Source organism: Bubalus kerabau, chromosome 5 (genome assembly GCF_029407905.1).
Source record: "Bubalus kerabau isolate K-KA32 ecotype Philippines breed swamp buffalo chromosome 5, PCC_UOA_SB_1v2, whole genome shotgun sequence".
Classification (NCBI taxonomy): domain Eukaryota; kingdom Metazoa; phylum Chordata; class Mammalia; order Artiodactyla; family Bovidae; genus Bubalus; species Bubalus kerabau.
In genome coordinates this window covers 97315341-97537322 of record NC_073628.1, presented here as the reverse complement: position 1 = coordinate 97537322, position 221982 = coordinate 97315341, and the positions used below count along the sequence as shown (strand labels likewise).

The 221982-nt window shown below is 48.3% G+C and overlaps 2 protein-coding genes across 12 annotated transcripts; one reads left to right on the top strand and one right to left on the bottom strand.

Annotated features, from left to right (window-relative positions):
- Window positions 1-856: 856 nt before the first annotated feature.
- Window positions 857-203420, top strand: TARDBP (TAR DNA binding protein). Of its 11 annotated transcripts, none has more exons than XR_008714947.1 (9): window positions 857-860; window positions 195227-195277; window positions 196583-196830; window positions 198340-198503; window positions 198733-198873; window positions 199506-199676; window positions 200049-200175; window positions 201124-201263; window positions 203044-203420. XR_008714947.1 is itself a non-coding variant. In XM_055582335.1 (9 exons), exons 3-8 carry the CDS (start codon window positions 196593-196595, stop codon window positions 202261-202263), a joined length of 852 nt encoding a protein of 283 aa, XP_055438310.1. In that variant the 5' UTR covers window positions 857-860; window positions 195227-195277; window positions 196583-196592; the 3' UTR covers window positions 202264-202277; window positions 203044-203420. The 11 variants fall into 11 exon arrangements, 7 of the variants coding, with proteins under 7 accessions (XP_055438310.1, XP_055438309.1, XP_055438307.1 ...); XR_008714944.1 differs by adding an exon at window positions 202244-202277 and having other exon boundaries at window positions 200049-201263; XR_008714946.1 differs by lacking the exon at window positions 203044-203420 and adding an exon at window positions 201998-202118.
- Window positions 203421-204568: 1148 nt separating this feature from the next.
- Window positions 204569-218930, bottom strand: MASP2 (MBL associated serine protease 2). Its single transcript, XM_055583783.1, has 11 exons — window positions 218926-218930; window positions 218614-218842; window positions 218317-218494; window positions 217420-217551; window positions 215145-215341; window positions 214924-215071; window positions 211366-211484; window positions 209490-209568; window positions 207226-207357; window positions 206651-206725; window positions 204569-205431 (listed from the first exon to the last, which is right to left on the bottom strand). The coding sequence occupies exons 1-11, from the start codon at window positions 218928-218930 to the stop codon at window positions 204665-204667; spliced, it is 2061 nt and encodes a 686-aa protein (XP_055439758.1). The 3' UTR covers window positions 204569-204664.
- Window positions 218931-221982: the final 3052 nt, after the last annotated feature.

The window sequence follows — 221982 nt, the reverse complement described above, 5'->3', positions numbered from 1 at the left end:
TATTGGCAAAGAATCGCTATTTTTAAATGTAAAAATTACAGACTACATGCTTGTTTCCCTTTTTCCTAGGCTGCCTTAAGTTTGAGGTTCCCCTTGGGTGAGGTCTGTGTCTTTTGGGTTCACTGGGTCTTGTATAGTTCTGGCATCACAGTGGGTGCTCAATAGACACTTAGTGACTGAATAATTAAACAAATGCCTGAGATAAGTGATTATGGTGATTACTGGGCAAGTTGTAATTAAAAATAAAAAAAGCTGAGTGCATTTTTTTTTTTTTACGAATGTCTCTCTTGGGAGTCCATGAGTGGGAGGAGGGGAGAGAGGGGCTTCGTCCCAAATGCTAAGCTTGGTTCTCAAATCTCATCCAAGTTGACCAACTTGCCAAGCCTTTTCACCCCCAAATACCCTCATTCCTTTTTGTAAAGCACGTGTTATTTGTTTCTGACTATATATATATACATATATAATGTATTTATTGTAGAAAATTCAGGAAGTACAGATAAACAGGAAGAAAAAGTTAATTGTCTGTAATCCCACCACCCATGAATAATTCACTGCTGATGTTTCAGTGTATTTCCTGCCAGTCTAGGGTTTTTGTTTGTTTTTTGTTTTTGCTTTGTTTTGTTTTATATAATCAGCACACTGAACATTCCAGGTTTTTTTTAAGTCTGCTATGTGTATGTAGGGTTTCCCAGGTGGCTCAGTGGTAAAGAACTCGCCTGCCAATGCAGGAGATGCAAGAAACTCTGGTTCGATTCCTGGGTCAGGAAGATCCCCTGGAGAAGAAAATGGCAACCTGCTCCAGTATTCTTGCTAGGGTAACTTCATGGACAGAGGAGCCTGTAGAGCTCCAGTACATGGGGTTGCAAAGAATCAGACATGACTGAGCACATACCAACGCATGTGTATGTTGCATGAACATTTTCTCCCATCATTAAATGCTGTTCCACAACACGATGTTGTGTAGACCCATAGCAGAGCTTGATCATAATTTACTTAACCAGTCCCCCACTATTGGAAACTTTGGACGTCAAATTCGTTCCCAATTCATTTCATTATTATAAATAATACTAATGAATATCCTTGTCCATAAATGATAGTGCACATTCCTTCAAGTGGAATTGTTGAGTCAAAGAGTGTGCACGCATTTCAGAGCTTTGATTCCCAGTTGCCAGTGCCCCCTCCCCATTAGGCTGTATGAACTTGCCCTCCAGCCAGCAGCCTGTGAGCAAGTTCCATCTCTCCAAATGCTCTCCAGCTTTTGGTATTCTCACTCTTTTTTTTTTTTAAACCCCTGTTAATTTAATGGGTGAAAGAGTCTGTGATTCTAGTAATGAATCCTTATTAGAACCGTGCTGGCCACAAGCAGGGGCTGTTTCAAGGTTTGAGCGGCCTTGTTCAGACCCACAACTTCGGGCAGAGATGAGAAAAACAAATGCTTAGGAGTGGGTAGTTGGAGGGGAGAGCAGAGATCTCTTACAGGTTCTGGGGGAGCTTCTAGACTGTCTACCTGAGCCCAGGCTTCTTGGGCATGTGCTCAACTCTTGGGGGCAGAGGGGTGGGGTCTGTCAGTCTCAACAGAAATGAGCTCCTGCTTCCTCCTACCTCTCCGCCCACACCTTGCAGACACCTCTCTCGACAGAGAAGCCTTAGGGATTTCTATGCCATAAATACTACCTGTTTTTCAAGCTCAGCATCCACACTTTGTACCTGCTTTCATTTCCCCGCCTGAGCTATCACTCAGCCCCAGTCAAGGGACAGACTGTTTTGCTCTCTGATTCAACTTTTTCCTTTTTCTAGTTGGTTCTAACTAATTTACTTTTTTGGTATTTATGTTTACCCTTACCTGGTAACAAGAAGAATTGAAGGTGACTAATTTTTTCCTTTTAGGAAATGTACCCTAATCCCAGTCTGATCTCTCTGATCCTTTTCAGCTTAAATACCCTCTTTTTTTTTTTTTTAATAGCTTTAAATTTCTGGGGTAAAAAGATTAACTCACATTCAATACTAACAGTTCAGAAAAATACAAATATAAGCAGAATGCAGAAAATTTTAAAACACCCACAGTCTGAGAGCCCTGTACTGGGGTGTGAACTGGACTTTAAAAGAATGAATTTAAGTGAAATCCACCAGTTATATCTTTTTGAGCCCACCCCAGCAGACTTTTGGGATGTGTGTGTGGATAGGAGTGTCTTTCATGCCAAGTAATGAGGTATGTGTCTGATTTTATCTGTATGGGCGTGTAGGTGTGTGTGTGCGCGTGCGCACATGCACATACATTTGTGGGACACGTATCCCTTTAAAGGAGGGCTTGGGTCTATGCAGGTAGACCGCGCTCTATTTGCACACTGAAAGATTGTGTTCATGCTGTCAGCAGACACCTGAATACAGAAAAGTACAGCCAGGTGAGGGGCAGGGCTGACTTGTGACATCATCTCTTAAAAAATAAATCCATGGGTGACACCTACCCCCTCCCATGCCTGCCAGGGAGGGGCACGCCTGCCACCAGAACCCTACTGACCAAGGGAAACCAAGTGATGGAGAAGTTGAAGGGGCCACCTGTCCTTAAAGCACCAGCCACACTCCCGGGGCCTGGTGGTTCCTGCCATGTACCACGTGGACCCATCTCTCAGCCCCAGGCCCTTGCTTCTTCCTCCCCCTCTCTCAGATCTGAAATCAGCACATATCTCTGAGGGCAGGAGCCAAACGGACTAGTCATGGCTGTGCTGCTCCGTCCCAGGAGGCAACCTGCCTGAGGTTGGTGTGGCCACACCACGGGCAAGAGGAAGCCGCCGTGAATCTCCGGAAGTGGCCGTGCTGGCTCCCGACTGGCACCTGTACAGGTGCTGGCTGCCGCCCATGGCACTGTGTCTCACGGAGGGCGGGGCTGGCCGGGGAGGCAGGAAAGAGCTGTTTTGCTGATGAGGTGCCCTCGTGTCACATGGACAGGTGTGCCAGGTAGCTGACTGTGGGTGGAGGAGGGCTCCCCGCTGTGCCAGCCTGGCCCGGATGTGAGCCCTGCCTGCCTCTCCAGCCTTACCTCTCAACACTCTGTCACACCTTTGCACATCCTCTGCCCCAGCCACACAGAGCTGCTCAGGGCTCCAAACATACCTGCTTGGGTCTCCCCTCCAGGCCTTCATCCAGGCTGTTCCCAGAAGGCCTCACCTCCCCTTCTTTATTTCTGTGTTGTTGTTTAGCCACTCAGTCGTGTCCAATTCTTTTGCAACCCCGTGGACTATAGCCTGCCAGGCTCCTCTGTCCATGGGATTCTCTAGGCAAGAATACTGGAGTGGGTTGCCATTTCCTTCTCTGGGGGAATCTTCCTGACCCAGGGGTCAAACTTGTGTCTCCTGCATTGGCAGGCAAATTCTTTACCACTGAGCCACCTGGGAAGCCTAAGCAAGTATCACCTCCTCTGGGGAGCCTTCCCTGAAGTCCTTCTGCTCCAAACCAGGTTAGATGCCTCCATGTGGGCACCCACAGCCCTCTTGACTACTCTGTTGCAGCACTAATCACACTGGATTATAATTATCTTGGTAGACTGTGTGTGTGTGGGGGGGGGAGTGTGTGTTAAATCCATGTTTAATCAACTGGTCTGTTGGAGTCTGGATTTCTAATTGGGTCACATGGGTTCAAGTCCCAGCTCTGGTACTCACTAGCAGTACGACCTTGGGCAAGTTCCTGACCTTCCTCAGCCTCAGTGTCTCCCTCTCTAAAATGGCAACAAATACATATCTACCTCACAGGGAAAAATTAACTGAGATCATTTACACAAAGCACTTAGCCTGGATTCACGCATAATGGCCATTGTTATGATTATTCCCAGCATCTGGCAGAATGCTTAGAAAATGTCAGGTGAAGGAGCAGCATCTCTGTGTGTGATGGGCATGTGTGTGTGGATGTGTGGTATATACCAGGGTGGTGGTATGAGGGGAGAACCAGCCTGTACAGGGAGGTGGGGCCTATAGATGTGTGTGTCCACTCCGAAGGGTAATGGGCTGGTTATTTATGGTCATGCCTTACGAAAGAAAAAAAAAAAAAAAAGACAAATCAGTGTTCAGTAATGACAAAGTAATTACCTTTTTATTATTTTTTCAATAGGATTCAGAGGGAGTGTGGGCCTTGGCCATGGCTGGAACATTCAGCCGGGCTTTGAGAATACCCCGTTGCTTTGAGCTATCCCATTCCAACTGCCCCACCAGGGAAAAGGCTGGAGAGGGCTGAGCAGTGCTCCTAAACATGGAAGGGCTTAGAGATTGAGGGAGAGGGCTGCCCAGCCTATAAAACAGGCTCTCCAGAGGTAGTTTTTCCACGTTCTGGCTGAGTTGTCCACATAGAAGGGACTGGATTCAGAGCCCAGAACATTTAACAGAGGACACTTCAGAGTGGGAAACTGAGGCCCAGAGAGAGGAAGTCACTTACTCACCTATGACCACACAGCAAGTTAATGGTAGAGTGGGAGCAGAGTCCAGGTCCCTTAACCCCAGGAAAATGCTCTTTACCACCACATGTCTCACTTGAAAATGGGGGTCTGCCTGGCCCTAGAGCTTTGCTTCAAATTTCTACCTGAAAGGGCTCTGACTTGCTAGAAGGTGACTTTTTCCCCCAGGGTCTTTCAGAGGATGCTTGGAGACATAATTTCAAGGCATCAGGACCCTGTATATTAACTAGACTGTATGGAGAAGGGCATGGCAACTTACTCCAAGTATTCTTGATTGGAGAATTCCATGGACAGAAGAGCTTGACAGTTTACAGTCCATGGGGTTGCAAAAGGATCGGACTCGACTTAGTGACTAACCCAGTATGATGAGCATTATCGATCTACTGAGAGCTAATGGCCAGTGAAGGGACCAAATCAGCTCTAGCCTCTTACTTTTTCATCTATCAATCCATTCATCCATCCAATCATTCATCCCTCCAAACTTCTGTCAATCTATCCAAACTTCCATCCACCCATCCAACCTTCCATCCATCCATCCATCCATCCATCTATCCATCCATCAACTCATCCATCCATCTATCCATCCATTGATCCATCCATCCATCTGTTGATCCATCCATTCATTCACTCATCCATCCTTCCATCCATCCATCCATCTCTTTATCCATCCATATGTCCACTCATCCATCCACCTACCCAGCCATCCACTCATCCATCCATACATCCAACAAACCTCTGAATGAGTGCCCCCATGTACCAGGCACCTTGCTAGAACCTGAGGGTCTGGAGATGCTGAGATGAATAAAACAAATATTGGGAACAGCCTATGAAGAAAATTTTCATGGCAAAGGAGACTTCTCAAAGACACTTAGAGATAAGTGCAGGTAGATGAGGTGACCTAACAGGGAGTCAAGCCCCTAGAGTTCCAGGTCTAGCCCTGTCACTAGCTTGCTGCAAGGTCTTGGATATGTCCCTTCTCTCTTTGCTATGGTTTCTTTGTTTAACAATTGAGAAAGTCACACTAGCTCAGAGGGCTGGTGGACACCGTGTAGGTAAGATTTCCTAAATGCTGGGAGGTTGTAAAGCTCCAAGGGGCCAGGGGACAGGAGCTCCCTTGGTTTACACTGACAGGATGAGGACAGAAGATGCTGGAAGAATAAGAATGAGGTGATGAAGGATGGGGAGTCCGCCCCAGCTCCACTCCACCGTGTAGATCTTCAAAGCATTGATCTGCTTTTCTTAACCTACTGTGGGTCACCTAGACCTGGATCTCTGATTCCAGGTAACTGACAAGGCCCCTGTCCCTTTGTCCTCCCTTCCCCACCTCTGAGCTCCTGTCTCCCGCAGCTGTGATAACCCACACGTAGCACTCTGCCCTCTGGAATTTATTTTAAGGTCTTAGCTTGTTTATTTATTTTATTTAGAGATTTCTCAGTGCTTTGTGGGGAGGAAAATTCGAATGGGGTGATTATGAAATACTATTTCACCTCGCTGTTCATTCACAACAAACAAAGAGAAATGATTGGTGATTAAAAATGCATTCTCTCTGCTTGTTTTCTTTTGTTTTACCATTATGGAAATATTATAAATACTGAATACTAATCTGGACCTGCAGGGACCTCACAGACCTTCCAGAAACCAAGGCGCCTGCTCTTCCCTGGGGCAACCTCACACTCTCTCATCAGGCCCAAAACTATGGCTCAAACCCTCCTGAGAGGGTCCTTGGCCAGAAGACCCCATCACTGAGTGCTCACTGGACAGAGATAGAAGTTTCCCCACTTCCTTGTCCTGTTCCCTACTTCAGCAGATCAAGTCAAGGAGAACAAAGCTGTGAGTATGGACTGCGTGTGTGTTCAGTTGCTCAGGAGTGTCCGACTCTTTGCAGCCCCATGGACTGTAGTCCATCAGGCTCCTCTGTCCATGGGATTCTTCAGGCAAGAATACTGGAATGGGTTGCCATGCCCTCCTCCAGGGGATATTCCCCACCCGGCGATCGAACCCATGTCTCCTGCATTGGCAGGCGGATTCTTTACCACTGAGCCACCTGGGAGGCCTGTGAATATGGAGTGCACTTGATTAATCCAAAGGTCACGATCACAGAGCTTAACTCCCAGGACGGGGCTGCCTGTGCCTCCCTACTCTGCTGTTTCTTGGCTCTGTGACCTTGAACACGTAGCTTTGCTTCTCTGAGCTTCTGTTTTTTTTCTCTGTAAGATGGGGATAAAAATGGTACCCACCTCATAGGGTCTCTTTGAGGATTAAATGGGATCATAATGGCTCAGGTAGTAAATTGTCTACCTGTAATTCAAGAAACCGAGTTCAATCCCCAAGTCAGTAATATCCCCTGGAGGAGGAAATGGCAACCCACTCCAGTATTCTTTCCTGGGAAATTCCAAGGGAAGAGGAGCCTGGTGGGCTACAGTCCATGGGGAGTTGCAAGAATCAGACATGACTTAGCCACTAAACCACCAGCCACTACCACCATAATATCTTATCGCTGGGCCTGGCAAGCAGAAGTGCTCCATAAATGTTCGCTCCTATACCGATTAATATATCAAACTCTGGGAGATGGTGAAGGACAGGGAAGCCTGGCGTGCTGCAGTCCATGGGGTCACAAAGAGTCAGACATGACTTAGCGACTGAACAACAATACCGATTAATATTCTCTCTTCTTCCATGCTTCAGTTTCTCCCTCTGGAAGATGAGAGAGGTACACTAGCTGTCCTCTAAGCTCCCTCCAGCTTTGATGGGCGAGGCTTCTGTGTGCAGGACAAGGTACCATGGGGACAATCCTCACCCACCTTGACTCTCTCAAAGACCTTGGCTCTTTCCCGGAATGCTGGCTGTAGCTGCCTGGGACCTTCTATCAGAGTCTGCTTTCCATGGGCTCTTTTTGAACCGTAAGCCTGGCACTTCCCCATTTATTTCAATCACAAACAAATAAATAGGAGTCAGAGGGCCCGCTCCAATTCCAAAGTGTTACTCCAAGTCCAGATAAACAGCGAGGTCCGTGGCGTCTGCGTTCCTTTTATCTTTCACTTTATTTAACCAAATTAACTGCTCTCCATGTCCCCTGCGTGTGAGTGTCTCTCTCTGTCATATAAAATACAATCACGCTTGCTTGCTACATGTTTCAGATACTTTATCATTAACATCAATTCCAGCCAAATTAGGAGTTTCTCCCAACATAATTGCCCTTCCCATTATCCAGCACTTTATTTTTTCAAAGCACTTTCCGACCATTAATTAGTTAACCCTTAGGACGCCCCAGAGCCGGCGCTCAATGTCACCCTCCCTGTCTCCCAGCTGGGAAGGGGGAGGTGGGGAGGGGTCAGGTGGTTTGTTAGAAGTCACCCTGGATATGGGGGCTGAAGGCTACAGTGGGACCTTGGTAATCTTCCTTCCAGCCTCAGGTCCTCTGTCTGGGCCGGATCCAGGCCCGGGCTGATGGGGCTGGGGGCAGGGGTGGTCCCCAACACTTTTAAATCCACTCATTCCCAACCTTCTCTTTAGCTCACTAAAGGAAAGAGGAAGTGGAATAAAAGATTGACTGGGTGATGGCACCTTCTTTCCTGTGGGGAAACAGGGCAGAGGGAAGGGAACAAAACACCCACGGGACAAGGGACAAGCAGGTGCTGTGGCTGTGACCCAAACCATTGATTTCTTCCCGGCACCAACAAGCAGCATTGAATGTCTGAAACTGAAAGTTGTGTCCAACTCTTTGCAACCCCATGCACTGTAGCCTGCCAGGCTCCTCTGACCATGGAATTCTCCCGGCCAGAATACTGGAGTGGGTAGCCATTCCCTTCTCCAGGGCATCTTCCCAACCCAGGAATCAAACCCAGGTCTCCTGCAATGCAGGTGGATTCTTTACCAATTGAGTCACCAGTACTAGCGGGTGCCAGAGTAACAGCCTTACCACCAGAATGTCTGTAAGTAAATGAAGTGCTTTTGGTATATAGTTATAACTACTGACAGCCAAAGTAAGGGCAGACGTAGGGGTTCATTGCTTGGGCTCTCTCTCATTCCACCTACCGAGTGGGGCTCAGTTCCCTCTGTAATCCTGCCAGTAGTCCATCCTTTTCTGGGGAGGTGCGGTCATAGTCTTGGTCAGTCCCAAACTAGGTGAGCAGACATCCTAGATGGATTGAGGTGGGAGCCATCTGGGAGAAAACACAGTGATTTATTTCTTGGACACGGTTCTGGCTCGTCAAGATGAACTCTGCTTGAAGCTGCTAAGGATATACTGTCGAACCACCAATATTTTACATTTACAGCCTCTCCATAGTCCTAAGTTCCTTAATGATTTTTTTTTTTCTTAAAATACATGAGCTGGCTCCCACAGGGACATTGCCAGGAACCTTCAGAGAGGTTTTCCAAGCTGTCGTTAACTCAGAGCACAGTGAATTTCACAAGCTCTTCTATTTCAGCCCCTCTTCTTCCCCCCAGTTGCCTTGAGGTTGGGGCCACATGTGCTAAAGCAACTTTGCTTGTTGGAGACCAGCTACCAGTCTTGGAATTTGCCCTGCCCTCTCCCTACTCATCCCAGCCCATCATGCTCTATGAAGTCAGACTGCAGGGAGCTTTTGCCACCCAAAGAATAGGCTCATCCAGGGAGCAAAGCTCACACTGACAGTTCACTGTCTGCAGTCATACATCCTGGAGTCTGAATCCCAACTCTGCCACTCTCTAGCAAGTTTGACCTTGGGCAAGGTGACCTCTCTAAGCCTCAGCATTTCAATTATCGCGTGTTATTGCAAGATCGAGTGAGATAACATAGGTGAAGGTCTTAGCACAGTTTCCAGCTCATAGTGGGTGCGCATTGGACGTGAGCTCTCATTTTGGTCAAGGAGCAGATTGTAGGCTTTAGTATGACTTTCATTCTTCCAACCTCCTGCCCCTTATTGTCTCCATCTAATTTCTTTCAGGCTCTGGGTCTGAATATGTAAGTGAGGCGATGTGATTAGACAACACCCTAGTTCTCAAGCTCTTCCTTTTGTGTAAGAGAATAGGCATAGAAACAGACTGAGAGCTGGTTGGTCCCAAGCCTCCCATCTGCCATCCCCAAAGTGTTACCGTCTACATGGCCATTGTGCTTCAAGTCTGGCTCCATTGCCAGTTGTCGTAAGCATCGCGAGGGCAGGACGATGTCTAGTCCATCCAGGGCTGCATCGTGGATCCTATCCAAGTATCTGGCATGTGGCTGCCACATCACAGAGACCAGTGAGTACCTGAATTGTCCATTCTTCCTTCTGGACTAGGATTATATTTTCCGTCTCTTTTAAACTTCTGGGGCTCTCTGCAATCGTAGGTAGCTCAAGATGGACAAAAGCCTTGGAGTACTCTTTCCTTGCTGCCCCTGCTTTTCTAGCTTCCCTAAAAAGGAAGACCCTACTCACTGTCCCCTAAGCAACTATTTTCCTGTAATCACGCATTCATTTGTTCACATATTCACTCAGCAAGTGTTTGCTGACTGTCAAGTGCAGCTAACCTGGGTTGGAATCTTGACTAGCTGGGAGAACTTAGAAAAATGCCTTAACCCAATTGATCCTAAGATACCTCATCTGTAAGAGGGGCTAAGAGTGCTCAGTTCATGGGCCTATTGTGAGGAGTTGATAAGACTTAAGGAATGCCCTGCACTTAGCGTGGTTCCTGGCACTTAGTAGGCCCTGCAGAAATGGTGTCTATTTTTATGGCAGGCAGAACTCAGTGTTAGAACCCTAGAGTGTGCAGCTGAATTTGAGTCTCTGTAAAACTTCCTGTAGTGGAAAAAGTCTTCTGTAGAATCGTTAGTCCATTTTGGTACCTAAATAACGCAATCCCTGAAGTTTTATGACACGTTGTCAATTCACAGAGTGCTCAGCTGGAGATGCTGTCTCTTGCAGGATTGATATCCTCATTTCATGTGAGAAAATTAAAACTCAGAGAGGTTGTGTGGCTTTCTTCAGGTCACAGAGCAGAGGCATGTGGCTAATCCAAGAACCTCAGACTCAATTTCCAGCACTTTCCTCTACCATTCCCCTCCTCTGTCTCAGCCCCCCTCCACTTCTTTCTCCCCACCTCTTGATGATAACTTCTACTTACAACAGATGTGGCCTTCTCCAGCACCCTTGGCTGGTCACCTGGCACTCTATGGGGCTGAGACGCCCCATGCAGTTTCACTGTTCGAGGGAGGCTTACACTAGAGACCCCACAGGCGCCACGTCTGTGACAGCAACAGTGGAAACCACCCATTTCTGTGACCAAGCTTTTCCAGGTGATGCTGATGGAGCGTAAACAGGTCAAACGTGTTAGAAAAAGAAGGATCAGATTTGGTCTTTAAGAACCCGCCTGCCAAAGCAGGCGATATAAGAGAAGTGGGTTCCATCTCTGGGTTGGGACGATCCCCTGGAGGAGGGCACGGCAACCCACTCCAGTATTCTCACCTGGAGAATGCTGTGGACAGAGGAGCCTGGCAGGCTACAGTCCATGGGGTCATGAAGAGTCAGACATGACTGAAGCAACTTAGCAGGTACCCACCCTGTGGCTCTCCCTTCAAGGACCCATTCAGACCTTCACCCATTGTCCCTGAGTCCGGGCACTGAATAGGCAGCTCCTCATTCAGGTATAACCCGGGAAGACAAGGGATGGAACCATCTTTCCAGGTGGGTCCTCTGAGGGATACTGGGCCATGAGCCAGGGAGAGAGGGCCATCCTGTCTGCCCTGCAGCCCCTAGTTCAGTTCTACTGGAACTGCTGCTCCTCCTCCCCCCACTAATAGCCAGAGGTCAATGGGGCTCAGCCTTTGACTTTCAGTATCTCATTGAACCTCATAGACAGAGGCTGTCATCATTCCCATGTCATGGATGGTCAGACTAAGATTTAAAGAGGTGGAAATCCTTAGCTGTGTGCTCCCAGCACCTGGGCTTGTGCCCAGCAGGTACATAGTAGACGCTTGATAAATGCTTGTGAGAGAAATAGAAACATGACCAAGAGAGTGAATAAATGAAAGAAAGTAGCTCCTATTAATCAGTGTGAGGAGGAGGGGGAGGTAGCACGTGCCAGCCATGTTCTCTAAAATTTCAGTAGCTGTTTACTCTCTGCAGCACTCCTATGGGTAGATACCATCTCCATCACCTTTATACACGCAAACCAAGATTCAAGGAGATTAAGTCACTCCCTCATGGGCACACACAGAGCAGGCGGGGGCAGCTAGGAAATGAACGCAGGCAGTGGGGCTGTGGGACCTGTGGGTATTACCCCTCTATGCCACAGAGGATAAGCAAATGGTGATGGGGGTGGGGAGGAGGGGATGAGGGGCGTCCAAGAGCTCTGCCCCCGTGGGTGTCCTTCTGCCTCTGCACCAGCAGTGTTTCCAGCAGCATCCAAGTGGGGGGGAAGCATTTTCTCTAAGTCCTGACTGCCCTCCCCGGCACATTCCCACCGTTACCTACACAGGGAATTAAGACTCAAATCCTCGTTTGACACGATGCAGGAGGATGCTAAGTACTTAAGCGCTAATTAATTAGTGAGCTGTACCCGCCGCCACCAGCCACTGGAGGAAACCTCAAACAGACCCCCAGAGCGTCAGTACCCTCACCGTCACAGAGGCCTGAGGCCAAAGCACCAGCAGCCAAGCAAAGCAGGGTAACAGAGAGGAGGGGGCTGCCTGGGAAGCCCCAGGCCCAGCCTCTGGTGAGAACAGAGTCCAGACCAGCTCTGACCCCTGCCTTCCAGGACTCAGAAACCAGTGGGGGCTGGAGTCCTGGGACCCTGCCTTGCCCAGGGCTCTGGAAGAGACTGTTCAGCCTGGGTTTGTCCAATGAGGCCACAGGCTCTCAAGACAAGGCTGGATTCCAGAGGCTGCACTGACCTCCCATAGTTTCTGGACAGTTTCTGGAGCCCTTTGTTGGGGGCAACACACTGACTGAAACTGCGCTCCCTGGCCGGGCACCATAGTAACTGTTTGCCTGAGTTATTTTATGACAGGAGGTCTTAGTAAGGAACACAGAACTAATAAGCCACCACCAACTGGGAGAGTTTGTGAAAGATCAAAAGGAGATGCCAGGTGTCCAACCACCTCCCAAAATCCTCCTTGCTGGCATCCATCTTGGCTGAGCAATGCATGTGCCACCAGAAAGAATCCTGAGTCATAATGATTGGCCAAAAAAACCCGAGAAAATTATCCATCACCATAAAACCCAAGGTTTTGAGCCACGTGGCAGAGCAGTCCTCCTGGTTTCCTGGTTGGGAGCTTCCCAATAAAGTCTCTTGCTTTGTCACACACATGTCTCTTTGGACAATTCATTTCCGAGTGTTAGACAAGAGCCCCCTTTCAGGCCCTGGAAGGGTCCCCCTTCCTGCAACACCTTAAGACCAGACGGAAGCATCTTATTACCCCCAGTCAACTGGGATGTGTTTCTCAGAGGCTAGACCAAGGGGCAATGGGGCCTCCCAATATTGATGGGCAGGGGTGTCCTAATACTGAGGGAGCACCAGCTCACAGTGGGAAGTTGAGCTCTTCCCACTGTCTTGACCTTGGTCTTACCATCTATTGCTGGCCAAGGTCAATCTCCCTCACAGGGCAGAGGGTAACTGGAATCTAGGTCTTTGGAATCAGGCTGGGTTTGACTCTCTTTTCTCCCATTTCCTAGCCACGTGCATGACCTCAATGCAAGTCAGTTTCTGAGCCTCAGTTTTCTTAGCTGTATAATGGGACTCACAGGTCTGTTCACGGGGATATGTGAGGTGATACATGTCAGGCCCCTTATGTGGGGTGCCAGGCACACAGTAATCACTCAATAAATGGTGGGAGTCATAATAGTAGACGTTATCATTATAATCATCTAAGGAATTGTTGCACTTGACTCTCAATTCTTTGACCCTATAGGGTGACAACCATCCTGGTTCACTCAAGTGTGCCATGCTATGTGTGTGTGCTAAGTTGTTCAGTCATGTCCGACTCTTTGCAACACCATGGACTGTAGCCTGCCAGGCTCCTCTGTCCATGGGCATTCTCCAGGCAAGAATACTGGAGTGGGTTGCCATGCCCTCCTCCAGGGGATCTTCCCAACCCAGGGATCGAACCCAGGTCTCCATCATTGCAGCCGGGTTCTTTATCATCTGAGCCACCGGGGAAGCCAGTTCATCAAGACTATCCCAATTTTAGCACTGAAAGTTCCCTGTCACAAGAAACCCTACAGTCCAGAGCAAACAGGTATAGTCAGCCAAACCCCCTGTGCCCTAAAGAGGATGGAGGGGGAGGGGAGACCCAGCATGCTGGACAGAAGTGTTCTCCACAATGCCTTCTCTCTAGTCAGGACTCCCTGGGACCCCAGAACCTGAAGCTCCCTCCTCCAAGGTGGCCAGACTCAGGAAGGGCCACAAGTGGCCCCTGGAGTCTGAGACAGAATCTATGGGTGGCAGGGCCCTGGGGCTATAGCTTTGATGATATTCCAGCCTGCGTCAGCTCTGGGGCCCACCTCCTGTAATATTTGCTTAACAATCAGCCCAGAAACGGCATTGTTCAGGACAAAAATGAAAAACATTGGGCTGGGACTTGTTGTTTTTCTTTGGCGTCCAAATTCCTCTGGGCCCTTGGGATTGGAGACGGTATCTCGGCACTGCCACCTCGAGGCCAAGCAGAACCCAGAGTTGGGACACTGGACACCGGGCTTCTGTTCCCACTTCTGCCCCTGGGACTTGGGGCGTAATTCCTCAGTTTCTCCAGGTGCCCAAGAGGGGCAACTTTGCACTGGGAGTTGAATGAGGCAGGAGAATATTTGGTTAGGCTAAAATAGTATCACCTTAAGTGTTTTACTGAAGCCCCCCCAGCTCTCCAGAAAAGTCTCATCCCCATTTTACAGATGAGGAAGTTGAGGCTCAGAGCACTCACCCGAACCAACATCAAAACCAAAGTCAATCAGAGGAGGTGAGAGAGGAAATTTTGATTTGGCATCTCAGGGGAGCCAGATTCTTCCCAGAAATGGGCCTTCTCTTCAAATGTGTGTTTGCTCATTAAACACCTTTATCAAGGATGGAGGAAGTGAGCTGGAGAAATGAGGGCGGGGAGCTTTGCCCCTTTCTCCAGAACTCTTGAGCCCTCAGAGTCTGGCCGCCCTTGTACAAGTACCAGCTTTCCCCCAATCCCACCCAGGAAGAGTCCAGCCTGGAGAGGACCCTCTGCCCAGCCCCAACCAGGGTAGCCCCACCAGAGGGGGGGCCCGATCATGCACAGGAAGGGGAGGGCAGGAGGCAGGCCTGGCTCACCTGCCAAGGCTGGCAGCTTGGCATGCAGATGGGCGTGGGGTGGAGACTGAACGTGCCCCGGGAGAGGTGTCGAAAGCCATCAGAGGCCTGGCAGGGCCAGAGCCAGTGCTCCTCAAGCCCCTTCTGTGATCCAGGCACTTTATTTTATTTTATTTATTTTATTTTATTTTTAAACTTTACAATATTGTATTAGTTTTGCCAAATATCAAAATGAATCCGCCACAGGTATACCCGTGCTCCCCATCCTGAACCCTCCTCCCTCCTCCCTCCCCATACCCTCCCTCTGGGTCGTCCCAGTGCACCAGCCCCAAGCATCCAGTATTGTGCATTGAACCTGGACTGGCAACTTGTTTCATACATGATATTATACATGTTTCAATGCCATTCTCCCAAATCTCCCCATCCTCTCCCTCTCCCACAGAGTCCAAAAGACTGATCTATACCTCAGTGTCTCTTTTGCTGTCTCGTACACAGGGTTATTGTTACCATCTTTCTAAATTCCATATATATGCGTTAGTATACTGTATTGGTGTTTTTCTTTCTGGCTTACTTCACTCTGATCCAGGCACTTTAAATGCACCACCTCCTGTGTTCTCACAGCAACTCCTTGAAGTCTACTCATCCACATTCTCAGATTCTAGGAAGAGAAGGAAGGAAATTGAGCCTCAGAAATTCACTGGCTCATGGTTACTTAAAAGCAGACTTGAACGCTGTCCCAACTCTCAACTTGGCATAACCAGGGTTGGCCCTCTGATGTTAAGAGATGGTTCTGGGGTCAGGCCTCTCAGACTCCAATCTTTACTCTCTCACTCACAGCTGCCATATAAATGACATCACTTGTCTGTGCCTCTGTTTTTTCATCTGTAAGATGGGGCAATAACACAACCTCCTTCTGGGTTATCATGAGGGCCCAGTGAAATAATGCCAGGCACCTAGGAGGTGCTTGATAGAGGGTGGCCATTGCTGTCGCTGCCTGTAGTTAGAGTAATAATCATATTACTTTGTGACTCAGGCAGCCTGTTTGAAAGCAGCAAGGCTGGCAGCGGTGCCCCCAGGACAGGGGGCTCTGTGGGTTCAGGACCCTGTATCAAACTTAAGCCTGGTCCTCCAACTGCTCCCCAACCCCTGTTGCTCAGATGGACTCTTTCAGCCTCAACCCCCAGTACTGGACCATTCTAAATGCCCTGGTCTTGCCAGGGCCACTCAAGACTGTCACCTGTGACCTGAACGAGTGGCTCCCTGTGGACCCCTGCCCACCAAGGTGCTCCACCTTTGCCTGCTCCATGATGGGGAGGGGCCTCCCTGGCCGAGACCTCCTCAGCCCTGGATTCTCACCCCCAACTTGCTCTCAAACTCAGGTAAGATTCTTTCCAGCTCTGGGCCTCACTGCTCCCATCTTGCATCTGAAAGCAAGACTGAATGAGCCCCAAAGGTCCCCAGAGGCTAAGATCTGGGACCCCAGACTCTCCTAGATGAGGAAGGAGGAACAGTAAATCCAGACACACTCAGGCTCTCCTGAAATTCTGCAACTGCCTCCTGAAAGGACAGGGGCCCCAGGCTGGCCCTGCCCACCTGCTGTCACGCAGCAGTGGATTTGAGGCCATCAAAGGTCCCGATTCCTTCCTGTGACTCCCAAGGTCCCGCTTGGTGTGACCCTGCCACCCTCTCCTCCCTTCTCTTTGGCTCCCCCTGCCTGGACACATGGCTTTCTGCTTTCCCGCCAAAGCACCCTGTGGTCTGGGCCCTGGCCTTTGCCTGTGCACAGCATTTTCATGGGACCAGGCTTTTCTTGATCGGTCCCTGCCCCTACTGCTTTGTTGTCAGGTCTCACGGCCACCTGCCCTAGTCTTGGACGTGACCCTCCTCCAAGCTCCCAGAAACCCTTGTTTTTCCTGAGTGTAAGATCAACTGGTCCCTGCCCTCACGCAGCTCAGCCTCCAGGGGAGGAAATGAGGGAAACCCACAAGTCATTCATTCATTCAATTCATTCTTCATCCAACCAGTATTTATTGGGCATCTCTATGGGCCACTACCCAGAGAGGGCTAGCCTCAGGGCTGAGCCTGAGGTGCCTGCACCCCTGGGGACTAGAGATCTGGGGTCCTGGGGGGCACAGGCAGGGGCAGGAGGGGTCATACTATTTAGAAAAGTGCTATAGGAATGTGTGATGTGATCTATACCCCCACAGGCTTGAGCGCACTCCCAGGGCCAGGACCGTGTGTTAATAATTTTTTCTCTTCCTCCACTCCGTCAAGTTCAGCACAGCGCTTGGCACACCACAGAGGCTCCGTCAGAGCAGGCTGAGGAGCACTGTTGGGTGCTGTGTGTTCTACATTAGGGTTTTGGGAGTTCCAGGTGGGGAAGGGAGATTACTGTGAGCGGCAGCACTCAGAGAGGACTTCCTGGAGGAGGTGTCAGGAGCAGGGCCTTGAGGACTGTAGAGGCTCAAAAGTTGGCAGGGAGGAGGGTAGATATTTTCCAGGCATGGTAGGGGCTAGGATAGAGATGGGAGGAACAGGGCTGTGGAGTTGAAAGCAAGGTGGGGGCAGATGGGGCATCTGAATAAACACAGATGGTCCTGTCTGTGAATTTCATTTGGGAAAGATCCAGACTGCCCATCTGCCCATCTTAGGGACCCCCTAAGTCTTGCTGTGGCTGGGGGTGGCTGGGAGCCCCAGTTCTTGTGCACAGGGCAACCAATGCCTGTTTGTCAAAGACATGGGTGCCCTGCCCTCAGCCCCAGAACATGGGGAGTGCCCTGGGCAGGGCTTGCCCAGGCCTGGCATTCAGACTGCACCCTCCGCCCTGGGACATCCTGTACCAAGGAGGGCCTATTAAAGGGACAAAGGTCCTCATGGGGTGCAGGCACCCCAGCTCAGCCCTGGCAGCCGGCCCAGGCTTGGGCTGCTGCAGGAACCCCAACTCTCAGCCCTGCCAGGTCAGACCTCAGGGAAGAGATGGAAGAAGCAGGGTCCCGGGTCTCCCTTTCTTGGGGCAGGACCCCTCATTATGTGAGGACAGGACGCAGCAACAGCAGGTGCTTCCCACTTGGCAGGGCACAGGCAGGAGGTGGGAGACAAGGCACTCGATAGCATGGATTCTGGAGCCCAGCAGTCTTAAATTAAAAAAAATTTTAATATCATTTCATTATATAGGTATTCCTTAAAATCATGTTGGGCTTCCCTGGTGGCTCAGTGGTAAAGAATGAGCCTGCCACTGCAGGAGATATAAGTGATACCTATTTGATCTCTGGGGTGGAGATCCCCTGGAGAAGGAAATAGCAGCCCACTCTAGTATTCTTGCCTGGGAAATCCCATGGACAGAGGAGCCTGGTGGGCTACAGTCCATGGGGTTTCAAAAGAGTTGGACATGACTTAGTGACTAAACAATAACAACAAAGGCATATTGTTTTTTTTGTTTTTTTTTTTTAATTTTTTTGGCCATACCGAGCAGCATGTGAGAACTTAGTTCCCCAACCAGGGATTGAACTCAAGTCGCTACAGTGGAAGTGCAGGATCTTAACCACTGGACCACCGGGGCAGTCCCTTAAATTTGAATCTTAACTCAGCCCCTACCCACTATGTGAGCATGGGCAAGTGACTTGACCTCTCTGAGCTTCAGTTTGCTCATAGCTGAGTAAAACGGGGTTACGGGCAACATGTATTACTCATGATTCCTTAAGAAAATGCCTGAAAACACTACCAAAGAACCTATTAATGGCACAAAGTCGGTGCCCAAAGGGATAACTGTTGCATGTTGTGCTGTGGAGAGAAGGATGGACAGTTGGATAGCACAGGTTGGTCGTGGGCCCTTCCTGCAGTTCCTGGCAAAAAGGAAGCAGCTTTGAGATTCTTGGGAAGAAGAGAGGTTGTAACCTCTCTCCAGAGGTTCCCCAGGGAGTCAGCCAGGGGTGGGAGTGATCCAGGGCCCCTGGAGACGCCCCATGGGGTGGGGGCTGCATGGAGCCTTCCTCAGGTCAGCCCGAGACCCAGGTTCCCTATCGCTGCATCAGGGCGTGGGGGCAATCAGCTGTTAGAAAGTGGACCCGGGTTTTATTATTGCTGAATGTTATCATCCTTGATAAGAACCAGATTAAAAGGAGGGAGGGGGAGGCACAGGTAGGGGTAAAGGGGTGGGGGAGAAGCAAAGGGCAGTGCCGGTCATGCTGAGCAAGCCCTCAGCCACTCTTGGGGCCCTGGCTAGAGTCTGGCCAGGACCCCACAAGCCAGGCCTCTTCCTGGGGGTGGGGGTGAGGGGCCTGGGAGGGGCGGGGATGCAGAGAAGGGAGAGGAGCTGCAGGCACCTACCTGGTGGAGCGAGGGGTGGGAACTCGGTGAGTTGAGGGCTCCCGCAAGGGGACACGGTCCCCCAGCTGGTCTTCTTGGCGGTCAGCTGTCACCAGGGGCTGCCTGCTGAAGTGACCAAAATGAGGGACACATCTGAGTGTGAGTCCAGCTCCGTCTCTTACAAGGCAGGTGACCCTGGGCAATGACTTCAGCTCTCCAGCCTTGCTTTTCCGGTCAGTGATGCTGATCGCTCTGCCTCCTCCAAGGTTCAGGATTCCAGGAGGTGAAGGAGGCAGAGGGCCTGCCACACTGAATCACTCTTCCCTCCCTCCGCCAGGTTCTTTGAAACCATTACTGTTGTGCCTGCCTTATCCCTGGTCCCTCTCCCTCCTGCCATCACAGGGACCTGGCCCTGGGACCTGCTAACCCTCTGCCCAGTTCTCCCCAAAGCTTCCAGGCCCTTCACCTCCATGGGAGGCACACAAGGCCTGTAGTCCCATTTTACAGATGGGAAAGTAAAGTCTAGAGTGGGATAGTGGCCTGCCCAAGACCGGATTTGGAATCAGGGAGTCCTGGCTTTCTGTTCAAGGCACTTACACCTTCTTGGCCTGCATCCTTGGTCCTGTGATACCTAGCAGGGGTGGCAGCTTGGCCTAGAAGGGTTTCAGAGGGCTGGGGTGTCAGGTTAGTGTGGCTGCGGGGCCCCCAGCCCCCTAGGTATCTCTGCCCAGGGCCAGGACTCCCCACGACGGGCCCCACAGGCATTCCTTGCCATCAGGGAAGGCTATAAAAAGCAACACTTTTCAGCCCCAGAGTGTGACCTGTGCGACTTCACAGAATCCAGAGAAAAACAAGAGATAACCTTGGGAAGGCCTGACCTTCAGGCGGGGCACAAGAGGGAAGGGGGCACCTCCAGGCTGTAGCTTGGCTTGAGTTTGAGATGGGGCATGGAGCATGGTGCAAAATGAAAAATAGAGCTTCTAGATGGTAATTGGAATTATTATTTAGTAGTTGTTTTTAATGATTAATTTATTTTTAAGTCATTTTTATTTTTCTGTTTCTAGTTTTTATTCATCTTGTTTCTTTTATTCTTTATCATCAAAGGAAAATTTTTTTGGCTGTCTCGAGTGGCATGTGGGATCTTAGTTGCCTGACCAGGGATTGAAGCTGGGTCCCCTACAGTGGAAGCACAAAGCTGGACAACCAGGGAAGTCCCTTAATTATTAATTTAATTGTGCATGCATGTGTGCGTGCTGTTGTGTCCAACTCTTTGTGACCCCATGGACTGTAGCCCTCCGTGCTCCTCTGGTCATGGGATTTCCCAGGCAAGAATACAGGAGTGGGTTGCCGTTTCCTTCTCCAGGGGATCTTCCCGACCCAGGGGTTGAATCCGAGTCTCCTGTGTCACCTGCATTGGCAGGTGGATTCTTTACCACTGAGCCACCTAGGAAGCCCAATTTAATTTTAAGCTAATAGTATTAGAGCCACTGAATATTCAGCCATGGCCATAGGCTGGCCCTGTACATTGACCCCCTCGTCCTCCCAAGTCCCGATGAGGTAGCTCTTTTTTTTAATCCTATTTGACAGACCAGGGAACTGAGACTCAGAGAGGACCAATAGCTTGTGCAAGGTCACAGCCAGAAAGGAGAGGGACTGGGCTGAACAGCCCCCACCTCAGGCCACCCCACGCAGCACACTACAGCTCCAGGTGCATCAGCTCTGCTCTTCAAACACTCTGGGCTCTCTGCTGCAGACCTTCACACCTGCTGTGCCCTCTGACCCAGGGGCTTGTCTCTTCTCTTTCCACCTCCTCACCCCTCAGATTTCAGCTGGAGTGTCACTTCCTCCAGCAGGCCTCCCCAGACAATCTTGCTTATTCATTCCATTGACACATATTTATTGAGCAGCTACTAGGTGCCAAACACTGTTCTGGGTTCTGGCGACACAGCAGTGAAAAGAAGTGACAAAATCATCTGTCCTTGAGGGGCTGGTAGATCAGTGAACCCTGAGCTCCTCTAGCTGGGGGAGACATTGCCCTGTGTTGGAGGTGAGGGGAGATGAAGCCACGAGATAAACCTAGCACATCATCTCAGTATGTCAATGTCTTACTTAAATTTGGGGGGAGGGGCTGGGAGGAACATTATCTAAGCAACACGGACCCATGATAGCAGTAGTCCCCAGCCTTTTTGGCACCAGGGACTGGTTTCGTGAAAGACAGTTTTTCCCTGGACCAGTGAGGGAGGAGGGTAGTGGTTTGGGGATGATTCGAGTGCATTTACATTTAGTGTGCACTTTATTTCTATTATTATTGCATCAGCTCCACCTCAAATCATCAGGCATTAGACCCCAGAGGCTGGGGACACCTGCATTATAGGATAGCACCAGGCCACTCTGGTAAGGAGCTGCCCTTAGTGGCACTTTAGGGGAGAAGGTTTGAGACTTCGTGTCCTGACAATGGGGCTGACCCAACCTGAGGAAGCCAGGTGTCCAAAGGACTGGGGCTAATCTCCTCTGGCCAAGTTCAGAGACAGGGAGGCCAGAAGGAGATAGAAGCCAAGAGCCCAAGTTAGAGGCAGGCTTTCATCCTGTTGGCTCTGCCCACCTCCTCACCAATTTGGGTCGTCGTTTCCTTGTTGGTAAAATGATGGGCTTGTTCTAGAGCCTCTCTAGGGTCCCAGCAGGCCCGAAAAACCTGTCGGACCCTAAGGCCAGATGTTGTCAACCTGCTTCCTCTGATCCTGTCCCATCTTCCCATGGTCTTGCCTCTCCCCCCTACCCACCCCTACTCTCAGTATGCGCCTAAGTGGTACCTTCTGCCCAAGACCCAGCTGAAGGCAAAGACCCTGCCCCACCCCACACCCAGGCTCAGAGGGAAGAAAAAGGAGAGGCAGGAGGAAGGTCACATTTCTTGCTTGGCCCACTGCCTGGTTTTCATTAGGCCTGCTGCCTAATTTTCCTGGGCGGCACTTGCTGTCTTGGCAAGTCTTTCCTCTTTCTTAACCATTTTGGGGGAAAGAGCCGTCACGCCCCGTCCCCCTCACTGCTGGTATCGTGGCCTGCAGTTCTTCCTGCTATGTCACCTCGATGCCTCTTGCTGCCGTGTCGGCCCACGTCCCCTTTTCCTGGAGTCCCCAGGCACAGAGAGTGGCAGCTCAGACTTCATTAATAAGCACTAATTATGACCATTAGCATTTACTGAGAACTTACTAAGTTCCAGGCTCTGTGAACTCAGTAACTTCCCCCTGCAACCTTCTTGAGGTGTGGACTATTATCACTCCCATTTTAAGATGGAGGAATCGTGGCTCAGAGATAGCAGGTGGTGAAACCGGGACCCCAAAATCAATGCCTCTAAACACTTTTCCATATGAACTCAAAGAGCCTATGAATGCCCTTTGTTATTTGTTGTTCAGTTGCTAAGTCATGTCCGACTCTTTGCGACCCCACTGCAGCATGCCAGGCTTCCCTCTCCTTTTCTGTCTCTTGGAGTTTGCTCAAATTCATGTCCATTGAGTCAGTGATGCAATCTAACCATCTCATCCTCTGCCGCCCCCTTCTCCTTTTGCCTTCAATCTTGCCCAGCATCAGGGTCTTTTCCAATGAGTCGAGTCTTTGCATCAGGTGGCCAAAATATTAAAGCTTCTCCTGGCTAAACGCGCACCTACCACCTCCCCCCTGCCCCCACTCCCCCCCTACCCCGCAACACACCTTTGTCTTCTAGAACTTTCTCTGTCAGTTCCAGAATAGCATTTTTTCCTCAAGGTTAAGGAGCCAAAGCCCCAAACACAATGCCCTTGGGGGTAGTGAACTGGGAAAGATTGAACTCATTTTAAAGATGAGGGAAGTGGGGCTGCCCAGGCAGGACTTCTGGGCCCCAAAGCTGATATCTGGAGACCTCAAGGGCTGGGCCTCTTTCAGGGATCAAGATCAATGAATGATGGGACCAAGGGGAAACTGAGCCATCTGGGAAAGGGTGAGGACAGTCAGGGTCCGGCTGGGGAAACCCCCAGCCCCCAAATCCCAGACAAGCAGAGTCATAGAGTTGATGCTGAAAGTGACTTCATCCCCACTGTGGACTGAATCCTCTCGTGGGCAGAAACATGTGGCGAGAAGCAGGGGAAAGACTACTTGGAAATCTAGTTGATACCCTAGCTAGACGGGGGAGGCATGGGCCCTTTCTAGTCTGAAGGGGGAGGGGGCATGCTGCTACCACCAGCCACGCCACTCCACCTACTTCAGGAAGAAATAACCAACTTTCCCCTGGACCCAGAGCTCAGCCGATCCCAGCGGGCTGCCCAGCATCTCGGGGGGCCAGGCCCACAATGAAAATCCCGCAGTGGTGACTGCAGTGGTCAGAGTCAAAGAGAAAGAAGGAGAGAGAGAGAAAGAGAGAGAGGAGGGGGGAAAACCCCTCTAGTGCCTGACATTCTTTTTAGGATGCCCATAAAAGATAATGTGACCTGTAAAATCTGCAAGCTGCTTCCCAACCAGCGGCGCCCGGGCCCCACGCCCCACTCCCACCTCCACTCTCCTGCCCTCAGGCCCAGTCAGTTACCCTGGCGGTCCCATGGGGCTCAGGCTGTCAGACCACTGGGGACCCTCGGGCTGAGAGAGATGGCCAGCCCCAAGCCCCCACGGTCTGCCGAAGTGGGTGGTGATAGTGAGGGCCCCTTCTGCCCCCTCCTCCTCTGCACCCCCTTTGCCCCCGGCCCTTGGGTCAGCAGGGTTGCTGCTGCCAGGCCAGGGGGCGGAAATGTGCCGGGGCAGATCCTGGCTCTCCTCTCCCAGGTGAGTCACCCCCGTGGGAGTGTGTTGATGAGTCTGAATCCCGGCTCTTTGTTTTCAGCTCCTGGGAATTCACACACTGGGGCAGACACCCTGTGCCCTAGAAGCCTGGGTTCTAGTTCCAGCGTCACCACTGACCAGCTGCTTGAAACCGTGTAAGTTCTGAGCTGCTTTGGGCCTCAGTTTCTCTACCTTTAAAATGGAAGCGAAAAATCTTGCCCTTTGTCATATTGCAAGAAGGTAATAGTAATAAAGGGCTGCCCTGATGGCTCAGCGGTCAAGAATCTGCTTGCCAATGTAGGAGACCCAGGTTCGATCCCTGGATTGGGAAGATCCCCTGGAGAAGGAAATGGCAACCCACTCTAGTATTCTTGTCTGGGAAATCCCATGGACAGAGGAGCCTGGCAGACTACAGTTCCTGGGGTTTCAAAGAGACAGATACGTCTTAGGAATTAAACAACAACAACAAACAATAAAGCGAAAGGGTGTGTCATAGCATGGGACGATGACAACAACCATCATACTGAGCGCCTACTATGTGCCAGAGGCCAGATTAAGAGGTTTATAACCTTCCAACCGTCTTATGAAGCCTTAGACCCTCCCAAACCCTGCCTTTTTTAAGGAGGAAACTGAGACTCAGAGAGGTTAAGTAACTCGCCAGAGGCCCCATGACTTGCATGACCAACCACCAGGCTCCCTGGCCTCCCACAGTGGGAGCTAAGAACATCCTGTGAATGCCAGGCACAGCGATCACTGTGCTGGCTGAACCCTCCATTTTCTTCCAGGTGAGGGCCAGTCCTGAGCATTAAGCTAGGTGTTCCCCTCCCTAGCTTGGTCTCCAAGGGGCCTGCCCCTGCCGTGGGTTGGACAGGGTTGAACTCTGTGTCCCAAAGCTCACAGGTACACAGGTCACAGCCGGGAAGCCTTTCAGATCTGTAATTCTGCCTGGGGAAGGATCTGCCAGCTGGGTTTCCCAATTTCCTAAACTCCACGTCTTCGCCCCAGCCTGGGGAGCAGGCACTTCCTTGGGACCCCAAGGCCTCCTGAGAACAGTCCCTGAGATCACCCTTCCTTTGTAAGGTCCAAAAATTTGAGTTCCAGGGACTTTCCTGGCGGTCCAGTGGTTAAGACTGCAAGGGGGCACAAGTTCGATCCCTGGTTCTAAGAGCCTGCATGCCCATGGGGTGACCAAAAAAAGAAAATATCTTGAAAAAAATTTTTTTGAGTTCCATGTAACCTCCTCTCTGCCCCTTTCCTGGGGTTCATCTGATATTTCTAAATGTGTCAGCTGGCCAGTGAGGCCAGGCTGGAAAAATACTCCCTCCCAGGCTGAAGCCTTTGGCTCTGTGCTTCTGTTCCCCTCTTCACGTTTCTCCAAATCCTCTTACTCACATTTCCCGACTCCTTATGCACCTTAGGAAAGCCACTGCCTCCCTCTGTGTCCTCACAATGACAAAACAGCCACGGCAGTGGACGTTGTGTGTCAAGCATGTGCTGTGTGTTAGGTGCTCTCTGTACAATTACTCATGTCCCCCTCTTTTTATAGATGAAGGAATTGAGACTAAGACAGGTCCAGGGACCTGCCCAAGGTCACAGAGCTCATCAGCGGTAGAGCCAGGATTCAAAACCCACATCTCCTGGACACAAACGCCCTGGCTTTTAACCAAAAAGGTTCCTTCCAGCTGCGCCAGCTTGCGAGGCTCCTGCTGATTCAGTCTGCGCTTAGAGCAGGTGTCCCATGAGTGCTTCCAAAGTAGATGAACGTTCCCAGGGATGTTCGAATGTGTGAAAGCACAAGTGAGTGAATGAATGATCTCCACCCTCCCTATAACTGTAAAAGATGGACAGCATTTTCTTGAGTGTCATATGAAGAAAGTGAGGCTCAGAGAGGGAACACAACAGGCTTGAGGTCACCCAGCGAGCTGAGGGCAGAGATGAAAACACAAGCCCCTTGACCCCCACCCCAGGACTCTTCCCCACCAGATCCCAGCCAGCCACAGGCCCTTCCTACTTCCCTCCTCCTCTCATTGTCCCAGCCACACCCTGGGACCAGCTCTGCCTCGCATCACTGTGGGAGCGTGCGGGCACAGCATCGTCTTTAAGCTGCCCTTTGAGGGACGAACTGAGGAGGGGGCGGGGGGGTATCTCCACCCAACATGCAGGGCGAGAAGCCCAAGCCCGTCCATCTGAGATGGGGTCAGTGCAGGGGGTCTTTCTCTGCAAGCACTTACGGCACAATTGATGGGAGAAGCGCTCATCAAACGAGGGACAAATCATAAAGTTCGGGAGATGGAAATTAGGCACGGACAAACGATCCAGGTGCAGGGGAGATTTATGGGGGAGGCTGTATTCTAGCTAATGATTTCTGCTAATGATTCTCTGAAGTGTACAGTGGCACGGAGCCCGCGCTCCATGGGGTGACATGAACCCTGCGGGCCGGATGAAGGACGTTCCTGGGGAGACAGCCATGGCAGGGGGATGGTGAAGGATGACCGAAGGGACCCCAGATCCCCAGCCCTCTGGGATGGCTGGAGGAGATGGGGTTCTCGGTGTGTGAGTAGGTTCTGCTGAGATTTATCGCTCGACCCGGCTATTTGGCCCTTTCTCCACTCGCCCTGAAAGTGCCTCCCTGCCTGGCAGCTCTAAGTGTTGGCGGGGTCTGCCCACTGCTGACACACACATTTTCAGAGCCCACCACCATCTTTCATTCCACCAGCCCCCCTCACAGACACAGGTTTCTGGCTGCAAATGGTCCCTCCCTGCCCCCTTTCTTTTCTCCTCCCCCATCCTCCCCTCTGTAAGAGTCTGTCCTCCAAAATGCTACTGGCCCTTCTTCCACTCTCAAGTTTCAGCACCCCCAAGGATGCCACTTCCAAGGACCCCAGGCAGGGACTCCCACAGCATCTGGCCCCGCAGCAGCCAGTCCCTGTCTGTTCTCCTCCATCACCTGGCTCAGGGATGCTGACCCTCTCAGCTGGGACAGTGCCTCCCGAATCGGCCCTAAATTCCATCTGCCGTGAACCAAGTCCAGCTTCCTGGTTCTGTAGTGGAAGACCCATGGGGAACAGAAGGGCTCTGCCTTTCAAATCTATAACCAGAAAATGTTCTCAGGAGTTAATTCACAGGGCTCAAATGGCAAAGGAATTACATTTGCTTCTTAGAATCTTTATGTGTTGTCTGATTTCTCCACAATGAGCAAGTGTGTGTGATTTCTTAAAAGTGAAGGCTAAAAATGAGACAACTGGTGGGTAAGAGGGTGAAGGAATAAGGGCCTCAGGGTCCCTCCACACCTTGGCTCAGGCCATCTCTGCACCACCTGCACAAACCCCCTCTTCTCTGCTGAGCCCCCAGCACGTGCCCCAGCCCAGGAATGAGCACGCCACACTCATAAGCTCAGTCATTCCTCTCATCAACTCTGCCATGTGAGCTTATTACTTCCTCCATTTTTCGGATTGGAAGATTGAGGTTCATAGAAATAAGGAGCTTATTCCCATCCTCGTGGTTCAGATAAACCAGAGTGATGTTTGAACTCAGGTCCCTTGAATTCACACTCATGTTCCTTTCGGTACATTGAACTGTACCTATTGCCTGGGTCAGCCCAGGGAGGGCCTAACATCAGAAACAATTTCAACATCCAGCGTGAAGGAATTGGTTAAATAGAGCACAGAGTAGGAACCTTATGGAATCAGTGATCATAGCTTTTGATATATCCTGACATGGAGAAATGTTCAAAAGACGTCGGAAGTGGAAAAGGCAGTTTCCAAAACAGTTTGATGCACAGCATCCTGCTTTTCCTAGTGGAGAAAGACCTTGGTGTGGACGCATGCATTGAAAGCTGAATTTTTTCCTCAGTGTCTGTGATGGGGAGGAACCATTTGGGGTCTTCTCTTCCATATTGTCTGAGCCTCCTAGAGCAAACATAAGTGACTTTAATTATCAGAGGAGGGGGAACTAGCAAAGCTATTATCATTTGGAAAACAAAATGAGCAGCTCCCAAGGGTGGGCCAGAGGCAATGCCCAGGTTGGGACCTCACTGTTGGAGCGCTTCAGGTCGCCCTTGTCATTTATCCTCAGAGCATCACTTCTGATGGCAGATACTGGTACATGCCCAGGGAGGAGGTGTTGCCTTGGACGCCACTCTCCCCCTCATCCTTCAAGGCCCCTACCCCCATCCCTCCCTGGCCCACTTGCTACCCACTCTGGGTATGATCAAAGGCCAAAGTGAAAATGAGATCTGAAACTTCAGCCTGGAAAAGCAGCGATGCGCTGATGCCTGGATAAGAAGGATCACCGCTCACCACCTGGGTGCCCCCCCTCCCCCAATGCTGGCACCGCCCCTTCCCTCTCATCACCTCCAACCTGCATCCTAGGCCTGCATTCCTGTCTGGGGACAAGTCCCCAGGTGCCCTCCACCCCAGCCACTGCTGGAGCAGATTGAGGGGCCTGCTGGAGATGCCCCTGCACTGGCCTCATGGCTTTGGACTCAGGCAGCATCTCTAGAGATCTCCTCTGATAGAGTTAGCAAGTTCCTGGGGGAGGTGACCCATGAAAGTGGCTAGATGGAGTGACTAGATCAGCTGCTGGGAAGACAGAGCCCTGGTGGGCTTGGATTGGGACGAGCTGGTTTCAAGGGAATCAGTTGAGAGCTCCTAGGACCCTGAGAGGAGGGAGGACCACTAGAGAGTTAGAAGAGATGCAATAAAGACAAATTGCACAAAGCATCATAGAAGGATCATGAACTCTGACATCACAGCCACCCACTTAAAACCCCAGCCTGGCCATTTCTAGCTCTGTGGCCATAGGCCAGCCACTCAACTTCTCTAAGCCTCCTTTTCATCATCTGTAAAATGGGGATAATAGTAATAAGTTCACCAAATAGGGATTAGATTTAATGCATCCAAAACGCTATATAACTGCTACGTACTCATCTATTACTATTGTCCTTGAACTTAGATAAGAGACAGTAGGCCTAGGAGGACCACAGATCTTGTCCAGTGTCAGAAAGATTTGGGGCTAAGTCACAGACTCAGTCTGACCACCCAATGACTAGACAAGGGGGTGGGAACAGGAAGAGAAAGGGGAAGGGGAGATAGCAGAGATAAAGATATGTCATGATCTTGCCCCATCTGGGTCACCAGCTGCACCCCGGGAGTGATGATTCAACTGGTGAGACATCCCCACCCAGAGACTAGTCCCACAGGCTGCAGCCCAGGCCCACGGGCAGAGCAAATACACGCTGGGAAGTCCCGTGGAGCAATGCTCAGTCACTCATCAGCTCAATGGCTCAGGCACCCCCTGGCCTCTTTACAACTCAGCCCAGGCTGAGGACTCAGAACCAGCTAACTGACTCCTCCGAGGCAGGGCAGACCCAACGAGATCAAGGAATTTGCTCGAGCCACACACACAGCAAGTCTGGTTCATTTCAAGTCTTGTGCGGTTCATCTCATCCAAACCCAGAGAGGTTAGGTCACTTGCACAAGGTTGCACAGCTCAGACATGGTAGAGATGGAAGTCTAAAGCTGGCCCATGACAGTTGAGTCTGGCTGGAGATGGCGCAGCTGTGAGGCTCAAGGCTTTTCCTAAAGCTCCAAACTCTGGAATACTCACAAGGAGGGGTTCTGAGGGCCTGGGTGCTCAGGGGGGCTTCCCCAAGGCTCCCAAGGACCAGGTTTGTGGGAGATTTTCACAGTAGGCCTCACCCCCAGGAGTGAGAGATGGACAATCCCACTTGTTCACTTGCCTGCAGGGACTCATTCCTGAGCCTCCCCAAACACCTCTCCTTTCACTGGGAATACTTTGCCTGCACCCCTACTTAAAGCTCTCCAGCCTTCTCCAGCACACTCCTGCCCCCATGCCATCTGGCCCTCCACCCCAGTGCCCTGGAATCAGCATGCCTGACTCTGGGCGGCTGGTTAACTTCTCCAGTGTGCTTTGTCTTGCTCTTCAGAGTGTGTGTGTATGTGTGTATCCCTTCGTTTGTTACTTCATGACATTTATCACATGTGTGCATGTCTTGTCCCTCAGCAAGGCACCAAGCTCCCCAAGGTGGTAACTACATCACCACAGCCCTCTATCCCCACCTCCCCCCTACTTTCCACAGTGGAGGGTCAGAGGCTTCCAGTCCAGGTCAAGTCTCGCTGTAAACAAAAGTAACTTTTGTTAATATTTATTTTTGCTTATTTATTTATTTAGCTGCACTGGATCTTAGTTGAGGCATACATATAGTCTTTGGTTGTTTGGTTGCAGCATGTGAACTCTTAGCTGCGGCATGTGAGATCTAGTTCCCTGACCAAGGATCGAACCCAGGCCCCCTACATTGGGTACGTGGGGTCTTAGCCCCTGGACTCTAACTATCTGACGCCCAAGGGATCATTTACTTTACAGAAGGTCTTTGCTTAAGAAAAGATGTTCAGCAGGATCCCTCAAACATCCAGCTTTCCTGGTCCTAAAAAATAAATTTGCCCATAAAGATCCACCCCTGGAGGAGGGTATGGCAACCCACTCCAGTATTCTTGCCTGGAGAATCCCCATGGACAGAGGAGCTTGGCGGACTTCAGTCCATGGGGTTGCAAAGAGTCGGACACGACTGAGCAACTAAGCACATAGAGATCCAACTTGCCTGCACTGCGTGAGCATAGTAGGCTGGGTCCACCGGCTGTGTGAGAAGCCCACATACCTATCTGTGCTGTCCTCCTCTTTGGCATGGCATTCAAGGCCTTTCTCAATCTAGCTCTGACCTGCCTTTCATAATAGAAATAAAAGCTATGGTTAAAAAACAAACACAAAGAAACAAAACCAGTGGTGATGATGGTGATTGCCATTTTCCTGCACCTACTGCCTGAGGACACCTGATATAATTATCACTTCATTCATTCCTCGGATGACTCTGAGATGGCATGTCAAAGGTCATCCTCAGGGTAAAGAGGACAATGGGGAAAATCTGAAATGTCCCAGAAAGAAGGAGGGACTTGAGTCCAGGTTAACTGGTGCCCCAGGGCACAGCCCTAACCAGGGAGCTGCAGTTCAGTTCAGTTCAGTTCAGTCACTCAGTTGTGTCTGACTCTTTGCGACCCCATGAATCGCAGCACGCCAAGCCTCCCTGTCCATCACCAACTCCCGGAGTTCACCCAGACTCACGTCCATCAAGTCAGTGATGCCATTCAGCCATCTCATCCTCTGTCGTCCCCTTCTCCTCCTGCCCCCAATCCCTCCCAACATCAGAGTCTTTTCCAATGAGTCAACTCCTCGCATGAGGTGGCCAAAGTACTGGAGTTTCAGCTTTAGCATCATTCCTTCCAAATGGCCCGTTAATGGCGATCTCTCCTGCGAGGCAAGCTAGCCAGCCCCGCCATTGCAGACCACCAGCCTCTACATACAAAATTCTCCTGCCCCAAAGTTCTCCCTCTCTTTGTCTTTGGGTCCAAGCCCATGTACCTTTTCAGACCCAGCTTTAAAGTCACCCCCTCGATGACCCACAGGGAGTTAGTTCAGGTGGCCCTGCATTCGGATCTCTGTGTGACACCAACGTCATGGCCATTGAAACTGTCAATACCTGTCACGCTTGCTGAATCGAAAGTTCAGCCACTCAGTTGGGATGTATTAGAATCATTGACCAAGTCAACTGATATTTGATGAATACCTACTATGTGCACTCAAATGGTGAAGAATTTGCCAGCAATGTAGGAGACCTGGGTTCGATTCTGAATCTTCCTTCAGGAAGATTCCCCTGGAGAAGGGAATGCCTACCCACTCCAGGATTCTTGCCTAGAGAATTCCATGGACAGAGGAGCCAGGTGGGTTATGGTCCATGGGGTCACAAAGAGCTGGACATGACCGAGTGACTAACACTTTCACTTTACTATGTGGCAGGACTCACAGTATGTGAGACAGATGAGGTCCTGAGCTTATGGAGGACACATCCGAGAGGGGGAGAGAAACAATATATGTGTTGACAGACATGTGAACAAGATAATTTAAGATGGTGACAATCGTTGGAAGAAGCCAGCAAGGTAATATTCTAGAGAGAGCATGAGAAGCTGTGTTGCTGGGCTTCACCAACGTGAGTCCTTCTCTTTGCTTAATCTGGCTGTATCTAATGATATCTATCCATGGCTCATTTGTTCATTCATTCATTCGTTCATTCATTTAATCCCTCATTCGCTGAGCACACACTATGCTGGCTTCTGTCCTCCAAAGCCCTGGGGTCCCTGGGGAAGGTGAAACCAGGGAGACTGAGGCTAGGGCGGGGAGGGAGCAAGGTGGGGGCTACACGGTATAGAACATTTCCACTCCCTCTGATCAGTCATGCTTCCTAATTCAATAAGGTGAGAAGAAGCATAATTTGATCATATTTGTTTTGCATCACTGCAAAAACAGAAAATGAAGGGCTGCAGAACCACACCAATTTACTTCATCCGACCTTGATTAAAAGAAAATTAATTGTCGCATCTCTCAGGATATCACAGGCAACAGCCAATGCCTCACCAGGATACCACAAAGAGAGGGAAAGAGAGCGAGAGACGCGGCATGCCCTTTCGTCTAACCACTTCCAGCCTGGCTGGCAGCAGACGCAGTGAGCTGGGGAAGCCTCTCGCTGCACAGGAGGCTGTTGGCAGATGGGGTGGGGGGGTGCCCTGAGCCCTTCCTCTTCTCTCCCACCCATCTGAGTGTCATCTCTCCCCAACCTCCACTGCCCAGAGATGGTTCTTTGGACTGGAGCCCCGATCCCAGAGCCCTCCTTGGGCTCCCAAAGACCCTCAGGGGCTCCCCTCCCATCCCTGGAGCTGGCAGATGCCTTGTAGAGGAGCTCTGGGGAAGATGTCCCCCCCACCAAAGAGCCAGGCCCCACCCCCACCCCAGGCTGCCCAGCTTAGAGGGAAGGACAGAAGGAGGGGACTTGGCGCTGCCCGGGTGAGCCAGGGCAGGGGGGGTGGGGTGTCAGTGGGGAGAGCATCTCATGAAAAGTTAATGCCCCCTTGCAGGTTGTTGATTTTTGTTTGTTTTTCTCTTTTTGCCAGAAGAGAAGGCTCTTTCATTAGCCCAGACTGTCATTACCCAGCATTAAATTTTCATAGAGCGGGCGGGAGGCCGGGCAAGGGGAGGCAGGCGGGGGTAGGGGGGCGGCGGGCTGGGGGCTCCCTGGGTTGGGCCTGCTGGGGGCTGAGACCAGCTCCTCTGGGTCCCCATCTGCACACTGCTAGATCTTAGTAACGATAATCGCCTTTCTCTGTCACCCTCAGTGAGTTCAGCATGGCCCATGGACTATAGTCTATGATCTTCCTAATGCTCCTACGTGATGGGTTCTGGTTATCCCCATTCTACAGATGAGAGAAACTGAGGCTCAGAGAACTTGTGTCTCTTGCCCATTACAGACAGTAAGCGGTAGCATCACTGACCCCCAGGACGTGCTCCCAAGTGGCTAAGAGGCCAAGAGAGCAGTAGAGAGGTGGAGGAGTTTGGAAACGGACACGAGCAGAGTAAGGACTCAGAGTGTCGTGGGTTCTCTACCCCTGCGGGAGCAGCAGGAGCCTGGCCACCAGCCCCATCCTGGGAGGCGGGTGGGTGGCTCCTCTCAGCTGGGTGAGGGTCTATGGGGCAGGGCCTGCGCCCCGCCAGGCAGGTGTCAGGGCCTTCACAATGGCGCACCTGGCGTGGGCACCAGGCCTGCCCATTCAGCCCCAAACAATCACTGCTCCACAGCCGCCGGCCCAGCGGCCTCCAGGGGCGGGTGGACAGCAGGGCAGCAGATGGGCCTCGGGTGTCAGATTTCTAGCCTGGGGTGGCGGGTGCAGACAGCCCTGGATGGGGAAGGGGAGGGATCAGGCGCCTTCTCAACCCCTCATGACCCCTCCCAGCCTCTGTTCCCTGAAGGAAGGTGGGAGGGACAGGGTGGAGGATGGAGGAGACTGTCTGCCCACCACCACAGCCACCTAGAGAAGCATGGAGAGGAAACAGTTACCAGGCCAGGACTGGGCCAGTGGGTGTCTCATGGGGCTGGGGAACCCTGAGAAGACTGCACTCGAGTCTTACCACCTATTGGAGCAGCTCACAGAACCTCTCTGGGCCTCAGTTTCCTCATCTGTAAAATGGGTGTCTAATTGCTAACTATTTACTGAGCCATTGCTATGTGCTGAGCACTGCTCTTGGTGCCAGAAAAGCAGGAGTGAACAAAAGAGATGCAAACCCCTGCACCATAAAGCTCACATCTTAGTGTAAGAGCCAGACAACAATCAAGAGAATTAAGGCTTCCCTGGTGGTCCAGTGGTTAAGAATCTGCCATGCAATGTAAGGGACACCTGTTTGATCCCTGGTCCGGGGAAGATGCCACATGCAAGGAGCAGCTAAGCCCATGTGCCATAACTACTGAACACACAAGCTATAACTACTGAAGCCCTAGCACCTGGAACCCATGCTCTGTAAGAAGAGAATCCACTGCAATGAGAAGCCCTTGCAGTGCAATGAAGAATAGCCCCCACTTGCCATAACTAGAGAGAGCCTGTGGACAGCAACGAAGACCCACCACAGCAAAGTAATTAAAAATAATAATAATAAATAAATTATTGCTGTTGTTCAGTTGCTAAGTCGTGTCCGACTCTTTGCGACCCCATGAACTGCAGAATTCCAGGCTTCCCTGTCCTTCACTATCTCCCAGAATTTGTTCAAACTCACATCCATTGAGTTGGTGATGCCATCCAACCATCTCATCCTCTGCCGTCCCCTTCTCCTCCTGCCCTCAATCTTTCCCAGCATCAGAGTCTTTTCCAATGAGTCAACTCTTGGCATTAGATGGCCAAAATATTGGAGCTTCAGCTTCAGCATCAGTCCTACCAATGAATATTCAGAGTTCATTTCCTTTAGGACGGGCTTCCTTTGTGGTTCAGCTGGTAAAGAATTCACCTGCAATGCAGGAGACCTGGGTTTGATCCCTGGGTTGGGAAGATCCTTTGGAAAAGGGAAAGGCTACCCACTCCAGTATTCTGGCCTGGAGAATTTCATGAACTGTATAGTCCATGGGGTTGCAAAGAGTCGGCCATGACTGAGTGACTTTTACTTTCACTTCCTTTAGGATTGACTGGTTTGATCTCCTTGCTATTTAAGGGACTCTCAACTCTCTTTTTTAAAAGATAAGAGAATTAAATACTTAGACAAATAAGGAGGGAAGTAGAGGAAGTGGGCAAGGGGGTTACAACACGAGATGAGAGGTCAATCACCAGAAGAGGGGAGTTTCCCTGGTGGTCCAGTGGTTATGAATCTGCCTTGCAGTTCAGGGGACTCTGGTTTGACCCTTGGTTAAGGAACTAACATCCCACATGTGGTGGGGCAACCTAGCCCACGTGCCATGCCACCATTACTGAACCTGCGTGCTAAGACTTGATGCAGCCAAATAAATAAATAAATATTTTTTAAAAGCTCCAAAAGAGGTTATTGGCTAGACAGAAGTCAGGGAAAAGCATTCCAGGCAGAGGGAACAGCAGGTGGATGTTAAGAGTACATGCCCTGAAGAATTTTTATGGGGCTGGAGGAGGGGCAGGTGGAAGACTCAGAACAGGGACAGGCCCATGGTCTGGACTCACAAAGGATGCACCAAGAGCAGTGCTGACAATGGCCCTCAGCAAGTTTCTGTGCTAGTTTATCTACCCTGTAGCCTGTGAGCTCCTGAAAGGTAGCATCATTATCCCCATTTTACCCATGAGAACACTGAGGGTGAGAAGGGGCAGGAAATAAGTCACGTCTTGTGTGCTGGATGCTAAGCTCTCCTGTCCCAAGTCAGAGGTGATACATGGTACAGTCAGGACACCATCAGGCTGGGACTTCTGCCCCAGTGCTCTGCCTGTTTGACACCAAACAGGTGGAGGATAGGATGGTGAAGTCAGAGAAGGAGCAAATGCCCCACACTAAGTACATGCTCAACCCATCTTCACAGAGTGTGGGTGGGGGTGGGTTTAACATCCCTGTGCTTTGGGAAACCTTCCTTGTCACTCTGAATTTGGCTTTGAGTCACCTGATGCCCATGTGGGTGAAGACAGGAGGCTCTGAGAAGTCCAAACCCCTCATGTTACAGAAGCAGAAAGCAAGACCCAGAGACTGCCTTTGGAAAAGCCTTTATGCATCCCCAATCTCAGTGATTGCATCTGTACAATGGGTCTGGGGCTATAGAGGATATAAAAGGCCAATTGCCCCAGGGGTGGGAGGTGTTCCCTCCATCCTAGGCCAGGAAGGGGCAGCCTGAGAGATCAAGCGGGAAGACTCTCCCAAAGGGACCTGCTATGGACGCTGGCACACACAGAAGGGCCCTTAGAGCAAGGCAACACTGGCAAGTGTCTGAGGGCACGTGCAGCAGGCGTGGAGGCAAACGGCAGTGCACCTGGCAGGGATGCAGATGGGGATGAAGGAGAGGCTGAAAATGTGGCCCGCCCACTCTTAAATTCCACTGTGATTGCCTAGTTTCCTTGGATGATGCTCTTCAAGCAAAGTCTCCCTGGACTGGTGTCAAGAAGCCTGTGGGGCCCTTCCCGGGACCAAGAGGGGAGCTGCAGGCAGACGAGGGGTGACAGCCTGGGACTTTCCTGACAGTCCAGTGCTTAAAACTTTCCACTTCTACTGCATGGAGTGTGGCTTCGATCCTTGGTCAGGGAATTAAGATCTCATATGCCATGTAGTGTGACGAACAAATAAATAAAAATTTTAAAAAGGAGGAGGCAACAGCCTGCTGGAGAAGGAACTTGTGGGCCCTGGAGTTACAGGTGCCTGGGCTCAAGCCTAGGCTCTGCCACTTAACAAGTGTACAACCCCAGACATTCACAGGACCTCCCCATGCCTCAGTTTCCTCATCTGTAGAATGGGTGCTAGCTTCATGGGGTTTAGAGGAGGATTCAGTGAGACTGTATGCAAGGCCCCCCTCACAGTCTGAGCACAGGGTCAGTGCTGGGTGTGGGCTTCCTAGTGAGCTGGAAAGGAGCACCGTACCTGCGGTGCTGGCCCTTAGAGCAAGGCAGTGGAAGCAGCCAAGGCTTGAAGAGTATAGGAACTCACCCAGGCCACACAGCTCAGGGACTTCCCTGGTGGTCCAGTGGTTAAGAATCTGCCTTCCAACGTAGCGGGGCGCAGGTTTGATCCCTGACTGGGGGCCTAGGATTCCAAATGTCATGGGGCAACTAAGCCTGAGTGCCACAACTAAGTCCCAATGCAGCCAAATGAAATGTTTTTAAAAATAAAATAAAAACTGTTTGAAAGATTACACAGCTAATAAGTTATAGTCAGGATTTGAATTCAGTTCCACCTTGTTTCTGAGCTGTCTCTGGTGCACAGTGGTGGAGGGGAAGGCCCAGGGGAGTCAGGAATGGGTGACTTAGCTTAGGTGCAGTGAGTTGGTTCCCGGGCCCCTTCAAGGCCCAGCCGGCTCTCCTGACACCCCCGCTGTGGTTGGGGCCTACCAGTGCTGCCTTACTCCTCGTAGAGGTGCCTACCAGGCAGCCGATGAGGGATAAGGGCGCCCTGCTCCCCCTTCCAGCCACCCGCTACCTTGGCTGGGTTCCTTCCCTCCCATCCCCCACTCACTCATTCTAGGAACAAAGGCAGAGCGGGCGCAGCCCCACTTCCTGGCGGTGCTGATTATCTAATTCTCTACCCCGCAATTACCGCTTCCCTAGGGAGGCATTATCCCAGGAAAGCCTGCCCTCCTGCCTGTCCCAGGGACTCTGGGGTGTTTATGGTAGGGGTCCCCATCCATTCAGGGGAGCCTCCAAGGGGCCAGGCTGGGCCTGACCTTGCCTTCAGGAAGTGGGCCCTCCAGTGGGGACACTCTGCCCACCCCATGGCCCCACCCACTGCCTCTCCCCGGATTCTGGACTCTTGACTTGGATGGGACCCAAGTCCACGGGCTCTCATGAAGGTCAAGGACAGGTGTGTGCAGGCATATGCAAGGGTGTATGTTAACACATGTAAGTGATGTGCACATGTGTGAGCAGTGTGCTGAGGTCTAAGTGTATAAGAACGTACAAACACAAAGATACAAATGCATGTGTGCCTATATGACAGTGTGAGTGAGAATGTACAAAGGTGTGTATGATGAGTCTGTGAGCACATATGTGAGTCAGTAACACAAGTGGTCACATACATGAGTGTCTAGGTGTGTACAGATATAGATACACAAATGAGTATTTGTGCATGTCTAAGTTTGTGTTGGACTAAAAACAAGTGTAGTGTGAGAGGGTATGACTGAGTGTGGACAGGATCACCAGAAGCTGGGGCAGGAGAAGGGGGGACCCTCACTCCCAAGCTGGGGAGCCAGGTTGGCCTGGCAGTGGTGAGGAGGTGGGGGGAGAAGGATGGCCCCCAGGCCAGCAGGCCAGGACCTCAGACCTCCAGCCGGAGGCCTGCTTCCTGCTGCGACTAGAGCGCCCATCCTTCCTGTCAAAGGGAAGGAAGTGCTCACCTAGGGCAGGTGGAGCTGGTTGCAGATGCAAAAAGACTCTGAGGTGATTTGCATCTTTCATTTGCATACATTTCCATAGGACCCACTGATTGGTTATTTGAAAGCTCCCCCAACCCCTATCAGCTTGCAATAGCCTCACCTGGAGAAAAATTGAGGATGGGCTCGCCTTGACCCAGGTGGAAGCTAAGTACCCCACAGGCCTGGCCTGGGTGGGACTGGGTGCCCACTGAGATCCTGGACCTTAAGCATTGCTCACTAGCACAGAGCAAATAACATTCCTCAAGTCTCACTTCTCACTTTGTGCAGGTGCTTATGGGCTGTTGCATCAATGAATAAGCAAAGTTGTAGATGGGGGTAAAGCAGGTGCTAGCTACCTGGGTTTCTCAAATCTTCAAGTGAGTTCTTAGCCATGGGGTCCCCAGAACTCCTGAGGTGGGGCCTTGTCCCCTGGGCCATGGCGGGCAGCCCTGAGGATGGATGTCAGGTTATCTAAAAGCTGCTAGTCAGAATCCTATCTCCAGCTTTGCCTCACCCCCACACCACCCCTCTGCCCCCTACAACTAAGATGGGATCCAGAGGCATGACCCCCTCTATCCACAACAGGTCCAAATGCCTGGTCAAGCGTTTCTGGCAGTGCTCCTGTTTCCCCAGGTCTCTGAGTCTCCCAGCAGCTCAAAGGGCAGGGAGCAAGAGGCAGACAAGAGTTCTCAGAGACAAGAGAAGAAATGAGATACCCAGCCAAGGAGTGTGTGTGTGTGTGTGCCGTTCACCACTGTGAGTATGCATAATATAGTCTCCAAAATGGACGTGGGCTTGCAGGTCCGTGTGCACAGGTGTGTGTTTGTGTGTTGTGTGCATGTGCTCAATGATGTGTCAAGAAAATAGAAGTTTTCAGTGTGAAAGGTCCGTATGCCCCCTTCCCTTTGTCTTTTCATTGAAAGTGCCTCACTTCCCCTCAGTGAACAGGATGGCTTGACAATGATACAGCCTTCGAATTCTCCTTTCAGCAGAAACCCTTCACACACTTGTATGTGTGGACACATGTGTACGTGCATGCTAAATATCTTCGGTGGACTCTGAAACCCTAGGGACCATGGCCTGCCAAGTTCTTCTGTCCGTGAGATTCTCCAGGCAAGAGTACTGGAGTGGGTTGCCATGCCCTCCTCCAGGGGATCTTCCTGACCCAGGGATCGAACCTGTGTCTCTTCTGTCTCCTGAATTGGCAGGTGGGTTCTTTACCACTAGCGCCACGTGGGACGCCTGTAGATACTTATATGTGTGTGACTATATTATTAGATAGGTGTGAACACGTTATACATGCATGTGTACATGAACATCCATGCACATCGACTGTAAACCCGCTTATGTTAGCACCCCCAGCTCCGGCATCCGTGTCTGACCCATGCTTGTCCATATGTCCTGTTTGCCCGTGTGCTTATATGTGGCTCCTGCGTGTGCAGGCATGATGAACTCAGCACCACACTAGCAGACCCCTAGACATGGGTGTGCTGAGGGTCTCGAGGGGACATGTGTGCCCAGGACTGTGCCCACACACATGTGAAAGCACATGGGGTCTGCGTGACCGTGTGCAGGAGGCGTGTGCACAGGACAGCATGTGTTTGCACATAGGGAGTTGGGGATGTTTAGTAATTAAATCCCTTTTCATCCTTCTGCACCTGTCTCCTTCTGAAAGCTGAGAGAACAGACGTCAAACGGGACGAGGGCTGGATTGAATACAGCCAATTCTGAAATATTTATTAGCTTGCGACTCTGCTCAATGGAGGAGAAGGAATGCCAGCTAATCCACCCAGCAGTGCTCACAGCAGGGACATTTTTCAACAGGGACTTCTCATATTTCAATGACGGCCCACTCTGTCCAAAAATGGGAGAGTTTTCATCTGGGCCCACACGGAGTTCTCCAGAACTCTGGTTAAGGAGACCAAGCCTGAGTCTTGGTCTCACCCTTTCCTGGGGCCCCTGCTCAGGCAAAGTACAGATGAATGAGCAGATACCCATACTGGTCTAGGCCAGCCACCTCTTAGGGGGCCCTTACTCTGTTCCAGGCACTGTGTGTAGGGATTTTTATACATTCTCTCAATGAACCGTCACAAAAATTGAATAAGATCAGTGCCAAATATTACCCACTTAATTATACTCACACTGGGAAATTCAGAAATATCTAACAAATAAGGAAACCAAGGCTCAGAGTAGTGAAGCAACTTGCCCAAAGTCATCAGCTATTCAGTGGTGGATCCAGGATTTGAATCAGGCCCCCAAGCTTAAACTCTTAATAACTACACCTGATACCTCCTAAGCGAACTATTAAGGGCCTACTTCATGCACGGTGCTGAGAAGATCTGTGAAAAAGAGTGAGGTGATCCATCAGTGATGTTTGCCACTGTGACAGGTGGAGAGGGTTGTCTATATGCTGTCCCTGATCCTCATCTTACCCCAAACCTGCTCATCACCAAGTCCTCCCTTATAAATGGCAACACAATTCCTCTAAGTCACCCAGGTCAAACACTTTACGGTCTTCCTTACTTCCCTTTCTCTCTATGCCATACCCAACCCCTTGGCAAATCCTGATGTCTCTACTTGCAAAAGGGATCCAGACTCTGACCACTTCTCACCATCTGCATAGGTGCTTCCCAGTCTGAATCACCATCACTTTCCTTTGGGTTTTTGCTGGGAAAGATGGAGGGCAAGAGGAGAACGGGGAAGCAGAGGATGAGATGGTTGGATGGCATCACCAACTCAATGGACATGGGTTTGAGCAAAGTCCGGGAAATGGTGAAGGACAGAGAAGCCTGGTGTGCTGCAGTTCATGGGGTCAAAAAGAGTCAGACACAACTGAGTGACTGAACAGCAGCAACAATTATGCTTCATAGCCTTTATTTGACATTCTTTATATTTGTTATTTTCATTCATTTCAATAATGACAAGTATCTATGGAATATTTGTGTATTCTATTCTCTTCTATTCTGCTCTGTTCTGCTCTTCTTTCATCACTGGTTCTCGCTAAGTTGAGTGTGATGTTCCTAAGAGGGGTTTTTCTTCAAGTTTTTTCTAGGTTCATGAAGTTTCTGGATTTGTGTGTTTATAGTTTTCATCAAATTTTGGGAAAATGTAGACACGATTTCTTTAAATATCTTTTCCATCCTCACATCTCCTAGAACTCAATTTTACATAGACCTCTTGATGTTGTCCTGCAGGTCACTGAGGTTCTGTTAGGTTTCTTCCACCTGTTCTTTTTTTCCCTCTATATTTCATTTTGGATTATTTCTACTGCTATGATTTTAAGGTCACTGATATTTTCTTCAGCCATGTCTAAACTGCTGTTAATCCCATCCAGTATATTTTCTACTTCAGATGTTGCATTTTTCATCAATAGGAATTTGATCACTTCTTATATATTTTTTTATTTCTCTCATTGGGTGTATGTTTTCCTCTACCTTCTTCAACATGAAGAGTATATTAATATTCATTGGTCTAAAGCCCTTTTCAACCAGTTGTATCATCTGGGTCTATCTCTATTGACTGATTTTTCCCCTGGTTATGGGTCATAATTTTCTCCTTCTTTGTTGCCTGTTAATTTTTATGAGATGGACATTTTAAAAATAAACTTTAAATTCTGGAATAACTTTAGATTTATTAAAAAAGGTTCAAAGGTGGTACAGAGAGTTCCCATACACCCCATACTCAGTGTCTTCCATTGTCAACATCTTTCATTACCATGGTATATTTATAAAACCTAAGAAACTGATATTGGCATATTACTATCAACTAAATTTCAGACTGCATTTCAGGTTCACCAGTTTTTTCATTAATGTCCTCTTTCTCTTCCAGGATCTGATCCAGAGTATCACATTGAATTTAATTATCGTCTTCCTTACCATGAGCTTCCCTGTTAGCTCAGTTGGTAAAGAATCTGCCTGCAATGCAACAGATCCTGGTTCGATTCCTGGGTTGGGAAGATCCCCTGGAGAAGGGAAAGGCTACCCACTCCAGTATTCTGGCCTGGAGAATTCCATGGACAATATAGTCCATGGGGTCACAAAGAGCTGGACACTAGTGAGCAACTTTCACTTTCACTTTCCTTATCATATTGATAATGGTATTAAAAAACAAGATCTGGCTGGGTATGGTTGTTGCTACTAACATACCATTATTTCTAGGTCCTCACAGCAGACATAACCATGCATACACACATGTCTGTAATTGGTTCCGCATCTATCCATCTGTATCTACATTACTTGATAGGGATGTCTCCAACTCTAATCCACAGAGTTCATTCTAACTTCCCATCCTTGCTTTCTATAACCTCCTTCTCCAATCACAAGAAAAGTGGCTCCCACCATCTACCATCCATGCATTTATTTGTTCAACCAATATTTAAAACTGTACACTGTTGCAGACTGGATTTGGTTGTATTCCTTTAAATATTACTAGCTTAATGTTACTATGTTACATGGGATTGGCTTGATATCATCGAGGAATGCTTGGTTTTTAACTTTGTTAGCCTTAGTTAATGGCTTTCCTGATATCTCAGTTGGTAAAGAATCTGCCTGCAATACAGGAGACCTTGGTTCAATTCCTGGGTCGGGAAGATCCACTGGAGAAGGGATAGGCTACCCACTCCAGTAGTCTTGGGCCTCCCTTGTGGTTCAGCTGGTAAAGAATCTGCCTGCAATGCGGGAGTCCTGGGTTCGATCTCTAGGTTGGGAAGATCCCCTGGAGAAGGGAAAGGGTACCCACTCCAGTATTCTGGCCTGGAGAATTCCATGGACAGTATAGTCCATGGGGTAACAAAGAGTCATACACAACTGAGTGACTTTTACTTTCAGCCTTAGTTAAGTGCAGCCTTAGTCTGGGGCTCACTTGGTCCCTCTGCTAAGGCAATGCCTTTCCAGGGCCTCTACCTAATGGGAAGTCTTTCCAGCTCTGTCTGGTGTGAGAGGGGCCCCCTTCTCACATCTCTGCATGTACTCTCTGTGCAATAACTTCCTATTCAGTATTTTGCTCCACAGATTCTGGTCCCTTGGCCTCCCTGAACTTCGACTGTTTCTCCTCAATTCAGTGAGACCACTAGCCTCCATTTGCCTTCCGTATGCTCCTCTTTGCCTTCCCTATGCTCTGGCTTGGTACTTCTCTCTCTAAATGACAAGCTGGGACAATCGTAGGACTCAGCTTGTGCTTTTTTTCTCTTAGAGATCGCTGTCCTGTTGCCCAACATAGAAAACCATCATTTCACAGCTTTTTTTCAGTTTTCTAGTCCTTAACAGTAAGGACTGGTCTTGTTGCTCCATCATGTCTAGGAACAGAAGTCCAAGCACTGTTCTAGATGCAGGGGGCGGGACTTCCCTGGTGGTCCAGTGGCTCAAACTCCACGCTCCCAATATAGCAGGCCTGGGTTCCATCCCAGATCAGGAAACTGGATCCCACAAGCTTCAGCTAAGGCTTCACATGTCACAACTAAAGATTCCATGTGTTACAACTAAGACCAGTGCAGCCAAATAAATAAACAAACATTTTAAAAAATCAATGCCAGGGACACTGTACAGAGTAAGTAGACCAAAAGCCCCTATCCTTGAAGCTTGCATTTTAATGCACAGGTCAGTAAATGTCTGTCAAAGGCTAGGTAGGTAGTAAATATTTAGGCTTTGTGGACCAAGAGGCAAAGTCAAGTTGTAACCACATCACCACCACTGCAGTAAAGTAGGCAGACGGAGTGGGCTGCAATAACAGCATACAGTCTCTGTGTCCACTGCTCAACTCTGCCCTTACAGCGTGAAAGCAACATGGACACGTGTAAGTGAACAAGCATGGCTGTGTTCCAATAAAACTTTATTTAGACATTGAAATTTGGATTTCATATCATTCTCATGTCATGGGTCTGGTGTGTGTGTCTTGGTCACTCAGTTATGTGCAACTCTTTGTGACCCCATGAACTGTGGCCTGCCAGGCTCCTCTGTCCATGGAATTCTCCAGGTAAGAACACTGGGGTGGGTTGCCATTCCCTTCTCCAGGATATCTTCTCAACTCAGGGACTGAACTTTGGTCTCCCACATTGCAGGCAGATTCTTTACCATCTGCGCCACTAGGGAAGCCCTCAGTTCAGTTCAGTTCAGTCGCTCAGTCATGTCCGACTCTTTGTGACCCTATGAATTGCAGCACGCCAGGCTGCCCTGTCCATCATCATCTCCCAGAGTTCACTCAAACTCACGTCCATCGAGTCGGTGATGCCATCCAGCCATCTTATCCTCTATCATCTCCTTCTCTTCCTGTCCCCAATCCCTCCCAGCATCAAGGTCTTTTCCAATGAGTCAACTCTTCGCATGAGGTGGCCGAAGTATTGGAGTTTCAGCCTCAGCATCAGTCCTTCCAATGAACACCCAGGACTGATCTCCTTTAGGATGGACTGATTGGATCTCCTTGCAGTCCAAGGGACTCTCAAGAGTCTTCTCCAACACCACAGTTCAAAAGCATCAATTCTTTGGCGCTCAGCTTTCTTCACAGTCCAACTCTCACATCCATACATGACTACTGGAAAAACCATAGCCTTGACTAGATGGACCTTTCTTGGCAAAGTAATATCTCTGCTTTTTAATATGCTATCTCAGTTCAGTTCAGTCACTCAGTAGTGTCCAAACTCTTTGTGACCCCATGAATTGTAGCATGCCAGGCCTCCCTGTCCATCACCATCTCCTGGACTTCACTCAAACTCACATCCATCGAGTTGATGATGCCATCCAGCCATCTCATCCTCTGTCGTCCCCTTCTCCTCCTGCCCCCAATCCCTCCCAGCATCAGAGTCTTTTCCAATGAGTCAACTCCTCGCATGAGGTGGCCAAAGTACTGGAGTTTCAGCTTTAGCATCAGTCCTTCCAAAGAAATCCCAGGGCTGATCTCTTTCAGAATGGACTGGTTGGATCTCCTTGCAGTCCAAGGGACTCTCAAGAGTCTTCTCCAACACCACAGTTCAAAAGCATCAATTCTTTGGCACTTGGATTTCTTCACAGTCCAACTCTCACATCCATACATGACCACTGGAAAAACCATAGCCTTGACTAGACGGACCTTTGTTGGCATAGTAATGTCTCTGCTTTTTAATAGGCTATCTAGATTGGTCATAACTTTCCTTCCAAGGAGTAAGCATCTTTTAATTTCATGGCTGCAGTCACCATCTGCAGTGATTTTGGAGCCCCCAAAAATAAAGTCTGACACTGTTTCCACTGTTTCCCCATCTATTTCCCATGAAGTGATGGGACCAGGTGCCATGATCTTAGTTTTCTGAATGTTGAGCTTTAAACCAACTTTTTCACTCTTCTCTTTCACTTTCATCAAGAGGCTTTTTAGTTCCTCTTCACTTTCTTCCATAACAGTGGTGTCTTCTGCATATGTGAGTTTATTGATATTTCTCCCGGCAATCTTGATTCCAGCTTGTGCTTCTTCCAGCCCAGCGTTTCTTATGATGTACTCTGCATATAAGTTAAATAAGCAGGGTGACAATATACAGCCTTGACGTACTCCTTTTCCTATTTGGAACCAGTCTGTTGTTCCATGTCCAGTTCTAACTGTTGCTTCCTGACCTGCATATAGGTTTCTCAATAGGCAGGTCAGGTGGTCTGGTATTCCCATCTCTTCCAGAATTTTCCACAGTTTATTGTGATCCACACAGTCAAAGGCTTTGGCATAGTCAATAAAGCAGAAATAGATGTTTTTCTGGAACTCTCTTGCTTTTTCCATGATCCAGCAGATGTTGGCAATTTGATCCCTGGTTCCTCTGCCTTTTCTAAAACCAGCTTGAACATCTGAAAGTTCACGGTTCACGTATTGCTGAAGCCTGGCTTGGAGAATTTTGAGCATTACTTTACTAGCGTGTGAGATGAGTGCACTTGTGCGGTAGTTTGAGCATCCTTTGGTATTGCCTTTCTTTGGGATTGGAATGAAAACTGACCTTTTCCAGTCCTGTGGCCACTGCTGAGTTTTCCAAATTTGCTGGCATATTGAGTGCAGCATTTTTACAGCATCATCTTTCAGGATTTGAAATAGCTCAACTGGAATTCCGTCACCTCCACTAGCTTTGTTCATAGTGATGCTTTCAAAGGCCCACTGACTTCACATTCCAGGATGTCTGGCTCTAGGTCAGTGATCACACCATCATGATTATCTAGGTCATGAAGATCTTTTTTGTACAGTTCTTCTGTGTATTCTTGCCACCTCTTCTTAATATCGTCTGCTTCTGTTAGGTCCATACCATTTCTGTCCTTTATCGAGCCCATCCTTGCATGAAATGTTCCTTTGGCATCTCTAATTTTCTTGAAGAGATCTCTAGTCTTTCCCATTCTGTTGTTTTCCTCTATTTCTTTGCATTGATCGTTGAGGAAGGCTTTCTTATCTCTCCTTGCTATTCTTGGGAACTCTACATTCAGATGCTTATATCTTTCCTTTTCTCCTTTGCTTTTCACTTCTCTTCTTTTCACAGCCATTTGTAAGCCCTCCTCAGACAGCCATTTTGCTTTTTTGCATTTCTTTTCCATGGGGATGGTCTTGATCCCTGTCTCCTGTACAATGTCACGAACCTCCATCCATAGTTCATCAGACACTCTATCTATCAGATCTAGTCCCTTAAATCTATTTCTCATTTCCACTGTATAATCATAAGGGATTTGATTTAGGTCATACCTGAATGGTTTAGTGGTTTTCCTTACTTTCTTCAATTTAAGTCTGAATTTGGTAATAAGGAGTTCATGATCTGAGCCACAGTCAGCCCGGTCTTGTTTTTGTTGACTGTATAGAGCTTCTCCTTCTTTGGCTGCAAAGAATATAATCAATCTGATTTCAGTGTTGACCATCTGGTGATGTCCATGTGTAGAGTCTTCTCTTGTGTTGTTGGAAGAGGGTGTTTGCTATGACCAGTGCGTTCTCTTGGCAAAACTCTATTAGCCTTTGCCTTGCTTCATTCCGTACTCCAAGGCCAAATTTGCCTGTTACTCCAGGTGTTTCTTGACTTCCTACTTTTGCATTCCAGTCCCCTATAATGAAAGGACATCTTTTTTGGGTGTTAGTTCTAAAAGGTCTTGTAGGTCTTCATAGAACCATTCAACTTCAGCTTCTTCAGTGTTACTGGTTGGGGCATAGATTTGGATTACCATGATATTGAATGGTTTGCTTTGGAAACAGAGATCATTCTGTCGTTTTTGAGATTGCATTCAAGTACTGCATTTCAGACTCTTTTGTTGACCATGATGGCTACTCCATTTCTTCTAAGGGATTCCTGCCCACAGTAGTAGATATAATGGTCATCTGAGTTAAATTCACCCATTCCAGTCCATTTTAGTTCGCTGATTCCTAGAATGTCGATGTTCACTTTTGCCATCTCCTGTTTGACCACTTCCAATTTTCCTTGATTCATGGACCTAACATCCCAGGTTCCTATGAAATATTGCTCTTTACAGCATTGGACCTTGCTTCTACCACTAGTCACATCTACAACTGGGTATTGTTTTTGCTTTGGCTCCATCCCTTCATTCTTTCTGGAGTTATTTCTCCACTGATCTCCTGTAGCATATTGGGCACCTACTGACCTGGGGAGTTCCTCTTCCAGTATCCTATCATTTTACCTTTTCAATACTGTTCATGGGGTTCTCAAGGCAAGAATACTGAAGTGGTTTGCCATTCCCTTCTCCAGTGGACCACAATCTGTCAGACCTCTCCCCCATGACCTGCCCATCTTGGGTGGCCCCACACGGCATGGCTTAGTTTCATTGAGTTAGACAAGGCTGTGGTCCGTGTGATCAGATTGGCTAGTTTTCTGTGATTGTGGTTTCAGTGTGTCTGCCCTCTGATGCCCTCTCGCAACACCTACTGTCTCACTTGGGTTTCTCTTACCTTGGATGTGGGGTATCTCTTCACGGCTGCTCCAGCAAAGTGCAGCCACTGCTCCTTACCTTGGACGAGGTCGCCCCTCCTGACCTTGAACATGGAGTAGCTCCTCTCAGCCCTCCTGCGCCCATGCAGCCGCTGCTCCTTGGATGGGAAGCCCTCACATATCATGAAATACATAAAAATTTTTTAAAGTCATTTAAGCATGTAAAAACCATTCTTAGTTCACCAGCCAATCATAAACAGGTGGTGGACCAGATTTGATGGGCCATAGTTTGCCAACCTCTGATCCAGTGCAAGAGATGGAAAGCAATCAAGACAAGTTAAGAATATGATATTTTAGATAAGTGCCAAAGAGAAAAACAACAACAAAGACGAAAGGGGGAGGCAGATGAAGGCTTAGATAAGATGTCTGTCCAGGTGAGTCTCACTGAGAAGGTGACTTTTGTGTCAAAATCTAAAGAAAGTGTGAGAATGAGCTGCCTGGTGTTTACAGTAAGCGAGAGAGCTTTATTTGCTATTAGTCTAGCATCTGCCACCTGACCAGACTGAACTCCTTGAGAGCCAAGACTGTGTCCATGCCTGGTGCTGAGCCGTGCTTAGTCAAATACATTTGTGTGTATGTGTGTGTGTGTGTGAGAGAGAGAGAGAGAGAGAGATGAGCAGAACTGGGTTTGAATTCCAGCTCATCCACCTTCCTATAGTGGAAGCCGGGAAAAGCTCCTTCACCTCTGAGTCTTAGATTCCTCATCTGTGAAGTGGGAGGCATTTCATCAGAAGGTGTAGGATTGATGAGATGGCACATGGAGTGTGCCTGACTTGTCCTGATGTTGAGTTACAGGCTGTCATTTTATTGGAAAGAGACAGAAGCTCTGCCGTGGAGTAGCCCCTGGGTTGGCTCTGTGAAGCCAGGGACCCGGCCTCCCCATCCCATGTCTATCACCTCTGCCCCAAGAGGCCTTGGACTTCCTACAGCTGAGCCCAGAGCAAAGGGACCCCACCACTCCTATTTGCCACAGGGACATGGGCAGAGGAAGGAGCACCATGCCAGGAATCTAGAGCCCCAAGTTCCAATTCTGACTGTATCACTGCCTCCCTTGAAACCCTGAACAGGTCACACCCTTTGACTGGACAGTGATTCCAAAGAGAAGACAAATAAGCTGGGCCCTACAACTGCCCCAGCTGACTGCCTGGAGAGTTTCCAGGCTGCAGCACAAGGAAGGAAAAAACTCATAAGCAGGGGAGCCAGGATTCAAAACCAAACCTCAGTCTTAACCAGCATGCTGATCCGCTTCCCCCAGGGCCCAGCCAGCTTTGGCCCAATGGCTCCCTGAAAGCAATGGGAGTCCCAATACACAGGTTCAAGTCTTACCATTGTCACTTCCTGGCCACATGATCTCAGATGGTTCTCAGATGGCTGAAGCTGCCCATAGGCAGGACTCTTGTTCTTGTCATTCAGGCTAATGTCACCTCTCAGAAAGCCCTGGCCACACCCTCACAGAAGCCCCAGTTACTGTCACTGACCCTTGTCCTGTTGGCCTTTCAGGGCCATGACTACCAGGGCATGACTATCTGGTTTCCTTTTCCTCATTGCCTCATGTCTTCCCTCCAGACTGTAACTTCAATGAAGGCAGCACTCATGTGGGTCTCATCCATCACTGGGTCTCCAGCACCTAGGACAGTGCCCGGCAGACTCTGGGTGCTCAGAAGACACTGTAAACTGGATGAAGTCAAAGAACCCTCAGTGATCATTCAGTCAAGTGCCCCACCTTCCCCTCATTAAACAGATGTGGGGGGGGGTGGCTGAGGACCACAGAGGTGAGGAACTTGCCAAAGAGTTTAAGGCAGAGCAGAACGTGAACCCCAGACTTGTTTCCCAGCCTCAGTTTCCACATCAGGACAATGGGTTTTGTTCTGGTGGCCTGAATGCAGGAGAGAGCAACCAGCTCCAGTTAGCTGAGGCTGGGAGATAGTGGGGATGACCTCTTCAGAGCCACTGAGCAGGAGACCTGCAAGAGGAGAGTGTCTGAGCCTCAGAAGACCCCAAGTGTCCGGATAAAGCCTTCTGCCAGTGCTGCAGCCAGGGGAGGGGTTACTATTACTATTATTGTTTCCCCATCTACTCTCAGGGTCTTGCTAAGGTGCAAATGTGACAACATGTGGGAAAGTGTCTTGTTCTTTGTGAATCTACAGTACAGTGACAAATGTGAGGGACCCTATTTTACTATTACCAACAATAATGATATTATGAACTTGTATTTTCATGGACTTCCTTCCCAAGGGTATAAATATGTTCAGACACTCAGTCGTGTCCAACTCTGTGTCCAACTCTTTGAGACCCCATGGACTGTAGCCCACCAGGCTCCTCTGTCCTTGGGATTCTTCCAGCAAGAATACTGAAGCAGGTTGCCATTTCCCTTTTCAGGGGATCTTCCCAACCCAGGGATTGAACATGTGTCTCTTGTGTCTCCTGCATTGGCAGGCAGATTCTTTACCACTAGTGCCACCTGGGAAGCCCATAAATAGGATGATTTAAATGTATCCACTGTGGGAATTTCTCTGGTGATCCAATGGTTAAGACGGTGTGCTCTCAATGCAGGGGGCCAGGGTTCAATCCTTGGTTGAGGAACTAAGATCCTACATGCCGCAATGAAGACTTGGCACAGCCAATAAATCAATAAAAGTAAATCCATATTTAAAAAATCCATCCACACTGACAAGCAACCCCAAGGCAGAGGAAAGCAGGGAGGAGCCTCTTTGATCTTCCAGGACCTGGAGAGGTGAGGCCATTCATCTCTCCTAAGGTTCATGGCCATGGCCCGCTAGACAAGCCACCCACAGGGCCCAAGGAGCCCTTTCTGCTCTGGTCTACTGGCCAAAATCCAGCCCAAGCACCTCAGAGCTTGACTGATTCTTCTAAGGCAGGCCCTAGTGGGGCCCCCAGTCTCTGGGGGCAGGGACAAGTCAAGTGCAGTCATGGCTGGTTTGAGTCTGACACAGTTGAATTCATGGTGCCCAGTTAGCCATTAGCCGGCCCCTCAGGACAGAGAGAGCATTAAAAGAGGCTCAGCCCACAGGAGCCACCCGGCTGTTGCATTCCCAGCCCCAAATCCTCAGTCCCCAGGCCCTAAACTGGCAGCTGAATCAGGCCCACCCACGTTCTCTACTCCCTCCTGAGGCCCAGCAGGTGCCTGTGTGAGAGTTGAGTGAGAGTTGAGTGGGGGTGCCAACTCCGGGGAGCCCCAGGGGCAGCAGAGGGGCCTTGAGTCAGCTGGTTACCAAGGTTGAGCAATCCTGCCTTCCCTGAGCACGCTCTGAGACAGGCCCTATGCTGGGTGCCCGAGGTTGGAGGTAAAAGGCAAGTCGCTGTCCTCAATGAGCCAATAATCAGTCTAATTGTGAAGGGAGACAGAAGACCAGACCACTGCAACATGGTGTGGTCATCGCAGAGGACATGGCCAACCAGTTGAGGCTGGTCAGGGAAGCTCCCGGAGGACGTGCCCACTGTGCTGGCGAAAAGAATAAGTGGAGTAACTCAGGGTAAGAGGAAGAGAAAGAAGCTCCCAGGGAGAGGAGACCCTGGTCTATAAAATGGTAACAACATGCATCTCAAAGCATGTCGTGTTTTACAAGAAGGAAGGGGAAACGTCTTTTATACTGGGACTCACAGGACACATTCAAGGAATTATGCCTTAGTCACCTATATAGACAGGGGTCTGAGGTCCCCAGGTTTCCCCATGAGAACCTCCCCAGGCCTGTGTCCCTGGGCACACCCAGGACCCACATCGCCATGGTTCTTGATATTATTCACCCCTAGAGTCCAGGCCCTGCAGGAGTTCCTAGGTCACCAGGCCCACCCTGGACCATGCCAGGTGCTAGGCAAAAGACAATGCCCACTAAGCCCCTCGTTGACATACTTGTGTCTGGGCCCTAGTGCCCTCTAGTTCCAGCCTAGTCCAGCACTCAGTCCTCCTGGTTCCAGGAATTTTGCTTCTTGCTGTTTCCACCCCTACCTTGATCATCACTCTTGACACATAGAACTAATTGTGACCTTGACGGCCCCTCACAGGTATGATTTGGATCTCCCACCTTCCTGACTTGGTCCACACTGAGGGAAATACTCCCTGTGGTTTTATTCCAACATCACCATGACAACCATCCACAGGACCAGCACCTTTGACCACCATGATTGCCACCATTGCCATCCTCACTCCAGGCTTGTTCATCTCTGTGCCCCTGCTCTGCCAGTTTTATTTGCATGGAATGCTTTTCCCCTTGATGCCTCCATGGTAATGACTTAAGAATCAACCCCCTCCCCAGGAAGCATTTCACCCTCAAGTTTGGGTTGGGATCCCCTTCTCTGCTCCCTAAGATCAGGAGCCTTGGCAAGCCCTGATCCCCTGGTCTCACTGCTCTTCTGTTTGCCCCTTGATGGTGTGCTCCTTGGGGGCAGGGCCATGTCTTCTGCAGCTTTATATTCCTGGCGCTGAGCCTGGCTCAGAGTGGGTGCTCAGGAAATATTTGTTGAATAGATGAATGCTTGTTAAATAAATGTATGAAATGTTGCAAATCATGAATCAGAGAGCTTTTGGCAGGAAAGAAGAGGGGGAGATGTGCTATGCTCCTCCAAGGAAGGGAGTAAAAGGGGGATCAGACTGGGGAGGAGAGTTGGGGGGGGTTTGGTAAAACTTGCTGGGTAGGGGGAGACCTGACTCAGATATACTCCATCAGCTGAGAAGCCTTCTCAGACCATAGCCTCCAGTTGGGTGTTTGGGGAAGTGGGGTCAGGGGTTCAACTGGCCACCAGCCTGTCCCTCTCCTTGAGGACCCTCAGCCTGGAGGAGGCGGAGGAGGAGGAGGCGGGGCAGCCCCCCTTGCAGCCACGTGCACCGTGGCCTCCACTCGACCCCTTTAAGACAGCCCCGGCGGCCTCCCTTTGCTTGTTGAAACTGTTCAGTTTTCGGACAGGACAGAGGAGGGGGGCGGGGGGAGGTCACACCTGTTGTGGAACTTGAGAGAAGGCTTATTTATAAATGTTCAGGGCCCGGGATTCTTGCGGAGCTGATGTCCGGAGGGGAAGGTCACCAAAATGCTTGTTTATAAAAGCAACAGCAACTGGGAACACCATAAACGGGCTAAACGATGAAATTAACAAGCTACCCAAGGCGGGGCACGGCGGGGCACGATGGGGCCTCTGCTGGCTGGGCACCGCCGCTGGCCAGAGCCCCAGGCCTGCCTACAAGCCAGGTCCCTCCTCTGCTCCAGCAGCCCTGCCCGCCCCCCAAGGCCTGGCCTCCCTCCATGCCACCCCCACCCCACACCCGCCCTTGCCCCATCCCACAGCCCATGTGGCAGCAACTCTGGGGTGCAGCCCTTTGCTAAGCCACCCTAGCAAGGGCCATATCCTCATCAGCCCACCGTGAGCACTTCTGGGCCCCCACCTTCCCTGTGCCCCTCAAATGTGTCTTATGGTGCCAAATTAAGAGTGGTGGGGTGTTTTTTATTTTTGGCTCTCTGAGGCTCGCTGCAGCCTTCCAGCCTGCCCCCACCCTACCTCGGGGTGAGGCTGGGAGCCCCCTGGAAGTGACAGGGGGTGGATATTTCTCCCATGCTCACCCCTCCCAGGACTGTCTTGTCCAATTCCCAGTTTCAGGAAAGCTGTGTTTTCTTTGCGTGACTGATGGCTGAACAGGTGGCTTCTGGGTTAGAGAGTGTCAAGTGAACAGCGGCTGGGAGAAGTGGCCCTTTTATGGCTCACTTTCGCTGCCCGCCCGGTTCTTGGCTGCTGACAGCTCCCTGGCTTCCCCCACCCCCACCCCACCCCCTGTGAGGGTGTGTGTCAGGCTGCCCACCCATCCTGACCCTGCAGCCCACCAGACGGGGAGGTCAATACACGGATTCCTCAGCAAGGGGGCATAAGGGTAGCTGAGGGGGTGACACCCTGCCCTCCCGCGTACCATCACCCACTTACATGCGTGCACACATCACATGTGTGATCACAGACACTCAGGAATGGTCACAGGAGGAGGACACGTGTTCTCTTGGATGCAAAAACACCTGCCTCCCTTACCTCTCTATTTTCCATCAAATTCAGCAAGGGTCAGACAAATGACTGTGTCTGGCAGGGTGCTCAGTCCTAGACCCAACATGCCCAGCCCCAGACACACTAGGCCCCACACTCGCTCCACCTCTCAGCCTGCCTTGCACACACAGGGCTCCCCACCGGCCTCTCCTTCCAGCTCTTTGCCTCAGTTTCCCCAGGTGTGTGTCTCTCTGTCTCTGAGTGACCCCTCATCTCTCTCCTTCCTCTCTACCATCTCTGAGTCTGTCTCTGTTCTCCTGGTTCTCTCTTTGCTCTCTCCCTCCCTCTCCTGTTCTAGATAAATCTGCCTCTGTGTCTCTCTCTTGCCCTCTCTCCCCTCCTATCTCTCCCCACTCTCTCCGGCTCTCTCTCTGGCACAGAATCCCCACCCTTACAGCACACCCTCCAAAGTCATCATCGTCAGATCTATTTTCTCCCTCAGCCTCACTACTCAAAATTTCTGTGTGTTTTTTTTTTTTTTCTGGCCACACCATGCAGCATGCGAGATCTTAGTTCCCCAACCAGGGATCGAACTCATGCCCCCTGCAGCAGAACCACAGAGCTTTAACCACTGGACTGCCAGGCAAGTCCCACTACTCAGAATTTCTGAGAGGAGCTGCACTTCAGCCGGGCCTTGGCATGGGCCCCTCTGGGGTCACTGGTGTCCTCATGATGACCCACAGGCCTCTCACCCCAGGGCAGGGGGCAGGGGTAGAGACTGGCCTGGTTCAGACATCTCTTGGCTCAGGCTAGGAGTGGGCTGCTGGCCTCGCACCTCTCTTTGGTATAGGAGTTGGGGAGGCCTTGGATGTGAGATCTGGGTATCTTGTCAACCAGTGGGCCATGGCAGTGGGGCTGGGCTTGTGGGAGGGGGCACTGCCAAAGCTTCTTCACCACCATCCTTGGCTACTATAATGAGTCCCCCAGGCATGCCCAGAACCCTTTGAAAACTGTTCAAGATCCTGGATCCTGGCTCTCCATTCAAGGGCTGCAGCCTCCCCAGGGAAGGGATGGATGTCAGACCTCTGTTAAGACCTTGTGTGTGTTTCGCTCAGTCGTGCCTGACTCTTTGTGACCCCATGGACTATAGCCCACCAGGCTCCTCTGTCCATGGGATTCTCCAGGCCAGAATACTGGAATGGTTTGCCATTCCTTTCTACAGGGGATCTTCCAGACTCAAGAATTGAACCTGGGTCTCCCGCAGTGCAGGAAGATTCTTTACCATTGGAGCCACCAGGGAAGCCCCCTGAGGAGGGACAACTGAGCTGCCCTGAGCATGCCTCAGCCTCAGGAGTCAGGGAGGTGAGGGGCCCCAGACAACTTGCTGGTCTAAGGCAGGCAGAAGAGCCTGGGGAGGAACACTAGGGGCGTCCAGCCTTAGAAAGGCCCTCCACCCCGCTTCATGCCTAGAGAGCATCCCAGCTTCCCTCCTGCCCTTCTCACCAGCTCCTGAATCTGCAGGGAAGTAGGCATGGTCTATTTCAGTAACATAACAGGAAGGGACCTTGGCAGGGCAGGGCTTGCTCCTAAGGCCAAAGATAGAGGTAAGGTGGGCCCAGGAGACCACCCCACCATGCCTGAACCCTCCCACACCCACACACCCTTTGCCTTCCACTTTTCTGCCTGGGCTTCATTTGATTACATGTTCATTTGGCAAATATTCACTGAGCACCTACTGTGTGACAGGCACTGTTCCAGGTACCCTGATAGGCCCACAGTCTAGAGAGAGGGACAGACAATAAACAGAAAAGCAAGTATGTAGTTATATCTGGAATAAGCTCAGCAAAGGAGGCAAGATCATGCCACTGTGGACATGAAAAGGAAGGCTCCGCAGAGGGAGGGGGCAGAGGCCTCTCTGAGGAGGTGGGCTTTGAACCTCAAGACCCTCCTTCCATCCTGGAGGTAACCTCCTCTCCAGGTAGGAAGCCAGGATTTCATACTCTACCTCATTACTAACAGTGGGCAGACCCATAGTGGATTAATAGTTGTAAAAGCTTCAGCTGTAAGTTAACCTGTTAAGGGCCTACGAATGCCAAGCACTCTGCAATTTTCCTCTGTATGATCTCTTTTGGGCTTCCCTGGTGACTCAGATGGTAAAGAATCTGCCCGTAATGCGGGAGACTCGGGTTTGATCCCTGGGTGGGGAAGATCCCCTGGAGAAGGCTAACCCACTCCAGTATTCTTGCCTGGAGAATTCCATGGACAGAGGAGCCTGGTGGGCTACAGTCCATGGGGTCGTAAAGAGTTGGACACGACTGATCGATTAACACTTTCATTTTCATGATCTCTTTTAATGCACAGAACAAGCTCTAGGGAGATACTCATAAAAGACTTTTGAGATAGATGTATACATATAGCTGATTCACATTGTTGTACAGCAGAAACTAACACAACATTGCAAAGCAATTATATTACAATTAAAAAATAAAATAAATAGAAAAAATCAGAGTGGAAGAGACTCTTAAAGATGAGAAAACTGAGGCTCAGAGAGGTTACGTGGCTTCTTTGATGTCACACAGCTTGTGGGAAAACAGGAGCAAGATTTGTGTGACCTCTACCTCCCCCATGTCCACGCTCCTAGATTCTCCTCCTGCTTGGGAGCCATTTTGGCCCCAGAAAAGAGGGAGCAGGTGGGGCAGGAGAAACTGGGGGAAGAAGAGGGCTCCGCCTCCCTTCCCAGCCCATCTGTTCCCCATCAGGCCCTCTAGACTGGGACTCTAGTCCCTTTCTTCTCCTCTACCATGGACTGTGGGCCCCACAGAATGCTCCCAGCAGGCTCCTGACTCCAGCCCCTCAAATCATCAGGGCCCCCCCACTCTGCAGGCACTCTGGGTGGAGTAAGGCCCCACCCCAGTTGCCATTGTCTTCTCCAGACAACCATTAGCATACGTGCAATGCAATTACCCTTCAGCTCTCCTGGTCCTGGGCTGACGTGGAGGCCCCATCCCCAGTGATTTGGGGGAAAGGGGGGTTATTACAACTCACAAAACCTTAAATTAAGAATTGAATAAGGGAAGCGTCGCATGCCACTTCTGAAAGGCTGCCAGCCGGGCTGGGGTGGGTGACGGGTGTGTTATACGCCGAGAGGATGGAGGAGCTGACAGATGTGGGAATGGTAGCGAGGCAGGAGCTTGGCTGGTACCCTCCATGACAAGGCCCGGGGCCTGCCCAGAGTCTCACGGGCTGGGTGTGAATGGTCAGACCCCCAAATATCCCCTATGACTGTAGGATTTGCAAAAGGCACAAGTAGAGCTTGATCCAGATTGTGATGGGGAGGCAGGGATGTGTGATCAGTCTTCCTAGGGAACTTGAAGTAGAGCCTGAGCATTAAAGTGAAGTTAGCGTAGGACTCTTCTGGCCATCCAGTGGTTATGACTTCAAGCTTCCACGTGTATGGGTTTGATCCCCAGTTGTGGAACTAAGATCCCATATGCCAAGCGGTGCAGCCCAAAAAAGAGAGAGAGAGAAGTTATCCAGGTGAAGTGGAGAGGGCATGATCTAGGCATTGGGACTGGTTTGTGCCAAGGTCCTGTGTGGGAGAAACCACTGCACAAGGCAGGTAAAGAGCTAGAAAGACGGTGGAGACCGGAAATGGAGCTGTAGACAAGTGGGTGACCCTGGGGAAGTCGGCAGGGTCCACTCCCTGACACGCTGTCTTGGCCAGCATACAACTTGGGATTTGATGGTAGGGCTGCGGGAGGTGTTTACAGTATAACCGTGCTGCGTTAAACAAGGTCTCTGTGGCCACCGTGCAGAGAACAACTGGAGTTGGCGGCAGCTCTGGGGACCCTCCAGGAGGCCCACGCAGTGCTCCTGGTGCGACACAGTGGCCACTTGGACTAGAGGGACAGGGGCGAGGGAGAGAAGGGGACCACCCTGAGTGGTACTTGTGATGGGATGGATCACAGTGGTGACGGTGGGGTTGAGCATGTTGTATGTGGAGTGTGTGCAGCTTGGGGAGCCTAGGTGGGAGTGAGGTGGAGGGGCAGTTGGAGGGTGGAGGGAGAGAAAAGATTTAGGTTTGGGTGTGGATATCGCAACCCCCCTGAGCCACAGTTTCCTCCAACTCTAAAGCTCAGTGCAATGCCTGGATCCCACATGAGAAGGTCAGAGCTTGCAGGCGTGGGAGCCTGGGGTGGGGGTGAGGGCATGAGGAATGCAGAAATGACCTAGAAGGTGTGAGTTGTGACTCCACTTGTCCAGGTGGGGCTAATGGAGGGGACTCAGGGTTGGGTGGAGGAACAGCACCCAGTACTGCAGGGCAGGAGGCTGTCACCCCATTCTGTTGCTCCCCTGCTGTGTGCCCCTGGGCTTGTCCCCGGACTGGCTCGAGTTCTCATTCTCAAGGGGGACCCCCTGGCTCTGGTGCTCTTGGAAAAGGGCAAAGCCCAGAACCCGCTCCCAGGAAAAGGGGATCTCAGCCCAGGCTCAGGGGGGCTTTGCTGAAGGTCAGCTCGGACCGGCCCTCACACCAGCTGTGCAGCCAGAACCCGGGCTTTCTCTGTCTCCATCGGAGCTTAGGGTTGAAGGTGAGAGTCCAGAGGCTCCTCCCTTCTACTCTCGCTTCTCTCCTGTACCCTGAGCTGGGCCCTGCATGCCCCACAGCTCTGGCATCCCCTCCTCCTTCCACACACCTCCCAGGCTGGCAACTCAGCCGGGAGCCAAGAAGAAGCAGCGGCTTCAAGGTCAATGGGGATGAGCTCATGGGCAGGGGGAAGATGGGGCTGGGATACCCCCACCCCCCACCGCGGGGACAGCGGGCAGAGAGGACTCCCTCTGAAGCCCTGTGACCCTGGGCTGCAGGGGAGCGGTGGAGAAGCAGGCAAGAGCGGCCCCTTCCCCCAGCCAGGAGCCCTGGGCCTCTGCTCGTATATCTGTCCCTGGATAATGTATATCCAGCTTATGGAAAATATTCATAATGCTCCTTACACCAAACTGGCCCCCTTCCATAGTGCGTGATCTAAAATTAAATCCATTTCAAATATACAGTAGATCGAGTCAAGCTAATATAAATGAAACATGATTAATAGGCAAAACACTGTCTTCCTTCTCAGGGATGGGGGGAGGCAGGGCTGGGGCGACTCTCCCTCTCCCTCCCTACAGCCCCCCAGAACCCCCAAGGCCTCCACACCCCTGTCTGTCCTCATTTCAAACTGCCCTCTCCCTGAACCTCATATGTGGACCAACCTTAGAATTTGCCCAAATGATGCCAGGCCATGACAGCAGAGCAGTTGAGAGCATGGACTTTGGCATCAGGACAGAGCCAAGCCCTTGAAGAGATGGCTTAGCCTCTCTGAGCCTCAGTTTCTTCATCTATACAATGGGATAGTAACAACCCCTTGCCTGTAGGGTTGTTGTGAGTGATCAATGAGATGATACTGCAGGTAATGCACAGAAGTAACCAGCACCCCCATAAAGACGGAGCACAGGTAGGTGGCCCCCAGAGGTCTGCTCCTTGGGCCCCCATGGGAGTCGGTATCTGTAGCCCCCTCTGGCCACCCGATCAGCCGGCAGAACAAGGGCCAGCCAGAATTCCTGCCATTGCAGGATACGCTGGGTGGGCTATTTTTAGTTTGTTGGCAAGTGACTGTTACTGACCAAATGTTCCCACCACTGGGGACAAACTCTGCTAAGAGGGCACTTGTGTGCTGAGCCCAGGGTGGGGAGGGGTGTTTGCGGCCCGTCCCCAGGGGCTCCACGTGTGTCCCTGTTGCAAACACATTTGGACACAGTTTCTGCAGCCGTTGGCAGAAAGCAGAAGGCCTGGGTGGAGCCAGGCAGCATGCACGCCTGGACTTTCTCTCCTTCCCAGCTGGGCACGTGGGTGCCTCTCACTAAGGACGCTCCTCGGCGTGGAACGAGAAGCAATGTCACCCTTGGAGAGGAGTGGAGCTCTCGGCTCACTGGCCAGCATGCCGTGTTCCTCCCTTCAGGAAAGACCGGGGCTTCCACGGGCTATGTGTGCGCGTATGCGTGTCATGTCCGGTCATCACCTTCTGGGTGGTGTCCCACTCCAGGTATGGGTGCCCTCTCCTATCCACCTGGGCCCCCCCACCCACCGTGTTCCTATGTCTCTCAGACCCACACCATAACCCCTAACTGCGGGTGATCATCTGAATTTTCAAAGGGGAACCCCGTCTCTTGCACAAACCCCTAAGTCTTGGGGTGCCTTCATTCTTCCATCCGGAAAGCATCTCCAGTCCCAGTGCTTCCTTTTTCTCCCCGAGGGATGGGAAGGAGACGAGCCCTAGGGGTTGGGAGGGGGCACCGTTGACTCTTTTCTTGTCATTGGCCATTTGCTGCCTGCTTCACCAGGCGTGTTTGGAGCATGTTTGCATAAAGTGGATGCAGGCTGCAATTCCGTGATGAATTCTATGAATACTAATCCGCTACTACCCTTGACCTTGGGGTCACCGAAAGATCAAAACCAAACCATTTAATATTTTCCTTTTGCAGATCAATAGAAGCATAAATTCCCCCTCAATGACAAGTATAATTTCAAACAGATCTATAGAAGGCATGCGTGCATTTCCAGCCGCAGACACTCGCTGCCTGCCTGGCCTTTTGGGGAGCAGACAGGAGTTTCTTGCCTTTTCTACCATTGAATTTCTTTTTGCCTTTTTTTATGGCTCTGAAATGCTATTTTCAGCAGCTGCTGTCATATAAATATCTCTTGTTTTTCTTCTCCTCTTTCCCTCCTGGTGAAAAGGGCAGGGGACCTATTGAAAATTCCGCTTTATCTCTTTCAGTCGGGTTCAAGTACAGGTCGAATAATCGATCCCTCCTCCTTTTCTTTTTTAAGTTTCCTGTCGTTCTTTTTGGCCAGATCAGCAGCGGAGAGAAACCAGGAGGGGAGTTCTCTTATGCAGATCCTCTCAGAGGTCTCTATCGCTGGGTCTCTGTGTGCGTGTGCTCGCTTGTCCACACGAGCAATCTGCGATTGAGTGGGGGGTGGTATGAGTGTATAAGTGTGTGTGTGTACCTTTGTGTTCAAACTCTCACCCAGAACTCGAGGAGGGTGGAAACAGAAAATCATCAAAGAGAAAAATTTGAGGGCAGGAGTGGGCATCGTTAACCCGTGCAGCTCCCAGGCAGAATCTGGGCTGGGAAGACTGGGAAGGTCTCCCAGCTGGCTTTTCACGCTTGCACCTCACCAAAGCATCTGAGTCTTTTTAAGAATACAACTCCTCCAAGGGGGGAAAAATGCAAATAGAAAAAGGGAGAAACAAAACTAAACAAAACAAAACTGGAGGCGGAGGGGAAAAAAGCCAAAGAGAAAGGGAATTAAACCATTAATCTGCCCAGATTTTTCCACTTCACAGAGTAATCAGTTCGGAAGTGACTGAAATAAAGTGGAAGCCACGACTGCCACCACCTCCTCCCTTTAGTCCGTGTTTCTTATTTTCGAAAAATCAGGGAGCTAGGAAGGAGGCCTCCCTGTCCCCGACAAAGGCCCCTAGTGTCTGTTCCAGAGGGGGACGAAGACCCCAGCCCTTAGCCGCAGCTTCCCAGTGCTGTGATGCCGGGGCAACGGCCACCCTGAGCTGGAGGTGCAAAGCCAAGATGATTTAATTTATAGAAAGGACAAGGATGTCGTGTAGCAGATTTAATCATCGGAGAGTTTAAAAAAAAATAAGGACCAGGCTAATGTCGTAATTTACATTTCAGGATAATAAAGAGAGAAAGACAGCAAAGGAAGGGCCCGTAGCCTGCGAGAGGCAGTGAGGAGGGGAGGCCGACCAGGGGGCCAAGGGAGCCCAATAGATTTGCCTGAAACACCAATAAATTTAAAAACAAACCCAGAAAGCTAAAGACAGCCCCTGGAAAGTGCTGGGAAAATGGACCATCGATTTTAGACTTGATCTGCATTTTGTATTTTAATAATGCTCTCTCTCTCTGTCTTTCCTTTTCTCTCTCTCCCTCTCTCCCTCTCTCTCTCTCTTTTGCAAAATATAAAAGCTGATCTGATAAATATTAATTTGAACCATCATAATGTATTTGAAAATTCCAGCTAAAATGTCACCACATGGAACATTAATGTAATATTTCAAGGCCCTGAGAGCAATACTCATATTGATTGCATTTATTTCACTCTAGGGAGGAGAGATAATTCTTCAATGTGGGACACATCTGGGAGCCAAGGAGGCAGGGGCTGAGGGGAGAAATGCGAAATTATATATGGTCATAAAAAATACAAAACAGAAAATCATCCCCAAAACTCGCCCCTCTCCCGTGGTGTCCCACACCCAAACTTGACTTTGTAATTTCTCAGCGTGGCGTGGGCCATGGAAGCCCGTGTGCCTCTGGGCACATGGCAAAAGCTTGAGCGTGTGCCTCTGGGGAAGTTGTTGCAGGACTGAGCCGCCTCTCCCTGGGCCCCACAGCGTGGGCCCTGCCTCCAGGCTCCGGAAGGCATCGGGGCCCAGCTGGGGATGGACAGACAGACAGAGGGGCTGGCCCAGTTGGGAGCCCCCCGGAGCTGTGGGGTGAAAGTTTGTGAATGCACAAGAGCTGTGGGGTCCTGGGAGGGGAGAGAGAAAGGAGAGGAGAGAAGGAGAAAGGAGGGGAGGGTGAGAAGGGGGGGCAAGAGGGGAGACAGGCATGAGTGAAAAAGGAAGGCGGGGAGGGGAGTCAAGGGAGGGCAGAAAGGAGGGGGGAGAGTGAGTGGGGAGGGGAGGGGCACGAGGGGAAGGGGGGCGCAGGCCGTCTGGAGTCCCAGTTCCTCTCGCTGTCATTAAGGATATTGATGTGCTCAGGCGTCAACGAGTCTTTGCACAAGTGAAAGGAAATCCGATGCTGGTGATGACCCCGAGCACACGCCCTCCAAGCCCCCTGCCCGCCTGGAGCGGAGACCTGGGAGGCCTGGGGGAAGGGGTGTGCGGTGGTGAGACCCCGTAGAAGGCTGAGATGCTGAGGCCCTGTGATTCCAAGCTGAAGGCTGCTCCTTTCAGCACCGATGCCTACGGCTCCAGGGCTGGCTGCCTGGCCTCCTGCCTCCCCCTTGGCTGGTACCTGCAGCCCAGATGCAGACTGAGCAGGAATGCTCCCCTGGCTTAGTCTTAAGCCCGAACAGGAGCCTACCTTCCTCCTTGCTTCTTGGGAGTGCATGGGGTGGGGCCTTACAGCACCCCCAGAAGGCCAGGGGCAGGACAAGGGGAGGCCCCAGAGGCCCTGGGACTGGCCAAGGTCAGGTGCATCTTTGCCATTCTTCAGATCTCTGCACAAATGTCACCTTCTCACAGAAGCCCTCCCTGGCCACCTAGACAGACACAGACACATACTCCCCATCACGCCTGCGTGTTTTGTTTTAAGTAGAGCACTTGTCAGTAACTGGGATTATCTTAATTTGCGTGTACATGCTTTTTATCTCTCTTCCCCTCACTTGGAGATTAAGTTTTTAAGGTCAGGGACCTTGTCTAATGCATTCACCTTTATATCCCCTACACCAGGCACACAGCAGACGCTTCTAGGCGTTAGTTGACTTGATGGAAGGATGAATAAATGGACGGATGGATGCTAAAGGCTCTGCCCTTAGGTGCACCACCATCTTCTAGCCTGAGCCCCCTTTGAGCTGCGTGACCCAGCATCGCCCCCACCCCCGACCCCTCCCAGCCCCAGCTCCCGCTGCCACCCGCCGCCTGCCGCCAAGGCTGCGCACCCCCGCCTCCCCTGAGCCGTCACTCGCGGAGCTGCCACAATATTGTGAAGGCTCCGCGCTCCCGCTCCTCCGCGCAGCCCGCAGCCCGCAGCCCGCGCGGGGAAAGCAAGGGAGGCGGCGGGCGGGCTGCTCGGCGATGAATAATGCATGACCAAGGCGCCCCCTACCGGCGGCCGCGGGCTCCGCGGGGACACGGCCCCGCCGCGCCCCGGACCTCACAGGGACCAGGTGGACAGGCCCGGTCTCACTGCCCCGCCCAGGTCCAGGGAGGAAACTTCCCGCCCCTGTCATCCCTCCTAGATCCAGCCGTCAAGCCCTTGCCGTTTCCGGGCTACCCTCCCTCCTTCTGTGAGGGGAGCTCTGCTTTAAGGGCGTTTGGGGCGGTGGAGGCGGCTGCACAAAGCTGGGACAAGCCTCTAGGGATTCTGATCCCAGGAGTGGGGAGTGGGATGAGGAAGCCCACCTCCCTCTCACCCCACGGCTTCTGTACCAGGATTTGAGCTGAGAGGGCAGTGTGTGGCCTCCAAAAAGGACCTGCTGGAAGGCGGGGGAGAGCAGAGAATACGGCTTAATCCGCTTATAAAAATTAGTACAAATTATTTGGTGACATTTTGGTCTCTATAGCTCATGGTAAATATCTAAATATATAATTATCTGATTAAGTTAATGTTATCAAAAAATTAGTGCCAACAGTATCACAAGTGTTTCCAAGTTTCTGTAGAACATTTAGAACATTGAGATGCTTTTTTTTTTTTTTTAATTTAAAATATGGGAAAGCCCACTATATATGTGTGATCATCTGTCATTTTAGAATAAAATGTCTTCCTGGGAGCCTCCTTTCTGGGAGGAATGGACCTTCTTGGCTGCCTTCAACCAGGAAATGCCAGGTGGCAGAGGGCACAGGTCAAGGTTGATAATCAGATCCCCCCAAGGCCTGGAATGATCCCCAGTGGCTGTGATCTCTGCTTGTTCCCCAGGCCCACCGCATCCTAACAGGCAGGTGATGAAAAGGGAGCCAGAGGTCTCCCTTGAGCAAGCAGCTGCTTTCCTACCTGTCATGCAGGCCCTGGGGAGCAGGGGCTCTCCTCATTGAGAATAGATTCTATTGACACTCCCCAGGCTCCCAGTCATTCCTCCTGTAGCCTGATCTACTGTCCAGCCTTAAGGAGGGGCGACCCTTCCAGAGGCTGGAAACTCCAACCTCTCGGAAGGGGCTCCAATCTCCCGGGCATCTGCTGAAAGACTGGCATGTGTTAGGGTCTCTAGGCCCAACAATGCCCTGGGAAGGCAGACTGTGAGCCCCACGCTACCGATGAGGAAACTGAGGCTCAGAGAGGTACAGTCATGGGCCCAAGACCACCCAGTTCAGATTTGAACTCAGACGTAAACTCTGCAGAGCCTGAGGCGAAAGGCCTGGGGCAGGGAGGAGGAACTCTAGCCCTCTGCCCGACTGTCCTCTTGTGGCCTGGACCCCACACTCCGCTAAGAGGTCAGACTTGAATCCCAAGCTGGATCACAGTGCTCCTGGTGGAATCTTGGGGAAACACTTGGCCTGGATGACTACAAATGGGCTGCAAACTTAAGTGTCCTGGGGACTGGTAGGCATCCCACACATGGGAAATCTATGGTCCCCCATTAGTTTCCCAAATAGCTTTGGCTCTTACGAAAACAACAGTTCAGGGCAATGATTGACAACCTATTAGCAACCTTCACCCTGGAATCTTGCTCCTTCAAGTGAGGCCCAGGTTCCAGCCCCTGTCTGACTTTGCTTTGCTCTGTTGCCTCACCCAACAAGTCTGACCTCTCTGAGCCTCTGTTTCTTCATCTGTAAACTGGGGATAAAAACAGTACCCATATCACAGGGGGTTGCATGGACCAGGCGAGTGGAGGGATGTGCAGGATTTTGTAGGGCAACCCAGGGTCCTGCCAAGATAATTCTTGTTAGTAAGTTGGGGTCCTCGTTGGTGGCTCTTTTAGTTTGGGTTTCCCCAAAAGCAGACCAGGGATCCGGGTGTGTGCCATTTGAGAGGGATCCCACAGGAGAACAGTGAGGGGGTGGGGAGGCAGGAGGAGGAAGATGTGTCACTGAGCAGTTGCCACAGGCTCATGAGTCCTGCAGAGACTAGAGCACAGTTCAGGACTGTCCCAAGGTGTGTGTGTTGGTGGGGGTGGGGGCAGGGCAGGGTGCAATTTATCCACCAACTCCCATCTGTCATTGGTTGATTGGTTGAATGAGAGTCACAGGAGGTGGAGCTTGCACCTAAAGACCAGAGAGATATCCTTGGGGTGCTGAAGTCAGAGTGATGGTAGCCCTCTGTAGAAGCTGCAGGTGCCTTCGGGGGCAGGTGGAAGGACAAAGCATGGGTCAATGCCCACCCCTCTTCCCTCCTCTTCAACAGCTGCTCCTGCCAATATCGGTGCCCACTCTCGGCCACACCAGGCTCTGGAGTCAGAGACCAGCCAGATTCAGCTGCAAGCTTGTCAAGGGGGTGGGAGAAAGCCCAGTTTTCCAGAGAATGAATGTTGAGAGAGTCTTCTGGACTTTCTCGGAGCCCAGAGGCAGAGTATTCAACTTCTGGGGCTGAGAAGGCTTCCTGGAGGAGGGGACACTTTTCTAGCAGAACTTTGAGCCAGAGACTCTCTTCTCTGTCCTGGGGCCTAGAGGGACCTCACCCTCACTGTCCAAAGTTCCTTCCGGCTGTGGAAGCTAATATTGAATTGCTGGGTGGGGCTGGTAGCTCTGCCGCTTCATCATCCTGGACGCCAGGACAGCTGTCCTCCAATCCAGACTTTGTCCCACCCCTGGTGCTGCTGGGTGGGGGTGGAGGGTCTAGGCAGCAGTCAGTGATGAGAAAGAGCAGTTCCGGGCTTAGGACCTGAGGGACTGTCTGAGGTTAGCCACCAGGAAGTTCCCAAAGCTTCCTGAATGACTGGAGAGCTTGCTTCAAATTTGGATACAGGTTTCATTCAGACCTCCTGACTCAGAGTATTCAGGCAAGAATACTTCTGCATTTTCAAGCAAGTACCCCGGGGCCTCCTGATGCTACTAGTGGACTTGGGTTGGGGACCCATCTCCTGCTCTGCACTGAGCTCGTGGTTACCTCCCCTGGCCCACCACAGACTTCCTGTGGCCACCATGAGCTCCTGGGAACATCCCTCCCACATAGCTCCCTGTGTCATCTCTCCTTAATCATCCCCCCAATCCTGGATCTGCATTGCCAAGGAAAGGGAGCGAGGCAGAGGAGACAGTCTTCCAAGGGACGTCCTCTCTACCTCTGCAAACTCCACCCCACAGAGACCCGCCACCTCTGTTCCCTGGAGAGCTGGGGAAGCATGGGGGTTCCTCTGTGACTGAATCTGTGACCTCCCATTCATTCATATGCATGGATCAAATTTTGGAAATACAATTAATTACCTGTTGTTGTGTCTGCTTTAATTATTGTCGTGTTTTCTATGCACTTAACACAATTTAATAAACAGTCGGGGAAACAAAATCTTCTTGGGGGCCAGGGCTCAGGAGAAGCTGGGCTCTGTCCCGGGTCCTGGGAAGCACTTTCCACCTGTCATTCATGGTCACATCCATTCATTCTTTCACGTGTTTGTTCATTCATTCTCCAGCCAGTTTGTCATTGATTCATTCACTCGACCCCTCATTCATTCAGGTATTCGTTTATTCATTCATTCATTCATTTATCTGGTAAATATGCATTAGCTAAGCCACATGACAGGCTCCAGGAGAGGTGCCAGGAAGGTCACGATAAATAAAACGAGAAGGTCCCTGCCTTTTAAGAGCTGACAATCTGGAGGGGTAGACAGACAATAAATACATGCAGAGAATACAAATTGAGCCAGGACGGCCAGGGAGGACTTCTTGGAGGAGGCAACATTTAAACACATTCCCTGTTTTATTCACTTGTTTATTCATCCATTCAAGCAGGGCAGGCTGTATTCCTGGAGACAACAAGAGGCCCCATTCTGAGCCAAGACCCAGGGGGAGAGACAACTGGTGGCCAAAGTATTGCAACATAACAGGCAACATGGTGGTGAAGGTAGAAACAGTGGGAGCACTGAAGCTGAAGAGACAGCCAGGGAAGGTTTTTCCTTGGGAGGAGACCTGGAACAAGTCTTCTAGGACCCATAGAAGGTGAGTAATCCGAGCCTCCAGGGGATAGGCTCGGGGACCATGCACAGCTCTTCTGACAGGATGGACTGGCAAGTAGCTGTTACAAGTGCTGGGCACAGTAGTGACCTGGAGAGAGAGGGGGAGAAGGGATCTGGTGACTAAGATCTCCTGGTTCCCAGCCCACTGCCCCAGGACTTGGAATCAAAGGGAACTGGATAAGGTTGGGGTCTTGGTGAAGAAACAGAAGTTTATCAGCCAGAGAAGAAAACTCCAAGTGAACCCCGCACATGCACAGAACTACGGGTGGGAGGGAGCTGGCATGCTTAGGGGGAAGCCTGGCTTCATGGCAGAAGGTGGAGCCTTGGACTTCCGTGGTGGTCCAGTGGTTAAGAATTTGCCTGCCAGTGCAGGGCACATGGGTTCAATTCCTGGCCTGGGAAGTTTCCACATGCCACGGAGTAACTAAGCCTCTGTGTGGCAACTACTGAGCCCACGTGCTCTAGAGCCAGTCCGCAACAAGGGAAGCCACTGCAGTGAGGAGCCCACGCACCACAACTAGAGAGTCGCCCCTGCTCGCTGCAACTAGAGAAAGCCTGTTCACAGCAACAAAGATCCAATGCAGCCAAAAACAAATTTATAAAAAAAAGAAGAAAAAGTCCTAGGCAGTGGGAGACAGGTGGCTGGATCACAGAGGCCTGCAGGGATGGCACCAAGGAGCCTGGGCAAGATCCTGGATGTGATGAGGAGCCCTGGACAGTCTGAGGCTGGGCGGGCCCTGGTCAGAGCTGAGTATCCATGCTTATCTACAGATGTGTCCAAATGCCTGCTCAGGGCCAGGGATGCGGTGACAAGCAAGATATGTCCTCCACCCAGGCAGACCACTGACTCTGGTGGTAAAAGTGTCACCGGGGTAACCATGTAGATACCCAGGAGCCCAGAAGAGGGGGTTAAGCTTAGGAAAGAGAAATAAAAGCTAGTAACACCTAGTATTTATCAAGTCCTTCCTCCAGGCCAGGTGCTTCCATTTGTTATCCCATTAATAATAATAATCGTAGGAGCAGCAGTAATAAGTAATACTTATTTTGTGCCAGCTCCTTTCTGTTCAATGTGCTTTTACCTGTATTAATTCCTTTAATCTTCACAACAACCCACGGAGGTGGATATTACTAGCATTATCCCCATTTGACAGATAAGGACATGGAGGCTCAGAAGCTGAGTGACTTCTCCCAGGAAAAAGTGGCTAAGCCAGGATATGAACTCAGAGCCTTCCACTTCCCTGGTCCATGTGGGCTTCCTCCTGCCCTACCCTCCTCACCAAGGGATGTGTTGGGGGCTGAGGGGGTGCCAGCATGGCTGGCACTGGATACCCCCCCACAAGTCAAGGGCCCCCTCCTCTCCCCTCAGGCAGCCCCCAGCTGCTGCCTTCTCCTGCTGACTGAGGCTAGTGTTTTATGAACCCAGAACCGCAGCAAGATTCTCCTATTAATTTATTGGTATTGCTAATTAAACATCATATTCGCAAATGTAAATTTCCTAATGGCCTCCCTTCCATTTCCGAAGTTTCCTAAAAGAGCTTTCTTGTTATGGTTGTCAATTGAAGCCAATTAAATCTCACCGGATGGGTGGGCTGTGGCTGGCTCAGGGGTCATCAAGGGGATCTGGGGCCTCTGGACAGGGTATAGCTGGGGCCCTTGTTGACCACAGAGGGGGACTGAGATCCAGGAATGCTGGAGAAGGAGGCAGAGGAGGCCCAGCCCCAGGCTCTTGGGTGTCAGCTGCCATCTCCCTGACCTCCCCAAGGTGGGGAGGGGTTCTCCTCTGGCCCCTGACCCAGTGGCTGGCCTGGGCCTCTAGCTCTTGGCAAGGCTGCATCAGGGAGGCCAGGACTAGGGTGAGGAAGGAGGTAGGTGGTGGAGGGAAGACAGAATCTACTGGGAGGCTCCAGGAATAAGCAAATGCCTGTGCTTGGAGGAGCCTTACGGATTTTCCCAGTCAAACCTCTCATTTGAAAAATGGAGAAACTGAGGTACCGAGAAGAAAGTGGCATGCCCAAGGCCACAGAGTTAGCAAGTGGAGGAGTTGAGACCTAAACAGAAATCTGTCTGTAATCTCTTTGAGAACGGGATGAGCTATGTGCCCTCCCTGCAGAAAAATGTACCAAGGGATTACAAGATTGCAGGGACCTTGTGATGTTCTATACCATGGCAACCCCCATTCAGTCACAGTATAGTGTTTAAAAGCAATGGTGGGCTTCCCTGGTGGCTCACAGGTAAAGAATCTGCCTGCTAATGCAGGAGCCATGGGTTCAATCCCTGGTCGGGGAAGATCCCACATGCCTCAGAGCAGCTAAGCCTGTGTGCCACAACTACGGAGCCTGTGCTCTAGAGCCTGGGAACAGCAATTACTGAAGCTCATTCTTCTAGAGCCTGAGCTCCACAACAAGAGAAGCCACGTCAATGAAAAACCTGCAGCTAGTGAGTAGCCCCCACTCACTGCAACTAGAGAAAAAGGGCCTGTGCAGCAACAAAGACCCAGCACAGCCAAAAATAAATAAATAAAAGCAATGACTCTTGGATCAGAAGTTACCACTTTTAAATCCCACATCCAGCAAGCTCTCTGCCTCTCTGAACCTCAGTCTCTTCATCTGTAAAATGGAACAGCAGTCTCTCTCTCTCCCAGGGCTGCGGGAAAGATTATTTGAAAGCATGTGAATACCCAGTTCTAGGATGGGTCTCATCACATCAGAGCTTAGTGGGGAGAGGGCTCTGGCGGTTGTGGCCTGGGTCCAGGTGGACCCAGGGAGGCTGGGAGAAGGGGAGGCCACACAGGCCTGATGTTTGGCCTTGTGTTTGGAATGATGGTCACCATTTACTCAGCAGTGCTGAGACATCACATGTGCCATCTCAGTAATTCTCCCAGGTCATAAAGAGGTGCTGTCTTTGCCTCCTTCACAGATGAGGAAACTGAGGCTGGGGAAGTCCAGGACTTGCCTGGCCTGTTGGTCTCTGGGGGAAGGTCTCTCTTCCTTCAGAGTCTGAGTCAGTAACTGCTCTGCCTTTGCTGAGAATGAAGTGGAAAAATTAAGGATGGATCAGCTGCCAGGACTTAAAGCCCCTGCTCTACAGTTCCTTTCCTGGGAGGCCATTGAGCCTGTTCCCTGTGCAATCAGGGCTTCAGGACCCCCCAAAATGTATCAGAAAGGACTGATGGTCTCTGCAGCCTGATCTAAGACCCTACACTGCGGTCACTACTGCCTAATGTCCCTCCCAACACCCCTAAGCACAGCCTCTGAGGAGACAGGCAGAAACAGGAGCCTGTGGGGGAAACTGAGTCGAAGGGCCAAGGTCCTGGCAAGGACACGGAGGATGCTGGAGACCCTTGTCTAGCCTTTGTCCCTGGCACCTGGGCAAAGCCAGGGGGAGGGCCTGGTGAAGAGGATGAGTGAAGGGCGTCTCCCAGATGCCAGGAACCATCCTCCGCGCCCCACTCTCCGCAGCTTGCATGGCTTCTGTGTGTCAGTATCTTTAGGGGACCAGTGGGTAATCTGAGTGTTCTGGTTGCTGCTTGGGAATCTCCATTAGGGAAAGTTTTAAAAATACACTCTATTGTTTTTTATTATTAATGGTAATGACATGGGGAGCGAGGCTGCTCATCAGTTCCCTGTAGTCCCAGGCTTCTAATGTGCTGGGTGGGACAGCCGCTACCTGGTGCCCTGCGTGGAGCATGAGTGGGTCTCAGTCCACGGGACTGGACCCGGGGTGCACAGACAGTAAAAAAAAAATTTTATTGTGATAAAATACACAGAACACAAAACTTAACATCTTAAGCCTTTTGAAGTGTGCAATTCAGTGGCATCAACTACACTCACAATGTTATGCAGCTATCTAGTTCCAGAAATTTCTCATCACCCCAAAAGAAACTGCCTACCTGTGAAGCAGTCACTCTCCATTTTCCCATCCCCTGGCAACCACTAATCTGCCTCCTGTCTCTATTTGCCGTTGCTGTTTAATTGCCAAGTCATGTCCAACTCTTTCGCGACCCCATAGACTGTAGCCCACCAGGCTCCCCTGCCCATGGGCTTTCCCAGGCAAAAATACTGGAGTGGGTTACCATTGCCTTCTCCAGGGAATCTTCTTGGCCCAGGGGTTGAATCTTCGTCTCCTGCTTGGCAGGCAGATTCTTTACCACCGAGCCACCTGGGAAGCCCTTCTGTCTCTATGGACTTGCCTTTTCTGTATCCATTAGACACCAACTCCTGTTTCCCCTCCTCCCAGCCCCTGGTAACCACTGATCTACTTTTGTGTCTATGAATTTGTCTCTTCCAGGTTCTGCATATAAATGGAACCACACACCATCTAGCTTCCTGTATTTGCCTCCTTTATTTAGCATCATGTTTTCAAGGTTCATTCAATGTTGTGGCATGTAGTGCAGTATGTATGTACTCAGTATGTATGTATGTACTCTGTATGTACTCAGTCATGCCCAACTCTTTGCAAGCCCATGGACTGTAGCCTGGTAGGGTCCTCTGTCCATGGAATTTTCCAGGCAACAATACTGGAGTGGGTTGCCATTTCTACCAGTGCTGCATCCCATGTTACAGCAATATAGTATTCCATTTTGTGGATAGAGTACATTTTGTTTATCCATCATTCATTGATGGATATTTGGGTTGTTGCCACCTTTTAGCTACCATGAATAGTATCCATATTTCAAGCATAGTTTTCTGCATTCTGAGTAGGGAGATGTCTCTATTCTGATGCACAGATGTCCTGAGAGCAGATAAAAGGTCAAGGTTTTATACTATAATGAGGATGTCCAGGCTTCAAATGCCCAGCTTGGAGGCCTGAAAGACCCCTTTGGTGTTCTCATTAGGTAGATGGGCTCCCATAGGGTCCAGCCTGAGCCCCAGGGAGACTATCAGCAGTTTGAAAGGGTACAGGTTCCAACCACAAAAAGAAATGAAATTGGGTCATTTGCAGAGATGTGGATAGGCCTAGAGTCTATCATACAGAGTGAAGTAAGTCAGAAAGAGAAAAACCAATATCATATATTAATGTGTATATGTGGAATCTAGCTCTGAAGCTGAAGCTCTAGTACTTTGGCCGCCTGATGCAAAGAGCCAGCTCATTGGAAAAGACCCTGTTGCTGGGAAAGGTTGAAGGCAGGAGGAGAAGTGGATGACAGAGGATGAGATGGTTGGGCAGCATCACCGACTCAATGGACATGAGTTTGAACAAACTCTGGGAGATAGTGAAGGACAAGGAAGTCTGGCACGCTGCAGTCCATGGCGTTGCAGAGTCAGAGATGACTTAGCGACTGAACAACAACATGGAATCTAGAAAAATGGTACAGATTAACTTATTTGCAAGGCAGGAATAGAGATGCAGATGTGGAGAATGGACATGTGGACACAAGGCGGGGAAGGGAGGGTGGGATGAGTTGGGAGATTAGAACTGACATGTATACACTACCACGTGTAAATAGCTAGCTAGTGGGAAGCTGCTGTATATAGCACAGGGAGCTCAGCTCAGGTGCTCTGTGATGACCTAGAGGGGTGGGATGGTGGGTGAAGGGAGTAGGAGAGAGGTCCAAGAGGGAGGGGATATGTATGTACTTACAGCTGATTCACTTCTTTGTAAAAAGTGAATGCAACATTGTAAAGTAGTAGAAACTAATGCAACATTGTAGAGCAATTATACTCCAATAAAAGGGGCCTGCAGTTTCCTTAAGGTGGGGAGAAGCGGGCAAAGGAGTAGCCCTCAGACACATGACTATGGGATGGTGAAGGCTGGCTGAGATGACCTTCTGGGGACCCTTGCAGGCTAGCGCACAGGCAGAAGTCTCTGCCTACTTGGCAGCGCCTCACGGCGTAGAGCAGAGAACACAAAGAGGGGCAAGGCCTTGCTGTGGTCCAGTTCAAGTAGCCCTCCCTGGGCATTTTGGCGATGGGGAAACTGAAGACAGAGAAGAGGGGAGACCTCTTGTGTCACCCACAACTTCAGAGCTACCACTGATTGGCACTTCCTAGCATGAGTGCCCTTAAACCACACACTTTAAGGGGCCTTCTAATGTCATTTCCATTTTACAGATGGGAACATGAAGGTTCAAGGAAGCGAATCCCTGTCTGAAATGTAGAGAAGGGACAGAAGTTCTCAGGTGTCCCCAAACGGAACCCAGAAGTTTTCCAGCTAAACCCATGTCACCGTGACCAGTGGCAACTGCCCTGGAGGTTGGCACTAGGTCAACCTCCCCCAGGGCGCTGAGAACCCCTGCACATTCTGCCCTGGCCCTTAGCCAGGAAATGGACTCCTTAGGAGGTGGCATAGATAATGGCAGGAGCACAGACCTGAGGGCAAATTCCAACTCCACTCCTTGGTAACTCACTTTATCCCACTGAACCTCAGTGTGCCCATCTGTAAGATGGGGAGTCTTGCTGACACCCACTGCAGAGGATTACTCTAAGAGTTAAATGAGTTGATATAGTCAGGAGGCTTGCACAGAGTTTAGCACACAGTGAGTGCTCCAAAAACGTAGCCCGAACAAACAAACCTGTGCTCCCACCAAGCCCTATGTGAGAAGAGCTGGACAGAAGATCATCGGCCAGGAGATCAGGGAGCCTGGTGCTGCCCCCTGGGATTCGTAACTGGGAAGGAGCGGTGCTCATGGTCTCCACGGGATAATCAGGGAGGACACCACCTTAATTCCACCTCCATCAGACCTCTGCCAGAAGACACGACCCTTTCACCTCATCAATATTCAAGAGCTTAACAAAAAAAGCTATAACTAGGGAAGTCAGAAATAATGGAAAGCAGTATTGATTATTTTATGGTGCGATTAGGGGTAATTACATCTCTCAAATTTTATTTTAATGTTACTTTCTACTAGTTTTAGCCTTTTAAAATTATCCCAAACATCCTCATTTAATGGAACACACATGCCTTCAATTTCAATGTGAAATACTTTTTTTCTGCTAAAGTGTGACCTCAATATATTTGAAAACATAAATTACACCATGTATAAACCATAAAAAATGAATGATGAATTTAATTCTGGTGAAGCGTGAGGGATTGAGGAGGCAGGCGGGTAGAGGTGTTGTTTATCCAGTGCGGAGGGGACAGTCAGAGGCAGGAGGGGGCAGTGGGGGGCAGAGGGGATGCCTGACCTTCAGGGGGCACAGGAACAGGGCTCAGCACTCTCTGGGACACAGGCCAGGGAGGAACCGCTTGCCCCAGTGCCCCGCCTCATTCAGGTGAGCTTGTGGTCACTTATCCTGCCCACTTTCCCTGGGAAATGTGTTTCTAAGACCTTGTAGTTGCATGGTCTGACTTGAGCCTCCCAGCCTAGCTCTGCCCATCATAGACGGTGTGGTGCGGTCACTAATGTGCTGTTGCTCCATTTTATTGGTTCCATTATACAGATGAGCAAACTAAGCCTGAAGGAATTCAACTAAAGTAACTTGGGGAGCAAGTGCTGGGTATTTGACACTGGCCACAAAGCCAGAATTGGGGGACTCTGCAGCCTGAGAACTTCCAGCTGTCAGAGAAGAGCCTGTAGGAACTGCATCCCTATGGTCCTAAGGGCAGTGAGCAGAGTGGTTGAGGACTGATACTTTGGAGTCAGAAAGCCCTGGGTTCAAATCCTGGTCCCCTTGTAGTGCTATGAAGACTCTGTCACTGTAAACCCCCTAGCAAGTTATTTCTGATCCTCCTATGCCCAGGGTTTGAGGCTGGGGCTTGAGGGCAGGAGGGTTTGGCCCCAGGGATGGGGGTTTTCAAATTGTGGGCAGGGATTTCTCCTATGCCCTTAGGGCTCGCCTCTAAACCTTAACTCTGGGTTTTCCGACTTCCTGAATATTCCTCATCCCCAGGTGACTGGCAAGTCATTATTTGGGGGGAATGACTGCCATTCCCCCTATATTGTGAGCCCTCGGAGGGCAGGGACCAGCTCTTTTTGTAGTTGTATCTTCAGCAACATCACATTGTGGGAACTTAAGAAATCTGCCTGAATGAAGTGCTCTGGTCAACTGGAGACCACGTTGTTAATTTCAATGGTCAGTTTTCAGCCCATCATCAGCACAGTTCACAGGACACCTCCCTCCTCTCTGGAACACTCTCCTGCCTTGGCTTCCCACCTCCCAGGTGGCTCCTTACCTCCTACGCGTTTCCTCCTCCCCCTCTTCACCTTGGGTCCAACCTCAGGCTTTCTCTCCCAAAGTCACCCCCAGGGCAACTCCATTCTACTTACACATTAATGTCCATCTAGATTAATGCTGTCCAGTAGAAATAGCATGCAAACTTCTTGGGCAATTTAATATTTGGGGGCTGGAAGAAGCACAAGCTGAAATCAAGATTGCCAGGAGAAATATCAATAACCTCAGATATGCAGATGACACCACCCTTATGGCAGAAAGTGAAGAGGAACTAAAAAGCCTCTTGATGAAGGTGAAAGAGGAGAGTGAAAAAGTTGGCTTAAAGCTCAACATTCAGAAAATGAAGATCATGGCATCTGGTTCCATCACTTCATGGTAAATAGATGGGGAAACAGTGCCAGACTTTATTTTTTGGGGCTCCAAAATCACTGCAGATGGTGACTGCAGCCATGAAATTAAAAGACGCTTACTCCTTGGAAGGAAAGTTATAAGCAACCTAGATAGCATATTCAAAAGCAGAGACATTACTTTGCCAACAAAGGTCAGTCTAGTTAAGGCTAGGTTTTTCCAGTGGTCATGCATGGATGTGAGAGTTGAACTGTGAAGAAAGCTGAGCGCCAAAGAATTGATGCTTTTGAACTGTGGTGTTGGAGAAGACTCTTGAGAGTCCCTTGGACTGCAAGGAGATCCAACCAGTCCATTCTGAAGGAGATCAGCCCTGGGATTTCTTTGGAAGGAATGATGCTAAAGCTGAAACTCCAGTACTTTGGCCACCTCATGCGAAGAGTTGACTCATTGGAAAAGACTCTGATGCTGGGAGGGATTGGGGGCAGGAGGAGAAGGGAACGACAGAGGATGAGATGGCTGGATGGCATCACTGACTCTATGGACGTGAGTCTGAGTGAACTCTGGGAGTTGGTGATGGACAGGGAGGCCTGGCATGCTGTGATTCATGGGGTCGCAAAGAGTCGGACACGACTGAGTGACTGAACTGAACTGAACTGAACTGACCCTTTTTAAAAGAAAACTGTAAGGTAAATACTGTATTTTATCTAAGCAAATATATCCAAAATTATTTCATTATCATTCCAACTTTTAAAAAAAGCAATAATGAGCTATTGCAGTTTTTTTTCCATCCTAAGCCTGTGAAACCCAGTGTGCATTTTACACGTATGTGCTGTGCTTAGTGGCTCAATCATGTCCGACTCTTTGCAACCCCAAGGACTGTAGCCTGCCAGGCTCCTCTGTCCATGGGGATTCTCCAGGCAAGAATACTGGAGTGGGTTTCCATGCCCTTCTCCAGGGGATCTTCCCAACCAAGGGACTGAACCCCACTTTCCCGCATTGCAGGCAGATTCTTTACCATCTGAGCCACCAGGGAAGCCCTTTTACGTGTATAGTCCATCTCAATCAGACCAGCTGCATTTCAAGTGCTCAGTAGCCACATGTGATGCCTGGCCACTGTGTGGGACAGCTAAGGTTTCTACACTGATTGTTTCCAAACCATACCTCCAGCCCAGACCTCACGTTTCAGCAGACATTCATGCTCAATACCTTTATTTGGAGGCGGGAGGGCCATCTCAAACTCCAGACTTCCAAAGCTGAGCTCCTGTTCTTCCCCACACCAGCTCCACCCACAGCCTTCCTGCCTCTATTAATAGCAGCTCCAGCCTTCCAAGGCTCAGATCAAAATCTTCAAAGTGACCCTTGACTCTTCTTCTCCTGCCAACTCTCCCCACTCGTCCGATCTATCAACAAATCCTATCTGTTCTGTCGTCACAATACATCCAGAATCTGAGCACTTCCCACTTCCTCTACTGCTGCCACATGGTCCAAGCCACCAACACCTCTCCCCTAGATAACTCCGGTCACCTCCTCTCTGGTCTTCCTGAGTCCACTCTTGCCTTATCCCTACCAAAGACACGCTACCCAAATCCCAGAGTGATCCAGTAAAAGCATAAGTAAGCACCTGTCACACCTCATAACCCTTCAATACCACCCATAGTGAAAGCTCAAGTCCATAAACCTCAACACACATAAACACATCCCTGCCGCAGGACTTTTGCACTGTCTGTTCCATTGGCCCAGATGGACTTTCTCATAGATATCTACAAGGTCAATGCTCTCATCTCCTTTGAGTTTTTGCTGAAATATCACCTTTTAATTGAAGTCTTTCTTAATCTTTCTATTTTATTTATTTGGTTATACTGGATCTTTGTTGCTGCGAGCGGCCTTTCCATAGTTATGGTGAATGGAAGCTATACCCTAGTTGTGGTGTGTGGGCTTCTCATTGCAGTGGCTTCTCTTTTGCAGAGCACGAACTCGAGGGCACAGGCTCAGTCCTTGTGGCTTGAGGGCTTAGTTGCTCCGTGACACACAGAATCATCCCAGACCAGGACACGAACCCATGTCCCCTGCATTAGCAAGCAGATTCTTCTCCACTGTACCACCATAAAAGTGAAAGTGTTAGTCATACAGTCATGTCTGACTGTGCAGCCCCATGGACTATAGTCTGCCAGGCTCCTCTGTCCATGGAATTCTCCAGGCAAGAATACTGGAGTGGGTAGCCATTCCTTTCTCCAGGGAATCTTCCAAACCCAGGGACTGAAACTGTGTCTCCTGTATTGTAGGTAGAGTCTTTACCATCTGAGCCACCGGGGAAGCCCCTTTATCTTCCTATTTTTGATTGCCACTTTCTCCTCATCCCCCACCTCTCCTTTATTCTCTTTTATTTCTAACACATAAATAATTTACCTATTTATTTTATTGACTGACTGCCTCTACCACTGGAATGTCAGCTCTGCGAGGCCAGGAATTTTTGTCCTTTTGTCTGTTTCATTCACTATTCCTCCCCAGCAGTGTCCACATGTATGGTGCCTAGCCTGTGTTAGGCATCCATAAATATTTGATGGAATAATGAATAAACATTCAGTGCCAAGTGGATAGTCACTTGAACCAAGACTATTTATTAAATTCTGTTTTTTTGAAATGTCACCTTTATTATAAACTAAACTTTCATGTAAACATGGAACTGTTCCTTTCCATTGATTGATTTATCTAATCTCATTCCAATACTACACTTTTAATTACTATGGCTTTATATTCTGCCAACTGTTAGGGCTATTCACCTTTGAAATTTCTTTTTTAATATTACTGCACATTTTCTTTTTCATATGAACTCTACAAGTGGACTATCACATTTGACAACAATTTATGTCAGGAACTTCATTGAGACTGCATTAGATTTATTAATTCATTTAAGAATTATTTCATTATTGTCATCACATCCAAAATATAAAACTACTAGAGGAAAATATTTTCATATTCTCTGAATAGGAACAATAAGACATGAAAGCCAGAAGCCAAAATTTAACATTTCTAAAAAAAAAAAAAATTTAACATTTCTATGTCAAAAAGATTATCAGTAGGCTGGGATAAAGATGATTCATATCTGCAATATATAAAAATAGTCCATTAGAAAAACAGACAAGAAATATAAACAGACATTTCACAGTAGATGAAATTTAAATGGCCAATAATCATAAATTTTTTAAGTTCACATTCAGAATTCAGGTATATGAAAATTAAAACAGCAATGAATTTTCTGTTTGGTTTTTTGCCTGACAAATTGGCAAAAATTAAGGAGATTAATAATATTGAGAGATGGTAAAGATGTAACTACAGAGTACTCTCATACAATGCTGGTAAAGGCATACATGACTCAAAATTTGAGAGAACAATTTGTTAATATCTACTAAAATTTAAAAAAATGTTCACCCAGCAACTCTACTTCTAGGGCTTTCTTTACCAAAAAGACTCACTTGGGTGCACAGAGACGTGTATGAGGATGTCTATTACCTTGTTTACAATAGAAAACATTTTTTGAAAATGCATAAATGTCCATCAGTCAGAGATTGGATAAATACTTATAGCACAGTCCAACTATGAAAGCTTGACTAGGTACTTAGAAATAGTGAAAGTGAAAGTGAAGTCGTTCAGTCATGTCTGACTTTTTGGGACCTCATGGACTGTAGCCCACCAGGCTTCTCTGTCCATGGGACTTTCCAGGCAAGAATACTGGAGTCGGTTGCCATTTCCTTCTCCAGGAGATCTTCCCTACCCAGGGATTGAATCCGGGTCTCCCACATTGCAGGCAGACGCTTTACCATCTGAGCCACCAGGGAAGTGAGGCAAACCTATAAAAATCTATAAAGATCACAGAAAGACCTCCGTAGCATACTGTCAAGTACAAAGAAGCAAGTCAGAACAATCAACGTGGTGTGATGCCTTTTACATAAAAGATAATTAAGATATCTGAAAAACTGGCAAAAGGCTTGAACAGACACTTCTCCAAAGATATACTAATGTCCAAAAAGCAAGGGAAAAAATGCTCAACATCATTAGCCAAGAGGGAAATGCAAATCAAAATCACAATGAAATAACCACTTCACACCCACTAGGAAAGCTACAATCAAAAAGGCAGATGACAGCAAGTGTTGGTGAAGATGTGGAGAAATGAGAGCCTTCGTATATTGCTGCTGGGGATGTACTGGGTGCAACCACTTTGGAAAACAATCTGGCAGTTCTTTAAAATGTTAAACATGGAGTTACCACATGACCCAGAAATTCTACCCTAGGTATATACCCCAGAGAAATGAAAAAAACACAAAAACTTGTATATGAATGTATGTAACAGCATTATTCACTATGGCCAAGAAAGTAGAAACCCATATGTCCATCAACTGATGAATGGATAAGTAAAATGGTATAGCCATAAAGCGGAATATGACTGGGCAATACAAAAGAAAGAAGTATTGATGCATGCTACAGCAAGAATGAACCTTGAAAACATTATACCTAAGTGAAAACGCTTATTCACAAGAGACCATCTATTGTATAGTTTGACTTATATCAAATATCCAGAACAGGCAAATACCATAGGAATAGAAAGATCCGTGGTTGCCTGCCACTGCTGTTTATTGCCAAGCCGTGTCTGATTCTTGCCTAGGGCTGAGGAAACTGAGGGGACTGGAGAGTGGCTGCTAGCGGGTATGGCGTTTCTTTGAGGGGTGATGAAAATGTTCCAAAATCGGTGTGGTTGCACAATCTGAATAAAACCACTGAACTGGACACTCTAGTGGGTGAACTGTATGATATGCAAATTATATCCCAGTAAAGCTGTTTTTTTTAAGTTAAAAGATAATTAAGATTTTTGCATTTGATACTTTCTAACTGACTAATCACAGTCATGGGTGTAGACTCCTGCCCACAATCCAGTCTCCTTTAAAATCATGGTGAACAATCCATGATGGACGAAATACCAACATTCTAAATAAAACAGTATATATACTGTTTCAAGTTTTTCTTTTGCCATAGGCTCCAACACGGCTCAGTTGAGCAGTTACTGATCTCATCTTTAAAATGTTGGTATTTTCTTCACCACTGAATTTTTGGCATTAATTTTGCTTTTTTAAAACTAGTGCATTAGAGTATTTTTTAATCTTGGTTTCTGAGAGGTGTTTTGTTTTGTTTTGTTTTGTTTTCCTGATGCTCCTTAAATTCTGCACCCAAGTGCCTCATTCGCCCCACCTGTGTCTCGGTCCTGGATCCCAGAATTCGTGCCCCTGGCCTTGGCCTTGTCCCCAAAAGACCCACCGGGGACGCCCAGGTTCCCAGCCGCTAGAAAGTGGAGGCGGGAAGCTGCAGTGTCATGTCCCAGGCTGCGGACAAAGGCCTGGGGTGGCTGAGCCATCCTCCCAAGACCTGGACAGGGAGAGACAGAGAAATAGGAGGTGTAGAAGGAAACCAAACCAGAAGAAGGGGAGAGAGACAGAGATAGAGAGACAGAGACAGAGGAGACTGGAGAGTCGGGCGAGCCGAGAGAGGCGGAGAGGAGCCGGGCATTCGCGGGGCCTAAGGTCCCACCGCGGGTCGCCCCTCCCCGCGTCCAGCCCGCCCTCGCCCCCACCCCCAGCGCGGGAGGCCCCGGAACGACCGTCAGAGGCGCCCGGAGGAGGGGGCGCTCCCGGCCGCCCGCCGCCTGATGCGTATCGATCGGCGCCCGGGGTCGGCGCGGGGGCACCAGCTGCCGGCGGGCGGGGCGACCGCACATTAGCGCTGCCGGGGACCACTCCCCGGAACGCGGGCCGGGCAGCCCATTAGACGCCCCCGGCCGGCCGGCCGCGCGACCACCGAGCGGGCGGGGCGAGGCTGGCTCCGCCGAGGCGGCCCCTGCGGCGGGCGGGCAGCTGTGGGGATGAGAGGGGATGCAGGAGCCTCCAAAGCCCCACCTCGGCCCAGGGCCGCTGTTTGCTGTTTCCTGAACTCCCCTCCCCCTTCTAGGCCTTTGCACGTGCTGTGCCCTCTGCGGGGACGCGCCCCCCCATCGCTCCTCACCCAACTGAACGTCACTCTTCCTTGGCCTCTTGCTTGGAAGTAGATCCCTTGGGAAGCCTTCCCTGATCCCCACCCCACCCCACCCCTGACTAAGGGTGCCCACCTTTGTACCGACCTCCTGAACAGCCCTCATGAAACCTGGGGGCTAGTCATTGGGATCAAGGATTGGCCACCCCAGAGGGTCTGTTCACCTGATGCCAAGAGCCAACTCATTGAAAAAGACCCTGCTGATGGGAAAGATTAGGGGCAAGAGGAGAAGCGGGCAACAGAGGATGAGATGGTTGGATGACATCACTGACTCAATGGACATGAGTTTGAGCAAACTCCAGGAGAGAATGAAGGACAGGGAATCCTGGCATGCTGCAGTCCAAAGAGTGCAGCGACTTAGTGACTGAACAACAAAGAGGGTCTGTGAGTCTAGGGTGGAGGGGAGGCAGCTGGGCTTCTCTCTGTGTAGTATATTGGGGATCCTGACACAGCAGTGTCCCCCAACTGGCACACCTGTAATGAAGGAATAACCACCAGAGCTAATCAGGAGGCCAAATTTGGAAAGCCCATGAGGATCTCTGGCTATGACCTCTCCTCCCCTTATTTATCCTTGGAGGACGCTGTTGGGCAAATTTGAGTCGAATTCTAGTTCTTCTGCTTAATGGCTGCATCACCATGGGCAAGTTGTTTAATCTCTCTGGACCTCCATTTCCCCATCGATAGCTTTATCAAGGTCTGTATTCTAATTCCTGCTCCTGCAGGAGATCCCCAGAGATCTGTACCCAAGCTGGAGAGGGGACTGGAAACCCCATAACGTGTGGTTGCAAAGAGCTTAAATGCTCCAGTGGGGAGTGGGGCATGCAGGAGAAACAGGTCACCCTCACATGCTGCTGGGGGGCGGTGTTGGGGATGGGGGACTTTCTGGCCCCCGTGACTTCTGTGCTATCTTAGGACTCTTTCTCATCAACCTCATTTTTCTCCTGTGTGTCACTTCTCCCTTGACCTCACTTCCCCTGCCAACTACCACCCTATTCTCTGCCCTTACCCAGTAAGATTCCCTGAAAAACGTCCCTGAGCCCACTCTTCTCTAGTCCCTCTCTTCCCATCCTCTTCTGAACCCACGTCATGCAACTGCTCTGCTTCACAGCGCTAGTGACTGCATGTCGCTAAGCGCAACAGCAGTCAATTCTCAGCTCTCAATTTACTGGCCCCATCAGTGCTCTGGACCCAGGTGGTCACTCTCTCCTTCTTGGAACCCCTTCCTCCCTCCACTGGTTCCCTCCCATCTCCCCCGATGCTCCTTCCTGTCTCCTCTGCAGTATCAGAAGCTTGGTCTTCTGACTCTTTTCCTTGTATCCCTCCTCCCAGTACCATGGCTCTTTTTGAATACCAATAGTTTGTATTTGCTGACACTCTCTGTGTTGCTGACACTTCCCAAGTGTGTCTCTCTGGCTCATACCTCTCCCTAGTGCTCTGGTCTTGTCCATACATCTGTCACTCAACATCTTCACTTGGGCAACAGGCAGACCTGTCTCTAACTCATACAGCCCTTTGCAAGTTAGAAGAAAGTACTTTTCTTAAGTAATTTAACAAAGCAGCTTCATACTATGTATTATTCTGTCTGACTGTAGGCAAGCTGGCCAGGAGAAAGCAGAACGCACCTGCCTGTTCCAGGTTCTGCTGGGCAACCCCAGACTTGCTGTTGTATAAAGGAGGGAGATGGGAGGGGGAGACAGGGAGGGAGCACTGGCTCTGGGGTTTAATAGCAGCATCCACCTTAAGTTCATCTGAATGGCAGGTCCATGAATCAGACTTCTTGTTAAATCTGTGGCCAGAGCATATGAGTCCTGTTAGGAAGCGGTGAAGCTTCTGGAGCATGGCTGTGCCCCCTTGCACACCCCCTCTGCTTGGCCTGGATCTGCTCAGAAGGACTTTCCTGGGAGCAGCAGCCCTGACTGGGGCTTATATCCACACTCTTGCTCACTTGTACCCAGGCACTCAGGCAAGTCACACAGTGAACCCTCCTCCCACCACCCCTGCCCTGTGAGGCAGCTGTAGCAGGTTTAGGGTTGGGTGGGAGTAGGGGGTGGAAATCAGGTCCCTAAGAGTTTGGTAAACAAGAAGAGCAGCCTCAGGGGATGCCCTGAGCATGACTGCAACAGGACACAGTCCTTCATGCATGTTCAGGACCTAGAAGTTAGACAAGTTTATGATCAGGAAGAAACCTTCTTGAAGATGCTGCCCTTGTTCAGTGTACAACCTGTGCAACCTTACATGGCAGTCCTACTAACAGGCCCCTGTATTGTTCAGGATAGGTTAAATTATGTTGTGATGGCAAATAACATCTGAATCTCAGTGTGTCTTAGAACAACAAACATTTATTTCTTTATGATGACACATGTCCAGGGCACGTGGGCAGAGGGCTCTCCTCCACTTAGGGTCCCAGGCTGATGGAAGTTCCACCAAATTCCAGAGATAGCCTTGGCAGGAGACCAGAAGAGCTGGAAGTGATTAAAGCCTGAGCCCAGAAGTTAAACATTTCACTCCTGCCCACAACTCTCTGGCTGGAGTTCATCCCATGGCCATGTGTAACTTCAACAGAGCAGGAAGTACCATCCTCCTATGTGCCAGGTAGAGAACAGGATACCAGGCTGGCAGTGATAGTTCCCAGATTTTCTCAGCTGTACTAAATACATCTCCTCCTCTCCAGGGTTCAAGATCCAGACTTTGGAGGCATCCTTGATTCCTCTCTCTTTAAAAAAAATTCCACAGCCAAGTGATTTGCAAATCCTGTCAACTCCATTTTCAAAATATATCCAGAAGGAAACTACTTCTTCCCCCACCCCCACACCACCAACCTGGTCTGAGCCTCTTTTATCTCCAGCCCCACTGTCACAGGGGCCCCCTCACTACCCTTTTGCCTCCTACAGAGATTCTCTACCCAGTAGCCAGCAGGATCTCGTTAGAGGTAAACTGGACCACATCACTGCTCGGCTCAAAGCCCTCCATCACGCCCACCTCCCTCATAGAAAAGTCAAAGTCCTTACAGTGGCCCTCGGAGCCCCAAGATCTGTACCCCCTCTGTTGCCTCTCTGACCTCGCTGCGCCCACCCTCCATCTCTCACTCTAGTCCAGCCCCCCTAGTCTCCTTGTGCTCCCCGGGACCTTTGCTACGCTAGATCTCCATCTAGGGTACTTTCACCTCAGATCCCAGTCCAGCTCCCTCGCTCACCTCCTTCAAGACTTTGCTCTAATGTCTCCTCTGTGAGGCCTTCCCCAGCTGCCTTATTCTACACTGCACATCCACCTCTGTGTTCCCATTCTGTTGTTTTCATTTGCTTGTTTTTGTCCAGGACACTTTCTAACTTCCAAAAACACAAGGATTTCACTTACTGTGTTTACCATCTGTCTCCCCAGCTAGAAGACAGGGCAGAGATTTTTATCTGTCTGGTGCTCTGCTGTGTACTTATCACCTGTAATAGTTCCTGGCATATATAGTCGGTGCTCAGTAAACACTTGAATGAATGAACCATCCAAAGCATGGCATAATGACTGAGAGGTCCGGGCCTGGAACCAGACTACTGGTAGTGTTCAAAGACCAGCTTTGCCATTTACTATCATGCGATTTGAGATAATTCATTTAGCTTCCCTGACCTTGGGTTTGTTCATCTGTACAATGGAAATAGCAATAGTTCCTACTACATGGAATTATACATTTCAGTGAGCTAAAGCATTTAAAGCTGTCCGATACCTGGCAAAGATATGCTTGGCATATGTTGGCTATTACTATTTTAAAATATTGATCTTATAATTTTATAAAGAAATAGTCAGAGGTTCTGATTATGGGACAAAGATTTACATAAAATAGTGTTCATCACAGAGTTCTTTTAATAGTAAAAAATTGGAAACAATCTAAATTTCTGAGAAGGTAAGAGTTGTTAAATAAAATACGACACACCCTTTGAAGGAATACCAGGCAGCCAAATAGTCAAGTTCTCAAAGAATATTTAATGGCATGGCAAAATGTTCAGAGCCTACTGCTAAGTGAAAAAAAATAGTATATAATTCTTAAATTGAGCTGTTTTATTATGGTTCTTTAAACTGTATGTGTACTTTTATACGTATTAAGTAATTCATAAAAATGCAGGGAAGAAAGCAAGATACAAAGATACCTTATCCTAATTTAGATTTACATGTTTTTATGCACCTTCCTGGGCTTCCCTGGTGGCTCAGATGGTAAAGAATCTACCTGTAAGGCAGGAGACCTGAGTTCGATCCTTGGGTTGGAAAGATCCCTGGAGAAGGGAATGGCAACCTCACTCCAGTATTCTTGCTTGGCGAATCCCCATGGACAGAGGAGCCTGGTGGGCTACAGTCCTTGCGGTCGCAGAGTCAGACATGACTGAGCTACTAAGCACAGCACAGCACAGCAGATGCACCTTCCTACACTTTCACACATTCAGAGAAAATAAAAAGACTGAAAAAGAATGGACCAAAATGTTAACAGTGGTTCCTGCTGAGTGATCAGGTATTGGAAGACCTAAACAATCTTTCCTGTTCTTTATTATATTTTCTAGATTTCTTGCAATGAACACGAAAAAACTGAAATGCCTTAGTAATCAGGAAAAGGTGGGGATGGGGAAGGTTAAAGATTCAGGTTAGAGTTTTCCAAACTGCGCATTGGTAGATGATCACTGAAACATAAGTTCCATAAGGTCAGAGAAAGGAGACCACAGTCAGGTAAAGGGAATACAAGAAGTTTCACCTGTGCAGGAATCTCAGCGCCTTTACTGTAGCACAGGTGACGGCTGTCAGTAAGACGGGGGTCCTTGCTGCACAAATCCCTGGGTGTGAACTGGCACTAGGGGTACTTGGTGCCACTCTCAGCCCCTAGGGGGCCTCTGTGCTGGCCTTCCCAGACAGGATTTAGAGCCTGGACCTGGGTCTGCCTCTTCTGGTCTCTTTGCCAAGCCTCTGTCCATCCGGGATGTCCTTTCTCTGCACTAACCCACCCCTACCCGTGCTCAGGGCCTCTCTCTCCCTATTGAAGCCTAGAGCAACCCAGCTCCCTTGAACTCCAGTGGCAAGGACTGAGTCATCAGATTGAGTTGGCCGTGGAGGGGGGCGGGGACAGTGGTTATTGATGCCTCCACAATGATTTTGTGATTGTACTTGGATGAGGGAAGCAATTTATCCTCTCAGCTGACCTGCCAAGACCCTGAAGGCCAGGCTGCCTCTGGGGGCTTCCCCAGGCCTCACAGGGCACCCAGCACAGCCTTTGCACATTCAGGAAGCCCACTGCCTCCTGCTGCACTCCGCTCCCAGAGGCTGCCGCTGTTCACTCTCCCATGCCAAGACACTTAGCTGACACCAAGCCTCACAGGGCCCCATCCCCCCAATTCCTGCTCCCCTCCTTTCTGAAGACCCCCCACTCCCTCCCCAGAAAGCCCCCTGTGGTGCTCGGGGCAGGCAGGAAGGACCCCCTTCTGGGGCACTGCTAGAAAGAACTGTTTCTCCGAAAGCACACCTGTGCCAGGCCCAGGGGCACCAAGACAAGTGTGACACACAGAGGGACACCAGCCTGTTTTTCTGGAGCTGACTCACTCGGAGTCTGAATCACTTCCCCTTCCTAGGTTTCGGTTTGCTCATTTCTCCAGTAGAAACGGGGGAAAGATCCTGTTTCTAGTCACTGAAAACCCTGTTGTCTGTGTGTGCATTCCTGGACTGGTCTGGAAGGAGGTGGTTATTCCTGCCCTGTGTCTTCTTGGGGGACACGGGTCTGTGTGAGTGCAGTCCCGCGACAGAGCACACCTGTGTAAAGTGTTCATTTCTGCGGGTGTGGTATCTCAATGACCTGACTGGCCCTGTGACTTCCTGGTGTATGTGTGTGTCTTTGGGCCGCAGACACATGGCTGTCAAGTGGCTCAGAGTTCCCTCCTTTCTCACTAGGGCCCTACTACAGGCCTCTGGGCCTAGATCACAAGGCCAGAGTCCCAATCAGACTGGGGTCTGCTGGGGAGTGTGGGGAAGAACTTCATCTCCCCACTCCTCCAGTCCCCCTCCAGAGAGTCCACACAAAATCCCCACCAAGCAAGGCAGGGCTGAGGGGGCTGCCCCTCCCAACACACCCGTTCCCTGGAGAAATGTGGTCCCTGAGCCCAGCCAGCCATGTCCTCTAAGATGCTGACCATGAGCCCAGGGTGTCAGAGGCCTCCCCCAATACTGTTGGGTCCCCCCCGCCCATGGCCCAAGACTCCCTGTGGAGTCCCCATAGGGCCCTCCCTGTCCCCCCACAACTGGGCTGAGCAGCTGGGGAACACCTCCTGCCCTGCCTACAGGGACCTAGCTTTGACTCGCAGCCACAAGCAAATGGAGTGAGGACCCCTGGCGCCCTGGCTCCCCCCTGGTGGCCGCTCTTCCCGCAAAATCAATCATTCTGCCACTGTGTTTGCGGGAAGTGGGGTGGGGCAGGGGGGCGAGGGCAGGAGACTTGCAGGGCACGCACTCTCTGGTGGGGTGGCACCAGTGGGGGGCACTCCCAACAGACCCCCATCCCCAGCTCCAGGCCCCTTCCCTGTTGGCTAAACCAAGCCCTGAGCCCAGAGGCAGTGTGGGTGGGAGTTACCCTAGGGGTGCGGCCAAGGGTGGAATGGATCAGCTGGGTAGAACATGCCCCCAGGAGGCAGGGGTGGAGGGCCATGAGGAGAAGGGTGAGTGTCACTGCGTAAGCCGGGATAAGTGTCTCCCGAGTGGGAAGTTGGACCTGATTCGCTCATTGATGGGTTCAAGCACCTTCCCCACACCCCAGCAGACAGGGGAGGTGACCGTCGAGGAGCCCTCTCAGCCCTCCAGGAGCTGGCGGGTTATGACCCAGGAGTCTCAACTGTGGGTGTTGGGTGGGCCGGAGTGAAGAGAGACAGCCCCAGGCACCTCCTCCATGGCTGGCCTCAGCTGCCTGGATCTCACCAGCAGAGAGCCAACTCCCCACCCAGGGGAGGGTGACCTTACCTGCTCCTCTTGGGTTACAGGGAATGCCCCATGGCTGGGGAACAGATGAACTATCAACCCTACACCCTCCACTCCTACCATCACTGCTAATAAAGACAGATCAATGCCTAACGTTTACAAAGAGCTTTAGCAGATGGAAAGTGTCTAGCAAGGGTGGGCAGGGCAGCAGGCACTATTGTTTCCACACCCATTTTACAGATGAGGAACCTGAGGCTCAGAGCACTCCACCTGTTTGCACAAATGGCAACAGTGTAGGCTCAGTGGTAAAGAACCCACTTGCCAGTGCAGGAGACTTGGGTTCGATCCCTGGGTTGGGAAGATCCCCTGGAGTGGGAGATAGCAACCCGCTCCAGTATTCTTGCCTGGGAAATCCCATGAACAGAGGAGACTGGTGGGCCACAGTCCACAGGGTCGCAAAGAGTCGACCTGACTGAGCACACAGCACAGGGTGGCCAGAGGCACACGGAGGAGGCCTGAGTGAGCAGGGCCTGTGATGGGAGGTGGAGCACTGAAGGGGCCAGAGGACCATCTCTCAGGAAATGTGTTCTCCTGGGACGAGCACTGGGTGAGGAGTCCCACAGCCTGGGTCCAGCCCTGGCTTCTGCACTGGCTCCCTCAGCAAGCTTCATCTCCTCCCTGGGCCTCTACTTCCCCCTCTGTAAAATGGAGTTAATAACCCCTGCCCCGCCCTGCCTGTGGGAGGTTGCAGAGACGAAACCAGTGTGACTGGCTGGGAATGGGCTTTAGAAGCTTCAGGGAGCTGCCAGCACCCAGGAGTCATCAGCCCACGTCTGCCTTCCAGCAGCTCTGTGCCCAGAAGGAGGCAACCCATCTGGACCCTGGGTCACAGAACCTGGAATTTGCCCAGCTCGGAGTCCCAGAGCCCATCGGGCTCACCCATCGCTCTCTTCTCAGGCTTCAAGGGCTGAGGTGGGAAGAGAGTACGGCAGCCCCAAATCCAGCAGGAGCTCCCACCGCTGCCTTAGAACCTGGGTTGCAGAGGGGGAGCATGGGGAGTCCAGGCTGCCAATGTGAGTATTAGCTGCTGTGAACTAATTTGATGGTGCTGATAAAGGCTGGCCTGCCTGGGGCCCTGGAGCCTCACCCAGCCCCCCACTCCACCCCCGCTGATAACATCGAGGCTGAGTTGTCCCGGCTCCATTCTTGGTGATGAAATCCCAGCTCAGTCAGGCTGGCTAGCGCTGCAGTTACCAAATCGCTATAATTGAGATTAATTTGGGTGCCTGATTGGGTCAGCCCTCACAGGCACCCATTAATTAGTAGGGGAGGTTCAAAACCCCAACAGCTGGGCCCTGCACCCAGAAGGAGCCAGGGCCTTGGGATGCGGGGGGGCTGGGTGCTGAAAGATTCCTGGGTGGGTAAGATGCGGGCAGTGTGGCAAACTGGACGGAGCCTCCCCACCCATACTGCTCCCTCAGACCACCCCATCCTGAGCTCTTCCTCCCCTACCGAGGAAGGAGGGGACAGCAGACCTTTGACTCAGACCCAAAGGCAGTTCTGGGTCTCCAAGGGTTAAAGGGCTTATTACAGGGGTGGGGAGGAGGGGAGGGGGTGCTCAGAAGCTTCTTGGACATCAAACAGCTCTTGCAAAACTTCCAGATGAGTTAAGTGCAAATGAATTTGAAACAGACAATGAAGTTCCCTTTATTGACACCTGGGCAGAAAAATGAAGGGAAAATCGCCCAAGGGGGAGCTCATTTAGGGATATTTTTTTTTTTCTCCTGAACCCAAAACACACAGGGAAAAAACAAACCCACCCATCCACAGCGGCTACAAAATGTGCCAAAGGCAGGCTGGCACGTCCTGACTCAGAGCTGGGCTGGCAGTGAGCTGGGCATACACATGAGGCCTGGGCACATGCATGTGAGTGGAGAGCGGCAACAAAGACTTGTGGAGAGCTGAGAGCGCTGGGCATACATGTGCGCGGTGTGGTAGGGCCCCGGGAATGCAGCGCAGCCCAGGCTCGCTGGTGGAGGTTGAGGGCACGTGTGTGTGGGCAGCTGGAAGGAGGCCAGATGAGGGTGGGGGTTCAGGGTCCCCTGGGGTGAGGGGCAGAGCCCCAGGGCTCCCCAAGGTGGCGGCAGCAGGGTTCCCCCATCACATGAGTGCTCCCGGCCAGGGTGGAGGGGGGACCCCCCCATTGCCTGGCAAGTGCCCCACCCTCCCCGCCCTACTCACCTGACTTGCTCCAGTTAATTGCCTGGGTGTTTTATTTTTTCCCAGTGAATCTCTCCGAGGGACGAAAACAGGTTCTGAGTCACCAGGAACCGGCCCCCACTTCCGCCCACTCTGAAGTCTTACCCTTGTCCCCACCCCAAGTACCTGAGGACCCTGAGGCAGCTGGGGCCTGGCCCAGGGTCTGGGAGGTGTTCCCACCACTGACCAGCGCCCCCTCACCCTGGGGCCCAGGGCCTGTGACCTCCCCGGGGGCCTAATGGAGCGACCTCCCCACTGCAGCACATTTGCAATTCATGGCTCCGGCTGAGATTGCATTAGGGCCAGGCTGTCACTCGTGATGAATGTCGCTTGTTTTCCAGAAAAAAACGGGCTCTGGATGCAGAATGACAGTGCCGAGGGAGGTACCCAGCCCTTCCCAGGGCTGAGGACCAGGGCGTGGCCTGCATTCTCAGATGCTGGTCGGTGGCCTTGGACCTTGACCAGTCCGTTGGGCTCTCGGGGTGTCCCTCACTTCCTTTCCTGTTCTTCAGGCCCTTTGTGTCACCTGCCATAGGGAGTTCCCCCGGCAGCCCTGCTGGAGGGGACTCTGTTTGAGTGGCTCCACTTGACAGATGTGCAAACTGAGGTTTGCAGGAAAGGGGAAGTTGAGCAAAGTGTGTTGACCGGAGGTGAACTGGAGAGTGGTTCAGGGGTCCTCAGGCACAAGGGGTTTCCTGAGGACGAAGGTCTGGGAGACTTAGGAGGGAGGTCGATTGAAGGGGGAAGAGGAAGAACCCCTATAGGCTCCGCTCTCCCTACTCTACTCTACTTGCAGAGGCGAGGGCCGCCCCAGGGATGGGAGCTGCTGTCCGTGTCTGCTCACACTCTGCCAGCCTCTGCCCTCTCTCTCCCTGGCAACTTCCTTCCTGTCCAGAAGAGGGGAGTCCCAGACCTGAGGCTCTGGGCACTGCCTTTCCTAAGCCACTAGCTTAGGGAGAGGCATACTACCCCAACCCCAGGCCCACAACCAGGTCAGCGGAAGCCAGGAACTGGGGCGCAGGAATTAGTTGAAGATCTCAGCTAGAGCTCCTCCAGCATGTTCTCACCCCCCAGCCTCTCAAAGAGCCAGCATTTCCCAGGCCTTTTGGAACAGAGAAGCCTAGAGAGGCCTCCTTGATGACCTGCTGTGGCTCAAGAGTCCAAAATAACTTCCACTTTCCCAAAATTTCCCACGTTTTATCCTGTTTCACCTTGGCTCCTGCCCTTACCATCTGGGAGTCCCAGCCTGGTAGGGCAGCAGACAGAAAAACGATTCCATCCATGAGGGTCTTATCAGGCCTGGTTCATTGGAAAAAGAACAATAGCTCATCTGGGGGCAGCTTGTATCTCTTTCACCTCTGTGATCTCACACAGTTTAGCCCGAAGCAGGCGGAACAGGCAGAGCCCCCATCACAGGTGAAGAAAGTGAGACAAAGTGCTAGAGGCAAAAGGCACACACTTTAGCTTGTGTAAAACAGATAGCCAGTGGGAAGTTGTATAACAGAGAGCTCAAGGAGGTGCTCTGACAACCTAGAGGGTGGGAGGGAGGTTCCAGAGAGAGGGGACATATGTTTACCTGTGGCTGATTCATGCTGCTGTATGGCAGAAACCCATACGACATTGTAAAGCAATTATCCTCCAATTTAAATTTTTTAAGAAGGCAGAGGCTCTGTCTTGGGTTGTGAGTCCTGGTTTGTTTGCTGTATATTCCTGTCCCTCAAACAGTGCCTGGGTCGTGATAGGTATTTGCTGAAAGAGTGCATGAATGAATGAATGAATGGCCTCAGCGAGAGACTGTGGAAGCTGTGGGCTGCTGGAGAGGCTGAGCCACAGGGCTAGGTGCTCAGGCCCTTGATGCCTCCTCTCCTGATCTCCCTGCTTCCCTGTGCCCTTGGCCTGGGAAAGACAGCCTCCTGGGTTTCCCCATGGCAAAACCAGCTGATGAGGGTGGGAAGCCAGCTCTCACCCAATCAGAGACGTGGCTTCTTAGCATCCAGCCCCATAGCCCCAAACCCACCTAAAGGGACCCAGGAAATGCAGACCAGAAGAGGAAAAAAACCCCATATTCTCTGGAGGGGTCTAGAGCCCAAGTTGGACCCCAGATATGCCGTCATAATAGCAGTTACTGTGGCCTATACCAAGCTTGTATTTCCTCTCCAGAACAGCCCACCTGCAAGGGAGGTGCTGTCTTTCTCCCCATTTCACAGATGTAGAATAAGACTTAGGCTTCCCAGGTGGCATGGTGGTAAAGAATCCATCTGCCAATGCAGGAGACGCAAGAGACCCAGGTTCAATCCCTGGGTCGGGAAGATCCCCTGGAGGAGGAAATGGTAACCCACTCCTGCCTGGAGAATCCCATGAACAAAGAAGCCTGGAGGGCTACAGCCCATAGGGTTGCAAGAGTCGGACACAACTGGGCAACTGAGCATACACAGAATAAGACTCAGACTGATAGGCTGGGATTGCAGTCCAAGTACCCAAAAACATATCTGGTGATGACTCTGATCCTCCTGCAAAATTGTTTCTCCGCTCGTGAAGCAGCAGGATGCTACTCCTCTTGTGGTCCTCCTCTCCCCAGTTCAAGCTTCTGTCCTGGCATTTTTGTCCAGTGTGGTAAGCCTCACCGAGAATGCTCGAGTCCACTCCTATTGACTGCCTGTCCATCGGTTCCAGAGCAGTCCAGGGACACCACTGCCATAGAGCATCCCTCACTGTCCAACATGTGGATTTGATTAGTAACAAGGCTAGAGGTCCAGCTCCAGGTTCCCTTGAGCGACCCTCCCTGGCTCCCCAGGGACGAGGCAGTTTTCCAGAATCAAGATGTGCCAAGTCCCTGCCCCTTCGCCATATGGTCGGGTGTTGGCCCTGTCTCCCTCGGCTGTAAACAGCTGCCCGTCAACTCTGGAGCGCATCAGAGGCCATGGCTCAGGGCCAACATCCTACCCACCCTCCAACTGCACCTTCCAAAAGAAGCATGTGTGTGTGCTAAGTCACTTCGGTCGTGTCCAACTCTTTGCAACACTTTGGACTGTAGCCCATCAGGCTACTCAGTTCATGGGACTCTCCAGGCAAGAATTCTGGAGTGGATTGCCATTTCCTACTCCAGGGGATCTTCCCAACCCAGGATCAAACCCACATCTCATGTCTCTTGCACTGGCAGAAGAGTTCTTTACCACTAGTGCCACTTGGGAAGCCCCCTCAAGAGAAGCATGGCTTCTAGAGCATTGACTCTAGAGGGAGCTGGCTCTGGGTTTAAACCCTCCTGTTGTCCCAGCTGTGAGTCCTTGGAAGGATTATTTCACAGCTCTGAACACCAGCTCTCTCATCCGTAAAATGGGCATGACCATGCCTCATAGTCACAGGGAATACGGGGCTCACATGAGCCATATGTGAAGCACCAGGCACACAGTAGGGGCTTGCTAAGTGGGAGACGGTCTATGACCATTCTGTCAACTGGAGGTGCATTTCAGTGCTCTGAGCCAGTGGGCACCGTCCCCGGGTCCCTGGGTCCCATCCACTCTTGTCATCAATCAGCACTGCTGTGCCACTTCTGCAGCCATCTGTCAGCACCAGCTGCTGCCTGCCGCCACCAGGGCACCACTCAAGGCCCAGGGGTCATGCCATACCCTATGTCCCCCACCCCCCACTGCCTCAGCCTGCCTTTGGGCTCTGAGATGCAGGGATTCCAGCAGCCTCCCCAAATCCCGAGAGCACCCCCTTTATCCTCATCCCAGGGCTTTTCCGCATCCCGAGGGGCTCCTCACCAAGGCCTGGGGCCCAGGGACTGGGCTGGAAGCCCCTCCGTTCCCACAGCAGGGCCCCCGCCCCTCCTGCCCCTCCGCTGCTCATACCACATCCTGCCGCAGCCCTGCCTCTATTTCATCAGGCCAAGGATTGCTTTTTAAATAAATCTAAAAAACTCCACTTCCTCCTTGGCAAGTTCATTTTAAGTCATTTTATCTCTTTCCCCCCTATATTTTTCCCAAATAATGTGATTAAGTGACTCAGCGCCGGCTGCCTCTGGCAGGCCTGGCCTCTAATTCAGTTTGAGGACGGCCACCTCTGACCCCACTCCACTCTGGCTAAGAGAACACTTAAGCGATGTCCTACCGCTTCCTACAGAGAAAGGCTGGTGAGGGGGGGGCGACAAGGGGCGGGGGCGGCAGCGGGCGGGGGCGAGGGGGGGAAGCGAAACAAACTTTCACATAAAATTATGGTATATGGATAATTGAGAAGTTTAAAAACATGAATCTAATTGTACAGTCCCCGGAGAAACCCATATCGAGCCACCCTATAAGAGGCCTGGAATCTCCCGATGATGATTTATTGCTAAATCCTAGTATTTTTCAATACATTATAGTTTTTAAATTGTGTTTAAATTGAGTGTAGAGGAGCAGAGGCCATTAGGAGATGCAGAAATGATGATTATATTTAAATATTCATGCACGCAGTACCTTATTATTGAATCTGAACACTAACAAAATCAATATTAAGTGCGGTTTGACATGAATTTATTTATGAATTTCGACTTTCTAAGTACTGTATTTTTTCACTCAAAAATTGTGAGTATAATGTAGTAATGATATCAAAACACAGTGTCAGAGAGCATTAGCTGGGGAGGTTATAAACCTCTGGATTAGGGGGCCCCAGATTGCCCTCAAAAGTGCTTAGTACACAAAACCCAATTCCTTTTTTTTTTTTTTTCCCTTCCCTGTTTCTGAATCGTGCAAATCCACATACACTCAGAGAAGGCAGCGGGGCAGAGTGGGGGAGGCGGGTGGCTCAGCCGGAGTGGCAGGAGTGGCTGCGGGCGCTCAGCTGCTCCGATGGGGTGCAGGGGACCCAGGGTTCTCCGTGGGTGCCTCCCTTAACCTCCAGGTCTGGGAAGCAGCCCCCTGGCCAAGGGTCCCGAGGGTCTCAAAGGATGTGCTGCTCCCACTGCCAAGAGGTAGACACCATGGAGGTTGGGGAGGGGTGCCTGGGGGTGTCTTTATTTCTGAGACTTTTGATTCTGGGTGCAGGGTGTAAGCTGGTGGGATCTGGGTCTAGGAAACCCAGACACAAGGAGCTAGAAAGAGAGCCTTTACCCCCCAGATTCTGGGTCGGGCCCCCAAGTGCATACCCCGGGTAGGTTTAGGCGACCTTCTCCTGCTCAGCCTACCAGGACCTGCTGCCTAGATGTGGGCGCTGATGCTGGCGAAGGGAATCAGTGTGCCAGCCCCTGCCCTTCCTGGGCCCCCTTCCCTTCTGTTCATTCACAGCGTCTCTTTCCTGCGGCCCCTGTCTGCTGCCCCAGGCCACCCCTGCCAGGAAGCTACCTGCAGGTGCAGGGGTGCCCCCTGGAAATCCTTCCAAAGATCTGATGTCTGCCTGTGGGCTCAGGTGACACCCAGCCCGTCACAGTCACAGTGAGCAGCGGTCCCCATACATGCAGAACCACCTTGCCACGACCCATTCGGACATGCCCGGACCTCACAGAACCCCATATAGGCACACACACGCACACATATACACACAACTAGCGTGAAAAGACACAGTGGGCAGCGGGAGTGAGACCCCATTCTTTAGATGGAAAGTAACTCCTGGATCTGTAGTCTTTTGGACAACATGCAACACGAATTTGCAAAGAACTAAATACAGAAATACGGTTACTATCCTTGATGTAAGCTGACACTTCTCAGTCCTCCCCTCATGGTCACACAATCCTGACTCTGATGGTCAGTGGCCACACTATCTTCCAAATAGATCCATGACCCCCCATCCATTAACCCACAAATACTCCACAGCCCGACACTCACCATATCCTGCCTCCAGGGGACCCCCCCCCCTACAAATAATGTAACACACAAGTCCACCTTGACACTCACAACTCCCTACCTCTCCCTCACAGAAATAATCACATGGGTACACATGCTAGCACACACCCTTGAACACAGTCAGACCACCATCATCTTTACATGTAGCCCCCCACACACTTCAACACACGGACTCCCTAACACAGATACATCCCCCACTTCTGACACCCCAAGTCCTCAGTTCACGCACACGCCTGTCCTGAAGCTGGCAGGGGGCCAGGTGATCAGTATAGTCTGTCCCACCGCGGGTGGAGGCAACCTGGGGTCAAGGGTCAAAAAGCACTTAGAAGCTTTGATTCAGAATATTCATCAGTCTTTGGGGAGGGGAGATGAAGCCCACACAGGGGGAGGGGGAGGAAAAAAACTCAACCTCGACCCTAAACTCTTTTCCAGTAAATCGATGTATTTTGCTATAATTTTATTAGGAATATAAAAGGAGGCTTTTCAAAAGTGCTTAGGACGCAAAAAAAAGAGGCGGGCGATGGAAACATTAGTCTGTCTGTATTAGCAATCCCATAGTCACATTTTATTGTTACTGTCAGGATGCAAAAGCTGTGCTTAAAACAAAATAATACATAATGTATTACTGAGGCATAAACATCAGCGAGCCGCGAGCGGTCGGCGTTTTTATTTTAAAAAGAAGATGCAAGAAAAAAATATATCGAGGGACCGAGGGTGGGGGAGGGGTGCTGGCAGCCTCTGGGAATCAGAGTAGAGCTGGGCTCCCAGACCAGGACTGGGGAACTCAGAGCAGGGGTGGGGGCTGACCCCCAGTGATAACTTCAATCACAATGTTCCCCCCTCTACAGCTCTCCCCCAGGAAAAATGTGCCCCCCAGAGTAGCTCCAGCTTCAAGGATCTCCCATCTTCTGGATACATCCTTCGGACCCTGTGGTTTATAAAACTCTGGCCCTTTGTCCTTCCCCCATCCTGACCACCACTGTATCCTAGGGAAGGAGATTGGGCAGCTATTCTTGTCCCTATTTTGCAGATAAAGACACTGGGACTCAGAGAAGGACAGTGATCTCTAACTCACAGAGCCAATGAGGATGTGGTCAGGGCAGAATCCAGGGCAGAGCACAGAGTCCCAGTTCAGTGCCCCTCCCACAGTTCCAGCTACCCAGGTGCGTGACCCTCTCCAGCCTGAGCCCCTGGCTTTCTGGGGTGATCTGCCCTACCCTTGCCCTCTGTAATCCATTCTCCAATATCAACAAGTATAATCTTCCAAAAGGCAAACCAAATCTTGCCTCTTCTGTGCTAACATCTTTCAAACACATTCTCTCCCACCTAGGAAACAATCTGTACCCTGCCAGGGTCCTCCTTCTTCTGGCTCTGACCTCCTCTGCCACCTCTTTCCCCTCCCCCCTGCCCAGTGCTCACTCGGCATCAGATCCACTGGCCTTTGATCTATGTCTTCGCTTCAAGGTCACTTCTGCCTTAGGGCCTGGATTTCTGTTGTTCCCTCTGCCTGGAAAGTCTTTTCTGGCCCATTACATCAAATACCACCTCCTCTGAGGAGTTCTCCTGGATTACCCCATCTAAACCTGATCCTCCTTCACTTTTTGTCTTATCTCTTTGTTTCTTGTTTATTGCCTATTTTCCAAAAACTAGAGCTTACGTCCCAAGAAGGAAGGGACTTTATTCATCGCAAGGTCTCCAGTTCCTGGCACATGCACAATCAATATGTAGACAACTGATGGGTAGACAGCACTGCCACTTGGATGCCATGGTGGGCTGAGGCTGAAAGCATTTGAGCCTTTTATCCTGCTTCAATCCCCAGAGTTCCCAAGGCAGGCCCAGCTTCCCACATATGGGGACTCTTCCAGCCCACCAGAGCCAGAGCCCCCAGTCTGGGCTGGACCTCTGCAGCCCCCACAGCTGAAAACAGGGCCTCTGGATTTCAGCTCCACCTGGAGCCAGCACTCCCTCTAACACCAGGGGCAGCGCCTCCCTCATCCTGTACCTGCCCCTCAAGTTCCTCCCAGCTTTCCTTGGCCCTCTAGGAAAGTTGGCTCTGCTTCCCCACCCCGGGATTCCCCTCCAGGTATCTCCCGTATTCTCTCCTCCATTTCCTGGACCTTTGGTCAGGCAGCTTCTGGGGGGTCAGGATCATGGTTCTTCCATCCTCCCATGCGTCCTGCTCTCAGGCCCTAGCTTCTCCCCTCCCAAGCCCACCCCAGCCCTCCAAGTCAGCCCCCCTACTCTGAAAGCTTCCTCACAGCCTCTGGCCAGCTAGCTCTGGGGCCCCACGGTTCACTCTGGGGGGCCATTGACCCTAATGAAAGAGATTTAGGGAACCAGTAGTTAAGAGTGGAACCAGGAAGACAGAGTTTGAATCCTGGGTCTCCTTCTTGCTAGCTTTGTGACTTGGATACATTGCTTTAACCACCCTGTGCCTCAGTTTCCTCATCTGTAAAGTGGGGACAGGAATGGTGTCTTCCTCATTGGGCCTTTGCAAGCCTTGTGGGGGAATGTAAGGCAAAGTATGAACATCCTTTAGCACAGGGCTTTAGGGCCACCGCGCCATTCAAAGGAAGGGCCGTGGGGGCAGGAAGTCCAGCCAGTGTCAGAATGAGGGATGCTGGGACCAGCCCGTCCACCCACCCCGACCTGTGAGCCCTTCTGGGGCAGCTCCCCACTGTCTCAGGGCTCTTGGTGCCACCTAGTGGTGGGTGGGGGCATCCGGGGGCCTGGCGGGGGCAGGGTGGGGCTGTAGATACCAGAGATGGATACCAGAGATGGGAGACGAGGTCAGGAGCAGTTATTCACCTGTCTTGCTGGGCACTATCTGGGGCTAGCGTGCACTTAAGAGGCCACCACCACCCCCCCCAGGCCTGGCAGCCTTCCTGGGAGAACAGAGCAGGGAGGAGCCACCTCCAGGGCGCCCTGTGCCAGCTCAGAAGTCCCTGCCAGCCCCACCAGCCATAGCTCAGATGCCTGTGCTATCATTGAGGGAGAATACAAGTGAGGCAGGGGAGGAGCTGGGAATATCCTCTGCAGCCCTCAAGTGGCCCAGCCTCCTGTCCATCACATTCCCTCCCTCCTCAGGACCCAGGACAGCAGGAGGTCCTGGGTGTCAGGGCTGGATGATCCTGTCCATTCAGGCACCAAGTCCTTCCATGCAACACATGTCTGTTGAGTCCCTACTATGCGGCAGGACATTGGGGAGGCAGAGGGAACAAGACAAAACCCTGGGACTTCCCTGGTGGTCCAGTGGCTAAGACTCCAGGTTCCCAATGCAGGTGGCCTGGGTTGGATCCCTGATCAGAGAACTAGATCCCATATGCCACAACTAAAGATCCCATATGTTGCAATTAAGATCCAGTGCAGCCAAACAAAATAGGGCAGGTGCTTGTTGTTCAGTCACTCAGTCGTGTCCAACTTTTTGTGACCCCATGGACTGCAGCATGCTAGGTTTCCGTGTCTTTCACTATCTCCCGGAGTTTGCTCAAACTCATGTCCATCGAGTCGGTGACACCATTCAATCATTTCATCCTCTGTTGTCCCCTTTTCCTCCTGCCTTCGATCTTTCCCAGAATCAGGGTCTTTTCCAATGAGTCAGCTCTTCAAATCAGGTGGCCAAAGTATTGGAGCTTCAGCTTTAGCATCAGTCCTTCCAATGAATATTCAGGGTTGATTTCCTGTAGGATTGACTGGTTTGATCTCCTTGCTGTCCAAGGGAATCTCGAGTCTTCTCCAACACCACAATCTGAAAGCATCAGTTCTTCGGCGCTCAGCCTTTTTTATGGTCCAACTCTCACATCCATACATGACTACTGAAAAAACCATAGCTTTGACTATACGGACCTTGCTTATTTGAAAGTAAATGAGCTTGTATTGGGTGGGGTGGGGTGCAGGCAACAGGTGGGGAGAGGGAGAGGAAGAGACAGAAAAGCAAATAGCAGAAATTCTCTATGTGTTTAACCAGCACAGATGGTTAAAGTACTGTGGACTACAAAGCAGGGGGGAGGGCAAGCAGTAGGGAGGGCAAGCAGGGGGGAGGGCAAGCAGGGGGGAAGGCAAGCAGCGGGGAAGGCAAGCAGGGGAAGTTGTGGTGTAGCAGGGTGTGGGGCCCACAGCATCACCTGGTGGTTAGGGCCTTGGGCTCAAAGCTTCCAGGATGCCTGACTCTAACCTAGCTGTGAGGCGTTGGATGACTTATTGAACTTCTCTGGGCCTGTTTCATTGTTGGTGAAATGAGGAATAATAAGAGCTACTATCTTACTACCCGATGGGTGGGTTTGTCCCCAGGACTGAATGAAACTCAGAATGCAGGGAGAATCAGAGGCTTTAATTGTGGCAACAGCTCCAGGACCCTCTGCTTCTCAAGACCCCACTCTAGCGTCACCACACACACACACACACAGCCCAGGAACACTGGAGGCCATATCCATATCTGTGTAGACATGCCCAGGTGATCTCAGGAATCAGGGCTGCACCTGGACAGGTGTACAAGGACCTGAATGTTCAAGGCCATGTGTGCCCATGGAAGTGAAGAAAAAGACACCAGGGAATAGACAGGAAAGAAGAGAGAAAATTTTGGAGGTTTAGTTCAGATCCAGGGACAGAGGCTGATATTCTGGATTAGGATTTCCTGAATGGTCTACCAAGGATACTGCCTAGACTCAGCCTTCCTTGCCACCACCCAAGGCTGAGGGTCCAGGGCCCTTCCAAACTTTGGAAAGCTCTGAGGCCTGGGCAGAATATGCCTTTGTGTGCATGCATGCTCAGTCATGTTTGATTCTTCACAACCCCATGGGCTATAGCCCAGCAGGCTCCTTCTGTCTGTGGGATTTCCCAGGCAAGAATACTGGACCACCAGGGAAGTCCTGCATTGTCATTTCAACTCAATAGATCCTAAATATCTACTATGTGTTGGGCATTAGGGATCCAGAGAAGGATAAAACTCATTCATTTAACAAATGATTATTGGGTACCTATGTGTCAAGCACAGTGCTATGCTTTGGGAATACAAACATTGAAAAGATTCATTCATTCATTCGTTTGTCCATTCAGCATATGCTAACCAAAAATCGACGATGTGCCAGGTGCTGTGCTGGGTCACAGAGATGGAATAGGCTGTGCCAACCCTCAGTTGCTCACAGTGAAGCTGGGAAAACAGACTCCCAGGCAGATTCATGCCCTCCTCCAGGGGATCTTCCCAACTCAGGGATTGAACCCAGGTCTCTTGCATCTCCTGTATTGGCAGGCAGAGCCTTTACCACTGCATCACCTGGGATCCCCATGGAGCCCCTTTATTCCAGGCTGAGGGTCCCTGCATCAGGCTGCCTTGTGTCAGGTGCTGGACCTTCCCAGGCACCAGGGAAAGGGAGCAGTAGCAAGCCTCAGTCTCCTGCATCCTCGACCCTCCTGCATCCTTGCTCTCACTCCTGCCTCTGAAGGGCCCAGGATGCCTCCCAGCAGGTGGTAAACCTCACCTAAGGGCCAGCTGTCCTTCAGTCAGCTAAGACAGGGATCAGTATGCAAGAAGCGGGAAAATAGGAGGCTTCTCATCCCGACACTGCCAGGCTGGGCTTCGCATCTCCCCACCCCCATGGACTGGGGCGGGGCTACCTGTCAGCAGCAGAGCCCCTGCCTTGTCATCAGACTCATAGCAATGTGTCAGCAGCTGGCAGGGTCTCCCTCCTTTCACTGGGCAGCCTCCATCAGCAAGGAGACAACTGAGGCAGAGTCTGGACTTCCAGCCTGATGAATGGAGTGAATCTGCCTGGAAGTCTGTTTTCCCAGCTTCACTGTGAGCAACTGAGGGTTGGCACAACCTGTTCATCTCTGTGACCCAGCACAGCACCTGGCACATCGTCGATTTTTAGTTAACATATGCTGAATGGATAAACGAATGAATAAATCTTTTCAAAGTTTGTATTCCCAGTGCATAGCACCAATAATCATTTGTTAAATGAATGAGTTTTATCCTTCTCTGGATCCCTAATGCCCAACACATAGTAGGTATTTAGGAACTATTGTCATTTCAACAGAACTTCCTGGTGGAAATGACAGTGCAGGACTTCCCTGGTGGTTCACTAGTTGAGAATCTGCCTTCCAGTGCAGGAGACATGGGTTCCATCTCTGATCCGGGAGGATCCCACATACCATGGAGCAACTAAGCCTGTGTACCGCAACTACCGAGCCCACGCTCTAGAGCACGTACTCCGCAACAAGAGCAGCCACTACGATGAGAAACCCGAGCACTGCATCTAGAGAAAGCCTGTGCACAGCAACCAAGACCCAGAGCAGCCAAAAATAAACAAATAATTTTTTTTTTAATGACAAAGTGGGCTTCCCTGGTGGCTCAACGGTAAAAGAATCTGCTTTCTGATGCAGGAGACATGGATTCAATCCTTGATCCCACAGAGCAACAAAAGCCACGAGCCACAACTACTAAGCCTGCATTCTAGACCCTGGGAGCCTCATCTACTGAGTCCATGTGCTGCAACTACTGAAGCCTGCGTGCCCTGCAGCCCTTGCTTTGCAACAAGAGAAGCCTGTGAACTGCAGCTGAAGAGTGGCCCCTGCTCTCCGCAACTAGAGAAAAGCCCACAAAGCAACAAAGACCCAGCACAGCCACATAAATAAATACATAAAATTATTATTTTAATGACAAAGCAAAACTCCTGAGGGCCTGTCTGGTCCAAAGGGGACTCCAATGATAGGCTTCTGCTTAGACTGGCCCCAGCCTCAGCATCCTGGGAGGGCCTGGGTTCTGGGCACACTCCACGATCTCCCCAACCCCATCTTTCTCCTTGTCTAGGATGGGGTGAGGTGGGGAACTTTGGCTTCCTTGGCACAGGAATTGATGGGTGAAAGGCAAGAGGGAGAGAGGGGAAAGGCAGACCGTCAGACAGACACCACTGCAGTGGGTCCTGCCCACAGCGGGGACAGCAGGGTCCCCACAGTGTCCCTGGAGGCCCTTCCCCTGACAAACCAGGTCATCCTAATGCATCCCCTCCATGCAAAGGGCTCCCCATGGCCCCGCACCTACAGAGCCCTGCTTCCAGACCCTCTGCACACTCACTAAGTCAGGGTTGGTGAGGGGGGCCAAGTGGAGGGGGAGATAGAATTCTTCTTGGCAGTTTAAAGAGTTTTGGCATTTTCACGAGGGTGCATGTAATATTTAAATTACTTCCCCGCAGCACGCCCTCATGCCTGCCTTGGCTTCCCCAGGTGAATTTGTAGGCGCTGAAATGGTCTAATTTCCCGCACAAGCCATGTCAAATATAATTTGGGTGCAAAGTTGGTAATTATATGTAACATCAGTCTGATGTTAAAAACACTGAAAAATTTAGCAAGAAGACACTACTGGAAAGACATAAGTCTGAGGCCCAGCCAGAAAAAGGCAGGCCCGGGCCCTGCAGAAGCCAAAGTCTTTAATTAATGATAGCATGTTTTCAGAGACTCAAAGGACGCAGGTCCCCAACTGTCTGAAACTCCTTTGTCTTCCAATTACCAGCATCTGGGGAGAGGGAGGCAGAGAGGAAGTCGAAGGGGGGCACCCAGATCCTGGCGGGAAGCTGCCGAGGTCTGGGCAGCGGCTGTGGCACCTGAAGACCAAGGTCCTGCCGTCAGGTGACCCACGGTGTTCTTCTGTCACCAGACACCAAGCCCGCGCACAGGGCCAGCGGGAGGAGGGGCTTGTCCCCCTGACCCCTGACTCTCTGGGTGAATCGTGGGGAGGGGGTGAGGTTTGGCCACTCGCCAAGCAGATCTGCCAGTCTTAGAGGGTCTGGAGACAATGCCTGTCCCCTTCCTGATTTACCTGGACCTTTTTCTTTTCTTTTCATGTGGACCATTTAAAAGTCTTCATTGAATTTGTTACAGTATCACTTCTGTTTTACATTTTTTTTTTTTTTTGGCTGCGAGGCACGTGGAATCTTAGCTCCCTGATTCAGTGGGATTGAACCTGCATACTCTGCATCAGAAGAAGTCTTGACCACTGGAGTGCCAGGGAAGTCCCTCTTTCCTTTTCAAACAATTTAACCAACTCTTTCTATGAGGACAGGGGCCACATCTTGTTTGCTCAGCTGTGTCCCTGGATCTAGCACATAGTATGTGCTCAATAAATATTTGTTACCTGAATGTTCTGTGAAACAAGCTCAAATTGCTTCTCACTCTAACTCTATGTGGACCAAGAGGGACCCCAGCACAGGAGACATTCGAGAAGCTAAAAGGACAGGTGCAGAGCCTGGATTCGGTTGGTGATTCCACACTTATAAGCACTATAATCTTGAAACAATTGCCAAAACTGTGCCTCAGTTTCCTCATCTGCATAATGGGCATGGTAATAGATCTGCCTCCGAGGATGATTGTGAACTGTGGGTGAGATTCTTGGAGGCATAAAGTGCTCTCAACAGTGCCTGACAGGTAGCTCTTGTTTTGCTAAGAGAGGTGAGGGAGGTGTGGCTTTGTAGAATGGCTCTTCAGAAGGGGTTTCCAGAGGCTGTGTAAAGACAAGGAGAGAAGGGGTGGCCAGCATGGCACAGGAACCTGGAGTGAACCTGATTTCCAGTGGACAGTTCGGAAAAGTTTCTGCCCTTAGGGACATGACAAGAATACCTTCTTGACTCCTTAGGAAATCTTTAATAAAATGTCATCTGTCTTTTGATACATGATATGGAGTTGTGTCTGTTTGGGCTATGTGGCCTCGAGGTGGGCAAGGACCTGAGCATCTCCTGTGAGAGGTGACTATGTTCAGAGTGGGTACTGTTACTTATTTATTCGACTGTGCTGGGTCTTAGCTACAACATAGAGATCTGCGGTCTTCATAGCGGCCTGTGGGATCTTTAGTTTCAGTGTGCAAACTGATACGTGGGATCTTAGTTTCCCCATCAGGAATCAAACACAGGCCCCCTGCATCGGGAGCTGAAGTCTTAGCCACTGGACCACCACCAAGTCCCCTCTTACTGTTATTAATGGTTTATGATGCGAAAGCAGGGCTCAGAGAGATTAAGTAGTGGGCCTGTACTTCACACTTTGGTGTGGTGGGTTTGTCTTCCCACTGTCCACTTTTAACCCTCTGTGCTCCATTAAACATACCAGAAGATTCTGCCAAATAATAACAAAAGCCAGAGCTGACATGAAGCACTTTACTGAGAGTCAGATGTCCTGGTTTACCCCGCTTCATCCTAACTGCCCTCGGAGGCAGGCACCACTGGTATCTCAGTCTTAGAGATGAGGAGGCTGTGGCTCTGAGGGGTTGAATTGCTCCAGGTCACAGGACGTGGGATGTGGAAAGAAATCCAGGCTGACCCCAGAGGAGCCCTGCCCTCAGAAGGGACCATCTCCTCAAACGCTGCCCTTATCCTGCACGTCTGCCCCAGCTACACCTTCTACAAACTGGCCTTAGGCCCTGCACATTGGAATCATCTGGAGACCTTTAAAACCAATGATGCCCAAGTTTGAAGTGGCCTGGGTCATGTCTGGGCAACAGGATTTTTTATAAACTCCCAGGTTGTCCTAACACTGAGGACATTCCTCCTGTTTCAGCTAAACCTTCCTCAGCTTCTTCAACTGTAACATGCACACGAATCACCTGGTTTCTCTTTGGTCACTAAGTTGTGTCCTGTTCTTTGCGACCCCATGGACTGCAGCACGTCAGGCTTCCCTGTCCTACACTATCTCCCAGGGCTGGCTCAAACTCATGTCCATTGAGTTGGGGATGCCATCCAACCATCTTCATCCTCTGTTGTCCCCTTCTCCTCCTGCCATCAATCTTTCCCAGCATCAGGATCTTTTCTAATGAGAAGGCTCTTTGCATCAGGTGGCCCAAGTATTGGCGCTCCAGCTTCAGCATCAGTTCTTCCAATGAATATTCAGGCTTTATTTCCTTTAGGATTGACTGGTTTGATCTCCTTGCTATCCAAAGGACTCTCAAGAGTCTTCTCCAGCACCACAATTCAAAAGCATCAATTCTTCAGCGCTCAGCCTTCTTTATAGTCCAACTCTCACATTCGTATGTGACTAATGGAATCACCTGGGGATCCTGATAAAACGCAGCCTCTGTTGCAGATGTCTCTGGGTTGGGGCCTGGGATTCTGCATTTCTAACAAGCTGAGGCTACTCCTCTGAGGATCACTCCTCAGAGGCTACTCCTCTGAGCTTTGAGTATAGAAGCTCCATACCAACAACTCTTAAATATGCCTGTATATTCCAATCATCTGTGGAGTTTGAAGAAGTTTGAATGCCTGGGTCCCAACCCAGAGATTTTGGTATCATTGAAAAGGAAGACTAGCAACTGGGTGGGGTTGGGGGTGCTGCTTTGAAAAAATACCAATGCCTAGGCCACATCCTCAGCCAATTAAATCAGAGTCTCTGGCGTGGCACTTAGGCACCTGCATTTTTTTAAAGCACTCAGGTGATTCTGACAAATAGCCAGTCTTGAGGACTAAAACTTTGGGCTGCATCTCACATAGTGTTTGAAAAGTGAAAGTGTTAGTCACTCAGTTTTGAAAAGTGAAAGTGTTAGTTGTTCAGTCGTGTCTGATTCTTTGTGATCCCATGGAGTATAGTCTGCCAGGCTCTTCTGTCCATGGAATGCTCCAGGCAAGAATACTGGAATGGGTAGCCATTCCCTTCTCCAAGGATCTTCTAGACCCAAGGATCAAACCCAGGTTTCCTGCAATAAATTCTTTATCATCTGAGCCACCAGTTGCCAGATCCTATCGAACCTAGGCTTCTTCAGAGTTTTGCATTCATCGAGTCTGAGGTAGGACCCAGGAGTCAGCACTCTTAATGCCCTTCCCAGGGGATCCTGGTGTAGGTGGACCTCAGACTCCTTCATCTTCCCCATCCTCAGCCCCTGCCCAGCTGATCCCTCTGCACAGCATCCCATCTCAGCCCACAAGAAGTATTCCCTGGGCTAGTGGGACCCCACTCCTTAGGACTCTGGGACCACCCCCCTCCAACAAGGAGAGACCATAAAGCCACAGAGGGAGACCAGAGGTGAGGCTGAAGAGGGGCTGGTCCAGGCTGCAGCCCTCTGTCACACTTCTGTGGCTGACCAGCGCTCAGAGGTCAGCTTCATCCTGTGACAGGCAAGGAAGGAGGACTCCTGGCTTCTGAGGAAGGCAGGGGTGGGGCAGAGACTGGAAAACCAGACAGGAGGATTCCTGTCTAGCCAATTCCTCCGCCTGGCTCCCTGCACCACCCACCTGGGCAAGTCAGGACAACACCCCCACCCCATGCCTCTATTCCTGTATTTCTCAAATAAAGAGAATAATCTTACCCCACCCCACTGTGTATGTGTGATTGTGTGTGTTTTCTTTTTAGATTAAAGTAGTAAGTGCTCAAGGCAATGAATTCAAACAGATCAGAAGCGTGTGAAGTGAGGAGTCTCTTTTGGAGGAACCACTATTAATAGACTCTTGTGTGTTTCCAGACAATTTCTGTGCATGTACAAGCAAACCTCTGTATGCACCTTTTAAAAAACAAGATCGTATATGTTGTTGCAATTTGTTTTTTGCACCTAGCAATATTTTATGGGTACCTTTCCTTGGAAATCCATAAGATCTAGCTCATTCTATTTGAAGGTTGCATAATATTCCACAGTACTGATATACCTTTGTTTATTCAGCCATTCTTCTATTGGTGGACATTGAGGCTATTTTAACTTTTTTGACTACAATAGACGATGATGCGACAGACATCACTATATGAGTGCCTCTGAATACTTCTACAAGTGTGTCCCCAGTACATTCCTGGGAGTAATGCTAAGGTTCACCCAACTTTCTCTCTCATTTTAACAGAGACTGAAAAGCTCAAGTTTGCAAAACCCATGGATCTTTAATGAGAAGAGACAAGTTGATAACAAACAGTAACTCTGTCTAGAAGTGGATGAGACTGCCATGGGTTTTCACAACAGTAGGATTTCACGTAGACACTAATTAACATCTCCCTTATTTCCATCATAACCGGCAGCACTCATACTATTGTCAAGTCTCGGCTGCCAGCACCACCAGCCAGACCATCGACACCAATGCCATGACCAAAACCGCCACGACCATCATTTCCAGCCTGTGTTCTCAGTTGCAAACAACAGAACCTACTCTGATTTAACTGGAAAGGTATTATTAAAGGGTATTAGACAAACATCTAAATGTAAAATCCAAAACTATGAAACTCCTAGAAAAAAAATAAGAAAAATTCTTTAAGACCTTGAGTTAGGCAAAGATTCCTTAAGACAAAAGCACAGACAGATCATAAAAGAAGAAAATTGATGAATCTAACTTCACCAAAATTTAAAATGTCTGCTTTTGACAACACTGTGATGAAGATGAAAAGACAAGCTATAGACTGGGAGAAAATATTTGCAAAATGCATATCTCACAAAAGACTGGTAACCAGATAGACAAGCAACACTCAAAACTCAAAAATAAGTAAAGAGACAATCCAATAAAAATATGAGCTTAAGATTTGCATAGACACTTTACCAAAGAAGGTATTTGGGTATAATGTACTCAGCATCAGTAGTCATTAGGAAAATGAAAATAAATACCATAATGAGATATCACTGCATACTTATTTGAACCGTTCCAATTTTTTAAACTGACAGTACAAAATGCTAGCAAGGATGCAGACCAGCTAGAATTCTCATACATTGCTGGTGGTAATGCAGAATGATGCGCCCACTTTGAAAATCTGTTAGGCAGTTTCTTGTAAAGTTGAACATATATTTAACACATGGCTCACCAATCCCACTCCTAGGTATTTACCAAAGAGAAATTGAGATATACGTTCTCGTCAGAAAAACATGGTATGTGAATGTTCACAGAAGCTTTATTCATACCAAAAATTGGAAACAACGCAAATGTCCATCAGCAGATGGATGGATAAACAAATTATGGTACATCCATTCAGTACCATATGCAACATTAAAATTAGTAACAATTGTTACATAGTAACAACATAGTTGTTACAATATCATTCAGTTCAATTCAGTTGAGTTCAGTCGCTCAGTTGTATAGACTCTTTGCAACCCCATGAATCGCAGCACGCCAGGCCTCCCTGTCTATCACCAACTTCCGGAGTTCACTCAGACTCACGTCCATCGAGTCAGTGATACCATCCAGCCATCTCATCCTCTGTCGTCCCCTTCTCCTCCTGCCTCCAATCCCTCCCAGCATCAGAGTATTTTCCAATGAGTCAACTCTTCGCATGAGGTGGCCAAAGTACTGGAGTTTCAGCTTTAGCATCATTCCTTCCAAAGAAATCCCAGGGCTGATCTCCTTCAGAATGGACTTGTTTAAAAGGGAACAAATTACTGACATATGAAATGACATGGAGATTCTCAAAAGCGATATGCTAAGTTAAGGAAGCCAGACTCAACAGGCCACATATTGTATAATTCAATTTATATAACATTCTAGAAAAGGCAAAAACTATAGCAACAGAAAGCAAAGAGGAACTAAAATAGCCTCTTGATGAAAGTGAAAGAGGAAAGTGAAAAAACTGACTTAAAACTCAACATTCAAAAAACTAAGATCATGGCATCCAGTCCCATCACTTCATGGCAAATAGATGGGGAAACAATCGAAACAATAACAGATTTTATTTTCTTGGGCTCCAAAATCACTGCAGATGGTGACTGCAGCCATGAAATTAAAAAATGCTTGCTCCGTGGAAGAAAAACTATGACAAACATAGACAGCATATTAAAGAGCAGAGACATTACTTTGCTGACAAAGGTCCATCTAGTCAAAGCTATGGTTTTTCCAGTAGTCATATATACATCTCTCTTTGGTATATACCTAGGTGGCCAAAGGCATGGCAACCCACTCCAGTGTTCTTGCCTGGAGAATCTCCATGGACAGAGGAGCTGTCTACAGCTCCTGGCTGGCTACATTTCATAGGGTCGCAAAGAGTTGGACATGACTGAGGCGGCTTAGCACACATGCATATACCTAGGCATGGCATTGCTAGGTCATATGGTAATTCTATGTTTAATTTTTTGAGGGACCACCAAACTGTTTTCCACAATGGTTGTACCACTTTATATTCCCACCCGCAATGTACAGATTCCTATTTCTCCATATCCTGGTCAACATGTGTTATTTTGCCTCCCCCCCCCCATTTTTTACTATAGCCATTTTAATGAGTATGAAGTGGTATTTCACTGGGATTTAATTTGCATTTTCTTAGTGACAAATGGTATTGAATATCTTTTCATATGCTCATTGGCCATTTGTATATCTTCTTTGAAGAAGCATTTACTCAATTCTTTACCCACTTTAAATTGGATTGTATGTCTTTTTGTTGTGGAGTTATAAGAATTCTTTAGATACTCTGGATATTACACCCTTATAAGATACATGCTTTGCAAATATTTTCTCCCATTCCATAGGTTGTCTTTTCATATTCTTGATAATTCCCTTTAATGTACCAAAGTTTTTAATTTGGTGGAATCCAACGCATCTATTTTTTTATTTACTGCTTGCATTTTCAGTATCAAATCAAAGATTCTGTTGCCAAATCTGAAATCATGAAGAAGTACTCCTGTGTTTCTTATAATAGTGTTACCATTTAGCTCTTATATTTAGGTCACTGATCCATTTTGAGTGAATTTTGGTACAAGGAGAGAGGTAAGTGTCCAAATTCATTATTTTACATGTGGTTATCCAGTTGTCCCAGAACTACTTGGTTTTGGTTTTTTTCTGGCGAGGAGGCGGGGGAAGGTGGAGGCGCGGTAGCACTGCAGGGGGCGGCATGCAGGATCGTAGCTCCTGGACCAGGACTGGCACTCATTCTCCCTATAGTGGGCGTGCAGAGTCTCAACTGCTGGACCACCAATCAAGTCCCAGACCTGGAACTACTTGTTGAAGAGACTGGTCTTTCTCCTGTTAAATGGTCTGGGCACCCTAGCGGAAAATCAATTGCTCATAGATGTCCAGTTTATTTCTGAACTGTCAATTCTATCCCATTTGTTTATATATGTATCCTTATGTCACTGTTTTTATTACTTTCACTTGTAGTAACTTTTAAAATTGAGAAGCGTGATCCCTTCATATGGTCTGAACTGCCCCCCTCCCATTCACATGTTGAAGTCCTAAGCTCTAGTACCTCAGGATGCAGCTGTATTTGGAAGAGTCATTAGAGAGGTAATCAAATTGATATGAGGTCATTAATGTTAGATGCTCAGTTGTGTCCTACTCTTTGTGATCCCATGGACAGTAGCCTGCCAGGCTCCTCTCCGTGGAATTCTCTAGGCAAGAATACTTGAACGAGTTACCATTCCCTTCTCCAGGGTATCTTCCCAATCCAGGGATCAAACCCAGGTCTTCCACACTGTAGTCAGATTCTTTACCATCTGAACCACAGGGAAGCCAGGCAGACCCTAATCTAATATGGTTGGTGTCTCTACACAAAAAGGAAATTTGGACATGGACATACACAGAGGGCCCCTTCAAGGATCACAGCCTTGCAAAGGAACTTGCGTAACTCAATGAAGCTCTGAGCCATGCCATGCAGGGCCACCCAAGACAGATGGGTCACAATGGAGAGTTCTGACAAAATATGGTCCAATGGAGGAGGGAATGACAAACCACTCCAGTATTCTTGGTGCGAGAAACCCATGAATAGCATGAAAAGGCAAAAAGATATGACACCGGAAGATGAGCCCCCCAGGTTGGAAGGTGTCCAATATGCTACTGGAAAAAAATTGGAGGACAATTACTAACAGCTCCAGAAAGAAAGAAGCAGCTGGGCTGAAGAGAAAATGATGCTCAGTTGTGGATGTATCTGGTGGTGAAAATAAAGTCCGATGCTATAAAGAAAAATATTGCATAAGAACCTGGAATGTTAGGTCCATGAATCAAGATAAATTGCCAAGCAAGAGATGGCAAGAGTGAACACTGGTATCTTAGGAAGCAGTGAACTAAAGTGGATGGGAATGGGTGAATTTAATTCAGATGACCCTTATATCTACTGCTGTTGGCAAGAATCTCTTAGAAGAAATGCAGAAGCCCTCATAGCCAACAAGAGAGTCTGAAATATAGTACTTGCATGCAATCTCAAAAACGACAGAATGACCTTGGTCGTTTCCAAGACAAACCATTCAACATCACAGTATTCCAAGTTTATGCCCCAATCACTGGTGCTGAAGGGGCTGAAGTTGAATGATTCCATGAAGACCTACAAGACCTTCTAAAACTAACACCAAGAAAAGATTTCCTTTTCATCATAAGGGACTGGAATGCAAAAGTTGGAAGTCAAGAGATACCTGGAATAACAGGCAAGTTTGGCCTTGGAGTACAAAATGAAGCAGGGCAAATGTTAATAGAGTTTTGTCAAGAGAATACACTGGTCACAGCAAAAACCTTTTCCAACAACACAGGAGAAAACTCTACACATGGGTATCACCAAATAATCAATAATGACATCAGATTAATTGCATTCTTAGGAGCCGAAGATGGAGAAGCTCCATACATTCAGCAAAACAAGACCTGGAGCTGACTGTGGCTCAGATCATGAGCCACTTGGTGAAAAATTCAGGCTTAAATTAAAGAAAGTAGGGAAAACCACTAGGCCATTTAGGTATGACCTAAATCAAATCTCTTATGATTATAGAGTAGAGGAGATGAATAGATTCAAAGGACTAGATCTGGTAGACAGAGTGCCTGAAGAGCTATGGGCAGAGGTTTGTAAAATTGTATAGGAGGCAGTGACCAAAACCACCACTGCAAGAAAGCAGAAAGAAATGCAAGAAGGCAAAGTGGTTGTCTAAGGAGGCTTTACAAATAGCTGAGGAAAGAAGAGAAGCAAAAAGCAAGGGAGAAAGGGAAAGATATATCCAACTGAATGCAGAGTTCCAGAGAATAGTAAAAAGAGATAAGAAGGCCTTCTTTAAAAAGCAGAGGAAAACAATAGAATGGGGAGGACTAGAGATCTCTTCTAGAAAATTGGAGATTTCAAGGGAATATGTCATGCAAGGATGGGCAGGATAAAGTACAGAATTGGTATGGACCTGACAGAAATAGAAGAGATTAAGAAGAGGTGGCAAGGATGCACAGGAGAACTATACCAAAAACAGTATTAATGACTGGGATAACCATAATGGTATGTTCACTCACTTAGAGTCAGACATCCTTGAGTGTGAAGTCAAGTGGACCTTAGGAAGCATTACTACAAACAAAGCTAGTGGAGGTGATGGAATTCCAAGTGATCTTTAAAATCCTTAAAGATGATGCTGTGAAAAATGCCACACTCAATGTTAGCAAATTTGGAAAACTCAGCAGTGGCCACAGAACTGGAAAAGGTCAGTTTTCATTCCAATTCAATTCAATTCCAACTCAAACTATCCTACAATTGCACTCATTTCCCAGGCTAGCAAGGTTATGCTCAAAATCCTTCAAGACAGGCTGAAGCAGTATGTGAACCGAGAACTTCTACATGTACAAGGTGGATTTAGAAAAGGCAGAGGAACAAGAGATTAAATTGCCAACACTCATCGTATCACAGAGAAAGCAAGGGAATTTCAGAAAAACATCTGCTTCACTGACTATGCTAAAGCCTTTGACGGTGCAGATCACAACAAACTGTGGAAAATTCTTAAAGAGATGGGAATACCAGGCGTACCTGTATCCTGAGAAACCTGTAGGTGGGTTAAGAAGCAACAGTTAGAACCTTATATGAAAGAACTGATTGGTTCAAAATTGGGAAAGGAGTATGACAAGGTTACATATTGTCACCCTATTTATTTAACTTATATGCAGAGCACATCATGCAATATATCAGGTTGGATGAAGCACAAGCTGGAATCAAGATTGCTGGGAGAAATACCAACAACCTCAGATATACAGATGATATCACTCAAATGGCAGAAAGCAAAGAGGAACTGAAGAACCTCTTGATAAAGGTGAAAGAAAACAGTGGAAAAAGCTGGCTTAAAACTCAACATTCAAAAAACTAAGATTATAGCATCTGGTCCCATCACTGTATGGCAAATAGAAGGGAAAAAAGTGGAAACAATGACAGATTTTATTTTCTTGGGCTTCAAAATCACTGCAGATGGGGACTGCAGCCATGAAATTAAAAGACATTTGCTTCTTGGAAGGAAAACTATGACAAACCTAGACAGTGTATTAAAAAGCAGAGACATCACCTTGCTGACAAAAGTCCATATAGTCAAAGCTATGGTTTTTCCTGTAGTCATGTATGGATGTGAGAGTTGGACCATAAAGAAGGCTGAACGCTGAAGAATTGATGCTTTCAAATTGTGGTGCCAGAGGAGACTCTTCAGAGTCCCCAGGACAGCAAGGACATCAAACCAGTCAATCCTAAAGGAAATCAACCCTGAATATTCACTGGAAAGACTGATGCTGAAGCTGAAGTTCCAATACTTTGGCCACCTGATGCAAAGAGCCAACTCATTGGAAAAGACCCTGATGCTGGGAAAGATTGAAGGCAAAGGAGAAGAGGGCAGCAGAGGATGAGCTGGTTGGATGGCATCGCCGACTCAATGGACATGAGTTTGAGCAAACTCCAGGAGATAGTGAAGGACAGGGAAGCCTGGTGCGCTGCAGTCCATGGGGTCACAAAGAGTCAGACACGACTAAGCAACTGAACAACACCAACCATGCACAGGGGGAAGACCATGTGAAGACGAAGGAGAAGGCCACATACAGGCCAATGAGAGAGACCTCAGGAGAAGCCAAAACTGCCTGACACCTTCCTCACTTCTAGCCTCCAAAATTGTGAGAAACTACATTTCCATTGTCTAACCCACCCATTCCGTGGTGCTCTGTTATGGCAGCCCTTGCAAACTATTACATTCCTCCAATTTCATTTTTCTTTTTCAATATTGTTTTGACTATTTGGGGACCCATGCAATTCTGTATGAATTTAAAGGTCAGCTTTACAATTTTACAAAAAAGAGGCCTTTGGAGTTTTGATAAGATCACACTAAATCTGTGCATCTCTTTGGGGAAAATTAACAGCTTAAACATACTAAGTCTCTCAATCTATGAACATGGGATGTCTTTCTATTTAAATAAGTCTTTGATTTCTTTCAGCTAAGTTTTGTAGTTTTCAGTGTATGAGTCTTTCACCTCCTTGAGTTTTTCCCTCTAGGTATTCTCATCTTTGGATGCTATTGAAAATGGAATTGTTTTATTTATTTCCTTTGCAATAGTTTATTGCTTTTATAGAAACACAACTGATTTTTGTATGTTGATCCTATACCCTGTAATTTTGCTGAATTTATAGCATACAATTTACATATAATAAAATAGTAAATTTCATACAGCCAGTGGATTCTCACAGAATGTTGTAGTTAATTTCACCAAACTCATGAATCTGTAGCCAACCTGTGGTTGCAACTGACAAACATGTGTTGCTCCAACTTGAATGTCGGTTGATATTTTCCCTCACATTAAAGAGTGAGGTTGAAACCACCTACGCTCACACAGCTTGGAAACTGAAGACTCAAACCCTCTCCACTCCCCCCAACCCCGTCTAGAGTAACAAGACTCCTCGATACGCCAGGCCCTGCACTCCATAAAACAAGATCCTCCATAAAACAAACTTCTAATTCTTAATTAATTCTGACTTTGCCTCCCCACCTTGACACACAGTAAAATCTGTCGGTGCAGTGGGTCTTTTTTACCATGGTGAGAAATAAATTCAGCTTTGTCTTATCAATGGGGTATTGGGGGTGATATTTGGGGAGTAAGACAAGAAGAAAGCAACTAATATATATGTTAAAACTTCCTTCAAGAAGGACAAATAGCATGTGACATCACTTATATGTGGAAACTTAAAAAATATATATAAATGAACTTATACACAGAACAGAAATTGACTCACAGACATAGCAAACAAATTTATGGTCACCAAAGGGGAAAGAAGAGGAAGGATAAATTGGTAATTGGGGATTAACAGATAAAAACTAATATGTAAAGCTAGGTAAACAGTAACAATCTACAGTATATAGCACAGGGAACAGTATACAATATCTAGTAATAACCTCTAATGGAAAAGAACCTGAAAAAGAGTACATACGTATGTAAAACTGAATCACTTTGCTGTATACACCTGAAACACGGTAAATCAGCTTCACTTTAAAAATATAATTTAAAAGTTAATTGAATTTTGAAAAATAAGAACTTCCTTCACTCACCAATGACGTGAATGACTTCTTTGCTGAATCAGATAATAGTGCTTAAATGTGTGTTAGTCATTCAGTCGTGTCTGACTCTTTGCAACTCCATGGACTATAGCCCGCCAGGCTCCTCTGTCCATGGAATTTTCCAGGCAAGGATACTGCAGTGGGTTGCCATTTCCTTCTCCGGGGGATTTTTCCCAACCAGGGATCAAACCCGGTTCTCCTGCATTGCAGATGTTTACCATCTGAGCTACTAGGGAAGTCTGTGCTTAAATAACAGAAGAATATTTCCTTAATTTTTTGTGCCATTTGCAAGCTAATGGTTACAGACAAGCACACTTTTAAATTTAATCTGCATTATTTATATTTTCTCCATCATTTTCTTATGTCTAGAAAATCAACAAAACAGTAAGTCAAATCCCAATTTGTAGCCATCAATTTCTCTGGTGCAAATTCTCCCACCAACATGAGGTCACTGAACTTGGAGCAGAAAAGAGCTATCATTACATAGTATTTCTACCAAATATAATAAACATAATCTCACAAGCATAAGTAGCAAAAGGTAGCAAAATCATTAGGAAGTAATGAGTTTATTACTGTTGTTTTTAATACAAGTTATTTGTTAGTTTATGTAATTTAACATTTAATGAGGGCTATGTTTAACAATCAGCTTGCAAACTTCCTGAAAATTTAACAACTGACTCTCACAAAGTGACACTAGCCAGCTCTCGCACACCACTAGGATGGACTACAGAGTTGCACAGGGAAACTTTTGAGAGTGACAGAAATATTCTATGATTGTGGCTGTGGCTATAAGACTATGTAAGTTTGTTAAGATATATAGAATTGTGAATATAAACAGGGTAATTTTGCTGGATGTCAGTTATACTTCAATAAACCTGAAATAAGTGGGTATTTGGGAACATACTAATTTTCCATAGAATCAGACTTGGAGCCTGGAACAGCACCCAGAGCTACAGGAGAGGCTTCTGCTGCTGTCACTGAGCACAAGGAGTGGGGGCTTGCACCACCAACGTGGGCAGGGAAGCCCCTGCCGGGACCCCACCCATGTTTCCACTGGACTCTGGCCGTCTCTCCAACAAACCCATCCACACCGAGCCTGCCACGTACCTTTGCTACATCAGAGCCCTGTGTCTGCATCTGACTGATGGAGGTGAGAGCACACGACTTCACTAGCTGCAAGGGAGGCTGGAAAATGAATTTCTTTTTTTTTTTTTTTGGCCACACCATGAGGCATGCGGGATCTTAGTTCCCTGACCAGGAATTGAACCTGCGCCTTTTGCAGTGGAAACACAGTCTTAACCATGGGACTGCCAAGGTAGTCCCTAGAAAGTGAATTTCTGATTTCTACCTTTGTGGAATAAGACTCGTAGTATGGGAGACACCTTGAACCTAGGAAGAGAGTTACAGGATACAGAGTGGCCCCATAAGTAAGAAAACTGTCCCCTACAATGACACCAGCTACTGTCAACAGCACGTGAATACAGACGCCAGCAACGATGTCATCTCGGTTATTGTTATAAGTCTGGTCCCACCCCTTCCATGCGAAGGCCACACGGACCGTTAGAACCCACGTGGAGACACATGTCAGACAGGCCCCTTCTTAGAGAAGCTTACCTCCTGATCGGAAGTCCTGGTCATCCTCCTACAGGGTGGTGTGTACTCAGTTGCCGCAGGAGGACCTGAGACAGGAAGGGCTGCGGGAACCAGAAGGAGAGGTCCATGGCAGCTGGGAAGGGAAGGGAAGACTTCCTGGAGAAGGGGAGCATTTGAGCTGAGCTTTGAAAAGTGGGAAAGACTTAGACGTGGGTAGCCGAGGATCAGGGTACCTCATAAGAAGAGGCCTTTGGCAAAGGCTTGGGTCAAGAATGTGGTCCTCATGCTAAGGGGTTTGGCTAGTGCAGAAATGTAGGCAGTGCTTCTCAGAATTCTTGACCACAGCTTCAAAGTAAGAAATAATACATTTTACTTGCAACATACACATATATAATATACAAATGAGTAAAAATTTCACAAAGCAGTGCTTACCCTACTCCATGCAGTGCACTTTGATGTTTTCTATTCTAATTTATCCTGTTTCATTACTTTTTTTTTTTTTTTCAAATGCTGGTCATCACTCATTAAATTGACTTCATGACCCATCAGAGAGCCACAACCTGAAAATCACAGATGCAGGGGCCATAGATCTGGAGGAAGAAGCAGGGCTGGGGCTGTGAAGGGCCTTGCACACCAAACCACGGCATTTTTTGCTTCATTGTTTTGTTTTTGACCACACCACAAGGCTTGCAGGACATTAGTTCCTCAACCAGGGATTGAACCAGGCCTGAAAGTGCCAAGTCTTAACCACTGGTGGTTATTGCTGTTCAGTCGCTAAGTCGTGTCTGCCTCTTTGCAACCCATGGACTGCAGCACTCCAGGCCTCCCAGTCCCTTACTGTCTCCCAGAGTTTGCTCAAGTTCACGTCCATTTAATCAGTGATGCTATCCTAACCACTGGACCGCCAGGCAATTCCAAAACATTTGGACTTTTCCCTGTAGATTCTTGATCCCAGAGGTCTTGTGTGGAGTTGTGATTTGAAACGATTAACATACACCATCTATCGATCTTTAAAATGCACAGAGTATTTGACCCAGCAATTCCACTTCTAGGAATGTAGCCTGGAGAAACACCCACCAAGGAGTTCACAATAGGATGTTTGCTGCCACACTGCTTCTCACTGGAAAAATTGGAAGCAGCTAAGTACTATGCAGCCCTTCAAAAGAATGAGGTCAGTCTTCATTGTGGAGAGATTCCCAGGACATTCTACAGGGGGACGATCAAATCGTCTCAGAGCCAGATCTGTGGTTTGCCTTCAATTTTGGATAAAACACACTTGTATATGCATATTTATACGTGTAGATCACTTTTTGTGTGTTAGTCACTCAGTCATGCCCGACTCTTTGTGATCCCATGGACTGTAGCCCTCCAGGCTCCTCTGTCCATGGGATTTTCCAGGCAAGGATATTAGAGTGGGTTTCCATTTCCTTCTCCAGGGGTTCTTCCCGACCTAGGGATCAAACCTGGGTCTCCTACATTGTAGGCTGATGCTTTACCATCTGAGCTACTAAGGAAGCCCCATGGATGACTTTTTAAAAGATCTAAAAGGAAATTCAGACACATGCTACCACATGGATGAAGCTTGGAGACATTATGCTAGTGAAATAAGCCAATCACAAAAGGACAAATACGTGATTCTATATTTAGGAAGGACGGAGAGTAGTCAGCTTCATGGAGACAGAAAGTAGAATGGTGGTTGCTGGTGGCTGGTTGGAGGGAGGATGGGGAGCTAGTGGTTTATGGGGAGGGTTTCAGTTTGGGAAGAAGAAGTTCTGGAGATGGATGGTGGTGATGTTTGCACAACAATGTGAATCTACTTAATGCCACTGAACTGTATTCTTAAAATCGGTTAAAATGGTAAATTCTGTGTTTTGTGTGTCTTACCACATATACCAAAAATTATTTAGAAGGCCCTAAACCAGATTTTGGGCATCCCTGGTGGCTCAGATGGTAAAGAAACTGCCTGCAATGCAGGTTCAATCTCTGGGTCAGGAAGATCCCCTGGAGAAGGGAATAGCTATCCATTCCAGTATTCTTGCCTGGAGAATCCCATGACAGAGGAGCACAGTGATCTACGGTCCGTGGGATTGCAAAAAAAGCTGGACATGACTGAGCAACAAACACTTTCACTTCACTTTCACACCAGATCTAACCGTGATTGCCACGGGGAGGGGAGTGAACTAGGGTTAGTGCGGGTAAAGGGGGTCTTTCACATTTCACTCTCTATGCTTCTCTATGGTTTGTAATTCTTGAATAACTCTTATGATTTTTAAAAAAACAATTAAATATATATATAAAGTTCAAGTGGGCATAGGAGGGTTAGAGGGTGGGGATGAGGGAGGGGTTAGGGTACAGAGAGGCCTGGAGGAGCTGGAGAGTATCACCAAAGGGGTTACCTTATTAAGACCAATGCTGAGTGCAGGAGGATGTCGAGTAGCTCACTGGATGAGGAGGTTATAATCCAGTGCAGTAAACATTAGGAGCTCTGGGACCCCAGAGAAGGTGCTTAATCTACCCAGAGTATCATGGAAGACTTCCTGGGAGAAGTGACTGGAGCTAGGAGCGAGGACTGTGAGTAACTCAGCTGAAGAGCAGCAGACTCGGAGGCAGTATCTTCTGCAGCCCAAAGCCTGGAATCCCAAGCACCCTGGGCTGGAGGCCGTTGGTCTCACCACTGCGAAGGCACAGTTCCAGCCCTCTCCCCAGAGACTGGCAGGATGGGAGCAGTTATGCAAATCACCTCCTGGGTGTAGCAAGAGCAGGGACTGGCAGCTGCAGAGCCTCCCTGGCCTGGGGGTGGCAGGGAACAGATGCTTTGTTCCCATCTCTTCCCCCAGCCCTCCTGCAAGAGCCCCCAACCCTAATCCCATCTGGTTCACATTGGTTCTGTTTGGTTCCAATTGTCTCACTTCCTGCTACCGTCTCTGGGCACCCCAACCCCTGCCCCCCTATCTGTGGGAACAGACCCCTCCCTCTCTCCTTCCCTCAGCCTGCAATAAGGCCTTGGTTGGGGGGAGGATCCCCAGGGGTGAGGGTCCCCAACAGCCCTGTGGACCTCCCCTTGACCCTTCTCATGAGCATGATGGGTCATGTCACTGTCCCCCAATGTGCCTTCTGCCCGTTATTCTGAGGTGTCCTGGCTCTGATAATGCCCACCCTCATCCTTCTAGGTCTGGCCCAGACATCTAGGAACCCCACTATCCCCTTTGCCTGATCCTTCTCAGCTCCTGGGGAGGGGCATTCCATGTCAGGCACTGTGCCGGACTCCTCTGTCCCCACACCCAGGCCTTCCTGGGAGTCCTTGGTAAGAGTGAGCCAGAGAAGGTGTGTTTACCTGGAGGGCATTTCTCTCCAAAAGAAAATAGCCCCTAAAATAGTCCCCACTTCCAGGGGTTGCTGAACCTCAGAGACAGAGCTGGATAGTGTGGGGGTGGGTGTGTCAGGGAGCAAAGGGCTGATAACACAGGAGATGAGACTCCAGAAGGCAGGCACTCAGACACCCACCCATATGGAGCCAGCAAAGTGCTTTGGAGGGAAGGTCAGAGAGTGCCCTCTGCTTCCACCTCTGGGATCAGCTGGGAGTGCGTGCGGCTCTCTCTCCAGTACCAGACCGTGACCTGGTGAAACATGCTCTGTAGCATTTGTCCCAAATGATCACTAATCAGTGACAAACTACGCTTACCATAAGCCAAGCCCCTAAAGTATGTTAACTCCTTTAATCCTCTTGGCAACCCCATGAACGAGCTATCATCATCGCCATCATCATCCCATTTTACAGCTGAGAAAGTTGAGTCAGGAAGAGGTTTAGTAACTGGTCCAAGGTCACACAACTGGTAAATTGTGAAGCCAGGATCTGGGCCCAGGAGCTGCTTAATCTCGGAGGCCAGGAGGCCCCCAGAGAGCTGGTGTCTCTGCTTCCATCACTACCTGCCTCTCGACTGGACCAGACTCTGGACTGGGAGCTCCTTGAGGACAGGAAAAGGGGCTGAGGTTCCTCAATGCCTCCCCCATAGCCAGCACTAGACATCCATCCATCCATCCATCCATTCATTCCATAGAGTTTTTCCTGAGTACCACGAGGCAGTCATATGCCAAAACCCCTCTGAGCCTCCAATCCCTCATCTCCAAAATTCAAATGTTGTCTGAGCAGAGGGGGTCCAAATAAGATATTGCAGGCCATGAATGTAATTTTAAAACTTCTAGTAGCCATGTTTAAAGGAGTAAAAAAATGACAGGTGAAATTAATTTTAATAGCATACTTTCGAACCCAATACCTCCAAAATACTATCATTTTAGCATGCAATCGATGTAAAACTGATGAATGAGATATTTGACATGCTTCTGTTTGTACTGGCCCTGAGAAATCCTACGCGTACCCCTTTCTGGCACTCCTTCCTAGGGACTTGCCATCCATTCAGTGCTACTTGTGGTCATCGTACTGGGCAGCACATATTCGGGCTGGAAGGTTCAGTAGAGATCAGAGGACATTGGTGTGTTAGCCTCTAGCTCCCAGCTGGGTCCGAGGCGGGAACACATCCAGGTGTGAAGGTCCCAGCCCCTTCCTTCCCTCAGCCTGGCAGAGCCTCCCCTTTCCTGCTCCAGGAGGAGGGGAGGCCCCTCTGGGGTGCCCCTGGGGCTGAGACGCTGCTGGCTTTCCGGGAAGAAGCAGGAGGAGGAGGGGGAGAGCAGTCTGGGGCCTCGAGGAGGGAGCTGCTGCCGCCTGGCACGGGGACAGAGTTTGTTTGCACCTCTTTGAAGCCGGGAGATGAAAGCCGGGCCCACATGGCTGCCTTTGATTCCCTCCTCCCTGGGCCCTCACAGCTGCAACCGGGCCAGGCCCCGTCCTTCGCTGCACCCCAGGGAGCAGAAGAAGCCCCAGGCCAAGGACGTTTCTCCCCTGGGTGGCTTGGAGTGTAAGCAGAGGAAGCACCCTCCATCCTGGGGCATCTACCCTTCCATAGACAGACCCACCCAAGGGAAGAGTGACAGCTTCCCTGGAGAGGATGGGGCAGGTGTGACGTGTAAGATGCAGGGGCGCCTGCAGACTCGAATCTCTCTTCTGCTAATGCCTGAGCATCCACTGTCAGTGGTCAGACCTTATGAAGAAACACAAGAGCATGGCGGTTGAGAGTTGGGTGGATCCCTTTACCTCCCTAAGCCTTTTAATCCAACAAATGTTTGTTGAGGACCTACTGTATGCTTTCAAACTGTGGTGCTGGAGAAGACTCCTGAGAGTCCCTTGGACAGCCAGGAGATCAAACCAGTCAGTCCTAAAGGAAATCAACCCTGAATACTCATTGGAAGGACTGATGCTGAAGCTGAAGCTCCAATCCTTTGACCACATGATGCGAAGAGCTGACTCATTGGAGAAGACCCTGATGCTGGGAAAGATTGAGGGCAGGAAGAGAAGAGGGTGACAGAGGATAAGATGGTTGGATGGCATCACCAACTTCATGGACATGAGTTTGAGCAAGCTCCGGGAGATAGTGAAGGACAGGGAAGCCTGGCATGCTGCAGTCCATGGGGTCACAAAGAGTCAGAGGTGATTCAGTGACTGAATAAGAACAACTGTGTGCCAGGCACTGTTCTAGGTGCCCTCCAACTACATATCATGGAGCAGATGGAAGGAAATGATGTGTGTAAAGTGCTTAGCATGGTGACTGGCATGTGGAAATTGCTCAGTACGTGTCAGGCAGTATCAGCATCATTACTGTCAAGTTCTACAGGGTCTCTTAACCACGCCCAGGCACTGAGAGAAGAGGATCAGCTGCTGAAAGAGTGCCCACCCTCAGGGTCATGGCCGTCTGCTTCGGCCTGAGCTCTGCCACCTCCTCTCTCCTAGGCCCTTTGGGGCAGGTCCTGGCCTAGAAGGGAAAGCAGGAACATTGACCAAGACCACTGATGTCTCTGGGCCAAGAATGGCAGCTCAGATGACAGGTATCATTCTCGGGGACCTCCTGGCTATAATAGACTCAAAATCACATCTGAGACCTTGGTGGGCCCCTCCCCAGACCTGCAGACCCCTCCTCAGGCAACTGGAGACCCAGGGGCTGCAGGATCCTTTAGAGCAGCAGGGCTTTGGGCATCTGCTGTACTAGGGGCATGGCTTCTGTGATCTCAGACCCTGTATCATCCTGGCAGCATGGACAGGGTGTCCTCAGCCCTAATCCCTGTCCAAACAGTTTCTGGAGTCTCCCAGCTGCTGCCTCGCCTCAGAGGAAGAATCACCTTTATCCCCTTCCTCTGGCACAGGGCACCATCTGCACCATCCTGCTCACTGCATCCCCGCACACACACTGCTGGTTCACACTGCTCAGTGCACAGCAGTGCACAGAGCAGGTTTTCTTTTCTTGGGCCTGCGAGCCCCTCGGGTCAGAGAGGAGACGTGGTGGAGCCAGGGCTGCAGACGAGAGCCAAGTGGGTAAGACCCATGTCCCGAGGGCTCCTGGACAACCCCTGGGCTTTCAGGGGCACAGATGCAGGCAAATGGAAGGAGGAAAGGTAGAAGCAGTGACAGGTTTTATTTTCTTGGGCTCCAAAATCACTGTGGACGGTGACTGCAGCCATGAAATTAGAAATCGCTTGCTCCTTGGAAGAAAAGCTATGAGAAAACTAGACAATGTATTAAAAAGCACAGACATCACTTTGCTGACAAAGGTCTGTAAAGTCAAATCTATGGTTTTTCCAGTAGTCATGTACAGATGTGAGAGCTGTACCATAAAGAAGGCTGAGCACTGAAGAATTGATGCTTTTGAACTGTAGTGCTGGAGAAGACTCTTGAGAGTCCCTTGGATTGCTGGATCAAACTAGTCAATCCTAAAGGAAATCAACCCTGAATATTCATTGGAAAGACTGATGCTGAAGCCGAAGCTCCTATATTTTGGCCACCTGATGGGAACAGCCAATTCATTGGAAAAGACCATGATGATGGGAAAGATTGAGGGCAGGAGGAGAAGAGGATGACAGAAGATGAGATGGTTGGATGGCATCATCAACTCAATGGACATGATGAGTTTGAGCAAACTCCAGGAGATGGTGAAGGACAGGGAAGCTTGGCATACTGTAGCCCATGGGGTCACAAAGAGTTGGACACAGCTGAGTGACTGAACAACAACAAATGCAGGTCATTCCCAGGTGCATCTCGATTGTCATGCATGGTCGTACCCATTTCACAGATTGGGGAATCAAGGCTCTTTCACAAATGCACACGTAGGAGGGAAGGCAGCCGCATTGGGTGCCAGGTCTGATTGATTCCAAAGTCCATGTTCTTTTCACTCAACCTGCCAAGGAACCCAGCTCTCTCAGCGCACTCAGAGCAGCATAGTCTGAAACTCCAGGGCCGAGAAGCCTGCCCTGTAGATAGATGTGCTGGAGCAGAAGAACACTGGCCTTGCAGACAGACAAGCTGGCTGGGGAACCACCAACCCTGGAGCCTTGGGCAGGTCGCCTCACCTCGAGACCTTCTTCTCTTCCAGGGATTTCCCGAAACATGCATGGTTGGCAGGATGATCTTAGGTGCTAAATAGCCTTTTTAAAAAACTATAATTTTGTTTATTTATCCATTTTTGGTTGTACTGGGTGTTCATTGCTATGTGGGATTTTCTCTAGTTGGCAGCGAGTGGGGGCTACTCTCTAGTTGCGGCGCATGGGGTTCTCATCGCGGGAGCTTCTGTTGTTGCCACGCACACTGTCTAGGGCGCGCGGGTTTCCATACTTGTGGCACATGGGCTCAGTAGTTGCGGCTTCCAGGCTCTAGAGCGCAGGCTCAATAGTTGTAGCACATGAGGTTAGTTGCTCCATGGCATGCGGGATCTTCCTGGATCAGGGATCAAGCCTGTGTCTCCTGCATTGGCAGGCTGATTCTTATCCACTGAGCCTCCAGGGAAGCTCCTACATAGCCTTTTCTTTCTACTTCAGTTGTTACAGATTTGTGCTATTCTGTAGTAGACCAGAGAGATGTAACTAGCACACCCAACTCACAGTTTCACAGATATTTTGGCTTAGGTGGTGTCTACGTAAGTGAGAAAGGTGCATTGACTTAAGGGATGATACTAAGCAACTAAAAACACAGGTGGAAGGAGGATGTGATTTATCAGCTGCCTGTGTCTGGGGAGCAGGAGCTGGTACAATGACCAGCATCAGCCAGAGGGGGACACCAGGTGGCTAGGGGCTGGACGCCGGGTACCCTGGCCCCATTGGCTGGGGCGAGCTCCATGGAGGCTTGGACAGGAGAGGGAAGCGGGCATGGAGGTGGGAAGAGGGGGAGACGCCAGCGGGGCTCCAGGCTCACCCCAGCTGGCTGGCCTGCTGCATCCACCCGGGCCTCTGAGCCTGGAGGCCACATTGCCGCCTCCCCTCCCTGGGCCACGCAGTCCACAGCTGGCTGATGTAAAACACACATGTTTTGACTGAAGCCATTCTCCCCCCACCTCCTGAAAAACGCCAACATTAAAGGGAGTGTAGCTTTGTAAAACTGAAACTGTAAAATGCTTCTGAAACCCAGCCCGGGGGATTAAAGAAACCACATGAAAAGAGATTTGGGACGACCTGCACCCTGACTTCCTGTTCAGAAGTTCGCTCACCATGTGCCTCCCACCCGCTGGTGCCATGGAGCAAGGAGGAGAAGGAGGGAAGAGGAAGGCCAGGCCCGCGGGGGCCGCAGAGAGCCCCCAGAAGTCCAGCACTCCCTGAGGTCCAAGGCCTGCCAACCTCAGCCATGGCCCTCCCAGGCCTCCAACCTCTGGGGGTTCTGAGAAGACACCCTGCTGCCCTTGCCGTTGGACACCCTCTCTTGTCATAACAGAGGGATCAGGCAAGCAAATGAGACCTCAGCCAACCACCATAGGCCTCCCTCCCAGTTTCTGCCATTCTCCCCTGCTATTCCCAATGTGGTCTTCACTGGCCCTGGAGCCTCGTAGAGGCAGGAAATGTTTGGACCCCAGCTCAGCTTCCTGTCCTAGCATAGCTAAGAGCCTCCCCAAGGCACAGGAACCGACTACGAGTTCGAATCCTAGCTCTGCCCTTCTTTGCTCATGGGATGACCACAAGCTACCATTGGAAGCTCCCACTATCCCCTACCCTCGTCACTGAACAGCATGAGCGATGCTGTGTGCAAAGATGCTGCGACTGGGATGATGCCAAGGCGGTCCTTCTCCCGCTCTTAGAAGACTGGGGTAGGAGTTCCCATGGGTCTCCCTCTTGCTATGTATGTGTTCTTGGGCTCATCACTTTCCCTCTCTGGGCTCAGGATCATCATCCTTGAAAAAAAGAGGATAGGATGGGCTCGGCCAGAGGGGAAGCCTGGCCTATGGACAGACATCATATCCAATCCTGCATGGACACACACTCATCCCCCACCACACCATACACACACGAAGACACATCACAGGCCACTTGGTGGCCACCCCCAGCTTCATTACAGCCCTTCTTCCCTTATATAAACTCCCCATGCCCTCCAGTGTCCCCCGCAATCACTTACCTAATATTAGGATATTAAAAAATATGGCAAGATTTTAAGAGACTTATTAAAATGCAATTAGCAGCGTGTACGACTTAAGCAGGGAGATTATTTTTAAAAATGACTTGATTGTGCAGAATACCACGCACCTTCCTGAGGCCGTAAACCTGCCAATCACACACATTCTCAAATGAGGAGATTTCCCCGCTTTCTCTTTGTCCTTCAGGGTTTTCTCCTGCCCCGAGGGACCATGAAGGCTGTGGTACCCCAGCCATCTGCCCACACACAGACACTCTGAACCCTGCAAGAGGCCCCTCAGAAGGAAGCAAATGGGTTAATCAGGTTCATGCCAAACCTGGAGAAGCTTCCAGAAACTGGCCAGAGGGTAGGCATGGGGATGAAGAAGCTCCCATTCCCCCACTCTTGCCCACCCCTGTTAAGATTTGGGTCTGGCGGGGGCTGCAGCCGGGATAACAATGACAAACTGTCCTCGGAAGGGGCTGGGGATAGGAAGGGCCAAGGGAGGAGGACGAGGTCCCAGGGAGAGGGCTGCTGCTGACCCCCTCTGAGGGCTAAGCCTCAGAGACCCCCTGCCAACGCCCCCCACCTAGCGCCCACTTTCCCGGCTGGAACGGTGGGTTATGCTGCCCCCTGCTGGCTGCTCTTCACACTGCAGCCCCGCTCCTGGGACCGGCGGCTGAGCAAAGCAGCGGGGCTCGTCCAGGGTCAGTCCTTCTCCAGATGCAGGTCCATAAGACGGACCCCAGGATCCTCCAGGCTCTAGCCTAAAAAGAAACACACCTCTGGAAGCATGGGGCCCGCTCTCTGGCCACCCCCCACCCAGGCCGCCCCACCCCTGGCTGGAGTTTATCAAATGTGCTCGCTACTTCCTGGCATTAGGCTCCCGCTGGCACTTTTATTCCAACCATAAAAAGGCTATTTCATTGAGAAATAAAGTCCCATCTCCCTGACGTGTAACTCCTTTCAGAGCTCTTATTCAGCTGCCAGGCAAAATTTATGTTTCCTGGAGGCTTTCTCCTGGGATTGCAACTGGAAATGGGGGAGAAGGGGACGGAAGGGGGAATTTCCTTTCTGGCTGATGGACATGTATTTATTCCTTTGACCTAAGGATCCCCAGAAACGCAAGGTGTCTAGGAGGGAGACTTGGCCTTGGAATGAGAAGGCCAGGGTTCGAACCCTGGTTCTGCCACCTATTAGCTGTGACCTTGAGTGAGGCCGAGTTTGTTATTCAGTCGCTAAGTCATGTCTAACTCTTTGTGACCCCCATGGACTACAGCATGCCAGGCTTCCCTGTCCTTCACCATCTCTCAGAGCTTGCTCAAATTCATGTCCATTGATATCACCCATTGATATCATGTCCATAGATGATATCACCCAACCACCTCATCCCCTGTCATCCCCTTCTCCTCCTGCCTTCATTCTTTTCCCAGCATCAGGGTCTTTTCTAATGAGTCAGTTCTTTATATCAGGTGGCCAAAGTATTGGAGCTTTAGTATCAGTCCCTCCAATGAATATTCAGGGTTGATTTCTTTTAGGATTGACCGGTTTGATCTCCTTGCAGTCCACTGGACTCTCAAGAGTCTTCTCCAGCACCGCAGTTCAAAAGCATCAATTCGGCACTCAGTCTTCTTTATGGTATAACTCTCACATCTGTACACGACTACTGGAAAAACCACGGCTTTGACTATACAGACCTTTGTCAGAAAAGTGATGAGGCCAAGTTTTGTCATCTATAAAACGGGGAGAACAAGTCCCCTCTTCCTCAGAGGGATAGTGCTAGATGCAGTGAGCAGATGGAGGCAGAAATTTATTAGATGCTGTTGAGTGCAAGTATTGAAGGTATATGGAGGCAGAGGAATTCTCAGACTCCGAGGGGGGCAGGGGGCCCCTGGCACAGATTCTCCCAGGTGGTGGTCTTCAACTGCCTCGTGCATCAGAATCACTTGGAGGACTTATTACAACACAGCTTGCTGGGTCCTGCCCTGTGAGTTTTTGAACGGTAGAGGCAAGAATTTGCTTTTCTTACAAGTTAGCAGGTGAAGCTGATGCTGTTGGTCTGGGGGCTCCACTTTGAGAACCACCATTCCAAAGGTTTTAAGATCTAGGCTGGGAGACAGCTCAGCTTGGGCCTCAGGGAAGGCATGAGGAGCAGGTGGGAGGTCACCTGTGGAGTCAGGTAGATCTGAGCTGTAGCCAGCTCCATGGGAATGAGGATCAGTCCACAGCACCCCATCTTGTTCCCCCACTGGCTTGGCCAGCCCCTACCCTGAGTCCAGACCTGTGAGCATGAATGTCAGTAGGTGGACTGACCTGGGCAGGATGGACCTTGGAAGGGGATGGGTTCTCTCAGAGCTGCATTAGAGATTCTTGATTGCCATCTTCAGGGGTTGACTGCCAAGTCACCCTAGAGCAGGGGTCCCCAACCTCCTGGATTTAATGTCTGATGATCTGAGGTGCAACTGATGTACTAATGATGGAAATAAAGTGTACAATGCATGTAATGTGCTTGAATCATCCAGAGACCATCCCTCCAATCTACCCACCTACCCTGGTCCATGGGAAAACTGTCTTCCACGAAACCAGTCCAGTGGTTGGAGACCGCTGCCCTGGAGCACCGGTTCCTGTTTCCAAACAGCTGCATGCCAAGGTAGGAGCTCAGAGAAGTGAACTGACTTGCTCAAGGTCACACAGCTTGGGCAGGACACCCAGAAGAGAGCTCTTCTCACCACACTGCCTCTCTGGTTATGCAGTAATTTGGAAGATTACTAAATTGATGACTCCAATTCCAGTTTAAGTAATATTCAAATACCCAACAGAGACTTGCAGCTAAGGCTGAAAGAGCATGTTGTGATGGAAGAGGTCTGACGTGGGAAGCATCTAAAATCCGGAAATTTGAGACCTTCCACGAGGGAAAAACAAGGAGCTGGGATGTTTTAGAGCATGAAAAATGGCTTTGTGCTCAAGGAGGGAAAACCCAAAAGGGAATCTGGATCACTGACTGTTCCCTTAACAGGAAAAAAGGACAATAAACACATCAGACACTGGATTTTACACACAGAGTCATGGGGGAAATGCTGAGGATCCAAGCTGCTGAGGGTAGGGGGCCCCAGATTTCTAACTACCCCCAAATCTCAGGTTGCCTGAGATCCCACCCAGCGGGGCACTGACCGGAACGGGCAGAGCCACTGTCTGCCAGGATCTCACCCGTTACACTCGTGTCAGCTGTCAGCCGTAAACAAATGACTGCATGACCACGGGGGAGGTCTCAACAGGAAAACCGGAGGTCCCCAGGGCAGAGAAGACACTGGGGCACGTGTACACACGGCTGCGGGTCAGACCCAGGTGCCACCCAGGCCCTGCCAGACCTGGAGCCCCGGTTCCAGATCCAGGGTTGTCCTATATTGAGGGAAAACAGGAGCCCTCCGGAGAAGCGGGATCACTTTCTAATTAAGTATGACTGTCCCGGTTTTGAGCCGATGCGGAGCGGAGCGAAGGGAAGGAAGAAAAGGAAAGTGGTTTGTTCCAGCTGTGCAGCGCGCTGAGCTGGGAAGAGTGCCCAGAGCAGTTAATGTCCAGACCCTTTCAGCCTTGCAAATCGCTGCCCGCCTGGGGGGTGAAGAGCCATTTATGCCAGGTAAAGGCGGGCGATTTCATTAACTTCGTTCCCTGTGTCTCGTCTCCAAGGGCGCGGGTGGTTAAATGTGAGCAGGACTTGGTAAAGGGTCAGCCTGGTTGGCAGGACTTGCTGAGGGCTGTGTGCCTCTGGTCTTTGAGGTCCCGAGGCTGAGTGGCTCTGCAGAGGTGAAGAGGGGAAGAGGTGGGTGTGGGACAGGGCCATGGGGCGGAGGAGAGACAAACTGAGTCAGAGACTGATTCCAGACAGAAACACTGCAGGCCTGGGGACTCCCACTCCAAGCTTCTAGTGTAAGAGGTTTGATCCCTGATCCGGTAACTAAGATCCCATGTGCTTTGAGAGCAGCCAAGAAAATATATTTCAGAAAAGAAGAAAGAAAGACTGCAGGCTGGTGTTTTGGGGTAGAAGATGTGACATGTCTCAAATGTCACCAGCAGTCACCCCCACCACTCCAGCCACCGCAAGTCCTCCAGGTGCAGGGCGAGAGTGGCCCAAGCCCTCAACAAGGAGCCCTTGGAGTCACCTCTCCTCATGGGGCCTCTCTTGCCCTCCCCTTGTCCCCTCCCTGCTGCTCTTGTCCATCTGATGTCCAGCTTTTTAAAACAGAATAAAGCAAGGCTCCTGCTTCGGCCTTCAGGCTCTGCTGGTCCCCTCCTCCCCCCCACTTTCTCCTGCTGGAAGGCCGTCTTTCTGTCCCTTCCACCCTCCTCAGGACCCTGGCACTTGCCTTGCCTCTGCCTGGATGTCCCCTACCCACCTTCCTCAGAGGGTCAGGGTCCGCCCCCACCATCCCACCCAAAGCAGCCTGGGATGTGCCCGCCCACGTTGTCCATTTGGGGCTCTTCAGAGCACTTGATGGGATCTAGAACCGTCCATGTGTGTGTTCATTGTTGTTCTGCCTGCCCCTCACATGCACGCACATGGGGCTTTCTCTGTCCCATTCCCCTTCCTCTGCAAGTGGACCGGTGCCTGCACAGAGGATGCACTCCGTAACTAAGTGATGCGGTCCAGGAGATGCTCTACAGGAAGGGGAGTGATCTGGGGAACCAGCCAACAGTGAGCCCACGACAGCAGCGCTGGGCTCCAACCATTGCCCCACCAGCCTCTGCAGACCTTCTAGCCCCACAAGCCCTGGTTTCCTGTGAGTTGCTCCAGGCTTCATAGAGGTCAGGCCTTCTTTCCTCACCAGTCCAGGCCACCCAGCCAGCTGTCCAGGGCAGCAGTCAGAGGCTTGGTCCTCCTCCTGCCGGCTTCCCCTCTAGGTGTCAGGCTTGCCCTGGCATGGGGGGCTGCCATCCCTGGGCAGCGGCTACCCGCAGGGGAAATGCCTGGAGGGGTGGGGAGGGTGCGGAGCGGGCAGGCCTTGGAGTCACGGCTCCGATTCAAGAAGGGAAATCATCTGAGCTTTTAAAAAATTAAATGGAGTCAGTAATTTGATTTCAGAGAGAAGCTGAAAACCTCGTAATGGCAGGAGCAGCTCAATTCCGTGGTGAAAAGGAAAAGCCTTAAATGGGGCTATTAAGCTTTTGCCTGGGATGGATCTGCCCGGAGAAGTAGGAAGGAGGGAGGGCGGTTGGGGGGAGAAGTCATCCTCGAGGTAGAGACCGTTTATCAGCCAAGACAACCCTGATTATTTATTTATTTATTTATTTTGCGTTCCGGGCGTTGCCGAAGGCCTCCTCTTCTTGGCTGCATTTCAAATCCCACTTCCAGTGAAGGGCCAGCCTGGGGGTGGGGGTGGGGCTTCTACCCTTCCGGGGAAGCGCTGAGTACCCACTCTGGCTCAGGCCGCAGCTGGGCTTCTGGGCTAGAAAGCCTGGGAACACTGGCGTCCCTGGGGGTCAACAGGGGTCACCGGAGCTGTCTGAGCCAGCAGAGTGCCAGCTGCTGCCATGGGAACCAGAGGAAGGGAGTGGTGAGTCATGAAAGCAAAGCAGCAGCACTCCCCATTCCTCTCCTGGGTTCCTCCCATGAGGCTTTTTAATGACCTGGGGTCGTGGCCCTCTGAGGCCCAGGAGAGAGGACTTCTCACATCACAGCACCTTATCAACACTTACCTTCTCAGAAGACGTCTGAACTATTGTTGTTCAATTGCTAAGTCGTGTCCAACTCTTTGTGACCCCATGGACTGCAGCACACCAAGCTTCCCTGTCCTTCACCATCTCCCAGAGTTTGCTCAAACTCAAGTCCATTGAGTCAGTGATGCCACCCAACTGTCTCTTCCTCTGTTGTCCCCTTCTCCTCATGCCTTCAATCTTTCCTAGCATTAGGTTCTTTTCCAATGAGTCAGTTCTTTGCATCAGGTGGCCAGAATATTGGAGCTACAGCTTCAGCATCAGTCCTTGCAATGAATTTTCAGGCTTGATTTCCTTTCGGATTGACTGGTTTGATCTCCTTGCACTAGAAGAGACTCACAAGTCTTCTCTAGCACCACAGTTCGAAAGCCTCGGCATTCAGTCTTCTTTATGGTCCAACTCTCACATCCTGAGATATGGCTGAAGGCTTATCATGCTCTGCTGGAATAAGCAACCATCCTCTTTGCCTGGGCCTGGGAGCCTGACTGTTCAGCTTCTCTAGATGGCAGCAGAAATGACCTCAAGAGTAGCTCACAGGCTCTGAGTTAGAAGCCTGTGTCCATCTTCTCAGTGGCCCCTAAACAGACCTGTTGGGAAGAACCATTGTCAACCCCTATGTAACTGATCTGGAAACTGAGGCACAGAGAGGTTAGTGCCTTGCCCAAAGTCACCCAGCCAAAGAATGAAGGGACTGGGACTTGAACCACAGCAGCCTGGCTGCAGAGCCTACAACCCTTCTCTTTTCCCGTGCCTCACACATTTAACAGCAAAAAGACAAACACAAAAACCCTGAGTGTGCACTCATGGGTCGTCCAAGCAGGTGGGTGTGCATGCGTGTGTGCTCAGTCTTATCTGACTCTTTTGTGGCCCTGTGGACTGTAGCCCGCCAGGCTCCTCTGTCCATGGAATTCTCCGGGCAAGAATACAGGAATGGGTAGCCATTCCCTTCTCCAGGGATCTTCCCAGCCCTAGGATCCAACCCATGTCTTCTGCAATGGCAGGTCACTGAGCCACCTGGGAAGCCCCAAGCAGGTGGGAGGCATGCCCAAATGATGCCCACTCCCCCCTTCCTTGCACTAGTCATCCCTTGGGGCACTGCCAGAACTCACCCCACTAAGGAAGTCTCTCAAAGGCCTTCATGAAGTTCTGAAGCTCATGAGGCCTGTACCCTCCAGGGCTTGATGCCAACATGGGCTCTGTTGGTTCCTGCTAGGGGCTCCCCAGGCCAGCAGGGAAAGGGTCTCTAGGTTCAGCTAGGCTGGGTGAGGAAATGGGTGCTTGTAGGCTCTTTGTTTGCTGGACATGTGTGTGCCACCCCCACTCAGCCTGCTCCACTGGCCAGCTGTGCACTGACTTTAGGTCTTGGACTCTATATGACTCTCCCATAGATGAGGCGGTGGGCTTCTAGGAGGCAGAAGACAGACAGCTCTCAGGAAGGGCTGTCAGGTGGCTGCACTCTGCTGGCAGTTTCTCAGCAGTAAGAACTGTCAGGAGGGTGGCTGGGCCCTCCCTGTGCTCTGGCTTGGGCTCAGGTCTGAGACCTTCAGATGGGCACCAAGGCCTGGCACTGCACCTTGGAAGTAACTGTTGGGGCAGTGATGGTGGCATGTGCCCCCAGAAGGAGGGTGAATCCCCCCCAGGTCCCAACTTGGTTCTGGGAATGACAGATCCAGGTGCCCTCTGCCCCCTCCCCAGGTGGCCCCACAGCTTCCATTCTGGAGTTGGTTGGCTAGCACTTTCTCACGGGACAGTGGGAAGCCAACACCTCTCCAGCCGGGCTGGTCTTCAAGGGCCTGGTCAATGGCTGGACCTCCTGTTGGCCTGGCCAGGGCCCCAGACATGGTCTAGTTGGCTGCCACCTCCCCAGTGGGGAGGCGACAGTGACAGTCCTCCAGGTGGAGAGGACTTCCTGGTAGCTGGGGGGAGGGAGGATCTGTTCAGGCCTAGACTGTCAGGGTCACAGATAACCTGAGACCCCCCAGAGAGCCAGGTAGAAAGGAGACAGCTGAAGACAAAGTTCCCTAGGGGCAGGAAGAACTGGACAACTACTATGGGGAGACGAGGGGACCAGGTCACCCCACTTTCCCTGGGGGAGCTGATCCTCTGGGAAAGGGAAAAAGGAAGCCAGTAGGTGAGCATCTTCTTGCACAGGCTGGCTGTTTGCAGAAATGGTCCAAGCCCCTTCTGCAGCGAGAGAGCGGTGGAGAGAGAAAAATCTCCAGAAATAAGATGTGGTCTCAGCCACCCTGAGAATGGCAGCTGGTGGCAGCTGCTACCTGAGGCTGGTTCTCTAGGCCTGGCTCCCAGGCTCCGGCCACAAGTCCGTGGAGATGTGCCTCAGTTTCCCCCTGTTTTTGTGCACAGCCACAGACCCTCCCTACTGCCTCCTCGTGCCCAGTCCCGAGGCCGTGGGGGGATGTGAGCCAGGCAGGACAGCTGGGCTGCATTCAGGTGGGAGCTCTCGGCGAGGGTTGGGGGCGGGTGGTGTTGGGGAGCTTTATCAAGAGAATGGCTAGCATTTGAGGAGGAGGAGACATGGCCAGAGATCAGAGTGGGGCTCCCTTTGGAAGAATGGTGGTGAGAGAGGGGGCCTTGTGCCTGGTTGGGTCCACTGATGCCTCGTGGGGCTGTGCCCTTTAGGGGAAACCGTGAGTGGAAGTCAGGGTGAGGACTTCCATCAGCCAGTCCATGGGAACTGGACTTCCATGGTGAGCGAAGCTCTGACAAAGCTCCTCCCAACAAGGATCTATTGTATACCACATGGAGCTCTGCTCGATGTTATATGGCAGCCTGGATGGGAGGGGTTTGGGGGAAGAAGAAAAGATACATGTATATGTATGGCTGAGTCCCTTTGCTGTTCACCTAAAACTACCACAACACTGTTAATTGGCTGTGTGTGTGTGTGTTAGTCGCTCAGTTGTGTCCAACTCTTTGCTACCCCATAGACTATAGCTCACCAGGTTCCTCTGTCCATGGGACTTCCCAAGCAAGTATATTGGAGTGGGTTGCCATTCCCTTCTCCGTGGGATCTTCTCAACCTGGGGATCGAACCTGGGTCTCCCACATTGCAGGTAGATTCTTTACCATCTGAGCCACCTGGGAAGCCCCGTTAATTGGCTATACCCCAACACAAAATAAAATGTTTAAAGTTAACAAAAAAAAAAAAAGAAAGAAAGAAAGAAAGAAAGGCCTTCCTAGAGGCCTCCAAATGCAGCTGGTCCTCAGTTTAGAACTGGGAGAAAGTGGCAGATGGCATTCCTGCTGGAGGGGTTCCTGGGGATGGTGGGGAGTGGTCCTCAGCATGGCAGCTGAAGCAGACAACTCCTTCCTGAACCTCTCAGAAAGGAGGCAGAGATCAAGTCCTTCTCCTAAGAGAGCAGAATCCTCCTGACACCCTGATGGAGGGGCCATTTTTACAGACAGGGAAACAGGCTTTGGAGTTCAAGTTCAAGCACTGGAGTAGAAACTGTCCTCATCGGTTGAATTTCACAGACCCTTGACCTGGAGTCCTTTTTGAGACCAAAATCTATTTCTGAAATTGAATCACAATTTCAGTTTTTCTGTAAATTTTTATTTATTTATTTTTTGTTGCTGGGTCTTCATTGCTGCACACAGGCTTTCTCTAGTTGCAGCGAGCAGGGGCTACTCTTCATGGTGCTCGGGCTTCTCGTGGAGGTGGCTTCTCTTGTTGCAGAGCACAGGCTCTAGACACACAGGCTTCAGCAGTTGCAGTGTGCAGGCTTGGTAGTTACAGCTAGTGGGCTTTAAGAGCACGGGCTCAGTAGCCGTGCCACACGGGCTTAGTTGCTCCACGGCATGTGGAATCTTCCCAGACCAGGGATCGAACCTGTGTCCCCTCCATTGGCAGATGGAGTCTTATCCACCAAGCCACCAGGGAAGTCCCAGGTTTTCTGTAAATTGTACCTGGTCTCAATTCTCTGCCTTTCTGTTTGATGCCACCAGCTGGTTCCACCTCTGAGCCATTCCCTGTGTTGAGACCAAATCCATCAGCCCTGCCCCAGGAACCATCCAGAACAGACTCTGCCTTGACCCCATCGACATCCCGGGCGAGATCGTTCTTTGTTGTTGGGGGGCCTCCTGTGCACCCCGGCAGCATCCCTGGCCTCTACCCTCCACGTGCTAATAGCATCGCCTTGCCTTGTCATAATCAGAAACATCTCCAGACTGCTAACTGTCCCCCGGGAGGCAAAAATGCACCCCACCCAGTTGCAAATTCTGGCTCACAAGTCAAATATAGCCCTTAGACATGTTTGGTTTGGCCTGCAGAGGGTTTAAATATTTTCTAAATTAACTGACAAAATTTTATAAACAGCTTTTCCTGAAAAGTCACATTTGGCCACGCCAGCCTGCCTCCCTACAAGGCAGGAATGGGTTCCAGTAAAGTGAAGCTACTTTTCTTTCTTTTTTTTTTTTCTTTTCTGGCCACACCACTCAACACGTGGGCTCTTAGTGCCATGGCCAGGGATCAACCCCATGCCCTTGCATTGGAAGCGAAGAGTTTTAACCACTAGACTGCCAGGAAAGTCCAAAACTCCTCTGTTTAAAGTGGCCTGGTGGCTGCCAGTGCACCAGAGGCCCCGCCCCTCCCTTGTGGCTCCTACACTGAGCTTCACGGCCTTTGTCATCCGACACTTGGGCCAGGTGTGGATGCAGAGCAAGATGCTAAACAGGGCAGGGCCCCTGATGGTTTTCTAACCCTCACTCCTTTACACTCCCCACATTTTTGCCCATAACTCCTGCTTTAAAATGTAAAACAGGTGTAGCTAAACCACCCTCTTGGTTTCTTTTCCAGGCTGGGCACTCCATTGCCTCCACTGTCCTTGTCACCTCTGATCTTAAATAATTAGGATTTCTCCCATAGGTTCTAATCACCTTTTGCGGGGGAGGAAGGAGATTTTAAAAAATCTGTAAAGAGGAATTCCCTGCAGTCCTGTGGTTAGGGCTGTGTGCTTCCACTGCAGAGGGCTTCGGTTTGATCCCTCGTCGAAAAACTAAGATCCTCCATGAGGTGTAGCCAAAAATTAAAAAAAATAAAGTGTGTGTGTGCTCAGTCACTCAGTCATATCTAACTCTGTGGCCCCATGAACTGTAGCCTGCCAGGCCCCTCTGTCCATGGAATTTTCCAGGCAAGAAATACTGGAGTGGGTTGCCATTTCCTACTCCAGGGGATCTTCTCAACCCAGGGATCTAACCCAAGTCTCCCTTGTCTTCTGTATTGGCCAGTGGATTCTTTACCACTGTACCACCTGGGAAACCCAAGTAAATAAAGACTAACAGTTTAAAAAAAATCTGTAACCTCCAAGTGCTTGGGCACTAATATTCCAATAGATTACCCACATATTATCTCAAAGAAATGTTCTTTGTATAAAACTTTTTAAAAATTCCTGCTGAAAATTCAATCCCATGGGCATTTATTAAGTGTTTACCAAGGCCAAGGCAGTCTGATAAGGCCCACAAAGAGCAAAATGCTGAACCAGGCAGGGCCCCTGATGGCAAGGAGTTCCCAGACCACAGGACAAGACAGGAGTGTGTACCAATAACTATAATAAGAATAGAAAGACCTAGAAACTGCAGGGGATATACAGGGAAGGCATGTTGGAAACCAGGGAGGGGAGAGGTTCATTCTGGCTGCTGGTATTAAATTAATAAAACAAGGAAGAGAACATTCTTTCCTTGTGTAAATCTTTCGAGAGAGGCCAAAAAGACTTCCTAAAATGTTCTTATTGCTATTGCCAGCTATTTTTGTATCTTATGTACTTAGGTCCCTACCAAGAACCTACCCTCTCTTCAAAGCCCTAGACAAAGGTCATGTGCTCCTTGGCGTCTCCCTCCCCAAACCTGCCTGCCCTCCATTACAACTCCCTGGACATTTCTTCTCTCCCCTCCCAGACAGGCCAGTATTTGAAAGCAAGGACAGAATCCGGTGAACTCCGTTTCCTCCCACGGGGCCTCACGCGTGGCAAATGCTTAGTGAATATTTGTTGGATAAAATTCTGGCCCTCCCTTTCCAAAATCAATGTCATCGCTGCAGGAAACTGTTAAAACAAAAACAGCCGAAATGTGTAAAAACTTTCAGGAAACTTTTCCATTTTTAGCAGACTGTTAGAACTCATCCCCGCCCCGCCTCTTCCTTTGTTTCTAATTCTGAATTTGGGGCTAGATGGTAGGCAGTCCCCCTTTTAATCTTTAAATATAGTTCTGAATATAATTACATTTTTATGCAGCACCGAAACATCATATCCTGGTAACGGGGCATTCTTGCACTATTAACATCTGAGTTAAATCTCCTTCGCGTCTGTCTTCTATTGAGGACAGTTAGGAAGTCGAAGATGAAAGTGATCAACATCATTTGTGAATTATGTGTATTTCCTTATGCTGTATTTCAATGGGTTTTGCTCCTGGTGGTTTTGCGAATACCAGGTTGTCTGGTAACTGCGCTTTCACCAAAAACCCCTTTCAAGCGGAGAATCCCAGCATCTTGGAGAGGACACACACCACGTGGAGAAGAGGGCCCGACTTGGGCTCAGAAATAAGTGGCATCAAGTACTATTCTTTGCCGAAGAGCCTACTCCCTCCTTTAGGTGACCCGAGAAGCTGGAGCCCACACAGATTGCTGGAGGATCGAAATGGAAGTGGCCCATTTTGTGCCAGGAACCCCACTGAGCTCCTAAGAACCATCACCTCCAGTCCTCAGAGCAGGTACCCCTATTCTCATTTTGCAGGTGAAAAAAAAAACAAGGCCGAGGTCCTGCAGCTAGAAAGTTAATGTGTCCCTTCCCTCTCCCTGGCACTTTGACCACATCACCACATCAGCCAGCAACCACATCACCACCAGTTCCCTCAGCCTTCCTGTTCCTGGGTCAGTTCCAGCCAGTTTGCCTGATGCCATTGCTTCTCTGGTTGGGTGTGGGACGTGTCAAGCCAGGGGATAGGAAGCCTTGTCATGGGAGAAAGAGCCACAGGCAGAACCAGCCCTCTCCGTGACTCTCACCCATAAACCGGAAAAACCCCAGAGGATGGGGTGGGGGAGCAAATTTCCAGCTCAGGGCCATCCTATAGAAAGCCTGCTTTCCCGGGGCTCCTTGGGCCTCCTGGCAAAGCTGAGGGGCAACGAGGTGTTATTTGCACGTGTCACGGTGCACCCTGTGCCCTGTGGCTGTCCCTCCCATGGAGCCACCCTGACAAGAGCGGCAGCTTCCAGGGTGTAAGTGGCAAATGTCCATTTCTGCTGGCCTCACCGTGCTGCACTCACGTCTTTGACTCCTCACCACCTCAATGGCCTGAGCAGAAGGGGCCTTCAGAAGGGGCAGGACAGCCAACACCACTACCAAGACCCTGGCCTGGACCTGGTACACCCCAGTCTCCAGGACACAGACCACCACAGTCTCTGTCTTCAAGATGTAGGACTGGAAGACTCAGGAATTTTAGGCTCAGGCTCTCCTCTTGTGGCTCAGACAGTAAAGAATCCACCTGCAGTGTGGAAGACCTGGGTTTGATCCTTGGGTTGGGAAGATCCCCTGGAAAAGTGAACAGCGGGCTACCCATTCCAGTATTCTGGCCTGGAGAATTCCACGGACAGAGGAGCCGAGTGGGCAACAGTCCATGGGGTCACAAAGAGTTGGATCCGACTGAGTGACTTTCACTCACTCCTCTGAGTAGGAGCCTCTTTAGACCAGATCAAGTCTCTGCTTTGGGATGTGAACAAGACCCCCAACTCTGGCTGGAGGGATGATTCTGGAAGAACACGTGACACAGAAAGATACACACTCTGCAGTCACATGGACAAGAGGGTGGTGGCAGGACCACAGCCGGGGCCACGCCCGTGGCTGGCATAGTACATTTTCGGGATCAGTGACATGAGGTTGGGTTTCCCAGGTGGCACTAGTGGTACAGAACCCACCTGCCAACGCAGGAGAGTAAGAGACTCAGGTTTGATCCCTGGGTCAGAAAGATCCCCTGGAGGAGGGCATGGCAACCCACTCCAGTACTCTTGCTTGAAGAATCCCATGGACAGAGGAGCCTGGCCAGCTACAGCACATAGGGTTGAACAGAGTCAGACATGACTGAAGTGACTTAGCTCACTTGCTCGCTCGACACGAGATTACTTGGTGTTGAGTATCACTGCCTGGGCTGGAACATGGCTGCACTGATGAGCAAGAGAAGGAAAAGCCATCCCCAGCACTGGGGGATCCCACCATACTCAAAAGCCCACGAGGAAGCAGATGCTGAGAGCAGCTCTGCTGTGGAGAACTATAGAGATGTCTCAGCCAAGACTTCTTTGGCTCGGTGACCTAGCCTGGTGCCCCTTTCATTACCAAAGCTGCTCTTAAGAAATAAAGCTTGTATCAGTTGTTTACACTTTAGCAAGAATTTCGTTGTGTCAGCCCTCTCACGGGGCCTTTTTAAGCCAGCTCTGCAGTGGCTAAATGAAAGCATCTGTCTCTGAGTAAATGGATTTCAAGCATTGTGAATAAGAAAAGAGATGTTTGAGGGCTTGGTGAGGCCATCCCCAGTGCCCTAAAGTTCCCAGAGCCCCGTCGTAAAATCTGGCCCATGATAAAATTCTAATACACCCAAGTCACATCTTAGTCACCTCAGATCTACCCGCTCAGGATGAAGCCTTGGATCCACCTAACTCCGCACACAGAGTTCCTTAAAATTTAATTCCCCAAAAGTAGGAAGTGATCTTCCCGGCCCCTTTGTATCACACCCCACACTGGACGAAATAGTTATCACATCCAGGGTCTAGATCAGGGGTCCCAACCGCTGTCAGACCACAGAGCCCTGGAGAGCCTGGTGAAGTCAGAGGACCCTCTCTCATCTATGTTCTCAGAGCCCCTGGAGGCCACCTCGGACTTCCTAGGAGTTTGAAGACCCCCGGGTTTGGAAAAGCAGATGATTCCACTTTTCATCCAGTCTCCATATTCCATCCCTACTCCACACACACACTCATACCCACCAGGAAGAGCCAAGGTCTGTCTGTGTCAAGCAATTCAAGAATGCATGGCTGAGATGGGGTGGGGCCACTGGCACAAGGTGCCCAGAGGATGGAGGAACACAGAAGGGACCAGAGAACAATGCAGCCAGAAAGGCAGGACCTTGGGGGCACCCCTGGGTCTCACCCGGTGGGCCAGTGGCTCCCAAAGAGTAGGTGTAGGGACTTGCCTGGTAGTCCAGAGCTTCCTCCAACCCAGGGGGTAAAGGTTTGATCCCTGGTGGGAGAACTCATATCCTGCCTGCAGTGCGTCTCAGCCAAAAAATAAAGCCTAGGTATAGTGGCCGCTCCCCACAAGCAGCAGGGACCCTGGGGGATGTGCAGCACCTGCTGAGGCTGGAGTGACTCCCGTGACCTCAGAAACTATTCCTCCGGAAGAAGACCCCCTCCGACCTTCCAACCAGCCTCTGGACTGAACCCCCAAGTGTCACAGAGCTCAGGTCAGGGACTGTGGCTCCGGTACCACCAGAAATATTATTTAGCTGAGATATTTTTAGCAGCAAGCCAGCTCAGAGCAAATGTCATGTGAGCCATCTTCTCTTACACGGCAACTTTGGGCTATTTAAAGAGATGGTAATTACGCTCCTGCCACCATGATCAGGACGACGAGCTGAATGCGTGATTGCAGAAGCCCCCCGTCTGCCTCCCAGAGCACTTGATGCTAATGGAGCCCAATTTTCGAAGCCGCCTGCCTAAATCTGTCCAGTCTCCAGGTGGACATTTGAATCAGTGTTTGAGCCCCAGGAAATTGTTCTCCGGGGCCTCTCCAAGGGGCCACGCCTCAAGGCTCCCCACCTGGCATGGTTGCTGTCCACCCCTGACCTCCCGCCTCTGGACAGCGTCTTGCCTTGGGCTCTGTCAGGGGAGGCGGGTGGTGGTGATGGCCACACTGGTCATCACCGTGCCGATAATCCCATCAGGCTGCCATTGCCCAGAGAGGCTGCCAGCTCCCCTCTATCTAAGACAGCAGACACAGGGTCTGGGTAAACAGGACACACTCTTAAAGAGTCTGGCCAAGGAGACTGGGTGACTGGGGGCTCAAGGAGAAGGTGAACTTGAGGAGACATACTCAGCAAGGTCACAGGGTCAAGGGGAGGGTGGGCAGGACCGCGAGGCCAGGCAGCATGCCATTCAGTTCAGTTCAGTCGCTCAGTTGTGTCCAACTCTTTGTGACCCCATGGACTGCAGCATGCCAGGCTTCTCTGTCCACCATCAACTCCCGCAGCTTGCTCAAACTCATGTCCATCGAGAACCCATGAACAGTATCAAAAGGCCACTCAGAGAGGAAAGCAAACTGGACGCTTGACTCCTTATACTCCAGGGGACCCCTGGCAGGACCACTGGGTGTAGAGCCGGGAGACAACCTGGCTGAAAGATCCAATGTACCGTGACCCCTGCTAGCAAGGTCGTCAGGTGACCTGCACTCCACCCAGTCTGCATGCTGCCTCAGTTCCCTTTGCAAGCTTCTAGAAGGACCTTGGCAATCGGGTACCTGGATGGCGGGAGGGGACGGGGAGGGGCCCCCAGTCCCTATCCTAGGAGGACTAGCAGGAGGCATTCAGGAGAAGATTTGAGGAAAGGAAAGGTCACTGACTTCACATATTCAAGGGATGTGAAATGAAGAAGGGACCGCCTCCTCCCAGGGGGCCACAGAGAACAGAGGACCAGCTGATGGAAAGTCTGGGGAAAGAGCTGGGCAGTACGGGAACAGGTGGCTTTGCAAAGACATGAGCTTCCATCACTGGAGACGGTGCAAAGGGAATCACAGCACTGGATAGACCTCGGAGGCCTCCCAGTCAAAGCCGGGACCCCTCCTCAGATTCTCCTGGATGGTCTCAGGCCTCTGCTTGCAGGTACCAGTGGATGCTTGCAGCTCCACCACCACAGCCCAAGCCCAGCACACTCAGCCGCACCCACGAACACTCTCCAAAGGAGAACAGAAGTCAACACCTCCTGCCTTGGGGCGTCCCCAAGCACCAGACCTGGCAGAACCTTCAAGAAAGTTGCTCCTGCCCCAGCTATCTGTCCACAGGCGCTTCTCATGGGGTGAGGGGGAGACCTGCAGAACAGAAAGCAAGCAACCTCTCCTGGCAAGCAGTAAGCGAAGGTGAGAATAAACATTTCTGCCTGAGCACAGAAGTGCTGGCAATTACCCCAGCGGGAGGCTGGTGAGGGAGCCCTGCGGCTGGGTTGTTTGCTCATTAAGACAAGAAAATCATTTATGTTCTGAGACGCCAGTGTCAACAGACCCAGGGAAATGTCGTTGCCTCAGCTGCTTCCCTGGGCCTGGCCAAGGGGGCAGCAGGGGTCCCAGGCAGGGAGGAGGCCCCGGGCGCAGCTGGTGAGGCCAAGAGCGCATGCACGTGGCAGAGGGGTCTCTCTGGATCCCCTGAGTTCACACATTTCTCCCTCACCCTTTATCTTTCCTTTTCAAATCCAATAAGCAAGGGTGGAAGGAGTGCTTCCAAGGTCTGGCGCACTCACCACTGGCATTGAACTCGGGGTGGCCACACATCACAGTTTCCTGGGAACTGAGCAGGTCCCCCAGGTGTGGGACTTAGGGCCAAAGCAGGAATAGTCCCAGGCGAACTGAGCTGGTGGGTCACCGTGCGTCCTCCCTGTGAGCCTCAAGACCACGCCCTCATGGAACCAGTCTTCTTGTATCACAGATGAAGGGAAGGGATGGTGCGGGTGAGGCACCTTCCCAGGAGTTTCTGCTGCAGCCCAAGCCCTCCACCCTGCCATCCTCTCAATTCTTCCTACTTTCTCCAAACTCCACCTCGCATTTGCTTCAGGCTTTGGCAGGGCAGTCTCCACACAAGAAGGGAGTCACAGACCAGCCAAGGGTCCGTCAGAGATCATCTGACCGCCTCCCCATCCAAGGTGGGGAGGTGTGAGGCCAGAGGGGACTGACTTGCCTTAATGAAACCCCATCCAAGACCACCCGCTAACTCCTCTGTACAGAGGGACAGAGAGGGGCTCCCAGGAGCAGAAAGAACCAAAAGGGACCTGAGGAGACCCCAGCCAGCTCGGCCTTCTCAGTTCCCCAGCTCTGCTGCCCCTTGGCCCCGAGGGCCCTTCCTTGCAGCAGGCTCACAGTGGCCCCCAGGGAGCCCCTCCAGTGAGCCCCAGTGTCTCCTTTGGAGGTGCCGCCTTTGCTTGGGGAGTGAAGAGGCAGGAATGGGGCAGAGGAACCTCCCTAGCAGTGCAGTGGTTTAGAACACCATGTTTCCAATGCAGGGGGCCCAAGTTCGATCCCTGGCTGGGGAACTAAGATACCATATGATGGGTGCCACAGCCAAAAAAAAAGAGGAGTGGGGCGGATTCCTGAGGCTTGGTGAGAGGATGGAGAGGATTCAGCGTTTCCTCTGCCACTACTAGCGCGGTCCTGCTCTTGTCCTCCGCTGCAGCCTGGAGGAAGGCAGGGGAGCTGCTGCAGGCTGGGCTTTGAGGAGGGAAGAGTTCTGCTTAAAGAAGGAAGGGAAGACAGATCAAGAACGAAGCAAAAACGCACGGTGCCCTTTAAGGCCCCACGCGGAGGCTATATTTAGGGCCGAGGACATTCCGCAGGACCTCAGGCAGTCTTCTCTGGGAGCAATCGCTAATCACTGCGTTGAGTTTACGGGTGCCCCTGGGCACACTTAACCCAGGGCAATGAATAGTTATTGCTCGGCCTCCCGCTCGGGGCCTGTGGGCACACTTAAGTGAGCCCGAGGATCGCTGAGAGCGGGCATGGCTCGGGTACACCCTTGGGCTCCCTGCGCCTTCAGTGGGGGGAGGCAGAGTATTAAATATCTATCTGCCCCGTGCCCACAGCTGCATTTAGCCAAGGGCAAGGCCGGTGAAACGGCTTTAATTAAAACTTAAAGCAAGTTCAAGGTGCAGACGCGGAAGCGGGCTGCAGAAGTCACCAGGAATGAATCAGTCAATTCGATGAGGTCCTCAGGTGGGGGAAGGGGGTGGTAGGGAGGGAGGCCAGGGCAGCGGAGACCTGTCCTCTGTTGAGTACTTGCTGCCCTCCTCTCTGCATCTGTGTTCAGGGATGAGGGGGCCACCGCACACACCCACGCCTCACTTGGAAAAGGATGCTGAGATTCGAGTATCCAGGCTTCAAAGGCAGGTGGCTGGAGACAAAGCAGTCTCCTGGGCCGGGAGCAAGTCCTGCTTTTCTGTCACTCGGCCCAATGTCGCATGACACCGGCAACACCGTCCCCCTGGCGGCAGCTCCCGGAATTACAGGCCCGTAGCAGGGGCGAGGTGACCGGCGCAGGAATGTCAGTGGAACGCCCTGGGGCGATGCTTAGGGATTCTGGAGGTCTGGCCCTGTGATTCTCAGGAGGACTAGCATTAGACTTGGCCTAACCACTTGTGCCACTAAGAAGGCAAGTAGACAGGGTTTCCCTGGTGGTCCAGTGCCTAAGGCTTCACGCTCCCAAAGCAGGGGGCTGGGGTTTGATCCCTGGTCAGGGAACTAGATTCCACATGCTGCAACTTAGAGCCCACACAGCCAAATAATATCTGGAGAAAAGGAAAAAAAAAAAAAAGACAAGTAGGCAGAGAAAGCCCTGCCGCCCTATCCCTGCTCCTTGTGATTGGGAAGCAAAAGAATCTCAGAGAGGCCAGCCCATCTGCCCATGACAGCCGTGAGCCAGGCTCAGAGCTGGAGGAGCTCAGATCCTCTGAGCTGTGATCTGGGGACTCTCCTTGCCATGCACACTTGTTTTAAAATTCAGACCTGAGGAAAACACAACTACAAGCAATTCTCTGGTGGTCCAGTAGTTAGGACTTTGCACTTACACTTCAAGGGGCACAGATTGAATCCCTGGTCAGGGAACTGAGACCCTGCAAGCTGTGTAATGTAGCCAATAAAAGAAAACACAAATATAAACCCTTTCTGGGCAAGGCTCCATGTCTCATTCAAATCTATTCCCTTAGCAACAGCACAGCACCTGGCCTAGAGGAGATGTTTAATAAATGCTTGCTGGGTGACTGGTGACTGTTGTTAGCAGGTTTTTTGCACCAAACTCTTTACATTTCTCTTTCTGTTTCCTAATCTTTAAAATGGAGACATTATACCTGATTGTATTGGAAGTACTTTTATGACTAAAAGTCTGTAATTCCTCGACACTACCCAGGTCAAGAAGGAACATGCAAACTAGCAACTTTTTCCAATGGAGGAAAAGAGGACAAAGACATAATGAGTGTGAGTGTGTTAGTTGCTCAGTCGTGTCCAACTCTGCAACCCCATGGACTGTAGCCTTCCAGTCTCCTCCATCCATGGGATTCTCCAGGCAAGAATACTGGAGTAGGTCGCCATTCCCTTCTCCAGGGGATCTTCCCAACCCAGGGATCAAACCCGGGTCTCCCGCATAGCAGGCAGACTCTTTACCATCTGAGCCACCAGGGAAGCTATAGCTTAACTCTGTCCTCCAACTATCTCCAGTGCCAGCGAGGATGGGAAGTGGAGGACATTAGCTCGAGATCTTTAATACCCCCACCCCTACTCCATCCCATTTCCTCCCAGCTTGCTCAGACAAGAGCCCAGTGGACCCAGGCATCCAGCCAGTGCCCATGAATGTCTAGAGGAGAACTGTGCCACCTGTCACCTCCAGCTGCCACCTGTGGGCCCAGCCACATCTTGAGGCTCAGGAGTCATGGCCTCTGGAAAGAAACTCGGCCTGGGAACCCCAACCCCACCCTCAGGCCTCTGAGCCCTTTAGCTGAATGAACGTGGGCCAGCAGTGGACACATTCTTGCCCCCGTCTGGACATGATCACTGGACACTTCATTATGTAGCAGTCACTCTGCTTCAAACTTTTCACCCCTCCTTGGGGATATTCTGATTTCTAACCCATAATTTGTTTTCTGGAAGTAGAGAAAAATTCATGTGTGCAAATGAAAGAGGAAAACATAGTTAATAAGCTGCAATTATAGGTCAGTGACTGTTCATAGCAAATATGATTAACACCAACCCACTGGAAGCTGGGCAGTTCTCATGGAAGAGTCTAAGAAGTGAGCTGAGGCTGCTAGGGATGAAAATCTGGGTCCAGCTTCCAGAATCCAGTAGTTCAACCCCCACCAGGGAAGCCCTTAAAGCCAAGGGACACTTGTGGATTTCAGGAAAGTCCAGCCTTGCCAGACTGAACATCCCTTGACCGGTGTCAAGCATCTCCTCATATCTTGTCTCCCTTGACCCTCACCGACGTCCTATAGAGTTGGCTTTCTTATTCCCATTTTACAGATGAATCAGTTGAGGCTCAGAGGAGGTAAATAACCAAGCCAAAGGCATGTGGCCACTCTGAGACTGCCTGGCTCATTCCAGCACTCAACCATGAGCAAGACGGATCTTCAAAGATGTCAAAGCAGTGGTTCTCATGAGGGATGCTGGAGTTGACCTCAGTCAGTCACACAGCACATACCCAGGTCAGTGCTATGCGGTGGGGCCTGAGAAGAGAGTGTATTGGTGGGGTGGGAGGTGGGGGACGCTAAAGAGGAGAGTGATTACAGAAAGGAAGAGAAAGAGAAGGGAAAGGAGGGTTACTGAAATTTCTCCCCCACTATGGACCACAACCCTCCTGGGAGAAATTCTGGGCTGGGTTAAGGGAGGGAGGACAAAAAATGAAGGAAAGAGGAAATGGAAGTGAGGAGAAAAACAGAAGAGGAAAACAAGAGGGTCCAAGGAGCAGTTCACACCCTCCTGGGGGCCAAGCAATGGAATGAAGCGACAGGTGTGCTCAGGGAGCGGCAACCCTCGGGCTCCCAGGCCATCAGAAGAAAGTGAAAGTGTTAGCCGCTCAGTCGTGTCTGACTCTACAACCCCATGGACTACAGTAGCCCACCAGGCTCTTCTGTCCATGGAATTCTCCAGGCAAGACTACTGGACTGGGGAGCCATTCGCTTCTCCAGGGGATCTTCCCCACCCAGGGATTGAACCCGGGTCTGCTTCATTGCAGGCAGATTCTTTACCATCTGAGCCACCAGGGAAGCCCCCCAGGCCATCAGTTGCTGCCTAAATCAGGGCGGCTTCTTGTCTTCCTGACTCTCAAAGAAGCATCTGCCGCCCCTCTAGCCGGCATGAGCCCACCCCTCCAACCGCAGCTCTGAAACCTGCTTCTCTGAGCTTTCCCTGGGCATGGTCCAGGTCGTATGGGGTCTGCAGCTTGTGCAATTTGGAAGAAGGTGCTTTTTAAGAAAAAAATACAAACATATCTCACTTTTGCAAATTGTACTGAATCATATGGTCTTGTGAGTAATAGACCATGCATGTGAGGGACCCTGAGCTTATGCTCTATCAGCTTCACAGTCAGTCAGCATTTTATTCACCCCAACCCCCCATTAAGCAATAATTGAGTACCTACTATGTGCCAGGCCCTAAGGCAAACACTGTGGGGGTGACTCCCTTCCCCAAACACACTCCAGACCTACCAGGAGAAGCTGTGTGAGCAGATGTTATTCATCAGGGTGGCAGGTGTTGTGGTAGAAGCAGGTACAGTGCGAAGAAGAGGAGTGATCCACTATTAGGAGGACTGCCTGGAGAAGGCAGCATCTGAGCTTAGCAGTCTTCCTAGATCTGTGCCCATAAACTCTGAGAAGGCAAGACCTGATCTTCCCTCTGTCCGTCTCTCTCAGCTGGGTTTCTATGGAGGAAGGGCGGCAGTGTCCCCTTTCTGGACATCTGAGCTCAGGCTTAGCACCTTTGGTCTCCTAGAATGGAAGCTTCCCAAGAGACATCACCAAGTCTGGTATTGCCCAAACCCACCTCCTTCTGCATGAAGAAGGCTAAGTATCAGGCTTGTGAAATGAAGATACCAGGGCTTCCCTGATGATCCAATGGCTGAGATTCAGAGCTCCCAGTGCAGGGGGCCTGGATTCCATCCCTGGTCAGAGAACTAGATCCCACGTGTTGCAAATAAGAGTTTACATGCCACAGCTAAAGATCCCACATGCGGAAACTAAGACCCAGTTCAGTCAAATAAATAAGTAAAAATAAATGTTTTTTTTTTTTTAAAGAATGAAGTTACCATCAGGATCATGATGCAGGAAGTGGTCACATTTGGCAGGAAAAGAATCCAAGCGTTTGGGGGCCTCCGGGTCCCTGTAATGAGAAGAGGACAGAATCATGGGCTGAACCTGCTCAGGCTACTTCTCTGCGAGGCTGGAAATCTCGGACACCCAGATAGAAGCTAAAGGGCTGCTCTGCCTAGAAGCCCCTTACATGAAATAGATTTTTTAAACAGCAGTAATAGGAAAAAGTCTGGAAAGATACACACCAACAGGATATTCCATGGGTTTGTTGTTGTTTAGTTGCCAAGTCATGTCCAACTCCCTTGCGAACCCATGGACGGTAGCCTACCAGTCTCCTCTGTCCATGGGGTCTCCCAGGCAAGAATACTGGAGTGGGTTGCCATTTCCTCCTCCAGGGGATCTCCCTGACCCAAGGATCAAATTTACATCTCCTCCATTGACAGGTAGATTCTTTACCACTGAGCCACCAGGGAAGCCCTCACATTGGTTTTACCTTCAAAATATACCTAGAATCCAGCCCCTTCTCCCCACTCTGGCCCTGGGTTTCTGCAGCTTCCCCTTCCCTGTCTCTGGGCTTCCTCCCTCGCCCCTGTTTGTCTTCATTCCATGCAACAGCTGCAGGAACTTGTTCAAAACTAGATCAGATCATTATCTGCTCTGCTCAACCCTCCCTATTTTTCACTCCAAAGAAAAGCCAACGTCCTTGAAGGCCCTTCCCCTCTCTGACCTCCTCTCCCACCTACTCACCTCCCTGCCCCTGCTCCAGCCACCTTGGCTTCCTGCTATTTCTCAAGCATGCCAGGAACACTCCTTCCTTAGGGTCTTCGCACCGGCTGTGCCTTCTACATGAACTCCTCTTCAATATCTGCACAGCGCACGCCCCGACCTCCTTCAAGTCTTTGCAAAAATGTCGCCTTTTCAGTGAGGCCCACCCTGACCTGCTTTATCCTACACCTCTGCTTCCTTATTCTGTAGCACTTGATATCTTCTAATCTGATTTGTTATATTTAAGGTTCGCCTCCCCCCTCCCCACAAATGTCAGCTCCATGGGGCCAAGGAGTCTTTTTGCTTATTGCTGCATCTCTAGCAGGGCTTCCCCAATGGCTCAGTGGTAAAGAATCTGCCTGTAATGCTGAAGACGCAGGAGACGTGGGTTCAGTCCTTGGATTGGGAAGATCCCCTGGAGGAGGAAATGGCACCCCATCCCAATATTCTTGCCTGAGAAATCCCATGGACAGAGGAGCCTGGTGGGCTAGAGTCCATGGGGTCACAAAGAGTCAGACATGATTGAGCACATATGCATCCCTGGTGCCTTGAGCAGTCAAGCATCTAAAGGGCTGTCAATAAATATGTGTTGAATGAGTGAAACACACAAAGGACTATCTCTGGATAGAGAGATTATGGGTAGTTTTTGAATTTTCTCTAGTCTCCACAATTATTTCATACTGCTGCTGTCATGATTTTTTTGTCATTTTTAAAAGCTCACGGTTTCTTTTTCAAATCCTTGACTCAACTGTGTATTTGATAGAAGATGAATGTGCTATTTCAAAGAACAGCTCTGGAAGCCTTTCTGGGGGACCTGGAGGGGATTCTCTGGCAGCATGCTTTCCTTTTAAATGCACACAGCTTCCACCTCTATCTTTAGCAAGCGATCAAGGCCATGCCTCTGGCAGAGGGAAGTTCTGAAAGGTTGATCACTGGGGAAATAAAGCGTCTTAGCCTGGATGTGCAAATTGACCTGCATCGTTTTAGTTTTGCATTCACGTTTGCACTTTGTAAATATTTGCCTGGCATCCTGCTGCTCACACCTGCTTGCTGTCCCCTCAAGTTTATGGAAGGCAGCAGGCACAGTCATTTCTCCAGCCCCACCTGGCGCTGCTGCAAGAAAAGGAAACGTGCCCGCGAAAGCCACAGGTGTCTCTGACAGCGCCTAAAACTAATGGCCTGTGGCTGGCCGCTGTGACTAATTCTCTGATTATTGACTTTATGATTTTACGCTTAAAACTTCTTTATAATAACACACAGAAATGTTTAATGGGCTCTATCCAGAGCCATAAAAATTACTTATTGAACAAGCGTTTTAAAACTATTAATCTATTGTTTTCCATTAATAATGGCTCTCCAAAGAATGGGTGACAGCTTAATGTATCCACAGCATTTCTCCTCGAAAAGTGGCTTTTTAATACATAAATGCCACTCCCCAGGCATCACAGGTTGGCCGGCCATTGGGCAGTTGACCCTCCCAGGACAGATTCAGGCTTGGCCAGTCCCAGAGGGTACTTTAAGGATTTCCAGAATGAACACCGGCCCTGAGAGATGTTGCTAGTCTCTGAAAGAGAGCAGAAAGTCCCTCTTCTCAATTTTTCTCTTTTCATGCAAAAGAGAAGAGGAATTTCAAGGATCTGCTCTGCAGTGCCCAAGATGGAGAGAACAGAAGAAAGCAGGCAGTTTGCACTCTATGCGTGTTCCTGGATTTCCCTGGCGGCTCAGTGGCAAAGAATCCACCTGCCAAGCAGGAGACGCGGGTGGGATCCCTGGGTCAGGATGATCCCCTGGAGCAGGAAATGGCAACCCACTCCAGTATTCTTGCTTTGTCCCACGGACAGAAGAGCCTGGCAGACTACAGTCTGTGGGATCATAAAGAGTCAGACACAAATTAGCAACTGAAAAACAACAACCACCCTTGTTCTTTCTGGAAGGTTCCAGGTAACCATCTGGTGGCACCCACCGCCCTCATTCTTCTTTTGGCAGTCCCATAGCTGAAAGTTTTCTGTGATACCATTCCCTTTTTTTTTTTTTTTGCCATTTTTCCTGACACAATTCTCCCACAAAGCATGAGATGGCTTCCTGCTTCAACTGTGTAAAAATCACCCCTTGAAAATAAATCATCCATTTATTTTTCTTGGTAATTTTGATGGTGGAGCTTATCAGCACCAGATGGGTATTTCTTCGAAAGGCTTCAGGCTCTTCACTCTTTCGATGAATATTTATTGAGCATCTACTAAGTACCAGGGTGTGTTCCTGGTTCTGGAGACACAGGAATAAATCAGAAACACAAGGGCTTTGCCTTTGCAGAGCCCTTCTGTTGGAGGGGAGTGAAGATGACAGCAGGTGAATATTATAGAAGATCATTTTAAGATCGTTTAAGTAATATGTGCTGGAGGTAGGCAGGGACTGCTTTGGATGGAGAGTCAGGAAGGCTTCTTGGGGAAGGTGGCCTTTGAGCAGAGATTTGAGTGACAGGAAAGTCCCAGCCATGAGACACATTCCTGGCAGGGGAAAGGCAGTGCAAAGGCCCTGGGATGCAGTATACCTACAGGCATCTCTCCCTAGGCGAGGTCTCTGCCCAGACAACAACTGTCCCTTAGCTGGCAAGTGTGGGATCTCTCAGCCACGCCTCAACCCCCCAGAGTGGCTCCTGGGATCCAAAAGGCATGTACTGAGATGGCCAAAAAGATGGTTTGGGTTTTTCCAAATCAGCGTGTGGAAACCAGAACAATCTTTTTGGCCAACCCAATAGTTTGAGACATATACTACTTCATCTATTGAACAACAAGATGCTTCTCCTCCCAGCCCTACTTCAGTGGAATGGTTGGGAAGAGGCACAGAGGAGTCTTACTGTCAGAACTGAGAAAGACCCTTTACTCCATGCAGATATCATACCATAGAAAGTCAGAGGGGATATGCCTTAAGACACAGCTCAATCTTCAGGTGCCTACAAATCACCTGGGGGTCTTTTTCAAATACAGATTCTGATTCAGCAGGTCCAAGGTGGGTCCTGAGGTTCAGCAATTCTAACAAGCTCCCAGGTGATGCCAGTGCTGCTGGTCCAGGGACTACACATTGAGCAGCAAGATCCTTGAGGTCATTAAACCTCACCACCATGTTTTATAGGGGGAGATGGAGAACAATGTGACTTAATGGTAACAGGAGACAGGACACCTGGGTTTGAATCCCACTTCTGTTCTCTGTGAGTGTGGGTGTGTGCACGTATACCAGTTCCTTAGTTTCAGTTTCTTTCTGTGAACTGATTGTATGACGACAATGTCAATGATGATGGTCACAATGGTGGTAGAGATAGTGGTGATAATGGTGATGGTGGTGGTGATAATCATGGTAGGAATAATGATGACCTAGACCTAGCCAGCAGATTAAAAAGCTGTCATTTTTAATTCAACCATGGGGTCGCAAAGAGCCAGACACAACTGAGCGATTGAACTTTACTGAACACAGTCAAAGACTTTAGCATAGTCAGTGAAGCAGAAATAGATGTTTTTCTGAAGTTCCCTTGCTTTTTCTATGATACAATGAATCATATAAGTCATTCTCTGTCTGACTTACTTCACTCAGTATGACACTCTCTAGGTCCATTCGTGTTGCTGCAAATGGCTTTATTTCTTTTTAATGGCTGAGTAATATTCCATTGTGCATATGTACCACTTCTTCTTTAGCCATTCCTCTGTCAATGGACATTTTGGCTGCTTCCATGTCTTGGCTGCTGTAAACAGTGCTGCGGTGAACACCTGGGTATACCTACAGTTCAGTTCAATCGCTCAGTTGTGTGCAACTCTTTGCGACCCCATGGACTGCAGCTTGCCAGGCTTCCCTGTCCGTCACCAACTCCTGAAGCTTGCTCAAACTCGTGTCCATCGAGCTGGTGATGCCATCCAACCATCTCATCCTCTGATGTCCCCTTCTCCTCCCACCTTCAATCTTTTCCAGCATCAGGGTCTTTTCCAGTGAGTCGGCTCTTCTCATCAGGTGGCCAAAGCATTGGAGCTTCAGCTTCAGCATCAGTCCTTTCAGTGAATATTCACGCTTTATTTCCTTTAGGATTGACTGGTTTGATCTCCTTGCAGTCCAAGAGACTATCAAGAGTCTTTTCCAACACCACAGTTCAAAAGCATCAATTCTTTGGCGCTCAACTTCCTTTATTGTCCAACTCTCACATCCATACATGACTACTGGAAAAACCATAGCTTTGACTATATGGACCTTTGTCGGCACAATAATGTCTCTGCTTTTGCACCTACAAGTCGTTTTTAAGTAGCCACAGTCCCAGCAGCAAGAAAGATTCTTTTGAAATATGAGGGCGATCCTGTCCCTTCCTTGCTCAGAATTCTCCAGGGCAAGAATCTCCAGTCTTAAGATAAAGTACCAGTCTGCAATTTTTTTGTTCTGCCCCTTGCCTGCTGATCTCACCTTGTGCCCACCACCTGTCCCCTAGTCACTGGCTCCAGCCCCACTGACTTTCTTTCAGTTCCTTAAACATACCTAACTCATCCTCTATTTTAGGGTCTTGGCACCTACTGTTCCATCTGCTGGGGATGCCCCCTGCTCAGAGTTTTTCTTGGGACTACTTGACACATCATCTTGGCTCAAATACTTCTTCTTAGCAATGTTTTACCCTGATATTGTTGTTCAGTCACTGTCATGTCTGACTCTTTGTGACCCCATGGACTGCAGCACACCAGGCTTCCCTGTTCTTCAGTATCTCCCAGAGTTTGCTCAAACTCATATCCATTGCCACCCAACCATCTCATCCTCTGTCATCCTGATACAGAAAACTCGGAATAAGCAGAAAAGATTACTGCCTGTCTCCAGTGTTAACAGGGCACCCTTCCTGCTATCTGACTCCAGCCTTTCATCGTTTCTGAGATACTTTACAGCACTGGAAGTTTTAGAGCACCCATGGCAATGAGTGATCCTTGTGTTTGGACAGGCAAATAAATTGCATCCACGGCAGTTCAATCGACTTCCATCACCCTCCGTAGAAGAAGCCAATTTCAGTCTATTTCTAAATTCATTCCAACATTTTTCATCTACAAATGTGTCTATTCTTTGATTTCTCCTGTGAACTGGTTGTAACCTCTGTCCAATTCCCTCATTAATAATTAGTTAAATAAAATCATTAACATTAAAAAAAATCAGTACAAAAGTCACGATGTTACCTTTTTTTTTTTTTAATTATATTTTAACACTGACATTCCTCCACCCAAACTCTTCATATTGCATTGCTTTGTTTTACTTTCTTCAGAGCTGGATCTTCTTCTGAGATTACTTTGTTCATTTATTTCTTCACTTGTTTTTTGGTGAGTCTTTCCCTGTCTTGGTCATGGCACAGGGTAGGCACTCCAAATAAATATAATGGACTGAATGAAGGAAATTAGATCCTTAGCAGCTGTCCCACCCACAGCCCTTCCCTGTTCCTTTGTCTTATCTGTGTTCACCTGTGGTGCTCCTAGGGTGCCTTCTCTTTGGGTCAAATAAGGACAGGCTCATCCCTGTGTCTGAAGTTTTCACAGGTAAATGAATGATGTTTTTATGGCTTGCATCAGGCTTTGGCAATTTCCCCACTGAGCAGACTAATAAGCAACCTGGTGAAACCAGGTCACTTGGGAAGTAAGAGGCCTTCTATAGGAGCCTGGATTTTTCTTTCCTTTTTTTTTTTAAGTTTTTTTCTTTTGGATAGTGACCATTTTTAAAGTCTTCAGTGAATTTGTTACCATATTACTTCTGCTTTATGTTTTGGTTTTTTGGCCCTGAGGCCAGTGGACTCTTAGCTCTCTCCTTGACAAGAGATCGAACCCACATCCCCTGCATTGGAAGGCCAAATCTCAACCACTAGACAACTAGCGAAGTCTCAGAAGCCTGGATTTCAGCTTCTCATTCTCCCAGAGAGGGATTGGGAGGCTAAGTGCTGATGGTCATGTCACTGGCTAGTGCCAGAACTGGGGCTGGATCCTCTGACTCAGAGTTCAGAACTTGTTTTAGTAATGAAAACCACCACACGGAGCATGTGCCAGGCCTGCCTTCAGGGACTTATGTCCATTAACCCATCCTCATGACAGCATGACTTTTAGATGAGGAAACCAAGGTCTAGGGGAAGGAATGGCTTATCTGAGTTCCCACAGCAGTGAGCCAGAGGATTTTACTCCAGCAAGTGAGGCTCTGCCACCACACCAAATAGAGGACACTAGAAAAATAGCATGTCATGGGACTTTCCTGGTGGTCCAGTGGTTAAAACTCTATGCTACCATTGCAGTGGGCCTGGATTTGATCCCTGGTCAGGGAAGTAAGATCCTGCTTGCTACATGGCTCGGCCAAAAAGAAAAGTAGCACATCTTTGTTGAACACTTATTCTAAATGTTGTACATACATCGTCTCATTTTATCTTCTTGGTACCCAAGGAGGGAGGTGCTGGCTCAGGGGTCCCCAAGACTAACCTTGCTTTTTACACTAGCTTCAAGTTGAGGGTTCAGTCATTCATTAAAAGGACTCACAGAACTCAGAAAAGCTGTTACATTCATGGTTCTGATTCATCATAGTGAAAAGATACAGATGGAGATCAGGCAAAGGGAGAGGCACACAGAGCAGAACCCAGAACAGATCCTGGTACAAGCGTCTAGTCATCCTCTCCTGGTGGAGTCGAGTGGACAGAATGACCCCCTTCCAACAACGATGACAATATGTCAGGGTGCTGCCAACCAGGAGAGCTCACCCCAACCTCAGGGTCTAGAGATTTTACTGGGGATCAGTCACATAGGCATGGCTGACCACCAGTGTGGCTGACCTTAGTTTTCAGCCCCTCTAGAGGCTGAACTGACATGAAGTTCAAGGTCCCCTACCATATATCACATAGTTAGCACAGAGTATCTTGTGTGGTCCAAAGCCCCCAGGTAGACACAGAAAAACACTTACTAGGTGAGATAATCCAAGGGCTTAGAATTTATCTCCCAGAAACTGGGGTCAAAGGGCCACACCTTTCTATGGGCAAATTCGTCCTTTACTGAACATGTGCCCATTTAAAAGATTTATTGATTTATTTTTGGCTGTGCTAGTGGTTGTCCTAAGAGGGCTTCTTATTGTAGTGGCCTCTCTTGTTTCGGAACACGGGCTCTAGGCATGTGGTCTTCGGTCACTGCAGCACATGGGCTCAGTAGTCGTGGTATGCGGGTTTAGTTGCCCCGAGACACATGGAATCTTCCCCGACCAGGGGTTGAACCTGTGTCCCCTGTGTTGGCAGGCTGAACGACCAGGGAAGTCTGAACATGTGCCTATTTTGCACAAGAGGAAATGGAGTCTCAGAGATGTTAAATAACTTGCCCAGGTCACACAGCTATATCCAGGTTCTGAAACCTGACAGTTCAACCCCAGGGCCCCATGTATCTTAATTCTTTCCAGCAGCTTTAATGTCTCTGTTGAGGGAGAAATTAACCCAGGAGATAAGATTTTTCCATCTCCCGATTTCTCCAGTTGTCAGCTAAGTCATGTTTAGAGTCTATTTAATTTAAGGTCTCTATCAACTCTATGCATTAGGGAGGCCTGGGCAAGGCTCTGTTTGAGGAACTACATTATGTCCAACAAGATTATGCCATCCCATTTGGTATTGTTTCCCATGTGGTTACAGAAAACTGCACGTATTTGGAATAAAAAACATGTATTTAACATTTATTTACCAGGCACTGGGCAAGGGATTGGAGTGCTATGGTAAATAAGTTAGACATAATTTATGCCTTTTCATGGAGCTTACATCTTATGGGTCAGGGGGAAAAGGGAAATAGACAAATCACCAGACCATTACTTCTTCCATCATTCCCTGCCTTCTGGGCAGACTAGGCTGCAGCCAAAACCATTTACTGAAGAAATATTTACTAAGCAGTTACTGTGTGCCAGGCACTGGCCTTGGGAATAGACTGTGAACAAGACAGTCAGTCACTGTCCTTCTGAGCTTGTTTTCACTTGAATGAGAGACGAGCTCATCTGCGCCTGTTGTTGTTGTTCAGTCGCTAGGCCGTGTCCAACTCTTTGAGACCCTATTGACTGCAGCACACCAGGCTTCCCTGTCCTTCACTAACTCCTGGAATTTGCTCAAACTCATGTCCATTGAGTTGGTGAAGCCATCCAACCATCTCATCCTTTGTCGCTCCCTTCCCCTACTGCCCTGAACCTTTCCCAGCATCAGGGTCTTTTCCAATGAGTCAGCTCTTCCCATCAGGTGGCCAAAGGACTGGAGCTTCAGCTTCAGAATCAGTCTTTCCAGTGAATATTCAGGATTGAGTTCCTCTAGGATTGATTGGTTTGATCTCCTTGCTGTCCAAGGGACTCCCAAGAGTCTTCTCCAGCACCACAATTCAAAAGTATCAATTCTTCAGCGCTCAGCCTTCCTTATGGTCCAACTCTCACATTGTACATGACTACTGGAAAAACCAGAGTTTTGACTATACAGACCTTTGTCAGCAAAATGATGTCTTTGTTTTTTAATATGCTATCTACGTTTGTCATAGTTTTTCTTCCAAGGAGCAAGCATCTTTTAATTTTGTGGCTGCAGTCCCATCTGCAGTGATTTTGGAGCCCAAGTAAATAAAATCTGTCACTGTTTCCATTGTTTCCCCATCTATTTGCCATGAAGTGATGGGACTGGGTGCCATGATCTTAGTTTTTTGAAAGTTGAGTTTTTAAGTCAACTTTTTCGCTCTCCTCTTTCACCTTTATCAAGAGGCTCTTTAGTTCTTCTTTGATTTCTGCCATTAGGGTGGTGTCATCTGCATATGTGAGTTTGTTAATATTTCTTTCAGCAATCTTGATTCCAGCTTGTGATTCATCCGGCTTGGCATTTCATATGATGTACTCTGCATAGAGGCTAAATAAGCAGGGTGACAGTAAACAGCCTTGACATACTCCTTTCCCAATTTTGAACCAGTCCATTGTTCCATGTCTGGTTCTAACTATTGCTTCTTGACCTGCATACAGGTTTCTCAGGAGGCTGTTAAGGTGGTCTGCTATCCCCATCTCTTTAAGAATTTTCCACAGTTTGTTGTGATCCACACAGTCAAATGGAAGAAAAGCCATGACCAACCTAGGCAGCATATTAAAAGCAGAGACATTACTTTGCTGACAAAAGTCCATCTAGTCAAAGCTATGGTTTTTCCAGTAGTCATGTATGGATGTGAGAGTTGGACCATAAATGACTTATATCCCTTACATATGGAATCTAAAAAAAAAAAAATGATACAAATGAACTTACAAAACAGAAAGAGATGCACAGACTTACTGTTGCTGGGGAGAAGGATAAGGGCAAAGGATAGTTAAGAAGTTTGGGATGATCACATACACTTGCTATATTTAAAATGGATAACCAACAGGGACCTATTATATAGCACAAGGAACTCCGTTCAATGTTATGTGGCATCCTGGATGGGAGGGGAGTTTGGGGGAGAATGGATACATATATTCATATGGCTGAGTCCCTTTGCTGTTCACCTGAAACTATCACAGCTTTGTTAATTGGCTATACATCAATACAAAATAAAAAGTTCAAAAGAAAAAAAAATTACTTGTAGGGAATTCCCTGGTGGTCCAGTGGTTAGGACTCATGGGCTTCCATCACAGGGGGCACAGGTTGGATAGCTGATCAGGGAACTAAGATCCCACAAGCTGCGTGGTGCAGCCAAAAAGATTTAAATGACTTGTAGGCAAAAACCCAAGCTTCCTGAGAGGAAGTTTTCCTTAGGGAAATTCAGAAAGTAATCCTGGATCTAGAAGCGAGAAAGAAGGACTGATTGCAACAGAAAGAGACAGCAGGATGCAGTGCAGTGAGAAAGGTTGTGCCTTCTGGTGGGAATGAGATTGGCTCAATGTTAGGAGCCTGATGTGCGTGTGCAGAGTCAGTCATGTCCAACTCTTTGCGACCCCATGGACTATGGCCTGCCAGCCTCCTCTATCCATGGAATTCTCCAGGCAAGAATACTAGAGCAGGTTGCCATTTCCTGCTCCAAGTGATCTTCCTGACCCAGGGATCGAACCCAAGTCTCTTGCGTCTCCTGCATTGGTAAGCGGATTCTTTACCTCTGTGCCACCTGGGAAGCCCCTGGGAGCCTGGTAGGATCTGCTAAATCGAACATACCTCCACCCTCTGACCTCCAGTAATTCCACTCCAACAGAAGTGCAGACACACAGGCACCAAAAGACACAGAGAAGAATCCACTGCAGCACTATTACTTCCTAAAACTAGAAACTGCTCAGATGCCCGTCAATACTAGAACAGATACAGTGGTTGTTGTTGTTGTCGTTCAGTTGCTCAGTCGTGTCCTACTCTGCGACCCCATGGACAGCAGCACGCCAGGTTTCCCTGTCTTTCCCCATCTCCCGGAGCTTGCTCAAACACATGTCCATTGACTTGGTGATGCCATCCAACCATCTCATCCTCTGTCATCCCGTTCTCCTCCCGCCTTCAATCTTTCCCAGCATCAGGGTCTTTTCCAGTGAGTCGCTGTTTGAAACTGGTGGCCAAAGTATTGGAGCTTCAGCTTCAGATTCAGTCCTTCCAGTGAATTTTCAGGCTTTATTTCCTTCAGGATTGACTGATTTGATCTCCTTGTAGTCCAAGGGACCCTCAAGAGTCTTCTCCAACACCACGGTTCAGAAGCATTAATTCTTTGGCGCTCAGCTTTCTTTATGGTCCAACTGTCACATCTATACATGACTACTGGAAAAACCATAGCTTTGACTAGATGGACCTTTGTCAGCAAAGTAATGTCTCTGCTTTTTAATATGCTGTCTGGTTGGTCATAGCTTTTCTTCCAAGGAGCAAGCCTCTTTTAATTTCATGGCTGCAGTCACCATCCACAGTGATTTTGGAGCCCAAGAAAATGAAATCTTTCACTGTTGCCATTGTTTCCCCATCTATATGCCATGAAGTAATGAGACCAGATGCCATGATCTTCATTTTTTGAATGCTGAGTTTTAAGCCAGATTTTTAACTCTCCTCCTTCATCTTTATCAAGAGGCTCTTTAGTTCCTCTTCACTTCCTGCCATAAAAATGGTGTCACCTGCATATCTGAGGTTATTGATATTAATACAATGGTAAGTTCATCCAATGAACAACTATTGAGTAATGAAAAGGAATGAATTACTGATATGTACAACAGCATGGATGAATCTCAGAAACATTTTGCTGAGGGTAAGAAGCCACACACAGAAGAGTATATGCTCTTCAATCACAGTGATAGAAGTTCAAACATAGACAAAAGTAGCCCTTGGGTTTGGAAACCCGGAGAGTAGTTGCCTACAGGGAGGAAGAAAAGAGAAATGAATGAATGAGAAGAAGCCCAAGAAGGACCACCAAAGAGATGATGATAATGTTGGTATGTTTCTTGTTCTGTATGGTATTTACAGGAGTGCTCACTATGGAACAACGAATGAAGGAGTCATACGCTAGAGCGGAAGGGAAAACTGAAATCCTTTGAAATAGATTTCCAAGATTATTAGGTGTCTTTATTGGAAAACTAGGAATTGTTTAGTGCATACTTCCAGATTATTTGATTCTGTGCACCTTTCATCAAATGATTCTTGTCTGGGACTTCCAGTGGTCCAGTGGCTAAGACTCCATGCTCCCAATGCAGAAGGTCTGGATTGGATCCTTGGTCGGGGAACTAGATCACACATGCAGCAACTAAAAATCCCACACACTGCAACTAACCCCCCCCACCCACCCCCGTGCAGCCTAATAAATATATATTTTTTTAATGATTCTTGTCTACAAAAATGGGTATATTGTGTCCAGTGGAGTTTTGGAGTTACAATATTGAGCAATTTTGTATCTACTAAGCAAATTCATTCCAGCCTTCCTGACTACCTATATGTGTGTCTGTTCTTTGGAGTCTCCTTTGAGCAGATTATAATGTGTTACTTAAATGAGTTAAATAAGATCTCTAATATGTGCCTTTTTTTTGGCTGCAACCTACAATATGCAGAATCTTAGTTCCCTGACCAGGAATCAAACCTGTGCCTCTTGCAATGAAAGCCTTGTGTTCTTATTACTGGACAGCCAGGGAAGTCCCTATGTGTTCATTTAATATTTGTATGAAAGTCATGATTACACTATTTTAAAAAATTCTCCTTGAACAAGATCTAAAGGTTTTTTGGCCTATGACTTCAATTTTAAAAGTTAAATATATGGGGTGGGAGGTGAAAGGAAGGTTCAAGAGGGAGGGAACATACATATACCTATGTCTGATTCACATTGATGTATAGCAAACCAACACAATATTGTAAAGCAATTATCCTCAAATTTAAAATAATAAATAAATAGTGTGTGTGGTGTGTTAGTCACTCAGTTGTGTCTGACTCTTTGCAACCCCATGAACTGTAGCCAGCCAGACTCCTATGTCCATGGAGTTCTCCAGGCAAGAATACTGAAGTGAGTAGCCATTCCCCTCTCCAGGGGATCTTCCTGACTCAGGGATCAAACCGGGTCTCCCACATTGCAGGCAGATTCTTTACTGTCTGAGCCTCCAGGCAAGCCCAAAGTTAAATAGAAAAGGGCAGAGCAGGGTGTTGTGATTCCATCTAAGACTGTTGTCATCAAGCCTTGGGCCAGGGGCAGGCCAATTGCCAGAACCCACAGCCTCCCCAGAGTGAGTTGGCAAGAATGACAGGGCGATTCCCTGGCCGGGAATCTGAGCTGAGGCTGCAGCCTGAGAGCCAGAGGAGCAGGAGGCTGCCAGCTGCCTAACTTTATTCACCAAATTCACCAGCAACTGGGATCCCCCTCAGAGGAGACGGGCTCCTCCCCACTCTCTGAATCTTCTGCGTCCACCAGCTCTCAGTAGGGGCAGGGAGCATTACTATTATTTGATTAATTCAGAAAACAAAGACCTGGCTGGGACAACTGGGCTTGAAGTAAGTTTCTCTGCGGGGGAGTAAATCTGAAAGGAGAACAGAGAAATAAACCAGGGAAGGAAAAGAGTCATCTCTGACATTTAGCACCATCCTCATGGGGGAATTCCTGCCTCTGCCTCTGCATGAAGGAAAACTACCCAAAGTTGACCTTGCAAAACCGGACATGGGTGGACAGCCACCCCCTCTTCTGTACCCACTCCAATTCTCCTCCTTGAGTTTCTGACCCACTGCAGATTGACAAACAATTTGGAAAAAGATGCAGATTTGTGTTTTGCGCCCTCATTTCTGCAGCCCAGCTGAGGTGGCCCCTGAATCTGCCTGTCCCCGCTTCAGGGTGGAATGACACCCCATCCGGAAGCTGAGCTCTCTCATTGGGCATCTGTGAGAAGTGGGTGGGTCCTGGGGACCTCAAGGAGGACAGAGCCCAGGCCTCCTCCTGGCCCACCCTCCTCCACCCACAAAACTGGAAACAGAAGCCCTGCAGTCATCTGCCAGCTCCCACCCCAGGGGAAGTGACAACAGCCAGCTACTGTTGCCATTCAAGCCGGCACTTGGAGGCCTCCCTTTCTACTCACAGGAGCTTTTCAAAGTGCTTCTGAAAAGTGGTCTCAGCTGGGGAAAGGAGGCAGCAGTCCTGCTGTTGAGACAAATGACATTTTCTCCACATCCTGACTGTTCACTAACTTGTGACCAGAGCCCCTGCCACTTGAAAACTCCTTGAGGGACTTCCCTGATGGTCCAGTGGCTAAGACTCCACATTCCCAATGCAGGGGGCCCAGGTTTGATCCCTGGTCGAGGAACTAGATCCCACATGCCGCAACTAAGAGTTTGCATGCTGCAACGAAGATCAAAGATCCCGTGTGCCGCAACTAAGACCCGGCCCAGTAAAAAAAAAAAAAAAAAAAAAAAGAGTAAGTAAAAATAAATATTTAAAAAGAGAAAAACTTCTTGAGATCAAGCATCTCTCAGTCAATATGAACCCTAATTTGTTTTAAGGATCCCCTCTAAGAAAAACAAGGCATGTTCCAGTTTCTCCTTCACAAGACAGAATGACCCAGACTTGATCACACCTCACACCTCCCACTTAGCTGCAAAGTTTCAGAATTCTGATGAAATATTTGGCTTCTACTCCAAGCAGTGCTCTGCACTCCAGTGGCCTCCCTGAGTCCCACAGTAGCCAGATGAGACCTTTGGGGACGCCCTGGATAAGTAACATCATCAGACGACCACTGGGGACCCCGATCATGTCTTCAGGCTCAGCAGTTCTCTCTAGCACTTGACAATTTCACCCAGAAGCAGTTCCAAGTACATGAATGAAAGGTCAGCCTCTCCCTGCCTCCTCCAGTACAGGTCTCAAGGGTCACTCAGGAAGCACAGGTAGGAGTCAGCATCTCCCAACTGGGGCCCCAAGTAAAAGTGGGGATCAGAAGGATGACAATAGATCATCATCCTTCTGTCATCTATGCCTTCTAATAGAAAGGCAAGGGCTCAACCTCTGTGTGCAGGAGCAGCCTGTGGAGGGAGGAAAGAAAAGTTTCCTAGACCTTCTTAGGGTCCCTGGGGTCTCAAAATTGAACTGATCAGACAGAGTAACAGGAGAAAAGCATACACATTTATTTCATAGAAGTTTTACAGGACATGGGAACCCTCATAAGACAATGAAGACCCTGAGAAATGGTTCAAGCTCCAGGAGCTGGTGATGGACATCAGGGCCTGGCGTGCTGCAGTCCATGGGGTCGCAAAGAGTCGGGCATGACTGAACGGCTGAACTGAACTGAACTGAAGAAATGGTTCAACCCAAGTGTTTCTATTCGAGGTTTGAGGAAGAATGGAAAGCCGTGGAAAGATAAGACTAAGGGTATGAGCGAGGGTAGTCAGCTGGACACGACTCAATGACTAAACCACCAAACCACAGCATAGTTGATCTACAAGGTTGTGTTAGTTTCCAGTGTACAGTAAAGTGATTCAGTCATACATACACATATGTACTTACGCTGAGTGCTCAGTCATGTCCGACTCTGTGTGACCACATGGACTGTAGCCCTCCAGGCTCCTCTATCCATGGAATTCTTCAGGCAGGAATGCTGGAGTGGACTGCCATTTCCTCCTCCAGGGGATCATCCCAACCCAAGGATCAAACCAGAGTCTCCTGCATCTCCTGCATTGCAGGAGGTCTCTTACTGCTGAACCATCGGTGAAGGCTCTCATGTACTTATATCCATTCTTTTTCAGATTCTTTTCTCATATAGGTTATCACAGAGGATTGAGTAGAGTTCCCTGTGCTATACAGTAGGTCTTTGTTGGTTATTTATCTTATATATAGTACTGTTCATATGTTCACCCTAAGCTCCTGATTTATCCCTATTTCCAACATTTTGCTAATATTTCCCCTTTGGTCAGACTTTATTTTTGGGGGCTCCAAAATCACTACAGATGGTGACTGCAGCCGTGAAATTAATAGATGCTTATTCCTTGGAAGAAAAGTTATGACCAACCTAGATAGCATATTGAAAAGCAGAGACATTACTTTACCAACAAAGGTCCGTCTAGTCAAGGCTATGGTTTTTCCAGTGGTCATGTATGGATGTGAGAGTTGGATTGTGAAGAAAGCTGAGCACTGAAGAATTGATGCTTTTGAACTGTGGTGTTGGAGAAGACTCTTGAGAGTCCCTTGGACTGCAAGGAGATCCAACCAGTTCATTCTGAAGGAGATCAGCCCTGGGATTTCTTTGGAAGGAATGATGCTAAAGCTGAAACTCCAGTCCTTTGGCCACCTCATGAGAAGAGTTGACTCATTAGAAAAGACTGATGCTGGGAGGGATTGGGGGCAGGAGGAGATGGGGACGACAGAGGATGAGATGGTTGGATGGCATCACTGACTCGATGGACATGAGTCTGAGTGAACTCCGGGAGTTGGTGATGGACAGGGAGGCCTGGCGTGCTGTGATTCATGGGGTGGCAAAGAGTCGGACATGACTGAGTGACTGAACTGAACTGAACTGAATCATAAGTTTGTTTTCAGGATCTATAGGAATCAAGTTACTTCTGTTCATCGTTTTTGGATTCTTTAAATGGAGCTGGAAGAAAATTACCCCAGTTATATAAAAATTTTAAATTTGAGGGTTCAGGGATAACAAGACCTTATTTTTCAATTGGGTCTCTCCCTTTACCCAGCATTTCATTATGATAATTTTCAAATAAACAAAAGTCAGAAGTGTACAGTGAACACCTATGTACCTACCACCGAGATTCTACTTAGATTGTTGAGCTATTGCTCCATCTGTTTTGGACTATTTTTTTTAACTCATCTCTCTGTTGATCAACTTTTCCTTAATTCCACGTTGCTCTGGATTTATCATGAGCCACGAGAAAACATGGGGTTGGACGTCAGCCCCCATTGTGGTGCCCAGCGGCTGCTCATCACCAGGGTCTATCCATGCACGGATGGGAGGCACTCACAACACCCAAGAGAAGCAAACAAGAGCAGAACACACAGCTGGTTAAACCTTTACAGGGACTCTCGAGGGTACCAAGGGGCCTGGAGGCCCTGGCCCTCTTCAGAAGGTCTCACCCAGGAAGGCCAAGGCCAGTGCATCCTCATCTCACTCAAAAGAATCTGTGAGAACCACCCCTGAGCTCTTGTTTAAATCTTTTTTTAAATTGAAGTATAGTTTCTTATTTGTTTGTTTGTTTTTGCTGCATGGCATGCAGGATTTTAGCTCCCTGACCGGGGACTGAACCCTGCCCCTGCAGTGACAGCTCGGAGTCCTAACCACTGAACCACCAGCGAAGTCCCTTTTGAAGTCTAATTGATTGACGGTGCTTCAGGCATACTGCAAAGTGATTCCGTTTCATATATATCTATAGATATAGATATATGCTTTCAGATTCTTTTCCATGATAGGTTATCACCAGATACTGAATATAGTTCCTTGTGCTATACAGTAGGTTCTTGTTATTTATCTATTTTATATATAGTACACAGTAGGTCTGTTGTGTGTCTATTAATCCTAAATTCCCAATTTATCCCTCCCCTCTTTCCCCTTTGGTAACCAGGTTTGTTTTTCTTTTCTTTTCCACAGGTTTGTTTTCTATGTCTTTGTTTAAACCTGAAAAAGAGAAGAGGAAACAGGAATTGAAAAGCAAGTTTCTTCCCTATTTGACAACCCAAAGTTCATTTCTCCTACATACACATTCCCCTTCACACATAGCTACACACTCCTACACACACCCCTATACAAACCCTTACACGTACACCCTTCACACACACACACATATATATACACATGAGGGCTCCTGTGTTGGATATTCTTAGAGAAAGTGGTTTCATTGGGATCTTTTCATTTGCGCTCAAATTTCATTTCTCCATTTGGGAAAAATCACATTTTCAAAATTGCTTTTACTCAATAGATTGTATGCCTCGGGAATTGACTGAATCACAGTCCCAGCGTGGTTTCACCACAATTTTATTTATTAACACCCTCCCTCCCTTGCAAATAAGAAATTGTGAAATCCTTTTTAAACGAAGGGCTCTTCTACCTACTCAGCCGGTTTTTCAAAAACAGAAACCACTGACCCACTCACTGGTTTCCTTTGATACTTAGAGGTCAAAGGTTAATAAAATATATTAACACCAATTGCCAAGCTTCCAAAGTATTCTAAATTCGCCCATCTTGTGAGATCTGGCACCATCATTACCACTTTATAGATGAGGAAACCAACATTTAACCAACCAGTTACAAGGCTTGTTAAAAAGGTACTGATTAGTCAGTTGCAAAACACACACAGCACCCTGGGAACCAGGAAATGAGTGGTCAATGAGCTGTGATAAGAAAACCCAACTTTCTTATTTGCTCTATTAGAAGCAGTGATTTAATCCATTCTTGAGAGGAGTTCCCTCTCCTGGCATGAATGCTCATTCACTTCAGTAATGCCTGACTCTTTACAACACTATGGACTGTAGCCCATCAGGCTATGCTGTCCATGGGATTCTCCAGGCAAGAATACTGGAGTGGGTTGCCATGCACTCCTCCAGGGCATATTTCCAACCCAGGGATCAAACCTGAGTCTCTTATGTCTCCTGCATTGGCATGCAAGTTCTTTACTAGTGCCATGTGAGAATAGAATGAAAATCTTTGATCATCCTTCCCTCCAAGAGGGCAACTAGTTTTTCTGCTGCTAAGAACCATCATTTATCAAGTGATTCCAGCATCAGGCTTGGTTCTAAGACATGGAGCATCCAGTGTGGGAATTCTTACCCAGGGTCCACCCCAAGGGTACATGTATAGAACTGGGGGTTTCTTCAGCTTGGATGGGAAAGAAAATCACATCTTTATTCCCACTAACTTCTAACTGGAATTTAGCATTTCTATTACAATGAAGACAACAAGCCTCATCGTTATTGTGACTCTGTCCACAGTGGAAAACCCAGATATTTTTGTACAACATGACAGTTGATACAGAGATATCGAGATCTTTTACAGATATCACTACTTTTTAAAAATAATAGTGAATTAATCTGCTGCCATTTAAATTCCAGGTGGTACAGTGGTAAAGAATCTGCCTGCCAATGCAGGAGATACAAGAGACAAGAGTTTGATCCCTGGGTCGGGAAGATCCCCTGGAGTAGGAAATGGCAACTTACTTCAATATTCTTGCCTGGAAAATTCCATGGACAAAAGAGACTGGTGAGCTACAGTCCATGGGATTGCAAACAGTCAGACACAATTGAGTAACTGAGCACACGCACACACACACACACACACACACACACACACACACACATACACATTTAAATCCTAATCAAGCTGTGCTTATTATATCACACATCATACCTTATTAGTTTGTGTGTTTGCTCAGTCACTTGACAGTCATGTCCAACTTTTTGCAACCCTATGGGTTGTAGCCTACCAGGCTCTTCTGCCCATGGGATTCTCCAGGCAAGAATACTTGAGTGGGTTGCCATGCCCTCTTCCAGGGGATTTTCCCAACCCAGGGATTGAACCTGGGTCTCCTGCATTGGAGGCAGATTCTTTACTGCTGAGCCACTGGGAAAGCCCCTATACATTAGCTTAGTATCTTGATAACCCAGATAGGAATTTTGATATTAGGTTTTGTAAACCACCTCTTTTATCACTTTTATTTGTGGTAAAACCCAGGTAGTAATATAAAATTGACCATCTTAACCATTTTTCGGTATACAATTCAATAGCATTAATTGTTGTTCAGTTGCTCAGTTGTGTCCGACTCTTTGCAACTCCATGGACTGCAGCACACCAGACTTCTCTTTCACTATCCCAGAGTTTGCTCAAACTCATGCCCATTGATTTCATTCACAATACTGTGACAACATCACCACTATCCATCTCCAGAACCCTGTCTTACAAAACTCAAACTCTACACCCATTAAAGAATAACTCCCATTCTCCTCTCCCTCCGCTGCTAGCAATCACCATTCTACTTTGTTTCTAATTTGACTAGCCAGACCTCAAATAGGTGGGATTATGCAGTATTTGTCCTTTTGTGATTGGCTTCCATCACTTAGCTTAACATCCTCAAGGCTCATCCATGTTGTAGCATGTGTCACAATTCCCTTCTTTTTTAAGGCTGAATATTCCATTGCAGGTATGTACCACATTTTATTACTCATGCATCCATCTATGGAAACTTGGATTGGATATAATTATTTCTTTGTTATATCATGTATTTTATTATGTGCATTTTAATCTTTTTTAAAGACCTTATTGAATTTATTACAATATGGCTTCTGTTTTATGTTTTTTGGTTTTGGTGCCGCAAGGCATGTGGGATCTTAGCTCCCAGACCAGGGGTTGAATTCGCACCCCCTGCTTTGGAAGGTAAAGTTCTAACCATAGCACTGCCAGGGAAGTTCTTTATTATACGCATTTTAAAAAGTTATCTTAAGAGGAAGTCCATTGACTTCATCAACCATCCAAGGGATTCATGTGTAATACATAAAGGGGGAAGAAGCCCAGTGAGACAGACATGAGGAAGTGAACCCTGAGAAGTTGACATTTGCCCAAGGTCACCCAGGAGGGAGTCAAGTCCAGCTCGGTCAGACTTGACCAAGGTCAGGTATGACTTCCCTTGCACAGAGAATGGCCCTGGTTTCGATGGACACTTGGTGTTTTTCCAGAGAGGCCTTCCAGGAACACTGTGAAAGGAATGAAGATGCCTTCATCCCAGCACTGAAATTCAAGGTGTAAGTCACCATTTGTGGGAGGAAAGTCCAGCCCTCTCTTCACTCCCATTTCTCAGGCAGCGCTCCTGTGTCTAGGTCTTCACTTGCCTCTGTCCAACTCCTGAGTGAAGACCCCAGGACAGCTGAGACACAAGGGGGCCTCTGATGTCTCGTAAGATACCTAAACCCCCAGATCTGGGACAGTGGGGAGTGTGCACCCCACTAAACCCTTAAGTCTGTGAGCAGATGACTAGAATACCCTCATTCTCACCCAACAGCTGGAAGAAGGCAGTGATTCCCAAGTGATTCCCAAGCCCCTCCCCAAGTCATACTGACAGTCACACAACTTTAACTCCCAATATAAACTTTCAGGCCCTGTAATTGCTCTAGTTTAGCAAAACTTCCCCCTGAGAAAACTAAATACTGAGATTATTCACACTGGTGTCATGGGAGACCCTCTCGAAAATGCTAAACTCTCTGACATCACCATAATGATTCTTTTTCTTGTGAGCACTGATGGGGATAATAATAACAGGGTGGAAAGGGGAGGAGGGATAAATTGGGAGATTAGGATTCACATATACACACTAACACACTACTGTATATAAATAGATAAGTAATAAGGACCTACTGTATAGCAGAGGGATCTCTACTCTATACCCTGTAATGACCTATATGGAAAAAGATTCTAAAAAAGAGTGGATACAAGTATATATACAACTGATCCACTGCTATACAGCAGAAACTAACACAACATTGTAGATCAACTATACTCCAATAAAAACTAATTTAAAAAATAAATAATAGTCACTATTATTGATTGGCACTTTCTGTGTGCCAAGCATGTTAATTTTCCAACAATCATAGGTAGCAGGGGCAACTACTGTCCCTCATTTTACAGAAGAGGAAAGAGAAGCCCAGAGTGGTCAGTAATTTTTAAGAGTCACACAGCTGGTAAGTGAGTTGAACTTTGACCCCAGGTGGTCTGCATGAAGCGCATCATGCCAAGATCTGGGAATTCTCTTTCTGAGACACAAGCCTGCAGTTGCAGCAAGGGAGGAAGGCATATAAATGTCTGTCAATTTCTTGGTTACACTTTTTTTTCACCTTTGTGTAGGAGATAAAGTACAGTAAGTCCCCTACATGAAAACCTTCAAGTTGCAAACTTTAAAAGATGCAAATGTGCCTGTCTGCCAGGCTCTGTATGCCAGCTGTTGTATGGGTGTTGTTCAGTCACTCAGTCATGTCCGAGTCTTTACGACCCTATGGACTGCAGCCTGCCAGGCTTCCCTGTCCTTCACTATCTCCCAGACCTTGCTCAAACTCATGTGCATTGAGTTGGTGATGTCATCCAACCATTTCATCCTCTGTCATCCCCTTCTTCTCCTGTCTTCAGTCTTCCCCAGCATCAGGGTCTTTCCTAATGAGTTGGCTCTTCGCAGCGGGTGGCCAAAGTATTGGAGTTTCAGCTTCAGCATCAGTCCTTCCAATGATTATTCAGGCTTTATTTCCTTTAGGATTGACTGGTTTGATCTCCTTGCAGTCCAAGAGACTATCAAGAGTCTTCTCCAACACCACAGTTCAAAACCATCAATTCTTTGGTCCTCAACTTTCTTTATAGTCCAACTCTCACATCCATGCATGACTACTGGAAAAACCATAGCTTTGACTAGATGGACCTTTGTCAGCAAAGTAATGTCTCTGCTTTTTAATATGCTGTCTAGGTTGGTCATAGCTTTTCTTCTAAGGAGCAAGTGTCTTTTAATTTCATGACTGCAGTCACCATCTGCAGTGATTTTGGAGCCCAAGAAAATAAAGTCTGCCATTGTTTCCCCATTTATTTGCCATGAAGTGATGGGACCAGATGCCATGATCTTAGTTTTTTGAATGTTGAGTTTTAAGCCAACTTTTTCACTCTCTTTTGCCTTCATCAAAAGGCTCTTTAATTTCTCTTCACTTTCTGCCATAAAGGTGGTGTCATCTGCATATCTGAAGTTATTGATATTTCTCCTGGCAATCTTGATTCCAGCTTGTGCTTCATCCAGCCTGGCATTTCACATGATGTACTCTGCATACTGTACTGTAAGATTAAAAATGTTTTATTTTTTTGTGTTTGTTTTTTATGCATGTATTATTTGTCTGAAAAGTATTATAAACCTATTACAGTATGGTACTATATTACCAATTATGTTACTAAGGCACCTAGGCTAACTTTGTTGGACTTATGAACAAATTGGACTTACGAATGTGCTCTCAGAACAGAACTCCTTCATAAGCAGGGGACTTACTGTAGTTTTATTTCAAGAAGCAAATTAACAGCTAAGAGCCCAGATTCTAGGAATATTCAAATTCACTAGATACCAGAGAAGTGCAAATTAAAACAACATTACGACAGAGGATTTACACTCATCAGAATAGCAAAAATTATGGAGGTGGAAATGAGAGAGGAGGAATGTTGGCAAAACTGTGCAGAGAGGAAGGAAGGCAAAGAGCTCAGAGCCCAGGTGCCACAACCAGTCTGGGGAAGGCACACCCACCTGGGCACTCCTGAGCCGGTTTCCTTATCTGCAAATGGAGGTGATTTTATCTACTTCATAGAATTGCTGCGAGGATTTCAACAGCTAATGACACCCAGCGCTGGGGAGGGCACCTATGCCAAGTAAGGACTCTGAAAACAGTACAGGCAAGCCTGAGCTCCCAGAAGGCAAGGCCTTTTCTCTTGTCATTGGCTGTATCCTAGTGCCTAGAAGATCCCCTGGTAAAGGGCATAGCAACCCACTCCAGTATTCTTGCCTGGAGAATTCCATGGACAGAGGAGCCTAGTGGGCTATAGTCCAGGGGGTTGAAAAGAGTCGGACACAACTGAGAGACTAACACTAACTCAGTTAATATTTGTTGAATAAATGAATGCATTTGCAAATTGTATGGGGCGAAGGCAACATCTCAGCACCACTTGATGGAACATCAAATAGTGAAAAATTGAAAATCTTGAAAACTGGGACAACATGGAAGGAAAAGTAAGTGTTTGGCCACTCTGTGAGCCAGTTGTCTCACTTAGATGTATCTCAAGAGTTCCTCGTCTGGTTCACAAAGGGGGACAAACCAGGGGACAATCCAGGGAACAAGTGAGTCAGTGTGGGAAAGCCACACGAGAGAAGATGCTGCAGCAGTGAGAAGCGATCATCCAGGGACTTTCATGACGGCCCATCAGGTAAGACTTTGCCTTGCAAGGCAGGGGCTGTGGTGGCTGTGGATCCCTGGTGGGGGAGCTAAGATCCCACATGCTTTGCAACCAAAAAGCCAAAACAAAACAGAAGCACTATTGTAACAGATTCAATAAAGACTTAAAATAAAAAGTGATCATCCAGAGCAGGGCTTGGCAAACCTTCCTGTAAAAGGTCAGATAATAAATATTGTAGGCTTTTCAGGCCACAGGATCTGTCACAGCCTTAGATGATATGCAAGGCTGTTCCAACAGAACTATTCATGAACTCTCAAACTTGAATTTCATATAATATTTATGTGTCCCAAAATATTAATCTTCTTTTGAGTTTCCCACCACCACCAAGTTGTTTAAAAATCTTAGCTTGCAGGCTGCTCAAAAACTGTTGGGAAATGTGAGACTGGACACTGCAAAACTCCTAGAGGAAAACATAGGCAAAACACTCTCTGACATAAATCGAAGCAATATCTTTTAATCCTTCTCCCAGAATAATGGAAATAAAAACTAAAATAAACAAATGGGATCTACTTAAATTCAAAAGCTTTTGCACAACAAAGGAAACAATAAACAAAACAAAAAGACAACCCACAGATTGGGAGAAAATATTTGCAAACAATGTCACCAACAAGGGATTAGTCTCCAAAATTTACAAACAGTTCATGATGCTTAACAGCATCAAAACAAACAACCCAATCAACAAATGGGCAGAGAACCTAAATAGACATTTCTCCAAAGAAGACATAAATATGGCCATGAGGCACATGAAAAGATGCTCAACATCGCTAATCATTAGAGAAATGCAAATCAAAACTACAATGAGATATCACCTCACAACAGCTAGAATGGCTAGCATCAAAAAATCCACAAACAATAAATGCTGGAGAAGGTGTGGGCCCTACACTGTGGATCCAACACTTACACTGTTGCTGGGAATGTAAATTGGTACAGCCCACTATGGAGAACAGCATGAAGGTACCTTAAAAAACTAAAAATAGAGCTACCACATGACCCTGCAATTCCACTCCTGGGCATATATTCAGAGAAAAATGTGATCCAAAAGATTACATGTAGCCAAATGTTCACTGTGGCACTGTTTACAACCCACAAGATATGAAAGCAACCTAAATGTCCATTGACAGAGGAATGGATGAAGAAGATGTGGTACATATGCACAATGGAATACTCCTCTGCCATTAAAAAGAATGAAATAATGCCATTTACAGCAATATGGATGAACCTAGAGATCGTCTTGGAGAAGGCAATGGCACCCAACTCCAGTACTCTTGCCTGGAAAGTCCCATGGATGGAGGAGCCTGGTGGGCTGGTCCATGGGGTCACTAAGAGTTGGACACGACTGAGTGACTTCACATTTACTTTTCACTTTCCTGCATTGGAGAAGGAAATGGCAATCTACTCCAGTGTTCTTGCCTGGAGAGTCCCATGGACAGAGGAGCCTGGTGGGCTGCCGTCTATGGGGTCACACAGAGTCGGACACAACTGAAGTGACTTAGCAGCAGCAGCAGCAGCAGAGATTGTCTTACTGAGTGAAGACAGACAGAGAAGGAGAAATATTGTATGAAAACCCTCATATGTGGAATCTAAAAAGAAATGATACAAACGGACTGACTTACAGAACAGAAAGGGATCCACACACTTAGAGAATGAACTTATGGTTGCCAGTGAGAAGGATGGGATTGTTGCAGGAAGGCAGACCACTTCCAGGCCCCAAAACTGGGCTCTTGTCTAACACTCGGAAATGAATTGTCCAAGGAGACACATGTGCTGACAAAGCAAGAGATTTTATCGGGAAAGGGCACCCAGGTGGAGAGCAATAGGGTAAGGGAATCCAGGAGAACTGCTCTGCCGTGTGGCTTGCAGTCTCGGGTTTTATGGTGATGGGATTAGTTTCCAGGTGGTCTTTGGCCAATCATTCTAATCCAGAGTCTTTCCTGGTGGCGCACGCATCGCTCAGCCAAGATGGATGCTAGCGAGAGGGATTCTGGGAAGTGGACGGACACGTGTGGTGTCTCCTTTAGACCTTTCCTGAACTCTTCCAGTTGGTGGTGGCTTATTAGTTCCGTATTCCTTATCAGGATCTCCTGCCATAAAACAACTCATGCAAATGGTTACTATGGTGCCTGGCCGGGGTGGGCGGTTTCAATCAGTGTGCTTCCCCTAACAGGGTCAAAGGATAGTTAGGGACCTGGGGATGCACATGTACACACTGCTGTATTTAAAATGGATAACCAACAAGGACCTACTGTTTAACACAGGAAACTGCTCAATGTTGTGTGGCAGCCTGGATGGGAGGGGAGTTTGGGTGGAATGGATACGCGTGTATGTCTGGCTGAGTCCCTTCGCTGTCCACCTGAAACTATCACAACATTGTTAATCAGCTATACCCCAGTACAAAATAAAAAGTTTTAAAAATGTTTAAAAAAAAAACTGCTGGGGCTCAGATTTTGCCCATGAGCCATCATTTGCTGAGCCCTGTTCTAAATATGTGTCAACAACATGGATGAATTCCAAAAACACAACCAACAAGGCTGGTAATCTTGGATAGGATGGGGGTTAAAGAGAAATGACCATACATCCGAGATTTCCAGAGAAAGACTAGTTTACCCCAGGTTGTCCCAGTAAATAATAGCCTATATCTCACTCTCCAAAGTCACAGATCAAATGATGAATTATATGTGCCCTCCCCAGTTAAACCATCATTCTTGTTACATAAGTTACAAACAGACATTCAGAACAACCATCAACAGGAGGACACTGGAACCTACCAAAAAAAGATACCCCACGTCCAGAGACAAAAGAGAAACCACAATGAGACAGTTTGATAAGCACCTAGTCTCTTCCTATCTAAAAAAATAAAAATAAAAAATTAAGCAAGAACAATAATTCTTCCAAAAAACAGACATTCACTCACGTATCCCCCAACATCTAGAAAAGAGGTTGGCAACTTTTTTCCTCATAAAGGACCAGATAATAGATATTTTAGGCCTTGTGCCATGTGACCTATTGATGAAGCCTGAAAACAGTCAGAGACAGCACAGAAATTAAGGTGTGAGGCCAGGTACCACTAAAACTTCCTGATGGATGTTGAAATTTGAGGGTCATATAATTTTCATGTATCAAAAAATTTTATCCTTATTTGGATTTTTTTCAATCATTTGAATATGTGAAAACACTTTCAGCTCGTGGGTCGTATACAATCTGGCAATGGGCTGGATCTGGCCCAAAGGCTGTAGTTTGTTGACTATCAGTTTGGAAGAACACCTGGCCCCATGGTAGGTGCTGCAGAAATGTCTGTTTTTAGCTGAGTGCACTTACCATCAACAACCATGCCTGTCTTACAAGGGCACATGCATATTTAAGGACAGATAAACACCTGAGAGGGCTTCCCCGGTAGCCCAGATGGTAAAGAATCTGACTGTCATGTAGGAGACCTGGGTTCGATCCCTAGGTCAGGAAGATTCCCCAGAGAAGGAAATGGCAATCCACTCCAGTATTCTTGCCTGGAGAACCCCACGGACAGAGGAGCCTGGCGGCCTACAGTCCAGGCGGTTGCAAAGAGTCGAACATGACTGAGCGACTCACACAAACGCCTGACTGAGGGTCGAGGAGACACTTAGGAGGGAATAGGGATTGGGAATAAATGAGAAAAATAATGAAATAAGAAAAACTTCACCCAGACTGAGAAAGATGACATTTAATCATGAACTGAGTTGGGTTACAAATGCAACTCCACTTCTGAGGCAACAAAAAAGGGAAAAAAGAAGAAAAGAAAATCAGGGCTCTGGAGCCAGAGAGCCTAGATTTGAAATTCTGAGGCTGCCCCCACTATCTGGTGACTTTGAGCAAGTTTAACTTCTCAAAGTTTCTTTGGAAAATGAAACTAAATATGGGACCTTCTTCCTAGGGCTGCTGTGAGGACGGAATGAATCTATACAGGAAAGGGCTTGGCAGTGTCTGGTCAATGAACAGTATACTGTTACGGCTGTTTTCCATAAAGAACAGAGAGAATCGTATACCCCGGAGATACAAACAAGGTGAGTGAGCACAGGTAATTAGGGCTTCCCTGGTGGCTCAGATGGTAAAGAATCTGCCTGCAGTACAGGAGACGAGAGTTCGATCCCTGGGTGGGGAAGATACCCTGGAGAAGGAAATGGCAACCCACTCCAGTATTCTTGCCTAGGAAATTCCATGGACAGAGGAGCCTGGCAGACTACAGTTCATGGGGTCGCAAAGAGTTGAGACCACTTAGTGACTAAATAACAGCAACAAAGAGATGATTGAGGGAACAGGCTCTAGAGCCAAGAACCCCAGTTTTGCCACATACTGGCTGTGTGACCTTGACCAAGTCCTGTGTGCTTTCTGTACCTCAGTCTCCTCAGCTGGACAGTAGTGCTTGCCTCATCGGGTTGAGGTAAAAATTAAATTACTCAAAACATAGCTTAGCACACAAGTGCTCAGGTACGTTAGTATGTTACCACTCTGGACCCACAATTTCTGCCCCAGGGGAAATTAAGAAAGGAGTCAGAACAACAATCCCATGTGACACACTCCAAAAGGTCCAAGGAGCTGGGCTGTGGGCTTTGAGCAAGGATTCAGTGGAGGAAACATCTAACATGAGAGACAAGACCAAAACAAACAAACAGAAAGTAAATATTCTGATGAAACAGACATAATGTTGTGTGCAAGAAAACATCAGAGAAACTATCATTAATAGCTTCAGAGAGTTAAATAAAAAAAAATATTGCCTGCATGAAACAAGAATCATGGCTATAATCAAGGAGAAAATAAGGGAATAGGAATGATCTTTTGAAAAATAAAAATATAGCTGCTAAAAAAAATTCAGTAGAAAGACTGAAGGTAAAGTTGATGGAGAAATTTTACAGAAAGTAGAACAAAAAGAAAAATTTGAAAAACACAAGAAAAAAAGATTTTTTAGATGATGTGTTATTGCCGGAGGTTCAGTAGCTAACTAAAGAATTTTAGAAAGAGAAAACCAAGAAAACCATGGGGAAGAAATTATCAGAGTAATAATGTAACAAACTTTTCCAGAATTGAAGGAGAAGACTATCTGGAAAGAAGTGATCACCTTATGCCCAGAACAATGAATGAAAAACAAGATCTCCAGGAAGACAAAGTAAGTCACCATCTTCAATTTCAGAATACAAGTGGTAAGAAGATTATGAAAGATGTTAGAGAAAATGCAGATTACTTGAATGACCAAGAATACAATGGCCTTCTCAAAACAACAAGAGAAGCTAGAGCACAGTGGAAAAAAATATCTTCAAAGGGCTGAGAAAAAATAATTTTCAACCTGTTATTCTGTATACAACCAGACTATCAGTAAAGTTTGAAAGTGGAATAAAGCCATTGTAAGGAAGTCCCAGGATGACAGCTGATACAACTCCCAGAAAGCAACTGAGAAATAAGGTTTGAAGACTCAAAAAAAAAAAATCTAAAAATGAAAGCGATAATTATCTGACAGATTGGACTATAAGGAAAACCTTAAGAACTTTCTACACCTTTTGGAAGGTATAGGGAGATGGAGATGTAGATGTTCAAAGAGAACAAAACAAATGAAAAAACAAGGCAATTAATAACAAAAAAAATTAAAAGTTGCACAGGAATAGCTACTTCTTGGCTCAGTATTGAATAAAATTTATGTACTCACAATAAAAAAAAAAATTATATGTGTATTTAACCAAAATTTGTGATATAACTATATTTTAAAAATGGAGGAAATGATAATGGAGCATATGAGTTAAAAATCTTCACCAATCAGGACTTCCCTGGTGGTCCAGTGCAGGGGGACACTTAATCTCTGGTTGGAGAACTAGGATCCCAGGGGCCATGGGGCAATTAGGTCTTGAGCATCACACCTGGAGAGGCGCCACACCTCAAGTAAGACCTGACACGGGCAAATAAATAAACAAAAAGGAAAAAAGAGAGAGAAATCGATTTTAAAAAATCCTCACTGATCATAACAGGAAATCAACAGATGATCTCTAAGATAGGTGAACCAAAATATTATATAACAGCTGTATTATTTAAAAAGAAGGAAATCTGTAAGAATGGTTACTTTGAAAGGGGAGGTGGGGATTGAAGAGAACATGGGACTGCAGCCTTCATTACTGATGTTTTGGCACTAATTGGCTTTTAACAAAAAGCATTTTAGGGCTTCCTTGGTGGCTCAGTGGTTAAGAATTCACCTGCCAGTGCAGGAGACACTGGCACCCCTGCATTGGCATGAGCTTCATGCCTGATCTGGAAGATCCCACATGCAAGGGAGCAATTAAGCTCATGCATCCTGGAGCCTGCACTCCACCCAACAAGAGAAGCCACTGCAACCAGAAGCCTGAGCACCGCAAGTAGAGAAAAAGCCTGCACAGCAGTGAAGACCCAGCACAGCCGAAAACAAATAAATAAATAACTTAAAAAAATTTTTTTTAATCTAAGACCTAGGCCAAATAGGGGAGGCAGATCTTAATTCTGGCAGGTTCTAAGATATTTAAATGAAAAGGAAAGTAAGTCATGATGAAAGAAAAACAGCTTGCCTTGGTATTATATTATTTTATCTTTCAAAAATGCTTCTGGCAACCAAAGCAGTAATGAGTACACCTAATGCCTGGCTTCTAGTTTCTAAATGTCTCTTCTGACTGAAAGGAGCCAGGGCTCTTTAGAGGAATGGCTGATTCCAGGCTTGGCACATGGAAAGTATAAGGTGAGCCTGGAACACTTTGTTATGCCAGAAAGCAAGAATGTACTCAAAGAGTAATGAGAACACATCAAAAGGACCAAAAGCCAGTTTAAAGGGCTTCCCCAGGCCATAATTAGGACAATTTGATCATTAAAAACACTAATGACTATAATTATTGCAAAACATTGAATAAATAAAATCCAAGAGTTCATGGTAACTACAAAAAAAAAAAAAAAGTAGTTACCATTGCAGATGACTATTGGTGGTTTAGTTGTTAAGTTGTGTTTGACTCTTGCGACCCCATGAACTGTAACCCGCCAGGCTCCTCGGTCCATGGGATTCTCCAAGCAAGAATACTGGTGTGGGTTGCCATTTCCTTCTCCAAGGGATCTTCCCAACCCAGGAATTGAACCCAGGTCTCCTGCATTGTGGGTAATGACTATCTACAGGAGAGGACTATTAGGCCAACCTATTCTGAAAATTGATAACAAGTTAAGCATTTAGGGGGAATTGCAGTTCATCTCCAGTTAATGAAGAAAAGTTCTTCTTTACAAAAGAATGTAGAATAAAATATATATTTAAAATTTTGCCATTCTGCAACCCCTAGTGAAGTAACTGAATCAGGCAAAGATCGTCAGTGGATGTTAAAAACATTAAGTAAAAGGTTGTAGGGAAATGGGATATTTGCCTTATGCCTGAGTATCATCCAGAGATCACTTGCAAATTGCAGAGGGAAAGTATACCTTTTCTGTGGAGGGATCCAGTGGTCACAATCTTAACTAAGGAATCCAAATTTAGCATCATTGAAAGTAAGACAATTAGACACTGTGTTCCTGACGGGTGTAATAGGACATATTTGGCTGTACCCACGAAGCGACCTGGCCATTATCTAACCTGAATTTGATCATGACTTTACTCCACAGTGCAGGAAAAACGAGGAGAGAGGAATGCACTAAGGAAAGTCACGAGGAACAAATCAGGTGACTCCAGAATGTATCATGAATCCAGTTGGTCCCTGAACAATGCAGGGGTTAGGAATATTGACCCTCCAAACATTTGAAAATTGGAGTGTAATTTATACTGTTCCTCTGTATTTGTGGTTCCCCATCCTCCTATTCAACCAATCAGATGGTATTTGGAATCATCTCAGTGTATCTACCTAATTATTAGATTCCTTATTAGGTTTATTTATTAGGGGCTTGCCTGGTGGCTCAGACAGTAAAGAATCTGCAGAAGACCAGGTTCGGTTCCAGGGTTAAGAAGATCCCCTGGAGAAGGGAATGGCTCCCCACTCCAGTATTCTTGCCCGGAGAAGAATTCCATGGACAGAGGAGCCTAGTGGGCTACAGTCCGTGGGGGTTCATGGGGTCACAAAGAGTCAGACATGACTGAGCAACTAACACTTTCACTTTTATTAATTCCAAAAGGGGGGAAATGGTATTTTTATGCTGATAGTAGTTTACAGTGGAGAATAGCAGGACAAAAATTACACCACACTGCCTCTATGGTATTCATGCCCAAAATTATTATATTAATGAGAAAATTCCTGAATTTGATAATAGCACAATATTGAGTTATACACATTATTATTATTTTATGTATCTAGAGAGAGAGAGGGAGTGATAAAGCAAATGTGACAAAATTTTATCAGCTGCTGAATCTGGATAAAGAGTACACAGGAGTTCTTTCTACTATTCTTGCAACTCTATCCAAAATTTTAAATTATTTCAGAGAAAAAAATTTTTAGAAAAATCTAAGTTAGACCTGGACCAGTTGGGGAGGCAATTCCTAAAAATATAGGGATTAAGAAAACATTTAAAAATTGATCAAATAAGTTACCTTTATTTAAACACCTTTTATTATGTTGGCATTTCTTTTAGTTTTCAGGAATACTTGTTGACTTCATGGAACTGGCAGAGCTGGGACTCCAAGGTAAGGAGGCATGCATGGCCAAGTGACTGAGCTGCAAACTGAAGTCTGTTCCCAGACATTCTGGTTCTCAGCCAGTATCCTTTCTTTCCAGCTGAATTGCCTCATCCTTATGCTGGAAGCCAGCCCCCCAAAAAAGCTATTGTGGAACCCCTCAAGCCCTCAGCATCTGCCCAGCACTGGCACCCACATGCTTTATACTCTAGGAATGTTTTCCAATTATTCTGTTGCCACTCCCTCCTGAATTAGACCACTTCATCCAGGCCATGACTAGGTTGTGTGTTTTTACACTAAAGTTTTAGCACAGTGCTAAAGGCAGAAGAGCATAAGGCATAAGAGCTCAGAAAATCTTTTCTGATCCATTATTTTCAGAAACCATTTAATAAATAAATACTCAGAAGATAGGATATGGGTAAGAACAGACACTTTTGGGCCATCTAACAACCTTTGGGCTTAATGTGTAAGGGATATGAACACACAAGCAAACAAACCAAGATAATTTATAAAGCACATCTCAAGTAAGTAGAACTTTTTTCCTTAAAAAAAAAAATGTTTTTTTAATATCGTTGCTTTAGGGCTTCTCTGGTGGCTCAGTGGTAAAGAATTGACCTGCCAATGCAGGAGATGCAGGAGACTGGAGTTTGATCCCTGGGTCGGGAAGATCCCCTGGAGCAGGAAATGGCAACCCACCCCAGTATTCTTGCCTGGGAAATCTCATGGACAGAGAAGCCTGGTGGACTGCAGTCCATGTGGTCGCAAAAAAGTAAGACATGACTTAGCAACCAAACAATGTAGTTGCTTTAACAATGTTGTGTTAGTTTCTGCTGTTCAGCAAAATGAATCAGCTGTACATATACAATTCATGAAGTCACAGCAAGTCAGACATGACTGAGAAACTAACACTTTCACTTTTTTCCATACCTGTACATATATCCCTTCCCTTTTGGACTTCCTTACCATTCAGGTCACCACAGTGTATTAAGTAGAATTCCTTGTGCTACACAGTAGATTCTCATTAGTTATCTATTTTTACCATAAGTATCAATAGTGTAAATGTGTCAGTCCCAATGCCCCAATCCCTCCCACCCACCAGTAGAACTTTTTTTTTAATTGAAGTATAGTTGACTCACAATGTTGTGTTAGTTTCAGGTGTAAACAAGGAGAACTTTTGACCTGTTTCAAAAGTACTGTTTCAAGCTGAAACTCAGAGATGAACTTAGCTTGGAGTGGGAGGACTGTCTCCCTCTGGCCTTATCAATTCTCTTCCTCAAGGAGTTATTTACCTTCTTCAAGATTGTGTTTGCTGGTCTTCCCAACTGGCCTGAAAACTTCTGGGGAAAGGGAGAGACACTGTGATTTTGTCCCTCTGTGAACTTTCTCCCTTTTCTGCATACTCAGCTCCGCCCACTTGCAGCAAGCATCCCAGGCCCGGAGGAGCCACCTACACCCAGTGCCTCAGCCTCAATCTTGCCAGAGAGCGTGGGCCAGGGAGATGGACGGAGCACAGCTTCAGGATCTGACAAACCCTGACAGTGACTTATGGGCCGGGTAACGTTCTCACACAATTCATACAGCCTCTGAGCTTCAGTTCCTTCTGCTGCAAAATGAGGGAAGTGGGAATTCCCCAGCAGTCCAGTGGTTAGGACTCTGAGCTCCCACTGCAGGGGGAATGGGTTCAATTCCTGGTTGAGGAACTAAGATCCCATCAAAAAAAACCAGAAAATGGAGGTAGTAAAACTGACTTCTTGGGCTTCCCTGATAGTCTATTGATTAAGAATCTGCCTGCCAATGCAGGGGACATGGGTTCAATCCCTGGTCCAGGAAGAGTCCACATGCCACGGGGCAACAAAGCCCATGCACCACAACTACTGAGCCTGAGATCTAGAGCCTGTGCTCCACAACAAGAGAAGCCACCACAGTGAAAAGCCAACTAGACACAACGCAACACAACACGAGAGTAGCCCCTGCCAGCCACAACTGGGGAAAGCCTGTGCACAGCAACAGAGACCTAGCACAGTCAGAATAAGTTTTTTTAGAAAACTGACTACTCCCCCAAAATGACTGGGTGGATTGTGACGATGAGGCCTCTGCGCTTCATCCAGTGTTTGGAAGCCTTAGTGACCATCAGGGGGGGCCTTCTGTCCAGTTTTGTCCCCTGTTTGCAGAGCTATCCCTGGGGGGGGGAAGGGCGGGTGGAGTGGGTAAAGTCACTCATTCTTACTGTCTCTGCTCCTTCCTTCCTATCTCTCCAAATTTTGTTGTTGTTCAGTCGCTAAGTATGTTTGACTCTTTGCAATCCCATGAACTGCAGCACACAAGGCTCCTCTGTCCTCCACTATCCCCTGGAGTTTGCTCAGATTCATGTCCATTGAGTCGGTGATGCCATCCAACCATCTCATCCTCTGTCACCCCCTTCTCCTTCTGCCCTCAGTCTTTCCCAGCATCAGAGTCTTTTCGGCTCTTTGCATCAGGTGGCCCAAGTATTGGAGCTTCAGCATCAGTCCTTCCAATGAATATTCAGGGTTGATTTCCTTTAGGATTGACTAGTTTGATCTCCTCACAGTCCAAGGGACTCTCAAGAGTCTTCTCCAGCACCCCAATTCAAAAGCATCAATTCTTTAGCACTCAGCACCTCTCCAAGTTGGTTCAGGTATAATCTGGTCAATATCAACAGCAGGTATCAGAGATGGATGTGCAGGACAATATTTCTTCCCTAGGAGGCCATAAAAAGCAGGAGACATCCACTCCAGAGCCAGGCTGCCTGGGTTCAAATCCCAACTCCACCATGTTCCTGCCCTGTGAACCTCTATGCTTCAGCTTCCTCACCTATAAAACAGGAACAATAACAACAGCAGCTACTCTGTAGGGTTATCCCAAGGATTAGATTCATCAACACATAATTACAGAGCACTCTGCTAGTATTGCATTTCACTGAATCCAATACAATGGTACACTAGGAAATTAAGTGTATTGCCAATTAAACTAAGACATATGATCAGTGGAACTGGAACTGAAATTACATATTGATATTAGAAAGTCTTAAATATGACATCCTTATATGTGGAATCTAAAAAGAAATGATATAAATAAACTTACTAACAAAAAAGAAAAGCTATGACAAACATAGAGAGCATATTAAAAATCAGAGGCATCACTTTGCTGACAAATGTCCGTATAGTCAAAGCTATGATTTTTCCAGTAGTCAAGTATGGATGTAAGAGTTGGACCATAACAGAAGACTGAATGCCAAAGAACTGATGCTTTCCAACTGTGGTGCTGAAGAAGACTCTTGAGAGGCCCTTCGATAGCAAGAAGATCAAACCAGTCAATCCCAAAGGAAATCAATACTGAATATTCATTGGAAGGACTGATGCTGAAGCTGAAGCTCCAATACTTTGGCCACCTGATGCCAAGAACTGACTCATTGGAAAAGACCCTGATGCTGTGAAAGAGTGAGGGCAGGAGGAGAAGGAGATGACAGAAGATAAGATAGTTGGATGCCTCCACCAACTCAATGGACATGAGTTTAAGCATACTCTGGGAGATGGTGAAGGACAGGGAAGCCTGACATGCTGCAGTCCATGGGGTCCCAAAGAGTCAGACATGACTTAGCAACTGAACAACAACAACTTAAAAACAGAAAGAGATTCACAGACTTAGAAAATGAACTTATGGTTGCCAGGAGGAAGGAATAGTTAGGGACTCTGGGAAGGTCATGTACACACTGCTATATTTAAAATGGATAACCAACAAAGACCTATCATATAGCTCATGGAACTCTGCTCAATGCTACATGCCAGCCTAGATGGGAGGGGGGTTTGGGGAGAATGGATACATGTATATGCAAAAAATAAATAAAAGCTATGCTAAAAAAAGTTGATAGATGAAATATACTATTGTTATTAGTATACATAGCTGGAACATATTCAGTTCAGTTCAGTTGCTCAGTCATGTCCAACTCTTTGCAATCCCATGAACTGTAGCAGGCCAGGCTTCTCTGTCCATCACCAACTCCCAGAGCTTGCTCAAACTCATGTCCATTGAGTCAGTGATGCCATCCAACATTCTTATCCTCTGTCATCTCCTTCTCCTTCTGTCTTCAATCTTTCCCAGCATCATGGTCTTTTCCAATGAGTCAGTTCTTTGCATCAGGTGGCCAAAGTATTGGAGCTTCAGCTTCAGCATCAGTCCTTCCAATGAATATTCAGGACTGATTTCCTTTAGGATGGACTGGTTTGATCTTCTTGCAGTCCAAGGGACTCTCAAGAGTCTTCTCCAACACCACAGTTCAAAACCATCAATTCTTCAGCAATCAGCTTTCTTCATGATCCAACTCTCACATCTATACAAGACTACTGGAAAAACCATAGCTTTGACTAGATGGACCTTTGTTGGCAAAGTGATGTCTCTGCTTTTTAATATGCTGTCTAGATTTAAGGGCCTAGATCTGATAGATAGAGTGCCTGATGAACTATGGAATGAGGTTTGTGACATTGTACAGGAGGCAGGGATCAAGACCATTCCCATAGAAAAGAAATGCAAAAAAGCAAAATGGCTGTCTGGGGAGGCCTTACAAATAGCTGTGAAAAGAAGAGAAGTGAAAAGCAAAGGAGAAAAGGAAAGATATAAACATCTGAATGCAGAGTTCCAAAGAATGGCAAGAAGAGATAAGAAAGCCTTCTTCAGCGATCAATGCAAAGAAATAGAGGAAAACAACAGAATGGGAAAGACTAGGGATCTCTTCAAGAAAATTAGAGATACCAAAGAAACATTTCATGCAAAGATGAGCTCGATAAAGGACAGAAATGGTATGGACCTAACAGAAGCAGAAGATATTAAGAAGAGATGGCAAGAATACACAGAAGAACTGTACAAAAAAGATCTTTATGACCCAGATAATCACGATGGTGTGATCACTGACCTAGAGCCAGACATCCTGGAATGTGAAGTCAAGTGGGCCTTAGAAAGCATCACTACGAACAAAGCTAGTGGAGGTGATGGAATTCCAGTTGAGCTATTCCAAATCCTGAAAGATGATGCTGTGAAAGTGCTGCACTCAATATGCCAGCAAATTTGGAAAACTCAGCAGTGGCCACAGGCCTGGAAAAGGTCAGTTTTCATTCCAATCCCAAAGAAACGCAATGCCAAAGAATGCTCAAACTACTGCACAGTTGCACTCATCTCACACGCTAGTAAAGTAATGCTCAAAATTCTCCAAGCCAGGCTTCAGCAATATGTGAACCGTGAACTTCCTGGTGTTCAAGCTGGTTTTAGAAAAGGCAGAGGAACCAGAGATCAAATTGCCAGCATTCACTGGATCATGGAAAAAGCAAGAGAGTTCCAGAAAAACATCTATTTCTGCTTTATTGACTACGCCAAAGCCTTTGACTGTGTGGATCACAATAAACTGTGGAAAATTCTGAAAGAGATGGGAATACCAGACCACCTGATCTGCCTCTTGAGAAATCTGTATGCAGGTCAGGAAGCAACAGTTAGAACTGGACATGGAACAACAGACTGGTTCCAAATAGGAAAAGGAGTACATCAAGGCTGTATATTGTCACCCTGTTTATTTAACTTATATGCAGAGTACATCATGAGAAACGCTGGACTGGAAGAAACACAAACTGGAATCAAGACTGCTGGGAGAAATATCAATAACCTCAGATATGCAGATGACACCACCCTTATGGCAGAAAGTGAAGAGGAACTCAAAAGCCTCTTGATGAAAGTGAAAGTGGAGAGTGAAAAAGTTGGCTTAAAGCTCAACTTTCAGAAAATGAAGATTATGGCATCCAGTCCCACCACTTCATGGCAAATAGATGGGGAAACAGTGGGAACAGTGTCAAACTTTATTTTTCTGGGCTCCAAAATCACTATAGATGGTGACTGCAGCCATGAAATTAAAAGACGCTTACTCCTTGGAAGGAAAGTTATGACCAACCTAGATAACATATTCAAAAGCAGAGACATTACTTTGCCAACAAAGGTTTGTCTAGTCAAGGCTATGGTTTTTCCTGTGGTCATGTATGGATGTGAGAGTTGGACTGTGAAGAAGGCTAAGCATGGAAGAATTGATGCTTTTGAACTGTGGTGTTGGAGAAGACTCTTGAGAGTCCCTTGGATTGCAAGGAGATCCAACCAGTCCATTCTGAAGGAGATCAGCCCTGGGATTTCTTTGGAAGGAATGATGCTAAAGCTGAAACTCCAGTACTTTGGCCACCTCATGCGAAGAGTTGACTCATTGGAAAAGACTCTGATGCTGGGAGGGATTGGGGGCAGGAGGAGAAGGGGACAACAGAGGATGAGATGGCTGGATGGCATCACTGACTCGATGGTCGTGAGTCTGGGTGAACTCTGGGAGTTGGTGATGGACAGGGAGGCCTGGCGTGCTGCGATTCATGGGGTCGCAAAGAGTCGGACACGACTGAGCGACTGATCTGATCTGATCTAGGTTGGTCATAGCTTTTCTTCCAAGGAATAAGCATCTTTTAATTTCATGGCTGCAGTCACTGTCCACAGTGATTTTGGAGCCCAAGAAAATAAAGTCTGTAACTGTTTCCATTGTTTCCCCATCTATTTGTCATAAAGTGATGGGACCAGATTCTATGATCTTACTTTTTTGAATGTTGAGTTTTAAGCCAGCTTTTTTGCTCTCCTCTTTCACCTCCATCAAGAGGCTCTTTTTTTCCTCTTTGCTTCCTGCCATAAGGGTGGTGTCATCTTCATATCTGAGGTTACAGATATTTCTCCTGACAATCTTAAATCCAGCTTGTGCTTCATCCAGCCTGGCATTTCACATGATGTACTGTGCATATCAGTTAAATAAACGGGACAAGACAGTATATAGCCTCGACGTACTTCTTTCCCAAGTTGGAATCAGTCTGTTGTCCCTTCAAGATGGTGGAGTAGGACCTGCACTCCTTTTCTCCTGCAAGAACTCCAAAATTGCAACTAACTGCTGAACAACCATTGACAGGAGAATGTTGGATCCCACCAAAAAAAGATACCCCACATCCAAGGGCAAAGGAGAAGCCCTAACAAGATGGTAGAAGGGGCAAAACTGTGTTTAAGAATCAAACCCCATACTCACCAGAGATGCTTGGAGGGCTCAAATAAAACCTTGTGCACACCAGGACCCAGGGACCCCACAGAGACTGAGTCAGACCTGCCTTTGTGGTTTGAGTGTCTCCTGGGGAGGCAAGGGTCAGCAGTGTTCTGCCCTGGGGACAGGGGCTCTGGCTGCAGCAGACCTGGGAGGCAGAGTGTGTGGCACAAGTCCTCTTGGAGGAGGTCACCATTAGCCCCACCATAGAGCCACCAAGCAGACGACTCATAAACTGGAGAACAATTATACCAAAAATGTTCTTGCACTGTTGTGAAAATTCTGGAGCCCCCAGCAGATTTCCCAACCTGGGGATCTGGCAAAGGGACTGAGAACCCCCAGGGAATTTGACTTTGAAGGCCAGTGGACTATGATTACAGAACTTCCACAGGACTGGGGAAACAGACTGTTGGAGGGCACAGACAAAACATTGTGCAAACCATGATCAGGAGAAAGAAGCAATGACCTCAAAAGAGACTGAACCAGACTTGCCTGTGAGTGTCCATGACTCTCTGGAAGAGGCATGGGTTGATAGTGGGGTCAGAGGCACTAAATATAACACCATGCTGCAGCATGCTGACATAAAGCCTTCTGAAGGAGGTTGTTACCATTGCTACCATTACTCTTGCCATAGTTTGGCCTCAGGCCAAACTACAGGGATGGAACTTAGCCCCACCCATCAACAGAAAATTGGATTAAAGATTTACTAAGCATGGGCCATCAGAGCAAGACCCAAATTTCCCCACAGCCAGTGCCTCCCATCAGGAAGCTTCCACAAGCCTCTTATCCTTATCCATCAAAGGGCAGACAGAATAAAAACCACAATCACAGAAAACTAACCAAACTGAGCAGAAGGATCACGGCCTTGTCTAACTCAATGAAACTATGAGCCATGCCGTGTAGATCCACCCAAGACGGACAGGTCATGATGGAGAATTCTGACAAAATGTGGTCCGCTGGAGAAGGAAATGGCAATCCACTTCAGTATTCTTACCTTGAGAACCCCATGAACAGTATGAAAAGGCAAAAAAGATGTGACACTGAAAGATGAACTCCCCACTGGGTAGGTACCCAATATGCTACTGGAGAAGAGTGGAGAAATAACTCCAGAAAGAATGAAGAAGCTGAGCCAAAGCAAAAACAATGCCCAGTTTTGGATGTGACTGGTGAAGGAAGTAAAGTCAGATGCTGTAAAGAACAATATTGCATAGGAACCTAGAATGTTAGGTCCATGAATCAAGGTAAATATCGAAGTGATCAAACAGGAGATGGCAAGAGTGAACATTGACATTTTAGGAATCAGTGAACTAAAATGGACTGGAATGGAAGAATTTAATTCAAATGACCATTAGATCTACTACTGTGGGCAAGAATCCCTTAGAAGAAATGAAGTAGCCCTCACAGTCAACAAGAGTCCAAAATGCGGTACTTGGGTGCAATCTCAAAAATGACAGAATGATCTCTGTTCATTTCCAAGGCAAACCATTCAATATCACAGTAATCCAAGTCTATGCCCCAACCACTAATGCTGAAGAAGCTGAAATTGAATGGCTCTATGATGACCTACAGGACCTTCTACAACTAACACCCCCAAAAGATGTCCTTTTCATCATATGGGATTGGAATGCAAAAGTAGGAAGTCAAAAGCTACCTGGAGTAGCAAGCAAGTTTGGCCTTGGAATACAAAATGAAGCAGGGCAAAGGCTAACAGAGTTTTGTCAAGAGAACACACTGGTCATAGCAAACATCCTCTTCCAAAAACACAAGAGACGACTCTACACATGGACATCACCAGATGGTCAATACAGAAATCAGATTGGTTATATTCCTTGCAGCTGAAGATGGAGAAGTTCTATACAGTCAGCAAAAACAAGACCAGGAGTTGACTGTGGCTCAGCTCATAAACTCCTTATTGCAAAATTCAGACTTTAAGAAAGTAAGGAAAACCATTAGACCATTCAGGTATGACCTAAATCAAATCCCTTACGATTATACAGTGGAAGTGACAAACAGATTCAAGGGATTAGATCTAACAGACAGAGTGCTTGATGAACTATTGACAGAGGTTCGTAACATTGTACAGGAGGCAGTGATCTAAACCATCCCTAAGAAAAAGAAATGCAAAAAGGCAAAACGGTTGCCTGTGGAGGCCTTACAAATAGCTGAGAAAAGAAGAGAAGTGAGAGGCAAAGGAGGAAAGGAAAGATATACCCATCTAAATGCAGAGTTCAAAAGAATAGCAGAGAGAGATAAGAAAGTCTTCCTCAGTGATCAATGCAAAGAAATAGAGGGAAACAACAGAATGGGAAAGACTAGAGATCTCTTCAAGAAAATTAGAGATATCAAGGGACTATTTCATGCAAAGATGGGCACAATAAAGGACAGAAATGATACGGGCCCAATAGAAGCAGAAGATATTAAGAAGAGGTGGCAAGAATACACAGAACTATACAAAAAAGATTGTCAAGACCCAGATAACCACGATGGTGTGATCACTCACCTAGAGCCAGACATCCTGGAGTGCAAGGTCAAGTGGGCCTTAGAAAGCATCACTAGGAACAAAACTAGTGGAGGTGATGGAATTCCCATTGAGCTATAGCAAATCCTAAAAGAAGATGCTGTGAAAGTGCTGCATCCAATGTGTCCGCAAATTTGGAAAACTCAGCAGTGGCCACAGGACTGGAAAAGGTCAGTTTTCATTCCAATCTCAAAGAAAGGCAATGCCAAAGCATGTTCAAACTACCGCACAATTGCATTCATCTCACATGTTAGCAAAGTAATGCTCAAAATTCTCCAAGCTAGGCTTCAACACTACGTGGACTATATCAGCATTAGAGTCATGGGTCAGATGTCAGGTTCACCATTTACTACCTGGGTAACCTTACTTTGGGGTTCCCCAATAGTTCAGCAGTAAAGAATCTGCCTGCAATGCAGGAGACATAGGTTCAATCCCAGGGTCAGGAAGAGTTCCCCGGAGGAAGAAATGGCATCTCACTCCAGTATTCTCACATGAAAAATCCCATGGACAGAGGAGCCTGGGGGCTATAGTCCATAGGGTGGCAAAGAGTTGGACACGACTGAGCATCTGACCTTGCTTATGCAAGATACTGAGCCTCTCTGTGTCTCAGTTTCGTCCTCACCTGTATATGCGGAAAACATCAATAGCACCTACCATACAAGACTGTTGGGGTAATTAAATACGTGATGACTTAGGTAGTACCTAGTACACAATCGGAGAAGGCAGTGGCAACCCACTCCAGTACTCTTGCCTGGAAAATCCCATGGACGGAGGAGCCTGGTAGGCTGCAGTCCATGGGGTCGCTAAGAGTCGGACACGACTGAGCGACTTCACTTTCACTTTTCACTTTCATGCATTGGAGAAGGAAATGGCAACCCACTCCAGTGTTCTTGCCTGGAGAATCCCAGGGACGGGGAAGCCTGGTGGGCTGCCGTCTATGAGGTCGCACAGAGTCGGACAAGACTGAAGCGACTTAGCAGCAGCAGCAGTACACAGTAGGTGCTATGCTTGCTATTCTTGAGAACAAAGTTATTCTCTCCAGGTGTGGAGGTTGACTGCGGGAGAATAGAGGACGCACCTGGCTGGGCTTTTTAGGTTAAAAACGGCTTGGGCTCAACAGCCCTCTCCCAGTCTCCCGAGCGTCAGGATGGCCTAAGGGCCTTCGCCCCGCCCAGTCCAGCTCCACCCAGCCCAGCCCCGCCCCGCCCCGCCCCGCCCCGCCCCGCCCCGGTCCGGCCCCGCCCCGCCCCGCCCCGCCCCGCCCCGCCCCGCCCCGCCCCGCCCGGTCCGGCCGAGCCCCTGCGCTAGTCTCGCGCATTTTAAAAGTGCGCGAGCTCCGGCGGAGACCCGGGGCCGGCGGTTGGTCGGGCGAAGCCATCTATTACGCTACGTGGGGGGAGGTAAAAGCCTACCCATCTACATTTTTTCTATTTTTAGCCTTTCTGGCCTAGGTGCTGGCCTCCTTATAGCCTTTAAGTTCACTCCCTGTGCTCAGACTGAGGGGAGGGGGGGTTCTGCCTCTCTGGGGAGAGGGTCGTTGTCTCTGTGCGGCGGTCCCCTCCACCTGCGGACGGGAAGCCGGTGGGAGAGGACGATGGCCGGAGGGGGGAGGAGGCGGCCCTAGCGCCATTTTGTGGGAGCGAAGTGGTAGCTGGGCTGCTCTTGGATTCCTCCTTGCTTCATTCTCCCTGTCGGGCTTCCTAGCAGCGGCCTAGCGGGTGAGTTGCAGATGCTTCTCACTGAGGACGCCCTGTGTGCCTCGGCTCCCGCGATGGGGCGGCCGCCGCCCCGGAAAGGGAGTCATGGGACCAGGCCTGCTGGGTCCTGCCGGAGCGGACTCGTGTGGGAGCGACGTTAGGGCCTGGCGCGGGGTGGCAGCCGGCGCCTGAGCTGGGGTGCTGGGCCCACGCAGCTGTGCAGCCCGAGGCAGCGGTTTGGCCTGGCTTCCCGGCGCGCGTATTGCTTTGTGCCTTCGTACTTTTGCACCGGGACGGAGTTTAGGGCCTGATACCCCAGCGGTCCCACCTCGGCCGCGCTTAGAAACTCCTCCCTCGGTTGTCACGCATTGGCTTCTGGGAGGCGGCGGCCCGCGTCCCGAAGAACCTGTCGCCGCTGTCCCTGCGGCTCAAGTTTGGAGAGCCTCTGGACAGCCCACAATCTGGAACAGGGAGGAACTTTTCCGTTGTTCTTTTCGGCTGGCTCACCGCTCCTATTCAGTCCTGAAGACTCAGCTTCTGCATCGCTTGTTTAGGGAAGTCACTTTGACACCCCTGTACACCCACACACACACGCACATCTCAACCAGCTTAGGTTCTCCCAAACACCCTCAGACTACTTTCCAGTAGTACTTATCACGATTGTAATAAAATAAGTACTTGCTTGCGATCTTTCTCCTGCTTTCCCCTTTCCCCCCCTCTCCCCCGCCTTGCCACTAGCATGCCATCTGAGACTAGTTTCACAGTGGCAGCGCTTGATGTATTGTAGGCATTCATCAAATACTTAATGAACTAGCGAGGCATTACATTTTAATAGCTATCCTTGCCTTTACTTTCTCGTTTTTCGGGGATAATCAACACCTGTAAGAATCCAGAGACCCGAGAATTTTTCTACAAGTTACAAAACAGTGACGTATAAATCAGCTGGGATAAGGAAACAGTTACGTTGACCACAATTGTTAAGTCATTTGTATCTCTTTTCCCTTTAAGAGAAACAAAGATGTCTGAATACATTCGGGTAACCGAAGATGAGAATGACGAGCCTATTGAGATACCATCGGAAGACGATGGGACAGTGCTGCTGTCCACGGTTACAGCCCAGTTTCCAGGGGCATGTGGGCTGCGCTACCGGAATCCAGTGTCTCAGTGTATGAGAGGTGTCCGTCTGGTAGAAGGAATTCTGCACGCCCCCGATGCTGGCTGGGGGAATCTGGTATATGTTGTCAACTATCCCAAAGGTTTGTTGCCATTTGGTTTTGCAGTGATCCTAAAGTATAGTTTGTATCTCATTCTCAAGCATAGATCATGGTCTCTTCGTGGTAAACCATCTCCTATTGCCCAAGTATTTCTTCAAAAGTTACTAACAGACAAGCTTGGAAGGCCACTAAATGAGTGAGAATTGGAATACAGAACATGTTTTTAAAACTATGTGTTTAAATAATTATCTGCACTAATTTTGCTGAACTAATGCCAAATTTAAGAAATTAAGAATGCTTTGCAGTTCTATCAGTCTGTTGAAAATAGTCTTCTGAAGTGCCTCAATATTTTGATTTGTTCTTAATCCTTGCAAGCTACATCATTCATTCAGCTAATCTTACTCCTTTTTTTTCCCCCCTTAAATGAACATCAGTTGCAATAGCCGAAATCTTGAAGTAATTCAGTCCTAATTATAGTTTTAGGTCTGGGCTTTTTCACTGTGTCTTATCAGTGATGGTTTTAATCTAAAAGGAAGCATGAAGATTTAGAAGTGTGCCAAGGAACTAAGTACATTTTATCAGTAGGTACTTTGTGCTAGTTGATAGATCTCTGTTACTTTTATTATAACTTTATATTGCAACAAAGGTGTACTCTTTGGTCAGTATTTAAGATGTTGCCTCAAGAGATTTTTTTCATGTATCAAGAAAAATTTTACTAGAATCAACTTGGTTTCTTTTAGTCTGCAGTTTCTTGATCCATTGGTTGTAGATAAATATTTACCCAAATTTTAAATGTCATTTAGATAGTAATGTATTGATGTAGGTTCATAGTTGTAACAAGTGTACCACCCTGGTAGGGGATTTTGATAATGGAGTGGGGCTCTGCCTGTGTAGAGGGAAGGGTATATGGGAAATATGCCTTCCTCAATTTAGCTGTGAACATAACACTACTCCAAAAAATGGTCTGTCTTTTGTCCACATGTCATTGAGTTTCTCTGCCCTTCCAAATACTGTTTGTTTTTTTTTAATAACCTTGTTTCTGTTATTATAAAGTTAATGTGAGTTTGATGTTGAAAGTTTGGACATAAAACAGAAAAACTGAAATCAGCCTTAAAAATCTATAACTGGAGATTACAGTTGCTAATTTTGTGGTAGTCAGATTATAGACATTAAAATAATCAAGGAAATATATTTAATAGGCACAAAGATAGCATCATGGTTTTTCAACCTTTTTTTTTCCTTAATGTATTTTAAAGTGAAAATAAAGGAACTTACTGTTTTGATACATCTTTTGAGAGGGGAGAACATACAGTTGTAATCTTGAGCTGTTACAGAACCAGAGGTTAGAATCCCCAGATTGGCTCCAGAAAAGCAACCGAGCCGCTTATTTAAGCCTTATTCTGTCCATGAGAGCTAACATCACTCTTTACCAGAAGTTTCCAGTGTCTTACTATTCCTAGAATGTTTTTGTTTCTCATTTCTGCATGAAGGGGGTGAAGTGTTTAAAGTGTTAAATGAATGTTCTAAAAGATTTCTGCTCATTTTGTTTAGATAACAAAAGAAAAATGGATGAAACAGATGCTTCATCAGCAGTGAAAGTGAAAAGAGCGGTCCAGAAAACATCTGATTTAATAGTGTTGGGTCTCCCATGGAAAACAACTGAACAGGATCTGAAAGATTACTTCAGTACCTTTGGAGAAGTTCTTATGGTTCAGGTAAGCTTTGATTTCACTTAACAGTTTTTCAGTGAATGAGCGTCCAGAACTCCTTGTTCTGGTGATGCTACCCTTCATGTTCAGTAGGTGATATTTTTAATATTTATTATATGTATGCATAATGGGTGCTGAAAAGAAATTTGGTTTATACTATTTCCCTTCATGTGTGTACTCTGGGTTGGTTATATGTGTGTGTAGATTTAGTGAATTTAAATGATTTTTTTTCTAGGTCAAGAAGGATATTAAAACTGGTCATTCAAAAGGGTTTGGCTTCGTTCGCTTCACGGAATATGAAACCCAGGTGAAAGTAATGTCACAACGACATATGATAGATGGACGATGGTGTGACTGTAAACTTCCAAATTCTAAGGTACTTTCTCTTGTTTTCTTTGCTTTGGCCATTTGTGGTGACAAACTTAATTAAAAGACACTGTAAAATAAAACATTACAGTTGGAAAATGTGGCAGGGTGTGTTCTTGAAATCTTTTGTTAAAAGTCTCAGGACCTTAATGCATGGTGAATATTTTATATATTTGTTTGAAATACTTAGTTTATTGCTCCTCTAGAATAAAACGTTATTCATTTTATTCTTTCTCTTGTTATTTAATAAATTAGCAATTTCTTACATAGTTACATGTGAACAAAGAATATGTTGATCTCGTTAGTGTTAACAAAGACAATTAGAATATGTTGATCTTGTTACAAAAGCCTTACTTATTCCAAGCAGGCAAGACTTGCTTATTTGGAACATTATCTTCTTTGCCAGGACATTTTTAATTCATCAACTTTCCTTAATCCAAATATACTTTCATCAGCTTTAAAATTAAAAGCATTGAAGTCTTAAAAGAAGATGTGCTAATACAAAAAAGAAGGGATGTACCTACTTTTTAAGCACTCACCTAAAGGAAAGGCAGATAGATTGTGTTACATCCTCCACCAGAATGCTGTTTTCATTGCTTGTAAAATATTTCTGATGGTTTTTCTTCCTTTCGATTTGATCAGCAAAGCCCAGATGAGCCTTTGAGAAGCAGAAAGGTGTTTGTTGGGCGTTGTACAGAGGACATGACTGCTGATGAACTGCGGCAGTTCTTTTGCCAGTACGGAGAAGTGGTAGATGTCTTCATCCCCAAACCGTTCAGGGCTTTTGCCTTTGTTACATTTGCAGATGATCAGGTATTTTTCTCTTAATAACTTTGCCCCAGTTAGGTAATTTCTGTTGAACATTGCCCTTCCAGCTAATTACCATCCTTATTAACTAAGCTCTCTGACCCTGTATTTGGGCCTGAATATTTGTGATAAACTCCTTAGGTATATTTTTAATACGTGACATTTAAGTGGGAGTGTTACACATCCTTTGAAAATGAACGGAAAAATCCCTGCTGCCATTACTAAAGCTAAAGGCTATTTTATGAGTTTAAATGAAATAAGTGCTCCTTGCTGATTTTTTTCTCCAGCGTAGATGATGGCTTGAAATCTAAGTTTTATTGCTACTTTGTATGAATCAACGGTTTAATCTCCTCTATTTACATCCCTTATTTTTTATAGGTTGCCCAGTCTCTTTGTGGAGAGGACTTGATCATTAAAGGAATCAGCGTACATATATCCAATGCTGAACCTAAGCACAATAGCAATAGACAGTTAGAAAGAAGTGGAAGATTTGGTGGTAATCCAGGTGGCTTTGGGAATCAGGGTGGATTTGGAAATAGTCGAGGGGGTGGAGCGGGTTTGGGAAACAATCAGGGTAGTAATATGGGTGGAGGGATGAACTTTGGTGCTTTTAGCATTAACCCAGCAATGATGGCTGCAGCCCAGGCTGCTCTGCAGAGCAGCTGGGGTATGATGGGCATGTTAGCCAGTCAGCAGAACCAGTCTGGCCCATCAGGTAATAACCAAAGCCAAGGCAACATGCAGAGGGAGCCAAATCAGGCTTTTGGTTCTGGAAATAACTCTTACAGTGGTTCTAATTCAGGTGCAGCGATTGGTTGGGGATCGGCATCAAATGCAGGGTCAGGCAGTGGTTTTAATGGAGGCTTCGGCTCTAGCATGGATTCTAAATCTTCTGGCTGGGGAATGTAGACGTTGGGTTACAGTTAGTTGGTATACTGGTGGGAATTCAAATTTTTCTAAACTCATGGTAAGTATATTGTAAAATAACATATGTAAGAATTTTCAAAATTGGTTTGTTCAGTGTGGAGTATATTCAGCAGTATTTTTGACATTTTTCTTTAGAAAAAGAGGAAGAGCTAAAGGAATTTTATAAGTTTTGTTACATAAAGGGTTGAAATATTGAGTGTTTGAACGTGAACTGCTGTTTGCCTGATTGGTAAACCAACACACTACAATTGATATCAAAGGGTTTCTCCTGTAATATTTTATCCCTGGACTGTCAAGTGAATTCTTTGCATGTTCAAAATGGAAACCATTGATTAGGACTACATTCTTTTCTCCTTGTTTTAATTTGAACCCCACCATATGGATTTCTTTCCTTAGGAAAATCTCTTCTTTGGAGATCATGGTGTCACAGTGGTTGGTTCTTTTGGTTTTTTTTTGTTTTTGTTTTAACACTTGTCTCCCTTCATATACAAAAGTACAATATGAAGCCTTCATTTAATCTCTGCAGTTCATCTCATTTCAAATGTTTATGGAAGAAGCACTTCATTGAAAGTAGTGCTGTAAATATTCTGCCATAGGAATACTTCTGTCTACATGCTTTCTCATTCAAGAACTCGCCATCACACTGCGCAGGCTGCGTCTTTGACGGTGGGTGTCCCATTTTTATCCGCTACTCTTTATTTCATGGAGTCGTATCAACGCTATGAACGCAAGGCTGTGATATGGAACCAGAAGGCTGTTTGAACTTTTGAAACCTTGTGTGGGATTGATGGTGGTGCCGAGGCATGAGAGGCTAGTATGAGCGAGAAAAGGAGAGAGCGCGTGCAGAGACTTGGTGGTGCATAATGGATATTTTTTAACTTGGCGAGATGTGTCTCTCAATCCTGTGGCTTTGGTGAGAGAGTGTGCAGAGAGCAAGGATAGCAAATAATGTACGAATGTTTTTGCATTCAAAGGACATCCACATCTGTTGGAAGACTTTTAAGTGAGTTTTGTTCTTAGATGACCCACGTTAGCTGAATGTGTTAAGTGAAACGATACTTGTATTTCCCCTACCCCTTTGTCAACTGCTGTGAATGCTGTATGGTGTGTGTTCTCTTCTGTTACTGATCTGTAAGTGTGGTAATGTGAACTGAAGCTGATGGGTTGAGAACATGGACTGAGCTTGTGGTGTGCTTTGCAGGAGTACTTGGAAGCAGAGTTCACCAGTGAGCTCGGGGTGTCTCAAAGCAGGGTGGAAGTTCTCATGTCTGTTAGCTACCCATAAGAATGCTGTTTGCTGCAGTTCTGTGTCCTGTGCTTGGATGCTTTTTATAAGAGTTGTCACTGTTGGAAATTCTTAAATAAAACTGATTTAAATAATATGTGTCTTTGTTTTGCAGCCCTGAATGCAAAGAATTCATAGCAGTTAATTCCCCTTTTTTTGACCCTTTTGAGATGGAACTTTCATAAAGTTTCTTGGCAATAGTTTATTTTGCTTCAAATAAACTTATTTGAAAAGTTGTCTCAAGTCAAATGGATTCATCACCTGTCATGCATTGACACCTGATACCCAGACTTAATTGCTATTTGTTCTTGCATTGTCCAAAGTGAAAAGTTTTTTTTGTTTTTTGTTTTTTCAAATCTAGTTTTTAATAAGTCTGGGTGACCACACCTAAAATGGTAAGCAGTACCCTCCAGCTTTTTCTTAGTGCCTCTGTGCATTTGGGTGATGTTCTATTTACATGGCCTGTATAAATCTCCATTGGGAAATCATCCTTCTAAAAATATTCTTATTTGAAGGAATGGGCAAAGCAATGTTAATTTAAAATGCTTTGTAGCAAAGCCTGTCAATTGAAATGAAGGGAATATCAGCACCTTTCTAGATGGGGATTTGAAAAGTGGAATTAATTGCAATAGGGATAAAGTAGAAGAAACCACAAATTATCTTGTGCCTGAAATCCATTAAGAAGCCTGATAGCTTTAAGAACTAGCCGGGTGGGTTGTCTGTCTGTGGAAGTGTTAAGTGAAAGGAGCTTTGTCTTCCAAAGGTGGGGAGATAGTATAATGTCGAATAAATCTACAAAACTCAAGACTCTCACGGTGCATTGTTAAGTATGTAAAAGCAATAATATATTGATTCTCTATTGTACTTAAAATGTAACTAACTTCTGTGAGAGTCAGCTCCTTTTCTAGTGGAAGAATGTACAGTTTTTGTGTTGATAATTTACCTAATGCCCTTATCTAATTAGATTATGATAAATAGGTTTGTCATTTTGCAAGTTATGTGTTTTAAACTTTTATAAATGAAGTCGTCTTTTAGGCTTATGGTCGCCACATTGTTTTATTCAGTTTCCTCTGTAAAGGATCTTGCGTTGTTTTAATTTTTTTTTCTGCATCTAAATTGCATGATTTCCAAACCCTGTACCATCTGAATTTTGCATTTTAGCACTTGCACTATTACTCAGCAGCAGTAACATGGTAACTTAAAATGGTATTCGGGGACCTCCAAAGACTAAACTGACAAGCCTTCAAGAAGCCCAGGGGTAAGTTAACTTTGTCAATGGCATGGTTTTAATCCCTTATTTACACTTGTATAAATCTAGTTACCAGTCTTAGAAGGCTTTCAATGTTGAGTAGCCTTCTATTAACATGTTTATGGTACTACATAGCTATGGGTATTTAATTCTACCCTAAAAAAAAAAAAAATTGAAGTTTAGAAGTAAACTATTTGGCAAAGATTTGTTTAAGTCTATTTGGTCATCTAAATGCATTCATTCTAAAAACTTTTGAACCAGTTGAATAAAAATTTTTGTTGCCACCACAGTTTAGTGTCTGGAGTCTTACTGGAAAAATACAGTTTCTTTTTTTATTTATGTGACAAAGATGCTGGAAAGTTAGCTTTAAAAAGTGAGTCTCTAGAAGTTGCACTTTATATGTACAAGAGAAGTTAGGTGAAATCACAGTGAATTTCTACATAATAATGGTGACTCTTTGGCTAGAATGAGGAATTTTGTTGAGTGTTAGGTATTAAAACTTTTTAGGGAGGCCAACTAAATGAAATTTTTTAAGGTTGGGTCAGGGCTTAAATTTTGTCCTTAGGAAAGATGTTAAGTACATAGTAATTCAGATGTATGTGATAATTAGAATAGTTTTTTGTTGTTGATTACTAGGAGAGCAACTCTTAACTGTGTATTTAAGTTCTGTACTCAGCTGTTGTATGATCTGTAATCTATTTTTAAGTGTGCCCAAGTATTTCATGTTCATTGTAAGAAAAAAAACACTACATTTATTAATAATACCGCCACTTATTTTTAATATATTTCATCTTATGAAAATGCCACTTTTGAATCAACTGTCTTCTGAATTTGAACATTATTTAGGTTATTTCCAAGTGCTAGGAATATTCTCACAGCTAAATTAAAATCTTAGCATTGTAATTACCAGGTCAAAGACTATGCATGCTTTTAAGACTTGTGAAATATATTGCCAAATTGTCCTTTAGAAAATCTGTTGTCTTTGACAATGTGAAATAGTGCCGTTCGTGTTCTTTGTTTGGCAGTTTTTTATAATTAAAAAATGATAGTGTTGGTTTTAACATGGAAATCAATCTATACATAGGCCAAAGTGTTGCTATTTCCAATTTATCTACCCAAGAAAAACATTCAAAGTAACTCCTGAACCAGTACTGCTGTAATATATAACATTCTCAGATCAATAAGAACAAATAGTTAAAGAACATGAATAGGAAATTTCATAGAAATGCAAATGGATAGTAGAAAAAGACACTGGACTTTGTTAAGTAAGTTAATGCAGATTTAATCCGAGTTTGTAATGGATTGGCCAAGATGAGTATCACTACAGTGGCTTATGTCCCCTTGAATCAAAGAGTTAAGTAGTGGAAGAGTGGCTAGTGGACACATGCCTGAAAGGCAGGCTCACCTGCAGTCTGGTTCAGTTGGGGTGGAATGGCAGCACTCCTGTTCATGTTTCTCAGGTCAATTTGCCACTAAGATCTTTTACGGGTATTTTTTAAAACAAAGAATCACGTACTAGCTGAAGACACAAAGTTAAAAATTACTATTAATGATGCTCTTGATCCAGGGAATGTAGTTTATGACTTTGGTGTAGACCCCATACTGATCTGCTTCCCCACAATTAATGGAACCCCAGGACACTATTCCTCCCACAAACCACTTCTGTGTCTCATTATCTAGAAACACTAAAGCCCCCCCACTGTCACCTCTACAGCTGTCCTTGCCCCCACTTTGCAAGCCAGCACAAAGCATGTTATCAGTTACCCTTCCCTCTGGATAGGACTTCTTTTCATAGGCAGCAGTACATTTTTGATGGTCAACAACTGGTATGCCAACAAACTTTAGATTTCTGGCAAGAAACCCTCTTTGGGTTAATCCCCATCCAGATGCAGTTCCAATGTCATTTGTCCTCATGAAAGATTCCGCTTCTTTTCTTGGCAAACAAATAGGCATGATGTTGCTGTTGATTGCAACTTTGTTCTTCAGTTTAATCAGTGCTATGTTGTTATTGTAACCAGCATCATGAATGTAACTTCCGTGTATAAAAATGGCCTCCGCCCAGGCTTGTGTATAATTAGGTGATATTCTCTTCAGGGCACCCATTCTAATCTGCAGGGAGGCAGCGTCTTCTCTTTGGTCATATACAGCATGAGCAGCTGTTAGGATCCAGTTGTCGTACAGAAGTGCACCTGCTGCCATAGTTTTACCTAGTAACAGCACTTGCCAAGGAAAATAACCAAGCTTTGCATTTTGTCCTCCATATATACGACCTTCTGTAGTACGGGTGGATATTCCACACACTGGGGAAAGAAGCAGATGTATAGAGGCTTTACAGAAACCTGATGGTGTTTTTCTCCAATTATTACCACTTTGGAGTTGTCAATTACTCATGTTTAATGTCAGCCAAAAATTGCATCACACGAATTGGTGTTTGTCCACCTGTACAGGCAAGTGAGTATAGTATATATGTTTTACTGCTCAAAACATTGTTCAAAGATCGATAAAACCATTTGGTATTTTTTAGCTCCTCAGAAAATGAGGTGAGTGAAAATTAATATGTAGAAACTAATTTGTTTTGCCAAAGTAACTTGGTCTCAGGACTGGGAATGTGTTCGGTAGGGCTAACAGGAGTTGTCTGAGCTGGTGTGCGCAGGAAGTGAAAGTAAATAACCTCTCCATTGCTTCTGTTTTCCTGCTTGTAAAATGGAGTATCTACAATGTAGTTCTGGGAAAGCAGGAACTAGGGTCAGTATCATAGGATTTGCAGACTCCTTTCACCTTTGAACATTTAAATGTTTTAAAAATGAGAATGTTACAGTTGTAGCCAGGAACCTTCAGGTTCAGAAATTATTTCTGGTCTAGTTGTTCCTTCCAGACACTAGACTTTACTGTATATTGCTAACTAAATATGCTTATTAATGTAGCAAATCTGTTTCCTGTTGTGGCAGAATACTCTTAGGAAAGCTTATAAACATTGTGTCAACTGAGAAGACTAAACCCAGTAACGGGTAATGGATATATTATTACTTTTCTGATTTTTCTTCTTCTTTGTCAACTATATCTTCAGAGCCAATTCTGGTAAAAACTTTTTCTGAGTACTATTAAAAGGCAAATTGCATTAATGTTTAACAACTAGATGTCATTGGAAACAATTGCTTAGGGAAATAATGAGGTTATTAGCTTTGGGTTTTAATAGCATTTCTATAGGGAAGAAAAGTAACAGAAGAACTCGTGTTTATAAATGTATAGATGGTTCAAGATAATTGTAAGTATTTAATTATTTATGCTTGCCTAGTTGTAAGGTCAAAAATAATCAAATGACTGATGCAGTCAGGACCTAACAAACCTCTCCACATGGAAAGGGGTAATGAGAACATATTACTTGGAAATAATAAGTTGGTCTAAGAGCCAAGTGCTGAAGTTACATTTCTGCCTACACAGCTAAAGCGCTACTTACTGTCTTCTACCCAGTTCTACTTTCCATCAATTACAAATCTCTTGTATAAATGTATCCATTACCAGGCTCACAGACTGGGAGTGATTTTTCTCTTTTGGAGCTCGTCCAGAATCCATCAGCCTCACACACATATTTACCTGCAAATCATTGGAAAAACAAAAATGTTTAACTGCATGTAAAAGGTGGTTGTCATTTGCTTGAATACCCCCTTGAAAAATGTTGATTCTTGAGCATCAGTGGGAAATAGAGGTTCTGAATAACCGTTTTACATGATTTCATAAATAGGAGGTCTCTGCATTACCATGTTTGCTTGCAAAGTGGAAACCTTTTAGACGTGTAACTTGAATATGTATCAAGATCTCAAGTGCTTAATGATAAGGTTTTGACTTGTTAAATTAAACCATTTGGAATATATTGTGTGTTTGTGGTAGTCATTTACTAGATAAGATCTGTTTTCAGATTCTTGCAAATTGACATTAAAGTCACTTCAGCTGCAATATTTCACTTAGCAGGTGGGAGACGTGCCTTTTAATCTTTTGCCTAGCCTTAGCCAAAAATGTTGGGTAAGTTTATTTTCAGATCATGAGGGCTTAGGTTCCAAATATTACCCACCCCCAACTTGGAACAGTTTGCTTACCATCGTTGGTTGTCATCGTGTAGAACTCATTACAGCGGTATTTAACCACAGCCCTGTACGTGGTCACAGCAGGACCTGTGATGTACTCCACCTGGCCACTGGGTAGATCGTCAGGAGGGCCACAGTCCACAACTAATAAATAATGGGAGAGGGAAGTCAGTTTGTACTGAATTCTAACATTAAAATGATGTGTGGAGATTGTGATGGTGGTTGGCTGTGTGGTGCTGCAACCTGAAGGCACGTTCAAGGTGGACATCATTTCATCTCTGAAAATGAGCATCACCTTAAGTGTGGTTTTAAAGTGTCACTCCTATCCCTCACTAAACGGCTAGATTGAAGTGAAGGCCCTGGGCAAGGAGGGTAGGATGCTTTCCCTAAAGGAAGGGGATTTGAAACCACTTGGACTTCCTTAGCATTCCCACATGTAAAAAAAGTGGTTGGCGTTTATTGAATATCTCCTCGTGCAACAAAATAGCAACAGAAGAAAACAGCATGGCGTGCAGGTGGCATGTACAGTCTGGCTCCATGTAAACTGGTGCAATTTGATTGGCCTTAAAGGTAGAACAATACAAAGACGACTGAAAGGACTCAGCTTGTTATGATCCTTAGCTTTTTAGAAGACCTAGAAGTCATGTTACCTTGAGTGTGGGTTGGAATTCATACCTGTTTGGACATTTATGTGAAATAACTAACCCGTTTGTGAGAAAGTGGTATCAGTCTAAAAGTCATAGTTTTGTACACAATAAAACATTGTTGATGTATTTCTGTGGATACTAAAAAAATAATACTTGGTTTTCAGCAACTTAATAGCAGTGTATCTGGCTCTATGCCAAGTGCTTAGTCCACATTGTCTATAATTTCTCCACAGGTAATATGCCCATAACCACAGAAGTGGCAGAATCAGGGCTCACACCCATACCTCTTACTCCAACACTCCCTTCAGTGCCAACTCTTCTTTACTGTTTTTTAAACTAAAAATTGGTAGTATATTGGTGGTATATTCTGACAGGTATATAAATTTTAGAGATGAAAATATTTAAATTCCCCTAGGAATTTTGTAGAAACCGTTGAACAAGATATGTGAAGATATAGGTACAGAGGTATTAACTACAGCATCTGTAATGGTAAAAAACGAAATAAAGATCGCATGGACTGAAAATCATAGCTCTCATGGAATACTAGACACTCATTAATAAGAATGAGCAGCTCTGTTAGTACTTGAATTGATGTGGAAAGTAGCCCAGCAATTAAGGAGGGAAAGGGTAAACTGCAGTCAGATTTGAGAATCCCACTTTGGTTCAAAAGTATGTAATAGTGAAATACATTAGTATGAATAGCATAGGAGATAACGAATGTGAAGGAATGGACCCCAGTGTCCTAAAGGTATCAACAGTTTGAGGATTTGGGCAAGAGAGGTTTTCACTTTTTTTGTTTTGTAAATTTGTTACTCCCACTACCATTGATGCTTTTGAACTGGGGTTGTTGGAGAAGACTTGAGAGTCCCTTGGACTACAAGGAGATCAGTCATTGGAAGGACTAATGCTGAAGCTGAAACTCCAGGACTTTGGCCACCTGATGTGAAGAACTAACTCATTGGAAAAGACCCTGATGCTGGGAAAGATTGAAGATGGGAGGAGAAGGGGACGACAGAGGATGAGATGGTTGGATGGCATCACCGACGAGATGGATGTGACTTTGAGCAAGCTCCAGGAGTTGGTGATGGACAGGAAGGCCTGGCATGCTGCAGTCCATGGGGTTGCAAAGAGTCAAACACAGCTGAGTGACTGAACTGAACATGTAACAATTCATTAGATACATGACTCAGTTCATAAAATGGTAATGGACATTGTCATCCCAGTTTGATGTGGATATATGTCTGTGTGTATGTATGTGTATATACACATACACATACCACAATTATCTGCATCAAGTGGTGGCCTGAACATGTTTGCATGTGTGATATACGTAATTGAAGAGATATACACCAAAATAGCAACAGTGGTTATACTCTGATACAGTGGGATTATGAGTATTACAATGTAATTTTTCTCTATTCCCCATCTTTTTTACTTAGTACTTTTGCATATACTAAAGCAAATACTTTTCCTAGTAGCATGGTCCCATTTTAACTGCTTAAGAGTACACCTAGACACTGGGTAAGACAAGCATACTTAGAATCCAAGCCCTGATAAAATCATTTTCTAAAAAGACCAGAAGCAGTAGTGGCAGAAGCAGCTGCGGGCGATGTGGTCACACATACGTACTGCTGCACACTGGCATCGGTCGGTCCCAAGACCCGTCTTTCTGACAGACTGCAGCAAATGATTTCAGAGGTAAATTACCCTAAAGAGGAATTGAGAAAATATTAATTTCCTTGTTTTCATCATAAAGCACTCCACAGTAGTTCCTCTTCTAGTGTTTCGAGAGATGCTCCCAAGGAGGGTGATGAACCCACATGACACAGCCCAGCTACCTTGATACATGTGTGTGCTTGGTGATGTCTTCTTGCGTGTGTCTCTCAAAGATGTTGACCTCTTGCAGCAGTTTTTGCTTTTGCTTTCCATTTTAATCCAAGAACATGTCAGATTTCAAGTTCCTGCTGATGCTGCACCATTTCTTTAAGTGCCAAAGGGTAATGGTCAGAAGTCTGGGGAAGGTCAGCCTGATCAGGCATGGAATGAATGTGTCTGGATTTTTCTACCCTGCAGCTATTAGCTGGAGGAAAGTCATTTAAAATACTTCGTTAAACTTCACAAGGGTGTTTTCTCTCAGTTCCATTGCTAATATCTAGAGGGACATTTTTACATTGAGATATTTTTCTAAAATGGACTTTAAATGAAAGAAGGTGGCTTTGACAGAAACTTTATGCTTTAAAGGAGAGCAGGATGATTTTTTTTGTTTGTTTCATCAGAGACTGAACAGGAAATACTAAAAAAAGAGAGGGAGACTTCGCTGGCAGTCCAGTGGTTATGGTTAGGACTTCAAGGTTTCATTGGGGAGCCACAAGCTACGAGGTATGGCCAAAAAAAAAAAAAAATTATATATATATATATATATATATATATATATATATATATATAAATCTTTAAAGATAATGGCTGATAAAACTAGATGTTAAATAGATGTTTATTTAAAAAGAAAAACTAAACAGGTTTGCAGTTCAAGGAGCTATGGTAAGAGCCCGCCCAGAAGTTTGCGAACTGAGGAAAGTGTCTCACTTTTCCCCGCTCCACAGGACTGGATTGCATAGCCAGCTATCATTTCAGTGTTATTACTTTTTACCATTGGGATTCAGTGACAATTTTGAAGAACATAAAGAGGACATGTTAATCTCCTACCTGAGCCCCTAAAGCAACACACTAAGCATTTTTTGAAATTATCCTCCCTCTCCCTTAACAGTGGTCACTGTTTATAACTCTGCAGAATATACTGTTTCCAAGGGCCGTTTAATTTTTTGTAGGCCCAGGAGTTGTTTCAGGTAAAGGTCATTTGACCATGAGGAGGAGTTTGATTATAGCAAGGTGGTAACATAGAGCACAATGGCAAACATTTCAGCGGCTTTACCAGGAGCTGCAGTAATGTGTATGAACTGAGAAAGGTGTTCATTTATATCACCAGCTCTCCCCAAGACAAAGCTTTTTTAAATAGCAGAGTTCTGGGACTTCCTGGTGGTTCAGTGGTTAAGAATCCTCCTGCTAATGCAGAAGATGTGGGTTCAATCCCTGTTCTGGGAAGATTCCACATGCTGCAGGGCAATTAAGCCCTTCATCCTTGTGCTCAAGAGCCTGTGCTCACAGCAAGAGAAGCCTCCACTATGAGAAGCCCACACACTAACTAGAGAGTAGCCCCCAGCTTGCTGCAACTAGAGGAAACCTGAGCAGCAAGGAAGAACCAGCACTGCTAAAACAAATTAATTAGTATTTTTAAAAATAGAATTCCTAAGAATAGAAATTTTTCTATAGCCATTTCTCAGCAAATGTATCATTTCTTTGAATTTTATTGTTTAATCACAGGGAAAAGAAACCACCATGCTGACAGCTGTTTTCCCATCTTCCTTTCACATACTTGCTGATATAAATATGTATTCATTTAAAAACCATCAAGATTGTGGTTGCAGTTAGCAGTTTTATATTAACTTACTTGCAGAAGTTCATAACCGGTCTCGCAAAAGACGGAGAAGTGGTCTTTCAGGATGTATTTGGCTTGCACAGGGGAGATGCGGCCATTAGGTGGCGCCAATGGATCAGGGCAAGGCTCAGCTGAGCAAGGAAATGAGACGTATGGGTTTGGCTGTGGTCTACAGCAGGCAAGTCTGAATTGAGCAATTAAAAGTTCTTGATTTGTAAGTGAAACACTTATTGTGTAGAGAGAGCTTTCCACAAGTGGGATAGAGTTCTTAAGATTTAAATCCAAAGGCAAGATTAAATTTTCCATTGCTTACTGTACAAATTAGGATTTGTTGTCTGGCCTGGGCTTCAGCCAAAGTGATGGAAAGAAAGTCAGGCATGCAATAAGGGAGCATGGTCATGGCAAAGGGCGTGTCTGCTCCCCACCAGGGGCCTCACACACACTGCAGAGAACTGGGGAATGTAACAGTGGCGGTGGGGGCGGGGGTGGAGAAGAGCTGGACCACATGCATTCAAATCACAGGAAAGTCTCAGTTTCCTCATCCATAAGCCTGATGAGACTGTTTGCTCACCTCCTGGGGCTTTGTGAGGACTGAGTGTAAAGCACAGACGAACGTGCTTTGCTAATAAAGTGTTAGTCGCTCAGTCGTGTCCTACTCTTTGCGACCCCATGGACTGTAGCCCGCAAGGCTTCTCCATCTGTAGGATTTCCCAGGCAAGAATACGGGAATGGGTTGCCATTTCCTTCTCCAGGGGATCTTCCTGACCCAGGATGTGAACTCAGGTCTCCTGCATTGCAGGCGGATTCTTTACCGGCTGAGTCACCAGGGAATAAGCACTGGAAGGGGATCAGTCCTGGGTGTTCTTTGGAAGGACTGATGCTAAAGCTGAAACTCCAATACTTTGGCCACCTCATGCGAAGAGTTGACTCATTGGAAAAAACTCAGATGCTGGGAGGGATTGGGGGCAGGAGGAGAAGGGGACGATAAAGGATGAGATGGCTGGATGGCATCACTGACTCGATGGACATGAGTTTGAGTGAACTCCGGGAGTTTGTGATGGGCAAGGAGGCCTGGTGTGCTGCGATTCATGGGGTTGCAAAGAGGCAGACACGACTGAGTGACTGAACTGAATTGAACTGAACTGAAGAGGTGGTTGCAGCCAGGGAGCCCTCCCAGCAGACCTCGTGGCTCAGAGCCAGACTGGCACCTGGGAAGCCTCTCCTGTCCCTCATGAGCATGTGCCCACAGGGCTCAGGACTGGCTTCCACTTTGGCCCCCAAACCCTGGCCTGTTGTCACCCCGTGGCTTCAGCCCATCCCCCATGGCTGACAATCCCCCAAGGCCACCCCTCAGCCCACGCAGGCCATTTGCCTGTCCTCCACTTCCTCCAGCAGCCGATCTCTATGTCTCTGGGTGACTCTCAGTCCCAGGCAGGCCCCTGAGTCTCCAGGGACATCTCAGGGCTTACTGAGACTGTCTTAATCCCAGGCCAGGGTCCTGCTGACACCCTCCTTCACACACACTGCCAGGCTGTGTGCCGGCCCCTTCTCACTCAGCAGCCTGGCAAACCTGACTTTTCCCTCCTACTCGCTCTGAAACCAGTACTCCAGGTTTAGAAATTTTATTACTTTGACCCACAGGAAAACAAAAGGCTTTTAAAAAATGAAATGTTTGGGACTTCCCTGGCCATCCAGTGGTTAAGACTTTACCTTCCAGCACAGTGGGGTGTGGGTTCGATCCCTGGTCAGGGAGCTAAGATACTATATGCCTCGGCCAAAAAAACAGAAACAGAGGCAATATTGTGGCGAATTCAATAAAGACTTTAAAAATGGCCCACACCCCCCCCAAAAAAAAGGCTTCCCAAAATGCTGGTCTCTGCCCTCCTGACCAGGCTCTCATTCTTTCCCACATGTCCAACAGAGGCGGCCCAAAGGTTAATCTTTGTTAATCCAATCTTCTCATTTTAAAAATTAATACCTCCTTCACACACACCCCATGCCTTCTACATTAGCCCACCAACCCCCACCTTTCCACGGAGATGTTATCCTTCATTAGATAATTGAGACATTATATCTCAGCAAAGTTACTTTAAGAAGCTCAGTGTCACATGGCCAGGAAGCAGGTGGCACTACAGCTGGGACATCAGGCTGGGCAGCCTGACCCTCAGCCTGCACTCTCAGCACAGCTTGGGCTGCAAGTATTTTGCTTTGGAGTTTCTCCAGTTCAGTTACTCGGTCCTTCCAAAAATATCCTGAGAGACCAGTTGGCTGAGAGTGTCAACTCTCAGGGGGACAGTCACATCCAGTGGTCAGTGCCCAGAAGATGGGGGACTTGGACTTGTGTCTAAGGAGGAAGTACCAAGAACCATCCAGTGTGTGAGGGTCTGTCATGAGGAAGAGGTGGGGAAAGCCCAAGAGGCCTGGAGAGTGGAGGCAGATCAGGGAGGCAGAGTGTAGCCCCAGCTGCAGATGCCCTGTCCAAACCCTCTGTGATGGGAGCCCCCATCTCTGCCCACCCCATCACACCCACTGCAGCTTCACACCAAGAAAGATGGAGCCTCTGTGCTTTTGCACATAACAGTTCCCTTGCCCTTGGGACAACACCCTTCCATATTCCTCCTTTTGCCTCTCCCTTCTCCCCTGAAGCAGGTTTTAAGACCCTTGTGTGACAGGTGTCTTCCCTACACTCAGAGGGAAGCCTTATCACCAAAGACAAAGGGATGCCAAGAAAAATCCTAACAAACAAGGCTGGCTACATTTGAGTCATTGAAAGGACTGAGGCTGAAGCTGAAGCTCCAACACTCTGGCCACCTGATCCCACGAACTGACATTGGAAAAGACCCTGATGCTGGGCTTTCTCAGGGTAGGAGAAGAAGGGGACGGCAGAGGATGAGATGGTTGGATGGCATCACCGACTCGATGGACATGAATTTGAGCAAGCTCCAGGAGTTCATGATGGACAGGGAAGCCTGGCATGCTGCAGTCCATGGGGTCGCAAAGAGTCGGACATGACTGAGTGACTGAACAAGTTTCCCCCAGTTCACCACCCTTTATATTCCTCAACCTGTCACACTCCTTAGCAGACCCAGCACAGAAGTACACAGCTGTCTCTCTGGGTCTTCATTTCCTTAGGAAGGCACCTGTGCCATGTAAAGCGTGGAGTGTGTGTAGACTGTTAAGTCACTCAGTCGTGTCCAATTCTTTGTGACCCCACGGACTGTAGCCCAACAGGCTCCTCTGTCCATGGGATTCTCCAGGCAAGAATGCCGGAGTAGGATGCCATTCCCTTCTCCAGGGGCTCTTTCTGACCTAGGGAGTGAACCCAGGTCTCCTGCATTGCAGGCAGATTCATAGCATCTGAGCCACTGGGAAGCCCTAGTGCCACATAAAACTTACATGAACAAGTATACTTTTTCCCATTAACCTTTCAGTCTGCTTTTCAGACTCAGCCAGGGACACTGAGCAGGTAGAGAAAAAATTGTCCCTTCCCAGTTTCCGGGGCCCAGCCAGGAAGAGTTCCATCCCTTGTGGTTCCTTGATGCTTCTGGAAGAGCCCCTACCTGCCCTCACCTGTGCTGTTGTATCGGACCTTCCAGCCCATGTGGTCCCCCGACTGATCGGTGGTAAAGGTGATGGTCACGGTATTGCTCTTGGTTTCAATCCTGCTGGGCAATGTCTTCCCACAGAACGGGCCGTATTCCGCCTTGTCTGTTTGAATCTGAAAACAGAGAGGTACCCGTCACCCCAGGACCTACCGGGCCAGGGTGAGGTGGGGGCCAGAGGAACCAGACCTTGAGGGAGTCGTAGGGGCACAGGGTCTCGGGGTGCGTCTCCACGTCAAAGGACTCCACAAAGTCCAAGATGACATGGAATCCCTCCTCCAAGTGGATGCTGTAGGTGCAGCTGGAGAGCTTGGGGTATGGCTGCGGGTATTCAGGGCTGCTGAGCTCCCCAGACCGGGCAGTGAAGACCTGGTCGGAACACAGGGCTGGGGAGAGGGGGGAAGACAGGCACGGTGAGCCGGGCACAGAAGCCTGGCTCAGGCTACTGGTCGAGCTCAGACACCAGCCCCAGAAGCCCCTCCAGAGACTGGACACTCCACCCAGGGGCTGAAGGGACAGTTTAGGGAGGGGCTTCCTCTGGCTTCCAGGCTTTAGCTGACACCCGCGACACTTGAATGTACATTCTCTGGGGCTGCACTCCCACACCCCCAGGGAAGGTGGGGGCCCTAGGCCAAGGCTTCTGTTGCAGGAATCACTGGGCCAGAGTCCCAGTTCCAGGAATGAGGGGTGTGGGATCTGCCCAGGGGAAGGAGGCACCAAGAGAAGAGAAGGGGACTTTCCTTATTCCCCAGGAATTGGGTGGGGAGTGGATGGGAGGAGGGATATCTCCTTGGACTGAGGGTCACCCACCCACCCCTGACTCTAGCAACCCCCAAGTTCATCTCCCCCAGGCTTGGCCAGTCCAGCCCAGCCTCCCTTGGGCCCTCCCCCTGCCCACCTTCCCTGGATCAAGACAGGGGGGCAGTTGAGGGAAGTTCAAGTCCATATTGATCACAGATGAGTCTGGTGCCCACATTCCCCACTAAAACAGCTGATTCTGCCTTTGAAGAGGGAAGTCAGCATCACTCATGGGAGGGTCCTGTCCCCCTCCCCCAGGTGGTGGTGGGGGGGACATTTCAGGAAGTAGGAGCCCAGCACTGCCTTTCTTCTACGTGGCTGCTTCCCAGGGTACAGAGGCAGTCAGCCCCAGATGTGGGGGACCAGATTACCTGTCAGTGAGTTGATGGGCAATCAGTTTCCATCCATCAAAACCTCCCTGGCCTCTTCTGCTCTGGGTCAGGCTCCCCCCAGCCCAGCACACACAGGACCTGAATTGCCCTCTGAACAGGAAGTGGACCCAAGGATGCTCTGAGCCCAGTCCTTGGATTCCTGGTAGGGGAGCAGCAAGAGCTTGGCTGCCCTGTGGAAACTCAGGCAATCCTATGCCCCTCTCTGGACCTCAAGGCCCCACCATCAAAACAAGGGTGGAGGTAGAGCAAGCCCTTCTGGGAAAGACGCCTGTGGCCCCATGGAGGGGACCACCCCACCAACTGGGGCCCCTCAGACTGAGATGAGGGTGGAAGAGGAGAGGGGCCAGGAAGCACATCACAGCCCTCCCCCACTGTCCCCCCAGAGACAGGCAGCAGGTGGAGGTGGAGCCACGTTTATTGTTAGGTCCAAGGGGGCGGTCAGTGGGGGCTGCAGGCAGCAGCAGACTTGCCCAACCCAGACGGGAGCTGGAGGGGAGGTTAGAGGCTCTGCTCTGGAAGAGAACAGAGACAGGGAGAGACACAGGGGAGGGATGGCTGAGCAGGGGGCGCAGAGTCAGCTTCGAGGGATGCGGCTGCTCACTCCCCAGGGCACCGGCTGGTTTTCCATCCAGGCCTCTGGCAAAGGCGCAGAGGGGCATCCAGGCAGTGGAGGACAAAGGGGTTGGCTGGCTGGGCACCAAACAGCAGCTTTGAGCAGGCCCTGCCCTCACCCTGAGGTTCCATGAAGGGAAGCTTGTGTGAAGCAGGCCTGGGGCCCCCCACTCCTCCATCCTGGAGCCCCCCACCCCAGGGAGGGTAAGCCAGGTACAGAGTAAGGGCCTAACACATGCTCACCAAGTGAATGAGCTGAAGGGGATGAGAGTGAGCCAAGGACAGGGCAGAGGTGGGTGAGGAATTGGAGAACATGGGTAAATGGATGGATGGATGTGTGGATAGATGGACGGATAGATGGATGGGTGGATAGACAGATAGATGGATATATGGATGGGTGATAGATGGATAGATGGATGGATGGATGGGTGAGTGGACAGATGGACAGTTGGGTAGAGGATGAATGGGTGGATGGTGAGAAGGGACAGAAGACCAAGAAGGGGCCACCACCTAGGAGAAGTGTCTAGAGGGCCAAGGCCAGTGGTCCCTCCAGTCGCCTGGGCAGAGCAACTGTGGCCTTGAGGAGCCAGTGGTATCTTGGGGCAGAGTGGGGGCTGGGCCAGGCATAGTGTCCCCCTTTTCCCCTTTCAGCTGTGGCTCACCTGAGCAGGTGCGCTTGTTCCTGTGGAGAACATAGCCCACACGGCAGGAGCAGTAGAAGCCGCCCAGGTGGTTGTGGCAGTGGTGGTCGCAGGTGGGGGCCTCTCCTGGGGGCACCTGGCACTCGTCAATGTCTGGGGGAGGGCCAGGCAGGCAGCAGGAAGGGAGAGGGGATATCACTGAGGTCTGGGCTCGGGCTCAGAGGCCCCCAGCCTCACAGCTGCCCTGAGAGGAGCCTCCTCGGGAATGGAGGTGGCTTGTGCCCGCCCAAGTGCTAGCGGCCAAACAAAGGTCACTGTGGCCTTCCTGCAGCAGGTGGAGGGAGACCTCAATTTCACCCTTTTTAAACCAATGAAGGTGAAGCATCCTGCTCCATGTAGCCAGGCCAGCACAGGGAGCGGCCTACAAGGGAACCCGGTGGGTATGCCTCTGTACAGGTTTCACTGAACTCTTAGAGCAGCCTCAGGACAAACACAGAGAGGTTGAACCACTTGCCCAAGGCCACACAGCAAGTCCCTGCAAGAGCCAGAATCTGAAATCAAGCATCGAAGTCCACATGCAGACCCAGTACTCAAGCCAGCAGGGCTTCACCTGCCCATCTGCAAATGGGCTCACCTGGCCCTTGCATCACAGGAGCCCCTGAGGATGTCCCTGGCACAGAAGGGCATTCAGTCTTAGCACCTGGCACCCAAGGGGGGCTTAGTTTAGAGCAGAGATCATGGCCTGTTAGGGATATTTGCATTGTGATGATGTCAGACCAGGTGTGCACTCTTCTCCTGCTGGTCTGGCAAGAAGCCAGCCTCAGGGACCAGAGTGGGGGTGGGGAGGAGACCAAAGGGAGGACCAGTCTAGCCTGAGACCGAATCCCGCCCCCACAACCGGCCTCCTCCCCTGCTCACCCTCTGCAGAGTAGAAGGCCTCGAAGCCTGTGAACTGCTTCTCGTTGGAGTAGTCGGAGCGGAAGGTGACATCCAGGCTGGAGCCCGGTGAGTAGAAGGTGTCGTTGCCAGGCGCCCGCTCTGTGTCTGTGCTCTCCGAGCCACACAGCGTGGCCAGCTCCTTGGTCCCGGCGCTCAGCTGGGGGGTTCGGGGGTCACGGGGAGCAAAGGCGCGACGCCAGGCCTGACTACCCTCCCACCCTCCGAGGTCAGACCCTGCTCCCAGGTGTCCCATCCCCCCGCCTGCCCTGTTGGCACCTTGACAAAGTCATACTCGCACAGGTAGGAGGGCTCCAGCTGGAAGTGGGTGAAGTAGAGGCGCAGGCGGTAGCCGGGGGGTGCCGTCAGGGCCCAGCGCCGCTCCTGGTTGTTGGCGTACTTGTCGGGGAAGCCGGGCGATGCCAGGCGCCCGAACACTGGTTTGGGCCACTGTGGCCCCGAGGACGCAGCCGCCAAGCCCCACAGCAGGCCCAGGAAGACCAGCAGCCTGAGGGCGGTGCAGGGCAGGGGCGGTGAGGCCTGCTCTCAGCCCTCACCCCTGCCAAGCAGGTCCTGGGGGCTTCCACCCACCTCATGATGCACTCGGTGTCCTCGGGCTGACTAGGCGCAGTCTAGAGCCCCAGGGAGCCTCACCTTTGATCTGTTTGTCCAGCGCCTGGCCCTGCCCCCAGCCACCCTGGCCTTCTGGGAACAGACCCCATGACTCCTGCCTGCCCAGATTTCTGGGCAGCGAGGGCAGGATGCTCCAGGAGCCAGGGGCTGGGCCTGGATGACGGCCAGGCCTGGGAACAAATGCTAGCTCTGTCTTCACCCTTGACCTCTGGGGTTCCCCAGCAGTGTGTGACTTCCAAGGTCACTCAGAATCCTGGGGACAATGATCTCAAAGGTGGTGGCTTCTAGGTGGACATGGGGGAGGCACACAGGCATCTACCTTTCCCTCCTGGCAGAGAGAAGAGGGGAGCTTTAAAAACACGAGTCCACAACAATGGGGAACATGGGCGAGGACATGGAATCGACATTTAGGAAGCTGGAGAAACAGATGGACAGGTGGAAATGATGCTCCGGGAAGCAACTCTGAGCTGGCAGTGAAATCAGGAATTTGTGGCCCCAAGTCCTTCTGGACACAAGTAAGCATCTTGCCAATCCCTGCTTCCCATCCCCCAACCCCAGCAGAAAAGGGTGACTTATTCTTGGAGGAAACACCTGTCAAAGCAGGAGACGAAAGAGACACAGGTTTAATCCCTGGGTTGGGAAGATACCCTGGAGGAGACCATGGTGACCCATTCCAGCGTTCTTGTCTGGAGAATCCCATGGACAAAGAGCTTAGCAGGCTACAGTCATACGGTCACACAGAGTCAGACATGACTGAAGCCACTTAGCACACATGCATGCATTCTTGGAGGAAGGATTTGGAGAGTCCCGGGTCCTGCCAAGGATGGCAGGGCCCAACAGCAAACAAGGGCTCCATGCAGACAGACCAGCCGTCCTCTGACTCAGCTCCTGGAACCTGGCAGCCACCAGGCTTCTCTCTTTTCCCGGGAAGGATGAAGAGGTCAGGAGGAAAGATCTAGAGATGCTGACCTGAAGGTTCTACACGCAAATGGCTCAGCATGTTATCCACCGTGAAGGTCACCAAGCTTCCAATTAGCTTTTTAGTCCCTAGTCTTACAATGAGCAGAACTTTCAATGATTACTGAGGAAAACCGCATACATGAGAAAGACCAAAAAATATCAGCCGACCAACCAACCAAAGCAAAACAGAAAACATCAGTGAGAGGGAAATATCCAAAACTAAAAGGAAGCATCATTCTTTTCAAAGGAAGAGGGCCAGAACAAGAAGAACAGAAGAAGAACAAGAACAGGATGCTTGCTGTTTAGCAAGAGCATTCAGAGAACAAAACATGGTTTGGGGAAATAAAAATATGATAGAAACAAAAAACTCAATAAAATGTTTGGAAGATAAGCTGAAGAAATCTTCCAGAAAATAGAGTTTAAAGAGAAAAAAAAAAACAGTAAAGATAATAAGTCTTATATGGGGATTTACCTGGTGGTACAGTGGTTAAGATGCCAAGCTTCCAATGCAGGGGATGCAGTTTTTCGATTCTTAGTTGGGGAACCAAGATTCCACAGGCCCCACAGTGTGGCAAAAATATAAAAAACTAAACTAACAAACAAATATGATTCATTCGTAAGAAGCCCTATAGTATGTCAAAGACTGAAAAACAGAAATTCCAGGAAAAGACAACAAAGAAAGCAGAGGAAAGGAAATTATAAACAAAGTAACATGAGAAAACTTCCCAGAAGAGAATGCAAGTTTATTGATTGAAAATGTCACCCAAGTGCCCAGAACAAGAGATGAAAATAGAACTTTACACATGTTATTTCAACACAGTAGAGAGAAAAATCATGTTCTACAAATTGTGAGGTACAGAGGGGGAATGAGGGAAAAATCACATACAAGAGATCAGATATAAATGATCCCGGAGCTCTCAAAGCAACACTGGAAACCAGAAGCCAGACTCCAGTGAGTGCCATATTGGGATATTCACATCCTCAGGTGTAGAACTCTTCCACACTGATCAAACCAGTCAATCCTACAGGATAGCAACCCCGAGTATTCATTGGAAGGACCCATGCTGAAGCTCCGATACTTTGGCCACCTGACGTGAAGAGCTGACTCAGTGGGAAAGACCAGATGCTGGGAAGACTGAAGGCAAAAGGGGTGACAGAGGATGAAGAGGACGGTTGGATAGCATCACTGACTCATGTATGCACATGAACTGGAGCAAACTTCAGGAGATAGTGGAGGACAGAGCAGCCTGGTGTGCTGCAGTCCAGGGGGTCACTAAGAGTTGGACACAACTTAGCAACTGAACAGCAACATAGGACTCGGCTGAAAGGATGGGATGTGATGTGTGCTGAGGCATTCGAGGCATCCCAGCGTCCACCTGGCTCTCTTCTGGATCACTTGTTCAGGGGGAAGTCATCCACCATGAGTAAGAACAGTCTCTATGGAGAGGTTGACTTGGGGAGGAAATGGATCCTCCTGATAACCGCCTCCGTAATTTGCTAGTCCTGTGACTTCATCATCTTGGCAGCTGACCCTCCAGCAATAACGACAGCTTTACTGCAGCCTCATGAGTGACCCTAAACTGAACCAACCAGCTAAGTCATCTTAAATCCCAGGCCCACAAAAGACATGCTTATTGTTACTCTTTCAAGCTACTTATTGTTTCCACCTGCTGCATTTCGGGCTAATTTTAAATGCTGCAATAGACAATAAGAATGGAAAACAGCAAATCTCAAAATGTCGAAGGAAGATCATTGCCTACATATTTCTATACTCATCTAAATTCTGTACCCATTAGCTAAGCATGAGATGTAATAAAGGGTTTCATACATTTCATTTTTTAAAAACTTTCAACTCTTGTCCCCTTTCTCAGAAAGTATCTCAGGGATGTGCTCCACCAAAACAAGGGAGTAAACCAAGAAACAGAAAGATACGGTGTCTGAGAGTCAAGAGTGGAATTCCATCCGGGTGTTCAGGAGACACAGAACAGACTTGTCAGAAAGATGGAATTGATAAAACACCTGTAGAACCTAAAGATTCTTTAAAAGATTGTTTTT

What these genes read in the sequence shown, in the direction of transcription:
- MASP2 (XM_055583783.1), bottom strand. An exon ending in GGCCTTCTACTCTGCAGAGG is followed by an intron (nt 217,552 to 218,316) that starts GTGAGCAGGGGA and finishes GCCCTCCCCCAG; the next exon opens with ACATTGACGAGTGCCAGGTG. An exon ending in CCGGTTATGAACTTCTGCAA is followed by an intron (nt 209,569 to 211,365) that starts GTAAGTTAATAT and finishes ATTCCTCTTTAG; the next exon opens with GGTAATTTACCTCTGAAATC.
- TARDBP (XM_055582328.1), top strand. Translation starts at nt 196,593, where the DNA reads ATGTCTGAATACATTCGGGTAACCGAAGATGAGAATGACGAGCCTATT. An exon ending in TGTTGTCAACTATCCCAAAG is followed by an intron (nt 196,831 to 198,339) that starts GTTTGTTGCCAT and finishes CATTTTGTTTAG; the next exon opens with ATAACAAAAGAAAAATGGAT. An exon ending in TTACATTTGCAGATGATCAG is followed by an intron (nt 199,677 to 200,048) that starts GTATTTTTCTCT and finishes TATTTTTTATAG; the next exon opens with GTTGCCCAGTCTCTTTGTGG.